Consider the following 288,358-nt stretch of genomic DNA (forward strand, 5'->3'; position numbering starts at 1 on the left):
CCTCAGCACACACATCACTTTTTCCCCATCCCCCCTCCTGGCTGCTTTTCTGCTTTGGGGGTTTTCTGAACCCATCTCTGGGCTGCTAATCCAGGTAGCTCCACTCACCTTGAGGCCCACTCAGGACTTAGAACTTTGTAGCTGCTGTTACCAAGTCACTGGGGGTGGGCAGGAAAGTCAAGGCACTTGTAAAATAACCTTGCATCTCAGGCCAGTTCTAACTCACAAACACCAAGGGTAGAGGTAGCCTGGCTATGGTGATATTTTATTTGTTCTGAAATGTGATTTTATTTGTATGTTAATAAATAAAGTTGCCTGGAGATCAGAGGTCAAAGCGAGCCATAAGCAGAGTCAGGCGGTGGTGGCACACGCCCTTAATCCAATCACATGGCAGGCAGAGTCTCTGTGTGGTCAAGGACATAGTCAAGCGTGGTGACACAAATGTGTAATCCCAGCACCAACCATAGAGGCCTGGAGGTCTATATAGACAGGCAGTGATGAGGAAGTCATGTGGTTGGGTTTAGAGCCAATGAGAAGGCAGAACAGAAAGGCAATTAAAAGACAAGTCAGATAGGAAGAAGCTCTCTCTCTCTCAGGGGAAGCTACTGCTGGTGGTAAGCTAAAGCTAGTTGTGGCTCTCTGATTTCTTTGGCTATTACCTCTGTATTTGGCTCTGTGTTTCTTATTTACTAAGACTGTTTAGAATTTTGTCTATACCCAGCTGCTTGGCCTAACCCCTCCAGCATGGTCACCACAGGTGGGCCCCGCTGGCTGGAGGGCAATTGTTCCTAGACTGACGAGTCAGTGCAGCTCCCCTGCACCTGGATCTCCCAATTCTGCCTTGGTACCAAACCTGCTCCACCTGCACTACTGTGGGGTGTTTACCCACCAACCCCAGAGCTTCCCAGAGTTTTCATGAGTGTGAGCAGCAGGAAATGTTAGGTAGAAGGATTTATTTCAGAGAAACTTGCGGAGATAAACAGATAGAAAATAAAGAATAGCCTCGAGAGGGCCTGGAACCTATTCCAACAGGCCCTGACTGTCTCTGCCCCAGGGTTTTTATAGAGACGCCAAGGGGTGGAGCAAAAAACCTCCTCCCCCAGCACAGCCAAGTGCAGACCATCTCAGACACCTGCACTCAGGCCCATGGTCCTAATCATCCTCTATGCGGACCTGCTGGGTAAAGCCACGAGGAACTCGAAAACAGGCTCCCACAGGTCCCCCTTTCTTAATATATAAAAAATAACTATTAATGGCTTACAGCAATCTCCATAGCTGTTACACCTCCAAATATGGGAGTAGAGGATGATAAAGATGGCATTTCTCTTTGAATTATGTCCAGGGTGACTACAGCAGTCTTAGCTGCCTCAAGCCCTTTCTAAACCAAAAACTCTTAAGGCGACTACAAACTTAAAGAATCCCTTAGTTTCATCATTACCATTAACAGGTTAACATAAATATTGCTATACATAGTCACAATTCTCCCAATCTTACAACTCAAAGCAAACTCTTAACAGAACCATTTGAATTAGCATATATGGTGCTATATATAGTTAACAATTTTCTCCGTCTTACAACTTTAACTCAATCATTTGAATTTTCTTGCTAACAGAACATAGGAAAAATTTCAATGTATTCACATCAAACTTAAATATTTCCCAAACTTAAATATTTCCTTAACTCCACAAAACCAGGGTGAATTAATATCAACAGGTTTCTTCGAACATAATTCAATCTCATAACTCATCCTTTTCTTTATAATTTTTCAAACAAAATCTCAAACCTAGTTAAAAAAAACCCAAACTTATACAATTCCTACAAACCCATATTGAAAAGCAATATTTTCAATCTAACCATTAACACTTTGAAAACTTTTAGCAAAACATCCGAAAGCAGTTTCTTAATAAAACTCTTTACACACTTTAAAAGTAGTCTCTTAATATATCCCATTTGCATTTCTTACTAACAAAACATGACATTAATCCACTCAAAGAATTTTTTTTAATTAAATAGACTAAGGAATATTAACTCTCCCTTTTATAATTTTTTAAGCAAAATCTCAAGCCTAGTTAGAAAACCCAAACTTCTGTTTAAACAGTTCCATTTGTAACACAAAACCAGTTCCATAAGTAATTCCATTTTTACATAAACAGTTCCACAAAGGAATTCATGAATCATCAGTTAATAAAGCATATATGCATACACAAAACTGCATCTTGATTCTAGGTAGAAATAAATTTCTTCATTTAAACAGTTCCATTTTTAACCCAATTCCACCAAACAGTTCCTAGGTTATTGCTATGAATAAACTCAAAATTGTCCCATTGCAATGAAATCTCGATTGTTTATTTCATTTCTTACGTCTCAAAATTCAAATGATAAATTCTGGTACTAGCCTTCCAAATATGAGAAATCCATAACCAAAATCTTTTTGTAATTTTATCTCATTTTAAGTTCAAAAAGTTCAAACAAGAAATAAATTCTGGTATCAGGCTTTGACTTCCAAATATGAAGAGATGTTTTTCAACCAAAACTTTTTGCAGTTAACAATTTTAGTTCAAACAAGCATTTCTGCAACTTTTGTTCTCACAGACAGACCTTTTTAGTTATAGTAATATTTTAAACTACACCGTTTTTGCTGTTAGCTCAGGTTTTTCTGTGTTGCGTCGATTTTCCACGGATCTCAGCTGCGGATGCCTTGTTGTGCTGGTTCTGGCGTTTGCCATTCTTAGCTTCTTAGCAGCTTCTGGAGCTTTTGAAACCATTCAGACAGCCTGACTTGCAGTCTACTAGGACACTACCTGTGTCTCAGGTGTTTTCACCATATACATTAAGAATAGACTCACACTTAACATTTACACTTCACAAACTCACATATAACATTTTTTGCCTTGCAAAGCATTTAGACTCATATTCAACATTTACAGTCAATATTAAATATCATAATCATGATGACACTTGGATAGGAGAGGTGATTTCCAAAGGCTTGAAGAAGAATCAAAATGTTAGATGTTTTAATTGTGGTAAACAAGGTCATTTAAAAAGAGATTGTAGGCAGGGCATTCCTAGAAACAATGTCTTTTCTAATGATAATTCAAACAGAAGGCCTCAGCCTTCTGGAGTATGCAGAACAGCTGTCATTGGACTGATGAATGGAGATCTACAAGAGACAGATAAGGCAACCCGAAGCTACCAAGGAATGCCTTGGGGGGCTCTCGCAGGCCCACATATGAAATTTGGTTCAATCCTTGTCATCATGGGGAAATGCCTCCACAGAGCAATTACAGGACCTAATACCTATTGTAAAAACAAACAAACAAAAAGAAACATACTGCTCTGGATGACAGAACACCATTAAAAGATAAACAAATTTTCAGGAGAAACCATAAAACAAAATTTTGGCAAATGTCTATGGACAATCAAAGACCAAAGTTAACAATACAAATAAATAGAATTTAAGGTTCAGGAGATGCAGGGGCAGATGTAACTTTACTTGCACCAAAATCTTGGCATCCAAATTGGCCTCTTCAGAGCTGAATGTTCAGCTTCTAGAGATTGGAACTTTATCTCAGGTGAGACAAAGCAAAAGATAGGTGGGATGCATAGGGCCAGAAGGTTAGAGAAGAAAATTAAAGCCATATGATGCTAACATAGCAATGAACTTATGGGGATGTGATTTATTACAGTAGTAGAAACACAGATCAATATTCCTCCAATCTCAGAAACAAACCGTAAAATAGAGATGCTTCAGGAAGAAATATTAAAATGTATTCTCTAGAGCAATCACATACTGTTCAAATTTTATATAAATGGGACCCAACAGCTGGTGACCTCTTGAAGGTGCCAACAGCCCTACCTTTAAAACAGTTAAAACTGATAAACCTGCCTGGGTGGAACAATGGTCTTTGACATCATAAAAATTATAGGCATTAGAACAGCTGGTACAGGAGCAGATAAATGTACAGCATATTGAAAAATCAACCAATCCTTGGAATTCTCTTGTATTTGTCATTAAAAAAATCAGAAAAATGGAAAATGTTAACAGATTTGAGAGCCATAAATAAAGTAATTCAGCTAATGGGCTCTATACAACCTGAAATTCCCCTGTCTTCTCCATTACTTAAAGAATGGTCTATTATAGTGGTTGGTTTAAAAGACTGCTGCTTCACTATACCTTTACAAAAACAGAATAGAGAAAAACTTGCCTTCACAGTGCCTACTTATAATTATTCCCAGGCTGTTAAAAGGTATCAATGGAAAGTTCTCCCACAAGGGATGTGAAACTGCTATGGGATATATTTATATATGCTGTGAATGTATTGCTCTGATTGGTTGATAAAAAAAAAATTCTGATTGGAGACAGGCCCGGCGGCGGAGACAAGCAGACACAGGTAGGCCTGTGGCAGCGGCCCGCAGAGGTAGACGGGCCCGGTGGCGGCAGCCGACAGGGACATTCAGGCCTGGCGGCGGCCCACAGAGGTAGACAAGCCACGAGGCAGAGACAGGCAGAGACAAGCAGACGCAGGTAGGTCCGCAGCGGCGGCCCGCAGAGATAGACGGTCCCTGTGGCAGCGGCCGACAGGGACATACAGGCCCAGCGGCAGCCAGCAGAGATGTATAGGCCCGGTGGCAGCCCACAGAGGTAGATGGGCCAGGCAGCAGTGGTAAGCAGAGGTAGGTAGGCCCGAGGTGGCAGCTGGCAGAGACATACAGGCCCATTGGCAGCCCGCAGAGGCAGACAGACCCAGCAGCAACTGACAGGGACATACAGGCAGCTGACAGGGACATACAGGCCCGACAGCGGACCGCAGAGATAGACAGGCCCAGGGACGGAGACAAGCAGACGCAGCTTGGAACAGGGACGCCCCTAAACCCAACACCTGGGGAAGAAGCTATCTCCGTGGGTCGAAACCAGAATGAATCTGAACACTCCGTCTGAGGACAACCCAGGGCCCAGCTGCTGATCCTGTGAAACCCAACAACTTGGAGGTGTTGGTGAGACTACCCTGCTCAGCTGAAACCCATCTGGGAGAGGATTCAGATGCCTACAGTTTGAAGTCTGAAGAAACAAGATCAGCTGAGGAGTTGACAAATGAACAAAACGTGACCTGGGACATCAGAAGAAGGCACTACCCAGCCACCAAACTAGATCACCAGAATCATAAGTATATAATTCACTGACTGAAATCAGCTGCCCCTGAAGAAATAGCCCAGTAGCACCAATTTAACCAAGAACCCCTACTAAACCAAGACTAAAAATTAGAACAAGAGAGGCACTCTCAGACACAGCCACCACCTGCACCACACAGAGGAAGAGATGAGTAGACACCAGTGCAAAAATACAGGCAACAACATAAAGACCGATTTGGCAAAATCAGAACCTAGTGATTCTACACCTGCAAGACCTAAACATACCATGACAGAAGAAACAGAAGAAATCAACCCTAAAAGTGACTTTTAGAAGATGATAGAGGCCCTTAAAGAAGAAATAAAACATTCCCTCAAAAGGAAATAAAAAACTTTCCTTAAAGAGGAAATGAAAAACTACCTTAAAGAGGAAATAAAAACTTTCCTTAAAGAGGAAATGAAAAACTCCCTTAAAGAGGAAATAAAAACTTCCCTTAAAGAGGAAATGAAAAACCCCATTAAAGAGGAAATAAAAAACACCCTTAAAAAAATGGAAGAAAAAACGAACAAAAAATGGGAAGAAATCAAATCAAGCCAAGAAAAAGCAATTAAACAGATGAAAGAAACATTCCAAGATCTGAAAAATGAATTTGAGACAATAAAGAAAACACATGCTGAGGGAATGCTGGAAATAGATATCCTGACTAAACGAAGAGGAACTACAGAAACAAGCATAACCAACCGATTGCAAGAGATGGAACAGAGAATCTCTGACACTGAAGACACAATAGAGAAAATAGATTCATCAGTCAAAGAAAACACTAAAGTCAAAAAAGTCGTAACACAAAATGTCCAGGAAATTTGGGACACCATGAAAAGACCAAACCTAAGAATAATAGGGATAGAAGAAGGAGAAGAATACCAACTCAAAGGCACAGAAAATATATTCAACAAAATCATAGAAGAAAACTTTCCTAACCTAAAGAAAGAAATACCTATGAAGATACAAGAAGCTTACAGAACACCAAATAGGTTGGATCCAAAAAAAAAAGTCCCCTCGCCACATAATAATCAAAACACTAAACACACAGAACAAAGAAAAAATATTAAGAGCCGCAAAGGAAAAAGACCAAGTAACATATAAAGGCAAACCCATCAGAATAACACCAGACTTCTCAATAGAGACTATGAAAGCTAGAAGATCATAGACAAATCTCATGCAGACACTAAGAGACCACGGATGCCAACCCAGACTATTATACCCAGCAAAACTCTCAATCACCATAGGTGGAGTAAACAAAATATTCCAGGATAAAACCAGATTTAATCAATACCTGTCCACAAACCCAGCCCTACAGAGCACTAGAAGGGAAAATCCAACCCAAAGAAGCTAAACACATCCATGAAAAATCAAGCAATAGATAATCCCACACCAATATACACCAAAGAAGGACAAGACAACACAACCACAAAAAATAACAGGAATTAACAATCACTGGTCATTAATATCCATCAATATCAATGGTCTCAACTCACCTATAAAAAGACACAGGCTAACAGAATGGATAAGAAAACAGGACCCATCCATCTGCTGCATACAAGAAACACACCTTAACTTCAAAGACAGACACTACCTCCGAGTAAATGGCTGGGGAAAGGCTTTCCAAGCAAATGGACCTAAGAAACAAGATGGTGTAGCTATCCTAATATCTAATAAAATAGACTTCAAACTAAAATCAATCAAAAGAGAACAGGATGGACATTACATATTTATGACAGGAAAAATCCACCAAGATGAAGTCTCGATTCTAAACATTTATGCTCCAAATACAAAAGCACCCACATTCATAAAAGAAACACTACTAAAGTTTAAAATGCACATCAAACCCCACACATTAGTAGTGGGAGATTTTAACACACCACTCTCACCAAAAGATAGATCTACCAGACTGAAACTTAACAAAGAAATAAAGGACCTAACAGATGTTATAACTCAAATGGACCTAATAGATATCTACAGAATATTCCATCCTAACACAAAAGAATATACCTTCTTCTCAGCACCCCATGGAACCTTCTCAAAAATTGACCACATGCTTGGACACAAAACAAATCTCAACAGATACAAAAAAATTTGGGACACCAAGAAAAGACCAAACCTAAGAATAACCTCCTGTATCTTATCAGACCACCATGCCTTAAAGTTAGACCTCAACAACAACAAAAATTATAGAAAACGCACAAACTCATGGAAACTGAATAATGCCCACCTGAAACATCAATGGGTCAAGGAAGAAATAAAGAAAGAAATTTCCTAGAATTCAATAAAAATGAAAGTACAACATACCCAAACTTATGGGACACTATGAAAGCAGTGCTAAAGGGAAAATTCATAGCTCTAAATGCACACATAAAGAAGATGGAGCAATCCCATACCAATGAATTAACAGCACAACTGAAAGCTCTAGAACAAAAAGAAACAAACTCACCCAGAAGAAATAGACGCCAGGAAATAATCAAATTGAGGGCTGAAATCAACGAAATAGAAAACAAGAGAACAAAACAAAAAAAATCAATGAAACAAAGAGTTGGTTCTTTGAAAAAATCAAGAAGATAGACAAACCCCTAGCCAAATTAACCAAAAGACAAAGAGAGAGCACCCAAATTAACAAAATCAGACATGAAAAGGGAGACATCACAACAGACAATGAGGAAATCCAGAGAATCATCAGATCATACTTCAAAAACCTGTACTCCATAAAAATGGAAAACAAGGAAGAAATGGACAATTTTCTGGATAAATACCACATAACAAAATTAAATCAAGACCAGATAAACCATTTAAATAGACCAATAACCCCTAAAGAAATAGAAACAGTCATCAAAAGTCTCCCAACCAAAAAAAGCCCAGGACCAGATGGTTTCAGTGCAGAATTCTACCAGACTTTTAAAGAAGAACTAATACCAATCCTCTTCAAAGTGTTCCACACAATAGAAACAGAAGGAACACTACCCAACTCTTTTTATGAGGCTGCAATTACCCTGATACCCAAACCACACAAAGATGCAACAAAGAAAGAGAACTACAGACCAATCTCCCTCATGAACATTGATGCAAAAATACTCAACAAAATATTGGCAAACCGAATCCAAGAATACATCAAAACAAGCATCTATCACGACCAAGTAGGATTCATCCCAGGGATGCAAGGATGGTTCAACATATGAAAATCAGTCAATGTAATACACCATATAAACAAACTGAAAAAAAAAAAACACATGATCATCTCCTTAGATGCTGAAAAAGCCTTTGACAAAATCCAACACCCCTTCATGATAAAGGTCTTAGAAAGATCAGGAATACAAGGAACATTTCTAAACATAATAAAAGCAATTTATAGCAAGCCAACAGCAAACATCAAATTAAATGGAGAGAAACTCAAAGCGATACCACTAAATTCAGGAACAAGACAAGGCTGTCCACTCTCCCCATATTTATTCAATATAGTACTAGAAGTTCTAGCTAGAGCAATAAGACAACAAAAGGAGATCAAAGGGATACAAATTGGCAAGGAAGAATTCAAACTTTCACTATTTGCAGATGATATGATAGTATACATAAGTGACCCCAAAAACTCTACCAGGGAACTCCTACAGCTGATAAACTCCTTCAGTAAAGTGGCAGAATACAAGATCAATTCAAAAAAATCAGTAGCCCTCCTATACACAAATGATAAAAGGGCTGAGAAAGAAGTCAGAGAAACATCACCCTTTACAATAACCACAAATAATATAAAATACCTTGGGATAACACTAACTAAAGAAATGAAGGACCTTTTTGATAAGTACTTTAAATCTCTAAAGAAAGAAATTGAAGAAGATATCAGAAAATGGAAGGATCTCCCATGCTCATGGATAGGTAGGATTAACATAGTAAAAATGGCAATTTTACCAAAAGCAATCTACAGATTCAATGCAATCCCCATCAAAATCCCAACACAATTCTTCACAGACTTGGAAAGAAAAATACTCAACTTTATATGGAAAAACAAAAGACCCAGGATAGCTAAAAGAACCCTATACGATAAAGCAACCCTTGGCGGCATCACCATCCCTGACCTCAAACTCTACTATAGAGCTATAGTAATAAAAACAGCTTGGTACTGGTATAAAAACCGACATACGGACCAATGGAATCGAATTGAAGACCCTGACATTAATCAATGCACATATGAACACCTGGTTTTTGACAAAGGAGCCAAAACTATACAATGGAACAAAGAAAGTACCTTCAACAAATGGTGCTGGCATAACTGGATGTCAATATGTAAAAGATTACAAATAGATTCATATCTGTCACCATGCACAAAACTCAAGTCCAAGTGGATCAAAGACCTAAACATAAATCCAGTTACACTAAACTTAATAGAAAAGAAAATAGGAAGCACTCTTGAACGCATTGGCACCGGAGACCATTTCGTAAATAAAACACCAACAGCACAGACCCTGAGCACAATGATTAATAAATGGGACCTCTCAAAACTGAGAAGCTTTTGCAGGACAAAAGACACAGTCAATAAGACAAAAAGACAGCCAACAGACTGGGAAAAGATCTTCACCAACCCCACATCTGACAGAGGATTGATCTCCACAATATATAAAGAACTCAAGAAACTAGACATCAAAGTACTGAACAGTACAATTAAAAAATGGACTAAAGAGCTAAACAGAGAATTCACAAAACAAGAACTACAAATGGCTGAAAGACATTTAAAGAAATGCTCAACATCCTTAATCATCAGAGAAATGCAAATCAAAAGGACTCTGAGATACCACCTTACACCTGTTAGAATGGCTACGATCAAAAACACCAATGACAGTCAATGTTGGAGAGGATGTGGAGCAAAGGGAACACTCCTCCACTGTTGGTGGGAATGTAAACTTGTACAACCACTGTGGAAATCAGTATGGCGGTTTCTCAGAAAATTAGGAATCGAACTACCTCAAGACCCAGCCATCCCACTCTTGGGCATATACCCAAGGAATGCTGATTCATATCATAAAGATACATGCTCAGCTATGTTCATAGCAGCACTATTTGTAATAGCCAGAACCTGGAAACAACCTAGATGCCCATCAATGGAAGAATGGATGAAAAAAATGTGGTACATATGCACAATGGAGTACTACTCAGCAGAGAAAAACAATGAAAGCATGAAATTTGCAGGCAAATGGATGGAACTAGAAAAAAATCATCCTGAGTGAGGTAACCCAAACCCAGAAAGACAGTCATGGTATGTACTCACTCATAGGTGGATTCTAGATATAAAATAAAGAACAATCAGACCACAACCCATAGAACCATAGAGGCTATATATATATATATATATATATATATATATATATATATATATATATATATATACCATGGAGGTCCTGAGGACGACTGTGGCTTATAATAAATTTCAGTTTTACTCAATTATTGAAAAAAAAATAGCCAAATGAATGGAAACACATGAACTATGAACCAAAGGCTGAGGGGCCCCCAGCTGGATCAGGCCCTCTGAATAGGTGTGACAGTTGATTGGCTTGATCAGTTTGGGAGGCAACTAGGCAGTTGGACTAAGTCCTGTGCTCATTGCATGAGTTGGCTGTTTGAAACCTGGAGCTTATGCAGGGACACTTGGCTCAGTCTGGGAGGACCTCCCTGGACTGAGTCTACCATGTTGATCGCAGTCCTCAGGGGAGGACTTGTCCTGGAGGAGGTGGGAATGGAGGGTAGGCTGGGGGTAAGGGGAGGGTGTCAGAGGGGGGAGAATAGGGGAACCCATGGCTGATATGTAGAACTGAATGGTATTGTAAAATAAAATATATATATATATATATATTTAAAAAAAAAGAAAAAAAAAAGAAATAAAGCACTCTGACCTTCCTAAAAAAAAAAAAAAAAAAAAAAAACTGATTGGCCAGTAACCAGGCAGAAAGTATAGGTGGGTCAAGCAGATGAAGAGAATTCTAGGAAGAGGAAGGGCTGAGTCAGCAGTCATCAGCCAGACACAGAGGAAACAAGATGACAAGGCAGAACTGAGGAAAGGTACCAAGCCACATGGCTAAACATAGATAAGAATTATGAGTTAATTTAAGTATAAGAGCTAGTCAGTAAAAAGCCTGAGCTAATGGCCAAACAGTTATAAATAATATTAAAACTCTGAATGATTATTTTATAAGTGGACCGCAGGACTACAAGGACCTGGCAGAACTGGAGAAACTTTCTAACTACGTGAAACTGCCCCACCCGGGGCCAATATTTTGTCCACAGCCATTGGAAATAATTCATTAACAGTTCCCACGATCTATAATTTACCATTACATGGGCAATACCTTAGGAAAAAAAATGTTTAAGAAAGTAAAAAAAAAAAAATTTGCCTTGTAGGGGATTACAAATTGCTCCCAAAAACACAAAGAGGAGATTCTATTAATTACCTAGCATATAAAATAGGTTTATAAAAAATTCAATCCCAAAATGTGAAAATTATGAGAGATCAATTGCAGGCTCTTAATGACTTACAAAAAATGCTGGGAGACATTAATTGACTATGGCCCACAATTGGATTAACAACTCAAGAACTAAGTAATTTATTTCAGACTTGACAAGGTAACAAGAATTTAAATAGTCCAAGAAAATTATCAGCTGAAGCTGAGAGAGAATTGGCTCTGGTAGAGAAGCAATGACAGGATGCAGCCCTTGGATCCAGAACTCGAATGTATCTCAGTTATTCTACATTCTAACTGTTCTCCTACTGGAATTCTTATGCAGAGAGAAGATAAGATTTTGGAATGGATATTTTTGCCATACAGAGAAAAAAAACTAAAGACCCATGTAGAAAAGTTTTCTAAATTGATTCTAAAAGGAAAATTGAGATGTCTTTATCACAGACTGGGAGACCAGCACCCCTAAATTACTCCAGGGTTGTAAATAGAAAACCTCAGAGTATCAAGGATTTAAGAAAAAATCCTTTTCTATTTAAAGGCTAGACTTTTTCTATCTGAGGATTAGAAATAAGTTTCTATCTATCTGACTGGTAAAATGAGGAAACACACCTTTTCTGATGATAACTTTCTCTTTTACTTCATTTTTAAAAATGGTTTCTGATTCTTTCTGTCTCCATACAGCTACATATCTCCACACCGCTTCATACAGCTACATATCTTTACATACATACATCTTTTCACATAACTACACATCTTCCTTTTACATACATTTCTCTTCTCCATCTCTCTTCTATACAGTTTCATCTTCCTTGCCTCCATACAGTTACAAATCTCCACACAGCCACAGCTAAACATCACATTGATATAGCTTTCTCATCATACAACATTTTACACAGTTCCTAGGCACAGCTCCTCTACATAGCAGCAGCTCTTTCACACATCTCTCTCTCTCTCACACACACACACACACACTCACTCACACATCTTTCTTTTACATTATTCACTCACTCTTTACTTACTTTTTAACCACTCACTCCCTCATACTTCTCTCATGCTTCTTCTTCATCTCTCACTCAACACACACACACACACACACACACACACACACACACACACACATACACACACACACACCACTCACATTCTGCATCAGCTCTCACATAACTCTACACAGCCGTCTCTCTCTGCACCACAGCTGCCAAACTCACAGCCAAACTCTGGACAATTATAAGTTACATTTTCAGGATCCTAGCAATTCTCACAACACAAGATAAGTCATGCAGTTTCTTTTGGGCTAGTAATGTCACATTGATCCATGCACATAGCTCTAAGTTGGTGAGGTAACCCAGACAGTAAACAATTGGCTGAACCTTGAGTGGTCAGGGTACATGCAGAAAGAGATCTACTGCAAGGAGCTATATCTCAGTGTAAACAGCCTGGCCTTGCTTAACAATAAACAACACCTAGAAATTAGTCTTTGTGTTTCTTCTGTAGGGGTGGCTTAGTCTGTTACTAATTTGTTCTGAAGTTTAAAGTTAGCTGTCTTTGAGACTGAGAATATTGTCACTTTCCTGTGTCAGTAAAAAGAATATTCTGGTATTATTTCTATGCATCAGAATTATATAGTTTAAACAGAAATCCACAGCTAAATGTGTGTCCAAAGATATAATATTTTCTTGAGATAAACACACAAGCAGTGGGAAAACACTCATAGCTGTTTTAAGGAAAGAAATGCAGTAGCACATGAGAAAAATAACAGACAGGAACAACAGATCAATAACAGTTAGTAATGCCACAGCTTTTCCAGGCTCCCCACTAAGAAGTTGTATATCTGGTGGGTCAACTTGTCAAACACTAGTTGTCACCTGCTGTATTCTCCCACGACACTTCATCAATTAGTAAGAACAGACCCAACAGAAATTGTAGTACCTTTTACTTGCTGAAATTTCCTCTTTATGGGCAGAAAAATGAACATTTACAAAGAGTTTTCAGTAATTTTTGAGGAGAGATTAGCAACAAATATCCCCAAAGCAAGAATCAATGGGTCTTCCTCACATTGTGTGGGGAACACCAATGTCTGAAGCCCCTATATTCTATACTGATGTAAATAAATCAGAAAAGACAGGTTATAAATCAGGAAATTTAAGTAAAGTGGCTCAAAGCCCTTATGATTCTATTCAAAAGTCAAAATTATATGCCATTCTCATGGTATTAGATTTTCCAGACCCTCTTAATATAGTTACTGATTCTCAATACACAGAAGGAGTTGTTTTACATATTGAAATCACTAAACTTATTCCTGATAATTCATAATTAACTTTGTTATTTATCCAATTACAGAAAATAGTCAGAAATAGAAATCATCCCCTACATATAATACATATCAGATCCCATACAGGTCTATCAGGCCCTCTAGCACAAAGTAATGATAAAATTGATCATCTATCAGTAAGAAATGTGCTAGATGCTTGGAATTTCATTAAAACAAAACCACGATGTTAATAATAATGTTTTAAAAAGGAATTTTCTATCACTTGGCAACCAGCCAAGGAAATTATAAGGAAATGTCCTACTTGTTCTTTGTATAACCAAACTCCATTACATGAAGGAATTACCCCAAAGCTTACTTAAAGAAATGGAATTTGGCAAATGAATATAGATATTCAGCATTTCAATGGGCAACTACTTTGAGTTCTGAAAAGGCTGATTCTGGTATTACACATATTAGAAGTTATGGCTATCATGGGAATACTTGTATACATTAAGACTGACAATGCTCCAGCATATGTCTCTAGTAAAATGATAGTTTTTTTGCATATTACAACAAATCATGTGATAGGTATACCACACAATCCTACAGACAAACAGTTATAGAAAGATTTCATCACACTTTAAAAGAAATGCTTAATAAACATAAAGGGGTAATAAAGACCCCTAGAGATAGACTTCACAATGATTTATTGACTTTAAATTTTTTAGATGCTAATAAAAAGGGAACAGCAGCTGTAGAAAGACAATGGATAATAGAAAAAAAACCTGAACTATATCAGCTGATATACTTTAAAGATGTGTTGACCTCAGAATGGAAACTAGAATATGTGTTATGTTGAAGAAGAGGTTTCATTTTGTTTCTACAGGAAAAGAAATGTTATGGATACCATCAAAATTGATAAAGATTTAATTTGAACAGGAAAGACCTCTTGATTAGGAGAGACTATATTTCATCAATTGACATGGCTATTCAATCTGACAAAAGGAAAAACTCACTGAAATTAACATCAGAGCAGGTTTATATTTTTTTGTCTTTCCGGGAAAATAAAAACATCCAACTGAGGAATTTAAAGACCTTTAGACAAATGAAGCATCAAAAAAAGAAGGGAGAACCATCCAGGGAAAAAATTACCAAGGAAAGGAGTAATCTGGCCTAACAGTATAGAATACTTCCAACAGGGTAAATTCATAAACCTTTCAAAATGTCTGTTTTTGCTGATCTCTATAGACATGTTGAGCAGGTGGTCTTTATGTAGGTCTGACTCAATTTTTAAAAAAGTAAAGCTGGCTTTGGAGTTGGAATGTGAATCTGTCCTTTTCAAAACCCAAACATGTTTGTTAAAAGAAAAATAAAAGTCTCTGTCTTATATCAGAAGGGCTACCTGGTATGGGACAAAAGAAAACCAAAATATAAGGACTATTACATTGTTACTAATCTCGTACCCCTCAGATTTATTTAGACTCTTTAAAACTTTTCATAAGGTATAAATACTATCTCAAAATTTAAACTTTCTGTTTTGATGTTAATGGTCTTATAGAGTACTAACCAATTCTAAGCTTAGGTTTCATGTATCTTCCTGTATGTGAGTTCAGGCTTGAGTTGGAAGCAGATATTTAGGAAATTAAGCCTGTGTGTCCTGGATATATTTAATAGATCATGGTTCTTTAACTTCCCCAAGATTTATAACCTTTGACATTTAATATGTTTAAGTTATCTCCAGAGTATGATAAACAGTCCTCACAGTGACCTCTGTAGTCTCCAAAAGCATGATGATGCCCCACAACAATGATTCTACCTGGACTGTGGTAATGCTGATAAACACCACCATACTAAACTGATAAACACCACCCAAAGATCAGCTTTGGATTACAAACTGCCCAGGACAATTCCAAGTTGACTAGCTGAGATGGTCCACTCTCATGCCCTACTCCAACCAGGACTTCAAATAAGCCCTATACTTTCCCATTTGTCAGAGAATGGCAACAAATGGTGCAGCTAGCTCTCCTGGGACTTGACCATTGCTGTACTTTTTCCGGGGTCCCCTAGAGATTCCGTCACCCACAAGACAGCAGGAAGTAATTTTAAGAACACAACACCCACATTTCCAAGAGGTGAGTTGGATGTTTTTTTGGCCTTTCACTGAGTTATGGATATTTGTCATCATGTAGGGTGGTTGTTTACAAGTCGTTATTGGGTATGATCAGAAAAACGGCTAAACAAAAGAGATTAGATTCAGGGATCTCATTCTGAAAAGAAAAAGGGAAGATATAGAAATGATAGAATAAAGGGGTAGATTATTGAATCTACTTTTGAACTAAAAAATAAACTACTAATCTTAAATACTTTATATTTTTATGGATTTTTGTATGGTACAAATTTAAGGTTATTTTTGTTATACTGTATATATGTTTCTACTTCTGTTTAAGATATTTTTGTGGCCGGGCGGTGGTGGCGCACGCCTTTAATCCCAGCATTCGGGAGGCAGAGCCAGGTGGATCTCTGTGAGTTCGAGGCCAGCCTGGGCTGCCAAGTGAGTCCCAGGAAAGGCACAAAGCTTCACAGAGAAACCCTGTCTCGAAAAACCAAAAAAAAAAAAAAATATTTTTGTATATTGTTACAAATTTAAGGTTATTTTCCTTATACTGCACATTTGTTTCTATTTTTCTTAAAGTATTACCTATACAGCTTGTTTAATTATGCAACATGAAGTTTTAGTCCTTGAAAACTACTTAGAATAATAAAGAAATACAGATTAATAGTCACCCATAACTATCAAATTTATAGTCGTGTTAGTTAGGTTTTCCAGATCATACAGAGATATATTTCAGGTAGATAGGTAATCTTCAAGCACTTCAAAGACCTACAGAGTATGGTATTTAAAATGTTTTAATAGCTTAGACTTTTCTTGACATAAGACACATCTGCTCCTGGCAGCATTGAACTACTTCAAAAAAGGATAATGGCCATTGAAGAAACTCCATATGGAGTTTGTTTTCTTTGTGACAAAAGCTAGCCAGAAGAGCTATAGGACTCTGTAGGGCTAAGGGTCCTCACACTTGAGGCCTCCGGCATGAGGCCAGGACAGGGCACCACCTGCTGCTGCTTCTTGCTGTGTCAGAGCAGAATGCCATAGGACTGCAAAGGTGAGTGCTGGAAGTACTCCTTCCTCCACACCACTCACAAGCCAGCCCGGTAGAGCAGCACTATCCCAGACGTGGATCTCACTCAGTGTGGGCTGCCATTATCAAATACCACAGACTGAGTAGCTGGACACAATTTAGTTCTTACAGTTCTTAAAACCAGAAAGCCCAAGGTTGGGGAGCCAGATGGTTGGTTGTCTGGTAATGTGGTGGTATTGTGTTCCCCTAAATATTGTGCATGCTAATAAACTTATCTGGGGTCAGAAAATAGAACAGCCACAATATTAAACATAGAGGCTAGGCAGTGGTAGCACACGCCTTTAATCCTAACATTCCTGAGGCAGAAATCTGTCTGGATCTCTGTGAGTTCAAGGATACATTGGAAACAGCCAGGCATGGTGACTCACACCTTTAATCCCAGAAAGTGAGCCTTTAATCCCAGAAAGTAATGGTAGAAAGCAGAAAAGTATATAAGGCGTGAAGAGCAGAAACTAGAAGCATTTGGCTGGTTAAGCTTTTAGGCTTCTAGCAGCAGTTCAGCTGAGATCCATTTGGATGAGGACTCAGAGGCTTCCAGTCTGAGGAAACAGGATCAGCTGAAGAACTGGTGAGGTGAGGTCAGCTGTGGCTTGTTCTGCTTCTCTGATCTTCCAGCATTCACCCCAATAACTGGCCTCAGGTTTGATTTTATTAATAAGAACTTTTAAGATTCCTGCTACAGGTAAAGAATCTTGTTTCATTTGCAGGTGGTCACTTTCTTAAGTCCTTACATAGTGAAAGAAAGGAAATTCTCTTTCTCTTCTAAGGCCACACTTCTATCAGATTAGTATTTCCCTTTATGACTAGGTTTGACTGATAATGTCCTAAAGATCACATCTCCAGAGACAGCCACCCTGAGTGCTAGGTTAGGGCTTCATGGCATTAACTCGGTGGGGAGGGGCACAAGCCCGCCCCAGGTAACATATTTCTCCAGGTCATCTCAACTCTCAGTGTCTCTGGAGTGCTTGTCATTGTCTGCAGTCATTTTAGATGTAAGGACTAAGACTTTGTGTGTCCCATTTGTTGCTGGTCACTACCATCATAGAATTACTAATGGAACATTAACTTGGCCTGGAAAAATACTTACAGATAAGGCAGGAAAATAGACAGAAAATTCATTTGTCTTTTTTTTTTTTTTTTTTTTTTTTTTGAGACAGGGTCTCATGCTATAGTTCAGACTGGCTTTGAATTCAGTATTGCAGCCTCAGCTTTCCCCAAACTAAGGATAATCCTTCTGACATAGCCTCACAAGATCTGGGATTTTATTTAGATCATGGAAAGTTATTATATCATATACCATATGACACAGTTCGGAATGTTTTCTAGAAATGTAGGATATTCTTCAAGCAATGGTTCCTGGTAGGTAGAAAAACATACATCCTGGTCAAGATTTACATCAATGTTTGAAGCAGCTTTATTCACAATACCTAAAAACAACAAACAGCCTAAATCTGTCAACTGTTGAAGAGAGAAACTTGGTTTAGCTCCTCTTGTGATGGTTCAGGAAATTCCATTTTGTACCAGGCTTTCCTGAAAGATGACCTCCTGGCAACCTGCCCCCTCCCTCAGAATCGCATAACTGCTGTGAAATGATTAACCACTTGTTCTGGCTTCTGTAAACTCACTTATCAGTGTGTGCAGGGGGAATGAGGTAGTTCCTCACACAGCTGCAAATTCTACAGGAGTGACGTGATTGTGGCCTTCACCTTTAAGAGCCCTCCCCTCACCTACTTCCGTGTGGCACATCTCTGATCTGGCCTTAGAAGCCGCAGCCCTGCTAGCAGTTTTAATAAATTTGACTAATTATAATCTGTATTGAGTCTAGTCTTTTCCCAGTAGTCTTAAACTCCGTAACACTCCAAGTGTCATTTCTCAGCAATAAAAATGAACACACTTGTGTCCCACATTCCAACAGGGTGAAAATCTAGACAAAATAAACCTACAGTGACTGGAAGCAGATTGGTTGTTTCTGAAGACAAAGAATGATGGGGACTCCTCACTGTAGGGCATAAGGAAACATGTCAAGGTAGTGAAATATTTTGTATCATAATCATAGTGGCTGAGACTGCATATATTTGCCAAAACCCATCCAGTTTACAATTAAAATTGGTAAAGTTCATTGCTTGTAAATTATACCCCACTAAAGCCAATAAAAAGATGAATTTGCAGGGGCTGGAGAGATGGCTCAACAGAACACTGGTGCTTTTCAGGAGAACCAGAGTTCAGTTCCCAGCACTCACATGGCAACTCACAACTTTCTGTAACTCCAGCCCCAGATGATCCCATGCCCTCTTCTGGTACTGTGGGTACTAGTCATCACATGAGGCACAGATATTCATGCAGACAAAATACCCATACACTCAATAAAATTTTTAAAATGGATTTGCAAATGCAAAATTACTCTAAATGGCTACAAGAGAAGCGCAAGAAAAGGAAATGTAAGACTGATGCCACAAACTGAGCCTGCACTGTGTCTTCTTCCTTTCTTTGGCGGTTACTGTTTCTAAGACATTTGAGATGAGAGTCATGAGGTAGGACTGTTTGGGATAGACTCTTACCCACGGGTTATTGCAGCTTCCCTTGCATGTACAAGGGAACAATTTTCCCTCCAGGAGGCCCCTGAGTGTTCTACTCCAAGCAATAAATTCTGATGATCATCACTTTCTTTTAACCTCAAAGTTGTTACTGCAAACAAGAAAATAGACTTTGGGTCATGCAGTCTTGGATCAAATAAAGTCACTGCCACTTACTGAGTTGAACTGTGCCTGTTATTAAGTTAAAGCCTGGGTTGGCATCTTCTGATGACTGGAAATAACAGAATGATCTCACAAAGTGACCTTAAGCATTTGCCAACAAGCCTGCCATTGCTAAGGAGCAGCAGGTAACAGTGTTAGGTTAGCTGGTGAGACTGTGAGTTTAAATGGATTTAGACAGTCTGTGGCTGCAGGTAGACCAGGCACCAACAGCCTTCCATCAATCAGTTTCTCTTGCCCCTCTGGTTATTGGTTCCCTGTGACAAAATGCCTGACCAGAGCAAGGTAAGGAAGGGAAGCTCTATTTGTCGCACAGTTCATCATGCCCAGAAAGGTATGACTGCAGCAGCAGGAAGCAGCTGGTCTTACTATGTCTTCATTAGGAAGCAGGGACATGAATGCTGGCACTCAGCTCCCTTTCTGCTTTATAGTCCAGGCCCCGAGCCCATGGAATGGTGTTGCTCTCATTTATAGTTAAGTCTACCTACATCAATTAATTCAATCTAGAAAATTCTTACAGACATGCCCAGAGAGTGGTTTCAATGGTGAATCTAAATCCCACCAATTTGACAATCAGGATTAACTGGACACTTGGGTATCAGGAGGTAGAACACAGCCCAGGTGCATTCTATACACATGATCTAGTCATGCCTAAGAAATGCCGATATCACTGCCCTTACCTAGAAAGAGGCTGCTGCCAAAATGCCTACTGTGACCTTGGCCAAGATATATTGTATTTGTTACTTGAGATGTTAGCCAACATCCTCTGGCAGGTGAAGGTGAAATTTTCATCTTCACTGCCCTAAAATACAAGGAGGGAGAGAGAGAGAGGAGGAAGAGGAGGAAGAAGCATAGGGAATAAGGTTAGGGACACAGAGAGAGAACGAGATCAGGAAGAAGAGAGAGACTCACCTAGAATATTAGTGTATCTGAACAAATTGTTGATGTTTAGCCATGGAAAATCAGAGAATATTCTCCCATTAGGATCAAAGGAGAAAAATGAATGCAAACTATTGAGCTCAATGTTTGCCAAAAAGTAATTCCAAGTAAATTCTGATAGCACTGATATTGATAATTATGAAGCATCTGCAAATAGAGGCGTATGTTTGGGGGTTTGTTGTTGTTTTGTGTGTATGTGTGTTTTTGTTTGTTTGTTTTTAAATATTAACATAATTTTTATTGATTCTTTGGGAATTTCACATCATACATCCCAATCCCACTCCTTTCCCAGTCCTTCCCTGTCTGCCCTCCACACTTGTAGCCTCCCTCCCCAAAATATTTTTTTTTAAAGAAGAAAAACCACTTTTCTCCTCTATCTGTCCCAGCTCTCCATCACATGTTCATTTGTCACAGTGGCCTTGGGAGCTGTGATGTGTCATGAAGTATATCCTTTTGCCCTAACAGCTTTACTTGCAAATGTTCATTGCAATGAGTTGTTGGTCTGATTCAAGGTCTCTGGCTTCTGCAACACCATCAATACTGGCCCCTCACTGAAACATCTCTCAGATATCCTGCTGTTGCCCTGAGTCATGGAGATCCTGCAGCTGTGCTTCTGCAGGACCTGAACCTTCACATGCCCAGCAGGTCATAGGACAGGTAGATATTTGGGTGGGCCAACTCAAAACTCTAGATGTGGGCCTGGGTGGTAGTTGAGTTGGTCAGTTTAGGCCTCCATTGGTACCACCCCCTCAGGCAAGGGTCAGGACCAGCTCTCCCTCACCCATGCCATTGGGGCTAGCCCTCACACATGGATTATGAGGGGTAGGGCCAACTCTTTTGTGCTGCTTGTTGAGGGGGAGGGCAGTTTTCCCAGGGCTGTTGGTGGTCTTGGGACCAGCTCTCAGTGCACATGACACTGGGGCCAATTTTCCTGGGCAAGTGGGGGTGAGTTGTAGCAGTACTTTTTCATCAGGACCACCAACCTGCACATAACAACTGAGACTTATTATCAATTATGAACATTTAGCCTTTTACTTAGGCTTGTTTCCAACTAGCTTTTATAACTTAAATTAACTCATTTATGTTAATCTATGTTCTGTAATGTAGCATTACCTATCTCCCATCTTGTACCTCTCATTTCCTCTCTATGTTCTGTAATGTAGCATTACCTATCTCCCATCTTGCACCTCTCATTTCCTCGCCATGTTTCCTGACTTCTCCTACATGCCTAGATTCTATTCCACTTCCTTTTTCTCTGCCCACAAGTCCCACCTATACCTCCTGCCTAGCTATTGGCCATTCAGCTCTTTATCAGACCTATTACAGCAATATATCTTCACACAGTGTACAAATATCCCACAACATTTTCCCTTTATCTAAATAAAAAGAAAAATGTTTAACTCAACCATAGTAAAACTACATACAATAAGAACAATTCTTATCAGGTAAGAATTACATTCACACTGCCCAGTCCACTTGTATTTGGCATATTTGGAGAAAGCACTCTATTATCTATCTTATCATGACGAGTTTAAAGTTTTATATCTAAACCTTTTTCTATAATAACTTGTATTACCATCCTAAAACTATCTTTTTAGATCTAAAAACACCTTCTTAAATAAATAACATAAGCTTTTGTTTCTCAACCTTATAATCTTTATATCTCTTACGTAAGGGTTTTTTTTCTGAATTTGGTAACAAAGAAAACTGTATACTATCTAGTGTTCAATCCCCATTAGAGATCCAAGAAGGATATAATATTACCTGAGTAAACATGAAATGAAGAGCAAGCAACTTCTAAAACAATAAAAATGACAGAGACATCTGGCTGCCTAGATAGTCATTCAATGTTCCTCTGTAACATTGGAGCATCCATCTTTGGCCTACAAGCCTAGAATATCTGACAGACTTTTCTCTGAATCGGGAATTTTAAAGGACTGTCCTATCTTCTTTTGGCAAATTTTGGCAGTTGCTTTCTTTTGTGTCCTGCTTGCTCTGTTTGGACAACATAATTAGCAGTCAAGGCAAAGGCAGTTTGTGGCCAAAATGGCTAGCTTTGCCACATTGAAAGCAAACTCCATATGGAGGTTCTTTGGTGCTCATCATCCTTTTTTGAAGTAAATTGGTACTGCCAGGAACAGATGTGTCTCACTGTCACGAAAACCCTTTGGCATTAAAACATTTTAATGCCATATTCTGTATGTCTTTGAAGTGTTTGAAAACCACCTATCTATTTAAAATACGTCTCTTAAAAACATACCTGGCATGACTGTAAGTTTATTGTTATAGGTGACTAACTACTAACCTGTCTTTATTAAATAGCTTTCAAGGACTAAAACTTTATATTACAATTTTAAATGAGCTGCATAGGTACAACACCTTAAACAAGAATAGAAACATACATACAGTATAACAAAAATAACCTTAAATTTGTATCAATATACAAAAATCCATACCAATGTAAAATATTTGAGACTAGTGGTTGCTCAAAAGTAGACTCAACAATCCATCCTTTTATCTCATCATTTTTATACTATATTCCCCCTTTTCCCCTTCAGAAAGAGATCCCTGAATCTAATCTCCTTTGTTCAGCATTTTTTCCTGGCCATGACCAATAACAACTTGTAACCCCCACCCCTAAAACATGAAAAACATCTATAACCTATCAAATGACCAAAAACCACCTACCCCACCTCTTGTGAATGTGGGTATCGTGTTCTCTAGATTGCTTGTTATTGTCTTGGGGTGACAGCATCCTTGGAGAACCCTGAGAAAATTGAGATAATGGTCAAGTCCTGGGAAAGCTAGCTATATCATATGTTGTCCAGTCTCTATGTAATGAGAGAGTGTAGGGCTTATCTGAAGTCCTGGCTATAGTAGTGCATGAGGCTGGACCATCTCAGCCAGCAGCTTTGAAGTTGTTCTGGATGCAGAATACTGAGGAAACTGTAACAGAGGCATTCTAAGAGGCTGGATTACTTGGGCTACTTATTTTTATTGGTATCTGTTCCTTTTTTTCTGAAAACACACAAATGTTTAAAGGTAACATACATATCTACATTAACACAAGAATGGATTGTATGGTGTGCACAAGTCAGTTAAAGATGATTTTTTGTTTTATGTTTGAGCAGGTAAAAGACATCTTCACATAGAGCCTGTTTTCATTATGTGCAGGCTGCTTATCTGCAAAGTTCCTTAGTCTCCCAGTGAAACAGATTTTACAGGATGGTTATAAGTTCAGACCAGAGTAGCAACAGTGCAAATCACTTTAAAAGAATAAACAAATTAACTATTCCTTTAGTTTCACATTTACAAATTCTATCACCAAGACTTCCTCATATTGTCTTCCCAAGAATCCACGTCACATCTCTCAGTCTCTGCTCTCCTCCTTTTCCTCCGCTACTTCTCTCTGGAGTGGCCATCTCACATCTTGGTGCACTGAGGATTGCCTGGAGAGGTTGTTCAGACAGGGATCACTGGCCAACATGGCACAGTTCCTAGTTTAGAAGAAATGAAACAGAGCATGAAAGTTTGTTTCATTTTCTCTTCTGTTTTCTTTTCTTGTGGTTTTGAAATAGGGTCTCAAGTAGTTCACGCTGGCCTCAAACTTAATGCTTGAACTCTGAGCTCATCTTCCTTCTATGCCAGGTGTTTAGGATTACAGATGCATACTACTCTGCCTAGCTAAGTCCTGCTTTCCTAGTAAGTGCCCAGATGACGCAGAAGCTAGTCTTGAGGACACTTTTTAAAGAATATTGCTTTGGAGCTAGGAATAGACTCAGTGGGACAGTTTTTTTGCTAGAATTCACTAGGCCCTGGATTTGAACCCCATTCCTGCACACAAAAGTCAGACTTTCCTTCTGGGTCCCTGCTACTTGCTGTTGAAATGGGCAAGTTCATGAAAACTGGAAAAGTGGTCTGGTCCTGGCTGAACACTGCTCAGGACACAAAGCTGTCATCATGAAGGACATTAATGATGGCACCTCAGACCACCCTTACAGCCAGTGGCTGGAATTGACTGCTGTCCCCAAAAAGTGACAGCTGCCATAGGCAAGAAGAAAATTGCCAAAGAGTCAAAGATTAAGTCCTTTGTGAAAGTGTCTGACTATGATCACTTTGTGCCCACAAAGAACTCTGTTGATAGCCCCTTGAACAAAACTGTTGTCAACAAGGATGTCTTCAGAGATCCAGCTCTGCAACACAAGGCCAGGAGGAAGGCCAAGGCTAAGCTTGAGGAGCTATGCAAGGCAGGGAAAAACAAGTGTTTTTCCAGAAGCTTCAGTTTTAGGTATATTTTTGTTTCCATTAGTAATAATGATAATAATAATAATAATAATAATAATAATAATAATAATAATAATAAACACTCTCTCCACACATCATAAGAATGAACTGAGCATAGTAAAACATTTTTAGGATCCTGGCACTCAAGAGGCTGAGATAGGAGGATTGTGAGTTCTAGGCCAGCCTTGGCTAAAATACCCACATACTTTAGAACAACAAAATCTTTTCCAAGGCTTGAAGAGAGCAGCTCCCCTTCTCTTTAATTTTGGTATCAACATTAGGGGTCACAGTGCACTGCAAGTACTCAGCAGCTTTTGTAGTCCACCTCCTACTGTGATATCAGTGTCCCCACTGAACGTCTTGCTGGAATTTAACTTCCATTGCCGCAACATTAAAAAGGTGTGACCTTTAAGAGGTAATAAGGTCTGTTCTCATGAACTGATTATATAGGAGTGAATCAGTTTTGTTGGGTTTGGTCGCTGGTAAAAAAGATAGGTTTGGCACACTTCTCAGTATATTGCCCAGATACTGGGGCTATGCTCTGGAATTTCCCAAGTCCCATACCTCAGAATAAAGTAGACATAATGTGTCAATGTCTTGGGGGGAAATATGGAAAGAAAAGAACATTGCCAAGCTAGGAGAAGCAAACTGTAAGGAATATGATGTGTGGTGAGTGTCACAAGAAAACAGAAACCAAGCTGAATTCTCAAAACCATAGCAGGAGAGTCAGAGACACAAGCAGGCTAGGGAAATGGTCCTGAGCCAAAAGTAACTCATGTATGATGGATTAGCTGGAATCATGAAGAGAAGAACAAAAGTTAAAGAAACACATTCAATGCCTGCAAATTAACTAGAGAAAAATGGGGAAAGCACATTGGATATAACCACAACATATCAATTTTTTTGTATGACAAAATAAGTAGTAAATGTGGTCTGCTTCCCAATTCAGAAAAATATATAGTCCTTGGAAAATATGTCTAAGTATAATTAAAATAACACAAAATCCTAATCTTTCCATTCACAGATAACTATTACAAATTGCTATATTCTCTCCTATTTTTAAAATAAATGATTTTAGTATTTTTCACAAATAGATTGCAGTCATTAATTACATTGCAGGTAATTAAATCTTCATTAGAAGCAGACCTTGAAGTGGATATATTACAAATATCCTATTGAATAGATCATCAATAAATGACTTAACTATCGGTCTTTTATTAGATACTAGATCACTGTTAATTTTTCACACATTAAAAATAAAATGATAGTGAATACCTTGGTTCATAAATCTTCATGCTGCTGAATATTTTCTTAAGAATATATTTCTAGATTTACTTTGGTGGACACATATTTTATATTGATTATCAACTTGACAGGATCTAAAATCATCTAGGAGACAAATCCGTGGGCATGTCTGTGAGGTATTTTCCTGACTACATTAATTGGAGGTGACAGTTGGCTCACTTCTTTTACAATGAACTCCAAGGATTTAAGTTGGGTTTTCAGGTGTACATTGCAAGGGTTGAGACTAAATGTCTATATTTGGAAACATGGACCATATACCTTAAAAACATTCATTAATTTATTTATTTTAAATTTCATTTTATAGATGTTTAACTTGCATGTATGTCTGTGCACCATGTGTATGCCTAGTGCCCATGGAGGCCAGGAAAGGGTGTTATATCCCTGGAACTGCAGTGGTTGTGAGCTGCCACAAAGATAATGAGAATCACACCCAGGTCCTCTGCAAGAGTAGTAACGGCTCTTAACCACTTAGCCATCTTTCCAGCCCCACACTGTTTCATGTAATTTCCTTCTTATTATCTAATCTAACTTGTGGGTAATCTCTGATGGGCAATGTGCCTGCTTAAAAATATTCTAGATTTTTAAAGTAAAAGGGTGAAGATCGGAAATGAGGTATGATTCTAACAAATGCATTAATATTTAGTCATGTGAGGAACACAAGCTATACAGATGACAGATAAACCTCTGGCAACAAAATGTAACTCGAGGAGTAAAAAAGTGGTGTGAAATGGGTTTATAGCAGTGGTTCTCCACCTTCTTAATGCTGAGACTCTTTAACACAGTGATGCTCAGCCTCCCTAACACTGAGACCCTTTAACACAGTGGTCCTCAGCCTTCCTAATGCTGCAACCCTTTAACACAGTGGTGTTCAGCCTCCCTTACACAGAGACCCTTTAACACAGTAGTCCTCAGCCTCCCTAATGCTGCAACCCTTTAATACAGTTCCTCATGTTGTGGTAACTCTCCCCCCAACCATGAAATTATTTTCATTGGACATAAAAGCAGAAATGGGTGTGGGTGTCGGGAGTTGGGAGGCTGGGGTTGTAAGGATCACTTGAACTCATGAGTTTGGGGCTAGCCTGGGCAACATATTAGGACATTTTTCGCTACTTCAAGAGAGAACAACTGAGGAAGAGAAGACAGTGGGTACAACCAGAACTTCAGAAACAGTGTTAGATACAAGAGAATGTTTTTAAAACTAGATTATTAAAAAACATAGGAATTTTTTTTTAAATCACATACTGAAATTAACCAGTCCCAAAGTCTATACATCTCAATGAATTTCTATAGTTAGAAGAGTGTCAATTCAGGTTGGGTTTTATATTTTCTCTGTCAAATATATTTTATATACTTGTCCATCAACAATAATGAAAATCCATGACAGAGTTGGAAAAAACGATTAGTTTTATACCCCCTGTCTATCATCTGCATTCTGTCCTTCCTCACTCCCTACTGTTTATCTTTTCTTGTTCTCTTTTCTACAAGCCATACTGTACCCACTTATATGCTTGTTTTTTTATACACATATATTATTGGCAAAGCACAGCATTAGAGGGACAATATGTGGGGCTTTTTTTCTTTTAGGGATTGTGTGATCACACCTAATATTAAAATCACAGTCCATCCATTTTCTTGCAAATTTTGTGATTGCATTTTCTTTAGAGCTGAATAGTACTCCAATATATATGAAGTTGTCATTATCCACTCATGTACTGGTGGACATCTGTTAATTCCAGTTCTTTGCTATAGTGAATAAATCAGCAACAAATATGTAGTGCAAATATCTCTAAGGTAGTATATGGGTATGTGTCAGGAGTGAAGTAGCTGGGTCATATTATATTTCTATTTTTAAATTTTGAAAAATTACCAAACATATTTATACAATTTCTATATCTGTGAATAAGGGTCCCTGTCTTAAGTTTTGAAATTAGGTTTTGAGAACTGGTAATAAGCATAAAGTTCCATAAACAGCCAGAACTTGATTATGGATTGAAAGTATGTTACTAATGAGAGTGCCAAGCAAATATCATGACAGGCCCCTAATAACTCAGCTAAGAACTAGGCCTTGTTATGCCCAGATCGAAGGGACCCCCAAAAGTCCACCACAGAAACCAAATCCATATGTAAAAGCAAAAAGCCTTTATTTTTTAGACTCAGAACTTGGACTCTCTCTCTCTGATGCAGCAGTGAGAGCAGAGAGCCCAGAGCCCAGAAGGGTGGGGTTTTTTATCATAGCAGAGGTTGGGGTGAGGGAATTTCCAGGGTTCAGGACCCTGATTGGCTGACATTTGTCTAGGGGTACAGGGAGTGTTTAGAATGTCAGTTATTTCCTCTTAGATGCAGGTCCCATTGGGTGGGTTCAGCTTATGGATTTCCCTGTGGACCCACACTGACCCTGAGAACTACGCTCCAGAAGAAGCCAACCCTGGATTTTGCAGGGGCATTCCCTGCAGTGGGCAGCAAAAATATATTATAAAGATTCAGCTGTATAGTTAAGCTATACCTAGAAAAATCAAGGAATTTTTCTAGAGGAAAACCATTTATCAAGGAATATTGGGCGTTATTTAGCTTTTAATATATACCAGTTTCTTTTGCTATGAAATTCTTATGTGCCCATATACTACTAGGCATTATGGCAAACAGTTTAGCTTCTCAGACCTGCTCCTGATCCACTAGGTAACACCCCTGCAGGGCCCATGAGACAGGCCAGCTGTAGATGCATAGCTTTGTTTCTTGTGCAAATAAAGCTCAGACCATGCCCTTCCTTCAGGCCTAGTAGCATTGCAGAGCCATTGTCTCAGGACAGTAGGGCTTTTTGCATAACCAGGTGCAGTAAGGACTGGAGCAGGATTCCTGGCCCAGGCAGAGCTGCGTGGCCAGGGAGAAGAGAAGAAGGCAGAGTTTCTCAGAGCCAGGAGTAAGGTGCAAGGAAGGAAAGGTGGAGGAGGAAGGAACAGAGGACAAAGATGAGGTGAAAAGGATAGGCGCTTAGTTAGGACTATGAGAAGACAGGAGAAGTAGGAGAGGAGCTGAATGTGAGGATGGAGCTGGAGCTGTGTAGATAGAATTTTGTCTTAGAGAAATAAACAGATGAAAGAGCATGGTGTACATAGGTTCTTTTCCCTCAGATAACCCACTGCTGGATGTAGTGTTTTCCCCAGGACCCTGGGAGGGACTTTCTCAGAGCAGGCCCTTGGGCAAATTCTGATAATTGCCTACCCACAGGACCCTCTCAAATTGAGAATTTAGAAAGTCATTGACCCAGCTAAGTAGCTGAACAATGATTATGACTGTGTTTGTCCTCCTCCCTGGCCTGTACCAGCCTGGATCCCCCTATTACTTTTAATGGCTGGGCAGAAAGTTCATAACCCTCATTGGCCCTGCAACCTCACTTGGTTTGTTACTGATTTAGAAACTGGGGAAATCCTGAGTGAAACCACTGGCCTGGCCCCAGTGGGAACCTAGTTCCTTGACCTGCATTTAGACCTAACCACTCTGACAGTTGGTTCCTTCACACTGAGAGACTTCACATTGAGAGGCCCATACTAACAGAGAGACTCCTGTCTTCTCCAAGAGCAATGTTTTTTAATCTTTTTTTCATTTAAATTTTTTTCACTTTATATACCATCTCCAGTTCCCACTTCTTCCCCTTCCCCCATCCCTCCACTTTTCCAGTTCCTCCACTTCCCCCATCTCCCCACCTCTTCCACATCCCACTCCTCAGAGGGGATAAGGCCTCCCTTGAGTAGTCAACAAAGTCTGGTGTACCAAGTTGAGACAGGGCCTAGCCCCTCCCCTTTGCATCATGGCTGAGCAAGGTAATCCACCATAGGGGATGGAAGAACCATGTTTCTATATCTACCCTGGCCATATTAGGGACAGGAAATGGGAGACAAAATGTAGGGGAGCAGATAAATACTATTGTACCTCTTAGGATTATGTCTCAAGGGCCACATCCCTAGCGCAGGCCTCCCAGCCTGAGAGAGGCTTCAGGTATGGGCAAGGCACACTCCAATACTAAATTTGGTTTACTGAGTCAGGCAGAAAGGCTACAGAATGGACATCAGATAAAACCTGGGGACTGTGATTCAGGGCATGTCAATTTGGTGATCCTGGGAAGCTGTTTTCTATACAACTGCATGCTCAGCCTCTGTTATCATCCAAGCCTTTGGGTCCAATAAGGTATTGGCTGCTCCCCCTAAGCCAAAAGGCACAGAGCCCCAATATCTACCACTGAAATCCCTCATTCAGACATACCCTCTAGCCCAGGGCCCTTGGGGCTCTTATCAACCACCATCTCAGTTCTGAATGCTTCAAAGCCTAGTCTCACTGAAAACTGCTGATTATGCCTAGGTACCAAAGCCCCCTGTTACAAAGGGATAGCAGTTAAGGGAAACTGTACTGTATCCCATAACTTACAAGCTTGCAGATAGCAACAACCTATTAAGGGGAGGCTCACTTTGCCATTAGTGACAGGAAATGGCCTCTGTTAGGTAAACCCCCACATGGCTATTCCCATCTCTACAATCTTACTCAGAATCCAATGGGAGCCGACTTCCTGATCTGCCAGATGACACCTGGTAAGCATGTGCCTCTGGCCTAAGCCCCTGTGTTAATGTTCAGGTTTTGAATCAGACCAAAGATTTCTGTGTCCTGGCTCAGCTAGTCCCCAAGATAGTCTACTACCCTGACGATAAAGACATTTACCAATTAGAAACGTCACCAAGACAGGGGAAATGAGAAGTCGTCACAGCCGTCTTGGTATCCACCCTCCTTGGCGTCTGTGTAGCTACAGCCATAGGCACTGGAACTTCAGCTTTGATACTACAAGATCAGAACTACAGGGCCTTGAGATGCAGATATAGCCACCCTAGAAAAGTCTATCACCCACCTAGAGGAATCTCTCTCTTCCCTTGCTCAGGCAGTCCTTCAAAACAGGAGGGGACTTGATTATTATTTCTAGAACAGGTGACTATGCACAGCCTTTGGAGAACAATGCTGCTTCTATGCAACCATTCTGAAATTATCAGGGACTCGATTGCCCTGCTTAGAGAAAGGCTACATGATAGACAATTAGAAAAACAACAGAATGAGGGATGGTATGAATCTTTATTCAGTTGGTCACCCTGGTTATCCACCCTGTACTCCTGATTCTTCTTCTTTTAGCCCTGACTTGTGGACCTTGTATCATTAATAGCTTAATAAGGTTTGTAAAGGAATGGATTTCCATAGTCCAACTGATGATTTTAAAGCAACAATACAAACCTGTAAGCCTGGAAGAAGCATCTCTAGGATCGGAGATGATGCACTTGAAGGGTTCACAACACGCCCCCACGGTCGCATATACCGGGCGGACACTTCGGCCTAGCCAATTCCAGGTCAGGATAGGCATTTCCGGGTCAAAGCGTCTCTCGTAACCAGGATACCCGGTGGACCCGGACACCTCCGCCTAGCAAGTTCTGGGTCAAGGCATCTCGTGTGACCAGGATCCGTGACGTTACATGGCCACGTAAGCGCGCAATGTGACCATGTGATCTACGCACACACGTGGAGCAGTGACGTGACCTAGCCACGCCCCCAGCCGGTTTTAAAGTGGAGCGCCATGATTCCTAGTCCCTCTTCTCCACGCATGTGTCTCTCCCACAGGCCTGCGCACTCTATCCCTTTAACTCTAATAAACTTTATAAGCAGATTCTGTTGTGTTTCGTGACATTTCCTTACAGGGTAAGAACACAACGCAGCTAAATAACTAACAGCACTACTCAAGTGGGGAATGAGAAGGCCAGGCAAATATCATGACAGGCCCCTAATAACTCAGTTAAGAACTAGGCCTCAGTTCACAAGCAAAGGGCAATCAATCACCAACACCCCTGACAGTGGACAAGGAGAGTGGCACATACACCTGGGCCAACTCCCTCCACCCACCCACACACACAGGTAATACCCAAATAAAGGACGATACCTAGAACTTGTCCAGATTTGCCCAAGAATGGAAAAACTATAGCCTTAAACCCACCCCTGCTAGTCCTAACCAATTAGAAATGTACTAACATAACTGCCACTCACTTAAGCCAATCATAGATAAAATGGCCAAATGATCTAACTGCCCTAGGAACTCCCCTTAGCTGTGCTTAAAAGGAGCTTACACGTTTTTTCTCAAGGTCGTCACCATTCCCCACATGCCTGTGGTGTAATAAATGCCCCCTTGCTGATCGTATCATGACTGGTGATCTTTTGGGGGACTTCTCATGGACCCCAACAACTAAGAGCTCCAAATGTACTTTGCAACTGTAAAACTTCCCAGAATAAAGACAAACACAGCCTCTAAGTTTTGTGAGGATAAAGAAATGAGGCCTCTTCCAGAGCTCACCACATTTCCTGAGAGGGGCAATAACCAACATCTGTGGTAACAGTACCTCAAGCTATAGTTGTCTACTGCTAAATAAGCCTGAGTTAAACCTTTACTTTGCCTTACTGAAAGTCCTATGCTATGTCAGGAATTCTTGTTCCCAAAAGGACATACATTCCAAAGGTATCTCTCAGTCAGCCTCTACTCAATGCTCACACTTGGCTGTTAATCCTGACATTTCTCCTCATGTCTGACCTGAGAAGAAGGTGCCCATGACAAAGCCTTCAACTGTAGTACTCAGCCAGCTTTCTGCTGCTGTGACCAAATACCCGAGAGAAGATCTACCTTAAGGGGGAAGGAGCTCCTTTGCCTTAGGGTGTCAGTTTTGTTGCTTTGGGGCCTTGTGGAAAGGCACCCACTATTAGAGAAAGAGGCCAGATTTTCAGTATTCCTTCAAGGCATGCCACCGTCTGGGCCCACCTCCTACAGGTTCTACCCCCTCCCAATAGTGCCAACAGCTCGGACCAAACCTTTGAAGAAGTTTGATTTCTTAAGCAACACACATAACCTAACTCTAACTCTTAAGTAGACTTACCCAAGTCTTTTGAGATGTTTACCCTGAGACAGAACAAACAGCTTAAGGCTAGCAGAAATTTCTGTCTTCAATAGCCCTTCAGTTCCTCTGTTACAGAACTGGTTAAGTTACTGGTCAGTGAGCACAGAGAATCAACACTATGATATCAAGTGTGGGGGTGGGGCAGGCAAAGGGATCAAGCAGCAGGCAGTAAGGTAGGAGAACAGCAAGGGAACCATGGGGCCTGCAGGAATGAAGTACTCCAGACAGGAGCTATGTTGCATGCTGTTTCAGCTACTCTGGGTTCTTCTGAGAGTTCAGAGAAGATGGAGACAAATGTGGTGAATGAATGTGGAGATTTGATAAGGAAGCATTGTGGAGGAGAGGTGGTAATTGAAGTCCAATCAAAATGGACAGAACAGATGAGAAAAAATGGAGATGGTACAGGCAGTCAGATGTTTCGAGCAGCTCTGTCAGGAATGAGATGCTGGAAGGAAATGCAAGATAAGGGAAAGCTTGTCTTAATCTTGAAATATGTTACCCTCCCCTCCGAGCTCAGGGAATCTCATGAAAGAGGAGGTGAAAAGACTTAGAGCCAGAATGGAAGACACCAGGAGAACAAAGCCCTTTGAATCAACTAAACAAGGCGCATATGAACTCAGAGACTGAAGCAGCAAGCACAGGGCCCACACGGCCTACATCAGATCTTCTGCATATATATTATAGCTATTAGCTTAGTGTTTTCATGGGACTCCTGACTATGAGAACAAATGGGTCTCTGCCTCTTGTTCCTGCTCTTCGGGCTCTTTTCCTCTTGTTGGGTTGTTGTGTCCAACATGATAGTTTTTGCTTCATCTTGTATTTTATTTTGTCATATTTGGTTGTTATCTCTTAGGAGCCTGTTCTTTTCTAATGATAGACAGAAAGGAAATGGATCAGGAGGGAAGAGGAGGTAGGGAGGGGCTCTGAGGAGTAGAGGGGGTGGAAACTAGAATCAGGATATATTGTATGACAAAATAATCTTTTTTCAATGAAATGAGAAAAAATATATTACTGTTCAGATAGGAATAATCCAATAGTGAGGGGTATTGGTGAAATTATTAAGGCCACTCCACATAGTTAAAAGGGAGGTTTATTTAGTGGCGTAACTTACAAATGAAGGGATAGGTAGGTTGCAGGGTCTGGGAAAGACATAGCGCAGTCTGGCGGTGTTCTCTGGAGAACTCTGCTTGATCTACCTCCAGCGTCCAGGGTCCAGAAATCAAGGGAGGCAGCGCATCCCAATCTCGGGTCTTCAGGGTCCTCTCTAGGCCCTGCCTTGTAGGCGTGACAGTTACCAAAGCCTCAGTGGGGGTTGGAACTTCCAGAACAAAGCTGGAATGGCTACCCACTACAGAGGAGAGATAGACCAACTAAGAGAATGACAGAAGAAAGCATAATTCCAGATTCTCACTTGCTGGGAAGAAAGAAGTTAGCCTTTGATAGGAACATTTATACCTTTAAAAATATAAACAAAGATGGAACACAAGAGGAGAAGGAGTTAGGTAGAGATTAGGTGGTGGGAAGATGAGAGTACCAGTCCTCGGTTCTCTTAAAATTATTAGCTCCTAACAAGTTAATACAGCAAAAACATTTCTCTACTGGGCTAATGTTGAAGAAAACCCTTTGAAAATATTTCTCCCTTCTTCTTGTCCAAGAAAAGCTTAAAGTAGGAAGGACCACTTTTAATCAGAAATGTGCTGTTGGAATAGGTGCAGGAGATGAACTGAACTTGGATTTGTGGAAAGGTGGGGTAAATACTCTGAAGGGACAGCACAGGACTCAGAAAGAGCCATCAGAGATCAAGAAAAAGTGAAAAACTACAAAGGGCTAGTCAGTATAAACAAGGTTAGGCAGCTGTGTATGCTGGCTGGCAATGATAGAAGTCAGAATTCTGTCTTCCTGCACAGGAGGAGCACATTTCAGAAGAACGGCTCTTAGGTCCTTGAAAAAGACACTTCTGAGTTGCAGGAGATACATATGCATCCCAAAGGGACAAAGGAGTGACTAGCACATGTAAGCCCTTTGGAAGTTATTTGTTGTTATGTGTGTGTGGTATAGGTGGGCCTGTGCTCATGTGCATGTGCTCTTGGGCAGTGTGTACATGTAAGGATGCCAGGGGTCAATGACAGGAGCGTTCCTCTATTGCTATTGACCCCCCCCCCTTTTTGAGACAAGGTCTCTCACTGAAACCACCACTCACTCACTGACTAGAGTGGCTAGCCAGTGAGTGCTGAGGATTCAGTCTCAGACTCCTCATTGTGTGAATACAGTATCTGCCATGCTGGTTTTCCTTTGACATGGATGCTGGAATACATACTCATATCGCCACACTTATGTGACACACTTTGCTGACCACCTCTCGCCACCCCATAAGCCTTTTCAGCAAGTGCTCCAGTCTATGTAGACTAGAATAAACAGTACGTTCTCTTGGCAGCAGTCAACAGGCACTAACAGGGGCTGGGCCATCCGAGGGAACTGTTAGAAATGGTGCCGGCCTTAAGTCTTCATGTGGATAGGGTGTGTTGTTGCTAGTTTTTTACTCTTTACTCTTTGCTCTTTGGGGAGTCTGCCATCCAGCTACCAAATAAATACACATACCGGGGCTTATTCTTAATTATGAATGCCCGGCCTTAGCTTGGTTTATTTCTTGCCATCTTTTCTTAACTTAAATTATCCCATCTACCTTTTGCCTCTGGGCTTTTTCCTTTTTTACTTCTGTATATCTTACTTTCACTCTTACTCTGTGGCTGGCTGTGTGGCTGGGTGGCTGGCCCCTGATGTCCTCCTCTCCTTGTTCTTTTGCTCCTTCTTCTTCCTCCTGTATTTCTCTTTCTATTCATTCTCTCTGCCTGCCAGCCCCACCTTTCTCCTGCCTTGCCATCTGCTGGGGATGTCTTTCTGTATGCTGTGAAAATGTGTTGCTATGATTGATTGATAAATAAAGTGCTGATTGGCCAGTAGCCAGGCAGGAAGTATGGTATAGGTGGGACAAGCAGAGAGGAAAATTCTGGGAAGTGGAAGGCTGAGTCACGAGATGCAGCCAGCCACCACCATGAGAAGTAAGATGTAAGATACCAGTAAGCCACAAGCCACGTGGCAAGGTACAGATTCATAGAAATGGATTAATTTGAGATATAAGAACTAGATAGCAAGAAGCCTGCCATGGAGATACAGTTTATAAATAATATTAGTCTGTGTGTATTTATTTGGGTCTGAATGGCTGCAGAAACACAGGGACACAGGAGCCAGGTGGACACAGGAAAACTTCAACTACAAATGGTGCCAGAACATGGGGCAAGAGTTTCCACCTAAACCGGAGAAAGATGATTCTAAAACAGAGTTAAAACAGCTTCCTAGTTGTCTCTCTCAAGTTAGCCGCAGTCTGTGTGTTCGGGCTACTCTATGGCGGGTTGGCAGCACATTCCGGCTGAGTTACACAGAGGTTTCTGCAAGCCACACAACATGGAGCATGGTGGATATAGGTTTTGCTACAAAAAAAGGGGGGGGAGGGGTTCTGGGCTACACACTGCTTTGATAGAAGCATAGACCCACTGCCTTCCAGAGTCAGCAGACAGCATGGCTCCCAGCTCTAGTGGTGAATTATCTCCACCATGTTGAAAAGCTAAATTGGGTGGAGCTAGCAGCCAAGGCTTCTGTTTCAGTACTAGCTGCTACAGTTTAAAGCAATAGATTCACAATAAGACAGATTTAGATGGGATAAACCTCTAAAGTTTATAATGTGTGTAAACATGTACATAGGCTTGGAAGAGAGAAAAAAAGTAATATATTCATACAGGCCCAGTGGAAGCCGGCAGAGACATACAGGCCCGGCGGCGGCCCACAGAGGTAGACGGGCCCGGCAGCTGCGGCCAATAGGGTCATACAGGCCCCGCAGCAGACAGGAGAGACATACAGGCCCTGCAGTGGCCTGCAGAGGTAGATGGGCCCAGCAGTGGCAGCCAACAGGGATATACAGGACTGGCGGCGGCGGCCCGCAAAGGTAGACAGCCCCCGAAGCAGTGACAAGCAGAGTCAGGGACGCCTCTAACCCCAACACCCGGGGAAGAAGCTATCTCCGTGGGACCGAAACAGCATGAATCTGAACACTCTGTCTGAGGACAACCCAGGGCCCAGCTGCTGATCCTGCAAAACCCAACAACTTGGAGGTGTTGGTGAGACTACCCTGCTCAGCTGAAATCCATCCGAGAGAGGATTCAGATCCCTACAGTTTGAAGTCTGAAGAAACAAGATCAACTGAGGAGTTGACGAATGAACAAAACGTGACCTGGGATCACAGAAGAAGGCGCTGCCCATCCACCAAACCAGATCACAAGAATCATAAGTATATACTTCACCGACTGAGATCAGCTGCCCCTGAAGAAACAGCCCAATAGCACCAACTTAACCAAAAACTCCTACTGAACCAAGACTAAAAATTAGAACAAGGGAGGAACTCTCAGACACAGACACCACCTGCACCGAGCAGAGGAAGAGATGAGTAGACGCCAGTGCAAAAATACGGGCAACAACATAAAGACCTATATGGCAACATCAGAACATAGTGATTCTACACCTGCAAGACCTGAACTTACGAAGACAGAAGAAACAGAAGAAATCAACCCTAAAAACAACTTTAAGAAGATGATAGAGGCCCTTAAAGAAGAAATAAAACATTCCCTTAAAGAAGAAATAAAAAATTCCCTTAAAGAGGTTATGAAAAACTCCATTAAAGAGGAAATAAAAAACTCCCTTAAAGAAATGGAAGAAAAAACGAACAAAAAAATAGGAAGAAATCAAAGAAAGCCAAGAAAAAGCAATTAAACAGATGAAAGAAATATTCCAAGATCTGAAAAATGAATTTGAGACAATAAAGAAAACACATGCTGAGGGAATGCTGGAAATAGAAATCCTGACTAAACGAACAGGAACTACAGAAACAAGCATAACCAACCGATTGCAAGAGATGGAACAGAGAATCTCTGACACTGAAGACACAATAGAGAAAATAGATTCGTCAGTCAAAGAAAACACTAAAGACAAAAAAGTCATAACACAAAACGTCCAGGAAATTTGGGACACCATGAAAAGACCAAACCTAAGAATAAAAGGGATAGAAGAAGAAGAATACCAACTCAAAGGCACAGAAAATATATTCAACAAAATCATAGAAGAAAACTTTCCTAACCTAAAGAAAGAAATACCTATGAAGATACAAGAAGCTTACAGAACACAGAATAACCTGGATCCAAAAAAAAAAAAAAAAAAAATCCCCTCGACACATAATAATCAAAACACTAAACACACAGAAGTAACATATAAAGGCAAACCCATCAGAATAACACCAGACTTCTCAATAGAGACTATGAAAGCTAGAAGATCATGGACAAATCTTATGCAGACACTAAGAGACCACGGATGCCAACCCAGACTATTATACCCAACAAAACTCTCAATCACCATAGGCGGAGTAATCAAAATATTCCAGGATAAAACCATATTTAATCAATACCTGTCCATAAAACCAGCCCTACAGAAAGCACTAGGAGGGAAAATCCAACCCAAAGAAGCTAAACACATCCATGAAAAATCAAGCAATAGATAATCCCACAACAACATACACCAAAGAAGGACAACACAACACAACCACAAAAAATAACAGGAATTAACAATCACTGGTCATTAATATCCATCAATATCAATGGTCTCAACTCACCTATAAAAAGACACAGGCTAACAGAATGGATAAGAATACAGGACCCATCCATCTGCTGCATACAAGAAACACACCTTAACTTCAAAGACAGACACTACCTCCGAGTAAAGGGCTGGGGAAAGGCTTTCCAAGCAAATGGACCTAAGAAACAAGCTGGTGTAGCTATCCTAATATCTAATAAAATAGACTTCAAACTAAAATCAATCAAAAGAGATCAGGATGGACATTACATATTTATCACAGGAAAAATCCACCAAGTGAAGTCTCGATTCTAAACATTTATGCTCCAAATACAAAAGCACCCACATTCATAAAAGAAACACTACTAAAGTTTAAAACGCACATCAAATACCATACATTAGTAGTGGGAGATTTTAACATACCACTCTCACCAAAAGACAGATCTACCAGACTGAAACTTAACAAAGAAATAAAGGACCTAACAGATGTTATGACTCAAATGGACTTAATAGATATCTACAGAACATTCCATCCTAACACAAAAGAATATACCTTCTTCTCAGCACCCCATGGAACCTTCTCAAAAATTGACCACATGCTTGTCCACAAAACAAATCTGAATAGATACCAAAAAATTGGAATAACCTCCTGTATCTTATCAGACCACCATGTCTTAAAGTTAGACCTCAACAACAACAAAAATTATAGAAAACCCACAAACTCATGGAAACTGAATAATGCCCACCTGAAACATCAATGGGTCAAGGAAGAAATAAAGAAAGAAATTAAAGATTTCCTAGAATTCAATGAAAATGAAAGCACAACATACCCAAACTTATGGGACACTATGAAAGCAGTGCTAAGAGGAAAATTCATAGCTCTAAATGCACACATAAAGAAGATGGAGCAATCCCATACCAATGAATTAACAGCACAACTGAAAGCTCTAGAAAAAAAAAGAAACAAACTCACCCAGGAGAAATAGACGCCAGGGCTATTTCAATCAAATTGAGGGCTGAAATCAACGAAATAGAAAACAAGAGAACAATACAAAAAAATCAATGAAACAAAGAGTTGGTTCTTTGAAAAAAATCAACAAGATAGACAAACCCCTAGCCAAATTAACCAAAAGGCAAAGAGAGAGCACCCAAATTCACAAAATCAGAAATGAAAAGGGAGACATAACAACAGACAACGAGGAAATCCAGAGAATCATCAGATCATACTTCAAAAACCTGTACTCCACAAAAATGGAAAACCAGGAAGAAATGGACAATTTTCTGGATAAATACCACATACTAAAATTAAATCAAGACCAGATAAACCATTTAAATAGACCAATAACCCCTAAAGAAATAGAAACAGTCATCAAAAGTCTCCCAACCAAAAAAAGCCCAGGACCAGATGGTTTCAGTGAAGAATTCTACCAGACTTTCAAAGAAGAACTAATACCAATACTCTTCAAAGTATTCCACAGAATAGAAACAGAAGGAACACTACCCAACTCTTTTTATGAGGCTGCAATTACCCTGGTCCCCATACCACACAAAAATGCAACAAAGAAAGAGAACTACAGACCAATCTCCCTCATGAACATTGATGCAAAAATACTCAACAAAATATTGGCAAACCAAATCCAAGAATACATCAAAACGATTATCCATGACCAAGTAGGATTCATCCCAGGGATGCAAGGATGGTTCAACATATGAAAATCAGTCAATGTAATACACCATATAAACAAACTAAAAGAAAAAAACCACATGATCACCTCCTTAGATGCTGAAAAAGCCTTTGACTATATCCAACACCCTTTCATGATAGAGGTCTTAGAAAGATCAGGAATACAAGGAACATTTCTAAACATAATAAAAGCAATTTATAGCAAGCCAACAGCAAACATCAAATTAAATGGAGAGAAACTCAAAGCGATACCACTAAATTCAGGAACAAGACAAGGCTGTCCACTCTCCCCATATTTATTCAATATATTACTAGAAGTTCTAACTAGAGCAATAACACAACAATTAAAAATGGGCTAAAGAGCTAAACAGAGAATTCACAAAACAAGAACTACAAATGGCTGAAAGACATTTAAAGAAATGCTCAACATCCTTAATCATCAGAGAAATGCAAATCAAAACGACTCTGAGATACCACCTTACACCTGTTAGAATTGCTACGATCAAAAACACCAATGACAGCCAATGTTGGAGAGGATGTGGAGCAAAGGGAACACTCCTCCACTGTTGATGGGAATGTAAACTTGTACAACCACTGTGGAAATCAGTATGGCGGTTTCTCAGAAAATTAGGGATCGAACTACCTTAAGACCCAGCCATCCCACTCTTGGGCATATACCCAAGGAATGCTGATTCATACCATAAAGATACATGCTCAGCTATGTTCATAGCAGCACTATTTGTAATAGCCAGAACCTGGAAACAACCTAGATGCCCGTCAACGGAAGAATGGATGAAAAAAATGTAGTGCATATACACAATGGAGTACTACTCAGCAGAGAAAAACAATGAAAGCATGAAATTTGCAGGCAAATGGATAGAACTAGAAAAAATCATCCTGAGTGAGGAAACCCAAACCCAGAAAGACAGTCATGGTATGTACTCACTCATAAGTGGATTCTAGATATAAAATAAAGAACAATCAGACCACAACCCATAGAACCATAGAGGCTATATATATACCATGGAGGTCCCAAGGACAACTGTGGCTTATAATAAATTTCGGTTTTACTCAATTATTGAAAAAAAAATAGCCAAATGAATGGCAACACATGAACTATGAACCAAAGGCTGAGGGGCCCCAGCTGGATAAGGTCCTCTGAATAGGTGTGACAGTTGATTGGCTTGATCAGTTTGGGAGGCAACTAGGCAGTGGGACCAAGTCCTGTGCTCATTACATGAGTTGGCTGTTTGAAATCTGGAGCTTATGCAGGGACACTTGGCTCAGTCTGGGAGGAAGGGACTGGACCTGCCTGGACTGAGTCTAACAGGTTGATCACAGTCCTTGGGGGAGGATTTGCCCTGGAGGAAGTGGGAATGGGTGGTGGGCTGGAGGTAAGGGGAGGAGGTGGGAGGGGGGAGAATAGGGGAACCTGTGGCTGATATGTAGAACTGAATGGTATTGTAAAATAAAATAAATAAAATTAAAAATAACAAAAAAGTAATATATTCAGTTATATAAAGAAATAGATAGTTTTAAAAAATAAAGTCTTTAAAGAGAAAGTAAAAGTAATATAAAAATAAGCCACATAAATATGGGTATTACACAGAGAATCTGGATTGTGCTGTCTTTGATATTCTTAACTGCAGAAAGACTTTTGGTTGTAAAGACTGGTCAGTTAAACCAATGTTTATTTTAAAGGTACCTTGACTTCAAAATTTGGATCTAAGTATATGTTGCTTTGGAATGGAGGCTCTGTTTTTGTTTCCACAGAAAGCAAGAGGCTATGGATTTGTTCCAGATTAAGACAGATCAGGTTTGACCAGCCAAGACCCCCTGAAAGGTCTCTGATGACTCCATGGCCCAGAAGATCCAACATCCAGAATGATTTCAAGGCAACTGACTCAGACAATACAGCCTCATGGACTACCCCATAATCCTAAAATTTTCTTTGTGTCCTCATAAGATACAGGGCCCCCATCCAGCAGGAAGCAGTAAGAGAAGCTACACCCAAATTCACAAATATACCAAGCAGGTTTTGTAGATGGAATTGGCTCACTCCTTCTCTAAACCCAAGCATATTGCTAAAACAAAAGGTTGAGAGAGTCTTCTGTCCCATATCAGAAGAGCCCTATGTTGTGGGACAGAGAAAAACCAATATTTTTATTTAAAACAGGTTGATTATAAATGAAATCTCTTTCTAAAGAAGAAAGGGGATATGATATAGAAATATAGGATATAGATAAGATAGGATAAAAGCGTGAATTATTGAACCTCCTTTTAAAGAGCAACTTGTTTAAAATGTTTTACATTGGTATATATTTTAGTTTATTGATACACATTTAGAGTTGATTTTGTTCTACTATATATATTTCTACTCTTGTTTAAGCTATTATGTTTATGTAACTCATTTAGATTGTAATGGGTAATCAATACAGATTAATAATTAGTCTTCTATGATAGGCAAACTTACAGTCATGTTAAGTTTTCTAGGTATACATAGATATAATTCAATTAGGTAGGTAATCTTCAAACACTTCAAAGACCTACAGAATATGGCAATTAAAATATTTTAAAAATTTAGACTTTCTGGACAGTGAGACATGTCTGCTCCTGGCAGCACCAATTTGCTTCAGAGAGCAGGATGGGCATTGAAGACACTCTGTATAGAGTTTATCTTCTTCTTGACAAAAGAAACTGTTCTTGCCTGGACTGCTTGATTGACTGGACATACAGGACCCATAGAAAGGTGAAATGGTCCTTTAGGTTCCTGATTCACCAAGGAAACTGCCAGACATTCTACAGGACACAGAGAGAAGTGACTGAGAGACTCTATGCCTGTGGGCTGAAGACAGATGCCCCGACTTTACAGAGGAACTTTGGATGACTGTCCAGGCTGCCAGCTGTCTCTGTCTACTCTCACAAGACTCCTGAAAGTTCCTTGCGTCCTTCTCCCATTTCTCAGGTAATATTATATCCTTCTGAAGTCTTTGATGTAGTTGAAGACTAGATAGTTATAATTTCCTTAGTTATGATAAAAGATAAGTTAGATATGAAACCTTAGACTCACAAATATAGGATAGATAGGATATCTTCTTTAATTTTGCCAAATACAAATAGACTAGATATTATAGTTCTATAAAACTATAGTTCTTGCTTGATAGTTGTTTTGTTATATGTAATTTTACTATTGTTAAAGTTAAAAACCTTCCTTTTGGAAAAAAAAAAAGAAAAGAGGAAGTGCTGTGGATGTCTTTCTGTATACCATGAAAATGTGTTGCTATGACTGATTGATAAATAAAATGCTGATTGGCCAGTAGCCAGGCAGGAAGTATGGTATAGGCGGGACAAGCAGAGAGGAGAATTCTGGGAAGAGGAAGGCTAAGTCAGGAGACGCTGCCAGCTGCTGCCGCCAGGAGAAGATGTAAGATACCGGTAAGCCTGAGCCACGTGGCAAGGTATAGATTTATAGAAATGGGTTAATTTAAGATATAAGAACTAGATAGCAAGAAGCCTGCCATGGAGATACAGTTTATAAATAATATTAGTCTGTGTGTGTTTATTTGGGTCTGAATGGTTGCAGAAACACAGGGACGCAGGAGCCAGGTGGACACAAGAAAACTTCAACTACAGCCATTGGCCATTCAGCTCTTTATTAGACCATCAGATGTTTTACACAGGCAAAATATCACAGCTTCAGAATTAAACAAATGGAACATATAAGAATGCAACACATCTTTGCATCATTAAACAAATATTCCACAGCATAAACCAATGTAACACATCTTAATATTCCACATCAAGGGTATGTGCTAGAAGTCCACAGGTTTTGTAGTCAATGTCAAGGCCCACTTAAGAAGAGTTGGAGGAACCTGGCTATTTGTTCCAGGAGAGAATCTGTCACTCTCAAGCTACCTGGGACCACACCTTTCTTCAATGTTTAATTGAAAGAAAAGTTATATTCTGGTCTATTTTTTCCTTACCTTCTTCTTTCCTCTGACTTCATAGTATCTACTGTCATATTTCTCACATAGAAATTTCTCATGTAGTACCTCAGCAATTCTCATAATCTTATTTCACAGTGCACATATGCACACAATGACACTTTCCCAAGGGACCATTAAGCCAATGTCTCCCAGTTACAGGATCTGTGCAGCACTGGGATACAAGGAAGAAATTCACTGACACAGGGTCCTCAGGTCTCTTCATTTATTACCCACAACTTCCCCCCACATTCAGACACCGAATAAAGACAGCTAAGATGCATTGCTACTTTACCACCAATGTTTTTTGGTTGTTTTGTTTTTAATTTAGCCCTGAAGAACCTGGTCCTTAAGAAAATGGTAGGTGTGCTTCAACATGCACACAATTTGGAGACTTGTTATATGAGAGTCCCTCAAAGGTAAGCAATCTGCAACTTATTCTCAGAGTATTGAAAAGCCCTAACTCCCATGAAATACTAGTCACACTTGGTAGCTAGATTTAACACAAATGATAATAAGTATTGTTGAAGGTCAGAACCATTCTGGAATGGTGCAGCTACTTTGAAAGCAGTGTGGCGTGTTTTCAAAGTTTAGAGATGGAGTTATTAGACAAGTCTAGCAACTCCACTCCTTGATTTCAGCTTCGCTCCACAGAAATGAAAGCATGTGCATACAAAGACGGGGACATGAATGCTTATAGCTGCATTATTCTTAATAGCTAAGAGGTGGAAACGCTGACATTCCTAGCAACTGCTGAATATATTAATGGAAATGTAGTATGGAATACAATAGAATACACTTCAGTGAGAAAAAGAAACGGAATGTTGACTTATGCTACAGCTCATGAACCTTGAAAGCATTATGATAAATGAAAGAAATCAGACACAAAGACCACATATTGTATAGCTGTTTTTATTTGAAATGTTCAGACTAGGCAAATTCATAGATATAGAAAGTTAAGTAGTGTTTTCTAGGGCAAAGGTTTTTGGAGAGGCAGCTAGGCTAGCGCTTGCTAAAACGTCAAGGTTTGAAAAACAAATATCCTAACACTGTGGCCATAGTCGCACCTATCTATGAATATCTGTAAGAACCATAGACTGCAGCACTAAAATTGGGCAACTGTTTGGTACATGGGTTGTACCACATTAATGTTGTTATTTAAAAAAATGCCATCAATTATTTCAATAACTGAAATTTGGGATTGAAAATTCAAAACGTTGTTATTTCATGTTCCCGCCGCCAACAACTGGGGGGCTCCCGGGCCAGTGTCGGCTTTCACGTGTGAGGTATCCACGCCGCAGCAGCGCTGCAGAGGTTAGTCGGGACAGCGGAGGACGCGGCTCCGCGGCCCCGGGTCAGCGCGCGCCCCTCCTCCGGGCCTGAGTCACGGCGTCGCCCGAGTCCCCACGCGAGGATGCTGCGGTGAGCGCGGTCGGGACGCCGCGGGCCCTGGGGCGCAGCGTGGGGCTCTCGGCCGCCCGGCGGCGCCGCTCGGGACTGCTCGGGACAGTCGGCGGCCTGCGCGCCCCGGGCCTCCATGGCGTTCACCCGGAAGAGGCAGCGCGAGCAGCAGCTGCAGCTCTACTCCAAGGAGAGGTGCGCGGGGCGGGAGGCCGGGAGGGCGGGCAGCGCCCGGGCGCTCTCCCGCAGGCCGCGGGTGCCTCCCGGCTCCGGGAGCCGCGAGTGGGCCCGGCTGCGGGGGGCCTCGGGCTGTGAAGGCCGGGCCAGCCCCGCGCCCGCGTCGGGGCGAGCAGCCGGCGGCCTCCCGCAACCGGCCTGCGTGGGAGGCTGTTGGAGAAGCGCGTGCGGCGGCGGCACGGTCGCGGTCACCCGCGGCCCAGGAAGGACTTGGGTAAGGCTACGGCCTCCCGCAGATCCCGTCCCCTTGTAGCAAAGCGCACTTCCGCCCCGCGTGTCCTTCCCAGTGCGGTTTTGTGACCCACACGTCTGCGGAAAATCCAGCTCCGGTTTCAACAGGAATGCGGGCTAAACCGTTTTTGCAAACACGGACTTTGTTTGTGGGAGCTGCGGTCGGGCTGACACGTTGTCGCTCGTGGAGCCAGCCAAGCTGGTTATACCTAGAAACGCAGGTGCAGCTTTTAATTTTGGGTGGATTTCCCTTCACCTGTAGCTATTACTCAACCCGCCCGCTTCCTTCATCCAAACATCCCTCTCTCTTTAATCTGTAATGTCTGGCTGGTCAGGTGGTCCGTCCTGAAATTGCATTTCCCACCTGAGTTTAAAAGGGGGTTCTTTGTCTGGCACCAACGACTTGTTAAGACTTGTTGGTGTTCTGTATTGCATTGATGAGCGTTCACATTAACGTTTTAAACGTTTGAACTGTTGTCATGTTCTAGACTTCATTAATAGTCGTTTGTAACAATCCTGTGGCCTCAGTGATGAGCAGGGAAACCGGAAAGGGGTGTTTTGTTCTGTCTTTTAGATTCTGTATTTTGATCGTCTTACGCTATTTTGTAATGCAAGGGGAGCCTGCTGCCCTTGTTATTTCCCGCATATGCTGTTTTGTTTAAGTTAGGCCCACAGTACTCCATGGTTAGAGTTCGCCTAGCCCAAGCATGTATCAGCTATCAGCATCAACAATCAGCATTGGCAGTTGAATTCTACTTCCTGATCAGTCCCAATGTTTTTTCTCTACCTAATGGCTTTGCAATCTTAGGGTACTATTTATAGGTATCTATTTTAATTAGAGGAACGGTCTCTGACTGTGAGGTTTGATTCTTTATAAATCATAGATTCCATCCAAAAAGACCAACTTTTAAAAGTTAACTTTGGAAAATGAACCTTACTGAGACCCAAATTTAACATTTCTGCGCACATGTTTCTTGGCTTATCTATCATTGGCAACATTAAGGACAAATGGTGATAAAGGGTATTGGCTCTAGCTGTCTCAGAGAACTGTTCCTTTTCCTGAGGAGCTGGAGGCTAGCTTGAGAGATAACCAGAGGCCTCCCTCTGCACTGTGGCCTCCCTGGCTCCTCTCATACTGAGCTAGGGATTTTAGATTTCTACAGCTACCAAACAATGACCCCAGAGAAAGAGAAGCTGAAGTTGGTGTGTATTTCTCGGATTGCTGATTCAGCTCCAATTAGAATAAGCCGTATTTTCTACAAAAGTTGAAGCAGAGCCTGTTTGGGAGATTCTGCACCAGTGGTTTCCATCACAGTGAAGATGGAAGAAAGAATGCAGCGAAGTAGATAGGTATTCCAGATGTTTGATGAGACTGGTGGCTGGTGATGGATGGTATACGGCATTTACCAGGGCTGGAGAAGGAAGCCTGGCTGGGCTGGGATTGTTAGGTATGACACACTCAGTTAAATATTAATTGCAGGTTTTTGGCATGTGTCCCATGTAGATTTGGGGACATATTTATACTAAAAACTCAGTATAGACTAAGTATATTGTTTATCTAAAATTGAACTTTAACTAGAATCCTGTACTGCTACTTGTTAAACTACACAGCCCTGCACTGAGACTTCTGATTTGTATAACCATGCACTGGTGCTGTTCCCTGAAGTTTATGAAAAAACTCTATGCTTTAGTTATTTTCAAGATTAGAAAGCAAATAAATGATTCATTTTATTTGTTCAATTAAGGGCTTTTGTATCCCTACGATTATGTCAGGAGCCATAATTATTTTTCTAGTTATTTAAAAATACCATGCTTAGATATTGATGAAGGCTAATGAAAAAGTAAAGAGAGAAATTCACATATATTCTTTGAAATAGTTGAGCATGGTCAGTGAGTAAGCAACTGAGGATATTCTACAAACTGCCACTTGCTTTTCTATTTATGAATACTTCTATTTAAATTTTGTCTTCACAACTATTTTTATCTTACTTATGTAGAAGTTTACATAGTTGAGACACAGGCCTTCAAAGCAAAAGGTGTCGTTTTATTTCTATGATGTAATAGAACGAACGACTGTGGTTTGTAAGCTGTCATGTTGGGCTAAAGTGTTAATGAGCCTTAATTTTCTGTCGTATGCCTGTACTTTACATTAATAGTCTTACAGGCATTCCTGAGACTTCCGCTCGGCTTCAGAGAGTCCATGAATATATAATTCTTTGGTTACACTGATATAAATTTTGTTTATACTCAACATATTTATCAATTGAGTTTGCATTTATTAAAAATATCTTTTTAGAATACTAAGTGATTTGTTATTCTCCCATGTAAATCTTCCATTTCTGTCGTGGAGCATTCTAGTCTTTTATTCCCCTTTTGTTGGTTATGCCAGGTATTGGAAAAGGAGATAACGTGCAGAATCAGCACTCAGTCAGTTGGGAATGTAATGGATAAAAAAAGTTGTGCCTTTAAAAAAAAAATGGCTCAAAACTGGGCGTTGGTGGAGCAAGCCTTTAATCCCAGCACTTGGGAAGCAGAGCCAGGCGGATCTCTGTGAGTTCGAGGCCACCCTGGTCTACAGAGTGAGATCCAGGACAGATACCAAAACTACACAGAGAAACCCAGTCTCAAAAAAACAAAAAAACAAAGGTCCAGTTTTTATCACTTATATCAATGAGAGAGAAAATAAATGTTGCAACTATTTTAATTAATTTAAAATTTATATTGGCTTCATCAAAAAATGCTTAGTAGCCTATCTCCTCATTCCATTATTATTTCAAATTAACTTATTCCTAAACAAGAATTTGTTGCTGGAGGGCTTCTCTCCAGCTTCCACCAAACCCCGCAGTCCCATAATCCACGTATAAAATAATCACTCAGACGCTTATAATACTTATAAACTGTATGGCTGTGGCAGGCTTCTTGCTAACTGTTCTTTTATCTTAAATTAATCCATTTCTATAAATCTATACCTTGCCACATGGCTCGTGGCTTACCAGTGTCTTTACATGTTGCTTGTCCTGGCAGTGGCTGCAGTGTCTCTCCCCCGTTCTTCCTGTTTCCCCAATTCTCCTCTCTCTTTATCCCGCCTATACTTCCTGCCTGGTCACTGGCCATCAGTGTTTTATTTATATAGAGTGATATCCACAGCAAGAATTCATGGGATTTGAGTTTTTGCTGTATGATTTGCATCAGCTATATCATTTTAAGTGTGATATAAATAGGAGTGGATGCTTAAGGATTCAGTACTTAATTTTAGTTTCTTTCTCTTCCTGCCTTCACGACCACCCCATTCTTCCTTTCTTTCTTTTATGAGATAGGGTCACATGTAGCCCAGGCTAGACTTGAATTATTAACCCTTTTGCCTGCACCTCTAAGTGCTGTGATACAAGCGTGTGTCATACCCACATTGTATTAACCATGGTGCAGTGATACTTTCCTCTTTTGTTATTATTGATGTACTGGGGATCGAACTCAGGGCCCTGTGCATGGTAGGTAAACTTCTGAGTTATATCTTTGACTAGTTTCTTCTAAATACTACTATGGTCTTCATTTTAACACCAGATATTTAGAAATTGTCCTAACATTTTTAAGTCAAAAAGCTTTCGAAAAATTGTCTTTGGTTTAATTTTTTATTGATGATTATTATTATTTTACTTATTCCTTTTTTCCTCAGTGCTGGGGATGCTGGGGATTGTACATAGTGACTTGCAGATGGTAGGCAAATGTTCTGTGCAGCCTCTTACTTACTGTTAATTTGTATTTTATGAGAAACTTTGATTATTATCTTTTTCCTGAAGTGAATCTTTTAGGAACATATAATAATCTCACTGTTTCTAGTAGTATTTTTTTTATTTTGTCTGATATTCATATAGCTGTATCAGGTGATTTTCATTATATAAAATTTTCCATTCTTTTACATTTTCTGTAACCTCATGTTTTATGTATGTTTCTTATGAACTAGTGTATGATCTAACTTTTAAACTTAATTACATTTTGTTCATTTATTTTGTGCATGTGTGCTGGTGTGTATGTGTGAGCATGTGTGAGTGGCGCTCAGTTGCAGGAGGCAGTTCTCTGCTTCCACCAAGATATCAAACTCAGGCTTGGCAGCAAACACTGAGCCGTTTGCTGATCCCTTCTTGTTGATTTTTTTAGTAGTTTAATTTGAATCTTTGATTTAAGAAATAGTTCGTTTATTATTATTACAGATGTATTTCTGCCATCTCACTGCAGTCTTGGACTTCATCTCCTCCCTCAGCCCCTTTGCTTTGGATTAAGTGAAGTTCCTGTGCTCTCTTTAGTGTTCATGCAGAGTGTGGGGTGCTATATTCTAATTTTATCTTTGTTTTAGTGCTCACGCTTGAAATGTTAACATTTAATATACTGTCTGCAGCTAGTCATTCTCCTGCTTTCCTCTCTGTCAGTGTGCAGGCCCTGGAGTAATTACTCCTGTCTTCCCATACTGAATTATAGTTCACTGTTGTCCAGTTAAATCTACACATTAGGCATTATGACTGCCTGACTAATAATTTTGTAGTTTTATGTGCATGCTTGCTACAGTCTTTGATGGGTTTTCCTTCTTGCATCTCATGTCTTCCTTATGGAAATTTTCTTTCTTAATAATATCCTGTAAACGTTCCTCTGAGCAGGGGTCTGATAATAGTATACTGCCCTTGTTTTTGTATGTCTGAATGTATCCTTATTTTGCCCCTGCTTTGAGAATAGTCTTGCTAGATGTATCATTTTCTTAGCATTTTGAAGATTCTAAACTAAGGCAGATACCAGAGAACAGACCAGGACTTTCTGGAGAAGCAGTAAATCGTGATACCCCAGCAGAGAAATGGTTGGCTGCTGGTTTGCCCTGCTCCCCGCCACAGCACTCAGCTGTCCAGCTTTGCCACTTGAGAGAGAGAAACTTGAATCCTTCAGAATGACCAGGTGGCAAGACATGATAGGTCCTGCTTGTTACCCCTGGGCAGCCCAGTATTTGTGGCTTTGGATCTTACAGATTTAGGCTTGACCGGGGACTGCCTAAATCTGTAAGATCTGGCAGGACTTGTGGTATCTCTGTCCACAGTTGGGAAGCATGAGCACGTTCCCTGGCATCATTTGGGAGCTGGGACCTAAGCCTGTGGACAACCAGGATTGATGGCCTTAAACACAAAGCCATAACCAGATTCTGGGCAGCTTCCCAGGACACCACCTTTGTTTGTAAGTAGAATGTCTTCTCTGGAAGCTCAGGAGGCCTCCTCTCTGTGGTGGTTGCTGCCGCTTCTCCAGCCCTGCTGATTTCTTTAAACTCAGAATTTTTGGGGTCTGTTTTCTAAATAAGGTCATCTATTCAATATCTCTACTACATCTTGTAGTTGAACTTAAGAAACTAAGTGAATGATTTGACTAGGTCACATGGCTTGGTCGTGTGTGACGGCTTATTTCGTCACCTTGGTTGCATTGGGAAGCCCCTGTGGACACACCTCTCAGTGTGTCTGAAGACATTTCCAGAGAAGATTAGCAGAGGGCAAGACACATCCAGAATGTGAATGGCCATTATGGGATGCAAGAGGAAAGGAAGGAGCCTGTTAGCCTAGGCAGTTCTCTCTGTGTCCTGGGACAACTGATCTTAGCTGCTGCTGCTGCCTTTCTGCCAATAGAGACTAAAATCAGTGAAACTGAGTCACAAGACAAAACTGACACTGAGACTAAGTGCAGACCAGGACTAGCTCCGAGTTCTTGGGCCCAAGTGCAGCCTTTGTCCCACGGTGACTTACAAGGCGTGCGAACGGCTGGGCAGCGCTCACTGTTAAGTTCTCTGAAGTTTAAATGATTCTGGTGTGATGGAAGCATACTTTATATGACACTGGAATCTCAGTCTCACTGCATCCGCAGACCAGTGCATGAGCATGCCTGGAAGAGTCAGAGGCTCCGCCCCAGGTCCATTTCAGAATCTCATTTCAACTCGCTTCCTAGATGACTGTGCGCACATGAAAGTCCAAGAACTCAAGGTGATGTCAGTTAGGCATCCGTGCTTTCTGTCTGTTTGCTACTTCTTTCCAACTGCTCCTTTGCCGCTGTCGGGTCCCCACGGCTCCCTGCACTGCCGTGGCTTTGTGTGTACTTCAGGGTGCATCAAGGCCCTGCATGTGCTGGGTAAGCACTTCAGCACTGAGCTTTGTCACCAGTCCATTGGGCTATGAGTCTTGATGAGTGAGAAAGCTGAAGGGTTTTTAAGAGCACTGGTCATGTTTCTACCTTTATCATCATAGATGTGGAGACTTGAAATTAGAAGCAGGAGGCTTTATGGGTAGTGTCAGCGGGAGGGGTTTTGTTAGCTGAGCTGGGTCAGGAAGTAATTATCTCACCACAGAGAAGGGAGTATAATTTCTTCGAGTTGGGCTAAGTAATGAAGTGATAAATGTGCTGTGGAGGGGAAGGACTAGGAAAGTCAGCTGAAATAGTGAAATGGTTTTGCTAGGGAACCACACCTTCTGCAGAGAAAGAAGGGCCAGTAATTTACATGAGCCATTGGGCACAGGAACTAGAAATACTATTTAATCACTCATATTTCTGTGCAAATTTGTAGAATGTGGATAACTTGACACTAACTAGACGCATGTGAGGAGTTGCCTTCCTCAGATTGGACTGTGAGCTGTCTGGGGACGGGGGGGGGGGGGGGGGGGCGTTTTCTTCATTGCTAATTCGTAGAGAAGGGTCTACCTATTGTGGGAGGCGCTGTCCTGAGTAGGTTGTTTTGGTTGTCCAAGAAAGGTAGTTTTACACGAACCTGGAAGAAAACCAGTAAGCAGTGCTCCTCTCAGAGGTTTATTCAGCTCCTGGCTCCAAGTTTCTGCCTTGAGTTTCTACCCTGGTTTCTCTGGAGCAGTGGTTCTCAACCTTCCTAATGCTGCAGCCCTTTTAATACAGTTCCTTGTGACCTCCAACCATAAAATTACTTTCGTTACTACTTCATAATTAATTTTGCTGCAGTTATGAACTGTAATATAAACATTTGTGTTTTCTGATTGTTTTAGGGGCCCTGTGAAAGGGTAGTTGGACCCCCAGGTTGAGAGCCACTGCTCTGGATGATGAACTGTAACCTGTAAACAGAAATAAAGACTTTCCTCCCTGAGTTGGTTTTGGTCATGGAGTTTATCACAAGAACAGAACGCAAACCAGGATGAGGGTTAATGTGTGTTTGAGGTATCACTGAAGCTTGGGGGACGGGAGCTGACATTAGGATCCAGTGGTGAAAAGCTGGAGATTGACATGTAAGTATCAACCCGCAAGGAGAGGCAGTGAGTTCTGAATGTCAGTTTGTGGAGCTCAGGACCAGAGTGTATGGGGTCCCCCATACAGTGGGGACCTTTGGAAAGAGAAACAGAGATAACATACTTGCATTCATTCACTGCAGGCCCTGGCAGTGAACAGGGGAAAAAGTGAGAGAGGTGTACCTGGGGTAGATCAGGAAACAGGAAGTGGCAGCCGTGACAAATGCTGAGAAGCATGGTTGAGCTAATTACAGCTCCCCACTTCCCCTTTTAAAGTTTTAATTTACCGACGGCAGAGCTTGTAAAGTTTACTTGATTCTGAACATTAAAGAGACATGAGTGGGGGCTGGAGAGATGGCCCAGAGGTTAAGAGCACTGGCTGCTCTTCCAGAGGTCCTGAGTTCAATTCCCAGCAACCACATGGTGGCTCACAACCATCTGTAATGAGATCTGGTGCCCTCCTCTGTATACATAATAAATAAATAAATCTTTAAAAAAAAAAAAAAGAGAGACATGAGTGAACCCAGTAGCAGTGAGAAGACCTTCAGAGAAAGCCGTGATGCAAGGCACCTATTTGAATCGAGGGAATGAGGCTACAGCCTTACCTAAAACCTAGATTTTTAAAGAAAGCAGTATTAAAACTTGAAAGTGAAAAAGAAAGCCACTATTATTGGACAGTTCAGGAAAGCAGTTTCACTCAAGAAGTATATACTGTCATCAAAATATAATTTAGAACTTCTGGTCCGAATTGCCTTTCCTGAACAGTTGCCAACGGGAACTGCAAGGGAACACAGACGGCCGTATGATCGTGTTCCTCCACATCGATTTCCAGAGCTGAGTCCACACTTATAACTGGCTTCAAGAAAACTGGAGCCTCCCCTGAAGGGAAGCTTTGAAAAACGCTGTCGGTTAAGAAAACAAAACCAGAATTTTCTAAAGTTGTGTTTGAAATGAGGACATATGTAGCTAATAGACAGGGCCATGAGGACTTAGGACAGAGAAAGTGACTCTTCCTTTGTGCTCTTCTCGACAACGGCCTTCGTCTAAAAGAGAATTTCGTAAGGTGTGTGAAGATGCAGTGGACACAGGTGTCTGCTGATGTAAAAACGCAGGGAGAGCTTGCGTTAGGACTGCAGTTTTCTAGTGACCTGGGGACTCTGAGAGATGCTAAGAGAGCGTGCATGTACTGGCTGCTTGTTAGCTCTGGATGGACAGAAGGTTCACAGACACAGACGGAGGAAGTTGTCACCAATCTCCAGCAGGAGTTACCCTTGAAGTCCTGCCCTGGTCCTCTAGTCTCTGTGGGCAGAGTTCTGATTGGAAGGTAAAAATGAAGTAGAGTTCAGTCACTTTCGCTTGGGAGGAGGATAAAGTGTTTCTGTTTTCTTGTTTGTTTTTAGTTTTTTGTGTGTGTGAACAAACTTAAAATGGGGAGATTGATGTTCATGTAGTTAGATGGAATCTAATGTAAGTAACTGTTGAGAGTCTGAAAGACTCTTCCAGAGGATGGTCTTAGTGTGCTGAGTGCTTGAACTAAAGAGCTGAAAATGTCTCGTACGTGAGGTCCCTGACCTCCTGCTTCTGTCCCCTTCTCCCCGAAGTGAGTCTTGAATCCAGAACTTCCCCCCAAGCTGTCTCATAGAACCTAGAGTCCCTCTCCCCTAACCAACCACAGAAACTAGAGAGGTCAGTTTCTGTTCCTCTCTTGAAGCCCTTCACTGTGAGAGGTCCTGACCATACACATAGCTGGAGGCCAAGAAGACTCAGCAGAACTGTTGTTGGGTGCACTGTTCATCCAGCACCTTCTGACATTCACATTTCCACACAGATGTCTGCTTTGCCTGTGTCTCAGATGTAAGCGTAAAAGGGAGACAGTTTTCTCTGGGTGTTTGGAATGCTTTCCAGTCATGCAAAAGTCTAAATACCTTTGTTAAGCCTGTTTCTTGAGAGCCTGTCTTTGTTATAGGAGTGGTAGGTGTGGCTCTTGTGATGGACAAGGACAGGTTTTGCTGTTTCTGCCTCTCCAGCTCTCATCAGCTGTTGCTGATGTGTGGGCATGGCGTGTTGTTTGCAGGGTGGTGTCACCAGACTGTAATCTCTCTGTATGTCTGTTTTCTTAATCTCTTCCTTATTCCAAGAAGGGTTTTTTTTCTGTTTGTTTATTTTGTTTTTTGAATTTTAAATGACTTGTTTGCTCAGCCAGCTCTCTAGTAGGACCACAACAGCCTGGCTTAATCTTCAGGGTATGGGTGGTAAACCCTGAAAGTGTGGCTGTCCTGTGGCTTGTGCAGTGCCACTCTGGTGTCAAAGCAGGTTTTCCGTTGAGCTTGTGCCAGATTTACACATGTAACCTAGACACAGGCCTGACTGGTACCCACTGTGCACCTCTGTCAGCATGACTGGGAAGAACTATGGAGTCGCCGTGCATGCAGGGTTGTCCCTCTGGGTGTTTGATATAAATGACTTGCTAAATTGAAATGTATCTAGAAAATGACCCACACTCTGTGAAGGTGGGTTACACTGAGACTACGCAGACCCAGGGGCACAAGTCTAAAGAAGTGATTAATGGCTAGCTGTAACGTTAATGCGTGAGAGCACAAAATCATGAAACTGCAAAAAAGTGACTTTAAAGGTTTTTAATAATTTATTTATTTTTACATGCATTGGTGTTTTGCCTGCATGTATGTGTGAAGGTGTTAAATCCCCTGGAATTGGAGACAGTTGTGAGCTACCATGTGGGTGCTGGGAATTGAACTTGGGTCCTCTGGAAGAGCAGTCAGTGCTCTTACTAATGAGCCACCTATCTAGCCCCGAATTTAAAGTTTTTAAAGCATTAGCTTTACTTTTACTCCATAGAATATTGTTTGAAAACTATTGTTGAAAGTTAATTGAAATAATTTTCACACAGAATATGTTTAAAGCAGGTACCAGTAAAGGCTTCAGTGGAAACAAAACAAACAGCCCTTAAACCGTTAATGTTAAGGAGTGTGATTGCTTAGGTTCCTTCTCTGTAGGTTTGCATTTCTTGTAAAATGGAAGTGTTTATAAACAAAGGAAACTACTATTCATTTATGATAGATTTAGTGCCAAACTGTGGGTGGGCATCTATCTTAATCACCATGTAGAAGAACAGTTGTTTTGGGAGGTGATCTGTGTTTCCTAGCTGTAAATTCATGTATGTGTCTTGTTAAAGAACACTTACTCTGTTTCCCCTTCCCATGGGAAGAGAGGGATAGCAGGGGACAGAAGGAAGGACTGCACACCACCATTCAGGTGCAGCCAAGATCTGGGGCAGGGGGCAGTAATTAGTGAATAAGTTCCTGATTGGTGCCTTCCTGGACATCACCTGACACATCAAAGGAATGACACCATCCTCCTGAATCTGATGACTGTACTGGAATTCAGATGGGCTGCAAAGGATTTCGGGTTGTGCTCTGGCAGTTTGGCTTATGACTAATTTTTTTTTTTTTAATATACTGGAGACAATTTATGACTTCTTTATGATTAATTGTTGTTCGGAAAATTTTTAAATACAGGACAGGTCAGTAAAACTTTGATGGTAAAACTAGTTCCTGTTATCATTAATTTTAATTTCATGAGTCAGTCCTTTGGGTCAGATGTAGCTGAAGTTTTCCTGTGTCCCACCTGGCCTGCAGTCAGGACAAATCTCTCTCACCCACCAGTCCCGCAGGCGCTCAGACCCAAGTAAATACACAGGCTTATATTAATTAAAGCTGCTCAGCCATTAGCTCAGGCTTGCTATTGACTAGCCCTTACACTTAAACTCAGCCCATTTCTGTTAATCTATATGTCGCCACATTACATGCTGCTTCCTGGACGGCTGGCATCTCCTGACTCAGCCTTCCTCTTCCCAGAATTCTCCTTGTCTGCTTATCTAGTCTATCCTTCCTGCCTGGCTACTGGATGATCAGCATTTTATTAAACCAGTGTACAAAAGCATTATCCCACCGCAGTCAGGTTGTGTTCCGAATGAACAATCTCTCATGTCACTCAATTAGAATGTTTTCACCTTTTCTTCTGTTCCTTGTGTTGTCTCTAGTCCTTCTTGTGCATTCTCCCCTGTTATTTGGGTGTTACTCTGTCATGTTTGGTCTTTATAAGGGTAATATTAGTCTTGACCTTTTCTTCTGACCCTGTATTGTCTCTCTTCCCTCAGTTGGTATTCCTGTGCTTGTTTGTGTCTTGTTCTTTCACAGTAGAAGCTTCTCATCTTGGAGGGACTCTTCGGTGCCGGACACCGGGGAAAGCTGTGTGCTTGTGCTGGTTTTCGGATGAGTGGTGTCGTCCCAGGAAGTATCTGCACTGATTTCTCTGTATGGCTCATTCCCATCTGCTCCCTACCTCCCACAGATTAGCTCACATCTCTTCCATGCTTGGATATCTTTCTAGTTTGCTGTCATCTTTGGGTTTTGTCATTTAAAAATATTTTATTCGCATCTTAGTTTTGTTCCAGGAGGAAGCAAAATAAGCCATATTCTGTGTAATGCACATTTAATCTGGGTATCTCCATCAAGGACAGCAGAGCGTCTAGATCCACCTGAAGTCTGATGCCTTCTGGAAGCTGCTCCGAGACTAAATGCTGTCAGCGTTCCCTGATACTCTGCAGCCAAAAACACGCTTCTTTCACTTTTTTGCCGTGTACCTATTTCTGTGGCAGTTCAACTAAATTGTTACTTTATTTTTTTAGTTGTGCATGTGCACTCCCCATGGTTCACATGTGGAGGTCTATGATGGACAACTCCCAGGAGTCAGTTTTTCTTTTCCCCTGGGGTCGGGGTTCGGGGGTCACTCAGGTCATCAGGCTTTAGCAGCAGTCACCTTTACCCTAGTCACCTTACCATCGTACACATCTGCCATTGTGCTTTTAAAGTACAAAGCACTTAAAACTGAAGGAACTATACAACTCAGTCTACTTGTTTTACTTATTAAACGTGTATGGTATCTAAACCGTCAGGTTGGTTGTAGCCATCTGCACACCTGCCTCCTAGAGCTCATTACCTCGTGGGAGTCGTAAGAACTCAAGACAGTGTGGGACATGGTCTCAGGGTTATGGCAGGGTAGGGACAGGAAAGCCTGGCATGCACCATCAGTGCGCACTGACACAAAAATTCTGTGGGGAGGAGAGCAAGGTTGTCATAAACACTTAATTTCACAGTTTGGGACTTTTGTGTATGTTCGGAGAGTGCATCTGCGCTGTGAAGGACTCCATTTGGGGCATGGGAGAGGAGTGTGGGCTTCGCAGAGTGCTGCCTGGGGATGTGGGAGCAGGCTCTTTGTGTGCAAAGCCTTCTACACCTCTAAACCAGATGCAACATGAAACTGTCTTCTTCTTCCATGTCTAGGTTTTCCTTACTGCTGCTCAACTTGGAGGAGTACTACTTTGAGCAGCACACAGCTTTCCACGTCCAGCACCAGGGCAGCCATGAGGAAAGGTGAGCGAGCTCACGCAGCTCTGGGCGCTGTGAGGTCTGATGTCTTTAAAATAAACACAGGGCTATGTAGGAGTCCCTCTTTAATTAGGTAGCCAGATGGTGGCATCACTTACAGTGGTTCTGCTCCTCTGACAGAGGCTGCCGAGCAGAGCGGGGCTCCTAGGGTAGATCTGGCTCCTCTGACAGAGGCTGCAGAGCACAGCAGGGCTCCTAGGGTAGATCTGGTTCCTCTGACAGAGGCTGCTGAGCGGAGCAGGGCTCCTAGGGTGGATCTGGTTCCTCTGACAGAGGCTGCTGGGCAGAGCAGGGCTCCTAGGGTAGATCTGGTTCCTCTGACAGAGGCTGCCGAGCAGAGCGGGGCTCCTAGGTAGTTCTGGTTCCTCTGACAGAGGCTGCCGAGCAGAGCTCCTAGAGTGGTTCTGGCTCCCCTGAGGCTGCCGAGCAGGGCTCTGGTCATGACTTTGCTCCCGGATCCCTCTTGTAACAGTGCTCCCTGTTCTTGGTCACCGGGATGATGATGCAGTAAAGTAATGATCAAAAACCATGGATCAGTGAAAGATGTCAGCGTATTCAAAATGAAGTAATAAATAATGCAGTATGAACCAGAGCAAAATCTGCTTCCTCCATAACTACTAATTACTCCTTTAAAAACAGATCCAGTTGCTTGGTTCAATTTTTTGAAAACTATTAATCAAAGCATATTTTGTCTTTGCATTTTTGTTTTCCCTGTACAAATTGTACTTCAGTGTCACTAAATTGCTGATTAATGTGAAGTTATTCTTAGTTGAAAAATTCTAGCTAGTAAATACAAAGGGGTGGTAGAATTTAAACCCTGGATGAAGTAATGGTTCTGTATGAGGGGTCAGCAACTACACACAGGTTTGGACCCAATCTGAGTGGCCACCTGCTTTTACTGGTATATGACCCCTTGTTTGGGAGAAACCACTGCCATTTGTTTCCATGTGGCCCATGTTTGCTCACCCTGTGACAGTTGTGACAGAGACTGCATGATCTATAAAGATACCCTTGTCTGACTCTTCATAGAAACTATTTACCATAATTATAGGGTGTATCATAATCTTCAGTGGCTGCTAAAACCATTGGATGAGAGGTTAATGAGAAGTTTTGTAATAGGCATGTCAAGATTAATACCACCTCAAGTCCCTCGTATTTCCTGCTGATGTAAAGGCACACTACCTGTCTGCCTGCCCCCTGACTTATTGTCAGAAGATGTAACAGAATCTGATCTAATCCCATAGGGACTATAAAGGAAGGACATGTAGAGGGCTGTCACACAGATGCAGTAAGAACAGCTATGGGCTGGGAGGTGGGGCTGCTGTTTCAGTGGGAGGCTCTGGTCTGGAATCCCCAAGAGAACGTGGGTTCCAGCCTATGATTGCAAAAGGGACAACAAAAAAGTCACTATGTGGGAAATAATTTTATTTATTTATTTATTTTGGTTTTTCGAGACAGGGTTTCTCTGTGTAGCTTTGCGCCTTTCCTGGATCTTGCTCTGTAGACCAGGCTGGCCTCGAACTCACAAAAGATCCGCCTGCCTCTGCCTTCCGAGTACTGGGATTAAAGGCATGTGACACCACCGCTCGGTGGGAAATAATTTTAGATTAGCAAGTGTGAGTGGTATATGAATCAAATATAATGTGGACTTTGTTTGGATTTTGATTTGAGTAAACAAACTGAAAATACATTTATGAAATGGAAAGTTTTTGAACACAATGTATGTGGAGAACTTAAAGAATTATTCATTTTTAAGCATGATTATAATAGAGCCATTATTAAAAGAGTGCTTCCTCAGAGCTCTATATGTAGACCAGCTGGGCTAAGGAGGGCTTATACAAGAAGCAAAAATGACCAATGCTAAAGTTAGGTGATAGGCATATGGGCATTTTCTATTGTATTTGCTTATACTTAGAAATTTCATACTATTAACAAATTTAACTGTTGATAAGTTTGAATATTAAAAGTAAATGCACTTAACAACATGAAAAAAATGTACATTTTCAAAACCTTTTGAGAAAGGAGAGTTATAAACTGAATCATAACTTTTATGATTGTCCTGGTGTTCATCAAATAATCTTTTCTGCTTTGGCTCCTAGGAAAATCAGAGGATCATTAAAAATATGTTCAAAATCAGTGATTTTTGAGCCAGATGCAGTATCTCAGCCCATCATTAAGGTAAAGGTGTTTTAAATGTGTGCAGAGACATTCCTAATTGTGTGTGTGCATGTACTTTTATTTTTGCTTACTTTTATAATATTCTTTCAATTTTATCCAGATTCCTTTGAGAGATTGTTTAAAAATAGGAAAACACGGAGAAAATGGAGCCAACAGACACTTTGCAAAGTATGTCATTTTTCACTTTTAATTTTACTTCAACAAAAATTTTACATATCTGATGACTTTTTCTGTATTCCAGGGCAAAGTCTTCGGGTATTTCACTCATTTTCAGACAGGTGAGAAGCATGTAGTAAAAATTTTTACTAAAAATGTTAGTATGTATTTTTCCAAATTTGTATGAAGATTTCTGTGCATGAGTATGTATAATTTTTTGCATGATGAAATTATTCACTTAATATAGATCTCAACTGAAAACACTTGGAATTAGATGTTTAAATGCCTTGAGAATTTAGTCATTGAGAAATAAACGTTTTAAAAGATAAGATTCTCCCATTGGCCCTTCCATGTTTACTAAGTATAAGGATTGCAGTTTGTCCTCAGAATCAGTGTGGGAAGGTTGTGCGACCTCCCACTGCTAAAGGTGGCAAGCCAGTGCCAGGCTGCGGAAGCAGCCTCAGGCAGTGCTCCAGAAGGGTAGTCTCTCCTGTCAGGAATGACCTGAGCTGTTGTCTTTTGTTCATTCCAGAGACATACTGCATTCACTGCAGTACTCAATTCAGTATTGGCATCACATGACATTTAAAATGTAATTTTTCTGCTGGCATATCATTAATTAGTTTGTAGATTAAAAAATTAAGTAAAGAAAGAACAGAGGTCTTTCTTTGTTCTTTTGGTTTTTGGCTCCACATTCCTTAACTGTCTCAGGATTTGTTGTCTGGGTTGCCTGGACTCTGCAATGCTCTAGTTCTGTGCATTGTCAGGGTCCAGAGAAACATTCTGTGATCCAATGCGTGCAGGAACTCTGTGGGCAATGTGACTGCAGCTGAGCACTTGATCCAGAGATTTGCGCAGGACAGTGCCTGAAGTGTTGTTGGCTGTTGTTTGCTCTTTTTGGGGACCTGTCACCAATTATTTATTCCCAAATAAATCACACACATAGGCATATTCTTAATTATGAATGTCTGGCCTTAGCTTGGCTTGTTTCTAGCCAGCTTTCCTTAACTTATCCCGTCTACCTTTTGCCTCTGGGCTTGTCCCATTCTCTTACTCCATGGCTTGCTGTGTAGCTGGCCCCTGATATCCTCCTCCTTCTCTGGCCACTTCTTCTTTTCTCCCAGATTTCTCCTTCTGTATATTCTCTCTGCCTGCCAGCCCTGCCTGTCCTTTCTCCTGCCTTGCCGTTCAACTCTTTATTAGACTATCAGGTGTTTTAGACAGGCACAGTGTTACAGCTTCACAGAGTTAAACAAGTGCAACATAAACAAAAGTAACACACCTTTAAGTAATAGTCTGCAACACTGAAGCATCTGGGGGAGTGGAGTGGGAGGAGGCAAGAGCGGCCTCTGCTGTCTCTCATCATGGAACCCTTTGTTCATAGAACACTGTCTAACATGCCTTGACATTTCTCTTATGAAATCTGGGAGATTTTGAATTCAGTAACTTTCTGTTAGCACCTTCTGTAATTCCAATTTTAAAAAAGGAAGAGATGAACTATCTTCAACTTCATATTTAATGCTCCAGATGCAAACAGATAAAGCCCATGTGGTGCTTTGTGGGGGAGTCCTGTTACTATTCCTACCCCTGGGTGTGTTCACAGTGTATTTCTTATTACATCATGCGCTTATTGAAGGGCATCCATATCTTGGAAGGAAAGGGAACTTTTTTTTAAGTTAAAAGTAACATTTTCTTTAGAGAACTACCCATCTTAGTAAAGGATGAATAACTTGGTTTTAGAAATACAGGTCAGAATAATCAATTCAAAATCAAGGGGCACCCAGGGTAAGCTACTCTTCCAAGGGTTATTTTAAGCTTCATATGTCCAGAAGACTTTCACCAAGTCTCAGAAAGAGGTTTTGGTATAGAGTTTTGCTTTCAGATTTTGTTGTTGTTGTTGGAATAACATGTTTGTGTGTATATTATGTGTGCATGTATGAACATTAGTTTTAAGCCATATGTTCAATAGGGGAGATGGATGGTGAGGGGGCAAAATCTCTTCCTGTGTCAGTTAGTGAAAAATGTTATGAAGAAAATGAGAAGCAGGACAAAAGTGTAGGGCATTCTAGGGAATGTTGCTGTGCTCCTTAAGACAGAGTGGTTAGCAAAGAGAGAAAGAGCCATTAGCAGTGCCAGCAAGGTGAGCCAGCGGTGATCACAAGACAGGAGTTGAGTGGAGTCCGGGTAGAGGGGTCAGAGCAGAGTACACGGTCAGAGGAAGGCTGGCATAGGAGCAGGCCACTGTCGTGGTGGCCTCTGAACCATGGTAAGGCTGTAAAGAGCAAATGAGAAAACCACTGGGGAGCTGTAAGAGTAGTCTGACCTGGTTTGTATGCATTTGAAACCTTCTGGTGAGGATCAGGAGTGGAGCCAGGAGACCCGAGTGCTCTGCATCAGGCTGGTGAGCGCTGCTCATTTTCCGGGTATGTGCTAAAGACAAGCCTGGGAGTGTGCTGATGACGTAGTTGCAGTGCATAAAGGATAACAATCCAGAAAGACTTCCAACTAGAGCTGTATAACATGTAAACATTGAATTCATAGTATCTTTGTGGGAATTCTTCACATGAAAACTTCATTATTTCAGTGTTGATTTGCCTTTCTCAGGTATATTTCATTAAAGAACACAATATTGTGGCACCATATAAGATAGAACGGGTAAGTAAAGTTTTTCATTGGAAATGAATGCAGTGATTATTGGAAATGTATGCAGTGATTTGGAGCAGTAGGACTTTTATGGTTCTATAAACATCTTTAATCAAATATGGTAATACTGGGTACTTCAAAGTTTATTAACAGTTAATGCGAAAGTGCCCAAGGGAGACATAGACTTTAGCCCTAATAGCAAAAGCTTAGAGATGATATTAGAAGTGGAAGAAATGGAGAGATGCTCAGGGGTTAAGAGTACTGGGGATTTGTTACTTACATGGCAGCTAAAAACCATTTGTAACTCCAGTTCCAGAGGATCTGATGTCTTCTTCTGGCCTCTGCAGGCACTGTACACACGGTACATAGATATGTATACAGGCAAAATAACTATACACAAAATAAAAATATCACCTTCTAAGAAAGGAAGGAAGGAACTGAAGTCAGTGTACAAATTTATAAGCATAGTTTACTGTGTATCACTGAGAATTTTTTGCTGAAAATTTATTTTTTATTTATTTTTTCTTCTGAGACAAGGTTTCTCTGTGTAGTTTTGGTACCTGTCCTGGATCTAGCTCTGTAGACCAGGCTGGCCTCAAACTCATAGAGATCCACCTGCTTCTGCCTCCTGAGTGCTGGGATTAAAGGTGTGCGCCACCATCTGAAAATTTATTTTTAAGAGTAGTCAAGAACTACTTAGTTTTTAAAATACACTATATTTGATAACAACTTTTATAAAGTCATAATTTGGTGGAAGTTATAAGGATTTGTCAAGGAAGCATAGGCATGTATGTGACTTCACCTCTGTTGTGATCCTTCACGCCGCAGCAAACTGTGTGGGGGACGGCATCACTCCTATTAAAGGGGTTTTTATAGGACCAGGGGTGGAGCCAGCTCCTAATAAGGACACTTCTGTGAATGAGAAAAGCCACACTCTCTGTGCAAACCCAGGCCCACATGCTGAGTCAGCTCCAGGTGCAGGCCAGCCTGCAGTATCTTGTCTAGCAGCTTATGAAACACAAACTGCTTAAGCAGTTTTATAGACAAGAAAACGTGCATGTGCAGATGACCCAGGAGTTTGACCACTATGTGTGAGTGTCCCTTCCTCCCTGCTAAATGCTTCATGCCTTGTGACTGTTCTCTTGTTGTGACATTGCCTCTACACTTTGACAAAAGCCTCCATGGGCAATAGCCTACCCTCCTCTCAGGTTGAGAGCACTCCTGGGTACCCTTCCTTAGGTAGCTCTGCTGAGACCATCTGAAGTACAGACCTGTTTCTCAAGTGCCAGGCACATAACTATCAATGCATGTGAGGGTTCTCTAGGGATGCAGACCATCTGGACATTACATTTATGTATGGGGGGAGGGCGTGGAGATGAGACAGAGAGAGATTGTTAAAAGGAATTTATTACAAGGAATCAGTTGGGAGATAATAAAGACTGAGACATCCAGCCTCTGAAGAGCACACAGTGTAAGACAAGTCTGCATCTGAAGGGAAGGGAAACCCAGCATTCCATCCAGAAGATAGTCACAAAGGTAGAAGTTTCTATCGGTAGTCTTTTGTTCTCTTTGGATCTTGACAGACAAGACTAACTTACATTGAAGAGCTTAGTCCATTTTAGTCAGTCTAGTGACTAGAATGTTAATTCTTTCTCATAGACATACAGAAACAATGTTTACTGAAATATATTGGCATTTTGTGGCCCAATCAAGTTAACATGTAATGGTAGCCATCATGTACATGAGTTCCTGTCCCTGGGGCACCTCAGTACATGGAGTGAATATTGAGGGAGCTGAGGGAGAACTAGATATCAATACAGTGACAGTGAGAGAGTTCTGGCCCACTCACGAACGAGAAGAGCATGTGGAGAGAACACCAGCCAGGAGTCAGCATTGGAGGCCAGATGGACCCATGGATATAGCACAGAACATTCTCGCCACAGTGACACATATCACATGTTAGGTCACAAAGCAAGCCATAGCCAAGGTGAGATTGAAATCACTGCCCCACCACAGTGAGGTGAAATCAATTGGAAAGCCAGGATAGTGCATTTCCACAGCATATTGTCAAGCCAGCAGTGGGTAAAAGAACTGAAAAGAGAAACTTGGAAACATTGCATGACAAATGAAAACCAAAAGAGAATGTCCGTTTATGGGAGCAAAGCAGCATTAAGAGAAATGTAAACTAGATGTCTACATTACAAAAGGAAAGACTCAACATAAAACTAACTCCACCCCTCAGAATGAGAGCAGGAAGTACAGACCAAGTGCAGGGGCATGGAAGACACTGAGTGACGAGACAGCTGTGGGTCTTGTGCTTGCTCCCTGCAGGCTCTCAGTTTGGGGATGAGAGCAGAAACATGCAGAGTTGGCAGCTGCTGGGCAGGTGCTCTTAAAGTAGCAGGCTGACACGCTCTGCTTCTGTCCTCATCAGGGGAAAATGGAGTATGTCTTTGACCTGGAAGTTTCTGGGAAGGTGGAAGATGTTGTGGAGACGTTGCTACAGGTAAGCCGGCTGGCCCTTCAGTCTGGCACCACAGAACACAGAGCAGAGTGAGCCGGAAGCCTCAGTTTGTTTTCACTTTTGTTTTGAGGCAGGGCTCATGTAGCTCAGGCTGGCCTCCCTCCTGCCTCTCTGTCCCTGGAACTGGGATTAAAGGCATGCACCACGTCTGCTCAGAAGCCATCTTTTCAATCTCCATTTCATCTTGTCCAGATAGCTGTCACTTTTCCAAATGTGCGATTTACTTGAATTTGGAAACTTAAGTAGGAAAAGCCACAGACATCAGGAGTTATCTCTGCTGTTACTAAGTGAAAGAGTAATCAGTGTTTTCCATTGCCTCTAAAGAAATACTTGCTGTCGTCTGCAAGGAAGCTAATTGTGTGTATTTGTCACATTGTAGTTGCACAGGGCATCCTGTCTTGATAAACTTGGTGACCAAACGGCCATGGTGAGTGTTCTGACTAACTGCTGTTTGCCTAGAAGTTAACGTCTGTTGAGTCGCTTACACTCACTTTTAAATGGTTCTTCTTGTAGATAACAGCTATCTTACAGTCACGTTTGGCTAGAACATCATTTGACAAAAACAGGTAAGATTTCAACATTTTTTTTTTCTGACAAGAATGCACTGATGTGGGCTGGGAAGTGGGGAGCACTGGCCTAACACTTTGGTTCAGGCCCCAGCACGGCTTTCATCATCTTATTCCTGCTCATCTTAGGGAATGGTCCAGGCTAGGGATGATAACTCTCAGAGTTTCCTCTGCTCTCCTCCTTCCTGGCATCTGCCACTTAGAAGCCTGTGCATCCCACCACTGCCGTCTCACCAGCCTGTCCAGTCTTACCCACGGGGCTTGCCACAGCAACCCTTAGTCCATCTTCTCAGTGTTGGTCTCCCTGCTCAGTTCCTCTTCACCCCCCAACCTAATGACCCACTAAATTGTGGCCTGTGTAAAGAACACATCTATCACTCGACTGTTGGAAGTTACAGTGACCTGCTGCCATGGCCTCAGCCGCTTCTGTGGTGGTGCCTGTTCACTGCCCCTTGCTCCAGGTAGCTGTCGGCTCTCATGAGTTCTGAGCTCTGGCTGCTCGCAAAGGAAGCAAGGCACTGCTGGTCACCCACTCTCTGCCCTCTAAGCCTTGGTCATCTTCTCTCATTCCCTCATTCTCTCTCATCTCCTTCTCTATTTTTGCCCCTTGTTTTCTCATGTATGGAATGTGTATCTGCCTGTCTTTTACTGCTGACTAACTGGGCTTTCTGCTTTAGCTTAGCTATCCATTCTTAAAGAAAGTAATTGCATTAAGACTTTCCTATCATTCCCCACAGGGCCCAAGAGAGTATACTTATTGTTCTAATGGTTTTCCCATTGATTTTCTTGGCTTTATTAAGTATGCAATACAGTTTCTGAAAATAATGATGCTATTTATTTTTATCCTAGTTTCTTATTTATTTCTTGCCTTAGATGTGGGCTATTTGCCTATGTTTTCATTTCATATTTTTCTGTATTACTTTATCTTCACAGTGACTATTGATACCTGGTAGTCCACAACCATTTATAGTGCCAGGAGATCTGGCCTCCTAGGGTACCAGGCACACACATGCACAAACATACATGTGGGCAAAACTTATACAAAATAAATTGAAATAAATAAATCTTAGGAAAATTAAAGAGTGGTTCACTTGAAAGTTTTAATTTATTCATCCAGAACCTGAACTGTTGTGCTGAAGGATTTAGGGAGGAGTCTTTGCAGTGTGAAATGGGATATTCCAGTCATCTACACTGCTTCTAAAACAGTGAAAGCAAACTTGAGAATGTGAGCTTTCATCATATTTTTTAAGATATGTCTCTTATTGAAGATATATGTTTTCTCTACTTTTTATGTTGAAAGGGTTCAAATTCTGTCAAGGTGAAAGAATAGTATAAAGAACCCAGATATCCTATGACTTACTAGGTGTGTGCTTGTTCATGTCTTTCCAGTTTGCTTTAGACATTGCCATGCTTATTGATACTCATGTGCTCTGGTGTGTGTGTGTGTTTTATTCAGTCTTTCTTCCTGTCATTGCCCCTCAGTAGTGCAGCAAGGCAGCCTCTGTGTAACACTTGGAGGGCATTAGCTATTCTAAGTCATCTGGTTATGCCAGTTTAACATAGGAGGTGGCTGTAGCTTATGCAAATACTATGTCCTTGTAGATAAGGAATTTAGATGACTGCAGAGTTGGGTGCGTGTGTGTGTGTGCGCGCGCGCGCGCGTATGTGCGGTGAAATCTCTATGTAGTATATATGTACGTGTTTGCATGCTGAGTATAATTTTTTGAATTGTTTGACACTAGGTTGTAGGACATCATGGCAGTGTCCCATCAGTATTTAGGCATATATGTTTTAAAGAGTCTTTGTTGCAGTCCTTGGTATCATTATCATGTCCAATTAGCCATACTATCTTCTAACACAGCTCCACATTCATATTCACCAAAAGTTTTTTAAAAAATGCTTTATTTTAGAATGTTTAGATTTTTAAATGGAAGGATTCTATAGAACTCCCTTCGTTCATCACTGAGCTCTCCCCAGTATTAGGATGGGTGTGTAGATGTTGCCACCTTTCCTTGGGCACATTTCTGGGTATTTGCTTGATGCCACTGAATTCTTCTTTTCCAGATATTTGTTACTGGTGCAGAATATAATAAATTATTTTTTAATACTGGCTTTGTACCCTGCCATTTCTTTCTTTCTTTCTTTTTTTTTTTTTTTTTTTTTGAGACAGGGTTTCTGTGTATAGCTTTTAGAACCTTTCCTGCAACTCACTCTGTAGCCCAGGCTGGCCTCAAACTCACAGAGATCTTCCTGCCTCTGCCTCCAGAGTGCTGGGACTAAAGGTGTGCACCACCACGTCCGGCATACCCTGCTATTTCTAAATTCATCCATGAGTGAGTCCTAGATGGGTTTTTAGCAGGATCTATATTGTTTTCATGTTTGCAGTCATTTCTGGACAAGGGCAATTTCACAGAAATTTCTGTTTATTTTCTACTTGCTGTCTCATTGTACGGTTTTGTTAGTGAATACCTTGGGTGCAGAAGCCCTGCCTATTCTTGATGTTGAGGGAGGATAGTTTAGTGTTTATCATTAAGGAATGATGGTGGCTGTAGGTTTTTCATAGGTACTCATTGTCACAGTAAGGAAACTAGTTTTTATTTGGTTTGCTGAATGTGTTTTCAGTAAAAGGTACAGAAATTTGTCAAGTATTTTTTCTGTACTTATGGACATAATAATTTCTTATTTATTAATATTATAAATTATATTGATTTTTTAATGTTAAATGAACTTTATATTCATGTAAAAATATTATTTAACATGGTGTGTGACCCTCTCTATTGCTTTGTGGATGTTTTATCAGACGTTTTTGCATCTGTGTACATGCAGGGCATTGCTCTGTCATTCTCTAGTAGCTGTTTTGTTACAAACTTCTGCTGACCTCATAGAATGCATTCGGGTGTGTTTTGTGATCCTGTGTTTACAGGAAGAAGAGGCTTGGTGATATTTTTTTCTTATTTTTTTCGGTATAATTTACAGATAAAGGTATATAAGTATGAAGTATTTTTAGGGATGGTACTTAGTGTAGTTTGTTATTATTAATTAGTACCACCATCCTTATTACTCTTTTTTTAGTATATATGCTGCCGAAGCAAGCACGATCCTTATTACTCTTATTTTGAGAGAGGATCTTGCTCTGTGGCTAAAACTGGCCTTGAGCTTGCAATCCTTTTGCTCCAGTGTCCTCAACACTGTGAAAGAAGTGAGGCCACCACACCCAGTTTATCTCATTTCTTTATGTTTGTTTTTGTCATGTATATGGATGTTTTGCCTACATGTATGAGTGTGTACTGTGTGGATTTCTGGTACCCGTGGAGCCCAGGAGAGGGTTTTGGTTTCCCTAAAACTGGCATTACAGATGGTTGTGAGCCACTGTGTGGGTAGTAGGAATCACACCTCAGTCCTCTGCAAGATCATCAAATGCTGTTAACCACTGAGCCATCTCTTCAGCCCTGGCCTTACTTATGTTTTAAATTAGATGCAGGACTATTTAATTTCCAAGAAGCTTTTTTCTATGTTGGTGTGGGAGTCTGTGAGAGATGAGTTCTGACCTGCACCCACCTTTTGAAGGGTTTTTAAGTGGAGGATAGAGGAATGAGAAAATATCAGATAGAAAGATAGACCTAGATGATGAGAAGAAAGACAGAGACACAGGATAGCTTCGGGAGGGCCTGGGTCAATACCCAACAGCCCAGAACTTTATTCAAAAGGGCTTTTTATAATATGCCAAGGGGAGAGGTAAAAGACCTCCCCCTTGCAAGATCAAAGCACACCATACAGCCAAGTATAGACCCTTCCAAACACCTGGTAAACATGCCTTTGGTCAAATCATCCAATTATGCAGCCCTGCTGGGTAAAGCAAGCTCAGATTCTTTGACTCTGAGTAAGGTCTCACTAGATATCTTTTGTGGGCCACCACAGTTCCCCCTTCTTAAATAATATGTGAAGGTTCAGAGCTTAACTCTATGTAACTTTGAATCAGCTTTCCACTAAGAGCTTGCAAATAGATGGAATAATCATAGCAATACTTCTGCTCCTTATGGCTGCTATACCTCCTAGTAAAGGAATAGAGGATGATCAAGATAGAATGGCCCTTTTAATGGGTCTAAGATGACTATAGCAATTTTATCTGCATCAAGCCCTTTTTTAAATCAATAAACTCCTGATACAACCACATCAAATAAATCAGTAAACTCCTGATGCAACTGCATCAAATCTAAAAACTATTTAGCATCACCATTAACATTAACATGTTAACACCATAATTCTAACATAAATATTACTATATGTAATTACAATTCTCACAAACTTACATCCAAAAGTAAACTCCCAATAGAACTACTTACACTTTACAAACTGTAGCAAACATCCAAAAGCAATCTCTTAAAGGAACTTTTACACTTTTTGCTAGCAAAACATAGGGTACATTAACACAAATTAACATTAATCCACTCAAGGGACAAGAAAATTTTTTAAAAAAAAATTAAAGAGACTGAGGAATATTAACTCCCCTTTTTCTTTTTAATTTTTTTAAATTGCATCTTAAGCCTGGGTAAAAAAAAATTCTCTATTCCTACACCAAACAGTTCCATTTTTACACAAAAGAGTTCTTGAGTCACCTCAATTAATAAAGCATATATGCATACACAAAACAATTCGTAAGTCACTCAGTTGATAATGTATATAGGTGAAATCAAAATTGTCCCATTTCTGCAGTCTGAAAAGTTCAAAAAACCAGTTCTGATACCAGTCTTAAAGTTCCAAATATGAAGAAACCAACAACTAAAATTTTTTTTGTAGTTTCCTTGAGTGCAACAATTCAGTTCAAACACGAGTCTCTGAAACTTTGCTTTCAGTTACAGCAGCATTTTATGACAGTTTTACCCTAGGAACTCTGCCTCAGGATGAAGGTAGCTGTCACAATAACTGAGCTGCAGAGCTCTTTGAAAAAGCTCTGCGCATACAGCAAACCGAAGCTGCATAATTTTAGCTGCTAGCATGAGTGGAACAGAGCCTTTACAATCCCAGTCCTGAGGCCCAAGGGCTCTCAACTACCTCCTGCTGCAGGGGCTGCAGGTGCCTCCTGGTGCCTCCTGGAGGCTACAAGCTATGGCTTCATCAGGTCCTATTACCTGCTCCACTGGTGGGCCTGGTGCTCCTCCGCACACCAGATTCCAGAAGCCTCTGTGTACTGCCCTGCTTGCACAGACGATCACCAACCCCAGGGCTGCTGCACAGCTCCAGCCACACCCTGCTGCTTGGAGCTTGGGCTGCTCCTGTCTTCCATCATCGCCACAGTGCAGCCTGGAGCATGGCTCTGCCTCACTCAGCAGTTCCTGTGCCTGCTGGAGCCTGGGACAGCAGCCTCGCCTCCACAGGCTTCTGCTGCTCACTGCTGCTCGATGTTTGACTTTCCCGTGGTGTCTCTGCTAGGGCCTGACTGCCCAGAGACTCCAGTTCCTAGTGACAGACCTACTCTGTCCACAGGAGTCCAAAGTCTCTGCTGCTGCTGCTTTCTGAAGCTGGCAGTCTCTGAAGCAGCTTCTGTTTCTCAGCCTTCAAAGTCTGAAGTAGCTGCTTGGTCTCAAATGATGCTTTCTGCATCCCAGGTCCTGCCACAGCGAAATCCATTCTACCCTAAGTTATTTTTTTATTAAACCTTCACCACATCCCTAAAGCCTGTATTTCTCAACCTTCACCAAAACTTCTTTACAACTTTAAACCTAACTTAGTAAATAGATAGAAACAGAGAGACATAGACGGGAACAGAGAGAGATACTTGCTGCAGCCTAACTTTAACTACTTGCTTTATATTTACTATTTTACTCTGGAAGAATAGAATTTCACCGCCTCCATTTCGTTAATTACCAGGCATGCCCCCTTAACCTGCTGTATTCCTGCTCTTTTATCCTCCATACCCAAATCCCTGTTCAAACGCCTTATATGGGAGTCTGCTGGAGTCCAGCTCTGACCTGATCCCACCTTTGGAAGGGTTCTTGGGTGGAGGAGAGAGGAATGAGAAAATATCAGATAGAAAGATAGACCTAGATGATGAGAAGAAAGACAGAGACACAGGATAGCTTCGGGAGGGCCTGGGTCAATACCCAAGAGCCTAGAACTTTATTCAAAAGGGCTTTTTATAATATGCCAAGGGGAGAGGCAAAAGACCTCCCCCTTTGCAAGATCAAAGCACACCATACAGCCAAGACCCTTCCAAACACCTGGTAAACATGCCTTTGGTCAAATCATCCAATTATGCAGCCCTGCTGGGTAAAGCAAGCTCAGATTCTCTGACCCTGAGTAAGGTCTCACTAGATAGCCTCTGTGGGCTCCCACATTTTGTTAAGTTGTATGTTTCAAAAATGTGTCCATTTTTTCTGACTTATCAGACATGTGTTTCTTAGTGTCCTTTAACATTTGTTAAAAAAAAAAAAGTTTATTGTTTTGTTGGGAGTGGGCTGCAGGTTCATGCATGTCCTGACACATGTGTGGAGGTCAGAGTCAGTTCTCTCCTCCTACCATGTGGGTTCCAGAAGTTTTAATGCTAGTAGACTGTGTAGTTATGTATATTCATGCCTGTTGTTGATGCTTTCGGTTGTCCATTTCCCCTTATCACTGTTGTGAAAGGATTACCAATTTTATTAATCTCAAGTAATGCCCTTTGACTTAGTTATTTTTTGGTCATCCATTTTATTTACAGCTGATGTCTGCTTTTATGATCTCTTTCCTCAGCTTCAGAGAGCAGAGGGGGTGTCCTCTGGTGCTGAGTGCAAAGCTGCAGTAGCACAGCTTTCTCTTGTTCCAGTAGCACTTCAACTCAGTCTCCCTAGGAAGTGCAGCTCAGGTTTCCTTGTTGTTCCTTTTGTAATTAACTTGGCCATTTTTTTTAATCTATAGGTAATTAGAAGTATGTTGCTTTTCACACAATTGAGGATTTTATAGTTATCTTACTGTTGCTGATTATTAATTAATATTAGGTGATCAGAAAATATGTTTTATGTTTCAGTCTTTTCGTGTTTGCTTGAATTTGTCTCATAGTCCAGTATATGGTCGTTCTTGGTGAATATTTCCTATTTCCTGTAGCTCTTGGATCCGATATCTGTAATGGCGCTCACATGATGGTTGTTTCCAGTGTATATATACCATAGTGACTGCTCTGTTGACTCACTATTGCTGGAGAGAGATATTAAAGCTGACAGTAATGGTTATTCAGTTACTTCTCTTTCTCTGAAGCTGTCCTGACCTACAGACTTTATTATCACATTTATGATTGGTTCTGAGAACTCATGAGGACTATTCAGCTTACAGTTGATTTTGATCATTAGTCAAGAGCCTCAAGGGTCTCTTCTGGTTTTCACATTTTCACTTAGAGAAAAGTTTGTCCCAGTGTCATGTCCTGTATTTCTTTCTGTTTTTACTTGTCTTTGGTGCCAGGATTGAACCAGGGCTCCTGCATGATAAGCATATGTTCTAGTGTTGAGCTGCACTCCTGGGTCTATGAGATTTACTTTTAATAATTTAATAATTGCCCTGTAATATTGATAATTTAGTTGTTTCCACTGTTCTTTAAATTAACAAATCAAAAATGGAGGTTATTTTTAGTTAGACATTTTAAGAGTCTAAATGGCATCTTTGAGTGGTTTTATGTTATGTATCAAACTGACCTTCAAGTAATTGTAATTATGTGTCAAAACCTGATAAAGTAAATGTGCTAAGGATAGGGTCTTGCTCTGTAGCCCAGGCTACTCTGAAACTCAGGATATTCTGCCTCAACATCCCTAGAGCTGAGATAACAGGTGTGAACCTGTGCTCTACAAGGAGATCTTTCTTAACTGTGTAACAGTAGGACATTACATGGTTGTAGGAATAGCTTCAGGACTGTTCATTTTGGGAGAGATTTTGTTTCTGTGAAATGTCTTCTCTTCTGTTAATAAAAAGTTGGGCTTCCGTTATGCCATCTAAAAGAATATCAACCTTATTTAAGCAGCCAATTTATATTACCACCTTTTTCATATTAAGTGCAGTGTTTAGACAGATAGCAGGCAAATTTACATTGTGATTAAGCCTAGAGAGTAGATCGATTTATGACTTTTCTGACTCTTGTTGCAAAACATTCTTTCCAGGTTCCAAAATGTTTCTGAAAAGCTGCATATGGAGTGCAAAGCAGAGATGGTAACGCCTCTGGTGACGAATCCAGGACATGTGTGCATTACAGACACCAGCCTGTATTTCCAGCCTCTCAATGGACACCCAGTACGTGGTCCCGGGCACAGGGCTATGTGCAGTGCTTGCTTCTGTCTTTCAGCTTGATTTTCCAGGACCTGACATCAGAATTACTGCCTTGATTTACTTGAGTTACTTCCCCGCACTTCTTGGGGAAGTTCAAAGTCATTTGGCAGCCCCCTGCAGAAGTGTGGCTTCCTAGTGCCCTGAGTAGTTGGTACACACTCACTGAATGCAGTCCCCTCTGACCTGCATCCAGACATTCTGAAGGACCTTGTTCCTAGTAGTGTGTAGAGAAACTCCACCCTCCTGGTTATAGTCACATCAAGGGAGACTTATCCTTCTTTTAGAAAGCACAGGGAAAGACACCAAGAAAGTGCTGTAATGAATGAGAAATTGGTCTCCCATGTGCACTTTGCCTGACACTGTCTTCCTTGAGTGGTGGTGTGAGCTTCTCACAGCCAGTGTGGGGTTGTGTAGAGATGCTACATCTGGGCCTATGGGACGCCTTCCATAGTCTAGGACTCTTCCTATAGTGTAGGAAACCATCTTCTTGTTAAAAATAATATTAGACTTAGAACTATGCTGGGAAGTAAACAGCAACTCATCTCTACACGAACATGTGAAGATTTATTGTTCGTACAGAAATGGTCCTTTTTGGGGTGAGTCGTGAGAGGACCGGAAGTTCTGTCCCTCTGGCCACACTATGGGCCATTGACAGGCACTTTAACTGACAGGAAGTGTTTTCTGTGGAAGAAGAGTATGCCCTGGACATTCTTCAGGCTGGTCATTGGCACTAAACTGAAGTCAGACATGGTGTTGTAGCAATTCTGTCCACTAGGTGGCGGCAGATACTGCTCAAATCCAGCAACATGGCACATGGCTGGCTGGCATGGTGTTCTCTGATAATGTCTATTATTACTATTTTTGGTCAAAAACTTGTAGAAAAAATGTCTGGCAGAACAGCTTCCAGGGACACAGTGAGCATGTATTTCTTCCCAAAGCCCTGGCCAGGCTTCTTGGATCGTGTTGGGGTCTTTAAGGCCGTTCTCAGTGCTGCAGAGCCTGGCTTTCCTGACACCTGCGAGCAGCCGTGTAGAAGCTTGCCTTCTAGCTGAGCACACAGTATTTTCTAATTTTGATTCTCCTTACTATTCTTTTCCAGTTCCAGAGAATCAAAAACATTTTTTCCTCTAACAGTCTCGCCTTATATTTAATTTATGAGGTTTAAAGGTCTTACCTTATATTGTAATTTATGAAGTTTAAAACTCTGTAATAAAGGAAATTAAAAACATAGTTCTTGAATAAATGGATGTTAGGACAAAGCAAATTCTAGACCAATACTCAGGGCTGGAGGGATGGTTTAGCAGTTAGGAGCATATGCTGCCCAGTCATCAGGACTAGAGCTAGACTCCTGTGTCCTACAGAGCCCATGGTGTCCCACACATGCCTGTGTATCTGTACCCTCAGCTGTGAGCCAGGTGGAGGTAGGTCCAGGGAGAGAACCTGCCCCAAAGAATAGACTTCTCTTGGCCTTCACACATGATTACACAGGTACATATAGACCCTCACACACCGGTGCATGCACACACACGCACATGCAAGCACACACACACACACACACACAGGCACAAGTAGCCCCTCACACATAGGTGCATACATATATACACCCACACACAGGTACATGTAACCCCTCAGTGCATGTATACACTCAAAGATTGCGCGCGCGCGCGCGCACACACACACACACACACACAAACAGGCAAATAAATAAATAATAAATATATGTTTTGAAAGAGCAAACTTCTTGAGTAGTTACTTATACTCATTCCTGAGTGCTGCACACCACACAGCAATCCTTGCAGTAACCTGAAACATGAGGACACCACTACCTGAGTTCACTGAGGAAGCTTAGGTGTGTCAGAGTAAACTGAAACCGGGTACCATTTGTTCCAAGGTCTCCTGGGTGTTCAACTGCAGCACACTGGGAAGCCAAGAGTTTGTGGCTCTTTCCTTCCCTGCTGTCAGATACAAAAGAACAACTTGTAATTGTGTTAGAATGGTGACCCTTGACACTGCCTTTGTGCTTTTTAAAGAAACCTGTGGTCCAGATAACACTCCAAGACGTCCGGCGCATTTACAAAAGGAGGCACGGCCTCATGCCTCTGGTAAGTTCAGTTCACAGGTGCAGGACAGTCCCTGTGGGGGACTGCAGACCTGCAGAGGGGCGGCTGGTTGACAGACGGGCCTCCGTAGCTGAAAGAAAGCCCAACAGTGCTGTATGTGAGCATGTGGAAGCTGGACCTCGATAGAAGAATAACTCTTCTCTGGAAATCAGAGGTTCTGTTGCAGAAATATTTTTTGTTCAAAGAGCAAAAAGGCTAGAGAGTCCTTGACTTTCTCCCTCCTGAATTTCCAGAGCTCCTGGGCTAAGGCTGGAACAGTGCTTGTGGAACGTTCCCGTGTTCCTCCCACCACACAGGCACTGCAGCCAGGTCTCAGAGTAATACTGAAATCCTTAAAATTCTTTAGTATGGAAGAGGCGTACACTAATGCAGCCACAGAGGTTAATTAAGCCTCTGAGCTCAGGGAGAGGGAAATAGAGAGGATAACCATTAAAGCCCATGGTTGGTTCTTGCCACCACCTCCTCGCTATGTAAACAACACCCTTACCATTATCTCATATGTGCACCTTAGAAATTAGATGGTTCCATGATGTTTTGGATTGACACCAATAAAAATTCATTTTCTTTTGCAGATTATAGCCCCTTTTTGTACTTTTAATTTGTGAAATTCAAGCACTTTGCTACCTATTTTATGTCCATTTCTAATGATAGTAGAAAATTACAAAAAACAGATACTATTAAAAATCTTGTGCTCTGCCGGGCGGTGGTGGCGCACGCCTTTAATCCCAGCACTCGGGAGGCAGAGGCAGGCGGATCTCTGAGTTCGAGTCCAGCCTGGACTACCAAGTGAGTCCCAGGAAAGGCGCAAAGCTACACAGAGAAACCCTGTCTTGAAAAAACAAAAAACAAAACAAAACAAAACAAAAAAATCTTGTGCTCTCAGTATAGAAGAGCAGTCAGTAAAAGTGAAGAAATTAGCATTGGTTAGACTCACGCATTTCTATCACAGCCCTGTACATTATAGATAAAGCAGTTTTGAGCCCAAGAATTAACTTCCTAACTTCACTAGTTAGTGAATGCCAATAGCCTGGACTTGAACCCAGGACCCATCTGGGCTCTCCTTGTTGTCTTCCCCCATCTTACTTTGCCAGCACAATGCCCATGAAGCTTACAGTTTTTTTTTCTCTTGAGACTTGGCTTTACTACAGCCCAGGTGGCCCAGAGCTCATGATTTCCTGCCTCAGCCTCCTGAGTGCTAAGAAAATAGGCATTCAGCTCATAGTTTCCTTTAAAATAACCATAATTTAGTGGGCTATTTAATTATTAATTTGTTGTGTTTCATAGTTATTTAATTTGTACAAGAAAGCTAAACATTTATGTGCTAGAAAGAAATGTGAGTTCATTGGAAATCTAATTTTAAATTTCAGAATAAAAAGGTACGTCAATAACAATATTTGGTACTTAAGAGAGTAACATTGTTTGCCTGATGTACATTTCTTGTTCTCAAGATGTTTATAAGAAAAGATATGAATATAGGGATATAGAACTTGAATCAATTTATAAATGTCAGCAGGCTTAAGGCTCAAGCATAGAAATGCTTAGCTGACTTTGGAGATTGTGTGATTCCAGGATGAACATGGAGCTATTTGTTTTATTCTTTCTGAATCTTCAGGGTTTGGAAGTATTTTGCACAGAAGACGACCTGTGTTCCGACATATACCTAAAGTTCTATGAGCCTCAAGACAGAGATGATCTCTATTTCTACATTGCCACGTACCTAGGTTTGCTGGTCTCGCTTCACTGTCTGTTCATGGGAAGGTAGCTCAACTCCTTAGAAGTTGGGACAGCAAATAAGAGAAGAAACAGTGCTTTGACATAGTATTACTTGTTTTGTTCTGTGATATAATATCCTACAAACTAGGGAAATGTTGGTAATTTTCATGCACAACATTTTGGTAATAGTTCATTTGTGTGTTTTGAAAGCTCCTGATGAATACGTTAAATGCTTCTCTATTTTAATGCCCTCCAACTTGAGTGGGTTGCAGAGAGTCTACTCAAGTGTTTTTTCATGTCATGATTTAATTTCTGAAAATCAAAACTGCATTTTTTTAAGGTGGGAGAATATGTTTGTGATCACTAGTTGAGGTGGAAGGAGCAGGTGAATCCTCTGTGCTCAGCTCAGCACCCTAGGAATAGAATCTACTTTCCTTAGGAATGATTCCTCAATCCTCATGGAAAATGTGAAGTTCTCCCCCTTTATCAGAAAAATCTCCTACATTTTCATCAGTTGTGAACTCTGTTAAGCTATGTGACTAAATTAAATTCCTAATTTACATAATTGTCATATTACCAAAAAGGAATGATTTTTAAATGGAAGTTGAGGTTTTATTAATACATTCTAATTTGTTTCTCTCTAGTGTGCAGTGAGATCATTTCTAGATAAATGTGTGGTAAAGGATATCTTTCCTTGAAATGAAATTTCCCTTTAGGGAAAGATTTCATTCCAGCAGGAATACATTTTATCCCATAGTAGCTTATCGTTATTTTTCCCCTCACTGAGCCCATTACATTAACATAGTGAATAAGCAGAGATTGGTTATGAGTTTGTTTTTATTGTCTACGCCCAGGTTTGTTTTCTTTTTCTAACAATGACAACAGTAGAAAAGTCACTGTTTTAGGGGGATGCTGAAGCTGCAGTCAAAGCCACCCCCTCTGTCTGAGCTCATTTCTGAGTTTGCCCCAGCTTCTCCAGAGGGTTCCAAGAGTAAAAAAAAGTTTCACTCTCGAAGTCTTTCCTAGTAGCTAATTAATTTGGTAAGAAGTAAGTAAGAACACATACAATAACACACTACATACATAGTAACAGCACTTGAGTTAAGATGCTTGATACAGCCAGTAAAGAGTTTTTAGATTCAGAAATGCAGAGTCTCCTAAACAAGATGATAATCCGTTCATTTGTAGAACAGTTGAGTCATTCTGACTTTTCTAGAACAAGAGTTGTCACGGAGAGACCGTTTTTCCCAGGAGGACCTTCCTGGTTGTTCTGGTTTAATGGTCAGTGCCACAAAATTCCCCTTCTTCTTTGGAAATATTGTGTTTTTCAAGTTCACAAATAATATGTAACTACTGATCAGTTGGCAGCAGTCCACCTCTTCAGAATCTGAAAACAATTAATTAAGCCCTATATGGTTTTGTTCTGGCTTATAATAAAAGAGGGAAGTGTGTGCATGTGGCCATGGTCTCTAATACTCCATCAGAACAACGCAGCAGAGTTGATAGAACTCTGTGACTCATTGTGTGATTGCCCACTGAGGCCACGTGATACTTGTGTGTTCACTCCGTAGTCTTAAATAAGTTATGTAATATTTGGAAGTGGTTTGATAGTAGTTCGATATATTTAATAACTTCTTTTCCTGTATCTTTGTGAAAACAAATCAAGACACTTTGAAAACACTAAAGAAGCTAGTTCTGCCACACTAAGTAGCAGCTAGCCAGTCACCCTGGAAGCACAGTGAGCTCTCCGGCCCCTCTCCCCTCAGAACACCATGTCGCAGAACACACTGCAGAGAGCTACATGCTGCAGTGGCAGCGCGGGCACCTCTCCAACTACCAGTACCTGCTTCACCTCAACAACCTGGCCGACCGCAGCTGCAACGACCTCTCCCAGTACCCCGTGTTCCCGTGGATAATAAATGACTACTCCAGCACAGAGTTAGGTGAGCACTGTCATGCATGGGCCTGATGAGGATCTGCTTCCAAAGGGGCATATGCATTTTATTTTATATCATATCAGATTATAGGAACAAATTAGAACTTATTTCAGTTTTCTCACTAAAGATTGCCAATTTCCATTTCACAATACTGGACAGATGTTGTATAAATAGTGTTTTATATGTATTTACCACTTCTTTGAAGGTTATGCATAGGAAATGTGTGCATAATTTTAATTCAGTCTTCCCATTATTATGTGTAAGTGCCAAGTTCTGAAACATTTAAATTTCTTACTGAAAATTCTAAGATAGTTTCTTATTTTAGGTTTACATTGAAATTTTGAATACCAAAAAAAAAAAAAAAATCAACCATCCACTAATGGAAATGGAAGTCATCCATAGTCACAGTATGAGAGGAAACAGCACTGCTCAGACTTTTGTGTTGTTACTGGGACAGAATACCCAAGTAAACCAAATGATAGGTGGAATTGGGATAGATTGATGTTAGCCCATGGTTTCCAGGGGTTCAGTGCATCATGGCAAGGACAGTGAGCAGAGCCAGGAAGCATGGTAGCCAGGAAGTATGATAGCCAGGAAGTATGATAGCCAGGAAGCATGGTAGCCAGGAAGTATGATAGCCAGGAAGTATGATAGCCAGGAAGTATGATAGCCAGGAAGCTTGGCAGCCAGGAAGTATGATAGCCAGGAAGCTTGGCAGCCAGGAAGCTTGGCAGCCAGGAAGCTTGGCAGCCAGGAAGCTTGGTAGCCAGGAAGCAGAGCAGAGTAGAGCAAAGGGCTAGGACAAGATATAGCCTGGAAGACATGTCCTAGTGACCTTCCTCCTCCATTTTTCACTGCTTCCTAATACTGACATCATATTATGAACCAACTGAAGGATCAGTACATTCATTTGGTAAGAGCCCTCCTCATCTGATTGTCTCAGGAAATGCTGAGAAGATACACCCAGAAACTTCTTGCTAATTTAGACATTTCTCAGTCCACTCAAGTTGACACTCAAGACCATCACAACACTTTCATTTTTATGGCTCCAGTACTTCTTTCTTGTTCCCTTAAGTAATGTTTCTAAAATCTGATAATATTGTCATTTTATATCATAACATTTTTAAATTATATATTATGATCAAATACTTTTTTGACAGTTCAGGGAGTTGATCCTTTGTCATTGAAAGTTATAACAAATTGTCTAGGGATATAAGAATGTATTTCTTTAATAATTTTCAAATCCTTGGTTTTTAAGTTTTGTTAATGTAGCTGGGCCGTGGTGGCACACAGGAGGCAGAGGCAGGTGGATCTCTGTGAATTCAATCTCTGTGAAGCATGCTGGTCTACAGAGTGAGTTCTAGGACAGCCAAACTACCCAGAAAAACTGTCTTCAAAAAAAAAAATAATAATAATTTCTTTTGCTAATGTCACAAAAGAATATTTACTGTAGGTTAGATATAGAAAGTAAACCTTAGTGGAAGAATATGGGTTAAAAATTTGTTCCTTTGCTTTTTTACTAGAGAGTACTTTAAAATGGCATTTACTTGTTTGTATGTGTGGGGGTTTGGGTGTGTGGATGCACATATACCAAGGTGGACCCATGGAGGTCAGACAGCCTATGGGAGTCTCTTCTCTCCTTCCAGCGAGTGGGTCCCAGGGATTGAACTCAGGTTGTCAGCCTCCATGGCAGGTGTCTTTACCCACAGATCCATCTGGCCTGCTACAGCAAGTCTTTTTTTGAACAGTCTATATTTAGAATATCGTGCACTACAGATGTCACTTTTAAGTGGATGTGGGTTCTTTTCTTTTTTATACATATATAAATAACATAGGTGCTTACTACTTGTGTACTTACCTCGGTTTTTAAAACTGCTTTGTAGGAACAAGTGTGAACTTGGCTCATCCCAGGAGAGTAAAGGTGTAATGTCACTGTGTTCGTGTTTACAGACTTGTCAAATCCTGGAACCTTCCGAGACCTGAGTAAGCCCGTGGGAGCCCTCAATCAGGAACGGCTGGAGCGACTGCTGGTATGTACAGGACTCCTGGCTTCTTAGCAGCACACTAGTCGTGGCCTGTGCCTGCTCAGTAACTGGAGCTCAGTCCCCAGACTTAGGTGCTCAGTGTCAGGACGCCGTCAGCCCTTTCCTACCCTAACTGGGGGCTCAGCGTTTCTGTGTGTTTGTCGTTGTCTTTAATTGGGGAAGTAGAAGGGTGACCTGCTTGAATTATTTTCATGAAGATATTCTTTGATAAAGTGCAGAAGAGGTGCCTACAATTAGTCCCGTTTGTTGGGTGTCGGCACCTTCCGCACTGTAAGCCGGGAAAGGAGAACACACAGCAGGAAGAAGTGCTCCTAGTCTCAGACGCGCTTTCCCGCTGGCCCTCTGCTGCTCCGAGGGCTGACACCTTGAGTCAGTTACTGTTTGTTCTTATGTTGTAGACTCGGTACCAGGAAATGCCCGAGCCAAAGTTCATGTATGGCAGTCACTACTCTTCCCCAGGCTATGTGCTCTTTTACCTCGTTAGGATCGGTAAGGCTCTAGCATCATCCACAGTTTCACTTGGATTCCCAGATAATTCTACAGTCTGATTTAACCTTGTTTTTCCCCCATCTAGCACCAGAGTATATGCTATGTCTACAGAATGGAAGATTTGATAATGCAGATAGAATGTTCAACAGGTTTGATAAACCATCTCACCATTTTGAACACTTTCTGATTATATGTGTACAGTATGCTCATGTTAAAATACTAGAGATAAACAAAACCACAAAGAAATGTAAAGCCTAACCAGGCCTAAAGGCATATACTTTTAACCCCAACACTCAAGAGACAGAGGCAGGCAGATCTTTGTGAGTTCTAGGCCAGCCTGGTCTTTATAGAGTTCCAGGATAGCCAGGACTATATAGTGAGAATGTTTCTCAAACACAAGTCATTTTTTTTCAAGCTTTCATAGTTTGTGTATATATAGGGAAACATGTTTTTTATTATTTTTAATTTATTTTATGTGGATGAGTATGTGTCTGCCTATGTGTATGTGTACCATGTGCATGCCCTACCTACAGGAGCCAGGAGATGACCCAGAACTGGAGTCACAGAGAGGGCTATGATCCACCATGTGGGAGCTGGGAATCCATCCCAGGTCCACTAAGCCATCTCTCCAGCCCTAGAAACAGATTTTTGTTCTGTTTTGTTTCAAAACAGGGTTTCTCTCTGTAACCCATGCTGTTCTGGAACTGCATTCTGTAGACCAGGCTGGCCTCGAACTCTATGAGATCTGCCTGCCTCTGCTATCCAAGTGCTGGGATTAAACCCATATGTCACCACACCGGGCTTAGGCACAGTTTTTTAAATACAGATTTTTTTTCCCCTGTCCTGTGTAGCCTGAGCAGTTTTTTTCCATACTATGAAGAATATTTTGCAACAATGACTTTAAAAATTTATTGTGTCATGTTTTATAATATACCACAATTTACTTAAACTGTTATTCTCTATTGGGCAATTAGATTTGTCCAGCCAAATTTTATTCTTATTAATACTTCTACTATGGTGAAACCATTAAAATTGGCTTACATATTTGCATGATTAACATTTCCTTCCCAGAATACAAAAAGGAAGCAAAGTCCCCTTGTGTCCCACCACACATTTTTGGTCTGATCTTTTCTGGAGGCACAGAGCAGTTGCTCAAATGATGTGCACCTTCCATGGGGCAGTGTGCATGTGGTGGTGTGGGATGGTGTGGTGTGCACCTTCCATGGGGCAGTGTGCATGTGGTGGTGTGGGATGGTGTGATGTGCACCTTCCATGGGGCAGTGTGCATGTGGTGGTGTGGGATGGTGTGGTGTGCACCTTCCATGTTGCACTGTGCATGTGGTGATGTGGGATGGTGTGGTGTGCACCTTCCATGGGGCACTGTGCATGTGGTGGTGTGGGGTGGTGTGATGTGCACCTTCCATGGGGCACAGTGCATGTGGTGGTGTGGGCTTGCTTCACTCTCCTGTGATTTCTAGTGAAGTTCCACCAGCCCCCTGGGCCACACTTTTCTTTTTGGTCAAAGGGCCTCACATGCATGTTAAAAGCTGTGTTGGTGAGAAAGCTGGGGTGCCAGAGTCTAGAACAGTAGGTGTTAGTGGGAGGATGCGGAGGAAAGCCGCTGCTGCTGACGTAGCTCAGGTTGATCATGAGCACATCACTCTTTTTCATATCTAGTATTGCAGAAACCTGGAAAAACTGTTTGGATGGTGCAACCGATTTTAAAGAGGTAAGCAGTTCAGGAAGCTGGCACTCCATGGGGCGTTGGTTTCTAAATGCTTTAAAAACATGTTGCCACCCCTCCCCCAACTTGCAGTTGATTCCAGAATTTTATGATGAAGATGTCAGCTTTTTAGTCAATAGTCTGAAGTTGGATCTTGGAAAGAGACAAGGAGGGCAGATGGTTGACGATGTGGAGCTTCCAGCATGGGCCTCAAGTAAGTTCCTCCTGAGGCGTGACAGCACAGCATGTTGCATGCTTTCCCGAGTAGTGGAGTTGTGATGCCATTCATTGTACTGTATTCTTGTGGCTTTTAAGAATACCTACTTAATTGAACTGGAATCTGTCTTTCCCAATCAGAAGTATGCTGAGTCTACATTGTAAAGACATCAGTATATGTTTGACAGACCTAAATGTTATAAAAATGCTTCCTGCCACTTTCTCAAAAAAAAAAAAATATATAAGATAAAGAATAAAAACTCATTAGAAATATGTGTGTCTTTAAAGGAAAAAAAAAGACGCATGTATCTCTTTTCTCCTAAAAGTTTTAAGCACAAATGGATAGGTACAAGAAATGAAAGAAAATACAATAGAGATGGCATAAAATTCTGATGAAGTCTACCCTGATAGGTCCCCAAGACTTTCTCCAGAAGAACAAGGATGCCTTGGAAAGCACTTATGTGTCTGAGCACCTCCACGAGTGGATTGACCTGATATTTGGCTATAAGCAGAAAGGAAGTGAAGCCGTAGGGGCCCATAATGGTATGTAACATTGGCTGATGTTTCCTTTCACTTAGTGTGTGGTGAGAAAGCAGACAGGCAGACGAACAAGCTGGAGACCCAGTACTCTGGCTGAAGACCGGAGACATGAGCTCAGGGTCAGTCTGGGGTACATGACTACAAACAAACACAAACCTCTGTAACAGAGCAGTAACTCCAGTGCCTGCGAAGGCCCAAAGCTTGCTTTTAATTAAGCATGAAGAAGATGGCAGCTGTCCATCTCTTCAGCCTCAGTGCTTATCTGCCTCAAGTTTCTCTGATTCTCTCTGTCAGTAGCAAGGAACTTGAGCTGAAATCCAGAAGTGACTCACGTGAAGTGCAGCCACACCAGTGCTGTGACTAATACTTCCCTAAAGGAGAAAGAAATAACCAAGGAAAACACCCAGATAACAGCACATCACATCTGCCAGTTACATTTTTGTTCACCAAAAGATAATAATACAAGATAATATTTACTGTTTGAATATTAATGTTTCACAAACTAAAATGAATTTCTTTGAATACAGCTTTGAATTGTGCAGAATCTGGACAGGATATTTATAACTAAATGTACGTTTTTTCATTAGTGTTTATATCTCTCCTTCAGTATTTCATCCCCTGACCTATGAAGGTGGTGTAGACTTGAACAGGTATGTATATGTCTACAAGGTGTTTCTGCTTCATTATAAAACACTTCTGGCCGGGCGGTGGTGGCGCACGCCTTTAATCCCAGCACTCGGGAGGCAGAACCAGGCGGATCTCTGTGAGTTCGAGGCCAGCCTGGTCTCCATAAGCGAGTTCCAGGAAAGGCGCAAAGCTACACAGAGAAACCCTGTCTCGAAAAACCAAAAAAAAAAAAAAAAAAAAAAAAAAAAAAACACTTCTGTCTGAATTATTAATACACTTATTTGAGAAGTTAATATATAGAAAATTTGAAATGATTTATATCTTGCTTTCAACATTGTTAGTTGCTAAGACACAGAAAATGGGGCCCAGAGAGACAGCTCAGCAGTTAAGGGCTCTAGCTGCTCTTCCAAAGGACTGGAGTTCGATTCCTAGCACCCATGTGGGATAGATAGCTCAGAGCTGCCTGGAACTCCTGTGCTGAGGAATCTAACGCCTGCTTCTGGCCTCCTTGGCCACCCATACAGATGTGGCATTCACCACCACCACCTGGCAGTATTAACCCCAGCACTCAAGAGGCAGAAGTGGTGGATCTCTGAGTTTGAGGTTAGCCTGATACAGAGTGAGTTCCAGGGCAGCCTGGCTACACAGAGAAACCCTGTCTCAAAACAAAGCAGACGGAACAAAGAAAAACATATTATGTAAAGGTGTACAAAGAGGTTTAGTCCTCACCCATGTTGGCTGTTTATCTGCGGTTCTGTCTCCCTGTTGACCTGCACTGTTTGAAGTTCATGCTTCAGGACTTGAAGCTGGTGGTTTACTGCGTCTTTTCTCTTTCTTCCTAAAGCATTGAGGATCCCGACGAGAAAGTAGCCATGCTGACCCAAATTTTGGAATTTGGGCAGACACCAAAACAGTTGTTTGTGACACCACATCCTCGAAGGATCACCCCCAAGTTTAAAAGTGTGTCCCAGGCCTCCAGCTATAATGCTTCTATGACAGATTCCCCAGGTAAGTCCTGTGACCAGTAGTGTAAGATAGGGGCCTTTGTTTGTCTTTCTGAAGATTCTGAAGCACAGATGAAACACGAACTGCTGAGTTGCTCACAGATGTTTGCATCTGCAGAAGGCTCTGAGCTACTTCAGTGGCAGGGCTAGTATGTGCAGGGCTCAGTCCCAAGCACCACAAAACACTTATTTCTCCTACCCCTGTCTTTGTTGAAGGTTGTTTGTAACTATCAACTTTGAGGAAAGGTCGTTTCCTGTGGCTGTGATTGTCCTGGCTCCTTCCGATGCTGTGCTTTGGAAGTTTCCACGCAGTGCTTTGCGGCACTGTCAGACATGTTCCCAGTCACCTACTCCACATTTTTCTAGAAAAGACTTGGCCTTGACTCTACCAAACCCCCATACAGAGCTTGAATTCAGTTCAGACTGCTTCACTTCTTAACTTTGTTCTTTTTTGTTTAATTTTCTTATTAACATGTGGCAAGTGTGTGTAGAGTATCTTCCATCCAGGCCATGCTGGCTACTATGATGAACTTTAAGATCACACACCTTCATCAATGTGACCATGTTTCGTATGTCATAGAGCTTCACATGAGGAGCCATGTGACAACACAGCATCTCATCAACATAATGTCTCCTTTTCTGAAGTTTTGTCTTATGGCACCCAGGCATGCTGAGCCTCTCAGGGAGGCTGCAAGAGTAGCAAAGCCCGCTTTCCAGCATTTTCCTGTGAGGGCTTGACCTAGGGGCAGCTTAAAATACTACTTGAAGTCATGCAGGGTTAAGTCGGAAATGCTGTCTTCATCCCTTAGTCACCAGCCATAACCACCATCCTGACCATTTTAACCAGGGTAATCAGTCCAGATTTTCTTCATGAAGAAGTGAGAGTGTCGCTTCTGCCCAGAAACCCTTTGTGGGACCAGAAGCCTTATTTTATTTCTTGTTTTCTTTATCCTTCTCAAAATCACCATAAAGCTTCAGTTTTCCTAGGTAGCTGTGAGGTTTTACAGAGGAAAAGGTTGAGAAGGAAATGGCCACTCAGACTTCTATTTCCCATGATGCCTATGCGACTGGTCAGATCCGAACTTTGCAAACACTAGGAAGCCTGGAGCTTTCAGCGAAACTTTCTTTTTTTTTTTTTTTTTTTTTTTTTTTTGGTTTTTTGAGACAGGGTTTCTCTTGTGTAGCTTTGCGCCTTTCCTGGAAACTCACTTGGTAGCCCAGGCTGGCCTCGAACTCACAGAGATCCGCCTTGCTCTGCCTCCCGAATGCTGGGCGAAACTTTCTATGTCTAATTTGTTCTTGGCTAACATTGGGCCGTATGACAAAGACCTTTAAAGCATATTTTGGTGGGCGACTTGTTTCTTAGTTCCTTAATTTGAATAGAAAATAGGGTGAGTCTGGTGCAGCTGCCTTTCTGTGATTCCTAACTCACTCAGCACCAGTTTCCTGTAGTTTCTCCAGGGGAGGAGTCATTTGAAGACCTGACCGAGGAAAGCAGGAGCCTGGCCTGGAACAACATCACCAAGTTGCAGCTGCATGAGCAGTACAAACTCCACAAAGAGTAAGCGTGCCTCGTGCCTCGTCTGTAAAAGCTGGGGTCTCGGTGTGGGGGTGAACTGCAGAAGCCAAGTGAAAGGATGATAAATGGCACTGGTGGCGGCACTGGTTACCCTGTGGAAAGGTCACAGTCACGACAGAACCCAGTGTTAATTTTCAGAGCTTTATTAGGAGGGAAAAAGGAGTGAAGGAGGGGAAAGAGGAGAGCCAGGCCTGGAGAGAGAGAAAAGATGAGGGGGGGGGGAGCAGATCAGAGCGGAGAGAAAGCAAAGAGAGCATGGGGTTTGCATCTGGCTTTTAAGGCGCAGATTATGTGACTACGACAGGATGTAGTCGCCAGCACCTACTGGTGACGTAAGACGCAAGACCCCAAACTGCGCAGGTGCAGTAATGTAGCTGGAGTGAGGGCAGAATCCTAACACCAGGTCAGGCGGGAAGTGTCCATTCAGTGTTGCTGCCTTTGGTTCCCAGCCTGCAAAATGTCTACAGTGATTTCTGATATGAAGCTGTTGTGGCAAGGGGAAACTTGGCAGGAAATGGATAGTTTTGGACCCCATGCTCTTCCATATTGCCATTTCTGTCGTATGCTGTTCTAGAGCAGTGGTTCTCAACCTTCCTAATGCTGTGACTCTCTAATACGGTTCCTCATGTTATGGTGATCCCCAACCATAAAATTATTTTGTTGCTACTTCATAACTGTAATTTTGCTACTGTTATGAATAGTAATGTAAATATCTGACATACATGATATCTGATATGTGGCCCCTGTGAAAGGGTCATTTGACCCCAAAGGGGTTGCAACACACAGGTTGAGAACCACTGTTCTAGAATGAGATTGGGCTGGCAGGCAGCCTGGAGTTTTTACCTCTAAACTATATATACCACCCCTCAAACCTTAAAAATTGGGAAATTATGGGACAAGTGTGTCTGTCACCAAGCTTTGAATTTACTTATAGTGTAGGAGAAAGTACATCTTTAAAAAAAAAAAACAAAAACAACAGGGCTAACAAGGTAGCTCACTGGATAAAGCCCTTTTCCTGCAAGTGTTAGGGTGCAATTGAGATCCCTAGAACCCGTGTAGAAGCTGGGCAGGTACAGTGGAGGCCATCTGTAATCCCAGAACTCAGGAGAGAGACAGAGGATCCCTGGGCAAGATTGCTAGCAGAGATTCAGTGAGAGGCCTTGCCTTAGTAAAGTGCATGGAGAGCCATCACGGAAGACATCCACATGCACAGAAACCCATACAGACACGTGCTCCCACAGACATGCAAATGTGAATACACATGCATACCACACACATTCACATGCAAAAAATTATAACAAATGTGGGTGGGTGAGTAAATGGATATATGGATGAATGGGGACAGTTGATAAAGATCTTTCATAAGGTAATGATAACACATGGGTAGAAAAAGAGAGGCACCATAAGGTAATGAAGTCAAATGTGGTAAGAGGAAAAGGGGATGTGCAGGATGAGTGAAAGACGGAGAGAGGGAAGGAGAGAAACAGAAAAACATATCCATTGTAAAATCTGCATTGTTTTTTTTAAAGACACCTGTAACTTCAAGGAACTTGGGTTTGTGAATGAAAGCCTTCCATGTATAATCTCTCAGAATGTTCATGTACCCTGATAGGAAAGCTTAAGAGACTGGCCTAATGGGCCAACCTGCTTCATAAAGAAAACCCAAGCCTGAGCTCAGGCCCTGGGACAGCTCCCTGGCTGTCAGCACTCTCACACAGGTAGTGGCTGTGTATTCCATTGGTCATGAGTAGGTTTGGGTGTGCTAATGCCTGGCTTTGTTTTAGGTGTGTGGCTCAAAGCATAGTATAGCATCTTGAAAATAGACAGCTAGTTCTACTTTTAGAATAGCTTTTCTTCCCTCGACTTCCCAGAAAGGCACATAGGAAGAGTTCATGTGGTCAAAAACAAGACGATGGTGTAAATAAACTGTGCTTATACAAGTAATGTTTAATGGTTGAGCCTTGGATGTTCTTAAAAGGGTCCACTGGAGCCCCATGTGTTCCCCATTGACAGACATTAGGGACGGTGCGTTCCAATGAAGCAAGCTAAGTGATTGTAAAGAGTGAGTGCCGTCACGTTGCGGGTGGTCAGGTCAGGTGTAAGAGAAGCAGTTGTCACGTGCCAGAAACATGTTAGCATGTTCTGCAGCAGGTTGGGGAGCAAAGAGTGGGGATGTTTTCCACCAGCAGGGTGTTGTCTGAGCAAAGGTGGGCACTGCCAAACAATGACTTGTCATGGCAGGAGCACACAGAGAAGAGACCGAGTGAAGAAGCTATGAACACAAAATGAAAGGAGCTTAGTAAAATAAAGCAGGTGTGCCAGCACATGGCTAATGGTAATTTATAAAACTTTGATTTTCAACAGGGCGGTTACAGGGATAGCAGTGTCTTGCAATGGGTCTTCAGTCTTTACCACATCACAAGGTATGTTTCACCTGGAAAGCTCTTTAGCTGGAATTACAGTGTCTGGGCTTTACTGGCATGTGCTGCTTCCACATAAAATAGGCTTGGAAAAGTTTTGTTATAGTCTCCCAAAAAAGAAAGGCTTCCTGTTGCTGACAAGGTTTCCTAGATGAAGGCATAAGGCAGGAAGAGTCTGTTGGCCATGGCCTTGCTTACTCCAGGCTGTCTTACTGCAAGAGGTTCCAGGTCTGCTGCATGGTCTGCAGAACTCAGAATGGCATGGAGGAGTAGCCAGGGCTAAGACAGATCTGGATTGCCAGGGTGGTGGTGCACATTAGCTTGTGGAATGCATATTTGCTGTTAGGTTTCACCCTGACATTCAGCATATAGCTCTAGAATTTTTTTTGTAGAAATTAACATAGCATTGAATTCATATAGTGATAATTTACCTCTGCCTTATTGATAAGACTTAGAACTATATCTTAATGATACATTAGAATTTGGCTGTGCTGATCTGTAAGAACAGTAAAACTTATCTCTTGCTGCATATGTGTTTTTCTGGAGGTCTATCATTAATTGAAGTATGCTTTAGTGTCAGGACAACCAGTTCTGACAAAGCTAGTGATTATTTTTCATGAAGCTACTCTTTAGTCCTAGATTAGCACAGGAGACTGTAGTTCCCATCTGTCATGTTTATAAATGATGCTATACAGCTAACCACATCCAGGTAGATGAGTCACTGCTACCATATTGTGTCACTGTGATGTGTAATCTGAAGCATTTCATTCTTTTCTATTCACATACCACCTTGGATTCCATAAAATAGAATTTCCCAGTCTACAAAATAATTGGGTAGGAAAGCTTATATGCAGGACCCTACACTGGACATGTCAGGGCATCTGCAGTGCTGCTCAGGAAGGAGGAAGCCATCTGTGTTTCACCAGGATTTCTAGCTACTCTGTTGACCCATTAAGCAACCAACAAACATTTGTGTCTTTTAACAAAGTCTCTAGTGCAGTGGTTCTCAACCAGTGGGTCACATCCCCTTTAAAGTGGAATGATCCTTTCACAGGAGTCACATACCAGATACCTTACATATCAGATATTTATATTATGATTCATAACAATAGCAAAATTGCAATTATGAAGTTGCAATAAAATCATTTTATGGTTGGGGGTCACCACACATGAGGAACTGTATTAAAGGGTCGAAGCATTAAGAAGGTTGAGAAGCACTGGGCTAGTGGTTCATAGGGTTTGTCTGCCATTGTATGTCGAATCTTCAAATCTTTGTACTCACGTGACCTTGTAAACCATGAGTTTTATGTTATAACCATCAGGGCTTCAGATCTCCCCCAGTACTACTGCTGTGTGAGCTTGCTAAGTGAAAAGGAAGGATTTTTGTTAAAGTCAAACATTTGTATTTTTGTTTTAATTTACATTTCTCAAGTTTAGATTTTCATGATTTGTATTACTGGTTTATATGCATTCTAATATTGGCCTCAAAGTTAAATTTCTTGCTCTGATGCACAGTGTTTGTGACTCAGATGCTTACGTTTTGGGACCATTCACAGGGATCACCACCTGGGGGACCAGCACTCACTGCTGTCTTTAATCTGGTGACTTCGAGTGCTGGGAGAGCCTCTCTGATTTTGAGAAAAGTGTCTTGGCTGCTTTATGTATCTTTAAAATGGCCAAATTGTCTCTGGTAGACTTTGTGGTGAGCACTCAGAACTGCCTAACAGGACCAAAAGCAAATTGGGAGGACATCCCAAGATCAGCGACACCCTGAAGGAATGGCCAAGTGCTGTTGTGTTTCTGTGTTTGTTCCCAAGCTAGTGCTGAGTAAAGTCTTGCTGAGGCTCCTCTTTATAATTTTCATGAATTCTGTTGCTAAGATTAGGTCGAAATGTGATGTTTTACTGTAGAGAAGAAATTGATTAAAGCTCGTTATGATGGGTTACCATGGTGGATATTTAGGAAGTAGGTTACTGAGGGATGGATAGCTGTAGCAACATGGAGTTGTGCGTTTTGGGGTTTGTGGTTCTGAAGATTGTACCACGGCTTTGACCCCATGGTGGTGCTCTTCACTGAGCCTCTGCTCTGGCTTTTTAACAGTTTGTGTTGGTGAGCTTGCACAGTGTTATTAGTCAAGGAAATTAAACATTTGGGTATTTTCCTTCCTGCATCATTATTCTTTTACAAGCTAGTGGTTCTCCCAGCCAGTGTAGACACTTGATTGGCATCGGCTCTGCTGCGGAATTAAAAGTGTTTGACTGATTCTGCATCCCACTCCCTTCCGGTTTGTTAACCTTAACCCGGCCTTTCTTTCCAATTCCAGCTCTGCTTGTCCAATACCTTTTTAAACAGGAGTGTGTGGGGCAGAGCTCAGGACTCTAAGTACCTGCTTTAGGTACCATTCATTATATAACAAAACATTTTCCTTCCTCGGTAAAGAGAAAAAATAATAAAAATAAGAGTACTATTCATCTATAAATAATTTTTTTAAAAAAGAATGTCACTCTATAATTAGGGCATTCATTTAAAAACATTACTTCTATTGGCAAAGTCTTTCTTAAAATTAAAATTGGGCCTGCAGATATGGCTCAGTATTTTAAAATACTGCTCTTTAGCGAACATGGGTTTGGTTCTCGGCACACACATGCTAGTTTAAAACCATCTAGAACTCCAGTTCCAGGGAATGCAGCACCCTCTCCTGGTCTTCGCAGGCAGCAGGCACATATGGGATACACATGAATGCCTTTTACAAAGAACCACTCATATATACACTCACACACCTGCAAATCTTTGTTAAAAGGATAATATTTGCTTAGTATTGAGATTCCTGCCCCCCTCCTCTCTAACTTTCCATGCACTTGAGTGTGGGCTTCACTGTGCATGCAGGCCTTCGGAAATACCAGCGGCAAACCATGTCTGTGCTGGCATTGGATGGTTTCAGCCATGAAGTTATGTCGTCTTAGAATCTTCATGTTGGCATGGCCTCAGAGGCCTGAATACACTTAGTTTTCCGTGGAACGATGCTGACTTCTGTGCTCCACGAGTCAGTAGGGCGGTTGCCTTTGGTGTCTGTAATGCTTGGGCAGTCTTTCATCTCTTTTCTGACTCTTAGATTCCACTCTGAAGATGTTTTCTAAGGAATCCAAAATGCTACAGAGAAGTATATCATTTTCAAATATGGTAAGTTTATCTTATCAGTGTTATTTATGGTAGAAACCCATGGGACCTGGGGCGTAGTTCAGTGCAGGGTCCTGGGTCCTGAATCTGGAGGGCGGGCAGGAGGGAGTCTGGCAGGAAGGAATAAGGGAGGGCCAGTTTCTCCTTACTTTTTCTCATACCAGTGTGATTTAACCTAAAATCTTGGATACCCAGTAGAATTCTTCTTAATACATTTATCCTTTCTTTTAGCTATCAGAAAAGAAGTACTTCTGTGCTACTTGAATAATTAGGCACTTCTGACTACTTGGGGAAATAAAACCAGTTATTAAAAAATGTGCCTTATTTTTAACATCAACACTCCAGGAGATTTTGTAATTCCCTTGGGAACTTTGTACATTTTCCTTAGCCACATCTCTGCAACACAGAGAGGGCCATTTCATCCTTAAGGACTATTCTCCTACCATGCTCTACTCCAGATTAGCAACATTCCTCCAGACCTGTGAGAGCCCAAGAAGCATTAGGCTGGGTTACAGTATTCCTGACAACTTTGAGCATGTGGGAGAAAACCAGTATCTGGACTTAGCAACTCTGAGTCCTGGATAGTGATGAAGAAAGCCACTATAGAAAGAATCTGACATCTGTTTGGCAGGAATTCATAATTGAAGTATACCAGTGAAGGGTTTACTATATTGCAAGTCATTGATATAAAATCTTTTGTATTTCAGGCTTTATCATCTTGCTTACTTTTGCCAGGAGACACCACGGTCATCAGTTCTTCGTGGGATAACAACGTGTGTGTATCTGTGCCTGCTTCTTTGTAATTGATTCTGCATGCTTAGAGGCTGCTCACATGGATGTGAGGGATAAGCAGGCTTGCATGAGAGGAGACATGTAGAGATGAAGACAGTATCATTGGGGTCAAATACCATTATTTTAGTATAATAATTTCTCCAATTAGAATCTATTTTTTTTCTATAGTTTAAACTCAGGTGAAATGTAGCTAAGATAGATTTGGAAGTAATATAATTTCAAATTCAAATGTTGAATATTTTTCTCTTAATAATACAAGAACAAATAATTTGTAATTCTAGTAAGCATTAGTAGTTTAGAAATAATATTTGTTTCTTAAATGCATGTTTAAGACTCTTAACATTAATCTTGGATATTATTTTAACAGTCGTTGTTATCTTTTAGCTATTTTTATTCCATAGCATTTGGAAGACGCCAAGACACACTGATGGGACATGATGATGCTGTCAGTAAAATCTGTTGGCATAATGACAGGCTGTTTTCTGCATCTTGGGACTCTACCGTAAAGGTCTGTATATACTTTTTAACTGAAAATGTTTGATTATATAATATTGTGAGCCATTCAGTTTCCTATCAATAGGTTCAGAAAGTATGTAAATGATATACAAGGATATGTTATTACTGCATTTTCTTAAAGTTATTGTACTGAGCCTTTCTTCCATATTTCTTTTTTATTCTGATAGTTTTACACATGCATATAATGTATCTTGATCATATCCAACACAAATCTCCCCTCCTTTTCACTCTCACAATACTTCCCTCTCCCACCTTCAAATCCTCCTCCTCCTCTGTTTTTAAAACAGTTAGTGTTGCAGCATGCAAAATGGGTGTAGGCCATCCACAAGAGCTTGAGTGGCCTCTCAGATGCCACACCCCTGAAGGAAAGTGGTTCCTCTACCCCAACAAGTTGCCAGTAACTGCTTAGCTGGGACACAGTCTCATGAGGGCTTCTCCTGTCAGTGGTGGAATGCTGGGGAAGTCTTGTGCAGGTGACCACAGGTGACATGAGTTCATGGGTGCAACAGCCTTGTCATGTCCAGAGGACACTTCATAGCACTCCTCCCCATCCTGCACACTCTTCCATCCTCTTCCATGCTGCTGCTTTCTCAGCACTGGGCTGTTGATGTGAATGTTCATGAAGGACTGAGCAACCAACAGTCACTTACTCTCCGTACTTTAACCAGTTAGGAGTGTCTACATCGACTGCTTCCTACTGCGGAAGCAGCTTCCTGACCAAGGTTGAGGGCAGCACCCATCTATGGGTCCAAACATAAATATGTAGACTGCAGATTGGCAATGTGGCTGTTTAGCAAAACAGCAGTAAATAAAGGGCTTTCACCTAAGGCCTAGGACTTCCCCAGCTCTGGGCCTTTGAGCAGGTTTATAGGACAAGACATGAATTCCTTCCTGTGGAGTAAGGCTCAGATCCAGTTGGAAAGCCATTATTGTGCACAGCAAGCACATCTTGACTGGCTCTCAGTCTACAGCATGCAGGATCTACTGCTGGATAAATCCATTCATGACCCACTCCCCACCCCACCCCACCGCCCCCCAGTGACTGACACTGAAAGCTCTGCAGCAGGGAAGAAATTTCCAGGTTGGTTCCAGCTTGATTTCGTAGGTCCTTCAATACACATGTGTTGTGTTTTCATAGGGTCTCACTGTGTGCTTGTGCACAGTGTGTTCACCTAGGTGTTCACAGGTCTTCTTCAGAAACAGAATTGGAGCTCTTCTTGTTTGATGACTGCAGACACAGACTGGAGCCCTACTAGTTGATCTGTTAACCCTAACAGTGCAAGTGAAGTTGAGGGATCGTTGAAAGATCAGAGTGTTTAAATGTGAGACAGGCACCCATGTGTTCCCACTGTGTCGGTGCTGTGCAGGGTCATCAGCTTGCTCTTCAGACTCCTGTTTTCCCATACAAGCTTCTCTAGTGCTTAGATTTCCAGTTTGATTCTGTGTACAGGAAAGAAACAAAAACCGTTAACGTTTCTTGCAGAGTTTGTCGGCATATTTTTCTCCAACCTTATAGATAAGTTTCCTGTATATAATATTATAATTTGGGGGTTTGGTTACCTACTTCTTGAAACACTACTAGATATTGCAACACTTGTGCATTCAACATTCCCTTGATTCACAGAGTGATTAAACCACACAGAGTAACACATTCAAGGGATGGATGTGGACAGAGGCGTGTGTGTCCTAGTGGGGAAGAAGCCCATGGGAGACACTGGACCTGTCCCAGCATTCACTGGCAGGCATGCTGGATGGGAGTCTTTTGCAAATGTGTGGAGAATTTTGTATTAAAATTTAAAGGCACCTTCTGCAATGTGCTTTGTCCTAGGTGTGGTCCGGTGTTCCTGCAGAAATGCCAGGCACAAAAAGACACCAGTTTGACTTGCTGGCTGAGCTGGAACATGATGTCAGTGTGAGTCCAACAACAAAGCTCTGGGTCCAGAGGGTGGGTGGGCAGTAAGTACTTGGATTTGTATATGTTTTGTCCTTTTTCTTTTGCATAGTAGAGATTATAGGCTCTTTGGGTGGTCCTGTTAGGTGCTCGATTCTGCCTTCCTTCCCCCTCTAATAGGTTCACTGGCACATTTACCTGAGAGAATTAGCTTCTGTCCCAATTACTTTTCAAAAGTCAGTTCTGAGGTAGGACCCATCATCATCATGCTTTCTGACATGGAAGGTAGAAGGGCCATCTGTCCTGGAGATATCTATCCCCAAGCTGAGAGCACTGACAAGCTGTGGGGATGGCCAGGAATGCACAGCCCAGCCACAGAGCCAAAACAGAACTTGTTCCTGGTTTATCGAGTCATGCTACCATGTCTTAGGCTATAGTTTACAGTACTGCCTTTGTCCAGCGGCTGCAAAGTGATGGTGCATTTTCATGGTCTTCAAGGTTGAAGACATTTAGTATGCAACTCAAGTTCCTTCACTCCACACAGCCTTCAGATAGTCATGGATCAGCCCTGCTTCACGTAGTTTGCCACCTCAATATGATTATTATTTATTCAGTGTTAACTTTTTTTTTAAGGTTTAATTATTATGTATACAGTGTTCTTCTGCCTGCAGGCCAGAAGCGGGCACCAGATATCGTTACAGATGATTATGAGCCACCATGTTGTTGCTGAGAATTGAACTCAGGACCTCTGGGAGAGCAGCCAGTGCCCTTAACCACTGAGCCATTTCCAGCCCCTCAGCATTAACTTTTTTAAATATATTTTAATTGAAATAAATTGTATCACCTTCTCGCCTCCATTTCCTCCCTTCAACCCCTCCCACCTAAGTCCCCTCACTCTCAAGTTCATAGCCTTTTTCTTCATTATTGTTACATACATATACATATGTATATGTATATACACGGATATATATATATAAATACAATGTGCCGAGGCTGTTTTTGTTGGTGGTGTGTAGATGGTTTCAAGGCTGACCACTCTACATTGAACAATCAATAAGAAGGCTCATCCCTGGGAAAGGTTCTCCTACTAGTCATCAATTGCCTATCGTTTCTTATCTAGTTGTGAAACCCTGTAAAATTTTTCCACATTAACATGTCTGCTGATATTGCCACTGTTCCAGTCTTGTTTATGTAGCCATTTCTGAGAGAGACTGTTTTACAGCTGGCTTCTGGTATTCTGGCTCTTATACTCTCTCTGCCCTCTCTTCCTCCATGTTCCTTGAGCCATAGATACAGGAGCTGTGATACAGATGTATCCAGTGGGGCTGGACTCCCTATAATCTCAGCATTGTGTCCAGTTGTGGTTTTCTGTTAACAGTCTCTGTTTACTATCAAGAGAGACTTCTTTGATAAGGGGTGGTAACTACACTTATCTGTGGGTATAAAGACAAGGTTTAGCAAAGTGGTAGTAGTAGATTGTTTTCTAAAGTCCGTGACCTTACTAGTCCCAGGAAGCTGGCTATTTTAGGAATGTACCAGGAATGCTTTCCCTCCTGTTACGCGGCCTTAAGTCCAATTAGATAACTGTTGGTTGCCACTGATACATGAGTGCCACTTGTTGTGCTTTTATGCAGATCTTACCATGCTGGTAATTGTCTTGTTCCTAGGGTTACAGATGGGTAAGACTGTTGTAATTGCTTCCTTCCCTTAGCAGCTTGCATAGTAATTTCTGGAACCATAGAAGCTAGACCACAGAAAAGAGGCTTTCAGGTCAGATCCAGCTCAAGTCATCTGAGTCCTGTGTCCTCAGGTGTAGTGTCTTCAGGAGTAAGGGCCCAGCTTCATCTCCTGAGAGGCACCAAGAGCTCTATTAATAATCTGTATTGTTTAGGGAGTCACTTGGACTACCATGACCACTCAAAAGGCAATTTCTCATGTCCGGTACTGAAGTATTTGTTAGTATATGATTCTTGTGGGAAGCATTGTCAGCCCAGGTGGCTTAACTTCCTGTGTGTGTACGTACACTTACGTATTGTGTATAATCAGTATAAAGTAATATGATTTCTTGAGGCATTACCAAACAACTTTGGTGTTACTTGTCCCTTGTCTCTTCTTCTGTATTGACCTCCCCCAGCCTGCGCCCCCTCCTAATTATTCCATTTCCCACTTCACCTGCTATTCTCCACACCGGTGATCCCTTTATACTCGCCTAGTTTCTATGTGGAATACTCACATTTGGAGGTAGGAACTGCAGATGAGAAAGAATATGTGACAACTGTTTCTGGGTTTGGATTTCCTCACTCAGTATAATCTTTTCTAGGTTACCTGCAAATTTCCTATTTATGTACAGCTGAATAATATTCCATTGTGTACCAATGTACCACATTCTCACTATCCAATTATCTGTTGGGCATTAGATTGTTTCTATTTCCTAGTTATTGTGAATAGGGTTGTAATGGACATGGTTGAGCAAATATCTGGAAAAGGATGTTGAGTCTTTTGTGCATATGCCAAAGAGCTTGGTCATATGGTAGATTATTTTTCAGTTTTTTGAGGATTCTCCATACTGATCTCCAAGTGGCTGCTGTACCAATTTGCATTCCCACCAACAGTGAATGAAAGAGTTTGTCTCAACAGATTCTAAGCACTGGTTGTCAGTTGTTTTGTTGATCTTAGCCATTCTGATTGGGATGAGATGAAATCCCAAAGTTGTTTTAATTTCCATTTCTCTATTTGCTAAGGATGATGAACAGTGTTTGAAGTATTCTTAGCCATTTTTATTTCTTCTACTGAGAACTCTGTTTAGATCCCCAGCCCATTTTTCATTTGGGTTGTTTCCTTGACTCTTTGGTTTTTTGGCTTTGATTTTTGTTTTTGTTTTGTATGGTTATGTGTTTTAGTTCCTTGTATATTCTGAATACTAATCCTCTGTCAGATATGTAGCTGGCAAAGATTCTCCCCCATTCTGTGGGTTTTTTCTCCACCTAGTCGATTTTTTTTTTAGCTATATGGAAGCTTTTTAGTTTTATGAGGTCCTACTTGTCAGTTGCTGGCCTTGATTCCTTGGCTAATGGAGTTGTTTAGAAAGTCCTTTCTTACATTTATATCTTATAGGGTATTACCTATTTTTCCTTCTAGCAGTTTTAGCATTGTTTCAGATTTAAAATTGAGGTCTTTGACCCACTTGGATCTAATTTTTGTACAGCAGGACAGATATAGGTCTAAGTTCATTCTTCTACATATAGACATCCAATTTTGCCAGTACCATTTATAGAAGATGCTGTCTTTCCTCCAGGATATATTTTTTGCCTTTAGATCAAATAATCAGATGACAGTAGTTATGAATACTCATATTTGAGTATTCCTTTGGTCTACATGTCTATTTTTGTGCCAGTACCCTGTTTTATTATAAATCTGGAATTATAGTCTCTTCCTTATTATTCTTTTTGCTCAAGATTAATTTAGCTATCTGGAGTTTTTTTCTGATTCCACTTGAATTTTAGTTTGTTTTAGTTTTTTCTTAATGAAAAATGTGGGTATTTTTCTAGCATACTTAGAATTTTACTTCTTTTTAAAATAAATGGTCATTAGATATTACTAAAATATAATATAATCGTATTAGTTGTACCAGTACACACTGCACAGTAAAGCTTAATTTTTGTCATTGTGAGTGGATACTAAGGAGCATGGGAAAAGCATAGTTAATGAGGAGTCTGAGCCAATTATTTATCACTGTTTCTTCTTAGGTCAATACCATCAATTTAAATGTTGAAAGTACACTGTTAGTTTCTGGTACCAAAGAAGGCATGGTGAATATTTGGGACCTCACTACGGCCACCTTATTACACCAGATTTCATGCCATTCAGGGACAGTATGTGATGCTGCTTTTAGCCCAGGTAAGTATTGTCCTTTTCCAAATAGAACATATCAGCTCAGCTAGAACTCTGAAATTAAAAATTCAAAAGTAAAACATACCTTACTAATGAGAGGTTCTTCCTATAACTAAGGCTGGTTCATTTCTGGATACATGGGAAGAGCCATGTGACTTCTTTGGGGAACAAGGCCTGAGAAGAGCACAAGTCTTAGAAACTGTAAAACAAAACAAAAAAAAACTTCAAGGAGCTCAAGGAAACGAAGTAGGGAGTAGATTCAGCAGTCAAGTCTGAGTGATGAGACCTGCTTTCTGAAGCAGCTTCCTGTGTGTCTTTATGGCAGATAGTCGCCACGTCCTCAGCACGGGAGCAGACGGCTGTCTGAACGTGATTGATGTGCAGACGGGCATGCTCATCTCCTCCATGACCTCAGGGGAGCCACAGAGGTACAGCTGCTGAGTGTGGTGATGACATCTGCAGTTTGTTCGTGCTCGTGTCCTCTGGTCACGTACTTCCTTTATGACAGACTGTCTCCTGATTGTGCTTGCAGGTGCTTCGTCTGGGATGGCAATTCAGTCTTATCTGGAAGTCGGTCTGGTGAGCTGCTTGTTTGGGACCTCCTTGGAGCAAAAATCAGTGAGCGGATACAGGGCCACACTGGTGAGTGGACTGCAGCTGTTGCTGACTCAGGCCCCTTTCCAGCAGGGAACACTTGTAGGCAGACCCCAGGTGTGCTCTGGGTTGTTAACATTGCCCTTGCATTCTGATTGGCCAGTGGTTATGTATTTCAGTTTCCTGAAGACTTATATTTATTTTAGCCTCTGAAAAAAATCTTTACTTCCATATAGAGAATTAAAAAATATGGCAAAGCTGTACAACTGATTCTTAAAAAATAATGCAGCTACGAAAAGACAATGAAAAATAAACTCCCATGGAAACTAAGGCATCCTCCTACCTACTAGTGTCAAACTCAACTCCTACAGTCTTGAGGGGTGTTTGCCAGTGAATCCCATATGGATCTTTCTGGAAGCATGATGTGGAGAGAATTGCACAGCATCCAGTATCATGTAAAGCTCCCTGCTCCCTCCCTCTTTTCATTTGCAGACTCTTGGAAGACTCAATGTCGTCCGCTTACATTTGCAGGGCTATTTTAACCGTTGCATCTTCCCACTGTGAGACACCTTCACTCTCTTTTCTTGTCATATAATTTCATATGCTTTATTTCTTCTTAGACATCTATCTTAAAATTATGTAGCTATGCTTTCCCCCTCAGTTCAGTGGGTTTTTTAACAGTTGCAATTCATCTGTGAATCTTTCCATGGAAAAGGCATAAATCTGCAGACATGGTCACAGGCTACTCATTTCCCTTCCCATAAAATCTCTTTACTTTTCTTATACCATTTGCCAAGGTGTGTGTTGGCATCAATCATGTTGCTTTTAGATTCACATTGAATTGGTTTCATTCCTCTCAAGTTCTCTGTAGAAGTGGGTGCTTTTAAACTATAGACAGCTTTTGTTATACAGTGACAAGGAATAATGATGGCATCTTGGTAAGTGTACGGCAGTCAGCATGCAGTCACCGAGTCTACTTTGGTTGCCTCCCTGTCTTTCAGGTGCCGTGACATGCATATGGATGAACGAACAGTGTAGCAGTATCATCACAGGAGGGGAAGACAGACAAATTATGTTTTGGAAATTGCAGTATTAAGTGCCTTTTCCTCTCCATTAAGTTCAATTCTATTTAATGTATTTTTAAACCAAACTTTTAACTGGTGAATGTGCAATGATATAGTACTTAGAAGTTTCACCACATGAAGAATTTGTGGTTTCAACTTCCTAAATCATGGTGACTTCATTCAAAGCCATTTGTCATCCGTTAAGGCAGATAAAAATATGGCAGCGTTACGGGCAAGAACATTCTTTTTAGACAGAGGACTGTCACATGTGATGACAGAAGACTGTACTGGGTGGTAGAGGACAAGAAGAAATAACCATTGGACTGAGACCATGGGGCAGCACTGGCAGCTCAGTTCTCCGAGAAGCAGTGCAGGAGCCTCTGATCCAAGTTGCCTGGTTCTTGGATGTGTTTTCATGGACTGCTGCTGCCTTTCTACAGTGCTGTGTGCCCAGATTCTAAGAATCTAAGGGAGGAATAGCAGCTCTTATAACAGTAAGTCTGTTACTGTGTATAGTAACGGTTTATATTTCATTACGCTACTAATGTTCATCTTTTCTACATTAAAAATATTTTTCTGTAATGAAAGAATTTTTCCTTTTATTTAAATAATCTCTTTTAAGAATTACAAATATTAATCCTTCTACAAAACCATACTTAATGACAAATATAATTCCATTTCTTTTGGGCCTACCTTCAGAACCAAGTCCAGACAGTAAGGTAGGTAAACTGGAAAATGTAAATTTCCAACAAGGTAAGCTATGTAGCAATAGCAATGACTCCCTTTTTATTTAATCTCTGAACAGCAACCATAAGATTACAAATTTTCTGTGCTATTGAAAGTATTTTTATAGTGTGGTTAAGAGGGAAGATTCCCAAACCGGACCGAAGTAGGAGAAACTTGAAAGTCAGTTTTAAGCATCACTGAATACATGTGTGTGGTCTCTGATTTCACCAGAGATGCAGCAGTCTCAGTAGGTTCCTTCATCACCTACAAGTATAGAGGGTGAACGGGGCCACCAGTCTGGCCATCTAGGGCTCCCAAGCAAGTGTATTTTCAGACACAGCTCTATGGCTGTTCTCAGAGACCGTGGATGTGAAAAGGACCGAAGGAATAACAGACAGACAAAAGTTTAACATTTTTATACATTTACTAGGATAATATCAGATAAAATACTAGGATAGGCATAAGCCAAGAAGAAAGAAATCAAGATAAAGTGTCATTGCCATTTTTGTTTAGAGGACGGAATCAGAAAAATGGAACAAATTAAAATGGCTAGGGAAACATTCTAAGACTACCCAAGGTAGTTAAGTTACATAATGTTAGGATTCAAATGCCAAATTAAATATTGCCCACTTAATAATCTACAAGTGAAAAGGAAACTCCAAGATTTGTTCTGTTTATATAACAACTTTTACATGAAATATATAGCGATTTGTTTTTCAGAAAGCATTACGGCAACTTTTAGGCGTTTCCTTTATGCAGTGACTAGAAAATCTCCACACAACTAGGCAGCTCTGCTTTACCAGTAAGCTGCTCGGGGCTAGCATCTACCAGCTAGATAGAGAGCTAACATCTCAGGTCTCAGAAGGCAGCAATAATTCTATTTTGGCTTTTATTCTAAATGCTTACTGTAGTTAAGGCGACAGTTGAAGCATAGTAAGTGAAGGTAGTTAAAATTTAGTGACAATCATGATAGTCTCTTGCAAACTACACACACTGTATAATGCTTTTGTGGAATGAAACCAGTGTTGATTAACTGGAATTTTACACACATACGGAGAAAACTTAAAAAATAACTATCAAAGGCAATCATCCTCAATGTTCTATGCTGATGTTCTAAAATCCAAGTATGCCACAGAACTGAAGCACACGACTAGCACTGTGCTTTATCTAGGACAAAGGTTCTCACACAGCTACGACTACACCAGTCATCCTAACCACAATGGCTTATAAAAACATCAGGTTTCCAGTAGAGAAACAATTCTAGGAAAGTCAGTAAGTTTCACATCTGTAAAACCAGGATAAGGCTACACCTATCTTAAAATCTGCAGAAGACATCAGATAGAGTGAGGTTTCCAGCCATGATGAAGATAGACAGGTCCCCATGCAGCATATTCTCCCTGGCTCCGGGAAAGCTTCATATGCAAAATATAGAAGTTGCCGAAGAAGAAAACTGGAAACATTCAGCTGTGTATGTTGTACAGGTTCTTAAACCTCAGGAATGGTGTGATCCATCAGGCTTTTCATAATGCTTGGTGCCATCCTACAAGAGAGCCACTCGTTATATAAGTGATGACTTACTTGCAAAAATGCCATGTTAATCCAAGACAACCCCAATTCCAGTTTAGCACTATTACCATTGATGAGCCTGAGGGGAAGAAAAGGTCTTTCAATGAGCTCAGAGCCAAGGAACTGATAACTGAGTTGGCTGAGACTGTCCAGGAAGAATAGACATCTGTACCAGGGTAGATATGCTAGAGACAGTGTGAGTCCTTTATATTAAGACTGGCAGTTTAATTAAAATAGCGAGGCTATGATGAGTCAGAAGACAAGGGGGGAGAAGGGACCTACCAATAGTTAAAAAAGAAAAAAAGACTACAGAACAACTATTTTTTTTCCTTCCTACCTCCCTCCCCCCCCCCCCCCCCCCGAGGGTAGCTAGCTGCATTCTACCCAAAAGCCAAATATATAGACAAAGATTTCATTACAACAGTTATGCTTATGTATCTTCCAAGTCTCACTTGCACGTGCTGTATCAGGATTTTGAATGAAGAGTTTCCAAGATACCATGGTAACAACTATAAGGAAGATAGGAGCAGAAAAGCTCTGGGCAGAGTCACCCCTTGCTGGCCCTTGTCAACTCTCATGGACTTTACGTTCTTCCGTTCCAGAGGACAGAGAGCAAGCATCATGCACCTCTCTACCTCCTGAGAGACACTGGGAAGAACAGCAACGGCCACTCTTAATATCTCACAGGCAGGAAATCCCCGTCACAGCCACCATGACTAGATTTCTATAAAGCAGAACTGCAGACTGAAAGTAGTGTTTACATTTATGTCAGGTGACCACAAGCATAAAGTAGAGCTGTCCACTTACCGTTTAATAATATGTTCAAAGAGAAAAGCAGGCATGATTGTAATGGTGACTACAGACCCAGCTGTTGACAGTATGTCTGCAATCTGAGAGTCCTAATGAAACAGAATAGAATTGAATTTCACTGAGGCTTTATTTAATAAACATGAAACTGTAATTGTTAGGTTAAAAAAAACCCTCACTATATTTGCTGTTCCCGTGCTAATATCTCTGGAGTTGCAATCCCTGGGTATGTCTGAATTTTAATTTTACTGACATACGTTTCTTAAGCTGGTAACAAAGTTGAAGGTACTGAATAAAATCCTTTCCTTACTTGAGAATGGATAGCTTGCCCCATATACAGTCAACTGATTCTAGAATTTATGAATTAAAGTTTTACTTAAAACCTTTAGATTTTAAGATAGTCTTAATTCAAGAATTTATAAGCCGAGCCGGGTTTCACATGCCTTTGAGAAGCAGGCAGATCTCTCAGACTTAGAGAACAGGATGGCCTACATAGTGAGTTCCAGGATAGCCAGGGCTATTTAGAGAGACCCTGTCTACAAACAAGCCCACAAAAACTTTGCAGATCAAAATGTATAAAAACAAAGTATTAATATATACCAAGACTTATTCCTTTTCTATATTTCTGGACTGAAAAAAGTTGGGACATTCACCCATTCGAATGTCTAAAAATTTCCCTGACCCTGTTTCCACAGAATTATAGGTTGAGGGATGCCAGGAATCAGTTTAGCCACCTCAATATGGGAAAGACAATTCTCCGTACCATCCCAGAGTTATTTCCGCGATGGTCCACGAGCACTGCTAGCCAGGGCCCCAGTTGCTACACTTACCTCCCACCAAGTTTCAGTGTTTGAAGGCCACCGCCAAAGTCATACCACCTAAGTCTTTTTCTAAACCAGGGTCCAGTGCATTCCTTACCTTCAAGCCAATGACATTCTGCCCGTTGATCTCACAGATGTGATGATCGGTGAGAAGGCCATTTCTGGCAGCAGAACTATCTTTCACTATGGATGTGATTTTTCCACTTTTAAAGATAAAACCAACATGCCCGCTGCTGTCCTTATGCATAGTAATGGTCCGCTCAAAGGGCCTGTAAGCATAAGGGTTGGGTTAGATTGAAGCTTTAAATTCAGTATTTTGTTACAGTAAGTGCTGTTTCTAATAATTTACTATGACTCTGACACTACACATGGGACACTTCAGCAGCCTTTTTGTTCATCTCATGATTTGACTGACTTGCTAATCAAGATATCCTTCTGTTAAGTTTGAGAAAACAGAACAGAGTGCTTTGTGGAGTTATCAATATATCAATACATTTTTCCTTACAGTTCACCATATTTTGCATTAACAACGAGATGGCTTTAAACTAAATCACTGAATACCTTCAATATTTCTGGGAGCCAACTGATCTTAGGGCATTTAAAATTTAAAACACTGTATTTATTGATTGTATGTGCACAGGTGCATGTATATGGGTTAAGTTGCAGGAGTCAGTTCTGTCCACCACATGAGTTCTGACATCAGGCCTGGTTGTGAATGCCTCACCCACTGAACCATCATGTCAGCTTTATTGGTTTGAGACAGGGTCTCATTATATGCAATCCAATCTTCTCAAGTGCTGGGATTATAGACAAAGCTGTCTGCTCTAATTTGTGGTAAGAAATTAAAAAAAAAAAAAAAAAAAAAAAACAGAAACAAAAACAAAAAAAGCCACCAGAGAAGCAATGAGAGGATTCTTCAAGCCTGACTGTAAGGGAGGCACAAACTACTATTACAAAGGCCATGAGCATCTGTCTCAGATGCTGCCATGCAGTGTAATCCATGCTGATGTTCTGCAACTCTGCCATAGTGTTACTTAAGATTTTAAGGCCACCTGGTTTGTTCACATTATGAAATTCTGCAGCTATATCTTCCTATTGGTCCCACTTATTAAAAAAAAAACTTCTCTTATGCAAAATGTTTAAAATTATTTAAGAAGTGAAAGACCTCTCCAGTACAAACTTCAAGATACTGAAAAAGGAAATCACAGAAGATAGTTGATGATGGAAAATCCATGCAACTGGACTGGCAGAATATTGTAAAAATAGCTATATTACACCAAAATTAATTTACACATTTAATGCAATACCTATTAAAATTCTGATATCAGATTTCAAAGTTTTAGGAAAAAATAAAAAAAAAACCCTCAAGAATTCATTTGGAACCTTAAAAGATCACAAATAGCCAAAGCAATCTAAAGAAGAACATTTGTTGGGGTTTTACAATACTCAACCACAGATCATACCATAGCTATAGTCATAAAGAAAGTCTGGTGCTGGCATTAAACAGACAGAAGACCAATGGAACAGAAAGAGGGCCCATAAATAAGGTGGTAAAGCTATGCCCATGTAATTTTTGGCAATGAAGGCAAAAACGTAGTAAGAAGACTAATCAGGAAATGACGCGGACGGATGAAATTAGATTCTTTCACTTTGTGCAAAAATAAAAACGGACCACAAGCCAGGCAGTGGTGTGCATGCCTTTAATCCCAGCACTTGGGGAGGCAAAAGCAGGCAGATCTCTGTGAGTTCCAGGCCAGCCTGATCTGCAGAGCGAGTTCTAGTCAGGGCTACACAAACCTGTCTCAAAAAAAAAAAGTTCAGTATTACTAGCCACCAAGGAAATGCAAATTAGAACTACTTTGGAATATATTAGCTAACTTGTCAGAATGGCTATTATCAAAATGGGATCTGTGTGTCTGTCTGCAAATTAATACACCAATTGTGGAAATGTTTGGAAGTTTCTCAAGCAATTAAAAATAGAACTACCACATGATCCCACTACTTCACTCCTGGGCATACACCCAGAGACTTCATACCCTACTGCAGATACATGTGCCCTGTACTCGTTGCTACTTATTCACTATAGCAACGAACTAGAATTAACCTAGATGTTCATTAACAGATAAATGGGTAAAATGTATATATGGGTGTGTGTGTGTGTGTGTGTGTGTGTGTGTGTATAAATAAAGGACTAGTATTCAGCTCTAAAGAAAAATGCATTCATAAAAGTTGCAAGAAAAATGGACTTATACTATTACTCAAAGTAACAAAATCTTAGAAAATAAGCACATTCTTTATATGCAGGACCTAGGCAGTGAAATATATATATATTTATATTAACAAAGGCCCACATGACATAACAGAAAAAGAACAAGGAAGAGTAAATATTAGGGCATGAGAAAGGACTGAATTCAGGTAGTGAACACTAGTTACAAATGAATATAAGAAATTATTTTTACTAATTTTAACTCTCATGGATTGATTTATGGTGGTGGGTGTCAGAAAATATATTCCACAGTGAAAATATAAAATCCAATGTGAAGCTCCACAGCTTCTGTTCCAAATAGCTACTCTGTATAGAGATTCACTGAGACAGTCTTTGGATCTGGCTAATTTCAACATGTGATTTTTTTTTATTTGCAACATTAACATCTTTTTAAAAAAGACATAGGTGGGTCTGTGCATGTGAGTGCAGGTGCCTATGAAGAAACAAGGTGTCGGAGCCCCTGGGGCTGGAGTTATAGGCAGTTGTGCCCTTCCCAACTTGGGTCCTCTGGGAACAGTGTGTACTCTTAACCATCCCTGGTCCAACTTTATGAAATTCTGCTTACAGACTAAAAAAAATTATAAGACTTTTCCATTTTCAATTTTTGATATATTTAGGAATTTAATAAAATTTTTTAGACCAATGTCATTTTAAGATAAAAATAGACTACCCACCATGCAGAATGATTCATCCTCTTTTACTTAATTGCACAACGATTCATCCTCTTTTACTTAATTGCACAACCACCCCAGAGACCAGATTTGGTTTCAAAACTGAGTTCTTGGGAACTCTGTGTCTATTTCAGTCCTCGTGACAACGGGCCCTGCTAAGGATGCTTAAGCAGTGGGCTGCAGAGTGAGCCCACAGAGTCTTTACCATGTCAGTTACTCCTCTAGCATACACATCCTTTCTAGAGAGACAGACAGAAAAATTACTGCCTAGCGGACAGAATCCCATAAAGTGCAGTAAAGAATATAAGCAAAAGCAGAATTCTATAAAAAGAATCTATGTTAGAAAAATCTGTAGCACACAACTGCAGCAACTCCATGACTGTAATGAATCAACATTTTCTTTAAAAAAAGCGAAAGTAGAAAGCTGTATTTACAGAACACTGAAATGAAAACCAAAGTGTACTTGAAGCTCCATTTCCACTGTTGGGTCACAGCTCACCTATCACGAATGGTCATGGTGATCTTCTCTCCAAATGCCTGCTTGAGCACCTTGTGTGCCTTATCAGAGCTCCAACCTGCACAGTTGTCGCCATTGATCTGGAGTACTTGGTCCCCAAATCTCAGACCAACCAAGGAGGCTGGGGAATTAGCCTGGACTAGCTGAACAAATACACCCTAGATAAGAAGAAAGGAGGTTATCATTTTCCACTGCTGTGGCCAAGAAAGTGGCTGATGACAAATCCTCCTAGGACTGTCCGAGTGTCAAGTCATTTCTTAAAAAGAAATAAAACTTTATTAAAGCAATAATACCCCCAAACAAATAAAAATAAACAGATCTCAGCCGGGACCTACCTGAACATCCTTGGTCACATCACCCTGAGTAAAGTCAAGTTACAGGAACGAGCAACTTTGCCCAATGCAAATCTCTACACTGCAGGTTCTGATCACACCAAGCACTGCATGTCTGGTGAGTTGTTTTCCTGCTTAAGTATATACACAAGAGGACTCAGGTTCAGTTCCTAGCACCACTATGGTGGCTCACAACCATGTCTAACTCCAGTTCCTGGGGATCTTGTATCACCTTGTGACCTCTGAGGGTACCAAGCGTGTATGTGGTGCACACACATACATGCGGCCAACACTCAAAACATAAAATTAAATAAATTTTAAAGATAAATGATAGTTTGGGGTAATCCATTTTTTTAGTTCAAATACCACTTTCCACATCTCTTAAAGTATCAATACAGCTGAGATTAAACAAGCTAAAAAGATAAACATGTTAACTATAACATGAATGCTTATAAATAATCCATTATGAAACTCAGAAGGGTACCTCTAACAACTAACTCACACAGACATTGATACTTATGTAAATTCAATCAGATGTTGAACCAAATGGACAAACGTAAAAGGAAAGCTAGGGATGTGCAGACACATCTATAAGGCTAGTCCTTCCCTACAATCTAAGATGGGCAGACAGGATTTCTGCCATGAGGTGCTATGCACAGGCAGCGCCCCACCACACCAACTAGAATGGTGCCAAACGAGAATGGGCCTGGAGAATCTCTGCTGCAGTATCCTGCAGGCATGCAAGAGGAGGAGAACATCAGTGAGGTCAAGGCTTTACAAGCACAATGGACATGTGTTGAGGGCTACACACACCATGCTCTCAGCCCGTTGAGTAGAAAGGTGGTGCTGGCATTTCCTGCCAAGACCAGCATCATTCAGCTCAACAGTGTGCCATACTAATTTTGTCTGTAGAAAGTTGGACTCACTGAGCTAAGAAGTCTTAAGACTGAAACAGAATCCAGAAAGACACTAATTATAAAAAAAGAAAATCATAAACTGAGGTTTATGAGACCCACCATGTCTGTAACATTTTAAAATGTATCTGGGAAACCTGGTCTCATGTCTTTAGTGTGCCAAGGGGATTCACTGCCTGAATTACAAAGAACTTGTTCACAAATGGTCATCAAGTTAAAATTTTATAGACAGAAAGAACAACCAACTTTGCAAAAGCATCTCACAAATTAAATAATTATCACTTAGTTTAAAAATGGACACCCAATTCTCACTGTCAATTTTTCCATTGCTTTCACATATGCTGCCCTATGCCAAGCCCAGAATTCTACCATACAAACTCTGTCATAGGGTTTATGTAAAGCTAGTGACATCATTCATTTCAGTAAAGAGAATCAAAAAGAAAAGCTCATTCATGGTGATCTGCTTACAAGTTCCAGCACAGGCTGTCTCCACTTGGAAGTGAAAAATTAAGTCAGTAGATTTGTAATATTCCTCACTGTAGATGTGTTGTTACAGCTAGCCAAACTATTTTCATTTCTAATTGTCTGATGTTAATATTTCAGAAATAAAAATACTTACATTATCTATTGACTTAAGTCTGAGCCCAATTTTTCCATCTTGATCCTTACACAGAATGACTTCACGAATCCCTTGCTTAATTTCTGCTCTTCGAATTCCAGCATCGTTGCCTGTCACAGGTGCTACCATATAGTTCACACTGGATGGTCTTGTTACCAACTGCTGGAACAGTACATATCTGTCAGTGTCTAGAAGCACTTTCCTTGAAAGTAATCGACAGAAAACTGGAGCATGCTCAGTTCTAGTTCTAAGAAATATTGCTCCAAAAATAAGACCCCCCAGTGAAGTTGATTTCTACAGTAATGGCACTGGTTTTCATTTCTTCGGTCCTCTAGCAGTTTACTCCATTATCTTGGATAGATAAGACTCATGGACTTTGCTCCAGGCTTGTTACTTTAACTCAACTGGCACTCTTGTGTATGAATCATCATCTGCTGCCGAACTATCTCTATCAGAGAACACTTAAGTGGCAGCAATCTCTAAAGACTGCATTGTCAAATGAGGTCATAAGACCTCAGGCTGGGTAAGTACACTACATGAAGCTGCCACAGCATTGAAAGCAACACATGAGCCAGGCGGCGGTGGTGCACACCTTTAATCCCAGCATTTGAGAGGCAGAGCCAGGATCTCTTGAGTTCGAGGCCAGCCTGGTCTACAGAGTGAGATCAAGGACAGGCACCAAAACTACACAGAGAAACCCTGTCTCGAAAAACAAAAAACAACAACAACAAAAAAAAAAAAGCAGCAAATGAACCATTTCTCAGAAAACATCCCTGTCACCAACAACTATGCTCGTTCACCTTCATTTTGAAGATATTTTCCTAGAACCAAGAGGTCACTCAGGATTTTTGAAACATGCATTTTCCAGAGAATTTCTGTGGTATAATCATAAAATTACCAACTTAAACTTAATATGATCAAGGACTTAGGTCAAGAATGAAACATTTCACATTTATATTAAACTGGTCGTGACAAAGTTGCCATGCATGTACAATGGGACTGGGAAAACTGAAGCGTCCAATGCAGGGCAGGGGAACTGGGGCTGACCTTATACCAAACATACAAACCAACTCCAAGTGGATTCAAAAGGCTTAATGCAAGACAAATCTCTTTAATACTAATCTTGACAATAATTATTTTTTTATTTTTTAAATTACACTCATGATATTCATTAATTACACTCATGATATTAATCACATTTGTGGTATTCATAGGTTACATTCACACTATTCATTCAAATATATATATATATATATATATATATATATATATATATATATTGCAATGATTTTTAAAAAATTTTTCACACCAGAAGCATAAGCAAAAATATGTAAAACTACATCAAACTTAAAAAGGTTCTTCACAGCTGGGACCAGGCATGGTGGTGTACACCTTTGATCCTAACAGAGGTAGGTATATCTCTAAGTTCAAGGCCACCATGGTCTACAAAGACCCTGTCTCAAAACATGTTATGTTCTTCACAGCAAAAGAGGCATTCAGCAAACTGAGAGCAACCCATGGGAATGAAGAAGTTATCTACAAATCATGTATTAAGGGGCAAATATCCAGATGTATAAAGAACTCAAAACTCAACAGCAAAAAAGCAAGTAATTAAAAAATAGGCAAAAAAGCCTACATAGGACATTTTTCCCAAAGATAACAAATGTCTCATAGGTATGTGAAAGGGATCATTTATCATTAGCAGATATAAATCAAAACCAGAAGATGACATTACCACCTCACAATGTATCTACCAAAAAGACAGATGCGTTGGTAAACTTTTGTGCACTGTCATACACCAAACGTACTTAATATAAGCATTATGAAAAACCATATGGAGGATCCTCATATAATGAAAACACATTTGCCATGTATCAAACAATTCCACTTCTGGGCAAATATCAAAAGGGAAATAAAATCACTATATCCCAAGGATACCTGCATTGCCATGTTCACTGCAGCATAATTCATAGTGACCAAAGCTTAGAAACAAAGTGTCTGTCAACAGATAAATGAATAAAAAAAATACACAATGGCATATTACTCCAGCCATTAAAACATGGGCATTTGTACAGTATGGATGACCCTGGAGGACTTACACTAAAGGAAGTAAGTCAGAGACAGAATGACAGTCTAGTCTGTTCTTAATATGAAAACAATAAATGCAGAGTCTCAGAAGTAGAGAGCAGAAGGATACTTGTGGGGTAAGGGGTGGGCAGAGGAGAAATGGGGAGATACACAGACTTTCAATGATAAAGTAATTCTGGGCTCTAATGAACAGCACAGTAACCACGCGTTAATTACCGTGTAACTGAACTTGCTAGTGTTATAACTACATACTACAAGTTGTAACTCTAGGGGAATAGATATATTCATTGGCTTGATTGTGGGACCATTTCACAACGTACACAAATTGATATGCAATACATTGTACACCTTCCATATACATAATTTTAATAAAGCTGGGGGAGAGAACAACTAGATGGAACACAAAAACAAAAAACATATGGTATGTGAAATGAATTGGTCACTACATGGAAGAGTTAATAGAAATCTCCAGAACGAATTAAATATAACAAAATGATAGAAAAAGAAACGAGCACCCCAAAGAGCCTTATACACGCAGATACTTCTAAAGGAAATTTCAGGTTACCTTCGAGGCCAGAAATGTACACATGGAGGGGCCCTGGTGTGCTCATTACATTAAAGGGAACAAAGAATGCAGACCTGGGCAAAGGAGGTCAGACACACTAGCCAGAGGCTCAGCATTAAAGAATACCTATAATTGGGTTTTTTTTTCGATATGAGAAGATAAATTTTCTTTTTTTTTTTTTTTTTTTTTTTTTTGGTTTTTCGAGACAGGGTTTCTCTGCGTAGCTTTGCGCCTTTCCTGGAACTCACTTGGTAGCCCAGGCTGGCCTTGAACTCACAGAGATCCGCCTGGCTCTGCCTCCCGAGTGCTGGGATTAAAGGCGTGCGCCACCACCGCCCGGCAAATTTTCTATAAATATAGCAGTTAACCTTTGTTTCTCCATACCTCCTTTTAAAGATTTACTTTTATATAATTATCTATATGTACATCTCTGAGTATTTGCCACTTGTGTGGCTGCCCAAGGGAGCCAGGAGAGGTCATTAGATTCTCTGGAGCTCCTCTGCAAGAGAGGTACTGAGCCACCTCTTACCAACTCACCCAACCCCTCAGGGGGCTGCAGCTACCAGAAACGCTTCCCAAAGTCAAAGCACCTTGTCCACTCTATCCCAGGACAGCAGCTGGCTCCCTACAGTTCTAACTGGTTCTACTTTTTCCTTTGGAAATCTCTGACTATCTAATTTCTTAAAATTACCTCAGTTGAAATACTCTTGTTTTCAACTGGATCCTGACTAATACAAGTAAGTTTTCAATAAATATTGAAATTTCAATAAATAAATGCCACGTACTGTATTAAACAGTGGCATTATGGCAAAAGAAGAGAAGTAGATTCAGTCATGAAATATGTAACTATAATCGTATCAAGTGCTATATGTTATATGTAAGCCTAGCACCTCAGTCTAATTACAAGAAGCTTGGCTTCTAATTATAAGAGGAAAAATAAAATTGTGAGCAAAATAATATGGCAGATATATACTTCCCATGACTAACTATCCTCACTGCAATACTGTCTGAAGTAGGAATTGCTGAACTATGGAAGAAACAACTGAACAGTTGAGGTCGGAAGTACAAAACTCAATGCAGTAATACAACTAGAAAGGAAAAAACGAGCACACAGGGCAGAGGCCCAACCACAATGTTTTCGGAAAGGACAAAATGCAAAAGACAAAAGAGAGACAAAGACCCAATAATCCAACAGTGGGCAACAATGTTCAGAAATACATCTATAAAGAAATCTAAAATCAGGCTGGGCGTGGTGGTGCATGCTTTTAATCTCAGCATTCAGGAGGCAGAGGCAGGTAGATCTCTGCAAGGCCAGCCTGGTCTACAGAGTAAGTTCCAGGACATCTAGGGCTACACAGAGAAATCCTGTTTCAAAAAACAAACAAACAAAAGAAAAATCTAAAATCTGAGACGTCAACACTAATGTTCTAAATATGTAAGTTCCCTATGAAAGAGTTTACATCTACATATAAGAGCATTTTATAGAATTCAAAATTATACTGTACATACCCCTTGGGTTGGTGCTCCAGAGACCATGGGCATATTTGTACATATTTCTTCTTCATTTAAAGTCAATCCCATGTATTGGGAGAGCTCTGGATACAGTTTAGGATAGAGATCTAATATAAACAAATGAGGAAAAAGGCATTGGCAGAATATTCAAAATAATAACTTACTATGGACTTACTGTGTTTTATAAAAAAAAAATCACATTTAAAGTACAAAGATTTAGACATATTTAAAAGATCCATAAAATGTTTAATGTGAAAGCCCTAAAATATAAATACATCTGAGATAGTCTGGGCTTTCCTATGCAGTCATCCCTTTGTGGCCAAAGCACTGGGTTCATAATCTGCAGGTGTTCAAGTCCCTCATTTAACATGGTCTGAAGCTGGCTGGTGGGGATGGCTACAAGCCAGAGCTCTAGTCATGTGGCAGAAGCAGGGGGACTGCCACAGACCTGAGACCAGCCAGGGCTAGACAGCAAGGCTTAAAGTTGAAATAAGTAGAAAGAAAAGAAGGCCTTCTAGCCATCAGCAGACCTGTGCAAACCCTGCTGTCAACTTGTGACCCCTGCTGGATACTATCATACACAATCACCCAACGCTAATGGCTGTTGCATGTTCACAGTACAGATTAAAAAATTTAGACAGAAATAGAGAATACAGAGGGGTGACTACTCAAAGGTAAAAATTACTTTTCTAAATAAATGATCTTGCCCTTTCTGTTTAAGATAACCCTATGCATTAGAAATTTGGGGATTATGGCATGAATTCTTCTGTTCAGAACAACCCAAGTATTCACTGTCACAACTGCTCAACTCACTCCGTGAACAGCTATGAGACTTGACGGTTCCTCTCACGTAACAGGAGGAAAAGGCAAAGCTTGTGAATTTGCTCAGTTTCCTACCACTTTAAGAATGGCAGCCATAGTTCAATGAAGTCACGCAAACAGAATTTTTAAACATTAACAATATTTAACATTTTTAGAAGTGTGCTACTTCTAAAATCTTTTCCTATGATCTACTTTGACTTCAGAGTAGATTCACTCCAAAGAATAATGTTAGATGGCCACACAGAAGATGAAAGGCCACAGAAACTTAAGAATTTACTATTGACTTTGTATCCCAATGTCTTAAAGCACTGTCCTGAAGCCCCTGAATCAGTATGGAGTCTGGAGAGTAACTCTTAGCTTTGATGTGAGACCCAATGGGAGCTAGTCAGAAGCTTCCCAAGCTCCCTGGCAAAGGTGAAAGGAAGCAGCTCAGTGTCTGCGAGCTGCTACAGCAGTCAGGAAAGCTTAGCTCCCATGCAAGAGTGCTTTCCCGTTAATGAACCGACAATGTTAAGGCCTATGAGTCCAAGTAAAATACAATTTAATTATGCCCTAAAACACACCTTCATACTCAGAGATCACTCTCTTGATTATACAGGTTAGTTCTTTAGTAAACCATTTTTCCTTATTGCTACTAAATCATTAATCACAAATTCATATAACATGTCAAAATCCTAGGTTCTGAATTTCAGGGGAGGGGGAAAAGGCTTTGTATGTATTTCTGTCCAAAGAAAATGAGCCCAAAGTATGAACCTACTTCCATCTGGAGGGTAAGCAGCAGAAACATCCACCAAAACTGCTTGGGTGGCAGGGCTGGCAGAGAAGGCAGTCTGAGCCTGGAAAAGAAAATTCTATCAATATCATAAATACATTATCTTTCTTATATGATTTATAAGTTATATCTAGAACTTCCCAAAGAAATGAACAACTGAAGTTTTACTCAAAGTTTCATTTTAAATACTTCAGCAACCATTTACTTTCCAAAGGAAGCCTATAAATGAAAAATTTTAGGAGTACCTTAAAAACTGACACCACTTATTTATACAATACATGTTATTTATAGTCAATGCTTAGCCATCTCCTGCAAATAAATCAACTGTATGTGCTTTCTTTTGGTACTGGAGACAAAGTTTAATGTAACACAGGCTGGCCTCAAATTCCCCATTTAGTTGAATATTGCATTACCATCAGCTCTTGATTCTCATGCCTCCACCTCGCAAGTGCTGGGATTATAGGCATGTGCCACTCTGCTCAGTTTAATGTTGGGGATGGACTGAATCCAGGGCTTCATGCATACCAGACAAGCATAGGCTGTTAAGAGTTTGGAACTGAAAATGGTTCTAGGATTGATCATGTAGTGCTGAAAGCCATGGCTTAATGGCTACTATAAAAATCACTTAGAAAATATGAACTGCCGGTTCACTGCTGCAGTGCAAAGAGCCAGACGACAAGAAGGAGTGTTGCATTCCTCTGTAACTTCTTGCCAGGGCGTCTCAAGATAAAAACACACCAGTCACTCACCTAGATGACGAAGCAGAACTAGTCCAAGAGACTGGACTAGGAATGTCTGAAATCTAGTAGGAACAGAAGAGCCATACCCCACCTCCACCTGGCCCGGTTCTGTCTCCCAGCAGCTAGCTCTCTGCTCTGAATACTGAAGGTCCTCTAAAGGAACCTGCTTCTCTTAAAGGGGTCAGCTGACATAAACTGAAGTTTTTTACAGGAAAACATCCGCCAACATCAACTGCCTTCTGTATTTTCAAAGTGAAAACGCTCTACTAAAAGCCAACTGTGGTTAATTTAAGCTTAATTCCATACACAGCCATTAAGAAAAACATGGACAAAGATTATGCTTTGCAATCTGTGTGCTAACCCTTAATGTAATATTAATTGTTTTAGGGTGAATGTTTCAGATAAAAGCTTTTTGAAAAAAGTACATGTTCAGATGAACTTTGTGAAAATTACCAGAGGGGGAAGACTGAACACTACAGAAAGAAACGGCATCTATTTAAAATGACAGAGCATGCTGCTCACAGCTTAAAATCATCCCTCCTGGGCAGCTCGACTGAACACTTCAGATGCTAAAAGCCACATTTCAATAGCCTTCCTGGAAAACTGTCTACGAAGCAATTTCCCCACCCAGGGCCACTAGGTCAGTCCCTAGGACAGCTGAGCTGCTATTTCTATTCTGTTCACTCTCCTTTCACCTGAGGGTGGTATCAAGAAAACTGCACCAACTTTACATAAAACTACGACTATCTAAGGTGGGTATGCATATTATACACTCCAACTTACATGAGCTATATGCAATTTAAACTGTACTAAGAAAATTAAGCCCTCTGAAGATTGTAAAACAAATTTTAAAGAAATACTATCTGGCTGGAGTAGTGGCTCAGAAGTTAAGGTGGAGAAGTACAGTACTCTTGAAGCAGACCCAAGTTCTGTTCCCAGCACAGGAGCCTGGCAGTGCACAACCACCTCTAACTCTAGCTTCCAGGAAGACCTCTTCTGGTCTCACAGGAGTCTGCACTCACATGTCTGTGGTACACACACACACACACACACACACACAAACAGTTTTGTTTATCTAAAAAAGAAATACTATAGATATAGAGAAATATTAAAGAATTTCTAGTCTTCTTGTAACATTTTAGTCTACAACAGACCTAAACAGACGTACAACTACACCAACAAATGCATGCTTCCCATTTCATTTCATAAGTGAACACATTATGAAGTAATTTTTAAAACTGAAAGCAAACATACCTGAATTACCTTGTCTACCTTCAAATCTTCAAGAGATGGATAAAGAGACATTTTTGCAGGTTTTTTTCTAAAGGAAAATAAAAACATTTTCAAATGTCACAGAAATTTACAGTGTGCACAGCCAGCAACATGAACATGGACAACTGTTTAATACAATAAACATATAACTTCAAAAGCCAAAACAACAGTTGTTAGCAAACTCTGTCTCTGTTCCCACAGCTACCAAACTGCATTCATCACGGACTTTAAACTTCACAAGCAAAGCTGCACCACTTCACAAAAGGCCTGTGGCGTATGCTTAGCTGACACGGTGTTCCGCACAAAACCAGGGTCAGGAAGTGACCTTCACAAGACACATTACTTCTAACAATGAGAGCCAAGAGCAAACAGTGTGCAATGTCCCATGTAAAACAGCACTGGCAGAATATACATATGTACACGGAAAGACTAACATACGCAAACAGATACAAGAAGGAAACGATTACCTTTCATTCTTAACATTTCTATACTGTTCAATGTTTTTTTAAGCTACCATACGTTGTTTTTTGCAACAATTTAAAATAAAATTCTCTGAAACATTTAACACTGAAATAAAAACAGATACATATTTTACATTTTGTTTACATAGTCTGAGATAAATACCCAAGACTTCCACTTAACCAAATAAAACAGTATGTATCCTAATTGCTAACAGGTTTTGGCAATTACTGAGCCAGCTTATCAACTTCCCACTTCCAAACATTTCTTATCTCCTGCTCTTCAAAACCAACTGAACCTTAAACCATGCTCTGCTGACAGAAGGCAGGAGGCCTCACGTTCAGCAAGGACAGCCAAAGGTGTGAAGAGCCGCCCAGCCGTGCTGGGGCCAGCACCTCTCCAACCAGCCCACAAGACCTGCTTCTCTAGCATTCAGCATCACAGGGAGAAGACTCACGCAGCTTAGCCTGCTATGCTGAGCAGAAAGCCATCAATCATATTGGAGCACATCGCCCAAAACCCTTTCCTGTGGCTTTGCAGTAAATTCTAAAGTGTGGCATGCGTTAATAAACACTCACTGGTGAAGTTCTGCCATGTCTATCAAGGAGTACCTCACAAGTCACAGAACAAATCAGCAGGTAGCTTGCTTCTGTGGTACTCTCTTGGTCTTAGTAGTGGCTACTTATTAAAACAAAAACCCCAATAACAGACATGAGAAGTCCTCTTTGAGTTATTAGCCAGGGCTGTTGTGATAGTTTGAAAGAAAATGGCCCCCCATAGGGAGTGGCACTACTAAGAGGTGTGGCCTTGTAGGAGGAAATGTGTCACTGTGGGGGTAAGCTGCTGTGGGATGTTCTGTATGGCAAATGTGTTGCTCTGATTGGTCAATAAATAAAACACTGATTGGCCAGTGGCTAGGCAGGAAGTATAGGCGGGACTAACAGAGGAGAAAAGAAAGAACAGGAAGGCAGAAGGAGTCACTGCCAGCTTCCACCATGACAAGCTGCATGTGAAGATGCCGGTAAGCCATGAGCCACGTTGCAAGGTATAGATTTATAGAAATGGATTAATTTAAGATATAAGAACAGTTAGCAAGAAGCCTGGCACGGCCATACAGTTTGTAAGCAATATAAGTCTCTGTGTTTACTTGGTTGGGTCTAAGCAGCTGTGGGACTGGCGGGTGAGAGAGATTTGTCCTGACTGTGGGCCAGGCAGGAAATCTCTAGCTACATTAAGCTTTGAAGTCTCCTATGCTCAAGCTACACCCAGTGAGATGGTTCACTGCCTGCTGCCATGTATCAAGATGTAGGACTCTCAGCTCCTTCTCCAGCACCATGTCTGCCTGCATGCCACCATGTCCCACCATGATGATAATGGACTGAACTTCTGAAACTGTGAACTGCCACCCCAATTAAATATTTTTCCTTTGTAAGAGTTGCCATGGCCATGGTGTCTCTTTGTAACAATAGAAATCCTAATTAAGACAACTGTCTAAGAGACTCCCAAAACATATAGCCTATTGCTACTACCCTTGGTTGCCCCATAGAGATGGAAAATATGTCCCTACTGCTGACGATAACATGCATACCAGAAACAGGGCCCAGAGATTCCTGAGTTGGAACTTAACCTGAATGCCTCTTCCCTGAGGACCAGCTCTCATGATACCAGAAGGCATCATACAAGCTTCCAAAGGAGGAAGGCAACTATCAGTCCTATCCAGCTATGATGTCTGTGACCCACACCAACAACCACTACAGGCACAGTAACACTATAGGTGCAGTAGTGGCACACTCACCCTGTCGGTAACCAACCACTCTCTAAATGGTCCTTAAGACCTGCTCAACAAGAAGGGAACCTGGTACTGGAAACCTAGCTAACTACTCGGAGCTAGTGAAGTCATGGATACTAGAGGAGAACCTACAATTACTGCTTTACTAAACCAGCACAATCCTTAACTATATTCTAAATATCTGTCCTTAAAGTGTAGTCTTCACTATTCATCAAGGAAACTTCCTTTTGCAACAGATGGAGACGAATACAGATAATCACAACCAATCAAAATGCAGAGCTGTGGGAGACCAGTCCCAATGGATACATCTATAAAACACTCCTATACCTAAGGCTCAGGGAACATTGCAGATGGGGTGGAAAGACTGTAAGAGCCAGAGATCAGGGAGTTTGCTGTAAGATTGTGTACCCTAGAATGTCAGAAGATACATCCATAAAGTCTCACCAACATGACTGCTTAAACCTGAGCTGAATAAGGACAATAACATACATGCCAAAGTGAGTGGGACTTACCTGATGTGAGCCTTTTAACTAGGATTATAGACTGCATGGCCTTTTATGTCTGCCTTCTTTCATAATGTATGGCATTTTAAAGGTTCATCAATGCTGTGGCATCTACCAGTGCTTTTATCCTTTTAAGGCTGAATACATTACATTGTTTACATACCACTTTATGTTTATTCATTCTAATCTGTACCCTGAGGCCATAAAAAATGCTGTTGATAATGCTAGCACTCTTTTGCATTACTTGTAAGTTATATATATATATATATATATATATATATATATATATATATATATATGATTTAGAAGTTTTTACATAAAGGTATGTCTTTAATTCTTTTGATATACATAGCTAAGAACATAACTTCTAAATCAATATGGTAACCCTACATTTAACTTTTTTGTAAATTATCAAACTGGTTTCTAAAACGATTATACTATTTTTATACTCTCAGAATTCTAATTTCTCCATTTCCTCACTGCTACAATCTGTGGTTCTGATAGCCACTCTAGGAGTGAAACAGCATCTCACTGTGGTTGGAATTTCATTTCCCTAACAACCGACAATGCTGGCATCCTTTCCTGTAGTAAGTAGGCAGACCTAACTACATCTACATCTTGTCTGTGAAGATGCCCATTCAAATCCACTGCCTGTTTATTTAACTGGATCATTATTTTTTAATGGTAATTGTTCTGCTTCTATTCTAGAAATTAGGTTTTTAAAAATCCATTGAGGTTACAAAAAAAAAAATTCAATGGAGCTGGTTCCTTATAAATACAAATCTATCTGCACACTGGGAAGTCTAAGAACAAGATGAAATGTCATGTCCTGTGCCACTGACAGCAACTTTTCCTTGCGTCTTCACATGGAAGAAGGGACAAGACAGCTCTATGGAGTCTCTACTGAAAGGGTACTAGGTGCCACTCATAACAGCAGAGCCCTCAAAATCTCAGTCCCAAACACCCACTTTTATCTTGGTGCTTACAGGTTTAAATAATTAATTTTGGAGGAGCAGATACATTCAGACATACCACATATTCCTATCAGATATGATTTCCAAATACTTTGCTTTCATTCTTTAGATTGTCTTTCATTTTGAGTGCCCTCTGTAGCACACAAGTATTTTGTTTTGATAAAGTTAAATGTGTTTCCCTCTGGCTATTTGTGCATTAAATGCAACATAAAAAAACTAACTCATGATCATTAAAACACTGTTTTTGTCTAATAATTTAACAGATTTGGCTATAATATTTGCATCTTTTATTTATTTTGAATAGTTTTTGTACACAGATAAAGCAGTGATGCAATTTAATTCTTTTCTACTTGGACATCAAAATGTTGGCTCTGGCACTGTCTTTGGAAAAGGCTAGGTTTTTCTTACTGAATTGCCTTAGCCTAGTTCAAGTCAATTGATGGTTAAGTATATCATTGTTCCTGGCTCCTGTTCTACTGGTTTATTTTAACCAGTACCAGTTTTGATTACTATACCTTTGTACTGTTTTGAGTATGAATTTTCCCACACTATTTTTTTTTAAGATTCTATGGTTCTTCTACGTCCATTTTAGTTTAGTGTGAATTTTAGAATCAGCATTTTCTATTAAATTTCAATCTCTGACAAGTTCACACAGTGCATCCTGGTTACTCTTCCCACTCTTTACCCTTTAACAAATTTTGTATAGAATCTGCACTTATGGGCATATACATAGATCTGGGGGCTGGAGAGATATCTGGGTGGTTAAGAGCACACACTACTCTTGTAGAGGATCAGTTCCCAGCACCAATGTTGACAGTTTACAACTGCCTTAACTGTTCAAGTTTAAATCCATTGTATTTTATTTTTGTCACTGATATTTTTTAGTTTCCCCTTCAATTTCTTTTACCCTAAAAAGTATTCATGAATATACTTTGGTCTCTACTTTTCCCTGTGGTCAAAAAGATGCTTGATATATTCTTAGAACTGTTAAGATGTAATGACCTCATAGGTGATCTTTCTTAGGAGAATGCTGTACATGCACTTGAAAGTGTCTTCTAGTGGATGGAATGGCCTGCTAATGTCTTTAGGTCCATTTGGTCTACAGTATTGCTCAAGTCCCCTGCTGTCTTGCTAATGCTCCATTTGGATGTCCTCTCCACAATCAGAGCTCTCATAAGAAAGTCCATTATGCTGCTGTTTCTCCTTTGTCCCTAACTGCTTTATGTATTTTAAGAATTTGAGGTTGTAAGTGTTTGCTTTCTAAGTGGGTGCTCTTAGCATTACAGCACCACACCTTTGCTTCTGGAGTGTCCTATGCCCCAACCTTCCTAATGCTGCAACATTTAATACAGTTCCTTATGTTGTTGTGACCCCAACCACGAAACTGTTTTCATTGCTACTTCATTAATGTAATTTTGCTACTGTATGAATTGTAATATAAATATCTGACATGCAGAATATCTAATATGCAATCCCTTCTAAAAGGGTCTTTCGACCTCCAAAAGGGTCATGATCCACAGGTTGAGAACCACTAATCTTATGCTTACCAAACGAAACATACTCAACTTACCATACACTAATATCTAATCCCAGCACTCAGGAGGCAGAGGCAACCAGATCTTTGTGAATTCAAGACCAGCCTAGACTACAGAATGAGTTCTAGGATAGCCAAGGCTACACAATGAAACCTTGTCTCAAAAAACCAAAAAAGAAAGAAAAAATAAGTCTCTAAACTGGGAAGGACAAGTACTTCTGTCAAATTACTGACCTTAGAGGGAGAGGTCAGAAAGAAGGGCTATACCTTGGCTCATGCTGAAAGAGGCCTGGAGCAATAGTTCCCAACCTATGGGTTGCAACCCCCTTGGATTCAAAACATCCTTTCACGGGCATCATATATCAGATATCGTACATATGAGATATTTACATTATGATTCATATCAGTAGCAAAATTACAGTTATGAAGTAGCAACAAAATAATTCTATGATTGGCAATCACCATAACATGAGAAACTGTATTAACGGGTAGGAATCGCAGTAGCAGGAAGGCTAAGAACCACTGGCCTAGAGGAAAGAGAAGCTTAAGCAAAGGCTGATCAATGAATACGCTTTATTCACTGAGGAGAAAAAAAACGAGCCAGCTAATAGTTTACTTGGCTTACCATTTACTCCTGCACCACCACTTTCAGCCCATGTTTCTATAGCATCTCATGTACAGTGTAGACAGCTAACTTTTTCCATTCATTCATTAATTTTTTTTGTGTCTTCTGCTTAGCAGGTTAGTCTTTATGTACCTGTAACTTCCTTACCAACATTTTGTTGTTTACTGTCTTGAAGCATCTTGCCTCTCTCTCTTCTCTCTCACTTGTGTGTGCCTGTGTAGCTACGTACTACTCACTGTTCTCACCTCCTTTCTATAACCAACCCTCTTTGTGGTTACCATGAGGCTTCAAGCAGCTGACCGCCTGTGTGAGGAGGTAACCATTTTCAGGACTGGGACTTCTCCTTCCACCATGGTATAGGAATCAAACTCAGCTTGTTAGGATTGCGAGGCAAAAGCCTTTGCCAGCTGAATCACCTCCCAGGCCCCACACTTACCCTTTACAAATGAGCTCTGTGCTGCTGTCATGTTTTGCTGATGAACATCCTCTACCAGAGGCCATTTGTTAGATTCCTTTTAGCACCTGTTAAAGGGCCAACCTGGTAGGAAACTCTCTCCACCGTTTTTTTTCTAGGGCACTACAGCTTAGTCTATGAAGGGCAGTTCTGCTACACTTTGCAGAAGGATTATCAAACTTTGGCTATATCAACACTCTTCGTAGGCCTATATATTCTGCTGAAACCTCTGCCCTTAGCCCTACCCAGGCCCTTTACAGGATGAGTTGTTCTTCTCTGGCAGCTCTCTCTAATTTGTTCCTTTGATTCTTCTGATTTGCTCCAATTTGCTATGTACAGGATTCCTTAACTGTCCTTTCCTTTCCCCAGATTTGGGAGTTTGGGGCATATTTTTAAAGCAGATTTTCAGTCCCTTCTCTCCTCTGAAAGTTTCTGAAGGCTAAAGTTGTAAGTTTAAATTACTGTGCAAACAAAAATGCCTCTAAGTTGTAAGTCCTACTTGCCCAAGGACAGACAACTTCCTGGAATGCTGGGGGCTTCTGTTCCTGTAACAAGCCACTTATTTTCACTTTTGTAAACAGGATTGGTTGCCCAACTTGCTTGATCACACATAGGTGGGAAGTGTGTAGGCAGGATGTATGCTTACCCGCACTGGATGAAGATGGGAAGTATGTCGTAGCCCTGTGGGTTTGCGGGTTTTGCCTTTATAAGCACCCGACTATTGTATTGTAATTTGTGGTCATTCTCTGGGGATCCCAGGTATAGACATGGCCAGAGTCCATTGTCCTAGCTAGTATTTATAATAAAGCTTGCTTCAAAGTTGGCTCAAAAAATGTGGTCTTATTCTCACCTGGTGGGATTAACAAATTTTTTATCAGCATGATGGCTTATAAATCAAGTGTTCCTGTAACATCCTCAAGTTCCATAATTTGACAGAAATACTCAAACCTCAGCAAAATGCTACTTATCTTCCCAGTTTAGTATAGTGTACAAAACTAACAGAGATGCACCAAGTTGGGTGGAGGGTGGCGCAGGGCAGCAGTGGAGCGCCTAGCTGATCTTCATAAACAGCTACAGGAAAGACTCTCCCATCCCTGCATGCTTGCCATCACAGTAAAGAAATGTCCTCTGCACTATGATGATGGGATGCTCTCTTGCTTTAGGCCAATCACTGGCCCCAGCTGTGCTTGGTTTCTGTTTTCCATATTAACAATTGACTGAATAGTTTTCTCCTTAGTGAACAAAACATATACTCATTGATCAACCTTTGCTGAAACTTCTCTTCCCGTTAGGCCTCTGAACTTTGATCTACTTGCAGCTTGAGCCAGGGATATCCCTTAGTTCTGGCCCCTCCCTCCAAGAACAAGCTGACTTCTCTAGACTAGGATTTGAGTTTGCCACTCTGCCTCCTGCTGGTCCCGCTCACCATTCTCACCTTGTTCTCCTTTGTATAGCCAGCTAACCTTTTTCTACCTATACCAAACAGATGTTTACAGATATCATGCATGGCACTTTCTGCTCTCACAATCTTCCTTTAGAAAGAAGTCCCTTCTAACCAGAATCAACTGACAGTCTAGAAGGCAGCACAGGACAGCTACCACAACCCTTCTCCTTCCCTCAGCAACCCTAGCCTTCTACACACCCACTCATGCACCCGCCCCATGCAGTCCCAGCTCCCCAGCTCCCCAGAAAACTCCTCCCGCTGCCCACAAGGGCAGGAAGGGGTGCTGGCAGGAGAGGCTCCTGGGACAGAACTGGGCCTTCAATGACCCCCTTTTGCAGGATCAAGACTGCTTCCAGCCTCTCTCCGTCCCCTTGTTTTGTTAGTTTTACATAAGCAACAGTGCTAGAAAAATCCAACAAAATCACTCAAGCTAAGTGTCTATCATTGTCGGTGGATGAGACCATAGGCATTTATCTTCCATACCACAACCGGAAGAACAAACCGACCCCGTTCAAGCAAGGAATGGGTCATTTAATGACTATTTCCACGGCAAAGCCAATTACTAATCCACCTATGCGACCTGTACTGTATCCCATAAACTGAGATTGAATCTGGCATTGATTCCAGGGTACAGAACAGTTTGCCAAAAGCCGTTCCCAGCTTCCTCTACTTCCCTCCACCCCCAGTCACAGGGGCTGAGTCTCTCATCTGATTCCAAGTGTCAAAAGTATTGAGCTCTTTGTGCAGGACCGTGAAACTACCCTTGACTGGAATTTTACCATGGCCAAGTGAATTAAGAGAATTCTGAAAATATTACACCAGTCAAGAGTTCTCATTTTAATCCCTTACAATTCCTATTAAACCATCATGTGCCGACTAAGTCACAGAATTCTGTTCTAGGCCTCCCATTCAGAGTGATGGCACGATATATCACCCAAGGCCCTGAAGGCTCCCAGAGTCAAATCAGCACCCAAAGTCCTCGATATCCGAGGAGGTTGACTGCAACCTCCACAGCAGTTGCTCTGCTGTTCTTATTCCTTGGAAAGAACTGATGCTTTCAACAATCAGCCCCTCAAGCAGGACTGGGCTACCACACATTGGCTGAACCCCTAATACTCCATCATGTCTTATGAATAGCCCTGAACCCAATGCACCAGTAGGCTTTAGAAAATGTCGCGCAAAGGTGTGTCTGTTGCAAAGACTTTTTTCTAATGATTTGGGTCATACCAGAATCTCTTCAAAACATAAAGACAACAATGAAAAGGACTACAAAAATTTTATCTGTAGACCTGATGCCTTCTAGAAAGGACAGTTTCTTTGGGTGGGACAAACAGAGTAGTGCTTCATTTCACTGCTGCGCTGTTGTTCTGAGCAATCCTACTGTTCCTGTAGGCATCTTAGGGTTTTTGTTTGTTTGGCTGGTTGGTTGTTTAGCATCATTTGGAAAAATTAGTGATTGAAGAAGTAACTTCTAGATTGATAAGAATTTTCTACCTATCCCTCAACACCAAGCAATATGGTGTTGCTTCCTTGGGCCTCTGACCCACTCACAGCTCAAATAAGGGAAGTGATATTTTGGAAAAACTAGGGTTGTTGTTATTGATGATGATGAACATAATAAAAATCTAGAATTTTCCTCTTTTGGCCACAGTTACAGAGCAGAAAACTAAAGGGGAAGGGGATGCATATAAGACCAGCTGGTTTATTACAGGCTTACAGTGAGGGACCTCACCATATACACTGAGGTTTTGGATGATATCCTAGCCGAAGTTCTTCAAACCTGAGAATCGGCGAATAAACAACATATTTCTATTTAGTAGGAGAAACAAGATTCTTCAGTGCACAGGAAGAACTTGGTCCTGTGGCATTTTTAGACAAACCCCAACCACCAATCTCACTAAGAAGGTGTTAGTTTTCTTCCACGGCTTTACTTGAATTCCAGACTTACTGTGCATGTTTACAGAGGCCAACTGTGGAAAACATGTATGAAAGGTGATCAGCAGGAACCATTAAAGTAGGCAGTTTAAAAAAACCAACTACACTGATTATTCTACTTAATATTTATAAGCCTAAACGAAAATCTCTTTAAACAAGGAACAAAAATAGATACTCTCACCATCATCCTAAACCACTCAAGTTATTAAAGATATTATATTTGACCAGAGAAATAAAAAAATCAACAAATAGTACTGACAGAACCCACTGATAGTTGAGATCTGGAATCAATATTGTGTTCTGATGACCCAAATGCAAGAAAAACCAAAAGCAATGATGTGTTAGAACAGAGATATATTTGAAATCTTCGCAATGGTTCAAAAACACGGCCACACACTCTAGTTGAGGAACAATTATCATCAGATCTGGCAAAAACAGTGGGAAATGGTGTCATGCTCGTTTTATGGGACTGTTTAATTAAAAAGTACATTTAACTGCTAATCAGTCCCTTCTGGTTCATGATTTTTAAATCCTCTTTAATGGTTACAGCCCATAGCCAAAGTCTGCTTCCAAAGTTAAGTAACTCTGTTATAATAGAGTGATTGTTTACTGAAACTTTTGAGTCATTCCACTTCCTTATTTCCTGGCGTACACCATTGGGTCAGTAATAGTCATGTACCACGTAAGACCTAAAAGTTTAAGGAACTAAGCTTTTCACAGGATGGAAATGAAGATTTTCAGTATGTCCTCAGCCTTAAAACGAGAAAATGAGTGTACAAATCTGTTTACTGTATCACCCTTACATTGAAAAGGCATGACAATTTACCAGGCCAGCAGCTATTTTAATGTAACTTTCGATCTTAAACATTGTTCTTGGTGTAATGCGGGCATGTTAAGAATGTCAAACCCCACACTTTCTAATCTACCTCAGGGGAAAACGCCGCTGTGTCTGAAGTCAGGACGAATACAACAGACGATCCCACACACTCCACGGCTCCATAACTGCACTTCGGAAACTGGAAACTTTCCACGTCCACTGCCTCCCTCCTCCCGGGATCAGAAGGAAATCCTCAAGGGAGAGCTGAGTCACCGGACCTCCAGGGACAGTTCCTGTGCACACACCCTCCCCGCCCCCTCCAAGAGCCGCCGCTCAGCCGCTAACCGTTGTTGCCTCCGGTCGGTCCCCGCCCGGGCCGTCCTGATGCCGCCGAGGACGCGACCGAGGACGGCCGAGTGCGGGTGGGGGTGCCGGCCGGACCCACCGGTGCCCCGAGCAGCTTCCCGACCTCCCGGGTCCCGGGCCCTCGCTGCCGCTCACCTGCACTGACGACCGCGCTGCTCCCGCCGCTCCCTCGCTCGCTCGCTCGGGCACCGGACTAGCGAACCTCACGGCCCGCCCTGCGCGTCATCGCCGCCCCCGCCTTCCGCCGCGCAGGCGCAGGCGCACGCGCCGTCCCCATGACAACGCGGCGCATCCCGCGCGACCTCCCGGCCCAGCCTCCTCCGCCGAAATCCGCCCAAGACCCCGCTCCCGCGGTGTTTTCCTCGGAGCCCCCGCCGCCTTTTACTACCCTTTGTTCCCAGAGCGAAAGCTCATTGGCTGCTGACGTGTACTCTCGGCAACGCACAGAGAAAAGCCATATCCTATTCTGAAAACACAGACTGATTCCTGAGAGTTGATGATGCTGATGCAGGAACTCAAGCTTTGGGTCCGCATTAATCTGCGAAACCAGCGAAACATTCCATGGCAGAGGCCATTACCTGAGCGTTTCCTAGTAACGGATTATGACAGCATTCGCTTGCAAGCAATTGTCTATCTAAATTATTTAGTTCACAGTAATTTGAAATTTTATTTCTGGTAACTACTAAAACAATAAGCATTAAACACATGACGAATAGAGCTTATGTCTTAACTGATGAAAAACTTGTAAAAATACACAATCGAAAAAGAAGACATACAGCTCTGTTCACAGATGGCATGATTATCTACATAAACAAAATAAACAGTATTAAGCAGTTACAGCAAAGTTGCCAGGATACAAGGTTAGTATACAGAAGTTAATTACTTTCCTCTCTGCCCCAAATGAGCAACTGGAATTGGAAATTACAAATACATCAAAATAAAATACTTAGCTACAGGCCTAGTTGATTGTATGTCTATATGAAGGGCGAGAATGTGAAGGAAAACTCCTGAAGGAATCTGTGCCTGCAGAGATGGATTGTCTGATCAGAATTTCATACTGTGGAGAGGTTGGGATGTTGCAGGTCCAGAGGAATAATTACTTTATCTTGGACTAAACTGTGACCTCCAGAACAGCCATTCCTTGCCCCCTGTGTCCATACTAGCATCCTATGACAACAGACAAAAGTCTTCTAGAATCTATTGAATTAGCAGGCAACTGGCTTCTACCAATCCAAATGCTCAGAATGCCTTCAGAGAGCACCTTGGGCCGGTAGAAAAGCTTCCCTATCTTTATGTACCTGCCTCTCTGATGTACCCACCTATGTATTTTAAACTTGCCTTGGTTTATGACTTTTTCTGTTCTGTAAAACTATAAAAACTACATGACACTGCTTCCATTATGAAACATGGTGTTTGTGGTAACCTAAAACTGTGTTCCCAGGCCATGGTCACTCAAAATGGCCCCAAAATAAACTCTTAGCCCCTTTAAGATGAGAGCTACTGTTTTGTTTTGACAGAGGAGTTCTAAAGAAAATTAAAGACCTAAATCGAAAGACACCGTGTTTATAAGTAGGAAGAGTCAATTTTGTAGAGATACCAATTCTTTCCACCTTTATCATACAATCTCAGTCACAGTCCCACCAAGCCAGACATGCCAACAAACTGATTCTATAGTTTATAAGAAAAACAAGGACCACGGCTGGCAAGATGGCTCAGTGGGGTAAGAGTACTTGCTGCCAAAAACCTATCAGCCTGGAGGCTGGAGAGAAGGCTCAGTGGTTAAGGGCATTGACTGCTCTTCCAGAAGACCCGGGTTCAATTCCCAGCATCCACATGGCAGATTATAACTGTCTGTAACTCAAGTACCAGGGGACCTGACACCCATGGCAAAACACCAACACACATGAAATAAAATTAAAAAACCCTATCAGCCTGGAAGGAGACAGCCGGTCCTAGTGCTGTCCTCTGAGGCCACACTGGTGCTGTGTGGCACGAGAGCTCCTGTAAACACACATGTGCACACACAAACAATAAATAAAATAATCTTAAAGAATACTGAAGAGACTCTAGTAGGTGGAGCATGGCAAATATAGCTTTGATAGAACTTGCCCTTCCCCTATTCCCTCTTCCAAAAGTTGGCCACCATAGTCTCTTCCTTTACTTGACTAAGTCCTCCTCCTGAGGCTGACTGCCAAGGTCCAGCTATTAAATATTGAAGTCCAACAATCAAAAACCCTTTTTTGGCTGCCTTAATTAATACACCCAATCAAAATTAACCAACTGATCCTAACACAGAGTTTCCCCTTTTACCTTTATAAACATATTTTTCTATGGAACATGTCTGTCTCCCCTCTATCCAGAGGCAGTCCTTTTGTACCTCCAGGACAAATATCCCCTCCTCCTGTCCCTTGACCCTTTTCTCCCCTCTCCCTGTTCTCTTCCCCTTCTCTCCTGCCCTCTATCTCCTGTCTTTGTCCTTTATTCCCTGTCTTTTTTCCCTCTAGGGAAAATAAATCTCCCTTGGCTGAGATCTTGGTCTTGGAGTGTCTTGTGCTGATACTGGTCCCTAAAGATAAAGAAGATAAAATATACAGCTTGACAGTTGTGCTTTGGCTACAAAAACAAATTGCCAAAGGCTAGGTGGTTGAGGCAACAAAAACATTTCTCTCTGAACTCTCGAGACAGGGAATATCTAGATGAAGATCTTGGGACCAAGACAGTTATAATTGGTACCCATTTCTTAATCTGCAGACAGTTATCTTCTCATTACATCTGAAAGAAAAAGAGAAAAATGGGGAGGGGGTTAGGGAAAAGAGGAGAGTTCATGAATCACACTGCAGAATGGGCTTCAATGTAGAAACTTGGGGTTAGAGACTCAACCATCCTGCTCAAAGCAGTACTCAACACAAAACGCCCTTTGATGTTGTAGTAATCAAGAGAGTAGATTTGACAGGCAAATGCAGCATAGGAGTAGAATCAACAAATACACTGAATAGATCTTTGACAAAGAAGCAAAGTCTTTCAAAGGAAAAATTTTAAAATCTGCTTGGTGATAGAGTACCTGCTTAGAATGCACACAGCCCTGGGGTTGACCCCCACCCACCCACCCACCCCCACACACCCAATATCATAAAAGAGAAGATGAAGAGAGGAGAATATAACAGCAGCCATTTCACTTTGGCTATGGGGAGAGGAGGAAGAGTGGAAAGGAGAAGGAAGATGGGTGTTCCTTACCAAGTGGGTTTCCTCAGATAAACCTAGACGTGGACTTTAGATCCTTTATAAAATCCACTTTGAGAGCCGGGCGGTGGTGGCGCACGCCTTTAATCCCAGCACTCGGGAGGCAGAGGCAGGCGGATCTCTGTGAGTTCGAGGCCAGCCTGGGCTACCAAGTGAGTCCCAGGAAAGGCGCAAAGCTACACAGAGAAACCCTGTCTCGAAAAACCAAAAAAAAAAAAAAAAAAAAAAAAAAATCCACTTTGAGATGGATTATGATCCTAAATTTAAAATGCAAAACTCTAAAACTCCTAGAAAATAATATAGGAGAAAAATCTATGGAAACTTGGGTTTGGGAAAGTTTTTAGATGTAACAACAAATGCACATTCTGTGGAAGGAACACCTGATAAATTGGCCTTCATTAGAAAGAAAAATGCTTTCACTGTGAAACACAGTCCAGAGAAAACGGTACAGACCAGAGGGAGAAGAAGGTAAGTAAAAACGTCTGAGAAAGGATTTATCTTCCCAAGACACCAATTACACTTAAACTCAGCAATAAAAAAGTCAATGAGCCTGGTAGTAGTGTTGCACACCTCTAATCCCAGTACTCACGAGGCAGGGGAAGGAAGATTTCTGAGTTCAAGGCCAGCCTGGTCTATAGACTGAGTTCCACAACAGCCAGGGCTACATGGAGAAACCCTGTCCTGAAATAAACAAAAAAACAAATAAATAAATAAAGTTAAGTGCTGTGGGATGGTTTGTATGCCCAAATTGCTCCGATTGGTCAATAAATAAAACACTGATTGGCCAGTGGCTAGGCAGGAAGTATAGGTGGGACTAACAGAGAGGAGAAAAGAAAGAACAGGAAGGCAGAAGGGGTCACTGCCAGCCTCCACCATGACAAGCTGCATGTGAAGATGCCGGTAAGCCATGAGCCACGTTGCAAGGCATAGATTTATGGAAATAAATTAATTTAGGCTATAAGAACAGTTAGCAAGAAGCCTGTCACAGCCATACAGTTTGTATGCAATAAAAGTCTCTGTGTTTACTTGGTTGGGTCTGAGCGGCTGTGGGACTGGCAGGTGACAAGGATTTGTCCTGACTGTGGGCAAGGCAGGAAAACTCGAACTACAGTTAAGTCATTAAAAACTTGACAAAAAGTCTGAACAGACATCTCAGCAAAGAAGATATAGATGGAGGCAATTTGTGAGATTCAGAATCCTATCAACAGTAGGAGACTGCAAATTTAAAAATGAGACCACAATATACATCTGGCAGAATGCTGAAAATCCAAAGCGTTGATATACTGAATGCCAGCTACAATGGAGCAACATTCAAGGAGCATAGCCACTGGACAGCATAGAACTTTCTTACAAATCTAACTGTAATTTTGTCAAATGTAATAGCCATGCTTCTGGGCACTGAAATTAGTTGAAAACTTAAGTCCACCAAACAGCTGTACATGAATATTTATATCAGAGTTATTCATAATTACCAAATTTGGCCACCAAGATGGTCTTCAATAAGTGAACAGAGAAACAATGAAGTTTTATCCATCAAACTTAAAAAATGAGCTATTAGGCAAGTGAGATGACTCCATCAGTAAAGTGCTTGCCTTGTAAGCCCAAAGACCTGAGTCTTATCCTCAGAACTCACACAAAGAAGCAAAGAGTGCTGGTGTGGTAATGCACACTTGTAATCTCAGCACTCAGGAGGCAGAGACAGGTGGACTCTTGAGGTTCACTGGCCAATCAGCCTAGCCCTAGTCAGTGAGTTCCAGACAGTGAGAGACCCTATCTCAAAAAAAGGAGGAGGATGGTATCTGAGGAACACAGGGTATCTATGTGTCTTAGTTGGGGTTTCTATTGCTGTGAAGAGACACCATGACCATGGCAACTTTTATAAAGGAAAACATTTATTTGGGGGCTTGCTTACATTTCAGAGGTTTAGGCCATTGTCATCATGGTGGGGAGCATGATAGCCTGCAGGAAGACATGGTGCTGGCTGCATCTTAAGCAGAAGGCAACAGGAAAGTGAATTGTGATACTGGGACCCAAAGCCCTAACCCCGCCCCCCCCCCCCCCCCCCGCCCCAGTGACACACTTCCTCCAACAAGGTCACACCAACTCCAACAAAGTCACACCTCCTAACAGTGCCATTCCCTATGAGATTGTGGGGATCAATTACATTCAAACTACCACACTATGGTTGACCTTTGAGCTTCTCATGCATGTACACAAATGTACATATGCACCTGAAAACACAGGTGCATGTGTGCACTCTTGTGTGCACATGCCCACGCATACACGCATACTCACACGCACAAATGAACTATAAAGCCACACAAAGATGTAAAAGAAGTCACTATGGCAGTACACAGCTGTAACACCAGCACCAAGAACGCAAGGATAGGAAGACTATAAGTTAGAGGCCAGACTGGCCCACCAATAAGACCTTGTTTGAAAGAAAGACACTTAAGTGAATTTTAGAAACCAACCTAAAATGACTATAATATGTGATTCCAACAATGTGAAATTTTGGAAACAGCAAAATTAACAGTTCAGAGGTTTAGGCCATTGTCATCACGGTTCGGAGCATGATAGCCTGCAGGCAGACATGGTGCTGGCTGCATCTTAACCAGAAGGCAACAGGAAAGTGAATTGTGATGGTTAAAAAATACCAGGGATTACCAGAAGTTGAAGAAGACAGAGAAATGTTTAAATATATGGATTGCAGGAGATTTTTAGAGATTATATGTTATACCATGACAGTAGATACATGATGTTATGCATTTGTCAAAGAACATAGGACAGATGCATTGTTTTATGTGTATGTGCATATATATGCGTGTGATGCGATTGTTTATATATGATATATGTGTATGTGTATGTAGGTACCTATGTGCTCTTTTTCCCTAGTTCCTATCACACATCTTCAAAAACTTTTAAATGTAGTGTTCTGAATGATAAGGGCTTTGTTAACCTAATGAGATGGTCTATGGCTGGACTGAGGTGAAGGGCTCTAAAGAGCTTCAGGCTGAGAGTAGTCACCAGAAATACCAAGTATGTGGTTCAGGCTGAGCTTTCAGCCACAGCCAGTGACATCCAAAGAGGAAAGGTCTGAAGTCTGAGTTTGTGGACTTGGTAAGACCACGAAATCCCAAATCAAAAACCTGTAGGCATCAAGGCTCCCGGGGTGTGATAACTCGGGCCTTTTCCTCAAGCATAAAGGCCTTAACCATTGGGATCTTCCGGACCTTAGCCTCATGTTTTTTTTTTTACCTGTTCAGCTGTATCCTCCATTAAAAAAAAAAACAAAAACTACAATCCTAAGTGCAGTCCTCTTGGTGAGTTCTGTGAGTCATCCTAGCTAATCATTAAGCCTGAGTGGGAGGGGAGGAGGCTACCTTCAGATGGATGCCCTAGTGAGAGAACCGTGTGAGCAGCATGAGGAAGCCAGGGCAAATTTTGTTGGAGATCTTTACCAGATGGGGTCTGTGGTGAACTGGAAGCACTCAATATCAAAGTTGCATTAAACACTAGAACACTCAGCAGGCGTCAGAAAACTGTTGACAGAACAGAACATACTGTGTAACACAGAGAGGGCTCTGATGAACACTGGTTTTCAGTTAATATTATATCCATATTGAGTCATGAATTATACTAAGTGTACTGCTGTTTACATCATGGAAAGCTGTGTGCAGAGTAGAGGGAGTGTATGTGAGTTCTCCATAATATCAGGCTAATTTTCATATAAACACAAAAGACTGGCTTTTGCTTATTTGTTTGTTTGGCTTTTTGTACAGGGTTTTTTGTTTTGTTTTTTGTATAGCCATGGCTGTCCTAGAACTACCTCTGTAGACCAGGCTAGCCTTAAACAGAACAAATTAGCATCAAGCTCATATAGTGCTGGAATTAAAGGCATACTCCATTATACCCAGCTCAATACACTGTTTTAAAGAATAAAAGTAATACAAAACCAAAATAACTGTTCAAAGCTCTGATAGAGATTTGAAGAAAAAAACTTCAGGAAATATAAAATGATATTACAAGGTGGTCAATTAGCCTAGGAGTTCACTAATGCTTGCTTGGAGCTGTAGCTTTTAGCCGATGGGTAGGAATTAGCCAAGGAACTAATGGAGGGAAAGCGTCCCAGGCAGAGCTTTGCATTTGATGAACTGAACCTTGACACGCTCAGAAGCTGAAAGGCCCTGTGGTTAGAGCATCAGGATAAGAGACAAAACAGGCAAGGTGAGGTCAAAGAGTAGGAGGTGTGTTGCTGGAGGGCTTCTCTCCAGGTTCCCCAAGCCCCGCAGTCCCACAATCCACATATAAAATAATCACTCAGACGCTTATATCACTTATAAACTGTATGGCCGTGGCAGGCTTCCTGCTAACTGTTCTTTTATCTTAAATTAACCCATTTTTATAAATCTATACCTTGCCACGTGGCTGGTGGCTTACCAGAGTCTTTACATGCTGCTTGTCCTGGCAGTGGCTGCAGTGTCTCCTCCCTCAGCCTTCCGCTTCCCAGAATTCTCCTCTCTCCTCGTCCCACCTACTTCCTGCCTGGCAACCTACTTCCTGCCTGGTCACTGGCCATCAGTGTTTTACTTATATAGAGCAATATCCACAGCAGAGGTGCTTGCTGAACACAGAGAAGCATGATCGGGGTACCTTAAAAGCACAGTTTGCCTGCTGAGTGGGGCACAGATTAGATGTGCAGACAAGTCTGCACTAAGACTTGGACGTGGTCTGGCCCTGAAGGCAAGCCGGTCCCATATGGTGGTATTAGGAAGTGTTTGGCGTCTTTAAGAGTTGGGGCTCAGTTAAAGGTGATGGATCATTGTTGGCGTTGTCCCGGGAAGAAATTCATACCTGCCTTGTGAAATTAGTTGATTTAAAAGACCAAACTTCTCAATCCTGCACTGGTTTCCTGTCTGCCCATTGATTTTTCTCTTCTATACTTGGTGACTTCTTTACATTTTTGTGTCAGACTGTGACACAGCCAAGTAGACTCTCACCAGAAGCTGGACAGATGGGACTCTCTGATATGTTGGACTTTCAGCCACCAAACTGTGAGCTCAATAAAGTTCTAAATGCCCAGCTTCCAGTATTGCAACATAGCACAGGGAACCACTACAGCAATCTTTATGTTTCAGTTACTGTGAGTGGAGATGTAGAAACTCAGAGTTTAAGTAACTTTAAGAAAAGGAGTTGGAAAGACTTAGTGATTGGTCAGGTGTGGATTAATTCCAAGGAGATGTCCAGATGACTGCCAGGGTTCTGACATAAGCTCGTTGCTGAGAGAGGCACAGGTTCTGAGATAAGGCACGCTAGGATGAGCACATACAGAAGGCAAGATTAGAAATTGTAAAAGGTACTTTGAAGGTATGGTTGAGTTTAGCATTTTGAGATGGGCTATTGCTCTGATTTGAGCATACTGAAGGAATCCTTTGTCTAGCAGAAAGCAGGAAGACAGATTAACAATAAGAATTTAACAAAGAAGGTTGGGGATTTAGCTCAGTGGTAGAGCACTTGCCTAGCAAGCGCAAGGCCTGGGTTCGATCCTCAGCTCAAAAAAAAAAAAAAAAAAAAAAAAAAAAAAGAAATTTGCCGGGCGGTGGTGGCGCACGCCTTTAATCCCAGCACTCGGGAGGCAGAGGCAGGCGGATGTCTGTGAGTTCGAGGCCAGCCTGGGCTACCAAGTGAGTTCCAGGAAAAGGCGCAAAGCTACACAGAGAAACCCTGTCTCGAAAAAAAAAAAAAGAATTTAACAAAGAATGAAACCACAAACACCCCATTTGGGCTAAGGACACAGCTCAGTGTTATAGTACTTGCCTAGCATGTGCCAAGCCCTGGGCTCAATCCTTAGTACTAGATCAAAACAAGAGGCAGAGAGTGGAGAGGGAGAGACTTAGAATACAGTGTAGTGTCAGGTCCCTAAGAAAGCCCCTGGGCAAAGCTCAGCACCTGTGCTCTTCCCAGCACTTCTTACCCTGCCCCCTACCCTAACCATCTCCAGGCTGAGCTTCTCTTCCCCCAGCTTCTCATTCCTGTGTAAGCTTGCCCATTTCAGTCATGCACTGTCTTGATTCTCTCTCTCAAGCCTCAGTCTTGGCCCCTTTGCCCTCCTGGCTTCCTTCTCTTCCTCTCTCAAGCCCTTCCCCCCTTTTTTTCAGGGCCCCAGTTCAGTCTGTACTCTTTCAGATGCCTAAGGTTGTACTCTCCCTCATATCCACAACAAAAACCTTCCCCTCAGTCATATCTTGGAGCAGCCATGTCCAAATTTTCATTCAAACAGTAAATAGTAAATGAGGCAAATTGATCAAGAAAAGAAATACCATCAGCCTAATATGTGGACACATAATCTCAACACTCAGAAGGTTGAGGCAGAATGATCAGGAGTTCAATCACAGTCTGTGTCACATAGTGAGATTTTGTCTCCAAATTTTTACTATAAATGACTCTTGTATTTGAATAATCTTTATGCAAATGCAGTAAGATTAAAGTATTATTATTTTAGGACCAAACATGATTGCATTAGAGTAGCAATGAAGGCCCACTAACAAACACTCCTCTGGTCAAGAGAATAGGATCTCTGGTACTTAGGAAGGTGGAACCCTCCTAGGAAAGTGGATTTACCTTAAGCCATGCCAAAGAGGCAGGCAGAACCATTATCCTTCAGTTGGCTAATGTACTTTTAATTTCCAGAGTTCCTGCCCCCAGCACAGACTCTCACAGAGCACAGCCTGCTGCTAGGTCTGCATATTTTTCTGAATTGTTCAGAAAAGTGTAACTTTCTTTTTCTCCTGAGTATGCTTCCCTAGCTCTTTGGGCTTCCCCCTTTCTCCAGAGCACCCCATCTCCACCATGTGTCTGCCTGCTCCCATGCCAGCTAACCCCCAGCAGCACAGCGGCGTCCTTTTCTCCTCCACACTCCTCCTCTCAATATCTTTTGAGGTTTACAGTTTTCCTCACCTGGGTTACTTTTCTTTTAAATTCTAATAAAATTGTCCTAGGCTTCTGCTTGATTCCACCTTAAAATTCTTTTGTTAATGGAATTAATAGGAGACCCTGATTTCCCTGGTATCATTTGCTGACCCAAAAGGACCCCCCAAACCCAGTAACAACCACAGGTTGGCCACAGATACTAATTTATTTTCCAGAACGTGTTCTTATTTAGGATTTTCAAGAGCCTGATGTAACAAAAAGTTCATAAATGTGTATATACCCTAGCAATTACCCTGTAGGGCACGACCAACCAAATGTACAGCAGCTTATAAAAACTTCCTTAGCACCCACCTCACGCTGTGCCTAAAGTGCATTACTACTTATTTGAACGAGTAAAACTGGAAGTAATTATCATAAAAATCTAATCTTCAGAACTGAGAATTTCCTCGTTTGAAATTGCCTGGAGCCACTAAAATTAGCTTCGCAGCTCTCACCATACGGCTCAAAGGAGTGGACCATCGGCAGGTCACTTGTTCTGCTGGGGGATGTAACTTCCTCTTTCAAAGAGTCTCAGCCACATGACAAGCAGCTTCCCGAAAGTCCTTAGATCAGCCTTTGTTCCAGAACCTTGTCTCCCCCCACCCCCCGCCCCCGCCCTGGGGGTGATGCAGCAAGATTGTGGACTTTGTGTTAAACAGTAAGAACACCTAAACACACTCCCCAGCCACCCTCCTCGGGGAAAACAAAACAACAACAACAAAATTAACTCTAGTTGTGATTTTTCTATAATATATATTTTTTTTTCTGAGAATTCCATCCATTCCCCTCCTAACTTCATGTCCTCTTTTCTGTTTTTTATAACCCAATGAGTCCAGTTAGAGCTTCCCGTAAGTGCATACGTCCAGGGCCACCAACCTGAGCATGGGCAACTAACCAGGCCACACCCTTTAAGAAAATTGACTCTGGGTCTCCCAGCAGTCATCAACTGCCAATAGTTCCTCAGCTAGGGGTGGGGCCTTTTGAGCCCTTCCCCCATTTTTTTCTGGAATTGCCACTGACTAGATCTTGTACACAGCAACCATAGCTGTGCACTTCCTAGAGAATCTCATGGAGAAGAGAGTATGTGTCTGAACACATTGCTATCTGTTGAATGACCCCCTGAGTGCACTGGGTAGCTCCATATTTAATAAAAACATTGAAGACAGGCAGGGCTGCTCAGTGGTAGAGTACTTGCCTCCCATGTGAGAAGTCATGGATTCAATAAATAAACAACACAAAGAACATTGGAATAAATCATTGTGTAAAGCTTAAGTACTTGCGAAGGTGAATAATTATTCCTCAATATTATTGAACACATGGATTTAGCAGAGATGATACCTGGGTAAGCGATAAAGTCCCTGTTGCTAAACTGAACATGTTACAAGGCTATTTTTAAAGCTGTTCTATGACAGCATATTTTTTTCATTGTGAAATATATGTATACAGTCACATGACCCATACCTCTTAGAGGTGGTAAAAACATTGTTAATCAATGCAATGTATGTTAAACACAACATAAGTTAATTTATGCAACACTTGACTCCCCAAATCTTTTAATTGAACCCTCTTTCAGAAGTAATGTATTGGCTTCTGTGGCCACCCCTGTACCACCCACCTCCACCTCAGGCATGTCAAGCACTTTAACCACTAAGCTATACCTCTAGTCTGGCTTCTGCTTCTCTAAGAAATAAAAAAAAAAAAATTCTTAGTTTTGAAATATCTCCCTTGTACAAAATATATTTTTTAACATATGAAAAAATTTAAGACAGTGCTAAAGTGACTTGTGACTTTTTCTAAAAAGGGAGTTTCAATTATTGCATAAACGGTTAGTGACTCGGTCACTCACTGTATTTCAAAACTGTCTTCTTGAGTTAGTTGCCATGAATACACTTATAAGGAGAGAAAATTTAAAATGTATTAGGCCATTTGAAACAAGATACCTAGAACAGAAAATAAAAAGAAACGATAAAAAAAATGTGCAAGGATATAGTACAGTAGCTTTGATATTGCCATGTTAGTGGAGAGGATGGAATGCAACAGTGTTGAGAACAATTTTTACAGGAATGCTACAATGTTTTGTGGACACTTACATTCAGCTTAAATTTTAATACTATCTGGACTATTTAGAATACCTGAATAAAGTAATTAACATACCTGAACACATCTGTCCTTTGCCAGGTGTGTGCCATGCTGACATTGGTGCATCATTTATTGATCTGTCCCTCCCTCTTTAGGATGTGGTCAGAACTCCTTCTGTGTGCTAACCTTTCTGCTTTCAACTGTGGAATTCTCTCCAGGATGCCACTCTAAGCTGTGAATACACACGCCCTTAGGAAAGGTGCCAAAGGCTTATTTCCAAGTTGCTCAGAGCAGAATGTGTTCCAAATGCTCAGCCTCACAGTTATTTACACATCCGGGGGATGCACAATTTCTGATCATATTCCTATAGAAAATTGTATACCTCTGTTATTCACTAATTTTCCCACACATAGATAATTGAACAACTACACTACTTTGACCACTGGATCTTAGCCTTACCATTCAGTTCTTGCTATAGTCTTCATACAGTTTTACATTTTATCCGGAGTGGTCTTCTCTTCCCTGCTGTCTGCCTGAGAGCTCAGCTGGTTTTACTTCTGGTTCTCTTTGACACTGGAGCAGTGCCTGAGGAAGTGAATAGCTCCATGTCTCTAATAAAAGTGTTTTCTTTCTTATAAAGTCCATAGTATTTCTTTACATCTTAACACTTTAGAACTTCAAGTTTATTTCATCATAGTGTGTGGCAAACAAGTAACTTGAAGATACTTTTTTTTTCCAGTTCAGGTTTATCATGAGCTGTAGTTGTCCCATGAGAAGACTGTCAGCTCTCTTGCAATATTTGCAGTTACAGTATCTAACTGTTAAATCTTTAACTTAAGTTAGGATTCCTTTTGTCAATAAAGCTACCTTAAAAAAAGTTTGTACAATGAGGTAACTCAAGACCACCAAAGGCTACAAATGGAAGCCAGAGAGTCCTGTGCTGTCAGCTTTGTATAAAGACCTTGTTCCTCTTTCAGGGTTCTGAACTCTTCCCCAATAACTGGCCTGTGAAGGAGCCTTACATCTCAGTGCACATAATTGGCCCGATGCACGGAACATCTATGTGGGAGTCCTAGAGAATCAACAAGTGAATCTTGGGAGCAAGAGGTATGTGGGACTCCAGGAAGTCCTGCCAGCATTTAAAGGCAGAAGTCTCCATGAGCAGTCTCAGTAGTAGCAACATGAACAAAACACAACCAGAACTGTCACTGCGCTTTCTACAAGGTAATGCAGAGATGGGGTCTTGACTATATTTGGGGAAGATAGATTGATCCTCTGAGCTAGGTCACTGGTCTTAAATGGGGCTTGTATTCCCTGCATTTAGCATAAATAAACCTGTTCTAAGTATAAAACTGGAAGCTGGAATGAAGAACCTCTGACTTATGAAGAGCTCAGTACTCTGCCTCCCCACCCCCCAGTACTGGTGGAAACAGGAGGATCCCTGCTGCTTGCCTAACAGTTAGCTTAGCCTAACTAGAAACCTATAGGTCAACCAATGAGAAACCCCAACTCAAAAACAAACAAATAAACAACAACAAAATCACAAGGTGATGCCTGCTGAGAAAGAATGATACCTCAGGTTGTTTTCTGGCCTGCACACACACATGTTTGTATAAGGGCACATGCATACATGTACTCCCCACATACATACACAAAGCATTATTCTTCGAATAAAATCCCAAGAGCAATCCCAGGACCCTTCATCCATTCTGCATACTGAGGGGATGCAAGTACCCTCAACTGTCTTCTTTTGCAAAACAAGTTAGAACTAGCTGTTCATATCCTCACATATTATTTATCTCAGCGTCTACCCAAAAGTTAGATGTCACTTTTCTTATATTCAAAACTACCCAGACACATTATGCCTTCCCTTATTATGGTTTTGGTGCCTTCGTTTTCAATTCCTGAGAGTAATAGTAAAAATGTTAACCAAAATTTCTAGAAATAAATAATTTACCAATTTAAAATTGTTCTTTTGAGTGTGAGATTGAAATCTCAGACCATCTGCTTTATCCTATTGTGTCCCATCCAGGACATGACTCACTCCTGTTCTAGTATCTGTGCTGCTGCATATGCCACTTACCTACTAATCCTTTGCTCATGGTGATTACCAGACTGACTGAGATACTGCAAAGTGCATGCTTCAGTCACTTTTCCACACTAGTCCAACAAGACATCCATGCCTACAGCATTTACCTCACATTTCACTTCATCTCAGTATGGACCACATGGCACTGGTGTGAGTATCCAGGTAGCTGCTACCAGATATCCAGGGAACCATGAGTAAGCAAAAAAAAAAAAAAAAAAAAAAAAAAGTGATTGTTATGTAACTCATTATGTAACCAGCTTTGGCAAGACGCCACTTTTGTATGATTTTTTAAATAAAATGTCTCTATAAAATGGGACTAAAGGCACATCCTCATATCTTCCAGTGGATCCAGGCATCTTTTTAAATCTCCCAGCTCTTCATGATCTTCCACCCCTGACCCCTGAATTGAACCTCACCATTTGGTTTAGTGAAGGGCAGGACCCCAGAAATAAATGAACCATCATCCACAGTGGCTGAAGGAGGCACAAAGGAGTGTGGTGGTCTTTCTTGCCTATTGGGCCCCAGATGAAAGCTGGATGGGGAAAGGTCTGGGGGTCCCAGTGGATGCCATGACAGGAAAGGAACAGATGGAAGCAGAAAAGATATGCTGGCTTGTCATAAAGATGCCCTGCAGTGGGAGGCCAGGGAGTGAGCTACGAGCTATGGAGGAGCTGGAATCCTGGGAATGTGATTTAGGGACCCACCATTCAAGGTGAGGCAGAGTATGAGGAAATGCCCCACCTACTTTTGCAAGCTCCACTGGTAATTAAGCAGAAGATAGAGGCAGAGCAGCCCCCTGGGTCAGTGTGGTCAGGCCCAAGGCAGATGACAGCCACAGAAACATGTCTTACATTCCCTGTAATCTCACAGAGCTGCAGCTGGGAAAGCAGAAGAGTCCAGGGGTGCCAGTCCCTGCTTGACTGCTGTACTTCTGCAATGAAGGTGCAGGCTGTAGAGTGCAGAGTGGGTGGGGAAACTGGCCTCCGTCACCACCCACCCCTCTTAAGGAAATGTTTGCTTGTCCTGGGAGAACACTTGGCAATGAACTGGATAACAGCTGAAACTTTTCTGGTATGGTCTGGTGCTGGCAAATTGCCAGGGCCTATGACTAAAAGGGCGTTGTACACTGGCTTTATTCAGATAGTAGGGGCTATGTTTGATGTGAACTCCTGTGGCCTGAGACATGGCATTTCACCACCAGAATGAGGGATTTGATTGGGTCTTTGAATGCAGCCTATACAGGAGGTGACCACAGCCCTGGGCAACATAGAAAGTCAGAATGCTAACATTCTTCCCTTTTTGATTATTATAAAATGGTGAGTTATGGATAGCAAGTGGAGGGGGAGCCAAATTCTTGAGACTGCTTCGTACGGGGTGAAGTGGGGAGGGGGAAGTTGGGAGTGATGCACAGAAGGAGGTGTGAGTGAAGAAGCATTCAGGAACTGTCATCCTGGAGAGCCCTTGAGGGAGCAGAGAAGGCAGGTTGCTAGGGAAAAAAATAGATTGTTATCATTGGCCTCATGAACAGGGCTATCCATGGGAAGAGTGGTTACTGCCAGAAAGAATGGGATGGAGGGGATGGAGAAGTGCCCTGGTGTGCAGAAGGTGAGGTGTGGATGAGCCAGATGAAAGAGCAGATACGCCCTTGAGTCTGGAGTGGTGGTACCAGCAGTGATATTCCAGGAGCTTGGGGAATGGCACACCAAATCAGGAGTACAGGAGCCACTACATCTGCTGTTTTTCTGGAGATGGGAAATGCCCTCATCCAGCCTGTAAAAGTGTCAATGAATTAGGAGATAACAGAGTTTTATAAGTAGGCACATGGGTGAAGTTAACCTGCCAGTATTTGCCCAGTTGGTGTCCTTGGTTGGTGCAGTGGCTGGTTGTGTATCTGGAGAGCCTTTGAGGGTCTGACCTTGGCATAAGTCTGGCAGGAGGGGTGGATCTGTGCAGGGACCTGTGTCTGTAAAACAACTAGAACAGACCTACATCTTGGTGTCATCGCAAAAGCTATGGCCTTGGGCCAAAAGGTCTGAACATTTTCTAGGGCCTGGTTTCAGCCCAGTGAAATACATCGTTAAATCTATAACCAGAGGAAATTTACTGAATGGAAGTGGTTGAGTGAGTGAAGGAGGAGCAGGGAGGTTTCCATACCCTCTCAAATGCTAACCTTTCTCTAAAAGCTGGGACCAGCAAAATCCACAGAAATTTAAGGACTTCTAAAACTGTTTGTAATCAGTGATATATTGGTTTATCAAAACTGCATTTATCAATATTAAAACTTTGAACCTCCGAATTTACATCTGAAACTGGTTTTTCCTGTGCCATGAAGTCTGTGAATGAGGCACACCTGTCTGTACTTTTAACAGGAAGCTTACTAAGGAGCTACCAAGGTGCTTGTAGCCTTGGGGTTGGGAAAGAAAGCTGTTAATTGGCAAATCTATTAGTACCCTCGTCACCAAGCACCATCAGACCTGAGAAGGATAAGTAAATGAGCAGAAGTGAGACAGCTTTCCAGCTGTGTAGGCAGTCCCAGTTTTCTCTTAAATGGGAAGGAGGGGGTCCCATCCACCCCTGTGACAGGAATTGGCAAGGGAACTGTGGGACCTGAGGAAGAGGTTAAACCGAGAAGGTAGCTCCCAAGTTCAGTAGAAGTTCCATGGGCTTACTCACCAGTCTGTAGCACCACGTCAGGCTTGGAGAGGGAATAGAAGTCACCAAATCTAGATGCTGTGAGTCCTCCAGCAGGCTTAGGAGTTCAAAGGCCCAGAGAGTCAGATGCCAGTGTTGATGAAGCTGGACCTCCATGGCATGGCATAGAGGATGAGTCCACACAGGGCATTCTGATCTCCAGTGTCCAGGCTGTCAGCAGACAGGGCATGACCTTAGGTCAGGGCAATACCATGACCAGTGGCCCCAGTTGTAGGGCCCCGGTCTCCTCCCATATTGAGTAAAGCCGTTGCCTGCTTGCCGACCTTGACCAGATGTCCTCCCTATGATAATTCCCTGCTGGTATCCACCCTTCTGAATGCTTAAGGGAAGTTCCTTGTTTGTGTATCCTGCGTATTGGGCATTAACAGCTTAGATGCAAGAATGTTCAGTAGCGAACTTCTGCCCTCCGAGGATCCTCCATTGTGCTGTAAGCCTGTATTTAAGGTTTCCTCCTTCTTTCAATAAACGGTATTCGGCATTCTGCTGAGGCGAATGACCCACTGTCTTTTGTCTCTGTTTTTCGATCCACAGCCCCTCACTCGGACATGGTGAACGGGTGGTGGTAGCGTGGGCGTTATCGCTACACCCAGGCTGCATTTGATGCAGGCTCCTGGCAGAGGTGACTTGGGCTGGGCTCTGGCAGGATGGAGCCTCAGAGTGCTCTTCCCTGGTGGGTGAGGGGCCCAGTGGCTTTACGGCAGCTGCCAAGGCATCAGCTTGGAAAGTAGCCTTCTGTTGAAGCTGGGCCTGTTGGGAAGGTTGTCTCTTTTTGGGTGTTAAAAAAGGCCATTTTCACCAATTCCTGTATGGGGATTGGAGACCCTCCTCAGCCCCTTTAAAGCTTACCAATATGTAAGTGAAAGTGAGAAGGTTAGGCATAAATCGGTCTTTGTTAGCCAGAATATACCTTAGATAAGGAGAGACATTTTTCTGTAGTTTTGTCATTATGAATCTCAATACAAACATCTGACATGCAGGTGGTCCTAGGCTACTCCTGCAAAAAGAGGCAAGATTAAGGGGCTGGGTAGGGCCATGAAGTTTCTAAAGACTCCAGAGCAGTTAACATAAAAATAGCATTGCTCACCTAAGGCCTCGCATAGGCCCCGTTGTTGAAGGGATGATAACCAGTGTTGCTAGAGTTTTCCGCCTTGCCCACAGTCAGGACAAATCTTTGTTACCCGCCAGTCCCACAGCCGCTCAGACCCAACCAAGGAAACACAGAGACTTATATTGCTTATAAAATGTATGGCCGTGGCAGGCTTCTTGCTAACTGTGTTTATAGCTTAAATTAATCCATTTCCATAAATCTATACCTTGCCACGTGGCTGGTGGCTTACCGGCGTCTTCACATGCTGCTGGTCATGGCGGCGGCTGCAGTGTCTCTCCGCCTCAGCCTTCTGCTTCCCAGAATTCTCCTCTCTCCTTGTCCCACCTACTTCCTGCCTGGCCACTGGCCAACCAGTGTTTTATTTATTGACCAATCAGAGCAATTTGACATACAGACCGTCCCACAGCAAACCAGGGGGACCATTTGAACAAATTTTAGCTCAAGGCCCCTTCTATCCTGGAGAACTATTTCAGCTAGAGAGTAGAGCGATTCCTCTAAATGTGCAACAACTTTTTCTAGGGCAGCGATATCTGTATCTACTGCCATTTTTAAGTCCCTGCAGTTTTGATCTGATCTTTAAATACAGCCAGATTATAGTCTTGAATGATTTATATAGAAATTTCTTATGGCCATATAACACCTCTTTGGTTATACATAAGGAAAGCCAAGTGTCTTATCTTATTAAAGAACCATTTTAGTTAATAAGTCTATCAATGACAATTATGGGCCCAGTTTCCTAGTATGTAGCCATTTTCTTCTCTATGTCAGGGAGTTTTTCTTTGACTTAGCCTTTTTAGCCTGTTTCAGGGGTAGGGACAAAGTACTCTCTTCTATAACGGCTCCATGCTGAAATGGGGCGTAGATGGTCAGAATTCAGGAAGGCTGAAAGCAAAAGAAAGGAGGGAATTTAGGCAATGAAGTATTTATCAGAAGCACCTGATTTGACCTAGTTGGAAACAAGGAGCATTTATATCAGCTGGGTTGGTTCATATCAGCTTTTAGTAAGTCTATGGATCACAGGTTGAAGTGAGCAGGTTGCAGTCAGCAACTGATACTTGGATGTGCCTGCCAGCCAAGTGGTAACCTGTTGAGACAAGTTTAAACTAGGAACAGAAGTTAAAATTTATAAGCTTATTTGGAACTTTTAGGCCCATAGTCTTAGTAATTAAACAGGTGAGGAAACTCAGGCTGTATTGTGTAAAAGCAGGTAACAGGTGTCTGTAAAACAGCAGGGATGGACACATACCTTTATATTTAGAAGACAACCAAAAAAAAAAAAAAAGTAAAATCTTGAGTTTGTGACCCAAACAGTTCTATTAATGTTAAACTTTGAACTTTTGAAATCTTAATATAACAATATTATAGAAGGGGAAAGTAATCTGGAGCATTTAAATCATCTCTCTCTATATATTTTTGTAACTGGTATTTATATCCTGAATCATTTTTGAGACCCTCAAAGCTTGCATGGACTTTTATCTCTTAGAACAGTTTTTAGCAAGAGACCTAGTAGCTTTAGTGAGGCTTGACTTTCATATACAAAATGAGCTGAGAAGTTGGCCATAGCCTTAAATATTTAAATGTCTTTAAACTGTTCTTAAGAAAAAGTTTAAAATATCTCAAACGTCTTCCTGTAATATCAAAAATAAAGCACCCTCTTTTATTTTAAGAGGGAGAAAACATGGCATAATCACAGTCTAACTGCAATAGTACCAACAATCTAAACTTTGATATCTGAGGTTTATTCATAATCCTCTTGGACACTTCTTTGATCCCATCCTTGGCAGCAGATACATAGACTACCTTCTAGATTTCCATGTCACTCTGACTGGTGCTTCTGGAGGCCATCACCTGGCAAAACTGTGAAGGTCCATCTAGGTCGAGTGAAGGAAGAGCCATAATGCAACTCTAGAGCCAGTTTTTTTTTTTTTTTCTCTTAATGAAGAAGCACAGCATAAAGCAATTTTAACATTATCTATATTAAAAAGACGTTTGAACTTGTGTTGGCCCAAATTGTAACAAAACTTATGAATATACCAGAAAACATTTTTTAGAAATAGCTAACTTTTCAGCAAGGTAAGGGAAACTTTCGGAATCTCACAAGTATTTCCGTGTTGCCATCCTACCCCGGAACAGGAGAAGCCCCTCCTCCCGGCATGGGAGCGGGTGGCTCCAGTGGAGGGGCCAGGAAGGTGGGTCTTCTGGGGCCACAGGAGCGTGCTGCCCACCCACAGGGAAATGCAAGCTGGTGACCCCTGAGAGGGAGGGAGAGGATGGTATTGACAAGGCAGTGTAACCATCCCCACGGCAAGGCCTGCCCGAGTCTCCAGGGTCCCCCGTCCTTACGAGAGCATGGGGGGCCACGGAGGAGCACCAGGCTGTGACCAGAGCCCACAGGGGCCTGCGAAGCTCCAGGCTCAAGTCCTCAACCCGGTATAACAATGCGCGGCATGCATGGCTGGAGATTTCCGGGCCACCCCACTGACCTCCCCTTGCGCCCCACCCTTCCTGCCAATGCTTGAGCCACAAATAGGAAGTGACTTCCTGCTGCACTTAGTAAAGACAGCCCCGGAGTGGTGAAGAGGCCATATGACCTATCTGTCTTTGACCTTAGTCAAAATGGTGCCTGACCAAATGGTCACGTGGGTTTTGGTTTGGTTTTTTTTCTTTTTCTTTTCTTTTTCTTTTTCTTTTTCTTTTTCTTTTTCTTTTTCTTTTTCTTTTTCTTTTTCTCTTTCTTTCTTTCTTTCTTTCTTTCTTTCTTTCTTTCTTTCTTTCCTTCCTTCCTTCCTTCCTTCCTTCCTTCCTTCCTTTCTTTCTTTCTTTCTTTCTTTCTTTCTTTCTTTCTTTCTTTCTTTCTTTTTGTAAGACAAAAAAGAACAAATACAGAACATAGAATCTCAAGCGTTCAAAGATCAGTCAGAAACACAGTCACATGGCCACGTCATTCATACATTCACATCCATACAGAAGAAACAGACTTTTTTTTGACAGAGAGATCCTGGGAAAGTTTCAGCTGACCAAGTTGAAAATCATAAAATAGGAGTTTACAATATAAGGCAGCCTGTAAGGAACATAAGACTGAAAGACATTTCCTGCCAAGGTGGTGGAGGCGTTGACCCTGGGCGCTGCAGCTGGGCATGGTCAGTCCCGGTGCGGCAGCCGAGGCAGCAGCGGCCTCAGGAGTGAGGAGGAAACTGGGAAACACAGTATTGGAGCGGTGGGAAAGAGCGGAGTACCCTGACTGCGGCGTGGTAGAGCCCAAACCAAGGCCGTGGGAGGGTGGGCTGCCAGGGTGGGGTTGGGGTGGGGGTGGGGGGGAGTTCGCGGGGGGGGGGGGTACATGGGCTCAGCGGCTCTCCCCAGTGGTGCCTACAGTGGCAGTGGAAAGCAGAGAGCTGACAGAGACATAACAGTAGCAGACACTGAGCGAAAGCATGAGAGAGCAAGTGGTCAGGCGAGAGGACAAACAGGCGGTAGGAGACCGATGGATGAGGGGTATGGGACCAAGTCTGACTGTGGTGGTAGGTGCATTTTCCATGAATGAGGTAGAAGGTCCAACAGACTGAACTCCTATGGCGGTGCAAGCTAGTCAGTGGATTGTCATCCAAAGATCTAGGGGTCTTAGGGTGAGTCATCATGAGGGCTGCCTGAGACACCTGGTCGTTTGGTACTGGGGCTTTTGGACAAGGCCAAAAGTTGAGAAACCACAGTCGAGTGGAGACGAATCCTCAGTCGTGGAAAATGGCCAGAAGGGAGGGGCTTACTGATAGCATGAAGGGGTTCTAGCGATCCTCCAGTTGGAAAAGTGATGGTGTTGGGAGGTACAGGGTCCCAGCATTTCTCAGACTGCCACTGGGTAGAAGAAAGGGCTAAGAGGGCCTGCTGATTCATGCAGCACCAATGTTGTGAAACAGCGCTATTGGCCTTGGCAGGTTTGAGCCTTAGGTGCCTGATGGGTAAAGGAGGCACACCATGCAGAAGAGGAGGGCGGCAGCAGCGTACCTCGGTGGAAAGTCACTCACACCATGCAGACATGGCATCCGTGTAGAAAGTTTTATTATTAAAGAGAAAGGAAGAAAGGAGGGAGGGAGGGAGGGAGGGAGGGAGGAAGAGGGGGGCTTTCCTCTTAAAGGGGTCTTCAATGACGTCAGGATGCTGGGCAGGTCCCCAAGGGGCAAACCAGAATACTAACAAGAAGGACCCTCAATTGAGAAACTGCCTCCATCAGATTGGTCTGTAGGCATTTGTTGTTTTTATCTAAGTTATTCTATTTACCAATAAAGACTTGGGAGTCAGACGTTGGTGTGAAAACCTGCTAGGTCAGAGAAGTGAGGAGGCAGCCAGCTGACCTCCCCTTTTAGCCAGAGACCCAGCAAGAGAGCATCTTTCTTCCCGTACCAAATCCAAAAGGACTGCAAATCTCTAAATCTCTCCCTCCTCCTTCCTGTGGATCTATCTATCTGTAACAAGGTCATCTGTACTCTCTATAGCTAATTCTTGTCAACTAGCTGCTGGATCCATTGATGCCCCTGATCAAAGGTTAATTTTATTAACACAGTCTCAGAATTTCACAGTGTGATCAAATATCCTGCAACAGGCATTTTTTTTTGGGGGGGGGATTCTCTTAATGACTGGTATGGGAGAAACCAGCCCACACTGGTAAGGTGATTACCTTGGGCAGGTGATCCTAGGCTGGATAGGAAAGAAAACTTAGCAATCCATGGAAAGCAAGCCAGTAAGCAGAGTTCCTCTGTGGTTTCTGCTTCAAATTCCTGCCTTGAATTGCTGCCTTGGTACCCTTCAATGATGGACTGTAAAGCATAAGCTGACTTTCCTCCCCAAGTTTCTGTTGGCCATGGTATTCATTTCAACAACAGAAAGCAAACTGGAACCACAGGGATTATAGAGATGTATAATGGTCTGTTAAAAGACAAGTCATGTGTGGAAACAGATCCTCTGTCCCTCAAGGAATGGAATATCTGAATATCTGCCTGAATGGAGCAGTGCATATCCTAAATGAGCTGTCTGGGAAGATCAGGTCACCCCCATTTGAGGTTCTGCTACAGAGCATGATATTCCTTGAGACTTCCTGGAGGGGGAGGAGAAGGATTGCCTTTTCACTCCATGTTTTGGGCCTTAGAGTCAGTTGTTGCCGGCACATACATACAGTGATGAGAAAAGAGGAGGGTTATGTATGGAAATGGGACTAAGGGAAGAAAGCTCTGAGCACCGTTGGTTGGGGTTTGTGACTCCTCAGGGCGTGGGAGTAAAGCATGGTGTGCAGATACAACCTTTCATAATTGTGGCACACCAAATATATATATATATATCCCCAGACAACCAAATAAATATAATGCCTGCTTTATTAAAAGTAGACAGTGTGGTACAAACTATCTAGCAGTTCACTGGAGATTCCCTAGAGCAATGCTAGAATAGCGTCTCCACTAGCCTAAAGTGGACCGCCCTAGCCTGAGCACACACTGTTTATTGGTCAGATGTTGTTCTTCTCTATAGTGTCGCTGTAGACTATGGGTCCAAGAAGTGTCCTGGGGCTATTCTAATAAAGTGCCTGGTGTGGCTGAAATGAAGGTAGTAGACATGGCACCAGTGTTGGTTTTATGGGGCAGTGCAATGTTATTCATTAAGTGGGATTGTTACCATGCAAGAAAAGCCATGAGGTATGACAGAACTCACTATAAGAGTTTTGTTAGGAGAAGGGAGGGGCAGAAGAGAATATGACCAGGCCTGTGGAAGACATGTGCAGAGAGAGAAGGCAGGGGGAGGGGAGCAGAAGGAGGGAGAGGAGTCTGTGATCTGCTTCTTATGGATTCCCCTGCACATGTGCATATGGGCTTATGGAGCTGCACCATGCATGTGCACAGATTGTGTGATCACGCTGCATGCAAATTACAAGATCACATGGAGCACAGATTTCGCAGGATGTAAGATCCCTTGCCTGGCTACTAAACTGCGCATGTGCTGTCATGTAGCTGAGGAGTGGCCAGGAATTCCAACATTCCAGGGTCTTTGCTTATTATAAAAAAAAAAAAGGCAGGTGAACAGGAATAGGGTCACCGTGTCTCCCGGGAACTGCTTCCGGCTGACTTGGTGGGTGTTGGTTGACTCTTGTGGGCGGGGCAGGTAGGGAAGGGGGCTTCTGAGGTGGCCAGGCATCCTGGGATGGAGGATTGTCGTCTGCTGCTCTGGAGCAGTCTGACAAGGTGCTGTCCAGGTGGATTCAAGCTGGCTCTGGAGCTTGCTGACCTGTCCAGGTGGATTCTATGGAGCTGGGAATAAGAAGCAGCCATGGGAAATTTAAAATCTTTTTTTTTAAACAAAATTCACATTTTATTTAGATTGAAATAAACTGTACAAATTTGATCTTATTCACGAAAAATAACAGTAATATTTTCTGTATTATTTAGATAAACCACAAAACATTTATTTTTGTAAGTGTTGCATATAAATCAAGATGAGGCAGTAGAGAGACATACTCATGTAAAAAGACAGAAGGAAACAGACAAGCCAGGAGCTGCCTGTATGGATGGCCTCTGTCTCTGTCTTCACCGTGAAGCAGAAGTGAATTTACCTGTGAAAAAGCTTATGAAAGTGTGGGTCCAACAAAGGAATGTAAACAGCAACAACCAAATGGGGAGCAACAGGGCCTGGCTCTGCCATTCACTTGGTCCTTTGGGGTCCTTCCATCCTGACAGAACTCCACTGAAACCTGCTGGCTGAGCTCATAAACTTCTGTAATTCCTGTGACTGTTCATCACAGTGGACTTTGTTGCTTTTGCAGTGCTGAGGCATGAGCTTACACATGCTAGACAAGTGCTCCACTAGGCTATACCTGAGCCCTTGTTTTTTTGAGACAGAGTCTCGCTATGTAGGCCAGGCTGGCCTAAAGCCTGTGCGTCTCATGCTTCTGCCTTTCAAGTGCTGCTACCACAAATTTTAAACACCCATAACTCCTACAAGTCAAAAGTCAATGATACACTTCATCGTAACACATTATAAAATGTATCTCTCATAAAATTCATTTTTCAAAGACTTGATAACTCAACAGCTGACAACTGGATCCACAATGATAAAGTTATATCTAAAATGTCTTGAACTAAAGCAATTCCAGAGTGCGGAAATTTAAAATCTTGAGCTGGTGACCATGATATTGTAATGTTTTAGTAATCTGCTGTATTGGTTAGTGTTAGTGGGGGCAGGATATTTGGAACATGCTTTTAATTTTTACCTGAGATAAGTCTTATCTGACATAGATTATTTTAAGGCACCTGTTTCCATTATTAGTTTAGCATTCAGGAGACACAGGTGATCAATTGCTGATGGCTAACAGTAATATATTGTTATATTAAAGTCTGTTTTTTGCAGAGCCCAGGCCTTTTTGGGTCAGGGGTGTAAATACCTTTGGACTGTTACTGTTCCTTACCGCCTGGGTATGCTTGATGGTTCTTGGCCTTCAGCTCTATGGTGATCCTGTAACAATTAGCTGAATAGTTAATTAGAAGAGGGAACCAGGAAGGAAGAGCTTGTGGGGTGAGACCTCATTCTTCTGGAAGTGGTGACAAGGCAGTGGATCCTGATGTCCTCTGAAACTTGAGAGAGAGAGAGAGAGAGAGAGAGAGAGAGAGAGAGAGAGAGAGAGAGAGAGAGAGAGAGCAGGGCCCTGTCTGTGTGCATGAGAAGAAGAAGCATTGCTGACCGGTCTGGAGTGAGGCACATGGAGGGAGCAATATGCGATGAAAGCTCCTACCTTAGCTGGAAGATCTCTTCCCATTAGGTACCCCTGAAAGTACAACTGAGTGGTGGGGTCTGGTGAGGTGGGTAAGGCTGTCCCCCTACCCCAATGACAGAAAAAGGAGGAGATGTGGGGCCCCAAAACTCCCTCAGGATTAAGTGGCTTGGTGTCCAAAAGGAAGGAAATGGATCACCCCAATATTGCAATGGCTATCCTGGTTCACAGTGAGCCCATGACCAAGCCTAGGAGATAGCTGGAGGGTGCCCTTGGTTTGATGCCCCCATGCCACGAGGTGCACAGGGGTGGGGGTGGGGGAGTCAGCTGACCAGTGTCCCTCTCAGTGGCACTTCGGACAAGGCTCAATTGATGGCCTGCCTTGGGCAGGGCATGAATAAACCCAGTGACCTTTTCTAGCCCACTTAAAACAGGGACCTGGAAACCTTCAGGCAGCTGCTCAGATAGCGTGTGCCAGCATTTGGCAATTCTGTTCATGGGCTTTCTCATCTCTCCCTTGGTACCTTAAATGCCACAGCAAGGGCTTGTCTCCTCTTTTTCAACATGTTTGTTTTTAACAGCTCAGCTTTATAAAAATCAAAAGCTTGAGAAATTGGCCATCATCCTTTTTGGAAACCAAGAGGCATTCTTTTCTCTTTTTCCTCTCCCCCTCCCTCCGTTTCTCTAATCATTCTTTGTCTTCTGTCAGCTTCCTTCCCGGTTACCACACTTTACAAACCATTTAAACATCAATCAACTCATAAAGTCATAGCAACTCCTGAAACCACCAGCTTAGCCTTTGATTCACTAAAGGAAGGCACCACTTTTAAGGGTTTTCTTATGAGTTGAGGTTTGTTCTTTAATTGTGGAGAAAGGTTGTCACTGATTAATGGATTGGGCACACTGGGAGCATCTCATGCTTATGACTCAAACTGCTTTGATATTATTACATTGCATCACTTCCCCATTGATTATTATTTCTTGTGAGCTAATTCACATGATTTAAACACATGGTTTGCTGTTGTGGCCTCTATTTGCTGTAAAGAAACATCTTTGCCAGGAGGTGGTGGCGCACGCTTTTAATCCCAGCACTCGGGAGGCAGAGCCAGGCGGATCTCTGTGAGTTCGAGGCCAGCCTGGGCTACCAAGTGAGCTCCAGGAAAGGCACAAAACTATGCAGAGAAACCCTGTCTCGAAAAACAAAAAAAAAAAAGAAAGAAAGAAAGAAAGGAAGGAAGGAAGGAAGGGAGGAAGGAAGGAAGAAAGAAAGAAAAACCTCTTTGATGAGAGTTGGTAGTTGGGAGAGGGGGATTGAGCCTCTCCTGGGGATGAACCCTCTTATTGGTTGTTCAATACAAAGTGTCAGTCCTGAAACTGCATATATACAAACAACAAAAACATACTCAGAAGGTTGTATTTATACATTTATGCATAATACACACACACACACACACACACACACACACACACACGGATATCAAACAAAAAGAGGCTATACATTTTGGGAGGGACCTGGGAGGGGTTGGAGGGGGGGACCTGGGAGGAATTAGAGGGAGGGATCTGGGAGGGGTTGGAGGGAGGGATATGGGAGGGGTTGGAGGGGGGAAAGGGAAGGGGGAAAGTGATGTAATTCTGTTTTAATTAAAAAATTATCCCTTCCTTATCTTCAAAGCACATGATTAAACTCTGCTTTTGTGGTCCTCCACACTCTCCAGGCCCCAGGAATCTAGGAGCCTGGAGATTACACTGAACCTACTCTAGTGATTCAGGATAATCACCCCATCTCATAATTCGTAACTGATCCATACACTCCAAACTGGCTTAGGTCCAAACCCTGAACTAGGACCCAAACTCACATGGCCAAGGTGCTCCCCTCTTCACCTGCTTCCTCTCTGAGTCTACATCAGAGCTGGCTCCCACTCTGTAGTAATGCTATTTCTAGCTCCTGTTGCTATATCTAACCTCATATTTTATTTGTGTCATACTGGAAGATATCTATAACTTCAAATCTTAATAAACAAACATTAGGACTTAAGTTCTTTTCCTCCAGGTAGTTTGTGAGCTCATTAACCAAATTTGTTCTTGATCCTCCTACATGAGAAAAATCTTCCCTGACCCATAAGTGGATGGTAATTAATTAAACAGAACAAAATTTGAGCTATACTCTGGGTATATACTCTACCATGACTGGATCCTTGTCCTACAGCCTTCTGTTCATTCTTGCATGTTTGGGCACATGTGTGTTTATGTGTAAACTTGGTTACATGTGTATGTGTGTGTGCATGCATGTGGAGGCCAGAGAACAGCTTTAGGTGTCAGTCCTCAGCTACTGTCCACCTCATTGGCTCAGAGCTCCTCCTGTAGGCTAAGCTGGCTGGCCAGTGTGCTCATGTTGTTTGTGGGATCTGGGATAGTACTCAGGTAGCACTTCATAAACTAAACTAAACTCCCAGCCCCTCCCAGGAGCTTTCATATCACAGGATATGTGTCTGTAATGGGAGGAGCCAAGTTTGAAATTCCCACCACGTAGGCAGAGCTTCTCTGTGTCCCGGCAGCTGCTCCCAAATAACCACATTGAGACTTATTATTAATCATAGATGCTCAGCCAACAGCTGAGGCTTGTAACTAGCTAACTCTTAAATTTTAAATTAACTCATATTTCTTATCTATGCTCTGCCACGTGGCCATTCCTTGTTCCCAACACGGCAAGTTCATCATGTTTCTCTCTGTGTTTCCTCAAGATTCCTGAGACTCTTCCCTCCTTCTTCCCCGCATCCTCTTAGTCTAGTTCTCCCACCTAACCTTATTCTGCCTAGCTATCAGCAAGCCAGCATCTTTATTAACCTAATCATAGTGACATATATCCACATAGTGTAAAGGAATATTCTAAACCCCCACTTCATAGAGCTTATGGTATATGATATTCACACTTTGAATTGCAGTGTGAAGCAGAGAAAGCCAATTATCTTGCAAACATTTGTTCTCTTTTCTTCCTTAATAGTGGGAATTGGGAACTCTGCTGGGCAAAGCAGTGATATTTCAGACTTTTGGCAGCTAAATGTGGCTGGGGAGATATAACTCAAGTATTTTGAAGCTTCCAGGAGGTTTTGACCTCATCTGCGTTAGCTCCTTCCTGCTATCTGGAATGTGGGTGTGGTAACTAGTGAGCAGGAATTTTTGTATCCTGAGATTTCACTTCTAGATTTCTTCTTGTGTAACAACAACAAAAAATGTTAACCTTGCTTAGGCTACTTTATTTTAGGATTCTGTGTACAACCAAATAAAATCCTAACTAGATCAAACATTCTTTCCCTTCACTTGTTGAAAAAGAAAAAGAAAGATAGAGGAGGAATTAAGGGCATCGTGGGACACCCCCCACCCCAATACACGAATCCAAAATGTGTTGGGAGCATGGGGTGATGTAGCAAAGTATTCCAGGCAAGAAAACATCATGTGTCAAGGGATGTATGAAGCTTCTAAAATTAGAAAAAGCAAAGAAACCAATTCTTTTCTACAGTATCCCAAAGGGACCTAGCTCTGGCAAAACCCTTGATTTAGTCCATGGCTCCATTTCAGAGTTCTGATTTTCAGAATGAAAAATAATATACATTTATGTTGTCTTAAGACACTGAAGTTATAGAAATTTGCCCCAGCAAGAAGGAACTAGTATGGTACAAATGTCAATAGTGATGCTGTGGGTTCAGGTCATCAATTCCTCATGTTATGTCCAAGGACATTTCATGCCACCTGAACTCACCAGAGTTCTTCAGATAAGCCCCTGCTTCTCCACATATTCTCAAGTGCCAAGGACATCTTTAGAAGACACCGTTCTGTCTGCTCCATCACTGCAGTGCCTGGATCTACTATACTGCTGTCCACGCCCGTGTTCTCCATAGCTGGCAGCCCCTGCAGGAGTAGGATCCAGTGAAACAAACTTGCCAATGACACTCAGAAGCACTCAGTGACAGGGTGGTAGTGAAGTGGCTTCTTTGGAAATTTCTCAGGGCAACCACACTGAAGGCAATTTTAGCCGTAAGCACAGGCAGAAGAATTCTAATTCGGATCATGTCTGTTTTAGAGCAGTTACAGCCAAAGATTAAGTAGATGAAGAAAGCAAGAAAGAATATTCAGCAGGTTTTACCTGAGAAACTGGATGTGGGGCCCACACACTTACCCAGCCTTCTTCTCCTCCCCTTCTTTGGACAACAGGCACAAGCAATCAACTCAGAGATTAAACCCCCAAGTGAGGAAACTGGGGCCAGACAAGCTGCAAATTGTTTATGATGACCAGTTTCTGGAGAAAAACAGAACAAGCTTAAGCAACTCTCAGAGACACACAAGGAAAAATTATGCCTACACACTCTTTTCTAAAAGAATTGAGGCTACATCCTACCATAAATAAAATGCAAAGTAAGCAAGTTAAGATGACCATAGGAAGCAGAATAAATGTAAGATTTTTTTAAAGTAGGTTTTTTTTAATACTAGTAAAATCTGTAGTTGCATCTAACAGCTGGTATATAAATGGAAACACAAAAAATTTAAAATAACAATTATATCTGCATAGTTTACAGGTGTTGAAAGTGAGGAAATTCAAATCCTGTTCACTTCATCTCACACTAGCGAATGCTTTAGAAGGGAACAGATATGTCTGGTCTACTAGAAGGGTATAAATTAAATACATGTGTTAAAGATGTATGGCAAAAAGCCACTATTTCAAAAAAGTATGATCACATATATAATGGGACTTGCTCTTCTGTAGTTCATCTTTCCCGTCATATACTTCCCAAGTGTCCCTCTGGTGCCATCTACCATCTATCTTGTGTGCGTGCATGTGTGTGAGTGTGTGTGGGTTAGAAAATAACCAGCTTTGACATGTCAAGAATGTATGCAGGACGGAAAATGGGCAGGAGAAAGCTCTAGGCACATTGCAACTGTACACTGCTCACAATGCAATGCACAGGAGCCATCAGCAGTACTTAGCTATTTTTTATAGGTTCAGTTTTTCAAACTAGCACCTGTGTCCAACCCAGTGACACCACAAACTAAGTAGAGACAAGCCATGGAATGTTGAATCATCTTCATATAGTTGAAAAGTGGTATTCGTAGGGAGGGACGGTGTGCTAAGTATGTGTGTGACAAAGGAAACAACACCACTAAGTGCAGGATAATTGACAAGAGACCCGTGAGCGTGCTTCAGTTCGGGAAGAAGCTGTCGAGAGCTGTGGTATCTAAGCTGTAGATCTGCCCAGGCGGATTCCACCTCTGCTCATGTAATCCATTCTCTACTTTTCTCCCAATTTCCAATTTTTAACCTCTCCAGCTGATCCATATCCTCCCTTCCTGTGTTCATTTTTCTCGAGGACCATACAGTTCACCGTGAAACACTAGCAATCAGTCTCTACAGTTTCTGGAAAAAACTTCTTTCCTTGAAGCCTAGCAGGCAAAGGCTTAGCACCACAGTGAAAGGTCCTTGCCCCACAGAGCACTAGGGCACCGGGAATGTTAAACACACAGGGGCCTCTCTCCCCAACAGAGGAGATAAAATACCTGTTTTCTTGCCCAGAAGGCTGGGAGGGGATATCGTCAATGACCTGGTGACATTTTTGCTACCTGTGACAACAGACCTCACACACCCTTTGCTAACCTTCTGGGTAGATAGGTATTGCATTTCTTCCCTTGAAGAAACAACACTGTGTCTCTGAGCACAAAGACCTCCATGCCTCTACAAAGGAGGACCATTCTGGGGTAAAAGCGGACTGTCCTCCATCCATGTTTTATTGAGAAAAGATCCACCGGCCCCTTCTGGCTCTTCTCATGGGCTATTTATAGGAATGCCAACAGGAGGAGCAAAAGACTTCCCCCTAGCTCAGCCAAGTGCGGATCCTTCCAATCACCTAGTAACCATGCACAGGGTCAAGCAATCCTTTAATGCAGTCTGCTGGGTAAAGAAAGCTCAGATCTCACTTGGGAATCTTTGTGGGCCTCCAAAGTCCACTGTGAAGATGTTTCTTCACCAGCTGTCCTTCAGGATGGGGCTATACTGTCCTTAGAATGGGGCTATACTGCTGCAGCTGTCAGCTTCCGAGTGGTACCTGCCCAATGTGTAGAACTGTCTGTAAGCCATGCCCTAATCTTCTCTTCCCCAGTCAGTTGGTTATACAGCACACCCGTGAGACCATAGGTACATGCTTGGAGACAGAAAGCAAGAGCAGGAACTTTGTGTAACTTGATTGTGCCACCATAACCTGCTCAGGCCTGATCTCATCACTTCCTTCTGATGATGGATTGCTACTATGCAAGCGTTATGACTTGATGGGTCAGGTAACACTGCTCACGATGGGCAGCTCAGGTTTCATGGTACTCAATGACCCATTGTCTATTGTGCAGTTTCTACTAAGGCCAGCAAACTGGATGTCACTCAAAGGCAGAATAGTTATCAGTAGATGACAATAGGACCTTCTAAAAATCCGAGGTCTTCTACCATGATTCATCTGTAGGAGCCTACCAACAGGTACAAACAGTGTCCCTATCTGCCACCAACACCTCAAGTACCATTGGGTATGCTAAGGTCCATATGGAAGAGCAGCCTGCACTAAAGTTTAAACCTGTTGAAAAACCTTCTCCTGTTCCAGGCCACACTCAAAACTGGCAGCTTTCTCAGTCTTTCGGTATACAGGCTGGAGAAACACATCCAAGTGAGGAATGTGCTGCCTCCAAAATCCAAATAGGCCCACTACACAATGTGATTCTTTCTTGTTGGTGGGAAGGGCCACATGGACTGTCCTTATACTAGAAGAAGTATCTTCCCATCTCCCATGCTATTGGGCTCTAAGAAATTTCTCTGAGGTAGAAGGCCCTTGAATTTTGGTTGGATTCATTTCTAATCCTCTGATATGCATGTATTTTACCAAGTTGTCCAGAGTGGTTGCTACTTCATGCTCACTTGCTCCAATCACAGTAATGTCATCAATGCAGTGAACCAGTGTGATACCTTGTGGAAGAGACAGGAAATGACGGCATTGGAGAGTTAACAGATCCTTGAGGTATAACAGTGAGAACATACTTCTGGCTTTGGCAGCAAATGCAAACTTTTTAGTGGTCCTTATGGACAAATATGGAGCTAAAAGCATTTGCACAATCAATAGCTGCATATTATATTCTAGGAGTATCCTTCTATTGCTCAAGTGAGGGCAGCATGTCTGGTACAGAAGCTGCTTTGGGAGTAATTATTTTATTAAGTTTGTCATGGTCAGCTGTCATTGTTTATGATCAATTTGTTTTCTGCATAGGCTAAAGAGAAGAGATAAAATGAGATGTTGTAGAAACTACACCTTTGTAACTTTGAAGTCTTTGATAGTGGCACAAATTTCTGTAATGCCACCGGGGGTGCAATATTGGTTTTTATTTATTTATTTATTTATTTATATTTATTTATTTATTTATTTATTTTGTTTTTTCGAGACAGGGTTTCTCTGTGTAGCTTTGCGCCTTTCCTGGAACTTGATTTGTATACCAGGGTGGCCTCGAACTCACAGAGATCTGCTTGCCTCTGTCTCCCGAGTGCGCCACTACTGCCTGGCTGCAATATTGTTTTTGATTCCTTATTTTCTTTGATAGACACAGCTCTAGTGCAGTCCATTTTGCCTTTCCAACCATAATAGGCCTCACTCTACAGGTCAGGGAACCACTATGGAGATTTTGCCAACTGTTAAGTACATTTATGCCAGTTTTTCATTCTGAGGAACTAAACACTGCATGAGTCTGGAAGTCTACCAAACCTACTGCGAGTTGGACTTTGGCTAACACTTCATCATTCACCTGCCTATACTTTAATTGGAGGACAATGATCTTTTTTGAGTCTCCCTGAATCTGTAACAATTCAGAACCAGTATCAAGTAGGTCACAAATGGTCTAATTATTTCCTTTCCCCTAATGTACAGTTGTCCTAGTAAAAGTCTATAAACCCCTTTGGGGGAACAATGGGAGAAGGATAAATACTAAACTTTTTTTTTTTTTGTAACAAGGTCCTTCTTCAAGGGGGCATGGCCTCCATTCAAGGGGTTCTGGACCTATAAATTAGCTCAGATCTGGAAGTTGGTTGACAGGCTGTGTTTGCTTATTGTTCTGGTTCAAGGTATCCTTTTTCTTAATTTTTCAGTTTTAAAGTTTTTTTTATTTATATTTTATTATTATAGAGATGAAGCAAGAACCTAGTAGGCTGAGTATTTATGGCACCCCTGGGAATACCATGATTGAGTAGCCTGAGCCAAAGCTCTACAAGATTCAGGTCATTATAGACATTATTTTGCCCATGCTGTAATCTAAGTACATTGGTGACTCAGTGTTGACACTTGGTCCCTGCTATTCCAGGATCCAATTAGACCCAATGAATTTAATTCATTCAATTAGTAGATGCATCTCTCACAAAAGGTTTGGCACAAGGAGGAGGCCATTACAAAGCTCTTTAAATGTGAAAGATCCTAGCCCTTCAGGCTTACACCCCCAAGCCTCAGGAAAGGAGAAACTTCAAGCACCAGGAAATGAGAAACTAAACATCTAATTCCAAGGGCTACCTGACTTAGCCATTGTTCAATCTCCCTGGCAACCATATAACAATGTAAAAAGATTTCTGTTAAGAGATGTGCTCAACTGTGACTGGGATAGTTGTTGGTGTTCCAGGAAGGACCACTGTGTGTAAACTCCACTCCTGCTTTGATACCCGCCCCCCTTGAGGTTTCAGGAAGAATGTACCTATTGATGTAACTGTACCCCCTCTGTGATTACTCTGTGATCAGACCATCATCTTGTGAAACGAAATTGTATGGGAATTGTAATCTTGTGGGTTTTGTGGGTTTTTCCTTTATAAGCCCTTGTGGGGCTGCAGTAAGATGCGACTCTTGCTCTTGGGAGCAGAGGAGCCCTTCTGTACAGAAGCTTAATAAATCCTCCTGCGATTGCATCAACTGGACTGGAGTCTGGGTTCTTGGGGCACCCACTTGAGACCCTAAATTTTGGGGTTCAACAAAATGTGCCTGTGCTCCTCTCACCAATTTGTGTCTCATAGTACTGGTGAGAGGCAAGTTTTCTGGGCCCTCATCAGGGAGGATTAAGTTTTAAACAGTGAACTCACTCGAACTTCCTAATTTCCTTGAGTCTTTGAATACCTTCACTAATGGTAAGCCAAAGTTATCATGCATTTCCAGCTCATTCTTAGTTGGTTATCTTTTGATAAATATTTCTAAATACTTCACCCAGTCAATCAATTAAAACTTGGAACCTTTTAATATTGAATTAGATGCAGTGTTAAACCTATAAAAAAACCTCAGTAGGCCTACATACATTGGGGGAAACATCAGATAGAGGGTTACGTCCAAGCCTAAGGGTTTTTTTTTTTTTTTTTGGTTAGATTACTTTATCATAGTAATAGGAATGAAATAGAACAGGCTCTACAGGAGGGGAAGGAGAGGAAGAAGAGAGTACAACTGAGAAGACAAATGGCACCTATTTTCTCCAATATATAATAAAGATTCAGATATATTCATATACATGACACAAAGGTAGAAGGGCTTTTTATATGGAAGAAGGGTATCAGTGGGGACAGGAAGGAGACTAAAGAGAGCAGTGCAGGATGAATGCAAGCCAAGTACAGTGATATGTATGTGTGAGAACATGCTAATAAAACCTGTTGTTTGGGATTCTAAACAAAAATATTTAACATCAATGAACAAATAATCTAATCAGCAAATGAGCCAATGAACTAAACAGATTTCTTAAAAGAAAACATTCAGATGGTTAATAAAAGCAGGAAACAAAGTACTCACCATCTTAATCGAACATAAATCAATGAAGATTATATCACACCCCTGCCGTAATGCATATTACCAAGAAAACAGACAACAAATGCTGTTAGAACATATGGGAAAAATAACTGTCCTGCACTGTTATTGAGAATATAAAATTACTCAGTCACTATGAAATTCAGAGTGGAAATTTCAAAACAAAATCAAACCCACAAAACACCAAACCCTAAACATAGAACTCCAATGTGGTCCAGCAGCTATGCTACTCCGGTGTGTATATCAGACAGAATCTATGTGAACACACAGCAAATGTCTGCACACATGTCTTTTGTGGCACAAGTCACAAGGTATGCAGTCTAGCTATCCATGAACATGAGTGGATAGAGGAAAACACAATAAACTGTGACATAAAAATGAAATTATGTCATTTGCAGAAAAATGGATGGAATTTTATATCTGATATCATACTAAGCAAAATAAGCCATACCCCAAAAGACATATGCCACATTTCATATTTTGAGTCTATATTCTCTTTATTTTTATTTTTTTGTGAATCGTGCTCTGTCTGTTGTAGCAGGGTCCTTGCTGTTGTTCCCTTTGGGGGTGGGGGGCCAAGTAGGCGCAGAGTCAAACCACACAGACTCCGGGAGAATGTCCAAACTTGTAACAAGCTCAGTTTATTCAGGAAGAGGCAAGTTTTATATACCCTCCACCCCACCCTTGGATGAGGTCTGATGAACATGCATCTGCTGGTGTGACATGGCTGCCTTTCATTGGTCCAGGTCATCTCCAGATCATGTTTCAGCTGCTGTTGCTAAGACCATCAGGCAGACCCAGGCTGGCTCTCAGAAAGTATCTTTTTTACTTGTTTGGGCCCTCTGGCCCTCAAGCCCTTGAGGGATGAGTCATCCCACAGTCTGTATGTGTTGTCTGCACACTGTTAGGGTAGAAAGAGGGGCTCTGGGGTGGTTTGAAAGAAAATGGCCTCCACAGGTTGTGGCACTATTAGGAGATGTGGCCTTGTTGGAGTAGGTGTGGTCTTGTTGGAGGAAGTGTGTCACTGTGGGGGTGGGCTTTGAGGTCTTCTATGCTCAAGCTATTCTCAGTGACACAGTTGTTTCTGCTGCCTATGGATCAAGATGTAGAACTCTCAGCTCCTTCTCCAGCACCATGTCTGCCTGCATGGCACCATGAAGAGAATGGATTAAACCTCTGAAACTGTAAGCCAGCCCCAATTACATGTTTTTCTTTATAAGAGTTGCTGTGGTCATGGTGTCTCTTCATAGCAATAGAAACCCTAACTATGACAGGCTCCAAATGGCAGTACTGAAAGCGGTATTTTAGGGTGACAGTGTGGGCCCCACCTGGGTTGGGTTTTGCCAGGAAATAGAAGCACTGGTTGGCTGAGCAGTCCTAAGCAAAATGGCAAGCATCTCACCCGTCTGAAAGAGGCCCCACACTAACTACCTGGCTGTTTTGGCTTTCAAGCTGCCTCTCCTTACCATATACCCATATAACACCTAACAAGCTTTCTCAGCTGTCACTGTCCTTCACTATCTCAGGGAGTTGGCAGTTTTTTGCTTTTAATAAACTGCTTCTTCCTCCTCAGAGTGGCTTTGTTTGGTGGTTTCTTGCTGTGCCTAATTACTTGCACCATATGCATTTCTGCAGTGCCTACAGAGGTCAAAAGAAGGCATCAGGGTCCCTAGGACCAGTGTTACAGATGGATGTGAGCAATGCTGGAGGTGCTTGGAATCAAACCCAGATCCTAGGCAGTAGTAGTTCTTCACTGCTGAGCCTTTTCTCCAAGCCCTAGATTTCTAAGACATATATAAAAGTAGAAGTGAGAGCATTTGGAAAGGCAAAAGGACCAGTCAGAGTGGAGGACCAGCAGGAGTCGGGAGAATGCAGAAGAGGGGAGAAGGTGTGATGTCACAGCAGGCCATTAGTTTGTACTAATGTATACTAATAAAAGGAGAAAATACAGTACAAATATTAAAGGTAAGTGATAAATACAACTTAGAAAGTAGGCAAAATAAACTCTAGAAGAAATAACTCTTTCAAATAACCCCAGAGAAAGGAACTAATAAACATAAGAGAAGTTATTGAAATAGAAAACAAAAATTAAAAAAAAAGCAGGGCCAGTGAGCTGACTGAATAGATAAAGGTTCTTGCTGCCAAGCCTGATGACCTGAGTTCAATCCTTACAATTTACAGGGTAGAAGAATAAAATCAACTCCACACATGTGCCCTGGCATGTATGATCACACACACACATACTGATTAATAAAAAAAACTACAAAAATGTGGCAAACATAATCAGATGCTCATTTAATGGAGAGCGCTCTGAAACAGGTGAGCTCACAAAGAAGAAAGAGAATTACATAAATAATATAAGAACAATAAGTGGCTACAATCATGGGCAGAGATTTCCCATTTTAAAACAAAATATCCTGCGCAGCTCTATCCAGACATGGGGAGACTGAGGGAAGAATGGTTACAGAAAATACATTTGCCTGTGTGCTGAAGCTGCACTGCTTGAGAGGATCGCTAACTGCTCCTGGATGGCTGAGGTTGCATGTAGATGCTTTGTGTGTCAACTTGACATGAGCTAGAGTCGTTAGAGAGGAAGGAGCCTCAGCTGAGGAAATGCCTCCATGAGATCCAGCTGTAAGGCATTTTCTCAATTAGTGATCAATGAGGGAGGACCCAATCCAGGGTGGGTGGTGCCATCCATAACTGGGCTGGTGGTCCCAGGTTCTATAAGAAGTCAGGCTGAGCAAGCCATGAGAAGCAAGCCAGTAAGCAGCACCCCTTCTGCTTCTGCCTCCTGGATCCTGCCCCGTTTGAGTTCCTGTCCTGACTTTCTTCAGTGATGAACAGCAACACAAAAGTGTACGCCAAATAAACCCTTTCCTCCCCAACTTGCTTTGTGGTCATGGTGTTTTGTTGCAGCAACAGAAACCCTAGCTCAGATAATGGATACCCTAGTTTTTTGTTGCTGTTGTTGTTTTGTTTTTTTTCCATTTAGTCCAGATTTGGTCTATTTTCTTGTTTTAAAATTTCAATATCCAAAAAAGATTAACTATATCAAAGGTGGGTGGGCAACATAAAGCTTCAAATATGTATATGGTCTGTGGCAGTTACCACACTTTTCAAATCTTCCTATGATGATACAAGATTTTCTCTGACGATGTCCTGGGCTTTGCTTTATGGGAGATCCTCTCCTCCCTGTTACCCTTGCTGCAGTAAGGCTATCAGCTGTGGTGTCAAATGTCAAGAGGCACAAGAAAGCTCCTGGGGTTCTCACTGGAAACCCCTCTTTTGATTTGAGGAAAAGGAGAGAACTTCTCACCCTTCCAGTGTCTGCAGAAGCACAGAGCACACTAACAACACCCGAGATGCTCACTGATGCTTTCCTGATTGCCTGCCTCACTTCTGCGTTCAGGCCCTTCAGGTCTGCAGGAAGCTAAGCTTTCACATGTTTCAGTTTCTTGGCCTGTCTTGTGCAGCACATCTGCTCTCTGTGTTCCTCTGCAAAGAACTTGAGATTCTGAGCCAGTGGGTAGAGGTCCTGGCTGCCATGCGTGGCAACCGGACTTCTATTTTAGGGCCCACATGGTGGGAGAGAAAAGAGTGCTGCAGGCTGTCCTTTGACCCCCACGTGGTACTCGAATGCTACCCCACCTCTCTCACACACAACTACATGTAATTTTAAAACCTTGAGATTGCAAAGGTGTCATTTAAGATCTTCTTTTATACAAACAGACTTCACTTAGAGGTTAAACATTCAAAGAGACCAACTCTAAAGATTTATCCCTAGCATAGTAACAAGCCTGACAGTTTCCATGTAAGCGTTATAATTAAAATTCATAATTGAAACTTCATCATCAAAATCTCTAAAGCACTAAATGCCCTGGACACTTCTTAACTCACAGATTCAGACAATTATATTGGAAAAAGACACTATCAAGAAAATTATAAACATGGAATATGAAAATCTATTAAAATGTTAACAAATAAAATTCAATATTTTAAGTTCTGAGTGTAAAGCACTTGCTTAGCATTCATGAGGCCCTGGGTTTGGTCCTTTCCATAAATAAACCACTATTTTCAAGAATGATGTATCCTGGGAAGGCAGATACACATGGAAGTTTAAGAATCTATTAATATAATTCAAGCTATAAATTTCTTGTGAGATTGTAGGCTAAATAACTCAAAAAGCTCACTTATATTCCATGTAAATACTAAGTAAAATACAATAATAATCCTTTTAAGTCTTTAACGGGGAAAGTTTTTTCTTGTCTAGCTTTTCTCTTGTGGGCCTGAAGGTCTCTAAGGACACCAAGGACTCTGGATCCATGTGCCTTCCTTCAGCCCAATCTAAGAACTCATTCCTGAACCTGACCACTTTGGTTTGCAGTTTCATTTTGCATTTCACTTTCATCAAGTATTTAGAGCCTGTTACATGCTCACCATCATTCAGGCGTTTGGGATATAGTTTACTAGTGATTGAAGCCGACCAAAATCACTGATATAGAAGTAAACACAGGGAAATATATCTTGTTACCAGACTATGCTGGTAAGTTCTTTCCACTTGACACAGACTAGAGACACCTGGTCAGTTGAGGGTCATCTCAATCAGTGTGTGGGGATACTTTTCTGATTAGTGATTGTGTGGAAAGCCCAGCCACTGTGGGTGTATTACCCCTGAGCAGGTGACCTTGGTTTGTATAAGAAAACAAATTGAGGCAGCCATGGAGAGTAGCCTGTAAGCAATAGTCCTCCATGGCCTCGGCTGCAGTTACTGCCTTGAGTTCACTCTGTGATGGACTGGGAAGTCTAAGATGAAATAAATCCTCCTCCCAAGTTGCTTAGGTCCTCACAGCAAAAGAAAGCGAACTAGAACATGTAGCAAGTTGTAAAAGGTAGATATAAATTTTCAAATATTTTCAAAGATTTCAAGATTTGACCATATTAAAATACTTGTACACTAAAAAAATCTCCATAGAAACCAAATGAAAAGATGTCTCAAATTAAGTATCATGTGACACATGATTATCGGAAACACGGTATACTAGTAGACAGGCAACCCAGTAGAAAAGCAAAGACTGATTTGGCAGTTCACTGAGGGCAACCTTCTCATGATATACAAGTACAAAAAACGATCCTACGCTTCAGTGGTAACCAGCAGCACACATGTGTACTAAAGCAAGGCAACCCCTGACAGTCGTGAGATTTTAGCCTTATGTGTCTGTGCTGTGCAAAATTTTTGTTCTTGTTTTGGTTTTGGTTTTTTGAGGGGAGAGATTTGCATGGAAAGTTTTGATGAGAGCAAAACTTTCTGCAGACCAACAGGACATTCATTTCTTTCACTCTGGAGAATAGTTTAGCTGTTCTGAAAAGCCCCAAATGAAATGGCTACAAATTAGCATTCCAGTCCTGGCTTTCAAGCCTGCAACAGTGTTTTTCAAACTGTAGAACCTGCTTGGCACATGAGCAATGGGGTGGAATTAACTTATTTAGCAGTACAATCATGTTTTTATGAATGGAGATGGGATAAGATGGGATAGTTAAGAATAAATTTCAATAGAAAGAACAATATCAATAACAAAATCGATTATTATTTGAGTGAACTTTCTTTTTAATTACTCTTCATGTGTGCATATACTGTCATTTCACATAGCATTTGTTTTGTTTCCTTTGGGACAGGATCTCATTACACAGGCTAAACTTATTTTGAACTCAGGATCTCCTGCTTTGCTGTCCTGAACGCTGGGGTAATAGGCCTGTAATACCATGGCGAGTGCTCATATAGAATTTCTTACTGTGTTCTAAATAAAATTATTGCAGAAATAATGTTTGTGACATATACTTAAAATTATTTTTTCTGTGAAATTCATTTAATTGTGTATCTTTTTTTTTTTTTTTTTTTTGGTTTTCCGAGACAGGGTTTCTCTGTGTAGCTTTGCGCCTTTCCTGGAACTCACTTGGTAGACCAGGCTGGCCTCGAACTCACAGAGATCCGCCTGCCTCTGCCTCCCGAGTGCTGGGACTAAAGGCGTGCGCCACCACCGCCCGGCTAATTGTGTATCTTTTATCTACTAAATCAAGCAACTCTAAATTGCATATAAATACAAAGCAAAATACATAACAATGAAACAGGTAAAATGTAGTGTTGACAATATAAGTGCCCATCACCAGTAGGTAGGTAGAACATTTTTAGTAACTATTCAGTAAACATTAAGTTGTGGTTAAAATAGACTAACACATATTTTGGACAAAGTGGAATCTTAAAGAACAAATGAGGAAAAGTAATCTATGGAGCTATACATGTAATGTAAAAGTCCTACATAATGTGTTAAAGGCATGAACAATATTGTATATATTATGGAGAAATACACACCATGACAAAACATGCAAGCAATGTCAAAACAGACAAAAATCAAATTCAGGTTAGCAGGTGGGGCACAGTGTCAGGGGAAAGGATTGAGGGAGGATGCACAGGGGCTTCTGTTATGTGTGCTACATCTTAAGTGGTAACTGGGTGTGCTATTTGTTTGGAAATAGTATATCCCTTTCAAAACTCATGTTGGAGATTAATTCCCATTTTGAGGTACTGAGAGAATGGACATTCACTATGATTATTGTGTTGTAAGATGTGGTCTTTGGAAAGTGGTTTGGCTGTCATGAGTGGAGTCCTCATGTGTCTTGATAAGCAAAGGGAGAAAGACAGGAAGGTACCCACCTATACACCAGCACTGGCTCATCTTGTAATGCACAGCACTGCTTCAGAACTCTGCAGCAGGGGACTGTCACCACAGGCGGCCCCTCAACCTTGAACCATCTAAGCGAGAGCTAAAACAATCCTCTTTTCTTTCAAATTTACCCATACTAGAATCTTGTATTATTAGCACAGAAAACACACTGAGACAAGGATCATTTATGTTTTATTTAAAATTAAAATACTATATGGGCAACTTAATAGATCCTGAAAAAAACACTTAATAAAAATAAAGTAGACTTTTGATTTTAAAATTCCTAGTGATCTAGAAATAGAAACTTCTATAATATAAGCACATAATAAAACAATAATTTTGATATATTGATGAATACTCAAATGCCCCTATGTAATACACATTTTATTGCTTTTATGGAGCAATTTCTTCCAAATTGAAACATTCTCTACAGGAGAAAGGAAGTTTCTGAGACTCAGGAACTAAACAATGCACAAGACAGAGAAGTCTGAAATGTTATAGCTTCACAAGGCCCTTCTCCAAGGTTGTAGAAGAGGGAAACAGTTGCTGGGGAAAGGAGACATCTGACCAGCTCTCCTGCTTGGAGTAGACTTTTCTACCTGTCAAGCTCCCTGCCAGTCTTGCAGAGGGCTCTATAGATACAGCATCTTGTTCACCCATGCTCAGTGGGCCTTCTGGAGATGCACCCACCATTGAGTCATCTATTCTCCTAAATAAACCCTGACTATGCTCCTCTAAGTAACTCCAGTGAACTCATGGGCTCACCACATTGGGCATAATCATTATTGTGGTCTGTTCATTTCCTGTCTGGGTTGAGTATTTGCCCATCTCTACCCACAAAAACTTAACACAATAATTGGATATTAGAAAAAAACTAGGTAAACAAAATTTAAACAAAATCGCATGACGAGGAGAATTCTACTCAATGGCTACCAGCATGTGGGGAATAGCCAGTTGGGAGCCTAAAAGCCAGTTCTGTTTTGAAGGTATTACATTGCAAAGTAAATCATAAACCTGCTAAATGCTATTAACTGAGCACTAGAGACACCTTCAAAGCTACCTAACTTGAGAAATCTCACTAAGGCCCACTTCAAATGTGGATGCAGAGGATCATGGGTAAGTAATATCTGGAAACAGAGGCTCAAAGACTAGATCATTAATTTTGGACAGCAAAATACTATTGATACTCTGGAATTGGTATGTCCCATCAATAGTATTTCCTAATTGTGATACACCCTGATTGCTGTGTTCTACCCTTTCCAAGCTCTATCACAGTTATCTTAGTGCTGTTCAGTTGGAATATGGTCCAAGAATGGAGACGTGTGAGGAGAATTCTGAGCACTTGTGAGAAAACTCCAAGAAAACAAGGCAAGAATCTTGTGACCTCAGTTACTTCAAACCACAGAATTGTTCTTGGAATGTATTTTCATGCTCCTCTCAGGTGTATCCGATAGGAGTGAGTTTACTTCAGCTGTTGTTCATATGCCTCTATGGAAAATCATGTTTTATAGAGTATGAGGCCTGTCCTTGTGATTGTGCATGTTTCTCAGGTAAGGGAAAGGATAAGGCCTTGGGCCAGTAACAACCAGCTGGCTGTTTCCCCTGAAGCCTTTGAGGGAAAATGTAAGGCAGTATTATCTTTCATATAACCTTTCTTCTAATGCAGCTAAATGTGATCAACTTAATTGTAAATGAGAATGTTTGCTAACAAGACACCTCAAACCATCCTGTAGACAAAGAGATTCATACAAGGTGACCAGGAAAGACTGTGGCTAAGTCTTGGTGGCAGGGATAGAGTTAACTCTCTGCCATACTAGATCTATGAGCTGATCATGTGAATGTGAGAACAAATATAATTTAATATAAATAACATACTTGAGATACCTGTGAAGTCAAAGGGTCAAAGACCTTACCAGCTGCCAAACAGCTGTGGTCAAAGACAAAGACTCTAGAGCCAGAGATGAGCAGAGTGGGGCTTCATCTACCCACAGCTGGATGGGAAGCACATAAGCAATTCATGAGCAGAAAATAAACCAGTCTCAATAGAGATTACCTCACTCTTTGCCCAGTTTCTGCCATGGCCCTATAAAACCCCAGAAAAAGGAAATTCAATGGCCCTTAACCACTCTTGTTCTTGGAAGTTTCACTTTTTCTAAATTTCTTAATTTCCCACTTTCATGCAATAGATTTATTTATTTATTTATTTATTTATTTATTTATTTATTTATTTATTTATTCATATAGCCCTGGATGTCCTGGAATTCACTCTGTAGACCAGGTTGACCTCAAACTCAGAGATCTGTCCGCCTGTGCCTTTTGAGTCCTGGAATTAAAGGTGTATGCCACCATCACTCAGCTGCAATAACTTTTAATAAAGCCTGCTTCCACTTGGTTTACCCCCATGAAAGTCCACAACATTAATTTTCATTTGTGGGAAACAATGAACCTGGAGACATTAAGTAGATCTTTGATCATCATTTCTTATATCTTATTTCTTTAGGTCATATATAACTGATGTATGAAAGGGCCCATTGCTCTTAAAGACCTCCCATCAGTGGAACTGGAGAGATGGCTTAGCAGTTAAAAGCATCTACTGCTGTTGCAAAGGACCTGAATTTACTTTCCAGCCCCCATATCAGGCAGTCACAATCACCAATAATTTCAGCTCCAGAAGGACAAGACATCCCCTTCTGGCCTCAGCAAGCACTGTCCTTTATGAGAACTTACCCCACCCTCATATACACAGAATTAAAACATAAAACAAACTATAAAAACAAATACAAAAAGGTCTGCATCAGTCCTATTTTGTGGATAAAATAGGTACTAGCTTTAGATAAGTATAAGGGCAAAGATGACTAGAATATGAGTAATGTTGGTAGTGAGTGTCATAAGAGATTACATAGGCAACAACTCAATTGAGCTTCAACATCTGTGCTGTGACACAAAGCAGGAGTTAGCCTTACTATTAAGTTCTGTATAGGCTTGGATACTGCCAACATTGTTACTATTGCAGCAGCAAAGACAGCTATATATGTCAAGAAGGCAAATAAGCTAACATCATCATAATTATATGGGCTAGAGTAATTGATTTTCTATAATTGTCTTAGGGTTTCTATTGTGAGAAGAGATGCCATAACCACAACAACTCTTATGAAGGAAAACATTTAATTGGGGCTGGCTTACACTTTAGAGGTTTAATCTATTATCACCATGGCAGGAAGCATGGTGGTATTCAGGCAGACATGGTACTAGAGAGGTAGCTGAGAGTCCTACATCTGGATCAGAAGGCAGAAGGGAGAGAGTGAAACTGGGCCTGGCTTGAACATCTGAAACCTCAAAACCCATCCCCAGTAACACACTGTAGTTGGAAGTTTTCTCAGGTCCTGCCTGGCCCTGTGGTCCTGCGTTCCTCTTGTCCTGCCTGGCCCCACAGTCCCTCAGCCACTTATAAAATAATCATTCAGAGGCTTAATATTAATTATCAATTGTATGGCCTATGGCAGGCTTCTTGCTAGCTGGCACTTATAACTTAACCTATTTCTATTAATTATAAGTTGCCACGTGGCAATGGCAGTCCTGTTCTGTTGGCATCTTGCTGCTCTTTCAGTGGTGGCTGGCGTCTCTCACGTCTCTCCTTTCTTCTCTTCATATATCTGCTTGGATTTCCCCCTGCCTCTAAGCTGCCTTGCCATAGGTCAATGCAGCTTTATTTATCAGCTAATCAGAGCAACACATATTCACAGCATACAGAAAGACATTCCACAGCACTTCCTTTATTCTGTATAATCAAAACGGAAGGTTTTTAACTTTAACATAGTAAAATTACATATAATAGAACAGTTATCAAGCAAGAATTACAGTTATAATATCTAGTCTCTTTGTATTTAGCAAAATAAAAGAAAATATTCTATCTATCCTATGTTTGTGAGTCTATAGTTTCATATCTGATTTATCTTTTATCATAACCAAGGAAACTTATAATTATAATTATTTAATTTTCAACTACATCAAAGACCCCAGAAGGATATAGTATTACCTAAGTAAACAGAAAGAGCATTGTAAGCAACTTCTAAAATTCTAGAATGACAAAGACAGCTGGCTGCCTGGACAGTTATATAAAGTCCCTCTGTAACTTTGTGGCATCCATCTTCAGCCTATAGGCCTAGAGTCTCTCAGTGGCTTCTCCCTGTGTCCTGCAGAATGTCTGGCAGTCTCCTCTGTGAAGCAGGAACCTGAAGGACCATCTTGCCTTGTTTTGGCTAAATTCGATGATCATTTTTCCATGGGTCCTGCATGTCCAGTCAATATAACATTTTGTCAAGCAGTCCAGACAAGAACAGTTTCTTGTCCAAATTGCTAGCTGTTGCCATAAAGAAAGTAAACTCCATATGGAGTTTCTTTGATGCCCATCATCTTCTTTGAAGTAATTGGTGCTGTCAGGAGCAGATGTGTCTCAATGTCCAGAAAAGTCTAAGTTCTTAAAAACATTTCAAATGCCATATTCTGTAGGTCTTTGAAGTGTTTTAAGATTACCTATCTATCTGAAATATATCTCTGCATATCTAGAAAACCTAATTAACATGATTATAAGTATAACTATTATAGATGACTATTAATTTGTATTTTTAAAATATATATTACATTTTTAAATGAGCTGCATAAGCATAATACCCTAAACAAGAGTAGAAATATACATACAGTATAACAAAATTAGCTTTCAATTTGTATCAATAAACTAAAATCCATAGCAATGTAAAACATTTCAAATAAGTTGTTGCTCTTTAAAAGTAGATTCAATAATTTATCCTTTCATCCTATCATATCTGTATCCCCTTATCTTTTTATAAAGAGATTGCATTTATAGTCAACCTCCTCGAAATAAAAATAAACATTTATAAACAATATTTTGGGAATTTGGGCATAGCTTCTCATACTACTTCCTGCTGGTTGGGGGCACTGGCAAGCTTATGGGGATCCTGAGAAAATTAAGAATTATAGTTAAATCTTGGCTGTAGTAGTCTGTGAGGATGGATCATCTCAGCTAATTTTGGATGTTGGATCATCTGGGCCATAGTGTCATTGGAGACCTTTCAGGGGGCCTTGGCTGATCAAACCATATTAGCCTGGAAGCAATCCATAGGTTCTCATCTTCTGTGGAAACAAAAGCAGAACCTCTTTTACAAAGCAACATATCCTTAGGCACAAATTTTGAAGTCAAGATACCTTTAAAATATATATTGGTTTAATTCAGCAGCCTTTACAATCAAATGTTTTTCTCCAGTTAAAAATCCCAAAGACAATATAGTCCAGACTCTTTGTGTGATTTCCATCTTCATGTGGCTTTCTTTTATATTGCTTTTACTGTGTTGTTAAAGACTTTATTTTTAAAAGTCATCTATTTTTTTTATATAACTGCCTATTCTTTTTTCCTCTCTCTTCCAAGTCTATGTATATTTTTACACATAATATAAACCATTTAAAGGTTTATTCCATCTGAATCTGTCTCTTGTGTATCTATAATCCTTTTCTGATCATTGCAAACTGCAGTGTGGCTAAGACTGAAGTGGCAGCCCTGGCTGCTGACTCTGCCCACTGCAGCTTTTCAACATGGTGGAGGGATCCAGAAGAGTCACGCTTACCCTGCCAACTCTGGGGTCCTTGCTGCCATCAGGTAGCATGCAGCTGGCACATAAACCCTTTTGGTCTATATGAGTAAAGGCTAAATCCACTATGCAGTGTGCTGCTGAGCTTGGAGATACCTTTGTGTACCGAAGTGGGAATCTGCCACGCTGTGCTCAAGCCCGCGTACTGTGGCATCTGGTGGAAGGCATCCCACAGCAATGCACTTCCTCCAACAAGTCTACACTTATTCCAACAAGGCCACACCTTCTAATAGTGCCACTCCTTAAGACCTATGAAGGCCATTTTCATTCAAACCAGCACAGTAGTCTTGGGTGTCCCTCTACTCCGTTTTCCAGTACGTTTGCCATGTCCTGCTGCCATGATTTGCCAGAGATTGGGAAGAATATTTTATCTTTAGTTTTAACAAAACATTTTGTAAAATAACACATTATATATTCTGATTCCTTTCTTTCTACAGTGTGAATTGGTTTATTTTAATAGGGTGAGCCTTTCTTTTTCTCTTGGATTTGCATTCATTTGCTTAAATCAGTTAGAGCTGAAAATTTGAGGATTCTAGACCCAAGTCTCACAATTTAAAATAGCAAGTGCTGCATCTCATTGAACCATCTTGGATTACAATATAAACTTCTAACTAAAGTTATGCTTAAAGGGTAAGAAAAAGCTGTTAGCTAAATCCTGAGTCATTAGCTCAGTTCTGGGCAAATCACTGTGGCCAGCAAGATTCAATGCTCTGTTTACTTTTGTATGAACCAATGACTCAATCTCTGGAGGTATACAAATTATCTGCATAGCAAGCTTCCCAAAGCCCTAGTCTGAACTGTCTCAGAGCACATTAAAAAGGCATCCAGATACAAGAGGAGTAGAATTTGTCTTCTGTCTTAACCAGAAAAGAGACAAGTTGTCATGTCCTTCTTTGCATGGCTTCCAGGGACTTGACCTTAGTAGGAATGAAGAGGGAATGAAGAAATAACAAAGACAGCCACATAGAAACATCTGGGAACAGATGGACTGGACTCTTTGATGGAGACACCCAAGCACCTCAGAAGCTCAGCCACATTTATTATATATAGTTGAACAGATAGGTGGGGTGTGTTGGCTAGTTTTATGTCAACTTGAAACTACCTAGAGTTATGTGAAGGGAGGGAACCTCAACTGAGAAAATGCCTCCATAAGATCCAGCTATAAAGCATTTTTCTTAATTAGTGATTGATGGAGGAAGGCCCAACCCATGGTGGGTAGTGCTATCCCTGGACTAGTGGTCCAGCATTCTACAAGAAAGCAGGCTGAACAAAAGCATGAGAGCAAGTCAATAAGAAGTACCCCTCCACGACCTCTGCATCAGCTCCTGACTCTAGGATCCGGTCCTGTTTGAGTTCTTGTCCTGACTTCCTTCTATGATGAACAGTGCTGTAGAAGTGTAAGCTGAATAAACCCTTTCCTCCTCAACTTGTTTTTTGGTCATGGCATTTAATCACATAAATAGAAACCCTAAGATGTGGTGGGGGTTTATTGCATATAGTTGAAGCAAGGAGGCAGGGTTTTATGGTGTACAATTGTTCCAAGTTAAGCTACCCTAACTAGGGGCATTCCTTCTAGGGGAGCAGTCTTTAGCTGTAAATTCCCAGGAGGAGAAAACTATGGTGAACATTTTCTGCACACACTGTCAATACTTCATACCCAGGACAGAGGAAGGCTTTGCCATTGAGTGTGGGTGCTTTGCCACTTTCCCATGGGTCCTTAATATGGTGGTACCCATCTGAACAACACATTCACTCGGGACTTAACTCACTCAGGGCTTCCTTCATTCCCCACAATAAATAATTGGAAGCCATTAAAATATGAATTTTTGTTTAGACATCTCTACAGGACCCCCTTGGACAGAAGGTCCCTCTCCAAAAACTGATAGCAGGCCCCATTCTGAGGAGGACAACATCCACACAGCTCTTTGAATGTAGAGAGGTCGAGCTGGTGCCTGCATGGAGCCTTCACCCCTATATTCTAGTCTCTTTGGTGCAGGAAGGCACTCCCAAAACTGCAGAAAGAGAAACCTGACGCAACCCAGCCACAAAACACTCCACCTACAATTTGTACAATTTGTCCTGTCTGGAAGATGTGCTGGGGCAATGATGGCACAGAACTTGTGGGAGTGGCCAACAAATGTTTGGTTTACCTTTAGTCCTACAGTACCACAAGAGGGAGCCCGTGCCCTACACTGCTTCAGTGGCTAGGAGCCAGAGAGGGTAGCCCAGAGACCTAGGACAGAACCAAACAAGACAGGCCCAAACAAGCAAGCAAGCAAACAAACAAACAAATTTTTAAAAATTAATAAAATGTCCCTAATGATATTCTGCTATACCTATAGATCAGTGCCTTGTCCAGTTGTCACAAGAAAGACTTCCTCTGGCAGCAGATGTGAGTGAGTATGGATACCCACAGTCAGATTCTATGCAGAGTTTAAATTGGAGGTTTCCATCGGGGCTCTCCCCTCAGGGATGGGGAGCTCTTCGGAAGTGGAGAAGGAAAGATTGTAGGAGACAGAGGATATGGAGGACACCAGGAGAACATGGCTAACTAAATCAAATAAGCAGGGCTCCCAAAGACTGAAGCTGCAAGACTGGAGCCTACACAGGTCTGCACCAGGTCCTCTGTGTACATGTTACTGTTGTCAGCTTGGTTATTTTGTGGGACTCCTAACAGTGGGAGCAGGTGTGTCTCTGACTCTTTTGCCTGCTCTTGTGATTTTTTTCCTCCTATTCGGTTGCCTTGTCCAGCTTCAATATGAGGGCTTTTGCCTTGTCTTACTGTATCTTGTTTTGTGTTTGGTTGTTGTCTCTTGGAAGCCTGCTCTTTTCTGATCGAAATGGAGGATAAGTGGATCTGGGGGAGAGGGGAGGTTGGGGAGAAGTTGAGGGAATGGAAACTGTGGTTAGGGTGTGTTATATGGAGAATAATCTATTTTTTTTCTTTCCTTTAGATTTTATTTTCTTATTTTTTTGTGTGTATGAGTGTTTCACCTGTATATATGTGTGTGCACCACATGAGCATCTGGTACCTGAAGAGGTGGTGAGCCTCTGTGTGGGTACTGGGAATTGAATTCAGGTAATTTGCAAGAACAACAAGTGTGCTTAATGATTGAGCCAACTCTTCAGCCACGAGAAGAGTTCCAGATTGCTCACAATTTTCTTATTTTGGATATGGTAAAGGGATTCCTGTATGTATGTTTTGCAAAAAAAAAAAAAAAAAAATTACTTTGGAGGGATGTCTTGGATTGCTTCCTCAAGGTAAACTGGAAAAGTAATATTTCACCCCCTCAACAATTTCCTCCATGCACAAAAGAACTGCAAGAGCCTAACAGAACTTTGATATGGAGATGATGTACTGGCATTATTCCTTTAAAGTATAACATCATAGAGACACGGCAGTATATTGTTGATTGGTCTGGAAATCAGGACAATTATAGTGACTCTTATACAGTGTCTACAGCAGAATCTTGGGACCAAGGACTGTCTGCTGGAATTTGGTATTCCAGTACTGGATCTCCACAAATTTATGTTTGGAAACTTGCTGCTGACATGGGAACAGTGACAGGACATTCCAGTTGCTTGAAACCTATTTGTTCTTTGAAAGGAACTGTTTTAGCTTGTGTTAAAATTGCCCTATGTTCTTTTAATTGGTGAAGCAAATATTTTTATGAATGGCTCTATGTTTAATATATCACATCTTAATTGTCTTTTAACTAATTGTATTTTTCAAATGAATAACCATATTCATGTAATGGTGTTAAAATAATTTTCTTTTGTAATATTGCCAGTATATATGAATGAGCCATGGTTTGATGATAAAAGGTTACAAGTGATTGAAGAAATCAAGAAAGCTTCAAGCAGATAGAAGCATGCTGCTGGATTAGTTATAGCAGGAATTGCAGCTCTTGTTATTATGCTTGCTACTATTACAGTGGCTTCAGTGGCTTTGTCTCAATCCATTCAGAGAGCAGGGTTTGTTAATAATTGTCTATGAATGTCTTTATGACATTAGAGACTCAAAAAGATATTGATGCAAATATGAAACATAAATTAATTGCTTTATATGATGTGGTACAATTTTTGGGAGATGAACTGCAAAGCCTGAAAAATAGAGTACATTTGAAATGTCATGCTAATTATGAGTGGATTTGTGTTACATCTTCTGTGTATAATTAAAGTTCTTTTGGATAAAAAAGGGCTAAGGCACATCTTAAAGGAACTTGGCATGAGTCTAGTGAATTCTTAGATTTGGCTAAATTATATCAGAATATTGTAGAAATAAAAAAGGCTAAATTGGATTTTGATGCAGCTAAAACAGCAGAAGGTATTTTAGAACAATTTAGAAGGGCTATCCCATCATGGTCATCATTTACTTCGCTCTTAAGCAATGTTGTAGCTATTGGAGCATGTGTCTTGGTAGGCATAATCTGTTTGATGATGATTCTCAAGCTGATTTTGAACTCGTTATAGAGATTGGGCTCAGAACTCCATACATTTCTCTGTAATGTGTGTAAAACTCCGCACAGTCCTCTGACTTGACACCAGAGGCTGGTAGCCAAAGACAGGTAAGTTTTCTTTGCCTCCTTTCAACCTAAGACAGGACGCAAATAATGAAATTCATGCTCCCATGATGGGTAAGATTGGAATATGATAAAAACAAACAAACAAACAAATAAATAAACACCTAACAGACATGGTCATCTAAGAGACTCAGTGGAGTCTTAAAATAAATAATAAAGGAGGAATTGTGGGAGCCCACAACTGACTCAGTTTCACCATTTGAATCTGAAGTCTATTCTGAGTCAATAGAGTTCAAGCTTGTTTGCTCCAAGGCTGTGAGAAAGTTCTCATTAGTCCACAGAGTCTCCTTGAAAGGTTGTGAGAAAGTCATGATTAGCCCACAAGAAGGAATACACTATCTAGCTAGGTGCAGGCTGCTGATGCCAGCCAGAGGTACATTGAGATAGAAAATGAAACTGCCTTCTTCTTGACACAAGCTAGGATAGAGAGTGGCTGAATTCCTGTGCTGTGCATTGTTCTACCTCTGTCCTTCAAGACTGTATATAAGCTGGCTGTGAAATAAACTCAGGGCAGTCTGGCATTGACCCGCAGACCTCTTGACTTTTTTCTGTCTTCTTCATTGTCTCTTCAGTCCTCACACCTCTACCCAGCTACCCAGCTGATTGTCGGCAGGCTCTGACAATTGATGTAGCTGAATCTTGAGGTTGACCAGTTCTCAGCTTTTTGAGGAACTGCCACACTGATTTTCATAGAGACTGCATTGGCTTGCACTCTCACCAGCAAAAAATAACTGTTCCCCTTTCTCACCAGAGTAGCACTCTGGGATGCTAGGATTAAAGGCGCATGCTTCCACTGCCTAACCTCTATGTTAATATTGTGGCTGTTCTCTTCTCTGATCCCAGATAAGTTTATTAGTGTGCACAATATTTTGGGGAACACAATTCCACCACATTTCCCCCCTTTTTGTCTAAAATTAAAAAACTTATAACTAATACAAGAAAAGCTATATCCAATAAGTATATACAATATATACAGTCAAGAATTACATTAATGATGTCTAGTCCATTAACATTTGACAGATTCAGACAAAAAAAACTCCATTATTTATATTGACAATGTCCAGTCCAGTAACATCTGATAAACTCAGACAAAAAATTTTCATTACTTATTCTATTTAAAACAAGTAGTTCCTTTTAAAAAGTAGATTCAATAATTGATCTTTTAATCTTATCATATCCATATTCTCTCTTTTTTCTTTTCATAATAGATTCAGTAATCTACCTCTTGTCATTTTTATATCTTCCCCTTTTTCTTTTTAGAGTAGATTCAATAATCTACCCATTTATCCTATCATTTCTTTATCTTTTTTCTCAGCGTAGAGTCAATGATCTGCCTCATATCTATATTCTCTTTTTCTTTTTCTTTTTTTAAACAAAAACTCTGAATCTAATCTCCTTGTTCAGATTTTTTCCTGACCATTAACAATCAACAACTTGTAACCAACTATCATAAAAAATGACAATATCCGTAACTCATTAAACCAAAAACTTTCTGTGGTGTTAATCAGCTTAATGGCTTTACTATAGTTCTTGTGGAATCATCATTGTGGGGCCCCATCATCCTTTTGAAGATATCAAAGTTGCTGTTAGGTATGGCCATGGTTCCCTGCAGATTTTGTTTTTTTGTTGTGTGCCTCCTCTGTGGTTTGGAGCAATCATAGTCTGATAAATGTCCATCTCTCAGAACCATGAATGTTCTTCTCTAGAAGAGAATATCTTCACAGCAATTTCTCCCCACCATTTATCTTGCCAGACTTTTCCAAACTGACCTTTGCTGATACTTTCTTGTAACATGATGGTCCTGGCAATTCTCTGAAACAGCAGTAGTAAACCCTTTGTCCCAGGTAGCAGCATCACCATAGTCACCAACATGATGAGAAGGAGCCAGCAACTCAGAGCAGCAGCCACTGCCTCCATGGTCCCACTGCCACCTTTTGTGGCTCATTCTGGTCCGCAGCTTCTCCTTAGCAAGCCTCCTAGGCCAGCCTCAAACTCAGGATTCTCCTGCCTCTGTCTTCTTCAGTAAATCCAAATAGTGTGCGCCATCACAACTGGCAATGTGTAGCTCAGGTATGAGCTGGGGCCCACAAGGCCACAGGCAAGTCAAGAATTCGTACCACAAATGTTGGGCACCAGATGTACCATGAATCTTAAATGGTCTTATTAATAAAAACAAACCTGAGTCCAGTTATTGGGGTGAATGCTGGAAGATCAGAGAAGCAGAACAAGCCACAGCTACCTCACCTTGCCAATTCCTTAGCTGATCCTGTTTCCTCAGACTGGAAGGCTCTGTGTCCTCATCAGAATGGGTCTCAGCTGATTGCTGCTAAAAGCTTAACCAGGCTATAGTTCCTCATCCTTACACCTTAAATACCTTTCTGCCTTCTGCCATTACTTCCTGGGATTAAAGGCATGAGTCACCATGCCTGGATGTTTCCAGTATGGCTTTGAACTCACAGAGATCCCCATGGATCTCTGCCTCTGGAATGCTAAGATTAAAGTCATGTGCTACCACCGCCTAACCTCTATGTTTAATATTGTGGCTGTTCTGTTCTCTGACCCCAGATAAGTTTATTAGAGTGCACACTATTTGGGGGAACACAACACCACCACACACCAGCATGTGCTGTCATTTGTTTACTGATCTTTGTCATTCTGACTGTGATAAGAAGAAATTTCAAAGTAGTTTTAAAATTTCCATTTCCCTGATGGCTAAGGATGTTGAATATTTTCTTAAGTGTTTCTCAACCATTTGTGTTTCATCTTTTTGAGAACTCTGTTTAGTTCTATAATCTATTTTTGTATTGGATTTTTTTTGCTTGGTGTTCTTTATATATATATATATATATATATATATATATATATATATATATATATATATATTCTAGATCCATCAGATGTATAATTGGTAAAGATCTGTCTCCATCCTGTGAGCTGTCACTTTGCTTGAATAATGGTGTTTTTTTTTTTTTTGCCATGCAGAAGCTTTTCAGCTTCATGAGGCCCAATTTATTAATTGTTGGTTTTAATTCCTGCCCTGTTCAGAAAGTCCTTTCTGTGCCAAGAAGTTCAAGCCTGTTCCCTATTTTCTCTTCTGTCATGTTCAGGGTATCTGATATTTTATTGAGGTCTACTATCCATTTGGAGTTGAGTTTCATTCAGAGTGACAGATATGGATTTATTTTTATTCTTCTACATTCTTCTAATCATCGAGTTTGACCAGCACCATTTGTTGAAGATGTTGTCTTTTCTCCTGGGTGTGTTTGTAGTCAAATGGTTTTCTGTGTTCCACACAGCCCACGGTGAGGACAAATTTCTCTCATCCGCAGTCTCATCAGCCACTTACAAAATAATCATTCAGATGCTTAATATTAATTACTTATTGCATGACCTATGGCAGGCTTCTTGCTAGGTAGCTGTTATAACTTAATCCATTTCTATTCATTTATATGTTGCCACATGGTCATGGTTTACCAGTAACTTCACATCTTGCTTCTCGTGGCAGTGGCTGGTGTCTCCCTAGACTCCGCCTTTCTCTTTCTTGGCTCTCTCAGATTTCCTGCCTGCCTCTAAGCTGCCTTGTCATAGGCAGAAGCATCTTATTTATTAACCAATGGGAACAACATATATTCACAGCATGAAGAATGATATCTCCCAGCATGTATTTTTTATTTTTGTCAAAATAACTTATCCATTGGTGTGTAGAATTATATTTCAGTCTTCTGTTTGATTCCATTAGTCAACATGTCTCATTTTTTGCCAAATCCATGCTGTTTTTATTACTATAGCTCTGAAAGACAACTTGAAATCTGGGATAGTGATACTTCTAGCAGTTCTTTCATTATTTATGATTCTTAAAAAAGCTATCCTGGGTTTTTTGAGTTTCTTTATGAAATTGAAGATTGTTTTTTCAATTTCTGTGAAAAATTATGTTGGAACTTTAATGGAATTTGATGCATTGAAACTGTAGATTGCTTTTTAATAGGATAGCCACTTTCACAATATTAATACAAATTCAACCAACCCATGAGCATGGGAGATCTTCAGAGTCTTCATGGAAAAGTCAGATGTTATTGTAATTGGCCTACTTTTATATGTAAATTGCTCTTTTCCCCCATATAGCATTTAATATCCTTGCTTTGTTCAGTTAAAAGTTTTGATTACTGTTTGCCATAGGGAGTTTCTTTTCTGGTGCTATTTGGTATTTTATATGTTTTTGCACCTTCATAGATAACTTGTTCTTTAGACTAGGGAAATTTTCTTCTATAATACTTCCTATCCCTTCGAACTGGGTTTCTTTTCCTTCCTCTATACTAATAATCCTATATTTTTTTCATACATTTGAATTTTTTCATAGTGTTTCAGATTTCCTGGATGTTTTGTGTCTTATTTATTTATTTATTTATTTATTTATTTATTTATTTATTTATTTATTTATTTTATTTTATTTTATTTTACAATTCCATTCAGTTCTACATATCAGCCATGGGTTCCCCTATTCTCCACCCTCTCACCCCCTCCCCTTACCCCCAGCCCACCCCCCATTCCCACCTCCTCCAGGGCAAATCCTCCCCCCAGGACTGCGATCAACCTGGTAGACTCAGTCCAGGCAGGTCCAGTCCCTTCCTCCCAGACTGAGCCAAGTGTCCCTGCATAAGCTCCAGGTTTCAAACAGCCAACTCATGCAATGAGCACAGGACTTAGTCCCACTGCCTAGTTGCCTCCCAAACTGATCAAGCCAATCAACTGTCACACCTATTCAGAGGGCCTGATCCAGCTGGGGGCCCCTCAGCCTTTGGTTCATAGTTCATGTGTTTCCATTCATTTGGCTACTTTTTTTTTTCAATAGTTGAGTAAAACCGAAATTTATTATAAGCCACAGTTGTCCTAGGGACCTCCATGGTATATATATAGCCTCCATGGTTCTATGGGTTGTGGTCTGATTGTTCTTTATTTTATATCTAGAATCCACTTATGAGTGAGTACATACCACGACTGTCTTTCTGGGTTTGGGTTACCTCACTCAGGATGATTTTTTCTAGTTCCATTCATTTGCCTGCAAATTTCATGCTTTCATTGTTTTTCTCTGCTGAGTAGTACTCCATTGTGTATATGTACCACATTTTTTTCATCCATTCTTGTGTTGACGGGCATCTAGGTTGTTTCCAGGTTCTGGCTATTACAAATAGTGCTGCTATGAACATAGCTGAGCATGTATCTTTATGGTATGAATCAGCATTCCTTGGCTATATGCACAAGAGTGGGATGGCTGGGTCTTGAGGTAGTTTGATTCCTAATTTTCTGAGAAACCGCCATACTGATTTCCACAGTGGTTGTACAAGTTTACATTCCCACCAACAGTGGAGGAGTGTTCCCTTTGCTCCACATCCTCTCCAACATTGACTGTCATTGGTGTTTTTGATCATAGCCATTCTGACGGGTGTAAGGTGGTATCTCAGAGTCGTTTTGATTTGCATTTCTCTGATGATTAAGGATGTTGAGCATTTCTTTAAATGTCTTTCAGCCATTTGTGATTCTTGTTTTGTGAATTTTCTGTTTAGCTCTTTAGCCCATTTTTTAATTGGACTGTTCAGTATTTTGATGTCTAGTTTCTTGAGTTCTTTATATACTATGGAGATCAATCCTCTGTCAGATGTGGGGTTGGTGAAGATCTTTTCCCATTCTGTTGGCTCTTTTTTTCTTATTGACTGTGTCTTTTGCCCTGCAAAAGCTTCTCAATTTCGAGAGGTCCCATTTATTAATTGTTGTGCTCAGGGTCTGTGCTGTTGGTGTTTTGTTTAGGAAATGGTCTCCGGTGCCAATGTGTTCAAGAGTGCTTCCTACTTTCTTTTCTATTAAGTTTAGTGTAACTGGATTTATGTTCAGGTCTTTGATCCACTTGGACTTGAGTTTTGTGCATGGTAACAGATATGGATCTATTTGTAATCTTTTACATATTGACATCCAGTTATGCCAGCACCATTTGTTGAGGATACTTTATTTTTTCCATTGTATAGTTTTGGCTCCTTTGTCACAAACCAGGTGTTCATATGTGCATGGATTAATGTCAGGGTCTTCAATTCGATTCCATTGGTTCATATGTCGGTGTTTACACAAGTACCAAGCTGTTTTTATTAATATAACTCTATAGTAGAGTTTGAGGTCAGGATGGTGATGACTCCAAAGGTTGCTTTATCGTATAGGATTCTTTTAGCTATCCTGGGTCTTTTGTTTTTCCATATGAGTTTGAGTATTTTTCTTTCCAAGTCTGTGAAGAATTGTGTTCGGATTTTGATGGGGATTGCATTGAATCTGTAGATTGCTTTTGGTAAGATTGCCATTTTTACTGTGTTAATCCTACCTATCCATGAGCATGGGAGATCTTTTTATTTTCTGACATCTTCTTCAATTTCTTTCTTTAGAGATTTAAAGTTCTTATCAAAAAGGTCCTTCACTTGTTTAGTTAGTGTTATCCCAAGGTATTTTATATTATTTGTGGCTATTGTAAAGGGTGATGTTTCTCTGACTTCTTTCTCAGCCCTTTTATCATTTGTGTATAGGAGGGCTACTGATTTTTTTGAGTTGATTTTGTATCCTGCCACTTTACTGAAGGAGTTTATCAGCTGTAGGAGTTCCCTGGTAGAGTTTTTGGGGTCACTTATGTACATTATCATATCATCTGCAAATAGTGAAAGTTTGACTTCTTCCTTGCCAATTTGTATCACTTTGACCTCCTTTTGTTGTCTTATTGATCTAGCTAGAACTTCTAGTACTATATTGAATAAATATGGGGAGAGTGGAGAGCCTTGTCTTGTTCCTGAATTTAGTGGTATTGCTTTGAGTTTCTCTCCATTTAATTTGATGTTTGCTGTTGGCTTGCTATAAATTGCTTTTATTATGTTTAGAAATGTTCCTTGTATTCCTGATCTTTCTAAGACCTTTATCATGAAGGGGTGTTGGATTTTGTCAAAGGCTTTTTCAGCATCTAAGGAGATGATCATGTGGTTTTTTCTTTCAGTTTGTTTATATGGTGTATTACATTGACTGATTTTCATATGTTGAACCATCCTTGTGTCCCTGGGATGAATCCTACTTGGTCATGATGGATAATTGTTTTGATGTATTCTTGGATTCGGTTTGCCAATATTTTGTTGAGTATTTTTGCATCAATGTTCATGAAGGAGATTGGTCTGTAGTTCTTTTTCTTTGTTGCATCTTTGTGTGGTTTGGGTATCAGGGTAATTGTAGCCTCATAAAAAGAGTTGGGTAGTGTTTCTCCTGTTTCTATTGTGTGAAACACTTTGAAGAGTATTGGTATTAGTTCTTCTTTGAAAGTCTGGTAGAATTCTTCACTGAAACCATCTGGTCCTGGGCTTTTTTTGGTTGGGAGACTTTTGATGACTGTTTCTATTTCTTTAGGGGTTATTGGTCTATTTAAATGGTTTATCTGGTCTTGATTTAATTTTGGTATGTGGTATTTATCCAGAAAATTGTCCATTTCTTCCTGGTTTTCCATTTTTGTGTAGTACAGGTTTTTGAAGTATGATCTGATGATTCTCTGGATTTCCTCATTATCTGTTGTTATGTCTCCCTTTTCATTTCTGATTTTGTTAATTTGGGTGCTCTCTCTTTGTCTTTTGGTTAATTTGGCTAGGGGTTTGTCTATCTTGTTGATTTTTTCAAAGAACCAACTCTTTGTTTCATTGATTTTTTGTATTGTTCTCTTGTTTTCTATTTAGTTGATTTCAGCCCTCAATTTGATTATTTCCTGGTGTCTATTTCTCCTGGGTGAGTTTGTTTCTTTTTGTTCTAGAGCTTTCAGTTGTGCTGTTAATTCATTGGTATGGGAATGCTCCATCTTCTTTATGTGTGCATTTAGAGCTATGAATTTTCCTCTTAGCACTGCTTTCATAGTGTCCCATAAGTTTGGGTATGTTGTGCTTTCATTTTCATTGAATTCTAGGAAATCTTTAATTTCTTTCTTTATTTCTTCCTTGATCCATTGATGTTTCAGGTGGGCATTATTCAGTTTCCATGAGTTTGTAGGTTTTCTATAATTTTTGTTGTTGTTGAGGTTTAACTTTAAGGCAGGGTGGTCTGATAAGATACAGGAGGTTATTCCAATTTTTTGGTATCTGTTGAGATTTGCTTTGTGGCCAAGCATGTGGTCAATTTTTGAGAAGGTTCCATGGGGTGCTAAGAAGAAGGTATATTCTTTTGTGTTAGGATGGAATGTTCTGTAGATATTATTCTATTAAGTCCATTTGAGTAATAACATCTCTTAGGTCCTTTATTTCTTTGTTAAGTTTCAGTCTGGTAGATCTGTCTTTTGATGAGAGTGGTGTGTTAAAATCTCCCACTACTAATGTGTGGGGTTTGATGTGCGTTTTAAGCTTTAGTAGTGTTTCTTTTATGAATGTGGGTGCTTTTGTATTTGGAGCATAAATGTTTAGAATAGAGACTTCATCTTGGTGGATTTTTCCTGTGATAAATATGTAATATCCATCCTGATCTCTTTTGATTGATTTTAGTTTGAAGTCTATTTTATTAGATATTAGGATAGCTACACCAGCTTGTTTCTTAGGTCCATTTGCTTGGAAAGCCTTTTCCCAGCCCTTTACTCAGAGGTAGTGTCTGTCTTTGAAGTTAAGGTGTGTTTCTTGTATGCAGCAGATGCATGGGTCCTGTTTTCTTATCCATTCTGTTAGCCTGTGTCTTTTTTTTTTTTTTTTTGGTTTTTCGAGACAGGGTTTCTGTGCGTAGCTTTGCTCCTTTCCTGGAGCTCACTTGGTAGCCCAGGCTGGCCTGGAACTCACAGAGATCCGCCTGGCTCTGCCTCCTGAGTGCTGGGATTAAAGGCGTGCGCCGCCACCACCTGTGTCTTTTTATAGGTGAGTTGAGACTATTGATATTGATGGATATTAATGACCAATGATTGTTAATTCCTGTTATTTTTTGTGGTTGTGTTGTGTTGTCCTTCTTTGGTGTATGTTTTTGTGGGATTATCTATTGCTTGATTTTTCATGGATGTGTTTAGCTTCTTTGGGTTGGATTTTCCCTTCTAGTGCTTTCTATAGGGCTGGGTTTATGGACAGGTATTGACTAAATCTGGTTTTATCCTGGAATATTTTGTTTACTCTGCCTATGGTGATTGAGAGTTTTGCTGGGTATAATAGTCTGGGTTGGCATCCATGGTCTCTTAGTGTCTGCATAAGATTTGTCCAGGACCTTCTAGCTTTCATAGTCTCTATTGAGAATTCTGGTGTTATTCTGATGGGTTTGTCTTTATATGTTACTTGGTCCTTTTCCTTTGCAGCTCTCAATATTTTTTCTTTGTTCTGTCTGTTTAGTGTTTTGATTATTATGTGGCAAGGAGACTTTTTTTTTGGATCCAGTCTATTTGGTGTTCTGTAAGCTTCTTGTATCTTCATAGGTATTTCTTTCTTTAGGTTAGGAAAGTTTTCTTCTATGATTTTGTTGAATATATTTTCTGTGCCTTTGAGTTGGTATTCTTTTCCTTCTTCTATCTCTATTATTCTTAGTTTTGGTCTTTTCATGGTGTCCCAAATTTCTTGGACGTTTTGTGTTACGACTTTTTTGTCTTTAGTGTTTTCTTTGACTGACAAATCTATTTTCTCTATTGTGTCTTCAGTGTCAGAGATTCTCTGTTCCATCTCTTGTGATCGGTTGGTTATGCTTGTTTCTGTAGTTCCTGTGCATTTAGTCAGGATTTCTATTTCCAGCATTCCCTCAGCATATGTTTTCTTTATTGTATCAAATTCATTTTTCAGATCTTGGAATGTTTCTTTCATCTGTTTAATTGCTTTTTCTTGGCTTTCTTTGATTTCTTCCCTTTTTTGTTCATTTTTTTCTTCCATTTATTTAAGGGAATTTTTAATTTCCTCTTTAATGGAGTTTTTCATTACCTCTTTAAGGGAACTTTTTATTTCTTCTTTAAGGGAATGTTTTATTTCTTCTTTAAGGGCATCTATCATCTTCTTAAAGTCGATTTTAGAGTTAATTTCTTCTGTCCTGGTATGTTCAGGTCTTGCAGGTGTAGAATCACTAGGTTCTGATGTTGCCATATAGGTCTTTATGTTGTTGCCTGTATTTTTGCACTGGCATCTACTCATCTCTTTCTCTGCTCGGTGCAGGCAGTGTCTGTGTCTGAGAGTGCCTCCCTTGTTCTAATTTTTAGTCTTGGTTCACTAGAAGTTCATGTTTAAATTGATGCTGTTGGGCTGTTTCTTCAGGAGCAGCTGATCTCAGTCGGTGAAGTATATAGTTATGATTCTGGTGATCTGGTTTGGTGGCTGGGTGGCACCTTCTTCTGTGTTTTCAGGTCATGTTTTGTTCATTCGTCAACTCCTCAGCTGATCTTGTTTCCTCAGACTTCAAACTGTAGGGATCTGAATCCTCTCCTGGATGGATTTCAGCTGAGCGGGGTAGTCTCACCAACACCTCTAAGTCTTTGGGTTTCACAGGATCAGCAGCTGGGCCCTGGTTTGGCCTCAGACAGAGTGTTCAGATTCATTCTGGTTCCGTCCCACAGAGATAGCTTCTTCCCCCGAGTGTTGGGATTAAAGGCGTCCCTGTTCTAATCTCTTGATTAAGAGCTTGTTTTCACTAACTCTTCAGCGGGTAATAGCTCAGTTTCTGGTCTTTATTGCAACTGTGTTTCAGCTGCCACATGCTGGGCCTGCCTGCCTCTGCTGGGCCTGTCTGCTTCTGCATGCTGCCGCCAGGCCTACCTGCCCCTGCCTGCTGCCGCCACCACGCCAGTCTACTTCTGCTGGCCGCCGCTGGGCCTACCTGCCACTGCATGCCACCACCGGGCCTATCTGCCTCTGCCGACCTCTGCCGGGCCTGTCTGGTAGTTCTTTTCTATAGCTTCATAAAGCTTTAGCTCAAAAGCGAATAGATGCATTTCCTAAGAATTTACTATGAAAGCCCCAAGTAATCACAGGACGCTTTAACACCCCATTCCACCATGCCCATGTGCTAACTGACTCTGAGATACATACCTCAAACAGAGTTTTGATTTTGAAGACCTGAAAAAGGCAAAGAATCATCATAATTCAGATCAGCTGTGCTCCACCATAATGACTTGTGAGCTCAGAAAAGCAATTAGTCACCAAAAGACTTGTGGCACAGTTGTTTGGCCACATTGACCATTCACTTCATTTAGAGTAATGAACTTGTTTGTGCAGTCTTCGCCTATTGCATTTCTCTTTTTCTTCAATGCTGGGAGTTGAGCTTAGGGACCCACATATCCCAGGCAAGCCTTCCTGCCATTGAGCTCTATGCCCAGCTCTGCTAGTGTGTTTCCAAATGGGCAGTACAGCGCCACCAGTGTTTATATGCGGACAGCTCTGGGGGTTTCATTTTCATTTCTACTCTTCTGGTGTAAGATCCCATGTTTTATCGATGTCTTTTTAAAAATATTTCTCTTTTTATGCATATATATGGGTTTCTGAATGAGTCTGTATGCACCACTTGTGTGAAGGTGTCCACAGAGGCTGGAGGCATCAGGTTTCCTGGCTAGAGTTACATTACAGGCAGTTGTAGTTTTCCTGTGTGGGTGCTAGGAGCCGCACAGGGGTTCTCTGCAATGCCTTTAACCGCTGAGCCATCTCTCCAGCCTGTTTTGTCCATTTTTGTGTATGATGGTGGGCTACTGGGTCCTGTAATCTCTGAGACCAAGATCAAGTTCTTCCAAACAACAGGACTTATGCTCTTCTATAATATCCTACACAAATGAAGAAGAAAAGAAGCATTGGGGTTAAAATAAACTCAGCTTGACATGTCAGGTCTCCTGGCAACAATAACCCTGTCTTTTCAGGGCACCTGCTGACTGACACTGCTTCAATAGAAACTCCATAGGTCAGGGTCACTGCTGTGTTTACTCTGTGTCCCCAGCGCTAGCTCAGTGCCTGGCACGCAATAGGTGCCACTCTGTGTGGGGGGGGGCGGCGGGGGGGCAGGCACAGACAGAGACAGGGAGAGGCACAGACAGAGAGTAATAAAAATTTACCACCTGAAACAGGGAACTAAGGAAAAGAGTTGTGCATTGAGGCAGAATTCACTGAACACTGCAGAGTACCAGTACTATGCTAAAAACACACCAAAGTCACTAAACCCAGGCATAAAACTTCGTGCACTGTATTTATCAAAAAATTGGTTAGATATTTCCTTGAAGTCTGCTAGTAGTTTCGACTGTAGTAAGCATTAGAATTTCCAGCCCCAGATTAGAAGCTCTGCTGGATGTTGTTTGTGAATACAGCAGCAGCAATTGGGCTTCATAGAAAGAAAGCCACAGCCTATGCTGAACAAAGAACAGTGCCGAAGTCTGACTCTTCGTCTCCACTGTCGTGTGAACCTGTCTCCATATGTGTGCATCTCCAAGTCTCCACTGTCCCATGTGCATGTCTCATGTGTGTGCTCAGGTGTTGACATAGGGAAGGTGTTACAAATGAGGGGGTAAAAAGAAAAGGACAGGATAAGAGACATCAAGATAAACAGCAGCCAGGCCCCACTGGAAAGAGTTCTGAGTGGGGGTAAAGAAAACCGGCCTGCAGGAAGCTTGCCCAGGCTATGAGATGACTTTTCCCTTCTCATTTTGAAACCTCGTTATCTCCAGAGAATTACAGGTTCATGGGAAGTTGTAAAGACAGCACTAAGAGGCTTCTCCTGTCCATTTTTGTCTGCTGTGATTTAGGAGACAGATGACTTTGGAGAGATGGTTTGTTTGGATCTGAGATTGTTGTTTCCCCATTTAATCTGTGGTGATTGGATGCTTAAGGGTTAGGCTCCTCAAGAGCCACGTGAGAAGAAAATATGTCATCTTATAAAAGCAATATAAATATACTTAATGTGCAGAAAGCATTAGGAGGTCTCATAGATTCTGAGAAAAATCTATCATGCTGCATAGCAACTGATGTTAATGATTATGGTCATAAACCACATAATAAAGGATCTGTGGGCTCTGTTTAGGGAGGCAAAAACTATCAATCGTGAAGTCCACAGTAAAAACTAGAAAGGACTCAAATGTTTACCAATAGGGAACTAGTTGAATAAGTTGTCCTGTAGAATAACTTTATGGTGTAGAATTCTAAGCACACACTAAGAGCAATGACTTAACATGTGTATATATATCTCATATAGATATGTATCTGGAGACATATATGTATGTACGTTTTATCTATCTTCCTTTCATCCTTTCTTCTCCTCCCCTCCCCCCTGCTCCTGACTGACACTGAGGAATAGAATGCACGGTGGCCTGGTGTCACGTGGCCTGGTGTCATACTCTAATTACTGCATCGGCTTCACTTTCACTTGGTGAGGGCCGAGGGTCTTTTGACTTTAATTATCAATCCAATGCTGATGGCTTGAGATTTACATCTCCAATGCTCTCCCTTCACCCAACCGCAGATTCTTACATTCAGTTGTCAATTTGACATTTTCCCGTGGATTTTCAAATGTTCACAACAGTGTACTGACCTATTGCCTTCCAAGATCCTCTCCCTTCTCCAAGGCATCCCTGTAGGAATCAGCTTTTGCTTATCTTTTTGTCTCTTATTTTAACCCAACCCCATTTCCTATCACTCTGCTGTAATTGATGCTACCTTCTTTCTGGTTTTTAGCAAGTCAAGTTCACCTTCCACTCAGGAACTCTGCCTTTGCTGTTTCATCTCAAATGTCCTCTCTTTGGGAACAGTTCTCTGTTCAGTCTGCTCAAGCCTCCTTCACCCTCATTCGGTCTCTCCACCTCGTTTTATGTATGTACAACACATATTTTACCACCAGTCTCCCACTAGAACGCAATCTTCATGAGAGTCATGAAACTCCCTATCTTGTTAATACCTGAAATCAGAATATCTTTAAAGAGTTCCTGGAACATAAAAAAAAAGCTCGATTAATACGTGTGTTAAGTAGGGAGCTTGGGTGTAACTCAGTGGTAGAGTGCTTGCCGTGGAGAAGGAGGACCATAGGTTCAACTTCCAGAACAGAATAAAAGATTACACTGAATCAAGTTGAGGAGGATGTAGAGCAGTTTATAGTGCAAATAGCATAAGACATAAATCATGAATTCGTATTTACGTTTCTACCAAGAAGTGTTTTAGTCTTTACTTGAAGTAAACTACATCTTAATTACAAGTAACATTTGGTAAAGACTGTATTCTCAAAACAAGCTATGGCTACCCAGCAGATGAGGTACGGAGCGAAGTTTTCTTTTTGGATTATGACAGTAACATGTCACAGTGCACATGAAACACCTGTGAATTGTAAATACACCAGGCAATCAAATAAGAAAAATTGTCCCACCCAGTTCTCATTCTTTTGGATTGGTTGCTGTATATTTCTGGAAAATTATTTAAATTAATGCCCCCAAAGGTCACAACATAACTGACCATGATGAAAAGCTTCTGCCTGTTTTGGTTTACATCATGCTCAATGTCTTTAATGGATGCACTCATTTGTAGCATGTTTACTTCTACTTTTTACATACGCAGAAGCACAACGTTAGCTGCTGTCCCTGGGCCTGAATGTTATGTCAGCACACGAGGGACAGATCTTTGGCTTATCGAATATTGCAGCCCTCTGCTTGTTTTGGAACATCTTCTGTTGCTATGGACTTAGTTCAAGGCCAGGTAATACTATTTTTTCTTTTTTCTAACAGGAGGACAAATAGTTAGTTGTTTGCTTTGGTCACCCAAGTTCAAGTTATTGGACCATGGTCCTATGCATATAAAAAGTCTAGTTTGAGCCACTGTTTGGGGGCAGCCTTACCTGGCTAAGCACAGACCTTGGGAGTTTTTCCTGCTTTGCAAAATGATGACTATCTCTTTGATTTGGGGAATTGCTGTGGTAGTGTGCTGCTGCATATGGGTTATCTTTGGCATAAGGAGAAGGTATGAAAAGAATTTCTTGAATTTATCTTTTAGCTTGTTTCTGTCATTCTTTACCTTCACTATTATACAGTTTTTAAAAATACTAGTATATTAGTATTTTTATCTAAAATTTAAAGCCATTCTTCTTTGACTAAACCTGACAAGATGTAGACAGTTTTCCCTTTGAATATTCACATACACTGATGGTCATGCAGATCTTGTTAAACATAACTAAAAAAATGTATAAATTATTGATGCATGTTTGTGTGAGAATGTGTGGAAAAAACCTAAGCTGGGAAGAGTGCATTTAGCAAGGGTGATATTTGGAAGGGTTCTTTGTATCATATGAATTGAATAGATGCTCTGGCTAAGCATGTGTTCATTTGGGTTTTTTGTTATGTCAACATTAAAATATGGAAATACCCCAGCATATCTTCAGTGAGGTAGACTGCTGTCTGTTGTCTCACTTTTAAAAATTTATTTGCTCTTTGAATTATTTTAAGTCATGTCTGATAGTTTCCAGTTTTAATTAAACAGCTTATCATAATGTTAAGAAAGAAAAAATCAATTATATTCAGTTATTCTAACAAGAGATAAGTAGTTCATGTTGGAAAATAAGTAAGCTTATAATTTCTAATAAAACATTTAAGAGAGCTGAATATCAGTAAATTATAGTTGATAATCTGCCAATGCTTATCTCCCCCAACTTCATTTTATAATATTCTGATTGTTTAAATGGGATTCCTATTCTCTTCAAATATTATCACAGAATAATAATGCCCTTCTTTTCAGAGCTGGGAATCAAGTGGAAGATTTCATATGTGCTAGGCAAGAGCGCCATCCTTGAGCCACACCTCCAGACCCCAGAATGCCAATTTTTTTTTTAAGGATTTATTTATTTATTATGTATACAGTGTTCTGTCTGTACATACCGCTACAGACCAGAAGAGGGCGCCAGATCTCATTATAGATGGTTGTGAGCCACCATGTGGTTGCTGGGAATTGAACTCAGGACTTTTGGAAGAGTAAGCAGTGCTCTTAACCTCTGAGCCATCTCTCCAGCCCCGCCAATATTCTTAAGTTGTGTATATTTTAAAAACTTCATTCCTGTAGCCTTTTCTGTTATTTGGTGTTTTACATCTTCAAAGAAAGGGAACAAATGAAACATTTTAGGCATTTGGACAAATGATTCATTGAATGGGTTAAAGCATTAGATAATAGCTTCATTGCTACAAAAGAGCAAGAATCTTGTTGGTTATATTGACACTATTGACATAGATGTAGTAAACAATTTAATGAGTGCTTGATGAATGTAGGTATGTACATATATATAGTGGTGGATAGACTGATGGATGGGTTGGTAGATGGATTGATGAGTGGGTAGATTTAGTGATCACCTTCACCAATATCTTAATAGGCTAAAAAATCCACTATTTAAGTAAAAGAATGGAATAACTATCACAAGAAGTATCAATGAACTCTAGTTATGAAGCTTGAAATAAGTGGTAGAAACCAGTAAAAACCTGACTTTCATAAAAATTCCAAACATGTGATTTTCCAAATCTCTCAAATCTGTCTTACAGGAAAGTAGGGGAACCTCCACTGGAAAATGGGCTGATTCCATACCTGGGCTGTGCTCTGAAATTTGGGTCCAATCCTCTTGAGTTCCTGAGAGCCAATCAAAGGAAGCATGGTCATGTCTTTACCTGCAAACTAATGGGAAAATATGTCCACTTCATCACAAACTCCTTGTCATACCATAAGGTGTTATGTCATGGAAAATATTTTGACTGGAAAAAATTTCATTACACTACTTCTGCAAAGGTAACTAATTTATACAGATTTGGTTTGTTTCCTAGTCTGTTAATGCATTAGTTTATTTAGTTGTTCCGGTGTTATTAGATTGTAAGATAGAGGGAACATAATATCAGGAAGTCTCTTGGTACTAAGTATTAAAAATTCAAGGTAGAAACCAAAAAAAAAAAAAAAAAAAGCCGGGCGTTGGTGGCGCACGCCTTTAATCCCAGCACTCGGGAGGCAGAGGCAGGCGGATCTCTGTGAGTTCGAGGCCAGCCTGGGCTACCAAGTGAGCTCCAGGAAAGGCGCAAAGCTACACAGAGAAACCCTGTCTCGAAAAACCAAAAAAAAAAAAAAAAAAAAAAAAATTCAAGGTAGATATAAATTTGAAATTGATGATGACATACACAAATTAAGCATTTTGTAAGTACTTACTGAGCCAGATGACACTGTGAATAAGGAAGGTACAGATTTATAACCTCAATGCTGTCTATAAAGACTCAGAGTAGAGTGCTGGTAGACTTAACATTCAATACAACTGTTACCACATCCATGCACACAAATATTTCATTAATTTAAGAAGTAGACTGTATATTTAAGCATCATTTAGATGTTATCAAGAATCTCTATTCTAGAGAAAACAACTTACTGAATTTTTACAAGAAAATATCAGACAGTCTCTGTCATTAAGTAGATTGAAGTCTGGTTAAAATGCGTCTACAGAGAATAAAAAGGTAAAGATAAATGAACATCAAGTTAGTCTTACATCAAAGATGATGGGGTAGTCCAGAGAAGCTTCCTTGAGAAGCTGGGATTTAAACTCGACCTTAAAGGAAGAGTATATCTTACCCTGCCTTTGGAAAGTGCTGTGAATCGATATGGGAAAACCAGACAGAGAAGTATGAATGTATTAAATCTATCTTCCAGCCATTTCTTAACAGTGGCTAGCTCAGGTTTAGCCCCTCCCTCTTTGATGGATTTTATTTTCTGCCAGGCATTTGGACACAGAAGCATTGACCCAAATGATGGAAATACCACGGAAAACATAAACAACACTTTTACAAAAACCCTTCAGGGAGAAGCTTTGCATTCACTCTCTGAAGCCATGATGCAAAACCTCCATTCTGTCATGAGGCGGCCTGGCCTTCCTAAATCAAAGAGTGCTGCCTGGGTCACCGAAGGAATGTATGCCTTCTGCTACCGAGTGATGTTTGAAGCCGGATATCTAACTCTGTTTGGCAGAGATCCTTCAAAGCCAGACACACAAAGAGCGCTTATTCTAAACAACCTTGACAACTTCAAGCAGTTTGATCAAGTCTTTCCAGCGCTAGCGGCAGGCCTTCCTATTCACTTGTTCAAGACGGCACATAAGGCCCGGGAAAAGCTGGCTGAGAGTTTGAAGCATGAGAACCTCTCTGTGAGGGACCAGGTCTCTGAACTGATCCGTCTGCGCATGTTTCTCAACGACACTCTCTCTACCTTTGACGACATGGAGAAGGCCAAGACACACCTCGTTATCCTCTGGGCATCTCAAGCAAACACCATTCCTGCAACTTTCTGGAGCTTATTTCAAATGATCAGGTGACTAGCAATTTAAGTGTTTATTATTCATAGTAACAGAAGTTACAATTTTAACTAAAAGACTAGTAGAGCTTTCTTTGCCCTTGGTCAAGAAAGTGATACTCAGTGCCCATGTTTAACATATGCATAACAAAAGCAGCATTTTGTAGGAACACAGTCCCACTGAAGGGGTGTCCCAGAAGCCACAGAACAGATCAGCCAGCACTTGTCAAGATCCAGTCTTGCTCTTTAAGCCCACAGCCTTCCTCTTAATGTCAAATTAAATTCGTGACTGCAGTCTTCATCATGATAAAAACATTTTAAATGATGACTGACTTGTGGACGTCCTAAGGACAGAGGCCACTCCTTATTAATTTGAACATTCCTGTTTCCCTCCTGTCTCGCAGATTTACAGAGTTGCAACATCAATTTCAAATCACCTATGAACTGCAGCCATATTTTAAGTTAAACAGCTATGTGTTAGTCAAACATTTCTGAGGCTCAGTTCACTGTAATCAGGTAAAGTGGATTTCAAACAGCCTCCAACAAATTTCCATGCATTGATGGAAGTATCCTTTATCTCACCATTCAAAAATAGTAACATAAATGGAAATAACAGAAGTGTTCTGAAGCCATGATATGAATTTTAAGAGTAAATTTGAATTTCTACCTGGGAAGTAACCAATACCCTGTAATTGTATGTTAGGTGAAATATTCCTTCTGAGTTACTATATTCATCACATCAATGTCTAGCCTTTATTACACTCATTGGTTTATACAGACCTGACCAAAGCTTTGCTTTTACATGGCAAAGCCCCTCTAATGTCCCTTCATGAATTCAAGGACACGAATACAGTTCAGAATACAGCAGAAGTAAATGGCAATGCCACTTTGCATACTCCCTGGTACCGTGACCAACTCCCCTTGCATACTTCCTGGTAACATGATCACCTCATTGAGAGAAATGGAGTTCTTATTTACTTGCATATTTCTGAATAAGGAAATATTTTCCATATGTCTCTTTTCATAGGAATCCTGAAGCATTGAAAGCAGCCTCTGAAGAAGTGACTGGAGCGTTACAGAGTGCTGGCCAAAAGCCCAGCCCTGAAGGGAATGCCATTTATTTGGATCAAATGCAACTGAATGACCTGCCAGTACTAGGTGTGCTTCCCATGCTACCTCTCAGTCACATCACCAGTAATGATGCTCAACATATATTGTACTACATTCTTGATATTATGCTAACCCCACAACAGTCTGATAACTAGGGACATTACCATTTTTATCTAACAAACAAGGGACTGAGTCCCAGGGGGTGGGATGATGCCGGAATCAAAGGCTGGAACAGTGGCAACACTGGAATAGGACTTTTGATACTCAGTTGCTCTGTGTCCTTTGCCTCCTTGTTAGTACTCCAAAACCATGAACTCAGGATTAAGGAAGCATGGAATTAAGTGTCAACAAGGTACAATCAGGAAAGCATGATCGGCTTGGGTGGTGTGACTAAGGCTTTTCTTCCCCTGTTTCTGTATTTTCTAAAATACAGAAGTGCCACATGCTTATAGTAAAACAATCTTCTTTTTATGTCCTCTTCTGTGAAGGACAGAAGCCCACATATGCTTTGAGGGCAATTTAGCTTATTAGCAACAAAGCCTCGATCCAGCGCTGCCTGGTTTGGGAGGTAGACTGGTCACTTTGCTTTGGGCGCGTCCCTTCTCTCACAAGAGCTAAGCATTTGTGACTGCACACACAATCATGGTGTGAACCCTGGGAACAGGGCAGCTGACACTAGAGGCGGGAAGGCAGGACTGGACCTCTCCTAGACCCCAGCAATACTGAGTTTAGTTTGCTCCTGTATTCCTTTACCTAGAAGCAGGGTGTCGTTTCACACCATCAGATACTGAACAGCTGAAAATGGGATTTTCTAAACACTGGGTGGTAGATTCAGAAAATGCTTGGGAAGATATTTCTCTGTCAGTATGCTAATCCCCAAAATGGTCAACAATAATTCACACAAAACTGATTACCAGTTTTTCCAATTACTTAGCTGTTTAGTGTCCTACAGAAATAAGATTAATATTCTACAAAATAAGAGATGTTTATCTAGTTCCCATTGATGGTGAAGAACATGGCATTGTACCAAAAGATTATTAACTTAGTGGTTCTCAACCTTTTTAATGTTGCACCCCTTTAATACAGTTCCTTATGTTGTGGTGAACCCCAACCATAAAATAATTTTCATTGCTACTTCATAACTGTAATTTTGCTACTGTTCTGAATCATAATGCAGATATCTGTGTTTTCTGATGGTCTTAGGTGACCCCTGCAAAGGGGTCATTTGACCTCAAAGGGGTTAAGACCACAGGTTGAGAATTAATGACTTAACTATTTAGTTTGAAAGTATCTTCCAGGATAGCTGAGTCACAAATAACAGCACAGTGGTAACAGAAGCAGCTTTGGGAAGTTTTTATTTGTTAACTAAAAGTTGTTATTGTTAACAAGTTTTATTTGTTAAGAAGTTTTATTTGTTCATTTTGTATATAGGTTGTCAGAAGTATTTCAGACATTATGTTATGTAGTCTTTAAATGCATAAATTCAGGGATAGAGAGATTGCTTAGTGGTTAAGAGCACTTGATGCTTTTTCAGAGGACCCAGGTTTGACTCACAACACCCACAGGGTGGCTCACAACCATCATAACTCCAGTTCCAAAGGATCTGATGCCATATTCTGACCTCTGCAAACACCGGGCAGGTGCATAGTGCACATACATACATGCAGGCAAAACACCCATCAACATGAAAATAAATAACTTAAAAATATGTTTAATATGCAAATTCTCTCCACCCTCTTTCCTTCCTTCCTCTTTTCTTTTATTTGAAAATATTTAGATAGCATCATCAAGGAGGCTCTGAGGCTTTCCAGTGCATCCTTGAATATCCGGACTGCTAAGGAGGATTTCACTCTACATCTTGAGGATGGTTCCTATAACATCCGAAAAGACGACATCATAGCTCTTTATCCACAGTTAATGCATTTGGATCCTGAAATCTACCCAGACCCTCTGGTAAGTTTCTGCTCATTGAAGTTCAGTATCAAGGTGAATTACAGCTTTGATCTGCTCATTGAAGCCATAGGGACTGTCCCCTTTATTATAGTAAATATTCATATGTTTTGGAAACTTTGGATAGAGGCAAGAGTTTTGAAATTGTAATCCTGATAGTCTTCATTTCATAGTTTCTGTTAAAGTTTTCAGTCATAGCAAAGCTACCATTTTTCTCTTTCCTTAAAAAGTGCCTTCTTCCAAATCCATACTAATGGAGGGTAATGTATTTGATTTGCTCCTTCTATCATCTGTTTAGAACCCTTTGCTTCTTTTGCCTAACTGAGGAATGAGTCCAGGCAGAACAGGAGGTACCTAGAGCTTCTTGGTCTATCAGCTCTTGATAAGCTTTTTCCAGTATCACCTGGTTCAGCGCTGGGTGTACGCCGCTAACTTGCAGAGGATGGAGCTATTAGTAGAAAATTACTCTTTGGGTCTTCCAGGTCAAGAGTGAGATAACTTTCTATCAAAATAGTTCATTGGTTTCTTGTCTCTTTGTTGTAGACTTTTAAATATGATCGGTACCTTGATGAGAAGAGGAAGACAAAGACCTCCTTCTACATCAATGGGAACAAACTGAAGTATTTCTACATGCCATTTGGATCAGGAGCTACAATATGTCCAGGAAGACTATTTGCTGTCCAAGAAATCAAGCAATTTTTGATTCTGATGCTTTCATACTTTGAACTGGAACTTGTGGAGAGCCAAGTCAAGTGTCCCCCTCTAGACCAGTCCAGAGCAGGCTTGGGAATTTTGCCACCATTAAATGATATTGAGTTTAAATATAAACTGAAACATCTGTGACATGCAGTTGGAAGAAGAGGGCACTGGTTGATGTTGCTGGACTTCAGAGAGCCATCACTGAACAGGCCCTTGGGACACGTGCTCATGGATGCTTCCCAGTGACTGACTGTGCCCATGAAAAGAACTATTCCCAGGGTACCACTTTCTGCTCTCACTGCCTGAGTTCCTGGGTGCTCAGATCGCTGAGGTCTGAGTTTCACCACTCTCAGAAAGCAATGTCTTATGTTTTTATTTTCAAAATGAAGATATTCCAATTGGCAGAATTTTTTTCCTAAGGAAATTGCTTTATACTTTTATGAAAACTACTGATTAATTATGAAAAGGCTTCAAATTCACGTTTTAGTGATAATACTTTTTTCACTAGTTAAGTTCTTCATGTGTGAGCATATATTATAAAAACATTTTAAAGGGTCATATCATGCTTTACATCAAGGAAAAGTAAAATATTATTCAACTTTATATATGTCTAGTGCTGAGAGCTTTGAAAATGATGGTACTCTTCTGGAAACACTACACGAAGTATTGACACTTTCCTGTTATATTTTAATTTATTGTTACTGGAAATTCTCATTCCAGTTTTCATCTACCTTATCTCTGTTCTTTTTTGACATTCACATCAATGAGAAGAGTGCTTTTCAGAGACTGAAAAGCACCTCCCCAGAACCCCACTTCAAGGCTTTAATCCCAGCACTTACACTCGGGAGGCAGAGGCAGGCAGATCTCTGTGAGTTTGAGGCCAGTCTGGTCTACAGAGCGAGATCCAGGCAAGGCAGGGCTACAGAATGAGACCTTGTCTCAAAAAAAAAGGTCAATTTTTATGTCATAATTGATTATGAATCAATGCAAAAGAAGAAATTTAAAAACAGAACTCTTAAGGAAATGACCATTTAAAATGGTCTATTTTAGCTATTTAGCTAAAATACGAAGTATGTGGAGTTCACTAAGTGCAAGTTGACATTATATGTCCTTTTAAAATGTCTTGTGTTTATCTCTAAATGCCTTGTAGACGAAGAATAATAATAGTGTTTAAATACTGACTACAATAATACTTTGGTAATGTACTTTAAGCGAGTTACCAGCTGTGCCATTTTTACTGAAATACATACATATATTTATATGTAAATTATATTTATCTTTTTTCTTGTAATATGAATATATGACAATATTGTAACATCTAGTAATTTTAAAACTACCTACCTTTCGAAAATGAACATATGAATGTTTGTGTTTTAAACTTTGAAATAGAATGTTTAAATTATTCATTACTGATAAGTTAAAATACTTTCATCTGATTTATCTAAAATATTCATAATTTCAAGAAACTAAAAAATATTTAAAGTAATCATTCACTCAAAAGTCTCCCTAATATTACAGAAAATTCAATAAAATATTTTTGCATGGAGGGATGGAGCCAGGGCCAGGGTCTAATGGGTGCTCCCGCAGTGAGCTGTATCTATGACTCCTTAAACTTCTAAAATCTTACCACTAAGTATTACCATGGAGTTACTACCTAAATAGGATATTTTTCTTTTCTTTCTCATTTGACAGAGTCCAACAGCAATGCAGCTGGCCGGAACTCTCCACAAAGCTTGGGCAGGCTTCAAATTCGCTCTACTCCTGCCTTTCCCTTTCTAGGAAGTTACTTTACACACAAAGAAAATAAATTGTTCATATAAGGCAGAAGAGTAAGAAAATTCTGCTAGATTCTAATATGTATTAAACTGAATTTCCAATGTGTCTTTTTAAACAAGTTTTATGACTCTCTGAATTGAATGCATCTACACACCTTCCCATGGCTTTCTAAAAGCATATTTTTCATACACAAAATGATGGGTGTCACAATGATGCCTTGTTTCCACGTCTTTATTCTTGTGCAATGATAGTTGGAAATTAGTAGCCCATAGACCAAAGTTCCTGTTTTTGTGCAGCTTAAGTGTTAAGAATGGTTTTTACATTTTAAATGCTTAGAACAGAATGCAAAAGATTATTTTGTGTCATATGTGAAGTATATGAAATGCACACTGGCACACCCATGAATAAATTTTTATTGGAATACCATATGCCTACTTCTTTGCATTATGTATATGATTCTCTTTTCTGGCTTGTGTATGTATGTGTGTGTGTGGTATGCATTTGTGTAGAGGCACGTGTGTAGTGAATGCATGTACACATGTGTGTGCAAGTGTGTGGAGGCCAGAGATTGATGTTGACTGTTTTCCTCATTGCTCCCCGCCTTATATTGAGGCACGGTTACCCCCTTGAGCCGGAGGTCAATGCACAGGCTAGCCTAGCCAGCCAGCTTGCCCCAGTGCCCTTGTCTCTGCCCTCTGAGCACTGAGCACCTGAATTTGCAGGTGGCTACCACACCCTGGTTACATGAGTGCTGCGGATGTGGCAAGGGCTTGGCCTCCTGGGCCCAGTGTCTATGGCTTCTTGCTGTGTAATTGAAAAGCCAGGAAGATACAACAGAGACAAGAAGGCCAAAGGGCTTAACATTTCAGAAATGAGTTTCTTCACAGAAAAAACAAACAAAAAGCCAACAACAAAACAAGACACACCCACCCCACAAAAAATATCAAAGACAAAAACTCCCAAGTATCTGCCAATTCAACTCTATAGCAAACCCCTGCTTGGTACTTTTAATTGATAGCTTTATTAACTTAAAAACGTACTAGTACTTGGAAAAATTTAAAGTACATGAGGGGGAATTCATTTAAAAACCTCTGGAAATAATTTTATCTGAAATAATCTTAATTTAGGAATTAAAGACTACACTTTTCAATTTAGAAAAAAAAAATTTATTTGAAAGAGGCATCTACATTAAAAAACAATTCTGTACATTGTATATGTATGTGTTAAAATATCATAGTAAATCCTGTTTTATACCAACTAAATTGATAACAATATTAGCCTAATGTGGGGTAAAATGGGCATGAGACAAACTAATGTGAACCTTTCCAAGGATTGCTATAATCCAGTGTAGACTGTACATGTCTACATGACACAAGTGTTATCTTTGAGTCTCCACACTGAGGTTCATGCTCCTATCTCCTCTGTATTTCACAAGAGAAGGAGACTCTAGGAAGGTAAGTCATTGGCCCTCCATCCCAATATTATGACAAATGGCAGAGCTGTGAGAATTAGAAACCAGGTTACTATGCTTCAAAGCTAAGATTTGAAGGAGGCCCAGATGGCAGACTGTCTTAATTCAAATCAGTGAAAAGATAAGCCACAATAAACACAGTCTCTGAGGCTTCCCATTCCCAGGTCTGTACTGGCTGGGAACATCACTCAGTCAGAGTATGGGCACTTCAGTCTGCTTTTAAGTTGGTCAAGGGGGCCAGGGAGGTGGCTGAGGGCTCTGAGCACCAAGGCAGGCTACCACATATCAACTACATCTTGTCCTCACTTCACCTCAGATGACAAGGCGTCTCTTCGACCACTGACAGAACAACGTGAATTGCTTCTTGTGCAGTCTTGTGATGTTCTTAGGGTTGTGGTTTATATGTCTTTAAAGCATTTAAAGGAAAATTAAGGCTTTAGCTTTGGTCTCAGTAATGGATGGGATGTTTGCAGTTTCTCTCCAAAGCTTTCTCCACCCATACTAATGGTTAGCAAATCAGTCCAACTCTATTCCATGAGAAGGCAGTGGTACCAGCTCCTTAGACCGTCTCACTCCATTGGTAGTCATGTAGTGCAGATCTCACTTTAGTTAGAAGCTGACATTTGGTAAAGAGAAAAGTGATTTTGTTTAAAATATTTCACAGTGCAAAAATAGGGCATGTGGGGCTTTAGAGATCATTATTTGTCCGTTACATGGTGTTTGTGCTGAGCTGATGGTACATTTCCCATTATGTAGCCCACCCTCCAAATCACAGGCTTTATACTCCCAATGACCTGCCTATCTGTAAAGGTATCCATGAAAAATAAAATAATTAAAAACAAGTAATGGCTGGAAATGTTTCCATTACTCATGTAAAAGCTTTCACCTTTGGTGTAGGACATCCGATGCAGGACCCCACTCACACTAAATAAGGCAAATGCTTTGTCACTGGGGTCCATGTCCAGCCCCCAATGCTCACTTTTGCTAAAATAAGTAAGTACACAAGTCTATGGTGTCAACTCCATTTCAAAGAGTCTTGTCTCCTTCAGTGCTGTCTAGTAAGCAGTAGTAAATTGATTAGAACACAGATTTAACAACAGTTATTATAGATCAAACAAGCGGCCTTTGGAATCATGATTACTTGTGCGACTCTGATAGAGAAAATTAACTTTGAAAAAAAGTGAAAAAACACAATGAGCCCCCACTTTGATCTAGATCGACCAATTGTGTGTGCTTCCTTTCCTTCTTTTGGTCATACTTGCTTTTTCATTCAGATGATTTGAAAAGTGATGCTGGTGATATTTTCTTTGATGATTTTTGTGATTTCAAGTTTCCAATTTGTCATTGTGAATCTGGCTACTTGGACCCTTTGGAGCAAGCAGGGGTGGGGGTCCTCAAGAGAGCTGGTTTGACTATCGAATTCCTCACCAGAATCAACGTGGCATGGAAGCTCGTCCCTCTGCTCTCTGCCCTTCTGCCAAGGAAAGCAGTCAAATTTATTTAAACTCAGAAGGACCAGAACCTTGTCTTACCAGCTTGAAATAAAAAGGGGGTGGGAGAGTGTGTTCTTTTGCCTGTGTGTGTGTATACGTTTCATATGCTTACTTGACAGAGAAAAAGTGGACAACATTCCCCTGAACAATTTTGAGAAAAATTTCTGTCTCTGAAATGAGACACTTTTCTATGACTACTAGCTAGGGAAGGGGCTGTCAATCATCCTGGAGTTCAGTCCTGCCCTTGACTACTGGTCACATGGTCAGCCACATTTTCAGTACTTGACATGTCTACTGTCATCTCTCAGTATCTTTCCTTGACTCTTCCCACATTCTGAGGTGTTCACTGAATTATGTTGGTTTCTGTTGGTATCAAACTTGTACTCCTCAGGAGCATTGAGGCAGAGAGTAGGGTTAACACAGATCAAATTTACATTAACAGTGTGTGCACGTTCAGCGAGTAATGATAAGTTGGTGCTGGTTTCTTTATGATATGTAGTACAAGCAAGTCTTTATAACACATATCTCTCCTCTTTGCTATTATTTAGAATTCTATGGGTAAAAGCAATAAAATTAATCTTAGTCTCTATCTTAAAAACTTAACAAAGATGTAGGGAAATGTACACTAGAAGTTTTAAATTATATTTTGATTAGTTATTTACTATGCTGGAGTCAAACCTAGGGTCTTATACATGTCAGACAGGTACTCCATCACACAGTTGTATTGCTAGCCTTGGTATTCATCTTCTTTCCTGGAATGTGTCAGTGGGAAGATGGTTAGGGGAGCTATCAGGAACACAGTGACAGCACCAGAGTATATGTACTGAGGCTACCATGGTGTATATGACAAGGGCCATTTAGGTATTTCTAAGATAGAGGGTAAGTGTTTCTTACCTGCACTGTGGTCATGGAAAAGTATCCACCACTCAAAGTCAGCTATCTCTCTGATCTTAAGTGCCTTTACTTCTTTACATTTTTGGAGGCATTGCAAAGAATTCCAGTTTCTCAGAGACTGTAATCATATTTCATTGCACAGCCCATAAAGGCTCCTACTCATATCAGACACGCATTAGGAGTTTAAGCACTGAAGACCAGGACAGAATGAACAAATGATTTGTGTGGAGGCGTTCTGTCCTGTTTTTCCTCTGTCGTCCAGACTCCATCAAGCACAGCACTGTTTGGTGGCATTACTAGGAAGCCTTTGCTTCTTTCTATTGATCTCCAATCCTAGTAAAATATTGGGAAAGAGTTACACACAGAACTGAGCACGCAGCTGGCAGGTGCTCACAACGCCTGACTAGATGGGTTTACTAATAACTGAAAGCTGGTGGATACACAGAGGGCTCTGTAGTGTGAAGAGATTGCTGGGGGGTTTTGGAAAAAGAGAAGAAGGCTAGAATAGCATTGTTACACCAGTGACCTGTTTTTTCCAGTTAGGCCCCACCTCCCAAAGGTTCTATTACAAAATAGTGCTGCCAGCTAGAGACTGAGTGTTCAAACACACCAGCATAACGCTGATGTTATAATGCCCCCAATTACCAAATAACCTGTCACTGGAGAAAATTATACTCCATACTAATTATTTTTTTTTTTTTTTTTTTGGTTTTTCGAGACAGGGTTTCTCTGTGTAGCTTTGCGCCTTTCCTGGAGCTCACTTGGTAGCCCAGGCTGGCCTTGAACTCACAGAGATCCGCCTGGCTCTGCCTCCCGAGTGCTGGGATTAAAGGCGTGCGCCACCAACGCCCGGCTCCATACTAATTATTTTTTTTTAGGAATATCTGAACAATTCTTTTGCATGGAAGCAGAAATGAGACCTTCAAGAATATTCTGGTAATTACATTGCTTTCTAAAGTAGAAAGACCTTCTACAAGACCTGGGCTGAGATGCTCAGGAATGGATGGGAGAGGAATCTTGACCAGTTAGTGCTTGATCCTGCCACAGGTACACATGTGACAGGTTGACTTAGCCTGAATCCCATTATCCTTCTGTCAAAATGGATTGTCTATACTCACAGCAGTTGGGGGAAAAGTTAAATTGTTGGAACTGGAGATAAAATCAGGAGCATACATTATAGGACTCATTCTGATCAGGTTCTAGAGATATTCAAATATGTGGGAAACCTACTTTTGGAAATGTATTGGTCATTTATTGTACTTGAACTATTAAATTCTAGGTATGAATTTGATGATGGCTCTACCAAGTTCAATTCATTCAGTATATCTTACAATACTGAAGAAAGGCCTGTCTTTCTTCCCCCCCTCACAAACACTGAGGGTAAGGGTAGCCAAGCTGTTACCGAAGCTTAGTGTTCCACAGTCACCAAGAATACAGCACAACCAACTGTATTGGACTCTGTGTTACTGTGACAAAATGCCCAACACACACAAGGAAGGAATGGTTTGTTTTGGTTCAGGGTTTCAGAGGTTGCTGTTCAGTCTTTGGCTCCACTGTTCCCAGGCCAGCGCAGAGGCAGTAGGAATGTATGTTAGACTCTGCTCACTGCATGGTAGATAGAAAGAGAAGGGACAGGGACCACAGGAGGCCATATATAAACTTAAAGACATGTTCCAGTGACCTACCTACTCCAGCTAATCCCCAAGCACTAAAGTTCCTATTACTTCCCTAGATAGTGTCACCAGCTGAGGAACAAACATTTAAAAACAGAAACATGTGGGGACATCTTATATCTGAAGCATAATATGAACATAATTTACCACTCCACTACTAGTGAGCTTGGTGCCCGGATGGCTGCTAGGGATAACTTCTGTAAGAACACTCCTGGCACAATTTATAAACTGACTTAGATATTCAACCACACCTGCTAAGCTGTCATGACAAAAGAATTGACTGAAGCCAGGTGGTGGTAGTGCACCCCTTTAATCCCAGCACTTGCAAGGTAGAGGCAGACATATCTCTGTGAGTTCAAGGCCAGCCTGGTCTATAGAGTGAGTTCCAGGACAGTCAAGGCTACATAGAGAAACCCTGGAGAGAGAGAGAGAGAGAGAGAGAGAGAGAGAGAGAGAGAGAGAGAGAGAGAGAGAGAGAGAGAGAGTTAGTTGACTGAAATGATTTGATTTTTGGACATGCACCTTTAGATAATTCAACCTGAAAATCATGACGTTGGTGAAATAAATTGAAACTAACAAAATAATCCAGATACAGGGGGTGGAAGAATAAGTTTCATCAAATTAATGACCATATTACTCAACACAGTGCAATACAGTGCCTTTCAAAAGCCCAACAACAATTTTTATAAGCATAGGAAAAGATCTGAAACTTCACTAAGAACCACTAAAAACCTACTCAATGCAATTTTATGAAAAATAATGCAGCTGTAGACATCACATTTTCTGATTTCAAACTGTAACGCAAGGCTATAATAATCAGAATTACAAGGTACTGGGCATAAAAGTAGACAACAGAGCAATAAAATAGAATAAAGAACATAGAAATAAATGTCTGTATATATGGATAACCAATTTTTAGCAGGGGCACTATAAACATACAATGGAGAAAGGAAAGTCTCTTCAATAAATTATGTCACGAGAAGTGAATATCCACATGTAAAAGTATAAAGGTGCACCCTTGTCTCATGTCCTTACATGGAGAACCGCTTAAAATATATTAGAGACTTGGGACAAGTTCTGAAACTTAGAACTCCTAGATGCAAACACACATTCTTGGCAATGATTTTTTTTTAATGTGATACCAACACTATAGCCAACATAATCAAATGCAAGGAAGCAGAGCTACAGCAAGGTAAAAAGCGTTCCACTAAGAAAGGGAACAGTTGGGGCTGGAGAGATGCCTCGGTGGTTAAGAGCACTGACAGCTCATCCAGAGGATCCAGGTTCAATTCCCAGCAATTGACAGGGCAATCACACTAATTAGTTTTAACTGTCAACTTGACACAACCCACATTCTCCTGGGAAAAGTCTTACTGAGGAATTATCTAGATCAGGTTGGCCTGTGGTCACATCTATAGCGTTTGTCTTGATTGTGAGTTGATATAGGAAGATCCAACCTATATCACGGGCATATGTAAGAGTAGAGAAGTCCAGCTGAGTACTAAGCAAGCTAGTGAGCATGCCTGTGTTCACTTCTCTCTGCTCTTGACTGTGGTTATGATGTGAGTGTTTTTGAATTCCTGCCATCATGACTTCCCCACATGATGAACTGTAACCTAGAATTTTAAGCTAGAATAAACCTTATGTTTAAAAAAAAAGAAGGATTTAGGTTATTTTCTGTATTGTATATGTGTAGGTGCCCAGAGAAGCCAGAGTAGAGCATTGGATATCCTGGAGTGGAGCTGCAGGTGGTTGTGAACCACCAACATGGTGCTAAGGGCAGAACTTGTGTCCTCTGCAAGAGCAACAAATGCTCTTAACCACTGACCCATTTCTCCATCCCATTAGGGCTTCTTCTTCTTCTTCTTCTTCTTCTTCTTCTTCTTCTTCTTCTTCTTCTTCTTCTTCTTCTTCTTCTTCTTCTTCTTCTTCTTCTTCTTTTCTTCTTCTTCTTCTTCTTCTTCTTCTTCTTCTTCTTCTTCTTCTTCTTCTTCTTCTTCTTCTTCTTCTTCTTCTCTTTCTCCTCCTCCTCCTTCTCCTCCTCCTTCTTCCTCTTCTTCCTCCTCCTCCTCTCCCTCCTCCTCCTCCTCCTCCTCCTCCTCCTCTTCTTCTTCTTCTTCTTCTTCTTCTTCTTCTTCTTCTTCTTCTTCTTCTTCTTCTTCTCTTTCTCCTCCTTCTCCTTCTCCTCCTCCTTCTCCTTCTCCTCCTCCTTCTCCCTCTTCTTCCTCCTCCTCCTCTCCCTCCTCCTCCTCCTCCTCTTCTTCTTCTTCTTCTTCCTCTTCTTCTTCTCCTCCTCCTTCTCTTTCTCCCTCTCTCTCTCCTCCTTCTCCATCTTAGGGTATTTTATCATAGAAACAGAAATAAAAGTAGAATAGTGGCCCACAGGATAGGAGAAAATATTTATAAACCACATATTTGAGAAAGTGTTAAAACCCAATATTTATCAGGATTTATATGATTCAATCTCAAAATACCTTAAAACCTGGCAAAGCACCTGAACAGATATTTCTCTGAAGAAGATATAGAGATTGACAAAAGATATCTGAAATACTGATCAACACCATTAGCCACTAGAGAAATGAGTTTCAAATTGCAGTGAGATATTATAGTACACCTATGAGAATCATTTCTATTTTAAAAAGGTAAGAGATAACAAACATTGGAGAATGTGGAGAAAAGAGGCCCTGCACACCATTGATATGAATGTAAACAACGCATTCACAATAAGCGTATCTATATGGATAACAACACAGGAATTCTTCAAAAGTTGAAAATATAACTATTATATGACATAGCAATGCCACTTCTGGGCATATATCCTAAAGGAATGAAGAACTAATTATCAAGAGACATCTGTATTCTCACATTCGCTACAGTGTTACTCACCATATCCAAGGTACAGAAACATTTAAGTTTCCACTGATGGCTAATTAAGGGAAATGTGGTCCATACATGAAATGGAATATTGTTGGGTCACTAATGGGACATTCCACTATTTGGGACAATATCAACAAAACTGAAGAACATTATGCTATGTGCAGTTAGGCAGCTTTAGGAAGACAACATATGCATGATTTATACTTGAAAACTAAAACATCTAACTCATAGCAGCAGTGAGTATTAAAGTGATAACCAGGGGCCACAGAGAGGTGGAATTGAGAGATGTGAACCAAAGGGCATGAAGTAAGATTCTGGGATACTGATAGACAGCATGGGTAATGATTAGAAAAAGCAAGCACAGATATTCATACATATCTAGGGTTCCTCCTACTCCCATGGTCTTCTGAGTAAGTAGGGATCTCTCCCAGGGACTTTGGTTTATATGGTGGTAGTGGGGCCTTTAGAAGTTAATAGAACATGGCAACCTAAGTACCCAACACCTATAGCACTCATGCAACCAGAATAACCCACATTGTGCAGCTGAGTTAATCTCATATTATTTTAACCTGATCCTCAGAGATGAAGAGCATGAGCATGAAGTATGCTGCTTTGACACTCTATTTTCAGTTCATGCAGTCCACCATTTGTTCAGGAAAGAGTTGAGGGCCGGTGAGTGTCCAGGACACACAGCCTCAGTATTGGCAGAAGTATTTCATAGAGGTGGACTCAGTCCCTGCTGCAGTACTCACAGTCTAGTCTGACCAATTAACACATATTGAAGTAGCTAATTCTTACTCCATGTGTAAGCACAGCTGAGTCTTAAATATGCTGTTCCTTTGTGGGTGTACTGGATGTTTCAATGGGCAGATTGTTGGTAGAAACTTCTCTTTGAGAAGTGACTAAAGATGACTCCTTCCATCTTGCAGTCAGACCTGGAGAGACCTGTTCTTTGAAAGCCAGCTCCTTTCAGAGACAGCTACTTGCCGTTTAAATGACTACTCACAAATTGTCAAGGGTTGTTTTGTTTTGAAGATGTTTGTTTTACTCATCTACTCTCTTTAGCCTTTATCAACCTCTGCTTACCATAGTAATTCTGAAAAAACAACCCTGGGGCTCAGTGCTCCAAACTAAAACCTCTCACTGGATGTCTTCCAATGCTGTCTCACGGTGTTTGAAAATTTGGCACAAGATCTAGAGAGTCCCTAGTAGCTTACACAGTGTTCACATTTGTTATCTTTGTGAAATGGTGTAACCACTGCTATATCATTGGTAAACCAAAAGCTTTTAAATCTAAAGTCACTTAAGGACACTGCGAAAGATGACTGATTGGTAGAAATGTACAAAACTAAAACTAAAGCCTAGTCCAAATGTGCCGTGATTGAAACACACACACACACACACACACACACACACACACACACACACACACACACACACACACACACAAGCATTCTGTATTCATAGAAGAGCAGAGATAAAGCATTATTACCCCAGCTTTAGATGACAAATTAAAAGTGAAGCAGGACAAAGGAATTGGAGAAGTAGAGCACAATAACAAAAAGATCAAGTAGCTCCTTTTTATTCAGAGATGTACTCCTAAGACCATCCACACTTATAATATCACTCACATACCGATTCCCCTCTAAAACACACCTTCCACAAAGAGATAAGGTAAGATGCTGATTTGTAGTGGCCAGGTTCCTTCAAGGCTTGGACCCAATTCATGTACATAAACCTCTTAACTGCCACTACCACAAATTACTACACTATGTAATGGGTGCTGGGGACCTTTCTGAGAAATAAGAACTGTGTACAACCAATATGAAAAGAAAGATTCCATGGAATTGCTCCATGCCTGTGAGACAAGGGCTTAGAGAAACAAAAAAAGAAAGGAAGGAAAGAAGAAAGAAAGAAAGAAAGAAAGAAAGAAAGAAAGAAAGAAAGAAAGAAAGAAAGAAAGAAAGAAAGAAAGAAGCAAAGAAAGAAACAAAGAAAGAAAAGGAAGGAAAGAAGGAAGGTAGGAAGGAAGGAAGGAAAAGTCAGGTTGGTGGTCAGAGAAATTGCTCAGTGTTTAAGAACACTCACCATTCTTCTAGAGGTCTCAGGTTTGATTCTTAGCACCCACAAGGCAGCTCTCAACTATTTGTAATTCCAGTTCTAGGGAATTCAACACCCTTTCTGGACTTCCCAGGCACAAGGGGCATGTACCTGGTGGACATATATTCACGTAAGCAAAATACTCATACACATTTTTTTAAAAAAAAGCAACCCAGGAGAATGACTTACAGAATTTTCAAGCTTTTACTTAAGAATACTTTAGCATTCCTATGTTAAAATTTAACAGAAAATATTCAGGTTAAATGTACAAGGTCATATTATACTCCCTCAGAACTTCTAAGATACATTGATAAACATAAAAACAATAATGAACTCACTTGAATAGTTTGATAACTATAGGGGAAAATCAATGTTTTTCATTTATTTTTCTCATTTTGTTAGCTATTTGATAATTTCAAGATATATTTAGAGCCGGGCGGTGGTGGCGCACGCCTTTAATCCCAGCACTCGGGAGGCAGAGCCAGGTGGATCTCTGTGAGTTCGAGGCCAGCCTGGGCTACCAAGTGAGCTCCAGGAAAGGCGCAAAGCTACACAGAGAAACCCTGTCTCGAAACCCCCCCCCCCAAAAAAGATATATTTAGATTATATTCACCCTCCTCTTCAGTACCTCCTGATTCTACTGCCTTCCCCACCCACTCAAAATCTTGTCTTAAAAAAAATCCTATCAAGTCAAAATTATGCTGCCCACATTACTCTTGGATGTGTGACCTTCCTCTGGAATATATTGCTCTACCAGGGGTTAAACTGTTAAAGAAAGCTCACTCTCCATCTTCTAGCAGCAATCAATTGTCAATAGTTCCTCAGCTAGCAGTAGATCTTCATCATCTTCCCTCTCCTTGCTAGGATTTGGTTTGGCTTGGGTTTGCAAAGGTCCTGTGCATACTATAACTACAGCTATCAGTTCATATGTACATCTGCCCAGCTCTAGCTGTAAAATACTGTTTCTTTGTAGTTATCCACTTCCTCTGGTTCTTAACATCTTTCTACTCCCCTCTTCTGAAATGATTTCTGAGCCTTCAGATGAGGTGGTGTGATACAGATTTCTCATTTAGGGCTGAACATTCTACAGTCTACCATTCACTTCACGCTGACCAGCATAGGTCTATTAATTAACATCAACTGAAAATAGAAGCCTATCTGACAAGAGCTGAGAGATGCATTGGTCTATAAGTATAAATGATAAGTCATTGTGAGTGGATTTAATGCATGTCCACTCAGCAGAATAATAGCAGTTTTTTCCCCTAGTGTTTGCAACCACATGTTCTTATACTGATAATCATGTCACACAGGGTTTCCATTCCATGAGAAGGGCTGTAGATCCAATCACAGAATGGTTTGTCATTCCCATAACATTGTGCCACTACTGCACCGGTGGGAATATCTTTCCTGGCCAGTCATTATTGGAGTTTGAAGGGCTCATGTCTGTGTAAGATTAAGAATTGCTTTTCTCCTTCAGTAACATGCATAGCACTTTCTAGCACCATGAAAGTAGGGATGAAGCTTCTAGATTCTTTGTACAAGCTTGATTTCTCCATGTTCTATGACTCAAGTATGAGGGATCTTCAGGAATATGATTTTACTGTCAAGTTCCAGAGGCTAACTGTCTTAAGTTATTTTTCTATTGCTACGAGAAAGCACCATGACCAAGGCAGCTTACAAAAGAAAGCATTGGGCTTATGTTTCTGGGGGTTAGAGTCATGATGGTGGACTAAAGGCATGGTGGTAAGAATGGTGAACTGAGAGTTCACATCTTGATTTGCAAGCAGGAGCCATAGAGACACTAAGAACGGAGCAAGATTTTTGAAACCTCAAAGTTGCCCCCAGTGACACATCTCCTCCAATAAGGCCATACCTTCTAATCTTTCCTAAAAGTTTGACCAAGTATTCAACCAAGGAAACAAGTATTTAAACAAGTGAATCTATGGGGTCATTCTCATTTAAACCACCATAGTAACCAAGAGCACCGACAATAGCCTATAATGTTTGGCACTATGTGATCTCAGTGGCTAACAACTCCAAGAGGTTACCTTTTCCTAACACTGGGCTTATTGTTAGCCTGTGGTATCTGTAGGAGCATTAATACCTCATAATAAGGTAAGTTCATTTTAACTCTTTTTACACGTGCCCATGTATATATTTTAAGAAACATCTACAGTGGTAGGTTTTGTATGACTTCTGTGAAAGGTATTTAGTGTTATTTATTCTTTTCTACTGTGATGGCCAGTCTTCATTATCAACTTAATTATATTTGCAATTAATTAAAATTCAAACTGCTGGGTGCTCTTGTGAGGGTTTTTTTTAATTAAAATTATTATTATTTTTATTTATTTATTTTTTAAATTTATTTATTTTTCTATTATCAGCTTGATACAGTACAAATTCTTATTCTAATAGTGAAATATTTGATTGAGGCTTGCCCAGTAATTGAATAAAACCAAAACTTATAAGCCACAGTCATCCTAGGGTCTCCCCTGCTATATATCCTCCCTGGCTCTGTGGGTTGCAGTCTGTTCTTTGCTTTATATCTAGAATCCACTTATGAGTGAGTATATACTGTGTTTGTTCTTTCTGGGTTTGGGTTACCTCACTCAGGATGATATTTTCTAGTTCCATCCATTTGCCTGCAAATTTCATGCTGTCATTGTTTTTCTTTGCTGAGTAGTACTCCATTGTGTATATGTATCACATTTTCTTAATCCATTCTTTAGTTGACGGGCATCTAGGTTGTTTCCAGGTTCTGGCTATTACAAATAGTGCTGCAATGAACATAGTTGAGCATGTATCTTTATGGTGTGAATCAGCATTCCTTGGCCCAAGAGTGGTATGGCTGGGTCTTGAGGTAGATCGATTCCCAATTTTCTGAGAAACTGCCATACTATTTCCACAGTGGTTGTACAAGTTTGTATTCCCACCAACAGTGGAGGAGTGTTCCGTTTGCTCCACATCCTCTCCAACATTGACTGTCATTAGTGTTTTTGATCTTAGCCATTCTGACAGTTGTAAGGTGGTATCTCAGAGTCGTTTTGATTTGCATTTCTCTGATGATTAAGAATGTTGAGCATTTCTTTAAATGTTCTTCAGCCATTTGTGATTCTTCTTTTGAGAATTCTCTGTTTAGCTCTTTAGCCCATTTTTTAATTGGATTGTTCAGTATTTTGATGTCTAGTTTCTTGAGTTCTTTATATACTTTAGAGATCAGTCCTCTGTCAGATGTGGTGTTGGTGAAGGTAATCCATATCTGTCACCATGCACAAAACTCAAGTCCAAGTGGATCAAAACCTCAACATAAATCCAGTTACATTGAACCTGATAGAAGAGAAAGTAGGAAGTAGTCTTGAAAGCACTGGCACAGGAGACCACTTCCTAAATATAACACCAGCAGCACAGACACTGAGAGCAAGAATCAATAAATGGAACCTCCTGAAACTGAGAAGCTTTTGTAGGGCAAAAGACACAGTCAAAAAGACAAAAAGACAGCCTACAGAATGTGAGGGGTTTTTAAAATCAGATTATTTGAAACAGGAAGACCCACCATAAATCCTGGCCACTCATCTGGTGGCAGCCCATAGAAAAGGACATGGAAAAGGGGAACTTTGTTTTTTGCCTGCTTATTCTCATTCTTGCTGGAAAGTTCATCTATCCTTTTGCTGCATCCAAGTTTAATCCAATTTCTCCAGGATTCCAGCACAGACTGAAGATCAGCAGATATCCAAAAACCCTCTAGAACCACAACACTGGGTTGGGACTGCCGGGCCACCCAGCCTTGTGCACTGAACAGCTATTGGGTTTTCAGCCTTTCCATTGCGAAATAGACATTTTGGAACTAACCAGACCACATCCTGTAAGCCAGTCTAGTAACTCCCCCTTTAATATATATGTTTATTCTATCAGCTCTCTTCCTTTAGAGAACCCTGACTGATACACCCAGTCCATCCTCTGCTGAAATCCCCCCAGAGGACTGGGTAAGCCTCACAGAAATTAGAGTTGTTATTGATAGAGTTTATCTAATGGAACATATTTCTGAGCATTGTGGAGATGGTATGGGAACTTTCTGTGCTAGCTCATATTGTGGGAAATTAATGTTAAACATGTTATCTGTATGAATGGCACTGCAAGAAGAAGTAAATGTCTCAATATCAGTAACAATACAACTATAAATGTCAGTTCAGGCAGAGTGGCACTGGTCCCCTCACGACACAGGCCTCAGTGGAATGGGGATGCAGGATCAGGTGAGCCATCATTCCTCATGAGGAGACTTACAGCCCCAGAGCAGCAGCTGTGATCAACTTTTCAGGTCCCACCCTATTCCTGAGGACAAACTAGGGTATAGGGAACCTCTTCACTTTGCCCTTTAGAAAGATTGTATTTGAGAACTGTCCATTTTAGTACAAGGTTACAGAATTCCAATAGAACTAAAGTCAAAGTAAACATGCCACCTCAAGTCATTATTGATTTTAGAGGACAGCTCTCTCTTCTCACTAGAGCCAAAATCTCATGCAACTGCCAGTAAAGAAAACTCATGACTCAGGAAAGAGCACCTCCTGATAATTACATGGTAGTCACTACACCCAGAACTTTCATGATGTCCACTGTTTTTTTGTACCCCATAGATGATGTAATATTACAGACAAGGAGACTGTAGTTTAAAGTGACATAATATGTGATCAAGTAATGCTCCGAACCCAGGAAGACTGACTTCAAATCTCATGGTCTTTACAACAATGTTAATAGCTGAGAAGAAAACAAGAGTTCTGTAATTATTAGATGGTGTTTGCATGTGTGTGCATGGGATGCTTCTTTTCAAATTCTTGGCTACATTCTTAGTAATAATAGGTGAGGAGAGAATACTGTTTGAGTAGACCATCACTGCCCCATGTCTTCCCCTTCCCTAGTAAATCCCAGGGTACAGCCTCATTGTCTATGAGAAAGGCAAAAGATAGTTAATCCCAGATCTTGGGCCCAGTGCCCCCCTAGAAGCATTCTATCTTTCTTGAAAATGTACTGTTTACTCTGATTGTCTAGAATTACTGTAGGGTCTGATTCCTAAGGACCAGTACTAACAGGCTGAGGAAACAAGGAAACCAAAAGCTACATCTAACTTTTCAGCCAACATTCATGGTGAAAATGCTGCAAATACCTGATCTGGGGAGCAGTCTGTGGAATACTTGACACACAGAGGCTGAGGAAAGGGAGAATGGTGCTTTTCTTTTTGTCCTGAGCCTTCCTTGAGCAGAGTTGGGATAGAGGTGTCAAAACCCAAAGAGCTTTGGAGACAAGACTGATGAGGCCACAGGTGAGAACACAGGGAAGCAATGTTGCACTTATCACTGCCATAAGAGCTCCTTTCAACTGGCAGAAAAAGAAGAAAACAATCTCATTTAAAATCACATGTAAAACACCAGGGAGTAAACTTTACCACGACAGTGAAAGATCTGTTCAATTAAATATTTATGGAAGACAATAAAAAATACACAAGTGCAAGGAAATATAACATGTTTGTGCATTGAAGAATCAATATTGTAAGAATTATTATACTGGCCAAACTGATTTGGAGATTAAATAGTTCCTACTGAAACTCTATAACACTTTTCACTTAAATAGGGAAAGAGTCCTAAAATTTATATGGATTCACTAAGCTTCCTAAACAGAAAAAGTGATCTTAAATAAAAATAACAAAGTGGGAGACATCCTATTTGCAGGGCTACAGTAAAACTGCAAATCACAGCAGCTGAGCACTGGACCAACACTTGCATAGGGCAGCAGAACAGAAGACCAGACAGAGCCAGAAACACTGACCCCTCTGAAGAAACAAACTTCAGCGAAGGTGCTGGCATGCATTCAATAAAGGAAATCTCTCTCGCAACCAGTATATTAAAAATTGGAGATCCACATGTAGAAAAGGGAAATTGGACTCTAATCTTGCCTCACACATTAAAATCAATTCAAAATGGATAAAGATTTAATTAAGGCCTAAAACTAAAAAAGCTAATAGAAGAAAGAATAGGGAAGAAAATTTGGCAATGGCTTTGGTAAGACGGTAAGACACACACACACACACACACACACACACACACACACACACACACACATCCGTAGAAACACACAACAAAAGAGAAAAAAAGAGTCAGGGCAGCGAGGACTGCACTGAATTATAAAGCTCCATACAGGAAAGGACACAAAAATAGTAAAGAGGCACTTTAAAGACGAAAGAAAATATTTGGAAATCATACTTCTGAAAAAGGAGAAATACTCTAAATATTGTCAGGAATGCAAACAACTCAGTAGGAAGAAAATAAAGTGCTGTGGGATGTTCTGTATGGCAAATGTGTTGCTCTGATTGGTCAATAAATAAAACACTGATTGGCCAGTGGCTAGGCAGGAAGTATAGGTGGGACTAACAAACAGGAGAAAAGAAAGAGCAGGAAAGCAGAAGGAGTCACTGCCAGCTACCGCCAGGACAAGCAGCATGTGAAGATGCCAGTAAGCCACGAGCCATGTGGCAAGGTATAGATTTATGGAAATGGATTAATTTAAGATATAAGAACAGTTAGCAAGAAGCTTGCCATGGCCATACAGTTTGTAAGCAATATAAGTCTCTGTGTTTACTTGGTTGGGTCTGAGCGGCTGTGGGACTGGCAGGTGACAAAGATTTGTCCTGACTGTGGGCAAGGCAGGAAAACTTTAGCTACAATAATGAATTTTGCTGGACATGGTGGAACATGCTATGATTCTAGTGCTTGGGAGGCATAGAATTTTAAATTTCAGGCTAACCTGGTCTACATAGTGTCAGACAACACAGGCTACGTAAGAGTTGGTCTAAATAAATGAATGAATGAATAAATAATAAATAAATGAATGAATAAAATGAATAACTAAATAAATAAATCTGACAATAAGGAACCCAAGTAGAAAATGGACAATGTTCCTGAAATACACATTTCTCAAAGACCTACAAAAGGCCAGATATATGGACAAATGCTCAGTAGCAACATTCATCAAGGAAACACCACCAAACTACATATAAGAATGGTCCTCTCAAAAAGCAAATGGTAATTTTAGTGAGTATGTTGAGAAAAGGGATGATTGTATATTGTTGGGAAGATAAGGTAAACTAATAGAGCTGTTACAGAAAACAGTATGGAGGGTGTTGAAAACTTAGGACAGTTCTGTGGCCAAGCAATCTGCCTTCTGGGTATCTATCCAAAGGAAATGAGCTCAGTATGTCAAGGAGACACCTGCACTCCTATATTCATTTTACCATTGTTTACATTATCAAAGACATGGAGATAATGTGAATGACCATCAACAGATGAATAGGCAAAGGTAGTGTGGCACACATATATAATAGAAGTCTAAAAAAATAGGGCTTTATGCTCAGTTGACTAAGCCAAGAATAGAAAGATTAGCATTACATGATCTCATTTTAGGCTGGTCCATGATTGGGGCCCTGGCTACTCTAGTACAAACCTGCTTGCCAACTGCTGACTCTCTCTGCCCTGTAGTCACCTATTCTGGGCACAATACCCAGAAGCTCCCACCCACAGGGTCTATTCACCTCATACTTAAGTTACCCCAGTCAGTGGCTTGATTCCAATGCTGACAAAGTGAGTTTGTGTTAGCTGTAGCTCCTCAAAGACCAAGATGCTTGCTTGTGTTGTTTTGGAATCTCTTGTTATTATCTGCAAAACTTTGAACATCACAAGCAAAGGTGAACCTAAAATCAACTGATCAACTTCAAATTACTGGCCTTCATATTAACTGACATGAACTAGACTGAAGATGAGAATAAATATTAGCTGTACATTAAAGTAGATAAAGGACGACTGCCAGAGGGTGTGAGAGATTATTTTTAACATTAACATTTATCTTGGATACACATGTAAATATTAATTTGTTCAGAGTAATTATTTCTTTCCATTCAAGTGCCCATAATTCGCCATGGAATAGCTCATGCTAACTCTGAGCTCTTTGTTTTGCCAGCCAGCTCGCTCTGCCATCTGTAACTTCTGAGTGATGGGATCACAATCAGGTGGTCAGGCCCACACAAATTTGTGCAGATTCTGGGAATCTAAATTCCAGTTCTTATGAATGTATGCAAGCACTTCAGCTACCAAGTATTCTCCGCATCCCCAAATTGGTGATTTTAAAGCCACATAAAAAGGGGAAATGGGTCCACAACAATGGGAAATAGTATTGTGCTGATATTTGGGTACACTTAATTCCAAAATAAGACAATTTCCTGCTGTGCTATCTACCACAATGTCTGTACCTTAGATCCAATTTTGTGACTCATTCTCAGAATGCACCCCGGCTTTTAGAATTGTTCACTGAGGTCTAAATGTTTAAGAGTGATGCAAAGTTAAGAAGAAACAAAGTTGTAGCTGATTAAAGATGATATTTTTATGGAGCAGCATAGTTAAGTTTCCTCTCTTGTCTTACATGGGTATTGCCGTGACTCCTTTGAACAGAAGTGAGGCAGTTTTATAAAATTTTAGGTTATGAAAGAAACCTCATGATCGTAAAGATCTCATTTTCTGAGTACAGAGTCAAGTTCACTCATATGCTCAGTTGTGTCTCCAGATGGTACATTTAAACACCAAGAAGTTTGTTTACATTTCAAAACTGAAGATTGAAAGACAGATTTCAAACATTTCTAGAATAGAAACACTGTACATGGAACTAACTTAAGCTAACCACTGAAAAGTAATTTAATCAAAAAGAAGGTACCACATGACATTTAATTAAAGACATAGAAGAATAAGTAAAATATATTGTCTATAGTTGTTTTATCTCTTGCCATATTGGTCACAATTCTCATGAAATCTCAAAACATTATAACTTGAAAGCAGCTTTAAGACGACAAATCAACATCCTTTCTGTTTTAAGAGACAAATGTAGGCTTTCTAGCTCATACACTATAATGGTTGAATATCAATAGGAGTATGGGGAAATGTCTCTGAGATCATGGTAATTGCTAATAAGTGACTTAATTATTTTTAACAACATTCCAAGTTATTTTAAAATGCTAATCCATTAAGAAGCAAATAATTTGAAAAAAAGAAAAAAAAGATGAAAATAGGAGGACTTGAGAAGAAGGGGTTTGTTCAGTAGGAGTGAAGGGAGATTAGAGGATAATGGGAGAGGAATATGATCATAGTACCTTATATATGTATGAAATTGCTAAAGAATAAGTAAGTAAAACACCCAAGAGTAATGTCTCCTATTTTGCAGATAGTAGAGGACAAATTAAAGGACCAAATGCAATAGACTGCAAACACATGGACATTGACTGTGCTGTTCAAGACTTCACAGAGAAATAGGGTTTGTCTGAGGTTTCACTGATAGCTAACCATGGACTAAACACCAGGGCTTGGGTTATACTTATATTCTTTCCCCAACTCATGCCATGTTTGTCTACTGCATTGTTTCTACTGAAGCTTTCATGAAATACAGACATTAAGAAGTAAATAAAAGTACGTAACTTGATGAGCTAAGCTTAGGTTGCTGATCTAGTGAAATTTAACCCAGAAACTGGTTTAAGCATCTGGCCAAGGAACATGCTGTTCTTCTTGGTTGCTCGACTGATTCTAGCCACAAGGAAGTTCAAGGAAGGACAACATGAATGCTTTCATACTCAGGCCTCCATTTCATATTGCTATATGTTTTTCTGGTGACAAGCTAAGCTCTACAGAAGGTTTGAAAAATAAATACCAAAGAAATCATTGGTTGTACACAGATAGGTTGTTGACTGCACTGACAATACTATTTCCCCCTTTGTTGTAATCACTTCTTAGAAATTCTTCATACAACAGGCTTATAAATGGGTGAATTCATGACTCATATCTATCAGGACAAAGAAATATCAGAGGTAAGGTGTGCATGTGGGTACTAGATAGTGTAGAGATGCCAAGAGTTTGGTAACTAAAGAGCTAGCTGTATGATTTCCAAAGTCAATATAGTACTGTGTCACATACAGACCCAGACCCAAGATCAAGGCCATTTACTGATAAGAGTAGACCTTGAACTGGGTTTAACAAGAGCATTGTCCCAGGACTAAACTTACATGTAGCTTTGATCCTTTGGGTACTCAATGTTTATATTAAGATAATTTTATATTCTTAGGCTTACAAGCTCTAATCAGATGAAATGCCAAACCAAACCAAAGAACCCAGTAATGCTACAGCTACATCTTAAGAAGAAGAAACAACACCATTATGACCTGGTGGAGCAAATGCTATTTACTTCAACTTCTAAAAAAGGCAAATTGCTTTCTACAGAATTGCTCATGTGCCATCATTCCTGCTGAGGATATCAATGTATTTGGTTAGGGGCTTAGTTTATTAGTAGGGATAGAAAAGAATAAATTGATCTAATATTGATTTTGGAATTCTTAGAAGCATGTAACTTCTAAACTGGGATTATTAAACTTAGACATGATGGCAGAGGTCTGGGAGTATGGTATGCAGGAGGTAGACAAAGTGATATCCCTAGGCATGGCCTGAAAGGATTTTAAAAGTACAAATGTCTCGAGCGTTACTGCAGTTGTTTCTACTGATAGAGTGCTTCTCTTTTCCTTGTAGTCTACCTTTAGCAAAGGTGGATACCAAGAAAAAGAAGGAAAATGTAGTTTATTTCCAAGGCTTTGTTTTCTCAGAGGGAGAGTGCATGTGAAAACCACAGAAATTGCCAGGTTCAATATCTGTGTTAATCAAGTATGAGTATGAATCATATATTAAGGACAGCAAGATAGTGTTACATAAATCAAATTGGTCAATGATGCTCATGAAAATGAAGTCAGCTGGAAATGTTGGAGAATGCTGGGAAAGGCTCGGGACTCCTCAAGACATGGAGTGGGACTCAGGTTCTATCTTATGAAAGAATTAAAGGGAAGGGAACTGGAGCCACATCTGGCCTACCAGGTCAATTTCTCTCTCTCCCCCTCCTTCCTTCCTATCACCCTACCACCACTGTACCATGGGGGATGAGTGTGGTTAACAAATATAGCCATGTCTATATTATTTTCCCACTCTCAGAACATACTATTAGCTGCTGTTCATCTTGCAATCGAGGACAGAGTTCTGAGTCACTTTTCCAGAGACACACAAGAAGTATCAGCAATGGGAATTATAGGTCTTTCTCAATCTGAACAATGTTTATTTCACCAGGCTACCCAGAACTGAGATGAACAGTTGCACTGGGAGTGAGGGGGACCCCTGATTACTTATCTAAAAAGCTGATAGACATGATGTATTAGTGACTGTAAATATTGATCACTAATTTCAGATTGCTAAAGAAATAAGTAGAATTACTTTTTCTGTATCATTTTATTTTCTGTCAATATTGGTTCTTCAACAGAATTTTCTTGGATGAGTTTGGATATTAGTTACTTTTTTATTGCTATGGTAAAATATCATGACCAAAAGCAACTTATAGAAGAACATTTTATTTTGGATTATAGTTGCCGAGGGAGAGTCCATGATGGCAGGGGAGGGATGACGGTAGGGAGCTGGTGCAGGAGGCTGAGAGGTCACATCTCAACCATACACAAGAAGCAGAATGAGAGAAGGATGTGGGATAGATCTATAAACTTTAAATCCTGTCAAAGGTAGTGACATCTCCTCCAACAAAGCACCTTCTAAAGGTTCCATAACCTCTCTCCAAACATCCCCAGGGGACCAAGTGCTCAAATACCTGATCCTGTAGGGAGCATTCCTTACTCAAACCATAAATTTGTTAAACAAAACAGAATGTTTTTGTATTTTTCAGCAGAAATCAGAGGAACCTGAAATAAATTACAATGGAATATGGAGAAATATCCATTATTAACAAGTGAGTGGCGAGGCAGCAGAGCCACAGCTGTGCAAGTTCCAGAGCTGAGTTATCTGGAAACAAAGCCAGTTAGATGGCAGTTACTACCAAAGATTAGATTTTTCTTTAAGAAGGAAGAGTTTATTTGGACCTGTGGTTACAGAGGGACGAGAGTCTATTATGGCCAGGAGGCATAGCAGCAAAGTGGCAGGCATAGTGGCAGGAGAATAGACCAGATTAAAAAAATGATTATCCTCTCATCTATTATACCCCAACTGCAGTTTCCTTCCCTCCCTCCCAGAGTCTCTCCTCCCATCTCCCCTATCCCTCAGATCCACATCCCCTCTCTTTCCCCTCAGAAAACAGCAGGCCTCCCAGGGAAATCCACCAAACACAGCATGACAAGCTACAATAAGACCAGGCACATCCTATCACATCAAGGCTGGACGAGGCAATCTAGTAGGAGAAGGGTTACACAAGCAGGCTAAAGAGTCAGAGACAGCCCTGGCTCCCACTGTTAGGAGTCTCACAAGAACACCAAGATACCCAGCCGTCACACATATGCAGAAGACATAGGTCAGACTCATACAGGCTCCCTGATTCCTGTGAGCCCTCATGAATCCTGGTCAGTTGATTCTGTGTGCTGTTTTCTCGTGGTGTTCCTGACCCCTCTGATTCCTGTGGCTTAGAGCTAAAGCATATTTTTTTTTTCTTTTTGGACTTTCAAGACAAGGTTTCCCTGTGTAGCCCTGGCTGTCCTGGAACTCACTCTGTAGACCAGTCTGGCCTTGAACTCACAAAGATTGGCCTGCATCTGCCTCCTGAGTGCTTGGATTAAAGATGTGCACCGCCACCACCTGGCTGAGAAGACCAGATTTTAACTTCACCACATATTCCTGAAATATTGAAGATTAAAGATCATAATGATTTTGGATTTAATAATGATTTAAATTTAAAGATGTTGCTATGGCTGTTTCTGACAACAGACAGGAATGGAACCCTAGTGTCTAGACTGGACGGCTGAGGCAATTCATGTGTTTATACAGGGCACCTTTGGGGGACACTTGGGCCCAGAAGCTACTGAGAAGCAAGACACACACAAGACTCAGTGCCTACACTGAGATGTAGGCACACACAAGGGCATATTTTACCCTTGGTTTTAAGAAGTCGAATGCAAGGGGTAATGAAGAGTCATTAAGAAAAAAACTTATTGTCTTAAAGAGTTACAAAGTGAGAAAGTATTAGAAATTATTGAATTTTTAAATGCCTTTGAGAAATGTATAATTATATAATAGATTCCTACATCTCTGATGCCTTCAAATTTTCTTTGTCTTGCTTCTCAGTAGCTTCTGAGCCCAAGTGTCCCCCAAAGGTGCCCTGTATAAACACGTGAATTGCCTCAGCTATCCAGTCTAGACACTAGGGTTCCACTCCTGTCTATTGTCAGAAACAGCCATATGTAATATGTAATAGGAATATTTAATATCACAAACAGATAAAGGATATTTTTGTCAGTTTACAGAGAGGGGGAGAGAGAGAAAGAGAACACAAGAATCAAAAGTGGAAATAAAAATGAACTAAACTGAGACTGTAACATATCAAGGAACAAATCAGAAGAGCAGAAGAAAGGTGAATTAATGGGCGGGGCTTTAATGGGAAGGCCAGCAGTTGTCAGTTCTTATTTCTCAGAAAGTCTAACTTCCTGCAAGGTAGGCCAGTAAGAAGAGGTACAAAGAGTTTGCAAGTCCCACAGAGGTCACCAGCTAGTAAGTGAGCTAAGGTATCAAGTCCTTGCCTGTATCCAAAGCTTAGACTCTACTACCACCATTTTGCATTAATAAAAGTTAACTATTTTGCTTGCTTGTTTTTGTTTTTTAAGACAGGTTTTCTCTGTGTAGTTCTGGCTGTCCTGGAACTTGCTCTGTAGACCAGGCTGGCCTTTAACTCAAGAGATCTGCTGGCCTCTGCCTCCTGAGCACTGTGTGCCACCACAGCTCAGCAACAGCCAACATTTAAAAGAACACTTTTGTTACTTTAATTTGTGTATGTTGAGATAGAGTGTGCTCTTAGAATGATGTGCTTGTGGCAGTCAGAGGACAACTCACAGAGTCAGTTCTCTCCTTCCGCCAAATGTGTCCCAGAGATCAAACTTAGTTTGTCAGGCTTGGTGGCAGGGGCTTTTACCCATTTCACCACCTCACTAGTCTGAAATTTTTACTGTACAGTTAAAAGAAACAAATTTTGGGGTGTAGGAGAGCTGTCTCAGCAGTTAAGAGGATGGTGCTTCATTCCAGCATCCAGAGCAAATGGCTTAGAACTGCCTGTAACTGCCACTCCAGGGGATCCAACACCTTTTTCTGGCCCCTGTAGGCACTGAACACACACACACACACACACACACACACACACACACACAAAAAAAAAAAAAAAAAAACCCACCTTAAAAGGTATCTTTTAAAAACTTTCTGCATAGCCAAATTATCACTTCACAAAATTATTTGTGGTTTTCAACATAGCTTGTCCATATTCAAATTGCAGAGAAGCTTCTTAAGCCAAGTAAGGTAAACAGCTCCAATAGCTCCAGGAAGACCCTGAAACTGATCAGATTCATTAGCCCCCTCCCTCTCTGGAGTAAACAGTAAAAGCTGCTGAGAGTCACTCTGAGACAAAATGCAAAGAGGATTCTGAGACCAGAGCAGCTGTCTGGAAGAGGTTTAGACAAACTGAGGCACCTGGAAAGGACACACTCCAACCTGTTGAGCTGCCTGCAGGCCATGCAGTGTGCTCCAGGATTCCAGCATGTGTGAGCTGTCGTCACCTATGCTGGGGTGGGCTTTGTGATGCTTCTGTCTTTGAGTCATTTCTGCTCCTGTAAATAACCGCTCACCCAAGTTCCTGACATTAACCCCAATAAAACTCATTGTCCACCAAGTTGGACTTTGATGATAGATGTACTTCGGTCTGTCATGGGGTCCTTATTTGGGTTCTAGATGTGTGTGTTGTGTTTCCCCAGAAAAAGTTTTTTCACATAAACATGTGGGTTTTTTTCACATAAGTGTACATATATAAGGCATATGTGGAAGATAAGTGAATTTTGTTTTATGTTTGGAGAATACACAAAATCTTTCTTCCATTTTCATGTGCTATATGTATATATTTTTTACAATTTACATTCGGCATATTAGAAAGAACACATGGCATCTGTCTTCCTGAGTGTCTCTAATGTTCTATAACATGCCATCCATCACTTCCATTATTTTCTTGCAGATGATGTCATTTCATTCCTCTTATGGCTGCAAGTTTCAGATTGGATGTGGGGCACAGCTGCAATCCAGGGCTACCCAGCACAACTTTGCCAAAGGCAAGCAAGCAAGCTTCAGGTGATGGGTACACACAACAGGCTGCGCAGCACAGGAGGGGAGAGCAGCAGCTGTTCATCACACCATTGGACTTGGTCAGGGAATTATAATGATAATGACTTTAGTTTTCACTGTACAATTTTATCTTCATTTTTCCTTGCCATTGTCTAGTGATAAGAATATAATATTTTTTATATTAATTGGGCAAATTACACCAAATTTATTTCCCTATAAACCCATCACATAATTTTAATACCAACTAATAATCACTGCCTCAATTTCCTTTAGGGGCTTCAAAATGGTGATTTTATGATTTCATCTATTATTTATATCATATTTTTATAGTCACCTGTGGATTCTAACATACTTTAAGCCATTCAGGTTCAGAAAAACTGTAGTGGTTCTGAAAATTTTCCATTGATTATATATGTGAATGATACTCTTTACCAGATATCCCACACATGACATGTAACCAGACTCTCTCTCTCTCTCTCTCTCTCTCTCTCTCTCTCTCTCTGTGTGTGTGTGTGTGTGTGTGTGTGTGTGTGTGTGTGTGTGTGTCGGGGGGGGGGGTTAGGGACTGAACTCAGGCCTTTGTATGTGCTAAACAGGCACTTTACCATTATGGTACATTTCCCCATTAAAATGTTTTCAATAAGACTTGTCAAATTTTCTTACCAGAAGACTAGCTTACAAGGAAGAGAACAGCACAAGCTGTATTTTCCTAAATTCACTTATTAGTTCTCTCATTTGTCTATCTTTAAATCCATCATAGCATCATTGGGCACATTTTGAATGCTTAAGTTTATGAAATAGAAGCAGAAGCAAAGGACTGAGTTTTAATCTTCCAGCTTCACTAAAACTGTACGTATTTAAGGTGCAATGTGACATCTTGACAGACACACATAGCTGCAATGATTATTGCAGTCAAGGAAATTAGTATACCATCTTACACAAACTCTGTGGTGAAAACACTGAGACCCACTCACAAGTTTTCAAGTATATGCTTAGTACTACACTGCTCTTCCGATCTCATTCATCTAACTCAGTCTGTGCAGATGGTCTCCCTTTCATAGTCTGACTTCTAATAACTGTTCTATTGTTACAAAGAGCTCATGTTCTTCATTCTTACACATATAACATCATGTAGTATTTGTCTTTGGCTTATTTTCCTTAGCATGGCATCTCCCAGTTTTGACCATGTTATCACAAATGTCAAGGGTTCCTTCTTTCTAAAGGCTAATAGTCTGTCACATGTATACACCAACTTATCTGTTAGTCTCTTGTAGAACACTTAGGTTGATAATTTATCTTGGCTATTAGAAACACACTGAATTAAACAAGGAATGATTATACTTTAAGGCAGTGCTCTATTTCCTTTGGCCAAATACTGGGTAATGGCAGCTGAGGATACTCGTTTCTACAATGGCTGTACAAAACAATGGTGTCGATAGCCTCATTCTGAAGCGAAGAAAATTGGAACTTAAGGGCTGATGGCAACAATTAATCTTGTTTATTAACTTCACTGGGATGAGATGCCCAGGAAACTGGTAAAGTACATTCCTGAATATGTCTGTGAGGGAATTTGCAGAGACAACTGGCATGTGGGTTAATGAAGTGACCCACTCTAAAGGCATAGTCCAATAAGTTCCTAGAAGGCTGGATGGAATAAAACATCACCTAATCCTTCCAGAGCGGGCATATTTTCTCTACTGCCACTGCCCACAGACATGACAGTCTAGAGTTATCCTTTGAATGGAGATGTACACTTACTCCTCAGGCGGCCTCCAGACTTTCAGCACTGGTCTATGGCTGCATCACTGGTTTCTCTTGTTCTGAGAATTCCTGCTTCCATGAATGAGCACCTACTAGGTTCACTGGATTTCCAGGCTACAGAGAGCCCCAGGAGTACTATTCAGCTTATGATTTTGTAAGCCAATTTAATAAATCTAAATGTGTGTGTGCATACTCATGTTAGTTGTGTTCTCTGAAGGACCCTAATACATTGGTGGTATGAGGAATTTAGGATATTCAACTCCTATGTCAATCCCCACTGATTTTCCAATTCTGCCACTCAAGTCTGTTACTGGCCTTGGTGATTATAATTTGCATCATTATTTCGTTTTGAGAGACACAGATCAAAGTAACTGACCATGGTGAGAACTGATGACTGCAATGGTGAAAGAGAACCAAGAACTGAAATTCAAGAAACAAGACGGGATATAGTATCAATTTGAAAAGGAAACAATACTAAATTTTATGGTGGTTCATTTAAATGGATAATGTATTGAGGAAACTAAACACAGTGAGGCAAATTACATGATTTCCAGGGAGAATGATTTGTAAACAATTCACTCAAGTGATGTTCACACTGAAAAAGAACCCAGGGCACACCAGTGACAGCAGCAATGTTCTTACAAACTATTATTACATTACTGAAATGTTAATCACACTTGGCTATCACATCACTAGGGAGAACAAGGACAATGCAGGTGACAAATGGCATTGCTAAATGAGTACTTGTGACTGGGTTAATCCTCGTAACTAACAAGTACTTTTGATCCCATCTGTATAATACAGCAGCTAAGGCAATGATACTGATGAAATTCTTTCCTAGTATCTACACACCCCCTGGTGGAGAAAATAAGTAACCACATACCCATAATGCTTTACTATCAGCAGTGCCTGAACAAGGGCCTAGAATAGGACCCTTGGTCCTTAGGACTCACTGCCAGATGATATTGAAAACTGTGACCACTGCTCCACTCATTGTCACCTCAGGTAACTCCTCTCCTACACATATTGGCAGTAGGCATGCAGTTTTTGTCTCATGTCCTGTGCTGTCATTTTGTGAAAGTGAAACGCAGTAAACAGTAGTTTTAAAAATGTGTGGATGATGCGTGTATGGTACGTGCATGTGTGTGCTGCCACACTAGAATGTGGAGATCAGAGGACAAACTCAATGTTGGTCCCATCTTACTTGAGACTGGTTCTCTGTGTTGTTCATGGCTATGTAGCCCAGGCTAGCTGGTCCATGAGCTTCAGGAATCCTCCATCTTGGCCCTCCAAACAATGAGACACAAGAGACCTTGCCCAGCTTGAGGTGGGTTTTAGAGATTTGAATTTACAGTTGCATGGCAAGCACTTGACCAACTGAGCTATCTTTACCACCTAAGTTTTCTTTTCAACTCCTCAACCACACCCTTTTTTGATATAAAAAATTGCTACGTTGAAAAAAAAAAACAAACTAATAAACATTGAGGAAAAATATAACAAAAATTGGAAATGCACTAGAATAACACACATGAGTTAACAGAACCAAATTACAGTGAATCTAGCAGTTATCATATTTGCTTAAACAATAACAAAATAAAGGTTTGACATTTCTATTAGGTACACTGTAGACTAGTACTAAGAAAAAAAAAAAAAGCTAAGGGTGATAGCACACACCTGTAATGCCAGTATTCCAGAGGCAGAGGTGGGAGGACTTCAAATTCAAGGTCAGCTTGAGCCACACAGTGAGTTCAAGGCTGAACTGGGCTACATTAACACCTACAAAAAGAGGTGGGGGCTTTGAGCACAAGGCACAGCCCTTTGGCATGCAAAGAACCTCAGAGGAAGCTGCAAGATCCAAGAAGCATGCTCAAGCTAAGTCTCTGGCTCCTGATTCACCTGTCCTCCAGATGTGTCATTAAAACTGAATTCCTCTTCTTCAAGGTGGGAGATAAAACTTGAAGTCTTCTTAGAAGCAAGACAGAAAGCAGTCTCCACTTTCTCCTTCCAGATCTGGGTCCAGAGGGGTGCTGGCTTACACAAGGAGAGCCACCTGAACCCCTAGGCCTTGCTCAACTTCCTGCTTCTGTGATGACCATTTGTCCAGTCCTGTTACCACATCTGTCCATTCCTCATGGGACCTAAGCATAAAGACCCATGGGAGGCTGGGTCAAACTCCTGTCATAGAAAACTTCCAGGAAACATGGTCTGTCTTTTGCTTTAGGAGTCAGCTGTGAGCCTTGTTTTGGGGATAATTCATCTTTCCATCTCCAGTTACCCTAAATTGAAGAGCAATGGACAAACCACACCTGGGATAGGGTAACTGCTGACACCCACTTAGTGTTTCTGAAAGTCATTTAGCTTTTCTCTCATGAAAATCTTAGGGTTATTTATTCATCTTACCTTTCAGGGTGCTCAGAAAGGCTATATGAAATAATGTATGGAGATTTTAAGTTACTATTATCTGAAGATACATCTTCATTTAAAAATTAGATGTACTTTGTGCTTTTAGCATATACCAATTTGCATAATTGAGCCATTCAGAATAGACTCACTGGTAATCTTTAGAGATTCACCCCTCTAACACATATTTGTCAGTTGGACTGGCTCCAATGTGAGCCTAATTTTATATGTGGAACTGTTGTTGACAGAGGCCATGTCTGTCACACAGCTTTGTAACCCTCAGTGAGTGGCTTATCAGAGCCAACTATGCTGTCTTGTCCCTGTTGTTGGCACAGCTCTGCCTACATCTGGCTCCTCTCCTTACACATCTTAGGATGAAGAATTTACTGTTCCAAGCAAAGTTTCCAGGAATCTAAAAGCCCAGGGAAGCCATATTTAGAAGTACAGGAAGGGCTTGAGATAGAGCTTGGTGACAGCACATGCCCAGGATGCACCAGGTGACTGACTGCACATGATCAGCATGTACTAGGTTAGGGTTTAATTCCCAGTTCTGAAAACAGAGAACAGGGTACCCCAAAATGCTTTCAATAGGCAGAAGAAAGAATGAGTGGAAGTGAAAGTTTCTAAGTTGGAGATTTGGAGTTATATGATCAAAACAAAACACCTCAATTTACACATCAATGGGGGTTAGATGTTCAGGCATGTACAGAGTAAAGGCAGGCATATAATATTATTTGCAGTATAAAGAACGAATAGACATACTTACTTGTCCATATATTTAAGTCATTAAGTAAAACTTAGCTTTGAAGAATCATTCATAAAAGTGAAGTTGAGACTTATTTGCACACATGAAATAAATGCAAAAACTAATAAACTTTTAGGAATGTGAACATCTCTTATCATTTTTACTAACAGATTAAGATGGGCTTTCTTAATTCAAACATTAATTTAGAAGGAGCAAAAAAATAATTTGTGACTTGTCTGGTGGTCCCCTGCAACTGACTGCAAGTCCAGTGAACATAGAGCAAGCACTTACTGAGTAGGTACAGGTCCTACCTGGAACTGCATGGGCACGATGCCATTTTCATTATACCAAATCCAGATTAAAACAAAAATAAAAACAAAAAGGGATCCAGATGCCTGTGGCTATAGCTGTGTTAAAATTGATTTATTTCAAGTACTGTAGAGCAAATACTTCTTGCAATTAGGAGCTGTAGTGCTAGTTTTTAATCAAATATACTTAAAATGAATGTCTATAAATAAAAAGGCATCTATGGAGATTATTATCTACATTGGGATATCAAAGCAGACTTTCACCACATCATCTTTCTCAAAATAATTCCAAGAACACCGAATGCATGCATGTTTGCAGACTTCTTTATCTGGTTATAAAGGTTATTTGGAAATCAGTTAACTCCAGGTCATTTCTGCTGCCTCTGCTTGCGTGGGAGATTGCACAATAGTGTTAACTCAGAGAACAAAAACAATATATAATGAAAGTGAGAAGTTTCTTTATAAGTGCAGCCAATTAAGAGTGGAGCCAAAGTCAACAGCTCCTCAAGCTGGACTATCTAAGAGGTCTGAGTGCCATATGATAAGCCTTTACTATCAGCTAATTTTCTGCAGCTTTTTAATTTAAATCATTATTAAATATATTTTAATGCACACTCAATTTACTATGCTTAAATTTTCTTAACCCCTCTTTCATATTTCAGGGTAATCATTAGTTATATGAAATTAATAAAGTGAATAGATACTACCTTAGCACTGAGGTCTGTATAAAGATATAAACTTCTTAAGTATCAGACTATATGACAGTGACTCGTGCCCCTTTGGTGGTTTTTGAGTAAACAAATGCAAGCCATTAAACAGGCTGAGGACTTTCCACTGGATCTGGCTGCAGAGAGCACAGCTTAGTTTATGAACAGAAGGTTTTAATTAACCAACCACCAGGGATAACAAAGACAAAGAAGTACAGACAGAAACAATCGGCGGGAACCTCACAAGTAGCACACTCTCATATCCTTGAAGGAGAATGTATTGTACAGACCATTTCCCTCTGTCCTTAGTGTATCTCAAGTCAGAGTTACTCTCAGACACAATGCCTTTTTCAGACTAGGTTGTTGGCAGGATCTCCATATCTCCACATTTCTGGAATCACAGTATACACCAACTAGGACTCAGAAATACCCAGGCATTCATGTTCTTAGTTGCCCATGAAAGCATTAGCTGGGCTTTTTCATCCATTACCATGGAGAAACCATTGGGTACTTTACTCAAACTATGGTACATATGCAACTAGTCCTGGAAATGAACCAAGATGGCATGTCCAGGATCTATTCTCCTTTCAAAACCTAATAAAACTAACAAACATTTGTTATTACTGGTATTCTTGGTAGCATTCTGAATTTGTTTAGAAATATAAATGCATGCATCCATTAACTCATTACTTAGCCATCCAGAGCCACTCTTATGTAAGGAACTACCATAGGATCTAGGGATCTAGTGGATCAAAATCCTTGCATTGTCTGAAATGCTGGGGAATGGCAGCAGTATTAGCAGATGAGAACAGAAGTTCAATTACTAAGACTATTTTGAACAGCTCTTGTAAAAGGGTAAAGAAGCTATGGAGATAGGGATGTCAGGCTGATGCATGAAAGGAGGATTCATTGAAGAAACTGTATTTATTAAGTAAGCTGAGGCCAGGATAAGCTATACAATACAATGACATTAACTACAACATGCCTGTAAGCCCTCAATAAGTGATAAACCCACACATCTCTAAGATATATATTCCTCATTGAAAATGAATGGCATACATCTTAATATTAAAGAATACAAGATCAGATCAGTTTGAGTTGCTATATAGTACTTGTATGCACAATATTTCAAATACTACCATCTAATTATAAATATCTGTTTTGAAGGGGTATTCCTACACTCAATGTTATTATGCATTTTTATAAACACATGAAAACACTGTATTTGCATACAACTTTATTATATGAATATTATATAAAAATACCTCATGCCATGGAATGTTGAACTTAACATTAATCTACAGAAAATATAAACATTTAAGAATTACTTCTCTTACAACATTCAACTTCAGTAAAAATTTCAGGCTACTGAAAGCAGGTCATCCACTTGCTCTCAACTATGCTCACATACGATGTTCAAGTCGACCATTTCCTGAAAAACTGTACCTTTTTTTTTTTTTGCCACTTTTTAATTAACACATATTGTCATATAACACTAAAAATGAGTTATTATTCTTGATCTTAAAATAAAAGTGGCAAAGTTAGCAAGGAAATAAGACTTTGTCATAGAGGTAAAAATCAAAACTAAAATAAGGAAGATGTTAAATATGAAAACCACACCAATGAACCTTCCGTAATAAGTGTTCTGAAAGACACATTCAAATGTACACTGTGTAGAGAAGAAAAGCACAAACACCAAGTCAGTCACAAAACACAAGGACGTTTAGTTGTCTTTCTGAATGCTCAGTACTCAGATACACTACAAGCCAATGCAAACTGCAGGGGAAAAAGGAAGGAGGGTAGAGACTGTTCAACACAGGGGCAGCTGACACCCACCTTTAATCTCCTGGTCCCTTTTTGAGTTCCTAATTAGCATACAATATCTTAACTTGCCAACAGGAAAGGACTGTGTTGATAATTCTGTGCAAGGTCTTTATGTCCACATACTGAATTACTGGTCATTTATTTGGTCTTGCAGTACAGGGAGTGTTATGATACAACCAGTGGAGACTCACTTGCTTTCCCGACATCTCCCCTTTCAGAAGTCCCCTCCGAAATCAACTGCAGCATCAAGGGAGCTCCTAAGGTGGCTGTGGAGTAAAGTGATTCTGAGTCTTTCTGCTTCCTATGTAAACATTTATCTAAGGAAGAGAGGTCATCAAGTTCAAACTGTCTAAAGAGCCATCTTCCCACGGCCCCCATGTCACAGCTCTGCGTTCTCTATTAGGCAAAACTGCGAAGCTACATGTTATTAGCTGTAGGCCACATAGGTCATTGTACTGGGCTATAAAACACGCATGCACACATGCACGCGTTTACAACTCTTAATTGAAATTAGTGTACACTAAATATTTTAGAGATTTATAAAAATTTCTTCAGCTTTCAGCACTATTAGCCAAATATCAACATGGGTACAAACTCATAAGGGGAAAACTGAATGTACCTTATTATAATATACTTTATGCCAATGTTTTCAGAAATACACAGGGGAAAACAGTCAGGAGGTACCTGAATCTGTTCATGTGGTAGAATAAAAACAACCAACCACAGGAAACTGAGACAACACTGTCTTAGCTCAGGCCCGTCTCTGCCCCCAAACAAGGGGCAATTAAACCCCGTGAAGACTCACGTTCAAAGTAACCCAGTCAACCACTGAAATCAAACTGCACATCAAGGATAATTTTAAAAACATAGTCAACAAGTTTGAACAAAAACACTATTAGCAGGAAGACACTGCAAACTTTTTTATTACATCATCATTTGAAACAACTGTCCGCAGACACTTGTCTGACAAGGTGTCATTGTGCGGCCTTGCTTTGTGATGATACATGTGAAAAGTTACAGTACTACAGTATAAATAAATGGGTTCTCAATAAAGCCTATACTGTAGTATCTGTGAAAGGACTTGTCATTGTATGGGCATTCAATTCTTGTCATAACACACACTTCTGTCTTCTGGAAGACTTATACACAAAAATGGCAGTCATTAGCATTTGAATTTGTAGGTACTTAACACAACTGATAAAAAAGCTACGAGAAAAATTCAAATTATTTTACAAGGGTTGGATATTTTTTTCCCTGTTTTTAAAACAGGTAATGCCCTTTTATTTACAGTGAATAAGGTGTTACTGGTCCTTTTTGTGTGTATGTGTTGGGTGGGGACACACACACACACACACACACACATACACACACACAGTATGCAAGCCCATGTGTGTGCCTAGAGGCCTGAAGTTGACATTCTTTATTGAAGGGGGAGGGTCTTGCTGAACCTGGAGCTATCCTGTTTAGTTAATCTGGTTAGTCCTGTGTTGCAGAGCTCTGCCACATGCTGAGTCTAGAGGAAGCCACTATGCCTGCCAGGCTTTCAATGGATCCTCATCCCTGCTCCATCTGCTGATTCCATCCCTCCAGCCACTGTGTGGTTCATCAGAAAGCTAGATTATCTGTTTTTTTGTTTTTTTTTTTTTGTTTTTTTTTTTTAAGGCAGTCTCACACTATAGCCCAGGCTGGCCTCTAGGTCACAGTGCTCTTTCCTTAGGTCTGAAGTGGTGGTATCAGGCATGTGTGCCCACAGCTGGCTTTGGTAATCTTTTAGAACTGCAGCTTAGCTGAGTTGTACAGTTACGTGCAAAGCAGGATTTGTACATGATAAGCTTAAGAGTAAGCTGAAAATTTCAGGTAAACTTTAACCTGTTTTCCTCTTCCTGGTTATAGTGAGTTTTACAGTAAACAGAAACTGTGTGAAAAGGTGACATATAAGAAGAAACCAGGGCTTAGTGGAAGGAATTCTCGGTCCTACCTGAACGACAAGCACTTAAGAAAGGTATTTTAAAAGTGACAACACTGTGGGGAAAGCTGATGTTCAGAAACGAGGGTGTGGGTGTACAACTCTTAGATAACACGAGAGGGAACCAAAGGTCTGAAGGGCTGGGAACGGCTCAGGAGCTAAAGTGCTTGCCATGTTGGGTGGAGACAGGAGTTCCTGGAGTAGGCTGGCCAGACTAGCTGTACTGCTGAGCTCTGGGTTTACCTGAGACCCTGACTGACTGAATACAGTGGAAAGAGATTGAGGAAGATTCCCAACATCAACTTCAGACTTCTCCCAAACACCCGTCCAGACACACACACAAGCATGCACACCACACATGTAATAAAATGGTTTGCATATTCAGTCACACAGAAGGCTCTCGAAGAGATTATGGTATGACACAGTTCTGTTTTCTCTGAAAAACTAAAAATTAGTGAGGGGATTATTTCTGTTAGTAGAAAGATGCTTGGAAGAACTTCCTGTTTGATGGAGCCAATCTCCATGACACACGGGAGATCCTTAAGTTTCTTGACAGATCGTTGCCATTGTAAAGTGAAAGGTGCACAGCACAACACGAGGAGAAGAAGAAACAAGCTGTGCGGCTTCTGTGAGAGGAAGATGACGACACAGTCAACACTCAGAAGACTAAGTCACGAGAGCCACACATTAATGTTGGGCCTCAGATGTTGATGGGACGTCTGGTTGGATTTGCATGCTCCTTGGTGACAGTGGCTCCACTTTTCACTGTTTCCTGTCTTTTACACATCAATGTTCGTAGCTTATTCTATAGCTGTCCTGACACTTACCTGTGAGCAAATAATTAGCTTTTAGTGTCATAGGCCGAGATGAAATCTCTACTTAATTTAGCTAATCTTAATGAGATTTGGGACTTCTGAACCAATGAAATGCAGATAAGGTTTTGGACTTTGAGTCGGTTGGATACATTGAGATTTCTGAGCACCTCTGGATGGACGGGGGGAGTTATTTGGTAAATGAATCTCTGAGATATTGTGGGCTGTCACCACAGTGACCATATCAATGTCCCCACTCCCATGAAGGTGTAACTGAAATGGAAAGAGCAGCTCTGAAGGATGATTAAGGTTACCATAAGTAACATTTGGCGATGATCATGGGTGCGTTTGTCTGTGCATCCTCTCTCACCTTACATGTCCTCAAAAGCAGAGAACGGTGTAACTACAGAAGGCTCAAAGGACACAAGTGCTGGCGGGTCGATGAGGGAGAGCACCATGGGTAAGGAACAGAGGTGGCCTCTCGAGGCTCAACAGCCAGAGAATGTTTGTCTAGGGTCCCACCAACACCTTGATTGTAGCACAGAGAAACTCATTTTCAATTTCCGACCTACATACTTTTAAGAGAATAAAATCTGTGCTACTTCAGTCACAAATTCTGTATTTCTTACATCAACAACAGAAAGTTACCTGGAAATGGTGACTAAGGATAGAATGGTGTCTGAGGGGAAACATGCTTTTCTGTTGTGAAGCATTTAAGACATGCCTGGATAAGGAAAACAAACATCTTGCTAGTAATTTTTGCTCCAGTCTCTCAGACAGAGTTCATACACTGAAGAATACACTCTGGGTTGCATACCTTCAATAGCGTTCCTATGTGTAATAGATCCCCTATTAAAATGTTGAATGAACAAATGAAAGTGATCCAGGCAGGCTCTGGAAGGGACTATAATTTCTTGATTTTAAAGTGCTGTCTATCATGTCTTCTCAAGAGCAGATGACTTTTACATCTACTAAAATTTAGTTTATGATACTTGCAATTTTACAAAATACAAGGCCAAAATACTAACATAGTTCAAACAATACGTAAAAAGAATATGCAAAATCTTAATTATTATATGATCAAACAGTGTCAAACTCAGAGCAGACATTCTGGTATATATTACAGAAAGGGATCTTTACTGGCTACTGTTCATTGCTGCATTAAAAAACTTGAGCACAAATTTTACCAAATACATTTACCAAAAAAGAGTTCTTTTTACTTCATCTGAAAACATTATTACATTGACACGGAGCATACAGTAAGCTGGCTGACCTAGATGTTTACAGCTATCAATTGAAGCCAGCTCTGCAACTAAAAATTCAAACATCAAGATCTATCTGTAGTCTAAATTTATCTAGACAAATACTGGAAGATAGATCAACAGCAAAAACAGAATTTATCTGAATGGTAAAAAATTGGGTTGTTTTTATGCTGAAAGTATTTTACTAATACGCACATTACCTATTCCTACATGGGTTGGAGCAATACTATTTTAGCTGTTGGAGTATCACGGTATTAAGAATATCTGCTTCTTGTAGGGTCAGACTTTCATCTGTCAGCTCTTTACTTGGAAACGAAGTCACAAGAATAAAGTCAGTTGTTGCAAATTCAGGACGTGACTGTATTATAAAGTCTCGGACATCCAGAATCCTGAAAGAATAAGTAAAAATAGTTGGTTGTAACAAGGGCACATTTCCATGCAAACTTTGAGCTAAAATCATTCTCACAAAAAATTATATAACTTAACTTTTGTTTAAAGGTGCAATAATTTCTTTAATTTACATTGTTTTAATGAGAAAGTTCATCAGATTTTGAAAGAAAAATAATAATTTTGGAGTACACATTTGTAATAAAACAAAAACAATCTTTAAGTGAATTATATATAAAATAAGTATAAACAATATTGTTATATTAAAAGTACAAGTCTGATTGTTTTAAAAGTAAAAACTGTTGGCAATGTAAGGCTCTAAGACACTGGGCAGGATGAGCCTAACACTATAAATCTCACACACACACATACACACACACACAGAGGAATGCAGCAGTTCAGCTTTCTACGGTGCCATGTTGGGGGCCAAAATGTTACTGGTTTTTTACTTTCTTGGAGGGCCCAACCACCCAGCTCCCAAATAAATCACACATAAAGGCTTATTCTTAATTATAAATGCCCAGCCTTAGCTTGGCTTGTTTCTTGCCAGCTTTTCTTAAGCTAAAATAGCCCATCTACCTTTTGCCTCTGGGCTTTTACCTTTCCTTACTTCTGTATACCTTTCTTTCTTACTCTGTTTTGCTTGTATAGCTGGGTGGCTGGCCCCTTATGTCCTCCTCCTCTTGCTCTGTCTCCTTTTCCTCCCAGATTTTTCCTTCTATTTATTCTCTCTGCCTGCCAGCCCTACCTATCCCTTCTCCTCCCTTACTATTGGCTGTTCAGTTCTTTATTAGACAATCAGGTATTTTAGACAGGCACAGTAACACAGCTTCACTGAGTTAAACAAATACAACATAAACAAATGCAACACATACATCTTGGCATCATTGAACAAATGTTCCACAGGAAAAACAAATGTAACACATCTTAAAATAATATTCTACAACACACACACACACACACACACCCATATATATAAAAGCTAAGCGTAGTGGTATAGCCCTGTAATTCCACCTGTTGGAAGGCTAAGTCAAGATCACTGATTTTGAGGCTAGCCTAGGCTACATAGTCACACAGCAAAATCCTACCATTAAAAACAGTAACAAAAAAAGAATTTAAAAAATTACTCTTACATATACCTAGTAACTTAACTAAGATAAATGCACAGCAGGGTCTTACAACCAGTGAAAAATAAAAGCACTACTATGTGCAGGGAAAATACTTATATTCAAATGAGTATTAAAGAGAATGAAACAGCCTATTCGAGATACTGTACCAACAATACAAACTACTTACACCATGCATTTACATTATGAAGTTCCTAACAGAAAGTTCTCATCAGAATTTCATAAACTTTTTGTTTGTTTGAGATAATGTCTTGTTATGTAGTTCGGATTTACTTCAAACTTGTACTTGCTTTGAGCTTCCAAATGATGGGATGGCAGGTGTGTACTACTATCCTAGCATACAGTGATCACTTTTTAACTGAGAAAGTCCCAATAGGATCTAACTATCTTGAATCTGAGCCTACTTGATGTAGTTTTAGTTACAATGCAAAACTACAGCTCCTATCTTTGAGTTGTCTAAACTTAGACAAATAGGATAATTTACAATTATTACCATCTATTTCATTTATTGTAGGTAGTTACCATCCTTTTAAATATTCTTCTGTCTAAAGCTTACTTCGAAATGTAAAGAACTCCATCTATTCCTTATGCTTTGTGCAGTATATGAGCAACAGTATATGAATGCAAAGACCCCTGGCTGGCTGGTGCAGCAGCTCACCTGTGTGTGCTGTTGAATCTCTGTATCAGACGACTTCCATCTGCCAACCTGATCTGAATTTTTGTAGTGGGAACTGAATCATCAATAAGAACAGCTGCATTAAGTATTGATTTATCCTCTTCTTCTGGGGAGGAAGGAGTACTGACGATTTCAGGTGTAAGGCTAAGAAAGGAGATTTAAGAATGAACACAAACTGAGTATGCAGGACACACTGAAGGTAGCTAAGCCTCAGCTCTGCAGTAAGCTGTGCTGTGCTTGGTCAGAGGACTTCCCTAACAAGACCACAGCTTACTTTCAGTTTTCTCTACTTCTTCTGGCCTCTCTAATTACATTACAATTTGTCTGTGCTTAAGACTCCTACTAATACGAGATCCCAGATCTCTCAGAAACCTAGCTGCATTTTCTCCAACTTCATCTCTGAACTTACCTCACACTGTTTACCACACAGCTCAGGGAGAAATGAGAAATCAGAGACCCAAGAATATAAAGAAAAAAGATTTCAAATCCCAACTATGTTCTAACTGGATGCACTTGAGGAAAAACCTCAACCTTGTCTAATTCTGTAAGACTGTGTTCTGTAATGCATTAATTAACCCATGAAGTCCTTCAGCATAATGTCTAGAACAAAGAAGTCAAAAGCTATTTTTGCTTATATAATCATAACTGAACCGTTGCTTTAAAACATTGGTAATACTATTTAAAAAACTTCTTAAGTAGATATTGCTTTGCAAAAGAAAAACAGCTCCAAGTTATTAGTGAGAAATGAATTCATTTCTCACATTAATTCACACTGGAACTTTCTAGACAAAACACCTTACCATTTCAATCTTGTTTACTAGTGACCTGATTGGTTTAATAGTTTCTAATATCATCAGGATGACCAGACATAAACTAAAAGTTACTGTGAAAAAAGAACTCCTTCAAGAGCAAAACAAATTTCACCAAATCTGCAAATCTAACAATTCCTTAGCATCTTAAGGGAGTTTTCACATCTTTGTTTATAAATCTCTTAAGTCCTAGGAGTTCAGAACCTCATGTATTACTTTATAAAGCTATGAGCACTAGGCTTCCATCCAAACTTTCTCCCAAACTTAAGTTATATGGCAAGACAGTCAAGTTAACTGATCTTACTGCCAACACTTGCCCCACTTTTTCCTGCTTCCAGATTTACATCCAATCTGAGAAAATATGTGATAAAAATACACAAAAGGAAAAACACAGTAAATTACTAGATACTGAAGGAAATTCTTCCTCAAGTCCCACGCTAAAATCTTAAGCAGTTGCGTTGTCAAGCTAGGCCACAGGGGAGAGGGATGAAGATCAGATGAAGAGGTGCCGGAAGACAGGATGGTCTTTCTCCTCACCAGCAACCATGCGCACACACGATCAACAGCACCACACATTCATCCCACTCACTTGTCCCGTGACCCCGCCGAGTCAGCCATCCCCACTGGCCCGAGTCCTTGTCTGCTGGGGGAGAACTGCTCTGTTGTACAGATTAGCCCCATCAGGCACGAGGGCCCTTAGGTTTCGACACTACCTAAAGGGTGACCTACTGAGAAACGACAAAGCTGACTTAGCTCTTTTCTATGACACAGAGCTACTGCATAAAGGTATTTCCATCATCTAATATCTTCAAAGAGAACTCTGAGCCAGCAGGCAAGCTTCTTCCCAAACAAGAATGAAGTACGAACAGGAAGGGAACTCAGTAGAAAGCGCGCTTGTAAGAAGCTTGAGTGTAAAAATGTATTCTTTACAAACTGGAATGGAGGGACGTTCAGAACAGGTATGGCCGCCGTATCAGTGGAACAGCTCTGAGTCAGAGGTGAACCAGAACCCTTTCGCATGCTAAGTTCAGTACTAGTGAGCAGGCACTGTGGTGTCATCACTAGGTTCAGCGCTCACTCCAAAGTTACTTTTCTTTGCTGTTGACTGCTTCCCCACTCGCCCTCCTGTTGAGGCAGTGTCTCACTCTGTAGCTCAGGTGGGCCTCGAACTGATCCTTCTGCTTCATCCTCATAACTGCTGGACTACAGCAATGCACAGCAAACGTCCCCTTAGTCAACCATCACACTACCGGGACAATTTTTTAAAAAAGATCGTTCTGTGTACAAGTGTTTTGCCTACATTTATGTATATGCACTATGAGCAGGCCTTGTGCCTGTGCAGGCCACGGAAGGCATCGGTTCCTTTGAATCTAGAGTTGTAGATGGTTGTGCTCTGCCCCAAATGGGTACTGGGAACCAAACCAGGTCCTCTGTAAGAGCAGCACATACTCTTAATCACTGAGCCATCTCTGCAGCCCTCTATAGTGACATTTTCATATACTGTTTTTATTTTAAGGTTAATTAAAATCAATTTATTTTTAAAGAGAGAAATTAAGATACAAAGATACTTTTAAGAAAGCAGGAAGAAAGGATTTGAGCTGAGATTCCCTCAGACATCTGAAAGTAACATGAAAATAATTATCATCAGCCAGAGAAATTCTTTGAAGCCAAAGCAAAGCAATGTGCTTAAGCATGTGACACAGGCAAAGATTGAGGGCTGAGTGAGGAAGGGAGGGAGCATCTGGGATCAGTCCTACGGCATCTAGGGGGCCCAGCACTGTCTGCTCCACAGGCTGACACTGTAAGCAGTCCCAGCTGCATGAGGCAGAAGATCCAGTGGCTGTGGAGAGGTAAGGGCTAACCCAGTAGGAAACAGAAGGCAGGCCAGAGGGGCCGCTTGGCATCAGACAAAAGAGCATCCTGAAGACTAGGGACAAACGCAAAACCCATCTCAGAGTCAGTGACAGATGACCGAGTGGCAATCAGAATCTTCTCAACTAAACAGCACACAAACAGACACAGAGATTATCTACTCAAGGTTCGTCATTTATCATTATACAGTTCAAAAGCCCTTGGCAAATATCACCTCTAGTCCTTCCTGCCAGCAAAAGACTGACATTTTGTAGGTCGTTTGGGGCTCAAATCCAGCTCAATTCAAGCTATCCTACCGTTTGTAAATGTCCAGCCGTCACCCATGACTTCCTTATTTCTATTTATTGGTGTATCACAAGAAAACTCAGCTAACTTCTCCTGTACACCCTTTGTAACTAGACTACTGCCTACGGACAAAAATGGATTCTTTTCTTCTTTGTGCTTGTGCTAAGCTCTTGGAAAATGAGAACTGTTAAGCTTCTATATCAATAGTTTTTTAGTTTCAATTTTCTTCCTTCTTTTTTTTTTTTTCCTAAGTTTTGGTGCCAGGGATCAAACTTAATACAGTTCTTAATGTAAGTGTCTAATGTAAAATGTCAGGAGCAATTCTTTACTTTAGAAAATGTAATACTTGATTAAATATGAGTTTATGTGTACTGAGTCATGTCACACTAACATGCTGGTGTTAAATTTCTGTATATTAAAACTGAACAAATTCCTTTTTCCACTTTGAGGCCTGGTCAAGCTCTCAAGGTCTGGCAAGCAACAGAGTGAGTATACCACTGAACTGGATGCAGACTGGGTAGAAGCTGAGGGTAACCTTGCAATTCTGCTCTTCCTGCCTCTATTTCCTTAGTGCTAGGATTACAGGTGTGGACCACCAGGCCAGGTTTGTAGTGCTGGAGACTGAACCTAAGGGCTGCTTACAAACCACAGAAAACGATCAACTGAAGCACACTGGCCCTGCTGCAGCATCTCAGTGTTTGTTCATGGCAGACACATCCACGGAAGGTGTGAGGTAATATATCCACTGCTTTTTCCAATCAGCAACACTTTACAGTTTCTCTTTTGAAGCTGTGTAATTAGAAACAGAAATGAAAGAACACACACATACAAAGAACAGAAAAAAACACATGGAACCAGAACAGGAGAACAAAGGAAGCTCGTAGGAGAGGGAGGAGGGCAGTGTGTGCAGGGGATATGCTCAAAGCATCGCAAAGCATCATGCATTATACAGTTCCATGAAAATGGCCAAAACTGAACCAGAGAACACAGCACAGTGGTCAAAAGCACACATCCCAGAGTGTGTGGGTTGGAACTGGTTCCAGTCATTCTCTAGCTCAACCATATCTTGGGCAAATTACTATTATTTCCAAACTGAGTAAAGATTTATTTTCATTTTTAATTATACAGATGTGTGTCTGTGTGGCTAAGTGTGCACATGTGCAGGTGCCCACGGATGCCTGGAACTGGAGTTACAAGTAGGTGCACGCTGCATGGGATGGGTGTGGGAAACCAAACTTGGTCCTCTGCAAGAGCAGTGTCTGTTTAAAGAGCTGTTATCAAAGGAGCTACTGAGTGCACACAGGACTGATCTCTGGGTACTTGCTACTAATATTATTATCCAAGTTAAACCCCTAAATCCAGTAGGAAGGTCTTTATAGCTCATATCTCACTTTTTACTTCACAAGTCATTTTTATTTTTTTTATTTCTTATTCTCAAAGAAATATCATTTTGAGCAAAAAGGTGTTTTTCTTACTAGAGGAATTTTACCTTCCAAGTTTTTGCCCTTCTCCACTAAAAGCCTTAAATCGCAATCTGGGTTTTATATACTCTTGGTCTTGATGATCCTCCATATCCAGATTCACTTGGCTGCCATGGACCAGTCGCTGAAGCTCCAGGGGAATCTCTCTTAAAAGGAGGGAGAGAAGGTTTTAGTTAAGATTGTTTAAAAGTACACTACTCCATTGAGGTGACTATAATTAAATCATGAGCTACATGCTAACAAAAATTTCCATGGTGGTTTTGGGGTCCACATAGATTATTCTTTCTTCCAAGTTACATTACACATTTTTAAGTCTGATACTTTACTTTAAATGTATGAGTGTTTTGTCTCTATGTATGTCTGTGCATGCCTGGTGCCCTTGAAAGACAAATATGGCCCTGTGACTGGAGTTACACATGGTTGTAAAGCACTGTGTAAATGCTGGTCCCCTGAAAAAGCAGCCAGTGCTGAGCCATCTCATCTGGCTAGTCACACTGTTCTTTAGTGATTTACAACAACCTTTGAGCATCTTTAGAAAGTCAAATTATAAGACAGCAATTGATGTTTAAATTAGCACAAGAGAATTCTTATATGAATTAAAAGTTAATTCAAATACTTTTGTTTGTTTCTAGAAATAGGGTCTCACATTGTGGCTCAGGCTAGGCTGGAATGCAGTATATAGATCAGGCTAGTTGCAAACTCACAGCAATCCTCCTGCTTTAGACTCTCAAGTACTGGGAGTCTGCACGTGTTTATTTCTAATAGTAAATTAGAAGTTGTGTGAACTGATGCCAAGGTGTTTCAGTGTCAGATGACTGGTGACACTCCATGTTTCAGCATAAGGGGCGGGGCTGTGAGACATGGCCATGGCAGAGTTATCTTTTTTAAATTAAAAATTGTTTTAGGTCACACAAGAACAGGTGAGTGACCTGGCTGCCAGCTGAACTGCCTCACTCCCTAGATTCTGTTCCCAAAGAACCATCCCACATCACACATCCTCCCAGCTCATTGCCTTTCCCACTTCCAGGCCCTGTCCCCAACCCCAGCAGACGCCCTCTGCTTATGCACAGGCCATACCAGTTAGAAGAACAGAGACCCCCTGTTGCAACAAAAGCCAGCTAGCCACCAGAAGGTCAGCCCCCAACTTTGCCAGAGACTCTCTACTAGATCAGAGGTCATGCCAGACACAAGAAATCCAGGCCACAAAGACCAGAAGACCAAAGAGGAACAGAATACAAGAGAAGGAAGAGAGAATCTCAGGCACAGAAAATACGATAGAATAGATTCATCAGTTGAAAATGTTATATCTAAAAAACTAATGCCAAACATCCAGGAAGTCTAGGACACTATGAAAAGACCAAATCTGAGAATAATAGGAATAGAAAGAGAAGAATCCCAGCTTGAAAACCCAGAAGAAATATTTAACAAAATCATAGAAGAAAATTTTCCCAATCTAAAGAAGGACATGCTTATAAATGTACAGGAAGCATACAAACAGATTTGATCAGAAAAATAGTCCCCTTGCCACATAATAATTAAAACACTAAACATACAGAATACAGAATATTAAAAGCTGCAAAGGAAAAAGACCAAGTAACAAATAAACACAGACCTATTAGAATTATACTGGACTTCTCAATGGAGACTCTAAAATCCAGAAGGGCCTGAATAGATGTCCTGCAGACTCTAAGAGACCATGGATGCCAGCCCAGACTAATACACCCAGTAAAACTTTCAATCACTATAGATGGAGAAACCAAGATACTTCATGACAAAGCAAATTTAAACAATATCTATCCACAAATCCATCCCTACAGAAGAAGGTACTAGAAGGAAAACTCCAACCCAAGGAAGTTAATTACAACTACAAAAGCACCGGCAATAAATAATTTCACATCAGCAAAACTCCAAAACAGGGAAACACATATGCACAGTACTACTACTACCACCACCACCAACAAAATAACAGGAATTGACAATCATTGGCCTTTAATATCTCTCAATATCAATGGGCTCAATTCCCCAATAAAAAGACACAGGCTAACAGAATGGATACAAAAACAGGATCATCCATTCTGCTGCTACATACAAGAAACACACCTCAACATCAAATACCCACATCACCTCCGAGTAAAGGGCCAGAATAGAAACAAAGAGAACAAAACAAAGAATCAATGAAACAAAGAGTTGGTTCTTAGAGAAAATCAACAGGATAGACAAACCCTTATCCAAACTAACTAAAAGACAAAGAGAGCATCCAAACTAACAAAATCAGAAATGAAAAGGGAGACATAACAACAGACACTGAGGAAATGCAAAGAATCATCAGGTCATACTTTAAAAATCCATACTCCACAAAATTGAAAAATCTAAAAGAAATGAACAATTTTCTCAATAGATACCACTTACCAAAGTTAAATCAAGATCGGATAAACAATTTAAATAGACCTACAGCCCCTAAGGAAATAGAAGTAGTCATTACAAGTCTCCTGACCAAAAAAGGCCCAGGGCCAAACAGTTTTAGCACAGAATTCTACCAGACTTCTAAAGAAGAGCTAATAATCCTCAAATTTTTTTATTACCCAAAATCGAAACAAAAGGAACATTGCCAATTCATGAGGCCACCGTCACCCTGATGCCCAAGCCACTCAAAGATTCAACAAAGAAAGAGAATTACAGACCAATTTTCCTCATGAATATTGATGCAAAAATGCTCAATAAAATACACATAAACACAATCCAAGAACACATGAAAAAGATCATCCACCATGATCAAGTAGGCTTGATGCAGGGATGGTTCAACATATGAAAATCTGTCAATGTACCCATCATATAAACAAGATACAGGGATGATTCAACATAGGAAAATCTGTCAATGTATTCCATCATAAAAACAAGATGCAGGGATGGTTCAACATATGAAAATCTGCCAATGTAATCCACCATATAAACAAGCTGAAACACACACACACACACACACACACACACACACACACACACACACGATTATCTCACGGGATGCTGAAAAAGCTTATGACAAAATCCAACACTCTGTCATAATAAAAGTCTTGGAGAGATTAGGGATACAAGAGACACACCTAAACATAAAAAAGGGGCAATTTACAGCAAGCCTGTAGCCAAAATCAAATTAAATGGAAACTCAAAGCAATTCCACTAAAATCAGGAACAAGACAAGGTTGTCCACTCTCTCAATATATATTCAATATAGTATTTGAAGTTGTAGCTAGAGCAATAAGACAACTAAAGGAGATCAAGGAGATAAAAATTGGAATGGAGTAAGTCAAAGTATTACTATTTGTAGATGATATGATGGTATATATAAGTAACCCCAAAATTTCTACCAGGGAGCTCCTACAGCTGATAAACACCTTTAGTGAAGAGGCTAGACACAAGATTAACTTAAATAAAAAAATTAGTAGCACTCCTATATACAAATGTCAAATGAACTGAGAAATAAATCAGGGAAAACAACACTCTTCACAATAGCCAGAAATAATACAAACTATCTTGAGGTAACTCTAACCAAGCAAGCGAAAGACCTGTATGATGAAAACTTCAAGTCTTTGAAGCAGGAAATTAAAGAAGATATCAGAAGGTAGAAAGATCTCCCATGCTCATGGATCGGTAGGATTAGCACAGTAAAAAACGATCATTTTACCAAAAGCAATCTACAGATTCAAGGCAATCCCCATTAAAATCCTAACACAATTCTTTGCTGACTTTGAAAGAATAATACTCAACTTCATATGGAAAAACAAAAAACCCAGGATAGCTGAAACTATTCTACACAATAAATGAACTTCTGGAGGTATCATCATCTCTGATTTCAAACTGTACTACAGAGCAATGGTAATAAAAACAGCATGGCACTGGCATGAAAGTAGACACATTGACCAATGCAATCAAATCAAAGATCCAGACATAAATCCACATACTTATGGATATCTGATTTTTGATAAAGAAGCCATATGTAACAGAAAAAAAGACAGCATCTTCAACAAAGGGTGCTGGTCTAACTGGATGTCAGCATTGTGTGCATTGGCACAGGAGACAACTTTCTGAACAGAACACCAATAGCGTAGGCAAGGCACTAAGATCAACAATTGATAAATGGGACTTCATGAAACTGAAAAGTTTCTGTAAGGCAAAGGACACCATCAATAGGACAAAAAGGCAGCCTACAGAATGGAAGAAGATTTTCACCAATTCCATATCTGGATCTCCAAAATATATAAAGAACTCAAGAAACCAGACATTAGCTAAATAATCCAATTAAAAAATGGGTTACACATCTAAACAGAATTCTCAACAGATGAAACTCAAATAGCCAAGAAACACTTAAAGAAATGTTCAACATCCTTAGCCATCAGAGAAATGTAAATCAAAACGACTGAGATTATCTTACACCTGTCAGGATAGCTAAGATCAAAAACATAAGTGACAGGTCATAGTGTCCAGGATCTGGAGCAAGCACTCACCTCTACTGCTGATAGGGTGTAAACTTGCACAGCCACTATGGGGATCAATATGGTGGTTTCTTAGAAAACTGGGAATTGTGAGCTACCTCAAGACTCAGCCATACCACTCCTAGGCATATACCCAAAAGACACTACATCCTATCACAAAGGCACTTGCTCACCTATGTTCATAGCAGTTTTACTCATAATTGCCAGAAACTGCAAACAACAGAATGTTTTAGATGTTCCCCAACTGAAGAATGAATAAAGAAACTTTATTCATGTGGTACATTTACATAATGGAGTATTATTCATCGGCTACAAACAATGACATTATGAAATTTGCAGGCAAATGGATGGAACTGAAAGACAAACATGGTACGTACTCACTTACAAGTGGATATTAGCTGTAAGGTAAAGGATAACCATGTTATAATCCACAGACCGAGAGAGGCTAAGTAACAAGGAGGGCTCAAGATGGAATGCAAGGATCTCCTTGAGAAGGAGAAATAGAACAGATTTTGCTGGTGGACTGGGGACCAGTGGAAGTTTAGAACAGGAGGATCAACTGTGAGAAGGGGATACTGGGAGAAATTAGTGAAATTGGGGAAAATTTTGGCAGTGAGATGAAAACCTAGTGAAATGGAAACCCCATGCAAGCCACGAGAGTAACTGTAGCAAAGACTCTTAGTAATGGGGGACACAGAACCTGAACCAGCCATCTTCTGCAGCCAGGCAAGGCCTCAAGTGGTGGGATTGAGACACCAACCCAGCCACAAAAACCTTCAATCTGCAGCTTGTCGTGCCTGCAGAGTATACTGGGATCAGAGCCTAGAAAAATTGTCATCAAACAGACCAGGAGACATCATCCAGCAACTGAATGGGGGCAGATACAAAGTCCTACAGCCAACATTAGGCACAGTGCGGGGTGTCCTTTGGAATAGGGGAAGGAAGGATAGCAGGAACCAGAGGGGTCAGGGACACCAAGAGGACATGGCCCACAGAATCAACTGACCAGGACTCCTGGTGCCCCACTGAGCTTGGGGAGCCAGTACGGGTCTGATCTAGTTCTCCTGCATGTATGTTACGGCTGAGTAGCTTGTGTCACTGTCAGACTACTAACAGTCAGCAGGGCTGACTCTTTTGCCTACTTATGGGACCCTTTTCCTCCTATTGGGTTGCCTTGTCCAGTCTTGATGTGATGGTATGTGCCTGGTCTTATTGTGGCATATTACGCCATGTTGGTTGATGTCCCTGGGAGGCCTGCTATTTTCTGAGAAGAGACTGTGTTGGTGTGGATCTGGGGAAGAGGGGAGATGGGGGAGGAGACTAGAGGGAGGGAAGAGAGGGGAAACTGTGGTTGGGATGTAATATATAAGAGAAAAATAAAATAAAATAAAATAAAATAAAATAAATGTTTTTAGGTTAGTATAGAAAGTAACAGATTTCACTATGGCATCTGCATACATACATATCTTGTATTTTGTTCTTACTGGTTTCTCTGCCTTCCTGTCCTCCATGCTTTTCTCTTCTTTACTGGAAATAGACTGCCTCTCTTCTACTTTCATTTCACATGTACTGATTAATCTCCCTTTCCATTGACTTTAAGATCTCTTCTTCCCTTCTCATGACCCCCTTTCTAGTTTCATGATCTATGTACTCATATATAAACACAAACACATATATCTACCTATATATAAAATCTTAAATCTCCATGATGCATATGAGAGAAAACAGATGTTATTTGAGCCTGGCTGCTATTGCCTAACATTATTTCCAGTTCAGAGAATTGCTTTTTGCATATTTATCACATTTTCTGAATCCATTCATCTGCTGATGAACATCTAGGCTGCTCCAATCTCTGAGCTACTGTGAGCAGTGCTTTATAAACACAGATGTAAATATCTCCATGGTATGTTGCCTTAGAGTTCTTTAGGAAAATATTGTATGTGTCATGGGAGGTAGTTTTCCACCTTTGGAGAAATCTCTATACAGATTTCCTTGGTGGCCGCATAGGTTTACGCTTCCACCAACAGTGAGTAAGGGTCTTCATTCTTCACATCTTTGCACTGCATGAAATTAAAAAGGCTCTGCGCTGCAAAGCGGTCTTATCTTATACAAGGACTCGTCTTGGGTACACAGACTCACCATCCCTGGCAGCAATCATTGTTTTTAACTCCATCCTGGAGGGAGTCAGAAACTGATAAAGGTATTTCTGATTATCAGGAAAGTGAGCACCACCATGCTTCAGTGTCAATGGCAGAGGCTGTCGAACGCATGGCTATGGAAGGCGTCTTCTACACTGAGGACAGTATCATAGTTAGACAGAATCAGACAGTGCCAGAGATTTATGTGGGTAACAACTCTCATAATATTTAGGCCTATTTCTGTCCTATAAATAAGCAAAAATCACTAAGTACTTTTGGAGGTTTTCCTACTTTTATTTTTTGAGATCACTTGCATTTCCAAGAACGTACCTACCATTTAAATTACACTTTATTTTGTTTGGAACTTTATTAAGTTCTTGAATGAAATGTCTCTTATAGTAATTAAGCTGACAACTCCACACACTTCATTATGGTAATTTTATACCTGTTATAATCACATAGGAAGTGCTAGATTGATGAATTAGGCATATATAAACTGAAATATAAGCTTATATTAAAGAAATAATGTAAATATCACTGATAGGCATTTCTGACTTATGAAAAATTACTTTCCTATATTTAATATATGTAAGGTAGAATATATCAAGTTTTAGAGAAGTGATGTGTATAAGTGGATTACACTACCTAACAGTTGTTCTCACAGGGCAATAAAGACAGTATTACCAAATATTTTAAGAAAGAGCTAGTGGATCTTAGCTAACTGATATTCTCAGTAAAGAGACTATAATCATTATTTATACTTGATGATATGGTGTGGCTCAGATTTTAAAGCCCATTGAATATCCCTCTTGCCCGAAAATTAACTTTAGCAAATAGTTAACATTTTTTTCTATCTCCTTGAAGTTAGAGCATGAACTGAACAGCAATGTTGGTTTTCACATATTACTTGACTATTTCCATACCTAGTTGCTCTTAGTTTTCAACTACATAACACTGTCCAGGTACTTGCTACCATTTCAACACTCTACTGATAGCATTTCTTGCCTTTGTTAGGTATCCTTGATCTATGCAAAATTTAAATAAAAATATACACTGACTCACTTTCTACAGTATCTTTCCTTCAGCGCTCCTTTGTTGTTTCAAAGAATTTTATCCCTAGCCCACTTCAGCCAATCTCCTGGTCAAATTTCATTAAAAGGGCTCTACCTTCAGTTTCTCTGTGGGCTTTTCCTGCTACGTAACCTCACAACTCATCATTGACCTTATGTCTTTAGTTGTATTTCTACTTAGGAAAAACTCCACAGCAGGAGTGGGGTATTGATATGATAGGCCTGACCATGCAGCACTTTGTTGAGTACTGTAGTGGAACTTAGTGGACCATCCTAGTAGGAACATGGTTGATGTAAAGCTGAGCACAATGTGGACTATGGAAGCTCAGCTCAAGGATTTCAGAGGGGAACAACAGTGGTAACTGGGCTAGAAATATCCTGGCAAAGAATATGGCTGGTTTTTGCTTAGTCCTAAGAATCTGCCTGAGGCTAAGTTGAACAGTTTTGGACTAATTTGGTTGACAGAGGTGATTTCAAGAGAGCCTAGTATTGACTGTCAAGTGGTCATTAGTGGTCACTCTTATGTAGGTCTACAATGAAGAAGGGCAAGCAGGGCAAAAAGAAATACAAGATGTACAGTTTGAGGAGAAAGCAAGCAGTGGGAAATTTAATGGTGGAGTCATGCTTTGTGCTGAAGGAGATAAGGAGAAGGGAATAAAGGGAGTGGCACCCTCAGGGAAACCCCACCCAGCTAATCCTGCAGCCTGTGAAGAGGAAAGTCCTACAGTGTCACCTGTTCCTAATGAGCAACAACAAATCAAAACTTATGCACACGTAATTCAACGGAGGAGCCAGATTCCATCCCAGGCAGGCAGCAAAATCTGGCAGCTTTGGCCACAGGGTTCTAGCTTTACAGTTGTAAAGGATACAGGAGAACAGGGTTTAAGAGAAGTTGCTGAGCCGGGTGGTGGCGGCACACGCCTTTAATAGCAGCACTCGGGAGGCAGAGGCAGGCAGTTCTCTGTGAGTTCAAGACCAGCCTGGTCTACAGAGCAAGATCCAGGACAGGCACCAAAACTAGACAAGAGATACGCTGTCTCAAAAAAAAAAAAAGAAGAGTTGCCAAGGACAGGTGTGTCCCCACATGGAGACCCAGAGAGGCCAACTGGTGAACCAAGATGTTGGAGATGCCAAAACCATGGGATATCTGCCAAAGAGAGCTGCTGACAGGGAGAGGAATGAGCCTAAGAGAGAGAAGTGTGTTGTAGTCAACAACGCTGGAAGGATTCAAATCTGAATACTCAGTCCCCAGTTGGCAGAACTTTTGAGAAGGATCAGAATTCATGGCTTTGGAGGAGGTACGTCACTGGGGCTGGGCTTGAGATTTTAAAGCTCACATCATTCCTAGCTGGCTCTCTGCTTCATGCCTGTGGATCAGACGTAAGTTCTCAGCTATTGCTTGAGTGGTTGCTATGCCTGCCTGTCTACAGCCATGCTTTTAGTCATAATGATTATGGACTCACCCTCGGAAACTGTATACTCCCATCACATGCTTTCCTTTATAAGTTGCCCCGTCATGGTATCTTGTCAACAGTAAGCTGGACAGAGGCTTAATGGATAGGCAGATAGAGCTACTCCATTTATTAACATATTTCTTCTTGGAGTAAAGCCCACAGTGTCATCACATTTGAGATACAATCATCCAATGTCCTTTCTCCACAAAGATTCACCTCCCCAAAGTCACTTATGGAATATGTTATAGCAATTTATTCTTGAAAGCTAGTAGTGTATACAGAACAGTTAAAAGAGAAACAGGGCCTGGGGAGACAAGCTACTTGGTCAAATAGCTGCCACACAAGCATGACGACATGAGCTCCAACTCAAGAGAACCCGTGTAACAAGGTTGGATGTGGTACTATGCGCTGGTATTCCAGTAGTGGGCCACAGATCCCTGGGGCTCAGTGACCAGCCAGCCTAGCCTATTTGATAAGTTCTAGGCAAGTAAGAGAATACCACTGAGATTGACCTATGACCTCCACATGCACATGTACATATATGTAGTAACAGGAACATGTATGGACATACTCAAAATAGTTCTATTCAACATAATAAAGAGAACACAAATAATTCATCTTACCCTCTCTTAACAGATTCCAAAAACTGAGCATTTGTTGGGTCATTGTAAGGTCTCAATTCTCCATCATCTAAACTAAAACCATTGCTCCACAGCTTCAGCAAAACTTGAACCTTTTGGAGACAGGGCAAAAAAAAAAAAAAAAAAAATTCATCTCCAAACAATTTTAAGTTTCAATGTTGTCTCTCCTAACTTACTACCTGATTAATTTACCTTAAAATACAGAGATATTTGTTTTAGTCAAAGCTAAACATGTGTGTCCATGTGTTTAGTTAGCAGGTTTATTTTTAGCTTAAAACACTGAAAATAGCTGCAAATATCAAAGTCCCATGGGTGGAGGCTGCTCTGAGCAATCACTCAGAGCTCACTGAGGAAACAGAAGCATCGAGAAGACAGACTCCATTTGGAACCTGTGATTCAGACCTTTCATCCACACTCTAAATCTCTCTAGTTCTACAGCTTAAAAATTCACACCAAGGGGCAAGGGAAACCTTCTAAGATACTGCTAATATCTAAAATAAATGTGTAATTTTAATATTTCCAAATGCAACAGAAATGATTTCAAATGTTTTTATAATTTAATTCATGTTGTATTATAAAAATATACAATCTTAAAGAAAAAATGTTAAGAATTATACATTCTGCTGGGCAGTGGTAGAAAACGCCTTTAATCCCAGCACTCAGGAGGCAGAGGCAAGCAGATCTCTGTGAGTTTGAGGCCAGTCTGGTCTACAGTGTGAGTTCCAGGACTGCCAGGGCTACGCAGAGAAACCGTGTCTCGAAAAAAAACCAAAAAAAAACCAAAACCCTAAAAATTATACATTCTAATATAGCAGTAGAAATATTGCGACTAAAAACACACAGGTTCTTTAACTCATACTTCAAAAACTAATAAGAGACTGTATTTATAGTGTCAACAATTAATTCAGAAAGGGGAGAAATCTATGAACTGGAGGTGAATGCTTGAACATTTTGATGACTGTACCTACATCTTGCAGCTGATGTTCTCCATAGATGTACTCTGAACGCTTACAGAAGGAACTGCCCAATCTGTATCCTCCACCTGTAAATGACTGAAATACATGATAAATGGGTTAAGAGTTCACTATGGCTTATAGTCAAAACATTATTCGTATACTTGATATTTCAAAACTAGACAAATAATTATTGGCCAGATTCATAGTGACTAGGAAAATAAAATGGAATGAAGACCTTAAGTTATAAATAAGTGTATGTGAGAAATTAAATGTGTTTTCATATAAATATTAGCAACTCAAAATGTGAAATAACTTAGTCTGATCCCTAGAAGCCACATGGTAGGAGAGAAAAGGCTCCTACAAGCTGTCCTCTGACTACCACATGTGGGTTGTGGATATGTGTGTACATGAGCACACACATAAAATAATTATAACAAAGAATTCTGTATGTATTTTACAGGCTTTTAAACGTTTTTGATGTTTCTAATTGAAACAGAAATTACATCACTTTCCCCCCTCCAGCCCCTCAAGTTGATAGCCTCTTTTTATTATTGTTACATACATACACGTTATGTAAATCCATATCTCATTCTGCATGTTTTTGTTGGTGGTGTGTATATGGTTTCAAGGCTGATCACTCCATATTAGATAACCAATAAGAGACGCATCCCTGGGAGAGGTAATTCTCCTTTTCCCAGCAGTCAATAGTTGCTTGTCGTTTTTTAGGGGTGTGACCACATGCAATTTTCCCCTTCCATGCTAACATGCCCATTGAAACTGTCATTGTTCCAGTCCTGTTTACACAGCCACTTCTAGGAGACTGTTTCCCAGCAGGCTTCCTGGTGTTCTGGCTCTTACAGTCTTTCTGCCCCCTCTTCTGAGACATTCCCTGAGCCACAGATGCAGGAGCTGTGTTATCTATTGGGGTTGAGCTTCCCCATGACCTGCTGATCTCTGCACTGTGGCCATTTCTGGTTTCTTGTGATGGCCTCCATTTTAAGCTGTTTTCTTAGCTACAGTAAGTCAGCTATGGTCACAATTTGATCTTAACTATATCACATCAGCTATGATCACACTTTTGATCTTGCTATACTGAATACATAGTCTTCAGGTAGGATAATCTGAGGAGAAATGGCTTTTCTCTTAATTACTGCATCACAAATGTGCTTTAAATTACAACCTTGCTTTGTTTCACATACTAAATCAATTCCATGCTTTTTTTGTTTTTTTTAAACAGAAGTGGAGAACTTGGAAATGTTCAAATGACCTCAAGGCTTGACAGAAGGAAGTTTTCTAGCTGTTGACAAATAAAGACTAAAACTGAAGTTTCATGGAGAACAGTCATTCCCAACAATCCAAGATCGGAAAGGCTTTACCAAGACACACGTCCAAGCACCTCTAACGTCCCAGATAGTTAAGACAGCACTGACCTTGGCTTTGTCATCACTTGAAGATCTTGTAGCTTCACTTAGAGGGACGGCCCCATGCTCCCTTGCCTCTTTGAAAAGTTCATTCACAATTTTCCCAGTTGGAGGTTGAACTATATGTAATCCACCATATTCCTGTTCACCTGAATAAAGCCTTTAAACATCACAGCTCATAAATAAAAACTCAGAATAGACATAAACTACTCTATAATAAGAAGCTACACAGTCATATGAAATAACTCTTATTTATTAAGAAGTACCCAAGTTCTTCAGAGATATGTAACTTTAAGAGGGAACTCAGGCAAATATAAAATAGGGATAGTTTGTATCCCTTCTGAGTTTGTGGAGATTCTGACAATTTCAGGAAGCAACACAGCAACTAGAATCCTTGTTTCCTCCCTCAGCCCTGGGTGACTGCTTAGGGATTCCTATTTTCACAGAGCAAGCTCTTCTCCTGTGGTGGGGAAGCACTGTCGACTCCCAGGGGCTACTCTTGCCCTGCCCCATATGGCTATACAATGAACGTTTATTCTTCGGAGAAAGACCTACTGCATTACAATTCCCAGTGTAAATAACATCATATATTCCCTATGTAGTAACTAAGATCTGCCCTGACTCTAACTTCATAACAGCTACAAAACATAAATTTCTATTCACCTAAGATTAATATTCTAATCTTTCATGACTGATTTTTCTGCTCAGGATATCAGAACATTTAATCAAGGAAGTATCACAGAGACTTCCAGTATAAGGTGATAGAGTTCACTTTTTATTTTCCCATACCTTCTACTCTAGTTCCCAATTCAAACTAACTCACAGAGCAACAGTGAAAAACTACAACAGCCCTGGAGAAGAGACAGAGGTTCCCTTCAAGGTTTTCTCCTAAACTGGCAAATGAGATACAGAGGAACTGGCAGTTCTCATCTCCTGCAAGTCAAAGAAAATCTACCTGGACACAAGTGTGCACAGCAGCAGAATGCCACTACTGTCGTGGGGAGGGGCGCCACTCGTCAGTGTCACTGAGCACACTAGAACCCACAAAGCCTTCTTTCCATGCTTACGCCGCACACTGGGGGCGGTGAGTGTGTGTGTGTGTGTGTGTGTGTGTGTGTGTGTGTGTGCGCGCGCAGTGAGCAGGGAACAAAGAGCTTGCCTGTCTCTGAGATAAGCAGTGTTGGGGAGGAGGAACCGGACAGCACATGGCCTCAGGTAACTGACAAACAGAAAAGCAGAGCCAAGCTTCCTCTATGTTTGCCCCCATACAGCTTCTTCCCTCCCCGTCTCATGTCAACAAGCTGGCAAAGTGAACGATCCTGCCTCTTTGCCTTGGTGACAACGAACTGAGAACACTGGTCACGGGAAGATTTACCAGCTTGTTACAGCCTCCCCTAAGATCACGCAGCACTGTATTTTCTTCAAGCAGCCCCATTGTCTGAACTTTTATATTCAGAGCTGAGATCCATCTGGACCTGATGACTGCATGTCACGTAAGGGAGAGGCCAGTACTAATGTCTTCCCTGGACTATGCCACGGAACACTCCCTCCTCGATGCTCTGCAGTGGCGTCTCTGTCAGAGCCAAACAGCCATCTCCAAGGGTGCAAGACTCAGGGTGCCGTCTTGGCTCACTGATCAGTCTCTTAGGCCTCCTCAGCTTTGGTATAAGTCTCCATATTGAGTACTTTACACCCTGAGCTGGATGGCGCTTCATGAATTCTCTAGCCGTTCCTTGTGGAGACAGGACCAAGAGTATCTACAGTTGGTACAGTAACATTTCCCACTTCCATTTTCTCACTTAACATCCTTTCTCCCATTGCTGTAATTTTACATTTATTTTCTAAAAGGATATAGTGTTTTTTTCTTAAAAGATACAGTTTTTCCTAAAAGGATTAATAATCAATATCGAAGGGCAAATATACTTTCATTCAATTCTTGTAACTAAACGATCCCCAATTTCCAGATGAGAAAACACACTAGGGGAGGTCAATGAAAAAGACACACACGCACACGCACTCGCACACGCACTCGCACACGCACTCGCACATGCGCACGCACGCCAGGTGGCGGGGGTAGCCTCTGCGAGGCATCTCTGCTTAGGCAACAGTCTTGTAGCTGTGGCTCTTTTTCACTGAATGAACTTTAATGCACACTAGCATTTCAGTGACTTCTAAATGAACGCAACACACTAACGGGAGCCAACTGCAATATGAACATCTACATCCCCTCACTCAAAACACACTAACGAGCCAAGCATTTACTCCAGCACAAGGCCCTCATAGGAGTCGAGACTTGTGTGACAGCACGGGTGATGTATCCATGAGGCTCAACCCGGCTGCACTTCCACTTCCCCAACATCTCTCACTTGCCACTAATCTATACTGGTCCTTAGCTTCTCCTTCTGTGCTCTCCTGTCTCTTCGTCTGCACCTCTTCGTCCCTGACCTTCAAGGTGGACTTAGATTGTAGTCATTGTTTAAGGCCCATGCTAGGCATATTGCACAGTCCATCTTTTTTAATTCTCAAAACAATGCTACATGATCTGTGGAGGACATGGCCTACATTTTGCTTCTTGTATACAGCCTCTCATGAGTCAATTTGTTAAAGAAGCTGTCAAACTGTCCTGAAGGTTTTTCTACAGATTACACACTTCTTGTAGGCTAAACACATAGACCACACTATATCCAGTATTTCTGATAATGAAAATACGCTGGTGTTTTATTTAGTTTCTACTGACCAAAAACAAACTGGGGGAGAAAAGGGTTTATTCCATTATACATGTTATCAATTACTGAGGGGAGTAATGGCAGGAACCTGGGGGTGAGAACTGAAGCTGAGACATGGAGAAATGCTACTCACTAACTTGCTCTCTATGGTTTGCTCAACATACTTTCTTATACACCCTAAGACCACCTGCCAGGGATGGCACCTCCCACATGGGCTGGACCATCCCACATAATTCATTAATCAAGAAAATGCCCTCACAGACATGCCTATAGGCCAGTCAGATGGAGTCAATTGAGAGTCCTCTTTCCAGGAGACTGCAGCTTGTGTCAAGCTCACAAAAACTAACCAGTACAGTTGGCTTAAAAAGTCAGTATGCCAGGTGTGGTGGTGCTAGCAGTCTCTGGAAATCTCAACACTTGGGAAGCTAAGGCTGGAGGATTGCCTGTTTGAGGGTAGCCTGACTGACAGTGAGTTCTAGGCCTGCCTAGGCTACATATGATACCCTGAAAATCACAAGAACAAAATGACAAGCAACATACAACTTTTGATTTCTAATACTGCGCTAGGAGGACGGGCAATGAGCAGCTGCTATGTGGAACAGCAAACAGGGCAAATGTTCTCACTGAATGTAAAGTAGGGAAGTACAAATTGTTGTATGAAGTGAAAATAGTATCATGCTTACAAAAAAGATTGCTAATGATCTCTGTATGCACTGTACCTTAAGTGATTAAACTGTCTCAGTAGTTTATAAAAAAAAAACTCATCCTTTTGAGTGGTAAATGGTTCTTGAGGTCAAACTTGAGCCAAAAGTCTTTAGTAACTATACTACTGGTTGGAAAGGTACAGCTCAGTAGTTGAAGTATATACAGTTAATGTGTGTGGCATACTAAGTTTAATCCATGACATGTCCAAACAAAACAAACAAAAGAGCATTATCAAATTAAAACTACAAGCAACAAAATTTTTCAGAGTGCATAAGTAAATTCATCCACTAGAAAAAGGAGTTCTAGGGACTGAACCCAAGGCCTTTCATATGCTAGGCAAAACTCTACCACTGAGCCACATCCACAGACCTTAGTATTTTGAGGCAGCTCAAACTGGCTTGAATCTCCTTGGCAGCCTGGGACAACCTTGAACTCCTAATCACAGAATTAATCCGTGAAGCACAAGGAAAATATTTACACATCAATCTTGTAAGAATTCAAATATTAGGTTTATTGCACTAAAAGCAAAATTAAGTCATTCTCATGTGCTCAAGCTAGGGAGCCAAAGACTAAACACAGCAATACTAAATGAGCAAAACTTAGGTACAGAAACACATTAAATACTTTAAAAAATTGGGAGGGAGAAGGAATATATACATTAAGGAGGCAATTAAAATATTACACACATCTACGTATACTCATATATCTAACAAATAAGGGTTAAGTCAAAGGACAGTATATTCAAACCATGCCGAGATACCAACCTGCTGATTACAAAGACAAACTGTACCTGACAATGGAGTGATGTGGTGGTCAGCACCTTAACCAAGTGAGCATATCACCAAGAGTGGGAAAACTTGGAATTATATGGCTCCTGATGTGATATAATAAAAAGCAGACAGTATCACTTATCTAGTACTCTTGACAAAAATGTTTAACAAGAATCTAATTATGAGGAAACAGTAATCTAGAATGTGGGACATTTTGAGACATCTGGTGTATACTTTTTTAAAAAGTGAATGTAATAAATTTTAGATTATGTAGGTAAGCTAAAAACAGATTTAAAAAGAAGAAGAAGAGAGCATGCCCTGCATCCAAAACTCAACACAGGAAACATCAAAAGCAATGAGCAGTCTCTAGTTGGGTCCCCAAATTCCCAAAGGTTGCTGGAAGCAGTGACATCATGGCACCACTGTTAACTTTCAAGCTATACTTTGTTACGTAGGTTATATACTTTACTCTTAGGGGATGCACAATGAAATATTTAGAAGTGTCATGTTGGCTATAATTTGTTGTCAGCATGCGTGAGTGAGGGCAATGCTGTGTGACACCTTAACCACCAGTGAAGAAAAGTGAAACATTTAGTGTTTACTCATTTTACTAGCCTTTACATTTTCTATGGGCTTTAAAATTTGTAAAAGAAAATATAGGGGAGAAACTATAAAGCTTTTCCTTATCATTCAAGTACTGGAAGATACATATCATTACTGTCTCCCCTACAAAAAGAATGTGAAGTGACAAAACCTAATATCCAGGGGGTTTTTCTACTTCTGATAAAACTACATTTTTTGAGAATGAGAGATAATAAGAAAATTGAAGTTTGCTCTATAATGTAATACCAGAAAAATCATAATATTCACGATACAATATATGTGATCCTTATCTTCTAATCCTCTTGTCTGTTCTTTTTATAGCTCAGAGATTTTAATGATAACAAATACATCCCAGGAAATCATCTGTTAGACTAGGCATCACAGTACAGAAGCACACACAGAAACTTCAGAATTTACAGATTCTTCATTGGGGACCAAGGACTCACAGAAGTCCCACGGACGGTGGTGAGAAACCCACTGGACTCAACTGACAAGACTGCACATGGATGCTACTTTGGAAGGAAAGGGCCTAGACATTTCATCAGAGCTCAATGAGCCTCATGACAAAAATATTCAAGAGCCATCATGCCTGAGAAAACAGGATTCAAGATATAATTTTATAAGGTGACTATGATAATATCAGACACCAAGGTAATTTTTTAGAAGTTTCTTTTTGCTGACTATAAAAACTTTAGAATAGTATCTCTATATCTATCTATTCAAGAACTTTTAACTTAAAAAATCCTCAGGGTCACTTAAAATCAGTCCAGGCTCGTGTCTACGCAGGGCGGACGACTGGAGGCCACACTCACCGATGGGGCAGTGTCCGCGGACTCTTAAAGGCTGCAGCTGTAGGTCTGTCAGGCTTGGAAGACTTGCATTTCACTTCCTCTTCGTACAGTCCTGCCAAGGCCAACTACACATAAGGACGGATGGGCGTGTTATCCAGTTAGCAATGGAAACAGACTTCTAGACAGCTGAGCAACAGGCATTAACTTGAAACTATTAATAATTCCCTCAAAAGATGTTGTCTTCCCAAAACAACCTAACTCATGAGGTCTCATAGTATTCAATTAATCAAACTGCCTTATGACAGAAAAAAATTGTTATCATAATTTTTTAATTAACTAGTCAATAATTTCAAAAACTGAGTTTGGCAACACACTATTTTCGCATTTGGACCTGTGTAACTTTCTTTCAGGTTTTAAAGAATTTTTGAAGACAGTTCAAGCTACTGCCAATTTCTCTAAATCAATCTCACAATATAATTTCACTTAGTCATTTTCAAAACCCAAGTACATAAAACAAGTTCAAAAGTATTGCTTAAAAGTCTATCAGACATAAATTTCATCAAGTTCTGGGAAAAGAGCCATGCAATAGTGGCACATGCCTTTAATCCCAGTGCTTGGGAGGCAGAAGCAGAATGTCTGTGATTCTGGGGCCATCCTGGTCTACACAGGGAGTTCCAGGACAGCCAGGGCCGTGTAGTGAGAGATCCTGTCTCAAAAGACAAGCAAAACAAAACAAATTTCCTTAATGCTCCTAGTGGCTATTCAAGCCGGCTGCCACCCTCTACAATCAAACCCTCTCCTCCACCAAGTAACTATCTCTGCATATTCTTTCCTCAGAAGGGAAAGGAGAATAAGTAACTGAGGCACAATTCAGCCAGTCTTTCTCCAGGGCTGGGAACTGGATGCAGGCATAGTCTCATACATGTTAGACAAGCACTCTTAACACCCAGCTACATCCCCTGGCCAACCAAGACTAGCTAGACCTTTAAATAAACACATTGAAAATACACACTCAAGACACCTAGAAACCATTTTTCTCTTTCCTAATTGTTTTTATTCCTCCTTCATCCTATCTCTCACAGATGCATCAACTTGTGAATTTCTAAAAAGGCAATTTCCCTAGAAATGCAAATCAATGGTTCTGACCTCTTAAGAACTGAATTAAATTTTTTTTTACATAGACCCTATTTTTTGGAAATTAAAATATAATTCCATCATCTCCCCCTTCTCCCTCCTATGTTCATACACCCCTTGTTCTCTCTGGGCTGGATCCAAACTTTAACTTAGGCACTTACTTTGTAAATTTGGTGGACTGCTGACCATCGTTGAGGTTAGTTTTTACATCTTTAAATGCCTATCAAAACTCTTGTCAAGATCAGGTCCATCCCATCACTCTTGTCTCTCATCCTTTACTACCCTACTTAACAAAGCTAGAGTCTAGAGAACAGGGCACCTCAACTGAGAAAATGCCTCCATAAGATGGAGCATTTTCTTAAATAGTGATTGATGGGGGAGGGCCCAGTGCATTGTGGGTGGCGTCATCCCTGGGCTGGTGGTCCTGGGTTCTATAAGCAAGCAAGCTTGGAAGCCATGAAGAGCAAGCCAGGTCCCTGCCCTGTTTGAGTTCCTATCCTGACTTCCTTTGATGATGAACGGTGATGCGGAAGCATAAGCCAAATAAAACCCTTTCTCCCCCAAGTTGCTCTGGTCATGGTGTTTCATCACAGCAATGGTAACCTTGACTAAGACAACTAGTTAAGTGGCTTCAGAGTCACCTGTTACCAACCAATGCTCAATTAATACCATTATAACTTTACATTGGTTTGGGCTATTAAGGCTAGTTTACAAGCCTGTTTCAAATCTGTGGTCTTTCACAAAATTTAATACCATACAACACTATCCACCACTACTTACGGATTTGATGTCCTATAGATCTCCAAATTCCCCAAAGCTTCAGCACAAAGTTGTAACAGCAAGTGGTCAGTATGTTTGGTTAAAGAATGAAGACCAGCTATTAAAAATGCTCTGTGAAGGTTTGAGAAATCAGGCTCATTCATTCTTAACTATAACCCCTAACATATGTTTAATTGTTGCATTTTATCAATGATCTCATGAGGAGATAGAAAAATGCCTAAAATGAGTGCGTATTGTTAGCGACTGATAAAACAGCATTTAGTGGACAAGTGTTCAGCTGGCTAATGTCAGCGTCATAACATAACCGAGTTTTATTTCTGTTACACTGGTTTATGGACTGCCGCTTACAAGTAGGCTCTAACCTCAGATTGAATTGTTTTAAGCTCTCTCCTGTAAAAAAAAAAAAAAAAACGCAGCTTTTTGATAAGAAACAAAGAAAAAGAAACTGTTTTTGATGTGTAAGTCTTCAAATCTGAAAGCGCATCCAGGAGAACAAACCAACATGCGTTATTTTTAAGTCACTTTTTAAGCGACAGCTGACTCGGCACTGGCCATAGCAACTCTGCAGAAGGCAGGCGGCATCAATCGGGATCAGCCAGACGGCCCCGCAAAACGATATTCCACACAGCTGCTTCGCGCACGGCGCGTGCGAAAGGGACCCGGCGCCCGGCGCCCGAGGTTCGGGCACTGGTGTCCACGCCCGCCACCCTGCAAAGCGCGTCCCGGGGAGACCCTGGTAATCATCTCCTCCCGCAGGGTCCGGGCAAGGCGAGCTACAAAGGGGTTCGGACCCGCGTCCGCCACGCCCACGCCTCCCGCCGCCGCGCTCCGTGCCCGCGCACCTGTAAGTCCCGCGCACTCGGGGGCCGTGGCCTCGAGGACCCCCTCTCCTGCTCCTCCGGCTCCGCGCGGCCGCCCTCCGCCATCTTCCGCCCGCTCTCGGGGCCCGCCCCCGACTCGCGACTTCCGGGGCTGGTTGCTTAGCGACCGGGGGCCGGAGCCACTCGGTGTCCACCCCTTCGGGAGGGGGTGGAGCCGTGTCGTATTACGTGAGTCCTTGCTACTCCTTCCTTTAGGAGCCGGCCTGCGCGCCCTCCCGACCCTCTGCAGTCTCTCGGCCACTCGCTGGGAGATACTGTAGTTGTCCTAGAGCGCAGCATTGACTTCCAGGTTCATTTTACTCAACAGATGAACGTTGCAACTTTCAAGTCTTGGTCGAATCTCCCTTTTTCCCTTATCAAGGACTGGATGGTGCATCCGTCCCTTCGCCTGGATCTGAATCGAGGATGAGGGACACAGTAAAGCTTTTGGCAATGAAAATGGAGACTCTTAAGCCACCTCCAACCCACCACCACCCCCCACCCCGCCCCGCCGGGATTGATTTAACTCTTTCCTGTCTTATCCCAGGCACTTAAATCTCCCAAGGATTGCCAAGGTTGAGAAAAGAAGTCCTGGCGTTTATGAAACTTGAAAGGTAGCGAGGGAAAGATGTAAACAGATAACAGAATAAATCTGTAAATAAGCTTTGCAAAGAGTATTATGAGAGGCCTGTATGTGAATGGAGAATACTGGGTTGGTACCTGCTGTGCACCATGGGTGCCAGGCTGCAGTGTGCTGCTTTGACGTGTTCTTGAAAAAACAGCAGATTTTACCAGATAGAGAAGTTGAAACTGAGGGTTCTATAACAGACCTTTTAGAATTAAACCCACATCTTAGCCCCCCTTTGCATAATTGCCACTAGTATGTAAATACAGCCACATAGGCCATCAGGTTCCTATGAAGACATTAATATGAAAAAAAGTTTTTTCAATAAAATTTGTGCCATTTCTGCCTGTGAATATATTTAACTCGGTTTCATTCTCAGGCCCCGCTGAGATTCGGAGGGTAAAGGAAGACCTTCCTCCCCCAGTTTAATGTATACACGTACATTGCCAAGTGTGCAGGAAGTGCTGGAGCAAGGCAAATGATTGTAAAATTCACCTTTTAGGAACTAGCAATATGGACGGCCGAACCTTGCATTGCTGTCCTGATATTCTTAATACCCATTTTGCCTTAATCGTCCCCATTACTTCTTTGACAAGAAATTGTTGTACCCATAGTCCCCCAAAGACCACCAAGGGACTGAATCCCATACAAAAGCAAAGAGTCTTTGTATTGTGAGTTAACTCGGGACTCTCTGTCTGTCAGACACAGCAGCAGAGCAGGAGAGACCCCAAGTAGCAATGGGGCAGAGTTTTTAAAGCAAAGGGGGCTTGGGGTCTACGGACTACATAGAATCAGATTCAGGATTGGTTTATGTGAGTGACAATCATGTTAGTAACTTTTAATTGGCTAGGGTTAGTTGGGGGTTACAGTTACCATTTTGGAGCAGGCTTGGACAAGTCCCAGGCTTTGTCCTTGAGCTGCCATGGAGGCTGGCTGGCCTAGCACGTACTGACAGTGGGGGCTGCCTCGGTGGCCCAGGCTCTGTCCTTGACCCATGATTGTAGCTCTAAGTTGGTGAGGGGTCCCAGACAGTAAACAACTGGCTGAACCTTGAGTGGTCAGAGTACATGCAGAAAGGGAGCTACTGCAAGGACTATGTCTTTTGTTCATGGCCCTCCCAGAAACTGCTTGTTCAAGTCTCAGGAAAATGAAATTGCGGCCTGACCTCTGAGAGACTGAGCAGCCTCTTATGGTGTCTGCTTGATCCTTTCAAAAATGACCCAGAGAGCCAATATCTTTTTATGTGGAACCTTGATGAAGTTAATTCCCACAGACCTTCGACCAGGAAGGACCACAAGTAAAGAAAGGCACAGATGTGTTCTAAGACACAGATATTGGGAATATCATAGCATGTCAGCAAAATACTATATGACTGTTTAAAAATGGCAAAGCATGATTTTAATCTAGGAGAGACCCAGATTAGAGATGTAAGCATAAGTTGGATTCTAAAGGAATGTATTTTTAGGATCTATATGAGGGAATGTATGACTAGAAGTAGAGATCCATAACTAGGACAGAGATTTGATTGTCTTCACAGCATCTTTTCCATTCTTGGTGAGTCAAGAAACCCAATAGTAAGATGAATCAGTTCAGATCCTCATCTGTAGTTTTTTGTTGTTGTTGGTTTTGTTTTTTAACTCTTACTCTTTGGGGTCCTGCCACCCAGCTCCCTAATAAATACACAGAGACTTATTCTTATGAATCCCCTGTCTTAGCTTGGTTTATTTCTACCCAACTTTTTTTTTAACTTAAATTATCTTATTTATCTTTTACCTCTGGGCTTTTACCTTTCTCTCTTCAATATATCTTTCTTTCCTTCTTACTCTGTGCCTCCTCCAGCTCTTCTTCTCCTATTCTTCTCTCTGCCTACCAATCCCATCTATTTCTCTCTCCTCCCTAGCTATTAGCTGTTCAGCTCTTTATTAGACCAATTAGGTGCTTTAGCCAGGCAAAGTAACACACCTTTACCAAGTTAAACAAATGCACCATAAGAGGATGGGACACATCTTTATACCATTAAACAAATATTCCATAGCATAAAAGATAAAAGAATCTAACATACTTTAACAATATTCCACAACACTCATCAGGCACAGACAACTCCAACTTAATAACTTAAATAAAATTCATTATGTGTGTAATTTTACTTATGCTGAACATCACCAAGGTCAGGATCAGAAATAGCTTTGTTTCATCTATTGAAAGATTTTTATCTTGTTTCTAAACCATTTGACAGAATAGAGTATGTTTACCCTTGGTAATTATCATGACTCACAGACATCATTTATATCTTTTACAATAGCTGTCTGGATTAGGTATTATCTTCATCTTATAGATGTAAGTGGAAAGCAGAGAAATAAGATAGATTTTTATGTCACTCAGCTAATAAGCACCAGAACTAAGTTTTAAATTCAGGTACAGTATTCTCAAAAGACCATGCTTTTTGTTGTTGTTGTTGTTGTTTGTTTTTTTTGACACCACCACCACCACCACTGTGAGGATTCGGTGCTTAATTATATTATCAGTCTGCTACGGTGTCCCAGCCTAAAAAGCAGGTGGGCCCTCTGTGCGTCTCTCTCTTTCCTTTCCTTCTCTCCCCATCTCTCTCCTCTTCTTCTCTTTCTGTTCTCTCCTTCCATCTGTCCCCCTCTTCCTCTCTCTCTCCCCCCTCTCTCCCAATAAAGCTCTAAAAAGGTAACCATGGCTTTGATTCTTTCGAACAGCACTCTCCTCTGTCAGCATGGCCACTGCAGGCGGTGGCCAGCCACGAGCAATGAGCTGTTTAACCAACATTGGTGCTGTTCAGACTCAGCTACACCACCGAGCACGGAGGACCTGCTGTGACTGCTGCCTCCTGCTGCCTCTTCTTCCATCCATTGAGACTGCAAGACCACGAGCACACATCTGTGCTGGACCCCCACACAGCTGCCATCACCACAGTGAGTCTGCCATTCTCGAGGCTGTAGTCTGAGCTATATTCTTTGCAATGGACACCCCAGGGGGTTGTCCTCGGGCTGTACTGGCAACGGCAGGCACATTGTCACTCCTGAAGAGGGGGTAAATGGTGTCTAGGGTTCAATGGTGGACCAACTGCAGTACAGTCGCAGCCCTCATGATCCCTTGATGAAGAGGACTTGTGACTTGAGCTGATTCTTAGATCTCTCTCCACTCTTTGGGGATGCCCAAGATTGTAGTCTGATCCTGGTTTGATATTTTAATTTTTTATTTTTCTCTCGGCTACAGCCATGGGACAAAGGGGCGGATACATTGGTGGATGGGGGGGGGGGTCACTGGTAAACGTGGCCACATAACAGAGTCGAGAGAACTTCTACCAGCAAGCGGGCAAATAAGAGTTACTTTATCTCCAAGCTTTCTGCTAAAGTTCTAAACCCTTCTCCTTCCCCACTTCTGCGTCTCCACGTGCAACCTTTTCTGTCTGATTTCCACCAGCAGTGGGCAGGCTCAAATGGGTGGGCTTGGGCGGTTTCTATGACTCGCCCTAACTCACCTTAACTCTATCCACTCATTCTCAAACTGCCTTGAGAAACACAGACAGGTCTGGAAGCGGCTAAGATCCATACAAATACGTTTACAGTAGTCAGGATGGCTCTTAAGCCAAAAATCAGCTTATAGCCTCAAACAAGTCTTCCAGAAGGATCAGTTTATAGTCTGCCCACTGGAAGATCTCCCAAAAGCTGTCCTTAAGCCACCAATCATCAGAAAAAAAATCAGAACATGGAGTAAAATCCATCTCTTGTTCCCCAGACCTCCCTGACTAAAACTTAAGCATCTGGAGAACAAGGCTCCTGACCCCACAGGCAAAAGAGTCATCTGTGGCATTTAAGGTGTGCCAGGAAAGAGATAAAAGCCGGAAAACAAAATTGCCAAATGCTATCATTTGCTGACTCCCAAAAGCTGTTGGGTCCCTGTTTTAAGTGAGGAAAAGGCCACAGGCTAGCAAATGCCCTGCCAGGCCATCAACAGCCTTGTTAAAAGTGCCGCCTAGAAAGATAGAGTCAGCTGACTGCCCCTAGGCACCAAGATGCATGGGTACATCAAGCTAAGACCTCCAGCAGACCTAGGCTTGGCTACAGACATGGCAGGGAACCCAGAATGCAGCAGGGAAGCAATCCGTTTCTTTCCTTCTGGACACCAGAGCCACTGACTCAGTCCTGGGAGTTTTGGGATGCCACCTCTCCTTTATTGCCGGGTACAGTGGACAGCCTTACCACCTCACCAGATTTAATTGCACTTTCAGAGTTACTTAATGAAAAGAGATTTCCACCTAAAATAAGAGCTCATTGCTTCACTCCAGATCCACTGCCTGTGTTTCTCACGTGCATACAGACAGGGTCCTGATCTTTGCCTTGTCCCTAATCCCAAAAATAAATAAATTCTCATAAACCACAAGCTTTTCTCTTCCCAGTTCCCTGCTCTAACTCACTGTTCAGCTAATGATACAGGACTACCACAGAACCGGAGTCCAGAGATCATCAAGTAAGAAACAGTAACAGCTAAAAGGTATTGACACCCCCAGACCCAAAAGCATCTGGGCGCTATAAAAAGACTTTAATGTAAACATCTATTACTGTGAGATGCTTTTAACAATTGATCACCTGTCTCCTGGATGCCAAACTAATAAAGGAAACAGGTGCTTTAAAATAATCTGTGTCTGATAAAGCTTAACAATGTTTCAAAATCCATAAGGACAGGCTGGATCTACATCAGATAAATGTCAACATAAAATAATAATGATCCTTTTATCTCTCTAAGTTTTTTTTCTGTGTCACCAGCATCTTGTCAAACAGACAGTTCCCAGCCACAGCCAAGAGGGATACATGTCTCCAGAGCAAACAGATGGCAGACAGCATCCCACAAGCCTGTCTACCTAGGAAAACTCCCCTTCTCCATTCCCCCGAGAGCCAACCGACGACCAAAAGTAAGCTGGAAGCAGTTTTTTTAGAGGAACGACGCCCCTAGTCCCATCTACCTGCTTTTTTTTTTATAATAAGTGAAAGACTGGGATGTAAGGATTCAGTCCTTAACTACGTCAACAGCCTGCTACAGCGTCCCAGCCTAAAAAGCAGGTGGGCCCTCTGTGCATCCCTCTCTTTCCTTCCTGCCCCTTCCTTCTTCTCTCCCCTTCTTCTTTTTCCTCTCTCTCCTTCCGTCTGCCTCTCTCTCTCTCTCTCTCTCTCTCTCTCTCTCTCTCTCTCTCTCCCTCCCTCTCTCTCCCCCCTCTCTCCCAATAAAGCTCTAAAAAGGTAACCATGGCTGTGATTCTTCTGACCAGCACTCTCCTCCACCGGCATGGATGTCATGGGCGGTGGCCAGCCACGAGCAGTGTGCCATTTAACCAACCACCATCACCACCACCACCACCACCACCACCACCACCACCACCACCACCACCACCTCTACCTCCACCACCATCACCTCCACCACCTCCATCACCACCACCACCACCACCACCATCACCTCTACCTCCACCACCATCACCACCACCACCACCACCACCACCACCACCACCACCACCACCTCCACCACCACCACCTCCACCACCTCCACCTCCACCACCACCTCCACCACCACCATCATCACCATCACCTCCACCACCACCACCTCCACCACCACCACCACCACCACCTCCACCACCACCACCACCACCACCACCACCATCACCTCTACCTCCACCACCATCACCACCATCACCACCTCCACCACCTCCACCACCACCACCACCACCTCCACCACCACCACCTCCACCACCACCACCTCCACCACCACCACCACCACCACCATCACTTCTACCTCCACCACTATCACCACCATCACCACCTCCACCACCACTACCTCCACCACCACCACCACCACCTCTACCACCACCACCTCCACCTCCACCACCACCACCTCCACCACCACCTCCACCACCACCACCACCACCACCACCACCACCACCACCACCACCATCACCTCCACCACCATCACCATCTCTACCACCACCACCTCCACCACCTCCACCACCACCACCACCTCCACCACCACCTCCACCACCACCACCATCACCACCACCACCAACACCTGGAGCTGTTTTGTAATGCAAGGCAAGATTGCATCATGTTACTTCCCAAGGACATCTTGCCACCTTCCTTACCATCCTTTTGGCCATCCTTCAACAACATCCAGGGCCTAAACAACTATATTCCCTTGAGTTCTGCTTTGCCATCTCTTATTCTCTTGCTATATGTACTTTTACTATTCAACATCATCCATTCTTATACCTGTCATGAATATACAGCTGATTCTCATTATCCACAGTTGTGTTCCACGAACTTGCCAAGAACACTAAATTATTGAATACTGAATTATTGCTGTTGAGAGAGATGCAAGGTTATGTCCTTGGAGCCTCTGTTTACATTTGTCAGCTAATTGATGCATAACCTTGCTCTATGTCTGTTTTTGTGTAAACACACCTTATTTAATATATGCTATGGCTTCATTAATATTGAGCTCATAGCCCCAGCACTATATTCTTTCTTGGAGGAAGCTTGCCTAGCATGTTTTCTCTTTAAGGTACATCTGCTTAGGAACACTGGGCAGCACTTCAGCTCTGCACTAGCAGGCAGCTTTAAATAAATCCCAAAGGAAAAGCACAGACCATGAACGATGTGACATTAAGTACACTGCAAAAAGGGTTACTTATTTACCATGAAAGATCTGGGAAAGGAATAGCATCACCTTGTTTGACCCCCTTTGGAAATAAGTTTATCCAGAAGCTCAAATGTTTGCTTCCCTGGGCATGTCTGTGTTTTGGGGTGAGCAACAACTTCTAATACATATGTAATTCCACATATATACTCTTTGCAAATAATATGAATTGACTATATCTTGAATTTCCCAGTCTATTTTTCTAGTTCTTTCTATTACTCCAGACCTACATTGTAATTGCTTTTTCAAATTGTATTTCCATTTGTATGTCTGAAAAACATTTCTGCCTCAGCCCCAAATCTTCTGTTTTCTCCCCCAAACTGCTGCTTCTTCATTCTGTTCCTTATGATATCATCATCTAGCTTGTATTGTATATTAGTAATCCAGAGGAGGTCACTGAGGCTTTTCATGGATAAGGCCAAATTTTCCAGTGCTGATGTGAGCTGGAGCAGTCAGGACTAAAACAAGGACTCTTGAAGTAGACGTTGTGGCCAACAGCAGAAGTTTCAGTGTTTTTCCTAGCTGAAGCATAGCTCCAGGCAGTGTTCTAAGCAGTGGAATTGTCAGGAGAAAGCATGTATAGTTGACAGCTTCTCACCCAAGGTATGCAGGCACCATGAAAAAGACTGACAGGTGTCAGACAGAAGGTGAGGTTTTAAGAATATGTAGGACTTTCTTGGAGAAAGGTGATGTGTAGCTTGAATGGGGGACCCAAGGAGTAGAGAGATGGGCTGAAAATGACCAAGAGAGACCATAAATACAATGCTAAGGAGTATGGTTTTTATTTCTACAAAAATATTTAGAAGTATCAAAGGTTTTGGTAGGTAAAATCTAATCTCTCTGCATTTTAGCAATAATACTTGGTGTATTGACCAGTTCATCAGAGGGTAAGGTGGAAAGTCTTAGTAGTGTCAGAAGCATTCTGAGGTACCTTCTCGGTGGAGGCAGTGAGGCTATGAACCAAGTCGGCTTATGATGGGATGGAAGCGAGAAGTGGATTCAGGGCTTCGTGCAGTTGGACCAGGTTTATTCATGAAATATTCTTTGTTAAGATAGTGTATGTCTTTGGAACTTTGACTATCTAAATCTTAAGTTTTGATGTCTTGTTTTTAAAACAGTTAAACCAGACTGCATGGTTATCTAACACTGATTCATGGAACTTTGAGACAGGGTCTCATTAAGTTGCATAGCTTGGTCTTGAACTCCCAGGTTTGAATAATCCAAGCTGGTCCCAGGATTGAATTACAGGTGCCTATCACCATGCCTGGCTTCTACATTACAACTTTTGATTGGCAATTTCAACACATGAGTCATATGACAGTGTTTACGTTAGCTACTGTGAAATTTGTAAACCTTTGGTGTCATGTTTTCTGGCATCTTTGCTGTATATTGAACATTTTAAAAGGATATTATTGAGTCTTTGGATTCTGTCCTCTTTCTTGGAAAAAGACTGCCATTTTCTTTTCTTTTCTTTTTTTCTTTTAAGATTTATTTATTTATTATGTATACAGAAGAGGGCACCAGATCTCATTACAGATGGTTGTGAGCCACCATGTGGGTGCTGGGAATTGAACTCAGGACCTCTGGAAGAGCAGTTGGTACGCTTAACCTCTGAGCCATCTCTCCAGCCCAAGACTGCCATTTTCTATCAGTTAGTTCTAAGACATATCTACTTGTATTAAATTGGTCCTGTAGCTCGTTGTGGGTTTTTGTGGAAAATCAAGAATGATAAGCAGGTACCTCTAATTTTCATGGGTTGAATTCCAGCTCTGCCTCCAGAGGGGAAAAGATGCAGATCTCTCTCTCTACCTTTTGTTGGTTTCTGTCTGGTTCTTTGAATGCTAGGAACAGTTGAGGGGTTGTGAATAGTCATTCTTTCCTATAGGATTTGGAACCCCCCCCCCTTTTTTTAACTAGGCTTTTTCTTAATTTCCAGTCACTCTCAGCCTCAGACTCTACCTAGGAATCCTGAGTCCAACAAGAATGCTGCTTTGTCCTCAGGCTTTCTTTGTTATGTGCAGTGGAGTGAGGGAAGCTGTGGGAAGCCAGTGAGTTTACATCCTCCCAGTGTGTTCTCTTCTTTTGGGGCTTATGTTTCTCCAGATACCTGTCTGCATATGACTGTTCTTTGGTCCTGAGTTTATAACTGTTGTTATGAGATTGGTGTTATGTAATGTGTTCTGATGTCACTGGATCTTCAACTTCAAATTTGCTAATACTGTTTGATTTTGCATTTAGGTTAATGTATAGTAGTAGCCCATTCTTACATTCTTTTATGAATTCTTGTTTAATTTTAGCATCAGGTTTATTCTGGCTTTGTTAGATATGTGGAGAGGACCCTTGTCTTTTTTTTTTTTTTTTAAATCCCTAGGAAAGCTTAAGTTATATTTTCTTTTTCATTGTAGTTTTTTGTTTGTTATTTTTTAAAAAGTTGATCATTTTAATCTTATGTGTATATGTGATTTGCCTTATATGTGCATATGTACTCTGTGTGTCTGTGGAGGGAGGATGCATGTGAGATCCTTGGAAGTGGAGGTACAGGCAGCTGTTTGCCACCTTGGGAGCTGATGATAGATCCTGGGTCCTAGGAAATCCAGGAAACTTAACCACTAAGTATCTCTCCAGTCACCTGATTATGTTTTCATTATTTTTCCTTTAAATGTAGGGGTAGAATTTGTTGGAAAAGTTTTTGGGCCTAGATTTTTTTCCCTGTGGGGGAGGGAAATTGAGATTATAGTTTATTTAATAGTTATAAATTTATTTGAATTATCTGCTTTTAGGTAAAGTTTTTTTTTCTCCTTTTAAATTTATATTTTGTTGGTCTAACATTGTATGCTAGTGAGTTCCCTATTATTATAATAAATACCCAAAGGCAAAAAGATAAAATAAAAAGACTTGGGTGGGTGAGATAGCTCATTGGTAGGTAAAATGATTTGCTGCTAACCCTGATGAGCTGAGTTTTATCTCCTGGACCCACATGGTAGAAGGATAGAACCAACTCCTGCCAGTTGTTTTTTGGCATCCATTGGGGCTTGGTGACAAGCACCTCACTCCCACATAAATATATAAATACATGTGACTTCACAATTTTGTAGATTTGCCATCTATTCCCATTTGGCCCTGTTTCTTTGGGCTATGGCAGCACATTTGTAGCTGAAGAACATGATGGAACAAAATTATTTACGTTGTGGCCGAGGCAAATACAAGGAAAGGCAGGGTACTACCTTTCAGGTCCCTTCCCATTACCTGTTCCACACCTCTGGATAGCACTGGCTGGAGCACCAAGCCTTTTTAACACATGACTTTTTAGGCTATTGCAGGTCCAAGCTATAGTAAGTGGGCAGCCTGCCTTATGATCATGTATTATAGTCATAAACCACATCAATACTCCTTTCCATTGTTGATTCTGGTTAATTCTCCCCTCCTTTATTAGCCTTGCCAAGGCTAGGTTGGCCTCTGCCTTGCTACATATCCAAGGCTGGCCTGGAGTTCATATTATCCTTATCCTCCAGAGTTCTTGTGTTATAGGCATGCACTATCATGCCTGACTTGGCCAGGATGTTAAACATTCCATTTGTTTTTAAAGCAGTATCATTTGACATTATCTTCTCTATTGTTTGTGTCTATGTTTTTCATACTTAAAGGCTTTATTTAAAAATCTCTCACTGTTTATTATCAAAGTTACAAGATTGTTTGCATACCAATAGACTAGATGTAAACAGGAAAGTTTCATTAAGGAAAGATTGGTTTACTGTAATTTGATCTTTTACCCAAAATTGCTGCCAGTTATTTGTAGTAGGACAGGCCCATAGAGTCAAAAAAAAAAAAAACTGGCTCAAACCAGTTGCCAAGGCATGCACATAACATACTTCTTTATGAGCCAACCTTAAGTCTGCCTGAGAGCCTAGCAACAGGTGCTGTCAGAGATACTGATTGTGCCAGCCAATGAGGGATGACCATGCAATGCCACCAGATTGGGACACAGACTAGGTGCTAGGGGAGGGTATATAAGGCCTTCCCCGTTATTGAATAAACAAATTTGTTGTTTGTCTTCAACTGACTCCTGGTGTCTGTGCTGTTGACACTGTGCCTTCTCACTCTCTCCCCCGAGGGAGCCATTAGAATCCAAGCTACATCTGGCACTTGAATGTGGGGCTTCAGCTACTTTCTCTTTCCCAGCACAGGTTCTGATGTCTCCCTCCCTTTACTCATGGTGCTTGACAGTGTTCCCAAGACAGTGTGTTTTGGTGAGAAAGCCCCTCGGTGTTGTGTTCTTTCAGTCCCTTTGTCAGGTAAGCATTGGGACCCCCACTTCTTTCCTTCTTTTGTGTTGTCTGTCATGTTTGTCTGCCTGTTCTGTTAGGGAGGCACATTATTTTTTTGTTTTGGTTCACAAGGTGCCTCCACATAAGAATTAACTCCCCAGGAGGTAGAACCAAGGCCCCGCTCCCAAATGCCCTCCCTCATCCAGAGACACCATGTGGGCATATAGCCGTGACCTAAAAAACCATGAAAGTCCCCTATTAAGCACAAGACATAGGGGTCTGATACAAATTCCACCCCTGCTGACTGTCTTCTCTCTGCTATTTGCTTGCTGTTTCCCTCTAAAAGATGGGTAATCTTTTCATCACCCCCACCACTCCCATGTCAGATATCTCTATGATATCCAATGATGAGGACACAGTTTGGGCCTTGTGAAATCTGTCAGGGAGAACATAGCTGTCAGTGTGGGCCCTGCAAAATCTTTCAAGGAGAAGGCAGCTGTCATTAAGTCATGCACTGTTCCCACTCCTCTGCTCCACCACCACTGCAGAAGGCTATACCTCCTCCGAGGTATTCTTGAGGTGATCTAACCCAGCACCTGCCTGCCTCAAGAGGTGGCTACCCTCCCGAAGCACTGGGTGTCTTAAAATCCTCACAGACTGTGCCAATGTCAGTCTGTAGGCCTACAGAAGCCTTCTCAGCCAACATGGGCCCAAATGCCAATGCTCAGCCCTGGATTCCAACCCCCATAGCTGATCTCTCCCTCATCTGGAAGGCAGCCAATGAGTCAAGGCTCAGATTCCCCCTACTTTCAGCAGGTCCTTGCTCAATGGTCCATGCAGTTACAAACATTTCCATTGGTACCATTTGCTTAAATCTGCTTTGGAGCCTGCAGTCTTTCTCAATTAGAGATCAGTCTATGATGATCTGGCAGAATCCCAGGCCTGGACAAACATCTTGTTTAACATTCCAGTGACCTATGATATGCTCACAGGGCACAGGGAATATGTCCATCCTGTGCACCAGGCACAGATTGGCTTGAATGCCTATTTTCAACATGTCTCAGACCTGACCTTTAAGACCCTAGAAGGGGCTCAGCCTGGCCTACAAGCACTGGGCATCTCTGCCAAAGAACATGCCCCTGCCCCTGGTAAAGTGGAGGGATCCTATCTCTCTCTAATGGCAGCCACCAAGCCCCCTACTAACCCAGGTGAGAAGGTATGCTTATGTTATTCCTCAGAGTGCCACTACTGTAGGGAAAAGGGACTGGCTAAAGAAACCCACCCTGATCCTGGAGCCCAGAACTAGGGAAAGATGGCTCAGATCAGGGCAGAAAGAATCATAGTTTGGCTCAGTCAGATCAGAGCCATCTCTACCTCTGGCCAATGGACTTGTGAAACCAACCAATCACAGAGAAGGACAGTAGAACCCTGGGCCCCAAGTCAACCCTGGTTGACTCCACCCCCAAGACATCATGTGTAAACCATCCTGCCTGGTCAGTTAGAAAAAAGGTTGTTCTCTCCACCCTGGTAGAGGCAGCTACTTTCCTGGACTCCTCCTTCCTAAATAAATCTCTTTCTCAAAAGAGTTTTGGGTGTGAAGATCTTCATTCACTGGCATAGAGAAGATCCTTGCTGAGACATCCCCCAGTGGAGAATACAAGGGAGAGCTGAAAGAACAGAGCAAGGAGGAGCTAAACAGAAGTTCTTTGCTGAGACATCCCTCAGTGGACAGAGCAAGAGAGAGCTGAAAAGTAACACTTTTCTCTGGAGCAAGAGGAGATTGCTACATTTCTGCAGAGGTTTCCCCTCTTGCAGAGTAAAGCAAAAGAAGCAACATCTTAGGCTGGAGAAGTAGAATTCTGCTAGGAAGCCTCCTTAAGTAGAGGTTGAGCAAAGTTCAGCTGTAGCGGTTCTCCACGAGAGGAGCAGGATTGCTATATCCTGCAGGGAGACCATCCCCCATCAGTTTAAGGCCTGACTTTCCCAAGAAGTCAGAAAAATTTCCTTTCCAGGGTTGGGCTGCTTCTTTGCAGTTCCAGCCATCAGAGCTTTGCTAAACAGCTTGAGGTTTCCAGGACACCTTCAGGGCAGAGCTATTGTTCTGAGCAGCTTTAGGTGTCCGGGATACCTTGCCCTCCAGGGCTGAACTGTCTCCTTACTGCTTCAGCTGTCAGAGTTGTCCTAAGCAGCTCAAGGTATTGTCTGACCTCCAGGTAGTCAGGACACCTTTCCCAGAACTGTTGCAACAATTTTTCTTACATTCTTGTTGCCAAAACCTGGGACAAAACCCACACAGTTGCAACCAGTTTACTTATAGCTATACTAATATTGGTCCTAGCAAGAGTTGTGCACCTGGCCACAGATCATTCTGCTTCTACCAAGAAGGAAATAACCTAGGATGGGTAATGTATATAGTCCCCTTTCTTGCTCTCATTGTCCCCCTAAAGGCTGAAGACTTGTGGAGCCTCACTTTTCCTCATTTTGTATGATGCCTTTTGAGGAATGTTAGTTTAGCAGTCTAGAAGCTAGCTAAATATATTAAGGGCCATTGGTCAGCTAATGTTAGTTTAGCAGGCCGGGAGCTAGCTAAAGTATATGTAGCTAGCTAAGTTTCTATATTATCTATTTCAGCTAACACACAAAATTTTCCAATTAAATCAGACAAGGGCAGAGGTTACGGCCTTTGACTCTTTATTTTTGAAAAGGTTTGGCATGTTATCAAGAGGCTGTTTGATCCCTCCAGGACTTTCACTTATGGATGGTATTTTAAATCTTTCTCTCTTTTAAGTGTCTCCTACAGCACATCTGGCAACAATGGGTGACCACTCAGACGATTCTACAAGTGTTAATGGCTCTTAGACATCCAACTCACAGCCCTCCACAGAAGGTTATGCATACCTGGCTTTCTGAAATTCAAAAGGCTACTGTCTAACCCTCCCCACCTGGGGTGACTCCCCAGGGATGGATGCTCTTTGAGGGCTGGTAGTCAATGACAGGTAAGAGCTTGTTTGGCAAGCCTACCTAAGACAGGCACCATCCAGTTGCTGACTCCCCCTGAGGCGGGGTCAACAAGGCTGGAGCAAAGAATTCCAACTCCCACTGAGTTCCCACATAATAAAATAAAAGGGTGGATATGCAGTAGGACAGACCCATAGGGCTGAGGAAATTTGTTTAAACCAATTGCCAAGGCATGCACATAATATACTTCCTTATAAGCCAACCTGCAGTCTGCCTGAGTGCCTAGCAACAGGCACTGTCAGAGTTCCTGGTCACTGTCAGAGTTCTTGTTTGTGCCCAGCCAATGAGGGACAACCACACAATGCCACCAGATTGAAATACAGATTGAGTGCTAGGAGGAGGGTATATAAGGCTTTCCCTATTATTGAATAAGTGAGTTTGTTGTTTGTCTTCAACTGACTCCCGGTGTCTGTGCCATACTGCACCTTCTCACTCCCTCCCCCAAGGGAGCCGTTAGGATCCAGCAACCATTATTGATAACAGGATTTGTCTTTTACTTTCTTAAGGCTAATTTTCTTGAAAATTCAATCAGTGTTTCCACTCTCTTGACTAAGGTTCAGCCATAGCCACATTAAGAAACACCTCACTTACTTGTTAATCAGAAATACAAACTGTGGCATGTGTTTCCGTTTTCTTCTTCAAGCACAGGTTTCAGCTGCATTGTATCTGCAAGAAGACAAAGG

The 288,358-nt window shown here is 41.0% G+C and overlaps 4 protein-coding genes and 1 pseudogene across 15 annotated transcripts; 3 read left to right on the top strand and 2 right to left on the bottom strand.

Moving 5' to 3' along the window:
- The first annotated feature begins 24,648 nt into the window (after positions 1–24,648).
- Positions 24,649–25,351, top strand: LOC107402722 (large ribosomal subunit protein eL27 pseudogene; annotated as a pseudogene).
- A 20,573-nt stretch (positions 25,352–45,924) lies between these two features.
- Positions 45,925–104,539, top strand: Nsmaf (neutral sphingomyelinase activation associated factor). 3 transcript variants are annotated; one of them, XM_076563939.1, is made up of 31 exons: positions 45,925–46,252; positions 59,154–59,243; positions 61,358–61,436; positions 61,537–61,604; positions 61,678–61,714; positions 64,197–64,247; positions 66,670–66,741; positions 67,139–67,186; positions 67,273–67,325; positions 75,446–75,575; positions 77,642–77,713; positions 79,344–79,452; positions 81,211–81,387; positions 83,332–83,411; positions 83,825–83,915; positions 84,001–84,064; positions 85,593–85,644; positions 85,732–85,852; positions 86,266–86,397; positions 87,002–87,044; positions 87,866–88,029; positions 89,478–89,586; positions 91,969–92,027; positions 95,137–95,204; positions 95,909–95,976; positions 96,378–96,501; positions 98,338–98,421; positions 102,147–102,297; positions 102,617–102,719; positions 102,824–102,933; positions 103,887–104,539. In XM_076563939.1, exons 1-31 carry the CDS (start codon positions 46,194–46,196, stop codon positions 103,979–103,981), a joined length of 2,763 nt encoding a protein of 920 aa, XP_076420054.1. In that variant the 5' UTR covers positions 45,925–46,193; the 3' UTR covers positions 103,982–104,539. The 3 variants fall into 3 exon arrangements, with proteins under 3 accessions (XP_076420054.1, XP_042126593.2, XP_076420055.1); XM_042270659.2 differs by lacking the exon at positions 45,925–46,252 and adding an exon at positions 46,365–46,508; XM_076563940.1 differs by lacking the exon at positions 45,925–46,252 and adding an exon at positions 46,454–46,746.
- Positions 104,540–105,080: 541 nt separating this feature from the next.
- Sdcbp (syndecan binding protein) lies at positions 105,081–146,405 on the bottom strand. Of its 7 annotated transcripts, none has more exons than XM_076563944.1 (9): positions 146,231–146,405; positions 120,942–121,008; positions 118,933–119,011; positions 117,351–117,460; positions 113,189–113,347; positions 111,306–111,481; positions 107,967–108,138; positions 107,049–107,140; positions 105,081–106,215 (listed from the first exon to the last, which is right to left on the bottom strand). In XM_076563944.1, exons 2-9 carry the CDS (start codon positions 120,990–120,992, stop codon positions 106,161–106,163), a joined length of 894 nt encoding a protein of 297 aa, XP_076420059.1. In that variant the 5' UTR covers positions 120,993–121,008; positions 146,231–146,405; the 3' UTR covers positions 105,081–106,160. The 7 variants fall into 7 exon arrangements, with proteins under 7 accessions (XP_076420059.1, XP_076420057.1, XP_042126810.1 ...); XM_076563942.1 differs by having other exon boundaries at positions 113,189–113,350; XM_042270876.2 differs by lacking the exon at positions 146,231–146,405 and adding an exon at positions 131,995–133,026 and having other exon boundaries at positions 113,189–113,350.
- A 52,952-nt stretch (positions 146,406–199,357) lies between these two features.
- On the top strand, positions 199,358–208,818 carry Cyp7a1 (cytochrome P450 family 7 subfamily A member 1). The gene is made up of 6 exons (XM_006989080.4): positions 199,358–199,516; positions 201,079–201,319; positions 202,287–202,873; positions 203,883–204,013; positions 205,743–205,918; positions 206,459–208,818. Exons 1-6 carry the CDS (start codon positions 199,437–199,439, stop codon positions 206,756–206,758), a joined length of 1,515 nt encoding a protein of 504 aa, XP_006989142.1. The 5' UTR covers positions 199,358–199,436; the 3' UTR covers positions 206,759–208,818.
- Positions 208,819–242,751: 33,933 nt separating this feature from the next.
- Ubxn2b (UBX domain protein 2B) lies at positions 242,752–273,192 on the bottom strand. Of its 4 annotated transcripts, none has more exons than XM_042270879.2 (9): positions 273,042–273,192; positions 270,307–270,410; positions 264,700–264,850; positions 263,282–263,365; positions 262,296–262,405; positions 252,532–252,669; positions 248,059–248,220; positions 246,087–246,275; positions 242,752–244,438 (listed from the first exon to the last, which is right to left on the bottom strand). In XM_042270879.2, the coding sequence occupies exons 1-8, from the start codon at positions 273,123–273,125 to the stop codon at positions 246,113–246,115; spliced, it is 996 nt and encodes a 331-aa protein (XP_042126813.1). In that variant the 5' UTR covers positions 273,126–273,192; the 3' UTR covers positions 242,752–244,438; positions 246,087–246,112. The 4 variants fall into 4 exon arrangements, with proteins under 4 accessions (XP_042126813.1, XP_015862954.1, XP_006989141.1 ...); XM_016007468.3 differs by having other exon boundaries at positions 243,858–244,639; XM_006989079.4 differs by having other exon boundaries at positions 243,858–246,275.
- Positions 273,193–288,358: the final 15,166 nt, after the last annotated feature.

This window comes from Peromyscus maniculatus, chromosome 2 (genome assembly GCF_049852395.1).
Source record: "Peromyscus maniculatus bairdii isolate BWxNUB_F1_BW_parent chromosome 2, HU_Pman_BW_mat_3.1, whole genome shotgun sequence".
Classification (NCBI taxonomy): domain Eukaryota; kingdom Metazoa; phylum Chordata; class Mammalia; order Rodentia; family Cricetidae; genus Peromyscus; species Peromyscus maniculatus.

Excerpts from the sequence above, each read along its gene's own strand:
- Cyp7a1 (XM_006989080.4), top strand. The coding sequence starts at position 199,437 with ATGATGACTATCTCTTTGATTTGGGGAATTGCTGTGGTAGTGTGCTGC. Across the intron at positions 201,320-202,286 it reads ATTACACTACTTCTGCAAAG|GCATTTGGACACAGAAGCAT; the intron begins GTAACTAATTTA and ends ATTTTCTGCCAG. Across the intron at positions 205,919-206,458 it reads AAATCTACCCAGACCCTCTG|ACTTTTAAATATGATCGGTA; the intron begins GTAAGTTTCTGC and ends TCTTTGTTGTAG.
- Sdcbp (XM_076563942.1), bottom strand. The coding sequence starts at position 120,992 with ATGTCTCTTTATCCATCTCTTGAAGATTTGAAGGTAGACAAGGTAATT. Across the intron at positions 111,482-113,188 it reads GACTTAAGTCAATAGATAAT|GGTGTATTTGTTCAGCTAGT; the intron begins GTAAGTATTTTT and ends CTTCTTATCTAG. Across the intron at positions 108,139-111,305 it reads ACCATGACCATTCGTGATAG|GCCCTTTGAGCGGACCATTA; the intron begins GTGAGCTGTGAC and ends TTATGCTTACAG.
- Ubxn2b (XM_042270879.2), bottom strand. The coding sequence starts at position 273,125 with ATGGCGGAGGGCGGCCGCGCGGAGCCGGAGGAGCAGGAGAGGGGGTCC. Across the intron at positions 270,411-273,041 it reads CGAGTGCGCGGGACTTACAG|TTGGCCTTGGCAGGACTGTA; the intron begins GTGCGCGGGCAC and ends CCTTATGTGTAG. Across the intron at positions 252,670-262,295 it reads TTGGAATCTGTTAAGAGAGG|AGAGATTCCCCTGGAGCTTC; the intron begins GTAAGATGAATT and ends CCTCCTTTTAAG.
- Nsmaf (XM_076563939.1), top strand. The coding sequence starts at position 46,194 with ATGGCGTTCACCCGGAAGAGGCAGCGCGAGCAGCAGCTGCAGCTCTAC. Across the intron at positions 83,916-84,000 it reads CTTTTACCTCGTTAGGATCG|CACCAGAGTATATGCTATGT; the intron begins GTAAGGCTCTAG and ends TCCCCCATCTAG. Across the intron at positions 86,398-87,001 it reads AGCCGTAGGGGCCCATAATG|TATTTCATCCCCTGACCTAT; the intron begins GTATGTAACATT and ends TCTCTCCTTCAG.